This window comes from Camellia sinensis, chromosome 2, assembly GCF_055761805.1.
Source record: "Camellia sinensis isolate YWXY chromosome 2, ASM5576180v1, whole genome shotgun sequence".
NCBI lineage: Eukaryota > Viridiplantae > Streptophyta > Magnoliopsida > Ericales > Theaceae > Camellia > Camellia sinensis.
In genome coordinates, this window is record NC_138962.1 from 197,073,821 (window position 1) to 197,362,178 (window position 288,358).

Genomic DNA, 288,358 nt, shown 5'->3' on the forward strand with positions numbered 1-288,358 from the left:
AACTGATAAGTTGTCAAGGTAGGATGAAAGTTTGAGATTTTGTTCGAAAATATGTTAATAATTGTTTAAAAAAAAATTAGACATATCAATATTATCCTAGGGAATGCAATTTTGTCTCTAAAATTGTACCATTCATGGATGATGAATAGCTTGATGATGTATCACTTTCTTGGTTTGTATGTTTGAGGTTGTTATCAGCTTGTTTAAAGTCGTATTTTAGAGATTAGTGAATTTTATGATTTGGATACTTTTTTTGGCTTGTATATTTGAGGTTGTTATCAGCTTGGTATGATAGAAGTTGAGGATGGAAGTTAGTATGCAGGTTGTTTGGTGTATAGATATTAGATTTTTTTACTTACTTCATAGTTGTTTACATGTTGGTTTGTTTACATGTTGCATTTTATAAGCTATTGTCTGCATACTGTTAGTCAAGGTTATATTCTTATATATATATATATGTTATATTTTAAAAATAACCTTCTACGACATATAAAATTATGTCATAAAAAGTGTAATGATTTATGATATGCAGGAAAATGCTGTAAAAGATTATATGCGGCATACAAAGTATGTCATAAATATATTAAAAATGACCTTTTATGACATATAAAATTATGTCATGAAAAGTGTGATGATTTATGACATGAAAGAAAATGCTGTAAAATATTATATACGGCATACAAAGTATGCCATAAATATATTCAAAATAACCTTCTACAGCATGCAAAATTATGCCATGGAAAGTATAATGATTTATGGCATGACAAAAATGTCGTAAAAAATTATATACGACATACAAAGTATGTCATTAATGTTTAATTCATTACTTTTTACAACTTTATTTGCATGTTGTAAATAACACTTAACTTTCCACGGCATATCATATAACAGCATTTGTGTGCATACTGTGAAAGAGTTTTTACGGCATGCATTGCATGCCGTAAAAATTCAATTTTGTTGTAGTGTTCCATACACAGATGAGGCATGAGAATAGCAAAAACCAGCTCTGGACCACAAAAGGGGTCGGCCAGCCACAAAAAGGGGACGACCGACCACTAACCAGTTGGCAGGCCACCCGTGGGGTTTTCGTGGCAATTTCGACCTTTTGGTTTAGGTTTTCTTTAAAACACCACCTAACCCTCATTTTACACACACACACCATCCGAAATACCTCTCTCTCTCTCTCTCTGGGTTTTTTTTTCTCTCTAGCTTTGTGTTTTACTTGCATTACACACCCCTTACACAAACTAAAACACTCATGGTCCTCTACGTTTTGAACCGATCAGATTTTGTTTTCGTTAAGTTTTTGGATTTTTCATCACTTTGGGCTTATTTCCCTCGTGTTTTCCTTGGGTTTTGCAAATTTTCCTGAGTTTTGACTTTTTGTCTCTCCTAGGGTTGACTTTTCCCTCTTGTTTTGCCACTTTTCCTCATTTTCTCTCCATTTTCACCATCTTTTCCATAGCGGATCACATTCCACACGACAATGCCCCTCCTGAGGTACCAATGCTTCCATTTGCTGCGGAGGTCGAGGAGCCCATAGCCGATGAGGTTGATGGAGTGGCGAAGGGCATTGCCACTGATCTCGGGAGAGAGGAAATCTTCCCTTCTGGGGCTACGCCTGAGTTACTACCTTTGAGATTGAGGCCATTCAACCCGGACACTTATCACCCTCGGACGCACGTGGTGGCCCCCGACGGCATGCTGTGGTTTGAGGATTTCATGATGGGCGTGCCTGAGGATGTTCTACTGAGGGAGCAAGCCTCCCACCTTTCTTATGGTGCCGCAAAGGTAAGACCTTTAATTGTATGCACTCACTTTCTTGTTTTGCTTTATATTATTTCCTTTCATCATTGCCTTTCACTCGGTTACACAACTGATGCTTTCCTTCTTTGTTAACATAGTGTGACACCCATTCCTGGAGAGGATATGAGGCGGTGTTAGCGAGGGAATTGTATCATGAGCTCCCCGCTAGGGTCCGCGATCTTGTTGATGAGACGGGTTTCGGCCTATTTTGTTCTGGACTTTCACAACTACTGGCCAGCTAGGCCTTGCTTGGAGCTTTGGTGGAGAGGAAGAGGGACACCACCAACTCCTTCCATTTCTCCTCCACTGGGAAGATGACGATGACTCCCTACGATTCCTTCATGATCACCGGCTTGAGAGTAAGGGGTGATCCGATCCCCTTCGACATGGACATAGGCCAATGGAAGGTGGCCTAGACCTACTTACTTGGAGTGCGCTTGTCTCTAGATAGGCCAGCTATGGTCCGATACAACTAGTCCCGTGAGCACTTCTGCGGGCACTTCTGTGGGCGTCAGCCTAAGATGCAGGAGGAGATGAAGCTTTACACCAAGGGCTTTCTGATCTATCTCCTCGGTACCACCTTGTTTGCAAATAGGTGGAATACCGTAGGGCTATACCTGCTGAGCGCTTTCGTGATGTTGCCCCGGGTGAGATTTTATGACTGGGGCGGAGCTGGTCTTGCTACGCTCTAGGGATATATGAGCTGTGGTTTCCTCATGAAGGGTAACAAGGTTGACGGTTATTAGAGAACCTGGGAGGTATGCACTGCACTTTCATTTAAGTTCTTTTCACTATGCTTTGTACTTTGCACCTTCTACCTTTACACTATTTATACCTATGCTTTATGCTTTACACTTTTTATCTTTATCACTGTTTATACCTATGCTTTCTGCTTTGCACTTTATATCTTTATCACTGATTATACCTGTTGGTTCACACAACTGATCTTTCCTTCACAGCTCTGGGTATATGCATATTTTCCAGCCCTTGCCCCAATGCCGGTTGACGAGATAGCACCAGTTGCATATGCCCCTCTAGGGGCCGTGATGACATGACTTTCGCTTATTACCGTCGATAATTTGACATAGTGACGACGCGAGAGGTAATCCGAAGCCTCATATCTATTTCTGCTTTATTTCCATTGCTACTGCTTTGATCTATCTTTGCTTCTAACAATAACTAACAATTGCGAATTCTCCATCTGTAGATTACATGGCAGCCTTGGGTGATGATGCCTGCTGCGATACGGGATCAGTACGTCAGGTCCTGGTTAGTTCTTGATTCTGGATCCTATTAGAGGGCCCTTTCTGCCGGTCTTGGTATCTGGGTGAGCGGTTTGTATGCCAGACACTAGGCCTATCCGCTTCTATTATTTATGTTCCGTCTCCAGCATCGATGTGGACAACCGACACCCTTTCTGTTGAGGCTATCATTCAGTACATGGCGAGCCAGGATGCTGATTACTTTCGGCGAAGTAGAGACTACACGGCCTGCATCAGGACTCATCTGATGCCACCTTTATCCAGAGTTCATGTGGGAGACACTACAGGTACCCCTGTGGCTGGAGGTGCTGCACATGCCACCGAGGCTGATATCGGTGTGACCCCTCCTGCTATGCTCGTAGTCGGTTTGCCAGTGACTCCGACCATGATCCCATGCTGGCGACCAACCGGGATAGCCTATCAGGTTCTAGTTAATCCACCGAAGGGAGAGCACGGATACATCAGGGACCTGCCGTGCAGAAGGTATGTATTTTGCCTCGTAGTTTATAATTCACATTCCCTTTTCTGTAACTGATCTTCAAAGTCATGTGCAAGTCCCTCTGGAGTATGGAGACGGCCTTCTCGGATTGGTCACCTCCTTATTTCAGATGGTGCAACGGAGAGAGACACTACTTACTCTCCACAGTATCCAAGTGTTTTTCCTTCTCTTATGCTCTGGCATGCACTGATTCATACCTATACACATTTTGCAGTAGACTGCTCTGATACTCTGTACTACTCTGCACTGATTCTATACCGTACTGATTTCCTATTCCTTGTTTTTAGCCTCCACCTACACCAGCGGCACCGGTGGCATTAGTAGCATCTCCTCTGACGGCGGAGAGGAGAGGTAGACGGGTCCCAGCATGCAGCCGAGATGATAGCAGAGGTTAGGGTAGAGGCAGGGGTGCTCGGAGTAGGAGCAACGAGTCCTAGACGGAGGAGACCTCCTCCTCCTCGGAGCTGATTCTAAGTGGAGATGATACTGAGTCTAGCGGTACCGAGGTCGAAGAGATGATAAGCAGGTACTCTAGATATGAGAGTGAGAACGGTGGTGTTGGCTCAGGATCAGAGAGCGATTTTGGCTATGAGTCTGATTCTTCTGACGACAGTAGTGCTGATAGAGATAGTGCCCCTGAGTCCTCGCCACGGAAGAGGACGAAGAGGGCCTCTCGAGCTTGACTGATGTGCCTGACACAAATTTTTGTACATTTTTACTTTTTTTTTTCCTTTCATTTTGGTAGTTTACACTTATATAGCTTCAGATAAGCCTTTACTTTTATTTTGAAAACACTTGTACTCTTTTTGTAAAAACGACGATCGGGGTAAAACCTTGCAGTTTTATAAAATGAGTTTTGTTTTTGCACCTCGAGCTTGGCACCATGCTTGCATAAAATTGGAACTGAATGTGTAACATGATTGTATTTGAATGATGTTCATAACCAGATATTGAGCTGACAACTGATTGACCAAAAATGTAAAATACAACTCGATAAATGAAAAACAAACTCAAACAACTTAAACACGGCTATTTATACTTGCTGAAAACAAAAAGACTCAAAATAAGACTTCAAATCGAAAAGACCAAAACAAGACAACACTGCCCAATTGCCTGGCCAACAAAGGTGGTCGGCGTGCCACTAAAGGGACAGCTAGCCAGAAAAAGTGGTCGGCCAGCTAGGTGTTGTGGGTGGACAACTGATTGATAGCTAGCATCCACTCGCACAGCCTTATCCTCTATAAAAGGTCCTCATTCGCTATTTTTTTTTTTACAGAACTTTATTTTACTTGTTGTTTCCTTTGAAAATGAAGATATTTCTTGCCGAGAGGCTCAAGGATTGGATAGCCAGTTTGGACGGCACAGAAAAGGTAAATTTCTGAGGTTTCGGCATAAATGCGTTTTTTTCGTTGAGCTGTACTTCACTTTGTTTCCTGTTCCTTCATGCCACAGTTCAATGTTGGAACCCGGTTACACGTGCTTTTTGTTTTGGAGCACAAGAGATGTGCCTTACACTCGAGGAATTTCAGGCTTTGATGGAGTCCGAGCGTAACGAAAAAATTATACCTCATCCCAATTTTGGCCATGCAAAGGCTTTAGAATGAATGTGTGAATTTACTTTTCATGAGGCTCAACCCTTGGCCCACGACGAGGAGTTAGATATTCTCGGTTTGATTCATCGTTTTTCGGGTATTGGAGACAAGGTGACCTTTTCTGGCGAGGTTATCGCCAACATGTCCTCTGTTTATGCTTGCTCGCACATTTCCTTCTTGGCCCTAGTTGTGGCAGAGTTAACATTGGGTTGATCAAAGTGACCCAACGCTTGAAAGGGGGTAAGAGTTGCATTGGTATGGCACTGGCCGAGACCTTGATGTGTTTAGACACTTTTCGCCGGTGAGAGACTACTCGGTTTGCAAGGAGCCCACTTCTTCTTCAGGTATTGTTCCCACCCTTCTTATTTGTACTCACACCACTCATCACTCATTCTCTATTTTCACTTGATGCCCTTTTCTTACTTTTTCCTCCATGCACATCTCTCTATTCTTTAATTTCCCTTATTTTTCATCCGTTCCCAGGTGTGGTTGATGGATAAACTAAAAGTGGTGGACCCTTGCCCTACATATTCGGCCAGAGCCTACTTCTTTTGCCAACGGCTAGTGGACTTCTCTTCAGAGGGTTTGTGGTGTGACTGGATGTGTAGCAGATTTGTGGCTGACATCATTGGCATTGCCCCTAGCTTAATGTGGCGGAGATGGACTATAACATGTCCCAACAGCTGGGTATATACATGATTGGCCTCACACACTGTGTGTTCTATTTCCTATTTCGGTTTAGACGTCAGTTTGGACATGATCAAACCTGTTTAGAGAAAGAGGTGGAATACCTGGCTTCATTTCCCACTCATGGTTTACACTTGACTCGGTACCTCACTACTTGGAGGATGATGGAACTTCTGGCCCCTGCCCCTAGCTTCAGTTACGCCTTTTTTGGTGAGTGCTTGGCTTGGCTTGAAGACAAGGCATAGGTTGGGCCATCTTTGGCTGCAGAGATCTCCACGAGTGCAAACAGAAGACATAGGACCACTTGACTTGTCTGTGCCCCTAGTTTATTTCTTTGTCTTTTCTTTTCAAGTTTTATGATGTAAAAACAACTTTGATTTAATTAGAGAGTTGGAGAATGTACTTGTGTTGAAATCAATGGAATTAAAGTTGTGAGCATTGAGAATTTTCCTTTTTGGTCTAAAATGGTATAAATTGTAAAAGGTAAAATTTAGAGAAAAATCAACTTCATTAAAACTTTTCAAAACAATTTTCGGAAACGATCACTACTTGACACTCATGGAATCAATCCTCAAGATGTACAACCCCAAATAATAAGATCATAACTGTTCAGAACTACATGCAACATCACTACTTTCTCTTGCAACTGACCCTTTCTACCATATGGAGATAACACAACCAAGCTAATAGGCGATGGGAAAAAGATAGACCAATCGAATAAATGGACAGGACAGTTGAGTTGGAGATGGTTATGGCCGAACTTCGGGATGAAGTTGCCTACGTACCCCAAAGATGAGAATTAGGCCTTACGTAGTTCGGTTAGGGTTCACTCATGTATTAACTCTCTCCTTTTGCGCTCTAACTTTTGCCAAAGCCAGGCTTTCGGGTTTTCGACCTTGCAAGCTCAGTTTTTCTTTGTTTCTAATTTTTCACGCTCTAACTTTTACCTAGGTCTCTCTTTCGGGTTTTCGGCCTAGTGAGCCTCTCAGAGATAGTATTTCTTCAACTTGTCCATATTGATCGGCTGTGAAAACTCCAAGCCATCTAAATCCATAAGGATGATCGCCTCTCCTGACCAGATAGATTTGATGATGTAAGGACCAGTCCAATTGGGTCTGAACTTGCCCTTAAGATCATGAAAGGAGGGATCGGTTGTCTTTTAGTACCATGTCTCATTCCTTGAGATTCCTGGACTTAACTTTCTTGTTAAAAGCCCTAGCAATTCTGCGATGGTACCCTTGGATGTGATATAATGCCTTCAGCCTCCTCTCGGCGAATAACAAAAATTCTTCAAACCTGTTTTGCTGCTTATCCGTCTCTATTATCGAACACTCAGCCATAATTTTGAGCGACGGTACTTCAATTTCAATTGGCAGAACAACTTCCATTCCATACACTAGTGAATAGGGGGTAGCCTCTGTGGATGTTCGAATTGACGTTCTGTAACCCCAAAGTGCTAATGGTAATTTATCTGGCCAATCCTTGTAGGTCTTTACAATCTTCCGCAGGATGTTCTTGACATTCTTGTTAGCAGCCTCAATAGCTCTGTTGGTCTGTGGTCTATAAGTTGATGACTTATGAAAAGTCACGTTGTATTTTTTCGAGCAAATCGACTACCTCTTTCTTGAAGTGCGAGCCATTATCTGAGATGATCTCATTTAGCACCCCGTACATGTAGATGATGTTGTTTTTGATGAGCTTAGCCATATGTGATGCCATCAGCATAGAATAAGACTGAGCTTCCACCCACTTGGTAAAATAATCGATCACCACCAAGATGAACTCATGCCCATTGGAGCCCTTTGGCGAGACTACCTTAATGACATCGATTCCTAGACTGAAAAAGGTCACGGTGAAGTCATGTTGTAGAGCTTTGACGGTGGTAAGTTCATGTGATTAGTATGGATTTGACATTTGTGGCATCGCCGAATTAAACTAATACAATCCTCCTCCATAGTTGAACAATAATATGCTTGCCTGAGGATTTTTCAGGCTAGCATCACACCGTTCATGTGTGCTCCACATTCTCCTCTATGTATGGCCTCCATGAGACGCTTTGATTTTTCTTCTTCAACATTGAGCTTGTGCATTCCCAGATGGCCTCTTTTATATAGCTTGTTTCCATAGATGATGAATTTGATGGCCAGATGCCATATTTCCGGTTTATCTTTGGCATTTGTCCCTGGTGGATAGATATCATTTTCTAGAAAATTTCAAATGTCGTAATACGAAGGATTTTTGTCTTGGACCTTATCTTTTGCGATGATGGTTTCATAGGTAGGTGTGTACTTCTGTTCAATAATAATCGGATGCATCTTCACCCCAAGTGGTATGTCTACCATGGAAGATAGAGTTGCCAATGCATCAGCGAACCGGTTATCCTCTCTCAGCAGATGGGTAAACATCAGTATTTCAAACCTCGAAATTAGAATATCCAGGGCCTGATGATAAACCTTCATGTTCTCTTCCTTGACTTTCCAATCCCCGTTGGCCTAAGAAATAACCAGGTTCGAGTCTCCAATGACGTCCAACCTTATTGCCCCTAATTCTAGGGCAACTTCCAATTCTGCAATACACACCTCATATTCTACTTCGTTGTTAGACACTCTGAACCAGAGTTAAAGGCTAAAGGTATGTGGGAATCATTAGGTGCTATGAGCAACACACCTATCCCATAACCATATTGATTAGATGCTCCGTCAAAGTACATTGTCCATGTTTCCTCTTCTACCTACAAAATGTTATCATTTGGGAATATATATTCTACCACCTCATCTCCTTCTACTAGGTGATTCACCAAAAATCGTGCTACTTCTCTCCCTTTGACAAATTTGCGTGTGACATACTTGAGATCGAACTCATAAAGGAGGAGCAACCAACCAACTAGTCTACCCATAAGCACTGGTTTCTCAAAGAGATATTTGATGGGATCTAATCTCGAAACCAGGATTACAGAGTGAGCTAACAAATAGTGCCTCAACTTCCTGGTAGCCTATACCAAGGCTAAATAAGATTTCTCGAGGGGACTATAGCGGGTCTCGTATTTCAGCATCTTTTTGCTTAGATAGTAGATAGCCTTCTCTACCTTAGCTTCTGATTCTTGAGCTAGCATGCACCCGATGGTCGAATTTGTTACCGACAGGCACAAGATCAGTGGCTTCCCTGGTTCTGGTGGTGACAACATAGGTGGATTCTGCAAGTATTGCTTGACTTGCTTGAAGGCAAACTGACATCGATCATCCCACTAGAACTTCTTCTCTTTCTTCAAGAGACCAAACAGTGGTTCACAAGTCAAGCTTAATTTTGAAATAAACCGTCTTATGAATTGCACTTTACCCAGAAAGCCGTGCACATCCTTTTTAGTCCTCGGTGGTGGCATTTCTAAGATGGCCTTGATTTTGAAAGGATTTACTTCAATTCCACTTTGTGTAATCAGAAATCCTAACATTTTCCCTACAGTCACCCCAAAGGTGCATTTCTGTGGGTTTAACCTCAGTCTGTACTCCCTGATCCGTTCGAAGAATTTTTTGAGTGTGGTGTAGTGGCTTTCTTGCTCCATACACTTGACAATCATATCATCCACATACACCACTCAATCTCTTTATGGATCATGTCATGCAAGATTGTAGTTGTAGCCCTCTGATAGGTAGCCGCAACATTTTTTAACCCAAAAAGCATGACTTGGTAATAGTAGGTACCCCATGGCGTGGTGAAAATAGTCTTTTCTCAGTCTTTTTGTGCTATCAAGATCTAATTATACCTAGAAAACCCATCCATAAATGAAAGCAAGGCATGGCCAGCAGTAAAGTCAACTAACTCATCAATGTGCGGCAATAGAAAGTCGTCTTTCAAACTAGCTCTGTTCAGATCTTGGAAGTCGACGCAGACTCTGATTCTGCCATCCTTCTTTAGGACTGGAATGATATTAGCCAGCCAAGTTCGGTACTCAGATACCATCAAGAAACCTGCATTAATTTGTTTGGTGACTTATTTTTTAATCTTTAATGCCCAGTCTAGGTGGACTCTACGCAGTTTTTGCTTAACTGGTCGAGCCTCAGAGTCAAAAGGGATCCAGTGCTGTACAATCTCAAGATCGATTCCAAGCATGTCTTTGTAGGACCACGTGAAAATATCTTTGAAATCTTTTAATAAAGCGATTAAACGTTCGCGTTCCTCTGAAGACAACGTGGACCCAATTTTGACTAAGCGGGGATCCTCCTCAGTACCCACATTATTGGCAATGATTTCATCTATACAGGGCCTAACACGTTTCTCCTCCTCTCAGTCAACCAAGGTTTTCAAAGCCCAAGGAATTTCTTCCTCTTCGTTTAAATCAAAATTTTGAAAATCAAGATCAGTGCAACAAACCAAAGACATAGAGAAGTAAGTGAAATCTACAGCATTTCCATTCAAAAAGTCCAGATCTTAGGTTACAGTTAACTCAAAAGAAAAATTGAAAGAAAATCTAGACAAGACCTTAGTATCTGGGTTACCACTCCCTGAAGTACTAGACTTAGAAGAACTCGAATCTGACCCCGACTCCACAGACTCGGTGGAATCAGATCCGGACTCATTATCCGATTCAGAACTGCTGATGGTGCCCTTCTCAAACTGCCAGACCAGGCGTGGAGCCTTAGGCGCGTCCACGATGAGACTAGTAAAATCTACTATTAGTTTATACCCGATCTTAGGGATAGTAAAACTATCCCGCAAGTTGACGGGCTCATCCCCAGCATTGGAACTTGCAAGCAAATCAACCAGTGCTTACCCCAACAGCTCTTTCTCTTCGATGTCCAAGCTTGCAGTTCTGTCTTGATCTGTATTGACGCTCAGGTCTGTCTGCTCATCCTCCTCTTTCAGTAACTGGTGCCCGAAGAAGATCTCAAACACCGGGCACCTTATCTTTGTTTCCCGGTCAAACCAGGGCTCTGGAAATCTACAAAATGGGAAATCTTTCCCTTGGTGGACAAAACGTCTGTTCAAGGTTACCGAATTGGCTTGTAAACTAATTCATATTGCCTCCCAGTCCTCTTTGCTTTAAGGCTCTCTCTCAACTCATCCCCATTCCTTTTCCAGTCTTCAGCAGCAAGCTTGTATCCTAGCCTAAAAGCATAAGGGTTATGACTTATCTCTTTAGCAATAGTACTTCTTTGCCTACCACTTTTGCCCAGTCCTGATCCAGGAATATGCCCTTGTTTGTTCATCATGTAAATGGACTGGGCACTCACGTAGTTCTCGTCATCTTCTGCCATGATAAATTGGACCAGCCGGGCCTCTGCTAGGGAGAAACTAGAGAGGAACACATCCTCTTCCCCATGTATGATTTCTAACAGAGGTGTGGTAGTTCCCTGGGAAGGATGGATCGCAAAATTGATGTAGACAGTAGCAATCCCGCCTTTAAAGGGGTATTTTACCAGCTGGTGAACTGTTGATGACATTGCCTTCATCTGATATAGCCATGGCCTTCTTAGGAGTAGATTAAAAGTTGTTGGCACGTCCATAATATGGAATCCAACCTCATGTTCAGACGGACTAATTAATATGTGGCTTTTAAAGGTCTTCATGACTTCTCGGCTGGTGTTGTCATAGGCTCGAACTGCTTGGGTTGTAGGCATGAAGTTAGCTAGCTTCAAACCTATGGCGTAAGTAGTCCTTGCTGGACATACATTAATCACCGAGCCGGTACCCACTAGTACCACTGGGATCTATTTCTTTCGATTCTCCAACATCACGTATAGGGGACTGTTGTGGTTCGCACCCTCAAGTGGCAACTTTTTATCTATAAAGGATATCACTAGCGTAACGTCCTCGGATGTGACCAACAACACCCATTGGTCAATGGTGGTGTCGATGGGTAGATTCGTTCTGCTCATGGCCTCTAACAACGCCTGCCTATGTTCTTGGGAAGCCATTAACAGCCCCCAGATTGATACGTTTATCTGAATCTTTTTGAGATGTTTCACGACCAGGTCTTCCTTAACATCTTTCTCTTTTGATTTCTTAGCCTTTCTCCTGAAAGATTCTAGTTGATCTAAAGTCGGGGCTTTGAAATATCAATCACTTCGGGTCATGTGGTTGATCTCGTCGGTATACCATGTATCATCAGGTCAGCTTTCAACCTTCGTCAGTATATGCATGGCTCAGATTATTGTCTTCCCACCACTCCCCTTCAGCCATTGCTAGGCTATCATTGGGCTCTACCCGGATCATGTTCACATCACTCCCTTCACTGGCATACTCCTCCTCCTCTGTAGTTGATTCGATCTCTTCCCTCTTGTACTGTCAGAGTTTCTTTGGCATCTTTTCCTTATCACCAGCATTTCATACGTGCTTCTCCATGGTTTGGACATCTGTCTCGATCAGTTCTTTTCTTTTCCCCTTTCCCTGCTCTAGGGCTATCTTCCTCTGGATCTCCTCTATTCTTTCGAGTTGGAATTGTTCCAACTCTCGTTCTTTGTCAGTTATAGGCATGTCCTCAGTCATGGGCACAGCCTCAATCTTGCTGCTATCACCCACTTCTTTCGTTTTCACTATCTCCTCTGCCTGCTCTTCCATATCTGATTTCTCTTCACTCAACCACCCATTGCTGGTTTCGGGTTGGCTTGGATTTCGTCATCCAATCTGTACACTGCCCACATCTTCTTCTTCAAAGAAGTAAAGGTTCTCCAGATCTTCCTTCAAGTCGGCCAGGTCCTCTTCTAACTTTGCCAAGTCATTAAGGCCTTGTTGAGGCCAAACATTCTGATTTTGCCCTAGTTCATCTTCCCCAGTGGCGTTGATACTAAGAGAGTCCGGTAGTATGACTATAGGCTTTGGCTAGTCAACATCCACAATGTAAAGACTGCGGTCGTATTTCTCTGCGAGGGGGACCCTTTTCTTTATAACTCGGGTGTCAGAAAACCCCGTCTCTAGTGCATTCTTCTTCTCCTCCGCCTCCACCACCACAAGCCTGGGTTAGGTTGTGGGTGTTACGTCCATCATGCACATGTTCGTGCTTTCTGGAATAACCACCTCTGGTTTAGGTAGATATGATAGGATGATATATACACTGGGGTTAAAGGTGGGTGGTAGTGTATGGATTTAATGTTTCCAGGCAGTGGAACTCGGTTGTGGGCAGGGAGTGGGTTGGTGGTTACATTGGGTTTTGTGGGTGGAGTTGTAGGTGGAGCGACAATTTTATTGTCAATGAGATCCTGGATCTCATGACATAAGCAATAGCAACGATCTGTAGGGTGACCATGCTATTGATGGAAGATGCAGTACTAAGTGGGGTTGTGCTAGGTGGAAGTGGGTCGGGAAAAGGACGAGGGTCAAGGGGTTTGAGGTGCCCTTGTTCCATTAACAGCTTGAGAGCACGGGCCGGGCTCGTGTGGAGAGGGTAAAGGTATTTTGGTTTCGGTTTGGGCAGGTAGGTTGTGAAGTTGTACCTACAAAGGGATTGGCCATGTTGGCTGCTGCGGTGACAGTGCTAACATCTGCAGGCCAAGGAATAGTGCTACTGCTAGCATTGGTATTCCTGGTGAATGGCCTTCTTGCAGTTTTGCCAGTTCTATGGATGATGCCTTTCTTGAATGCACTTTCAATTTGGACTCCTAACTCGTGTAGAGAAGCAAAAGTGGAAAGTGATGCCACTATTATTCTTTGTAGCATATCTGGCTTAAGATTCTGGACCACTAGCCGGACTTGCTCCATATCAGAGGGTCTGTTTGTCATCCTGGTTGCCTTTGCCCTTGATCTGGCGACAAAGTTAATGAAGGGTTCTTTGGGGTTGTACATAGTTACTTCTAGCTTATTAATAGTTACCTTTATCGAAGTTTTATATGAATATTAGTTAACAAATCCCTCAGATAGCTCCTCCAAATTCCTTTTTGTAGGATCCTCCAGCTTGGCGTACCAAATAGCCGCCATATCAGACAAAGTTCTGCCAAACAAGGACAATTTCTAAGCTCGTGATAGGCCCATCAGCCTCAACACGTCTGAAAACAAGCGAACATGCACAATGGGTCCCCACTCCCATCGAATCTATCAATATGAGGCATTTTGAATTTTTTCGACAATTTGATCGAGGCTTCGGTATACCCGATACGATGCATTCCTGTACAGTTTCATTGTAAAAGCACATACTAGGTAAAAGAACCAAAACACCTTTATGAGGGGGTAGGGTTACCCTGTCCTAGATTTTGACATGATCTAGGCAGCACTAATTCAAGCAAGTAGTTTCATAACATCCTGTATACGGGTGAGCATCCTGTTCTATTTTGGAAAAGTTACTATGGCTTTACTATATGCAGCTAGGCCAAATGGTCAAAAGGGGTACCTTGGCAAGATTGCCTAATATAGCTCTCACACCTAACACTGAGAAGTGAAAGGAGGATCAAGCGGTACAACGGTAATCCAGATCCAAGGGTTGTGTTTCCAACATGGCAGAGCCCAGGACCGGTCAACCTTTTGGCAAGCTCTTGGAAAAGCCTCCGGCAAACCGTCCAGGAATAGTAGATGGAAAACATAGTGATTTAAAGTAACAATGTAAATGCAATGTAGAGAACATATAAGTGTAGATAAAATTTTATATCATGAAGTTTAAGTCAAGTTCTTTAAATTCCCTAGTAGAGTCGTCGGAAATTATAGCTTGCTTTTCGTGCTTCTTTTGTATACGATAGCCCTACAGTTGGGACTCCTGTGATTCTGAATCTGATTTCACAAGTGCAATATAAAATAGATAAACACAAATGAGTCCAAATCTGGCAAATCTTTTTGAAAATCGCTTTTGAATAAAAAAAAATGCTAAAAATGGACTCTTTTGCCAGATTACAGAGTCGCCACCTAAATATTTTTGGAAAATTTAGAAAACCCGAGACTCGTGCCAAAGGCCAGTTATCTGTCATCACCAAAGTATCTCGGCTCAGGAACTTAGGTATGAGAGGGGAAGGTCATGAATTGAGCACCCCAATCACCCGATCAAAGATCGACCTCTACTAATTATGATGTGATCTTTATTTACATTATATGCTTTTGTTCCGATTATTAGACTAATTTACTATGTGATGCACACAAGTATAGACTAAACCACAAAAGTTGGAACGCTTTGATTTTATGTTCGCTTGGAAAATGTTTTGAATATGTGTCACTTGAAAAAGTGATCTCACATGTACATTAATCAAATTATCCCAACTTAAGCAAAAAAAGCCTTCAACCACTGACATTCAAGAGATATATTAGTTAATCACTTAGCCTTATGGTATTATGCTTGGCATGGCAACAATCACACGCATGCAATATGCTAAGGCAATAAATAGTCACTTAGTACTCAAGGCAAGCTAAAAGAAATAAAATGGTTAGAAAAAATGCATGATCCTAACGATGTCAAATGACTAATGCAACACATACGAAATGCAACTAATAGGCTCGGCTACTAGTATGCCATGTGAATTAATTTGATAGTATGCAGTTAGCACGTTTTTTGAATAATAAACAACCACAAAGTTAGAATGATGTACCGAGCCAAATGTATGCAAAAATGAATATTGTAAGCATGGTAATGATATGAAAAATGTAAGACATAATGCTACCATTATAAGCAGATAAATAAAAGGGAGAAAGAATTGGGGTTGAAAGACATACACAATATTACATAGTTGCCCTCACGCATGAGGGTTTGAATAAATTTTTGAATTAAACTAGCTATTACAATACCAAATAAATTAATTAACTAAACTAACTACTTATTACAATTTAAAATTAATCTATTAATCTAAGTAATGAACAAATTATTACAAGCCGTTACAAATTAAGGAATTTAACTAATTAATGAAAAACACACTATTAAGCATAATTTAACAAGCTATGGAGGACGAAGAATCGCTTATGCATGAATGCGAATTTCCACCCAAGGATGCCTCTATTTTGGTGAGAGAACTTTTCTATTCGCAATCAGAAAATCACTCTGGTTTCGCCCTCAACCCCTGCTTTATTTTGCCATAAAAATGGCACTACTTGGTCAACAAAAGATGGCTAGCCGGCTAGATAAAGTGGTCAGCTAGATGGCCAGGTGGCCGGCCACTATTTTAGGGGTCTGTCTTGCTGCAACAGGAGGGAAACAGAACACAACCAGAGTATTTCTAGGGGTTGTTTGTCCTTTCTTCCTCTTTTTATCATTAAATAGGTCAAAGGAGAGATAGGCTCGATTCGCAAACCACCAATATGCGAACTCGTTGCGTGATGATCTATGAATTGACGGGACAAAAGCTTAAGAAATGAAAATAAAAGACCAACAAGAACCTCCTCCCTATCATGGAGTTCTTTCTCTAGAGAAGCGGTAGACATTGTTTCTCGAGTCATTAACATCACTAATGAGTATGTAATGACTCGAGACATGATGGGTTCAATTAATGTCCGATTGAACCCAAACCAACTTTTATTACTTTTGCTTCTTTTAGTTTAATTTATTAGCCTCTTTTAATTACCTTTCCATTCTATAATCAATTAGCTAAAAAATGAGAGTTAAGTCCACTAAAAGGAGGGAAGTGTCAAACAAGAAGTTGTTTTGGGCATAAGAGAGATGTAATGCCTTGGTAATGAACCTCCGAAGAGATTAAACTATTAAGCACAGAACGGTCTCTTTCTCAAGCTTAAACAACACTCATTTGAAACAACTATCAAACAAAGAAAACTAAGAAAGGAAGGAGAGTGCAGAGATGGTTATTGCAAGTGTGAACATATGTGTAAAAAGCATGAAAATAAGGCTATCAATTCAAATAAGTTGGTGTCTAAGGCTTAAACTATCAAATCTATGAGGACCACAACACTATAAGCATACTATACCAAGCATAAACTAAATAAACACATTAAAATAGTCCTAAAATGAGTACAAACAGTGCTGAAATTATCATGAAAAAGTTAGAAAAAGTAAGCTAAAATGATAGAGAAATAAAGCTAGTAAGCTAGCCCAAAAAGGGGTGGCTACCCCCTCCATTTTTGCGACCTCAAAATCACATTTTTCGCTGTTGAAAAACTCTAGAAAAAAGTGGTAAAAAGCTTTAAAAAAGTTGAGGAAGAGGTGGGAAACACAAGGACAAAAACTTGGAAAACAAGGTTTAAAGAAGGGTGGCTAACCCCTCCACCTTAGATAGCTTTAAGCCACAAGTTTTACCCTATAAAAATAGTGTAAAAACAGTTCAAAAACAGCAAGAAAATATAGGGGAGAAGTAGTATAGAGATGCTCAAAGTTATACCCCTTGAAGAGAGGTAACTCCTTTGTTGACAAACTAACAAGTTCTCACTCTCAAGGGCTGAGATTTGAGCTCAAGAACCTCAGCAAGAAAAGCTAAATTTTTGGTTTAGAAAGTGTAGAGAGAGAGTGTTTAGGTTGTAAGAGAGAGAGAGAGAGAGAGAGAGAGAGAGAGAATTTTACAAGTTTTTGGCCTTTGATAATTTTCTAACCTTAATTTCAAGAGAGGTGGTCATGTATATATAGAAAAACCAGTGCCTCTGTCGAACACAACTGTATAGAGACAGCTGGTGTGGTGCATGCACATAGGGAGACAACTAGTAGCAAAATATCTGTCAGCTGAGAAACTTGGCCGACCAGCCACCTAAGGGACGACCGACCACTAAATTCTGGCTAGCCGGCCACCTATTGGCCTGCTGGGCTCTCGGTGGTCAGGCTTGGAAAAAGTCAGTTTTTGGAAATCAAAACAGGTTTGTTACAAAGGTAGTACAAAATTTTAAGCTCTAGAGTTGGAAAACCGAAGCTCTTTTACTGAGGAACTTGCACAATTTGTACAACGTAACTTTTATCATTGAGTGATCAACATGAGGCGCCCAAGTCTTAAGGGCGGTCAAAAATGAGATGTCTACACCTGTCAAGAACAGTAATATCATTTAGAGAACCATGCATGCCAAAGAAAGTATGCTAAATCCACAAGTTGTAAGAGACGACTGCCTCGAGTACAACTGTTGGTTTGTGGTAGTGTCCAGTGTAAGCACCGGCTTCAGCGGTTGGACATTTATCCCAACACCAATGCATACACTCCAAACTCCCTAACATTTCAGGAAATCGCGTTGGTCTCCCTCTTGCAATAATCTGGTAACATCTGCCTTATTGGAGGATCTTAAGTAAATGCCTTCATAGATGTAGCAACAATCGTTCTGGTAAAAAAATTTAAGGCGGCAGTTGCAGTAGATTCGCCGATTCTAATGTACTCGTCCACATCATTAACAAGTACGCCGTATTGCAGTCATCTTCTGTATACCGGATAATCCAGGAGCCCCAGTGGCATCATGGGTTTGGATGAAGTACTCATTTACTTGTTGCATATCATATAAGATACTAAGAAATAATGATCGCCTCATTCGAAAATGTCTTCAGAAGTGTTCTTCTAGGTAGACAGGATTATCTGCAAAGTAATCTCTATAAATTTGTTCGTCGCTTGTGACCCTCTCATGATTAATGTATCGACAACCACTTGTGGAACCAACATGTCTGGTTGGTTGGTTTAGGGTTAACGCTTATATTCTTTGTTGTTGCGCTGTTAACAGTTGCATCATGATTATATCATCATCAGATGATGAAGATTCATCAAAATCTCCATTGAAGAAGGCTTTCGTGAAATTGTTCATTGTGGGTCGGTAGGTGAGTAGGTGAATATGAAGATTACAGAAAATGTTGTGGATGGGTAATGCGAGTTCAAAAGATATGAAAATCATAGGTGGGTAAATATGAAAATTCTAGAAAATCTAGTGTTATATTTATAGAGAAAATTGTGGATGGGTGAATAAATGTTGGGTGAATGATGGATGATTGTTGGTGAATGAATGCTGAGTGAATAATAGATGGTTGTTGGTGGATGGTTGTTGGTGAATGAATGTTAAGTGAATAATGGATGGTTGTTGGTGAATGAATGTTGGGTGAATGATGAATGATTATTGGTGAATGAATGCTGGGTGAATAATAGATGGTTGTTGGTGAATAAATGCTGGGTGAATAACGGATGGTTGTTGGTGGGTGGTTGTTGGTGAATGAATGTTGGGTGAATGATGGATGATTGTTGGTGAATGAATGTTGGGTGAATAATAGATGGTTGTTGGTGGGTAGTTGTTGGTGAATGAACGATGGGTGAGTAATGGATAGTTGTTGGTGGGTGGTTGTTGGTAAATGAATGTTGGGTGAATGATGGATGATTATTGATGAATGAATGCTGGGTGAATAATAGATGGTTGGTGGTGGTAGTTGTTGGTAAGGAATGGTGGATGAATAATGGATGGTTGTTGGGTGGGTGGTTGTTGGTAAATAAATGTTGGGTGAATGATAGTTGGTAAATAAATGTTGGGTGAATGATAGATGATTATTTGTGAGTAGTTGGTAATTGTTTTTTTATTTTTATGTAATTATTTTTTTTTTATTATTTTTTTTTTTTGTAGTGATATGTTTTTTGGTAGGGTGAATTATATTAATTTTTTTTTTCAATTTTGTAAATTTTTTATATTTTTCTAGTCAGGAGTAATAAAAATATATAATTTTTTTAGAAACAGTTAAAAAAAAGTCACAAAAGACAAAAAATAAACACAAAAAAATATTAAGAAACATATATCTAAACAACACCTAGAAACTTAGAGGAAAAATTAGTTAAGAATTGTTAAAATAAAAAATAACCATTAAAATATCATTATTAGAATTTGATAAAATAACACTATTTATTGATAAATTATAGCGATAACAACTCTTAAGCTTGTCGCCCACGCCTAACCCCTTTTTTCTTTTTTTGTATCAACCCCACCCCTAAACTCTTGCATTACCGAAATCACCCATGACCAACCAACACAACTTCCTGCATTACCGAAAAACACCCATGGCCGGAGCTAACTTGGCTGGAACTAGAAACACCCATGGCCGAACAAAGAGCCACTGCCGCAACCGAAACAAGACCCTCTGCCACCTCCACTTCCACGGTCTGACCTCTCCTTGTTCGACCCAAACACCGATCATACCCGTAGCTAAAATTCCTCTACATTTGGACGAGTTCACCCCTCAATCTCCCACTCGCATAGGAGCGCTCGAATGAAGTCCTAAAACATATCAGGATCGTCTTCGACACCCATATTTCCCCCGAACAAAGCGCCGAAACACCTCCATAGATCTGAAACGGAGTTCACCCCTCAAACTCCCACTTGCAAAGAAGCGCCCGAGTGAAGACCCAAACCAAATCTGGAACGTCCTTCAAGTCCACCCAATACCTACCACTGACCTTCTTCTTCACTGACGAACACTTACCTTGACCTTGATTTACCACCTCTCATGGTCTGAAAACACCCCCCATGGTCTGAAAAACACCCATTATGAAACACTCCCAAGTAACACAGCTCAGCAAGCTATAAATCTGAAACGATGAGGTAGGAAACAAAGGGGATTCAAGTTTATTATGAGAAAATAAAAAACAGACAAAATAAGAGGCAAGGCCAACCGACCGCCATGACCAAAGGCGGTGGCCAGCCGGCCAACGGTGAGACCCGGGGTTAGAGGTTTTAGAGAGAGAGAGAGGTTGTTTGTTTGGGACCATCATTATATTTTTTTCCTATATTAACTTTCCTTTTGATCATAGTATCTATTAATTTTATAATTTTGCATGTTCTTGTTCCTATATTCTAAAATTGCTAATGAGAATTTTTACGTATTGATTGATAGATTACTTGACACAATTCTTTTAATTTAGGTTTGGAATCAACTATGTGAAAGATAGTTTTGGAATCAATTTAGGAGTTGGCTTGGAGTTGATAGATCACTCACGAGCTTTGGGTTTGGTACTGCTTGTTGTTTGTGCTTGCTTTGTTGTGTTGGATTTTTCTCAACGATAAAGATTTCGAAGTTTACTCGCGTATTATTCTTACTTTATTGTGTTGAATTTTTCTCAACAATTACCTAAATTTTACCTTAAAATATTATTAAAAAAATTATTTCTTATTTTAAAAATCACTTTTTCATTTATTTTTCCCAACAAATTTCCTATTCTTTTCCTAAAATATTATTAAAATATTTTTTTCCATATTCTTTCACTTTTTCATCTTCTTTCTTTCACTTTCCCTTCCATATCTCTACTTTCTAGTTTGATCTGATCAAATCAAACCCATCTTTTATATATAGGCTTCGTTTGAGAAGTCATTGTTTGGGCTTTTTTGATTATTTTAGTCACAAAAAACAAAATAGACTATTTTAGCCATAACAAACAAAACATCGCATCCCACCCATAATCATTACATTCTTCTCTTACAAAAAAACTCAAAAAAGCTAAAAAACTAAAAAGCCCTTCCCAAACCAAGCTTTTAAGCCCAGGCTAAAATAGCCAAAAAAACCAAAAAACTAAAAAACCAACCCACTTTTCAAACGGAGGCATATACATGTTTGTGGTGACTTTTGTATTGTTGTTCTTGAATATATATATATATATATATATGATAATTAATGAGAGAGATGCACCATGAAGATCTTTTGGTGGCCCTGTCTAGTGACAACGTTGGTTTCAATGTCAAGAATATTGCTGTGAAAAATCTGAAGCGTGGATTTGTGGCTTCAAACTCAAAGGCTCACTGGAACAATGTTTCAAGGGTGGATCAATCCCTTGGAAATTCAAACCCAAAACCATTCAACAATCCACTGTGTTCAACCCCCTTGGAACAAAGGCTCTCTCAATAGAGGTGAGGTCATCCGGCCGGACGTCTGGCCGGTCAACCCCCTGGACATCCGGCCCGTTGTCTGGGTTGTTATGTTAGCATCTTCAACGAAATAAAAATGAATTTATTAGATATGAAGAAGCTACAGTGACTCCCTACAAATAAGGAGTCATTGTAGCAATCCTAATTTTAAGGGATCATATAAAAGATCTGATGGGGTTGCATTTTTTAAGAATTCGTCCCTTATAATAGCGAAAAACTATTTTAAGGCATCTGTTGGGGATGCTCTAAATCAACAAAGAACATATATGAATATTCTCATTGCAGAGTATATTTAAAAAAAATATATTACAAATAAGTTCATTCATATTAATAATTAAAATTATAAATTGTTCATGAATCTTTAATAATTTTTTGGTAGTACAACTGACAAGTAATTTTTCCAACATTTTTTTGCATTTCATATAGATAAAATTGTAAACAGAAACTAAACACATGAGAATAAAAACAAAAATATGATAAATCAATTATTTCCAATCTAATATTTTATATGAGGATTTACGTGTAAGTCCTAATAGGTAGATTTATTATCTAATAAATTTTATGATAATTAATGGCGTTTGTCATCAAACACTATTAAAATACTTCACTAATTGTTAATTTTCAGTGACAGTTTGAAAATTGTTACAAAAAATCGTCACTAATTTTTAACTTTCAATAACTGTTTGAAAATTTTGTCACAGAAAAACGTTATTAATTGTAAATTTTAGCGATAATTTATAAAAAAATGTGACAAAAAAAGTTACTAATTATCAATTTTTAGCGACATATACAAAAAATTATTACAAAAAATATTTTAAGCGACAATTTTATTAAAAAATTTTAACTATTAAAACCTATGGGTAATTAATCTTAATTTTTTTTTTTTTTATATTTTATACTCCTACTAAACTTACCTTGCTAAACGTGAGATGACTTTTCGACTTCATCCTCAGATGGAACAGAGTCAAACGGTACGACAAAATTGACTGAAATCTGAAAGTTAACCTTAAGAAGAAGCTGATGATTCCATGCTGTTTTACAAAACAAAATGTAACGAAATTTACCATGAAATAGTAGAATGAAGAACCTACATAAAGGTCACCGCTTATATTAAAAAGTTTTAAAATGAAAATATTTTATTATAAAATTCATAATAAAATAGTAAATTGATTATATATATATATATATATATATGTGTGTGTGTGTTTAAACAACTAAGAAATTTATAAGCTTGACTTTATATAAAGGTTTCAAAAACCAAACTTTTGATTCCTAAACAAAATATTTATGTAAAAAATAAATTTGATCGTATATGAAATTTATTATTAATAAAATGCATGGCAGAAATGATTTTAAAAATAAATTTTTAAATGATAAATGTGATTTAATTAAGTGACTATTGTTATTTGTTGATTTAATTTTGTATAGGTTATCTTATTGAAAACCATATAAAATCAATTACTTAGATTATCAAGTTAAAACACATGGTAGATTTACTGAAACCCAACAATATGATCCAGTTAAACCCATTGAAAAAAATCTCCTTTTATGGGACAGGATTGTGTCTTATTGATTTTATCAATTGGACATTAATAAATTTTCTTTTTTGAGAAACTTATAAAAGAAAATCTCCAGATTTAATTTTTATAATTAGATAAATCTCAAAATTTTAATTTTATTAATTTAAATCTTAATATTTGATTGTTTAATCTAAGTCATTTGTCTATTTTCATTAAGTAAAATTGATAAAATTTTTTTATAAATATTTTAGTTATTAAACTCAACGAAAATGAATATTTTAGACAAATTTTATCCATTTTTGATACACTTATATTGAGTTTAATAACTAAAATATTACTTTTTTGTCAATTTTACTTAACGAAAATAGACAGATGATTTAGTTTGAAAATAAATCAAAACATTAAGCTTTAAACTGATAAAATTAAAATTTTATTTTATTATAAAACTCAAATTTTAAGATTTTTTTTATAATAAATTATTATTACTATTATTGTTAATGTATAATGTGCATGTAAAATGTATATAGTATAATATATTATAGGACAGAGCATAGGATTCTTTTCTTTCGGTTGCAAAGACCAAACACCACTCACACACCTTTATTATTATGCATAGCTTTTGTCTTCTCCTTTCGGTGCTTCCTCTATATATAAGCATCACTTTTGTAGCCAATATATATAAAAAATACAACATTCATTCAGATATCTCACATATCTCACATGGTATCAGAGCACAGGTGTTTTGCCTAGTCACTTCTTCCGCTGCATTACATTTTTTTGCTTAGCAGATTGATGTGTATCTCGTCTGCATCACATTTTGACAGATTGTTGCATATCTCGACCTTATCTAACTTCCATATTGGACCACACCAGTATCTTCGTCTCCTCACGACGAATCCAACGCCACCAAATTCATCAACAGCCGACATTTCACGCGCCGCCAGAACTTCAGGCCACGCGCTTCCTCGTTCTCAGACGCGCTCTACGCGCCTCATACACTTGTCCCATGCTATTGTGCGCCGCGGCCTCATCTGCTAACGTGAGCCGCGTGTTTCTGACGTCAGCCGACGTCTGCCCTAGCTGCTTTCGTGCGCCGCCTGTTCTCCTTTGCTATTGTACACCGCACACTTCTCTGCTAACGTGCGCCGCGCCTGTGACATCATCCCTGTAGCCTGTGACATCATCCTGTTTGACCAGAATTGTTGACCAGACCAGTCCACTCACTTTGACAAGCCAATTTAGTGCCTTTCTGGTCATATTTTTTGGTCAGTTCACTCATTTTCCACTGATTTTGACCCTCTGAATTCACTTGTAACCTCGGATTTTTCAGATTCTACCTCGATAGTACTATTTTTCCCTCATGGATCGCCTCGACTCCTCTAACCACCCTATTTCTGTTGTTCTTGACGGGACTAACTATGTCTTATGGGCACAAGCTATGCCTGGGTTCCTCAAAGGAAAGAAACTTTGGCGCATCATCACTGGGGATGTGTGCAAACCCATCCGAGCAACCACGGAATCCCCTGCCACCACGGAATTCGTTGCCAAATATGTCGGCCGTCTGGAGGATTGGGATAGTAAAAACTATCAGATCATTACTTGGTTTCGTAATACTTCTATTACATCTATCAGCCTTTAGCTTGGTCGGTTCCAACTTGACTCTGCTTCCTTTCTAGCCAAGGCCATCTGGGATTTTTTACAGGAACGCTATCAGACTACTGGCCTTGCTCACCAATATCAGCTTCTGAGTCATCTTCACCGTATGAGCCAAGAAACAACTCAGACCATTAATGATTTCCTCTCCCAAATGTATTATGTTTGGGATCAGCTCGCTCTTTCTGAATCTCCATGGGATTGTACTAAGGATGCTGCCTTGTTTACTACTTACCGTGACCAACATCGCTTGGTTCAGTTTCTCATGGCTCTTACTCCCCGTTTTGAGCCAGTACGCGCATCTCTCCTTCATCGCACTCCTTTACCTACACTTGAGCAAGCAATTTCTGAACTCCTGTCAGAGGAAACCCAGTTTGGTACTCTCCATCCGCACCCTGTGGACTCTGTTCTTGCTACTCCCTAGACTCGGAGTTCTCCTTCCCCACCTTCACCACAGAAGTCAACTTTCTGCAACTACTGTCAAAATCGCAGTCTTCCGTCGACTCATCTTCTGGTTAATTGTCCTGTTCGCCTTTGTCGGTTTTGCAACAAGACTGGTCCTGGTCATCTCCAGCAAGATTGCTTCCGCAATCCCGCCCGTGCCTCTCGCAATGGTCCTTCCCCCGGGCATTTTTCCCGCAGCACCTCACACCGTTCTGGGACTCCGTTTAAACCAATCCCTGCTCAACGCACTGCTGCTGCTGCCTCAGAGGATCTACCTTCCTCTGTCCCTATAGATCCTTCCATTCTAGTCTTCTCTCAAACAGATGTCGAAGCCATGTTTCAACATTTTTGGCAGAATTCCGGTACCTCTCCCTCTACTGCTTTGTTTGTCACCGCAGGTACCACTTCCTGGTACATTGACTCCGCTTGTTGTAATCACATGACCTTTGACTCTACTATTTTTACTCCTCTCTCTTCTACTCCTCATGTTCCTTCTATCCATACTGCTGATGGGTCTCTTCTGTCTGTAAGTCATGTTGGTTATGTTTCCACCTCTCACTTATCTTTCTCCCATGTATATCTTATGCCTGCTCTCACTTTAAATCTTTTCTCCATTAGTCAATTATGTGAGCATGGTCTAACTGTTACATTTTCCATACTGGTTGTTTGGTGCAGGACCCTCGGACGGGGCAAACTATTGGGATAGGCCGTAAGCATGGACACCTCTACGAACTTATCCATCTTCATGTTCCGGATTCCTCTCAGATCACAGGTCCTACCACTGCTACCACTGCTCCTCATTTATCTCCTTTTCAGCTTTGGCACTGTCGTTTAGGCCATCTTTCTGTTGGTCGTTTAAAAACTTTAATTTCTAGTGGTCATTTAGGTCCTGTAAGTTCTGATGCTTTAGATTGTGTGTCCTGTCAACTTGCTAAACAACCTGCTTTGTCGTTTAATAAAAGTGACTCTGTTTCTCTTGCACCATTTGATCTCATCCATTCTGATATTTGGGGACCCTCTCCTACTCCCACTATGGGCGGCGCTCGCTATTTTGTTGTTTTTATATATGATTTTTCCCGTTTTACATGGTTGTTTCTTATGAAAACTCGCTCTGAGCTCAAACAACTTTATTACAATTTTGCTGCAATAGTTAACACACAATTTTCTAAAACTATTAAGCTTTTTCGCTCCGACAATGCCATGGAATATAAAGATTTTGACTTTCTTTCCTTCCTTTAGAGTCATGGTACTCAACCTCATCGTTCCTGTCCCGGTACGTCTCAACAAAATGGACGTGCTGAACGAAAACATCGGCATATTCTCGACACTACTCGCGCTCTTCTTCTATCTTCCTCTTGTCCGGAACATTTTTGGGGAGAGGCAGCTCTCACTGCTGCTTACACTATCAATTGTATCCCTACACCTATCATTCATAATCACACTCCTTATGAGCGTCTGCATGGCACCCGTCCCCCTTACACCAACCTTAGGGTCTTTGGCTCTGCCTGTTTTGTTCTTCTCCAACCTCATGAACGTACCAAACTTGAGCCTCGTTCTCGCCTTTGTTGCTTCTTGGGCTATGGTATTGAGCATAAAGGGTATCGTTGTTGGGATCCTCTCTCCCAACGACTTCGTATCTCTCGTTATGTGGTCTTTTGGGAACACAAAATGTTTTCCTCTCTCTCTCTCTCTCTCTTTCGTTTGTCCGTTCCCTCACCCTCTCTGTTTTTTATTGATCCTTCCATCGATCTGTTTTCTGATGAGCTTACTCCACCACCCCTGCCAGCCTCTCTCGAGTTTTTTGATCCGTTTACTCCACAGCCCCTGCCAGCCTCTCTGCCTTGCCTCCTGGTCTGTCCCATGCCCCTGCTCCCTTTGATGGTCCTGCTCTTGCTCCTTCGGGCTCCTCTCCTCCTGCTGAGTCTCTTCCTCTAGCTCCTTCTCCCTCTGCTCGACCACGCCGGGTAACCCAACCTTCTACTCATCTTCGTGACTTTATTGTTGGTTCTACTGCTTTTTCTACTTATGAACCGACCTCCTATCGTGAGGCTTGCTCTAATCCTCTTTGGCAGCAAGCTATGACTACTGAATTGCAGGCTTTAGACAAAACTCATACTTGGGACATTGTTGATCTTCCTCCTAGCAAGTCTGCCATTGGCTGCAAATGGGTATACAAAATCAAGACTTGTTCTGATGGATCTATTGAGCGCTACAAAGCCCGCCTTGTTGCCAAAGGCTTTAACCAAGAATATGGTATTGACTATGAAGAGACCTTTGCTCCTGTTGCTCGTCTCACCTCTGTTCGCAGCTTGATTGCTGTTGCTACCTCCCGACAATGGGATCTTTATCAACTGGACGTAACCAATGCTTTTCTTAATGGTGTTCTTCTCGAGGAGGTCTACATGCAACCTCCCCCTGGGTCTACTTATCCACCTCATAAAGTCTGCAAACTTTAGCGTGCTTTATACGGTCTCAAACAAGCTCCACGCGCTTGGTTTGCCAAGTTCAGCTCTACTATTCATGAATATGGTTTCACCTCCAGCTCTTATGATACTGCTCTTTTTATCCAGAAAACAGCTCAAGGGACCACCTTGCTTTTGCTTTATGTAGATGACTTGATTATCACCGGTGATGATATCGATGGTATTCTTCACCTTAAATAGTTTCTTAGCCATCATTTCGAGATGAAAGACCTTGGTCCTCTCAGCTATTTCTTAGGTCTTGAAATCTTTCATGATTCTACGGGTTCTTTTCTCTCTCAAGCTAAGTATACCTCTGATCTTCTCACCCATGCTGGTCTTACGGATTGCAAGATTGCCTCCACTCCCCTCGAGCCTTAGAGTCGTCTTACACCTCTTGATAGCACTCTTCTCTCTGATGCTACCCTATATCGTTAGCTGGTTGGTAGTCTTGTCTATCTCACTGTTACTCGTCCTGATATTGCCTATCCCGTTCATATTGTCAGCCAATTTATGTCGGCTCCTCGTACCCCTCATTATGCTGCCTTAATTCGTGTCCTTCGGTATCTCAAGGGCACCATGTTTCATGGTCTTCATTATTCCACCCGCTCCTCTCTCCAGCTTCGTGCTTTTTCCGATGCTGATTGGGCTAAAGATCCTACTGACCGCCGCTCTACTACTGGGTTCTGCTTTTTTCTGGGTGATTCTCTTATTTCTTGGTGCAGCAAGAAACAATCTTTTTCTGCTCGTTCCAGTACCGAGGCTGAATATCGTGCTCTTGCTGATACTACTCAGGAGCTTCTCTGGCTTTGTTGGCTTCTTGCTGACCTGGATGTTACCTCCTCTGGTGCCACTGACCTCTTTTGTGACAATCACAGTGCTCTTCAAATTGCTCACAATGATGTTTTTCGTGATCGCACCAAGCACATTGAGATTGACTGTCATTTTATTCGTCAACACGTTACTCGTGGTACTGTCCATCTCCATCCGATCTCTTCTGTTGATCAACCTGCTGATATATTCACCAAAGCTCATTCTCCTGGCCGCTTCGTTGAACTTGTCTCCAAACTCCAGTTGGTTAATGTTTTTCCACCTTGAGTTTGAGGGGGGCTGTTAATGTATAATGTGCATATAATGTATAATGTATATAGTATAATATATTATAGGACAGAGCATAGGATTCTTTTCTTTCAGTTGTAAAGACCAAACACCACTCACACACTTTCATTATTATGCATAGCTTTTGTCTTCTCCTTTCGGTGCTTCCTCTATAAATGAGCATCACTCTTGTAACCAATATATATAGAAAATACAACATTCATTCAGATATCTCACATATCTCACAATTATTATTATTATTATTTTTGGGGAAGCTGTAGGTATTTTTAAGTTTGATGGATCAACCAACCCCAAGTTCTTTGTACCTGGTGAGGCGATGTCCAAACGTCATTTGAATTGTTCAGCATTCATAGTGTAGATTTTTTTTTTTTTTTTTAAAAAAACTTCATTATGTAGATTAATCATTCTCATTAATTATATATATAATCAAGTTGGTTTAAGAGTGTTAATGTATATATAGTATATATTCCTACATATATTAGGTATTGATTTCCTAGATATATTAGGTATTGTCATATTTAGGTTTCTTACAGGATACTCTTTCTCACAGTTAGATTTCTAATAAGATACTCTTTCTTACAGTTAGATTTCTAATAAGATACTCTTTCCCACAGTTAGATTTCTAATGGGATACTCTTTCTCAGCCTATATATACAAGTCTTCTATTATATAGGAAAATATTCATTCAATATAATTAATTGATTACAATATATATTATTTCATCTCTCTCTAACATGGTATCAGAGCTATAGGTTAAGCTCTTGGTGTTCTTCACCTTACCGGCGGGCGGTAGCCTTGCCTTGGCCGCTCGCCGAACCTCAACCGATTCCGCTGTCATATTTTCCTTTCAGTATCGCTTCGTGGTGATCTCTTCCTCTATCTGCTGGTTTATTTCTACCCAAAATATCTCTATCATATATATATATATATATATATATGTTTTTTTTCTCGCAATCCTTTTTTTTTCTTTTTGTGTGTGCTTCTATTTCACTTTGTCTTTCCCTCTGTTTCAACCTCAAATAGGTTTCTATCTTCACCACCCAAGCCGCTCTCTCTGGCGCACAATCCAAGCTACCCCTCTGGCGCACAACCCAAGCCGCCCCCTTATGGAGCACCACCCAAGTTGCCCCCTCTGGCGCATAATCCACGTTGCCCCATTTGGTGCACAACTCAAGCTGCCCCCTTTGGTGCACAATCCAAGCCGCCTTCTGGCGCATTCAGTTATTTGTTGCCATCATCGTTCAACACCACGTCATAAGTTATGTGTGTGGTACGCTTGTTGGTTCAACATCCAGTTCTCTACATCGGTCTGGCATAACTCCTTTAAACTGTCCCGACAATGATTCCGATTAGCTCTTACATCGGTCCGACATGACCCTTTTAAATTATCCCGACATTGATTTCAGTTAGCTTCTACATCGGTCTGGCATGACCCTTTTAAACTGTCATGGCATTTGTTCCAGCCAGTTCCTACAATGGTCCAACACGACCATAAACTGTCTCTCAGCATTAGTTCCAGCCAGTTTCTATATCGGTCCGGCACAACCTTAAATTGTCTTGTCATTAGTTCCAATAAGTTCCTACAATAAGTTGTCTCCTGACTTTAGTTCCGGCCTCTGATCTATTTCAAGCCCACTTGCGCTCTTGTTCGGATTTTGCAATCTATTTGCCTTTTATTTTATTTAGTTTTATTTCATGTTTAAGTTTCTCTTTCCAAACTCAAGATGTTTATCTTCCTTGAGTTTAAGGGGAGATGTTAATGTATATATGGTATATATTCCTACATATATTAGGTATTGATTTGCTAGATATATTAGGTATTACCATAGTTAGGTCTCTTATAGGATACTCTTTCTCACAATTAGATTTATGGTAAGATACTCTTTCTTAGCTTATATATACAGGCCTTCTATTGTATAGGAAAATATTTATTCAATACAATTCATTGGTTACAATATATATTATTTCCTCTCTCTCTCTCTCTCTCTCTCTCTCTCTCTTTACTATTCTAACAAAGAGCATTGGATGACCTAGTCAATGGGTGATTATTCAGTACTCTCAAAGTATGGATACGTGGTGTTCCATAAGATTTTGATTGATGGAGAGGCGTAAGGGCTCACAATTATTGTTGGGGATTGGGGAAAAATATGGAGCTAAGTAATTAGTGATTGAATTAAAATATGGTCACGTAATGCTCTAAGAGTATTGAATAATTTCTCCTAGTCAATGCCTTGCAAGTAACATCTTTCTGACTTGTGCAAACTTCTTGATAGGAATGTCTTAAAATATCATGTCTTTTTGAAAATATCACCTAGGCGGGGTTTGATGAGATTTGGGAAAAGTGGGAAGTTATCCACTCGGTTTATTGGCCATTTTGAGATCCTTGAGCGGATTGGAGAGGTTGCTTACCTTTTGGTGTTGCTGCCACAACTTTTTGGAGTACATGACGTATTTCATATTAGTATGCTTCGGAAGTATAAGGCGGATCCATTACACGTGTTGGATTGGACCGACTTAGAGGTAGATGAGGATACCTCGTATAAGGAGAGACCGGTGAGAGTCTTGGATAGACAGGACCAAGTAGTTAATAGTATTGTGGAAACATCACGGGGTTGAGGAAGCAACTTGGAAGCGTGAATTGGAAGTCTGTGAGAAATATCCAGATTTATTTGTTGATGTTTGAGTGTATGTTGAGATTTTAGCTTTGTTTATGAACTATGAAAACATTGTATATGTTTTGAATTATGAAAGCATTGTATATGTTGAATATGTTTCGGAAACACAAGTTTAATTTGAACATTGTATATGTTGTTTAAGTTGTGGAAATGCAAATTTGTCATAAACATTGAATATGTTTTGGATATATGAGGCATATGTATTGAAATTGGTTAAAATTTTAGGGAATGTATATTGGTAACATATGTTGAGAGGTATATTGTGAATCTGTTCTCTTGTGAAGGGATTGAATGACCGGTAAATGGGTTATGGCATTGTGTATTGATTTGTAATCATTTTGAGAATTGCCTAAACTTGATTCTGAAACTCAATTCGGGGATGAAATTCTTTAAGGGGCGGGGGGGGGGGAGGTTATAGCAATCTCAGTTTTGACCCGACTCTTGTGATGCTCTGGACTCAGGTTTAGTGCCTTTGTATTGTTGTGTATCTCCTTCTTCCCTTGACCTTTGAAATTGGTCTTTGGGTGGTTGTGGGTATGTTTGGAACAGGTGGGTTACTTAGTTTTCAAACCTTGTGTTACCCAGATTTTTGATCTTTCACTCGAGCAGTCATTATTGTGCTTGAGCAAGATATGTAAATTTTGGTCCTCTGCTCGAGCGGACTTTCTTGCGCTCGAGCGGGAGTTACAAACCTTCAGTACTTTGCACGTCTGCAAAAGTGCTGGAAGAGTGTCTTTCACGCTCAAGCGGCGTTTCCAATGCTCAAGCGGGTGGGCACACAAGCATCCTTTCTTGAGCTCGAGCAGTTGGTCTGTCATCTGCAAAAGTTCTGGAGGTGTATGTTCTACGCTCAAGCAGGCCTCTTCTTGCGCTCGAGCGGAACAAAAGTTTATGTCTGACGTTTGAGCGTCAAACTCTCCGCTCGAGCAGACTGCGCGTATATCAGACCGCGAAAAGCACTTTTTACATCACTTTTTCATATCTTTTCACCCAAAACCCTAACATTGAGAGTCTCTCTCTCTAAAACTCACATTCTCTCTATATTTTGACCTAAATCCTTTGATCTCTACACCCTTGTGCCTTTATTAAAAAGGTATAACTTCTCAAGCTCTTCACTTTGATCCGAGTGGAAGTTGGTTTCATAACTTTTGAAGTTCCATCCTTGCTTGGCTCGTCTTCTTTCTTTGAGGTAGGGATATTCTACATCTTAATATGGTTTTTAACCTAGGCATTTGTTGTTATGTATAAATGGTGGAATTTGAGAGGATTTGAGTGAAGTTAGGGTTTGGGTTTAAAATTAAAAGAGGGGTTTTCCATGTTGGTTTTACAAAATGACTATGGGGCTTGTCTATGAGATTCTCTAGTGTTAGAATGGTGAAAAATTAGCCTTTGGGTTGGTATTTGAAAATGGGGGAATTCGCCCTAAAATGAGTTAAATAATTATTTTGTATAAATAATGAAATTAATATAGGAAATGTGAAATTAGGAGGATGTATGAATGAATGGTGTAGTTGGATTTGTTAAATCACTCACCTATGGAAATTTGATTAATTATCTGTTGTAAAGATTTTTTATTTGTCTAGAAATATCTATTTTGGGCTATCAGTGGAGGATAGCTATGATTGTTGTAGAAATTGCATGAGAACTAGGTGAATTGAAACCTGTTATTTAAATTATGTCATTGAATATGACGGTATGATTGAGACATTGAATATGTGTTGTGGGTAGTCATTGTATATGACGATACTTTTAATACATTGTATATGTATAATTGGTTTGGAGGAGAAAGAGGATGTATCCATTGTTTGGGAGGAGATAGGGGATGGACTCCATTTAAAATCAAGTTGGCCGGAGTGTCAAGGGTGAAAGTCCTGAAATCTTATATATATATATATATATATGGGGAGTGATTTTGGAAATACTCTTCTGATCCTCGAGGACGATCGAGAGTGGCTGATAGTCACCTGAAAAGGAATAAACACTCCGGTTGGAGGTGCTAGAATTAGCACTCCGACGGACAAGTCAGTCTCAGCATTCAAGATTACTTGTATTCTAAGTTAAGCACAACAATTCTTGCATACCTCTCTCTGGCTGATACTCTTCTATTTATATCTTTTCTTCCATGGGCCTCGGGATTAGGACCATTTCCAACTCCTAATTCGACATATTTTGTAATAGACTGCTTTTTATTTTCCCCCTTTGCTTAATCGGCTATTTGGCCGAATAGAGTTGGATTCGAACTCGCGGGCCGATGCGAAGTGTCACGAATTTCGACTCTCCTAGATCCGACTATCCAGAATCTTTACGACTCCCAATACTCGGCCCCTACAATTGCCCTCCAAACACTCCACTAACGATAGTTGGTTAGAATGTTTGGCTTTGAACTCGAAAAGTCAGAGCCGAAATTCGGCGGCTGACCGTATTCCAACACAAATGTTTGGACTCACGCTTCTCGGTTATCATTTCAACTTCCCGCCACTTCGTACACTCCTATTTATTGTGATTTAAAATTTTGACATTTTTTCAAATGCATACACGCTTTTAGACGCTCGTCGCTGGGCTACTTTCCGAATCACCTCTGCAACTTCCTTCTTTTCTTTATCTTCTTCACCTCTTGTAAGTTTTCTCCTTCTCTACTTTGAATCTCTTTCCTCGCTTTATTTTTTGGCTTAGCATATTCCTGTTGGTTGGGGGAAATGGCGAAACATTTAAAAGATCTCCTCTCATCGGATCGAATTTCTGGCTTCTGACGCCATTTCTCCATTCCTGATGACGTCCGTCTGTCACTTGTGACAGACGGCACCCTCGATATGGAAAGGGTTGATGAGACCATGATCGTCTTCCCACTCCTATCAATCGCATAGGGTGGAGTCCGTTTCCCCCTTCACCCACTCCTTAGGGCCGTGCTCTGTCATTGGGGCTTAATCCCTTCGCAACCCAACGTCAACTTCTTTAGGATCGTGATGGGGGTTATCGCACTAAACCATCGCCGTAGGCTTAGCCTTGGCATTCTTGCTATTTGTCATTGCTACGCCTTGGCCAAGTCTTTTGGTCGGCACGGCATTATTTCCTTAGGGCGAAAGACACCGACCATCAACTAGTGACCATGATTTCCAGCTCTGGGAAGCGAGTCGACGACGTTATGGTCGTTGTCCAAGGAAACTGGGAATTCGGCGAAGGCGAGGATCGCCTTAATCGTATTCCTAGACGGAGGGGCAAACCAGGTGGCCAAATATCTTCTTTTAATTATTTACTTTTTGTTATATTCATAAAGCTTCATTTTCGGGACCTCATGGTTTTGCTTTTGCAGGAAACAATCAGAAGAAAGTCCTGACCTCAATTAACGACGCCGTGCTTTCGGAAATCAAGGCTACGCTCAGGTATTTTGGCCGGCCGAGTCTTTAGAAGTAGGGAAGGGCGGCCCACGTTCTGCTCCGCTACGAGCCGACTTATACAACCTTTTCGGTGGCAGAAAACATCCCAATTTCGGAGGGTAGGGAGTTTCTTACCGCCCTTATCTTGACTGATTTTAGAAATTTGAGGCAAGTCGATGTTGAGGAACCAGATTCGGAGCGACCGGAAGTAGCTGAGGCCGCCGATTTAGACCAATCCAAAGCCGAGGTCGACGAGGTTTGAAGTTAGCATTTGAAGAAGCCGGCCTCAATTCGATTGATCCTCCGTCCAGTTCGGGTCGAGAGGACCTTCTAGTTGACGATATTTTTCACGGTTTGAAGGACCTTCTCGGCGCGTACACAGAAGATATGGCTAGGTTGAGCCTCACTAAACTTGCCAAGAAGGTGAACGCAGAAAGGATGGTCGCGTGGAGATGGGCGGAGGCCATTTGGGCTGCCGAATCTCAGCCCTCCCAGACTCTTGGTGGATCTCAGCCCTCGCTTATTGGCGAGTCCCAATCTTCCTTGCCTATTATTGAGGGAACGACAAAAAATGGCAGTGTCGAGGCGGAACCTTTTGTGCAGGCAAGTGTAGAAGTTGAACAAAGGGTAGAGAAGCGCACTGCCGAGGTCGAGGCCGGCTCGAAAGAAGACCGCGCCGACAAACAACCTCGTTTGGAGGAATCAGGTGTCATTGTACCTTTTGTTATTCAGCCAAACATAAAGAATACCTCTTCCGATGCTTCAGTAATCAAAGATCCAGCGGTCGCACTCGGCATGGCCACGTCCGTTTCACTACCTGCTAACAAGGCGGCTTTTCGAGCGAAGCCGGATTTGGTCGTAATTTCGTCGGCCGCGCAATCGGCTCTTTTGGTATATATCTTGACTTTGTCTTTTCACTTTACGCGAGTATTGTTTTGGTCTTAACTTCCTATTTTGCAGGCCGTTGGAAGGATAGCCGATATGGGCTGTCGCTATCACGATGCCGTCGAGCAAATTCGTCATTTACAAGCGGAGGTTGAGGGGCCAAGAAGTAGGGCCGAGTTCGAGGTTATACAGGCGGAGATGGAGGGCACCCGTGCCGAGGCCGAGATGGAGGGAGTCTGCAATGCTGTAGAATTGAGATCGGTCGTCGAGAAAAGGGCGGATGCGAACAACGACGTGCTTAAATTGGCCTAGGAGGCGATCTCTAAATTGGAGGCTGAGTTGGAAGAAATAAAGGCGGCAAAGGAAACAGCTGACCTGAAGGCTTCCAGCGCATTTGACGCCGGGAAAAAATCTGCTTTCAATGAATACGTAGACGAAGTCCCCAAATTTGAAAATTGGGGATTCAAACACGGCTGGCTGAAAGCCCTTGCTGCTGCTGACGTGACATTGGCTACGCCAATTCCATACGAGCAAGTAGATGTTGAGCCACTAGAGTCTGACTCCGAGGACTAATTTGGGCGGCTCTTGTTTTTGTTTTAGGATTTGCGTGTACGTTTACAGCTTTTTATTTAGTAGTTTTCAGCTTTTTACAGCTTTTTGTTTAATAATTTTCATATGTAAAATGGCTACAATTTGTGCCCAATTTACTTAATAAAAATTCATTTTGTACTTTGCTGTTATTAATGAATGGTATTGTTTTGTTGCTGTTTTGGATAAAACGTTCCGTATATTTGCCGCCTATATGATTAGGCCATTTAAAAAGCCAAAAATTAGTGCATGAAGTGGCTGTGGCACGTATCAATCGGCATGGGGCCAAGATGCTTGGCCGGTTAGATTAATAAATCTGCTCTTGCCCCAGCCAGTGCATGAACTCTAAGGCATTCATCTGTAATTTCCGTTTAGATAACTAGGCCGTTTAAAAAGCCAAAAATTAGTGCATGAAATGGCTGTGGCACGTATCAATCGGCATGGAGCCAAGATGCTTGACCGGTTAGATTAATAAATCTGCCCTTACCCCAGCCAGTATATGAACTCCAAGGCGTTCATCTGTAATTGCCGTTTAGATAACTAGGCCATTTAAAAAGCCAAAAATTAGTGCATGAAGTGGCTGTGACACGTATTAATAGGCATGGGGCCAAGATGCTTGGTCGGTTAGATTAATAAATCTGCTCTTGCCCCAGCCAGTGCATGAACTCCAAGGCATTCATCTGTAATTACCGTTTAGATAACTAGGCCATTTAAAAAGCCAAAAATTAGTGCATGAAGTGGCTGTGGCACGTATCAATCGGCATGGGGCCAAGATGCTTGGCCGGTTAGATTAATAAATCTTGTCCGTCGTTTGGAGATTGCCTAAAGCGTTAATGAAATTGCCTCGGGTTCGCTGCAAGCACTAGAAATAAATGGGATGGGCTTTTCACGTCAGTAAGTTCACTTATTGTGTTCAGACTCAATTTGAAACAACTTGTCGCGAATGTCAAATAGAGTTTTCTTCAACAGCAGAGGCGAAGCTCGAACTTTGGCTGAGCTTGATACTGCAATGAATCGCGGCAGAGAACCCACTTGTGCGGGAAGTAGGGCGTCCAAAGAACGGGAAAAACGTCAGCCTCCAAGTCGTCGAAGCAGATCACCCTGAAAGGAGAAACAGCAACGGGTAATTTCTCCGCGACCGCGACTTAGAAATGAGGCCGACGTAGCGCCGCGACCGTTGAGTTTTGCAGTTTTTATGGGGAATAAACCTATGACGGAGGCGGACTCCATTATCAAGGACCCAGGTGCGGCGGTCGAGTTTGCTCGATAGATTTTTCCATTGGAGGTCCAACAGTCGATGGTTGGTCGACTGGATTTTGACGTATTTCGAGAGGGCATCCATAAGGCGGTGAAGGGGCTGTACACCGCCTACGAAGTCGGCATGCGCCTGCGGGCCACGCTGCAGGAGATAGAAAAAATGGACGAATGAATCTGCAGCTCAGAGGCTCGTGCAGAAAATGCCAAGCGTGAGCTTAGGGAGCTTAGGAAGGCTAAAGCCGCCGAGCCGCAGGCGGCGGGTCCATCTAACCCGATCGTGGACGAGAGGGTGACTCAATGGTTATTGAGTCATGCCATCGCTGACCGAGATACGGCAAGCATGTTTGTCGTAGAAAATGCGATTGCCAAGGGTTATGAGCAAGGCTTCTATGTGGGCCGGAAGGTTGGGATCGACAAAACGAAAGAGAAACTTGCAGAGGAGGTCTGCCGATGCGAGAATCGGGGCTTTAAGCACGGTTGGATCGCGGCACTTTAGGCCGCAGAGGTTCTTCAAGCAAAGGGTGTCGATTCGGCGTTGTCGCGGTACCGACGTAATCACTTTTCCTTTTCCGCCTTTGAAGTCGAAAGGAGCGATGATGAGGGAGACGCCGTATAAAAATATTCGTTGTAATATTCAAGTGCGGATTGTGTCGAAAATTATGTAATTACTTGTCGAACGAATAAAATGCCCTGTTTTTAATATTTCTGTTGCTTTATAATTCTTTCTTTGGCGTACTTATGTTTGCATGTTTTGTGCTTTATTGGAGAAACATTGTTCGAATAAATGGTTCTTGCCGGCTCGTCATAATGGAGCACTTCATTAAATATTTATTTAATATGCATGTTACACTGCCCTGGCAATAAATCCGGGGCTTAATCGGCCCAAAGGCCTTGTGTTAATAAGGCTCCTAATTCGGAGACTGGCCAATCGTTATATCCACGAAGGGCACTCCGAATCCGGAGGCTTTATCAGCCCAGAGACGTCATGCGCTGATGGGGCTCTGAATTTGGAGACTATTTGGCCAATCGTGATATCCACGAAGGGCGCTCCGAATCCGGAGGCTTTGTCTACCCAAAGACGTCACGCGCCGATGGGGCTCCGAATCCGGAGAATTTATTTGGCCAATCGTGACATCCACGAAGGGCGCTCCGAATCCGGAGGCTTTGTCGGCCAAAAGACATCACGCGCTGATGGGGCTCCGAATCCGAAGACTTTATTTGGCCAATCGTGACATCCACGAAGGGCGCTCTGAATCCGGAGGCTTTGTCGGCCCAAAAACGTCATGCGCCGATGGGGCTCCGAATCCGGAGACTTTATTTGGCCAGTTGTGACATCCACGAAGGGCGCTCCAAATCTGGAGGCTTTTTCGGGACACCGTTGAACTGCAATTTGTAGTGAGTGAAAAGGGGTCTTTGTATTACAGAAAAAGTGATATACATGGTGAACCGTTCCGACCAAGCATGATGCCCCACAAGTCAAGTCAATGATAAAACTTGCGTAAATGCGTTGAATTCCAAGGCCGTGGCAGACTCCTTCCTGACATGTCTTTGAGCCGATATGCCCCTACTCCTGCGATCGAATCAATCTGATAGGGGCCATCCCAGTTAGGACCCAATTTTCTATCAGCCGGTTTCTTGGCAGCTGGAAGTACCTTCTTCAGGACTAACTCTCCTGGAGTGTAGCGGCGCAGATGAACTCGTTGATTATACGACTTAGCCAGCTGTTGTTGATACTGCGCCATGGATGCGAGGGCACGGTCTCTTCGTTCTTCGATCAAAACCAAATCCAAGGCCAGCATTATGTCGTTTCGGCCCATATCCAAAACTGTCAATTTCAGGGTTGGCAGGCCGATCTCAAGGGGTATGATTGCTTGGGTTCCAAAGCATAGAGCAAACGACGTTTCCCCAGTAGACCGCCTCGGCGTAGTTCGATGAGCCGACAACACACTCGACAATTCTTTGACCCATTTGCCTTTAGCTTTCTCTAGCCTCTTTTTGATGCCGTCCAAGATAGATTTGCTAGAGGCTTCAGCTTGACCATTGCTTTGTGGCTAAGCCGGCATGGAAAAATAAGGCCGTATACCATACTTGCTGCACAGTTCTCGGTAGACGCCACAATCGAACTGGGTGCCATTGTCTGAGATAAGCACTCTTGGAATGCCGAACCGTGTTATGATGTTTCTCCAAACAAAACACTTCACGTCGGAATCTCGGATGTGGGTTAATGCCTCCGCTTCTACCCATTTTGTAAAATAATTTGTCGCGACAATCAAAAATCGCTTGTTACCCGGGGCACGAGGCAGTGGTCCGACGATGTCAAGTCCCCATTGGGCGAACGACCAAGGACTGGTTATGGAGCTCAGCTCTTTAGTAGGCAGGTGGGTCAAAGGAGAGAACTTCCGGCACTGTTCATGCTTTTTCACGTAGCCTTCGGAATCTGCTCTCACTGTCGGCCAGTAATATCCTTGTGTCACGGCTCGATGGGCCAAGGACTACCTGCCAGAATGGGCGCCACAACTGCCTTCATGTATTTCAGTCAGAAGCTCTTCGACTTTGTTCGAGTGTACACATTCCAAGTATGGACCAGAGAGGGATTTTTTATAAAGCCTTCCTTGCGGATCGAAGTAGTATCGCAGGGCTTTGTTTCGCAGCTTGTGTGCTTCTTTCTTGTCCTCTGGAAGCTGTTCGGAAGACAGGAATGCGGCAATGGGGTCCTTCCAACTCGGTCCAGATTCTATTATATTGACTTGGACTTCCTCCGAGGGGCCAATGCTCGGCTCTGGGATGAAACCTACTTCGATGGTCCGTTTAATTTCTGAGTTGATGGCCGAGGCTAGGCAAGCAAGGGCATCTGCATGTGTGTTCTGATCACGTGTTATCTGGTTGAATTCATGATGGTCAAATTTTGCCAGCAAGGAGTTGGCCGTTTTCATGTAAGCCACCATACAGTCATTTCTTGCTGCGTACTCCCCCTTTAGCTGATTGATCACTAGTTTTGAATCGCAAAATACAAGCAAACGCCGAGCACCCAGAAGACGTGCATTCCGTAAACCGGCTAGAATGGCCTCGTATTCGGTTTCGTTGTTTGATGCTTCGAAGCCGAGCTTGACGGCCTGCTCAATTATTGCACCGTTAGGGGCCATGATTACAACCCCGGCTCCATTGCCCCGCTGATTGGATGATCCATCACAACACAACTACCAAATGTCCCTAACATAAATTCTACAGTTCGGCTCCGGTCAAATTTCATCGAACTTGAAATCGGCAAGACCCCCGGTGAATTCGGAAAAAAAGTCGGCATGCACCTGTCCCTTAATTGAGGTTTTAGGTAGAAACTGAATATCGTACTGGCCGAGTTCAAGGGCCCACTTTGAAACACGTCCTAATGCTTCTACACTACGTAGTACTGATCAGAGGGGATAATCTGTTAGCACCCCAATGATATGCCCCTGGAAGTAATGCACCAGTTTCCTTGCCGCCATGACTAGGGCTAGGATGAGTTTTTCCAATAGAAGGTAGCGTGTTTTGGCGTCAACCATGGCCTTGCTCACATAATACACTGGCCGCTACTCCCCCAGCTCTTCCTTTATCAGTACGGTGCTAACGGCCCTGTCGAAAACTGCCAGATACAAAATGAGCGGGTCACCAGCAACGGGTGTTGTCAAGAGTGGTACTGAGCGGAGGTAGGTCTTGAGTCCGTTGAAAGCAGCTTCGCATTCGGCGGACCATTCAAAAGCCTTGCCCTGCCGTAGTGCATGGAAGAATTGTCGGCAGCGATCTGTGGACCAACTGATGAACCTATTAAGTGCGGCGGCCATCCTCATCATCTTTTGAACTTCTTTTGCTGAACGAGGGGAGCCGAGTTCCAAGATTGCTATGATTTGCCACGGGTTGGCTTCAATTCCTCAGTGGTTGACAATGTAACCCAAGAACTTGCCAGAGCTGATCCCAAACGCACATTTGGAAGTGTTCAGCTTCATTCTATATTTGCGTAGAATACTGAATGTTTTTTCTAGATCGGCTATATGATTCTGTTCTTCCTTGGACTTGACCACCATGTCATCAATATACATTTCCATAGTGTGGCTGAGTTGTTCCTTGAACATTGCGGTGACTAGTCTTTGGTAGGTTAACCCGGCATTCTTCAGCCCAAAAGGCATAACTTTGTAGCAGTAGGTTCCTCTTAGGGTGAGGAATGCAGTTTTGTCCTGGTCGTCTGGGTGCATGATGATTTGATGATAGCCTCTGTAAGCATTGAGGAAGCTCATACGTTGGTGGCGTGTCGTCGCATCTACAAGTTGGTCAATTAGAGGTAGGGGAAAACAATCCTTGGGACAGGCTTTGTTTAGGTCCGTAAAATCGACGCAAACCCGCCAAGTCCCATTTTTCTTCTTCACCAACACTGTATTAAAGAGCCATGTAGGGTAGGTCACCTCCCTAATTGCCCCGGCGTCAAGTAGCCTGTCAACCCCCTCGACAACGGCGGCAGTGTGCTCCGTGGCTGATCGCCGGCTTTTCTGAATGATCGGTTTGCACTTAGGATTGACATTCAAATGGTGATGTGAAACTGACGGATCTATACCCGACATCTCATACAAAGTCCACATAAAGACATCGAGGTTGCTGAGCAGGAAAGAGATGAGATGTTGTCTGTCAGCCTGATTCAAGGAGGCGCCGACCATGAAGAACTTGTCTGGGCTTCCATCAATTTTAATTCAGTCTAAGCCTTCCGTGGGCTTTTCATTTGGAAGCCGTCTAACATCGTCGAAGCTCTCTCGATCCGACAGCTCAACGGAATTCACCTGTAGCTCCTTTGGCGTTTTTTCAGCAAGGAGATAACATGCTTGTGCCGATTTCTAGGAGCCATGGATTTGCTAAATACCGTGTTCTGTCGAGAAGCGTAGCAGCTGATGACAGGTGCTTGGCACGACCCGCATAGTATGCAACCAGGATCGCCCCATGATGAGATTATATGGCGACAGCAGCTTGACGACCAAGAATCCCACATCCACTGTTTGGGAACCTGCTAGAACGAGAAGTCTGATTTTCCCCAACGGGTACTCTGGATTGGCATTGAAGCCGAATAGTGGATAAGGGGCCGGGGAGAGATCCGATTCAGAAAGGCCGAGTTTGGTGAATGTTTTATAGTACATAATCTCTGATGTGCTCCCCGGATCAATGAGTATGCGCTCAACTGTGAATCGGTTTACGCGTAGCTCAATTACCAAGGGATCAATGTGGGGGAAGTGTCACTCTGGCCAAATCCGAATCGTCAAAGGTAATAACCTCGGCTTCGTGGGGCCGCTTAGCCGGAGTGAGTTGGTCGTGAGGGTTAGACTTCGACTGAATCGCATGCACTGCCGATGACATTGGTAGGCTGTATATCATGTGGATCACACCGAGTGGGGTTGAATCCTGTCTCAAGGCTATTGCGTTGGTTGGGTTGCCTTCTCGGACGTGTTGTTGTAGTCGGCCATTTGGAACCAATCCCGACAGGAGGTCCTTCGGTGCATAACAACCATCAGAATCATGGCCATGGTCCTTGTGATTCTCACACCGTATCTCTCCTTTTAGTGCTATCATCGTACAAGGTGAACGACGGTGCGTTAAATTTCTTAGGTAACACTACCTTTGCAATCTGTTGTACAAAAGGATCATGTTGATCTTCATCCGAACTATTTCTTGTTCACTTTTTCCTCATATGGGGACTCTCGTCAGAAGAACTGGAAGTTTTAGATCGTCCCTTCGTCTTGGGCTCCGAGGATGATGAGTCGGAGTTGCTATCAGTAGCTTGTTGGCGGGCTGGAGATCGTCGTCTTCCTGTCCTCACAGGTTGTTCTGAGCCTTGGTGTGCAGCTTGTTTGGACTTCGCCACCTCCAAGACCAAATCCTGACAGAGATGTTCGTTCTCTGCGATCAAGTTTTCCAACCTTTGTTCGTTTTGCTTTGCTTGTTCTATGAGCGCTTGCATTGTTTCATGGTCTGGAGTTGAGGGTGAGGCGAAGTTCGGAGCGCGTCTTACGGGGACAGTCTCCAGTCCCAGCATGTTTGATGGAGTAAGGTCATCTCTCTGCGTGGTTTTATCAGTGACTATCGGAGGGTCTTCCGTTACGCCCGCCATGGATGTGTTTGAGTATTCCCATAGACGGCGCCAATTGTGGGGAGTGAGTTTGGAAATACTCTTCTGATCCTGGGGGACGATTGAGAGCCGCTGATAGTCACCTGAAAAGGAATAAACACTCCGGTTGGGGGTGCCGGAATTAGCACTCCGATGGACAAGTCAGTGTCAGCATTCAAGATTACTTGTATTCTAAGTTAAACACAACAATTCTTGCATACCTCTCTCTGGCTGATGCTCTTCTAGTTATATCTTTTCTTCCATGGGCCTTGGGATTAGGTCCATTTCAAACTCCCAATTCGACATATTTTGTAATAGACTGCTTTTTATTCGCCCCCCTTACTTTATCGGCTATTTGGCCGAACAGAGTTGGATTCGAGCTCGTGGGCCGATGCCGAGTGTCACGAATTTCTACTCTCCTAGATCCGACTATCCAGAATCTTTACGACTCCCAATACTTGGCCCCTACAATATATATATATATATATATATGGGTGCCAATTCTATCGGATGAGAATTTCGGAAAATGGCAAAATAGAAGTGTTGAAATGATGAATGTATTGAATTGTGAACCATTGAGTTGTAGTCTCATTTTAGTTGATTAGATAATAATGAACTTGGTTAATGGATTAACCCGAAATGAATGAATAGAAATGGATCGAGATATGGTTATCTATATTGAATGGTCATGGAAAAAATGTAAGTTGGTTATAAATATTGAACATTTATCTGACACTTATATCTTAGTTAAATCTCATATACTGTGTTAGTTTATCTCTACTGGACTTTGGCTCACTCTACTTGGGAAACCATTTTCAGGTACTGGTGACATGGCACCTCCAAGGACATAGCTTGGGAGGATTGAGGGCTGAAAACTCTATTTTATTTTATTTGTGCTTAAGTGTTCATTCAAGCCGAGGGCTTTACATGTATACAGCTTAGGACTCTTTCTTTTGTTGTAACCAAGTAATATCATGGAAAGATGTAAGCCCGTAGGACATTTATTTTGTTATTTTTTACTCGTATTACATGTTGTAGATTTAGAATGAATGTTTATGAATGTATAACGCATGTAATATCGTTTTGTAATAGAAACTCTGATGAATGAAGTGTATCATTTTATTGTGTTTATAGATCTTATGTAATGGACTATTTGTATTATATTTTAGGGGCATGACATGTGGCCCATACCCATGGGTAATAATATCGCGGTCTAAATTCATGTGGCCCGTACCTGAGGGCAATAATACCGTGGCGTATCTCCAAGTGGCCCTCACCTGGGGATAATAATACTGTGGTCTATGTTCATGTGGCCCTTGCCCGGGGGTAAAAATACCGCGGCCTATGTTCACGTGGCCCTTGCTTGGGGGTAACAGTACCATGGCTAGATGCGTATGAGATGTCGAGTTATATGAACTTGATTTGAAGAACTGGTGTATGAACCAGTGGTTCCACATGATTGCTATATTTAATGTACATGTTACTACTATATGACTTGATTTTACTGTTCAAACGGTTATTATTTCTAACCTTTTATTTTACACATTATTATTCATTGGGCTCTAACTCACAGTTCGTGTCTGTCATGTAGGTGATCCAACTCAAGAAAGGGGTTAAGGGCGTCAACCTACTTTCTAGTTTGTCAAGCCAATCGTAGTGCCTCTCTTCGAGGTACCTTTTGGGTTTAACTCTAAGGCTTTTGGGTGAATATGAATTTACTCTTTTGTAAAGTGATTAAGTGACTTGTAACAAAGTGTTTTTGGTCTTATGCTTATTTGGGTATTGTGTTTGCTTTTGGTACATATATATGATGCGATAAGATATGGGATGATTGTATAGTGTTGTATATAAGGTGTGTTTATTCATTTTAGTTCACAGCTCATTGGACAATGATTTGTGATTTTATTAGTTTCCACCGACCCCTTACTATTTATTATTTAGTAGGCCTTTGGTAATTGTGGATTACTGGCCAGTTACATCTCTAATCCCGTGGGGTGGGGGTTAGGTCGTGATAGAGTGGTATCAAAGCACGAGTTTTGCCACACACACGCATCCAAATGAGCTATAGGATGCCTTAGAGAAGAAAATTAGGACATTGTATTGCATGTGTGAGTGTGTGTGGAGTTTATCTGTGTAAACATGATATGAATGTGAGAACTACCTTGCCTATGTTTATTATTTCCTATTTTTATATAGCCAAATGGATGCAAGAAATGTAGATGATTCAGAGTCATCAGGTGCCAGAATAGACAATTGGAAAAAATGGTAGAAATGTTGACTGAATCTTTGAGGCAAAGAGAACAAGTTCCACCCCCCTCCTCCACTTCCAGTGCAACTTGGACCGGTCAACAATGATGATATCATAGCCCTAACACAGAAGTTTAATAAATTGAAGCCTCCAACTTTCCAAGGAGGTCTTGATCCACTGAAAGCCGAGGCTTAGATCCTGGAAATAGAAAAGTTGTTTAAGATTTTCCCTTGTTCAGAGGTACAAAAAGTTTTGCTAGCTACTTTTACCCTTCAAGAGGAAACAAGACATTGGTGGATGCTAGTCTGAGAGGGCAACAACACTATGACATGGGCTCAATTTAAGGAAGTGTTTTATGAAAAAGTATTTCCCTCAATGTGTCCATGACCGGAAAGTATCGGAGTTTGAGCAGTTGAAGTAGGGAACTATGTCCGTGGCAGAATACGAGGCTAAATTCATAAAGCTGGCTCAGTACGCACCACATATGGTAGACACGGATTATAAAAAGGCTCTTAAGTTTGAAGGCAGAGTTGATGTAGAAGTGTTGGATAGGGTGAATGTTAGATGTTCTTAATTGCGCTCTCACGGCCGAAACCAATATTGCAGCACTTAAGCAAGCTAAAGCACCTATGATTGAGTGGAAGGGAAAAAGACAAGGGTTCAATTTTAAGAGAAGTCGGGCTAATTTTCAAAATGAGAAGCAGAATACAGGGTCAATGACGAGTTCTAATCAAGGAAATGATTTGATACTGCCATGTCCTGAATGTGAAAGAATGCGCAAGGGGGTGTGTTATAAACCTTCTGGGGCTTGTTTCTGGTGTGGCAAAATGGGCCACATGGTTAAAGACTGTCCCCTCTTATCCCAAGGCACAAACAGACCACTGGCCAGCTCGACAGCATCCGTCTCTACACCAAGATCAAGTCCTAAAGTTGCAACGGGAAAGGAAACATTGAGGCAAGGTCGAGTTTTTGCTCTTGTTATAGTCCCTATCTGTGCCCAGAATGCTTTTGTTTTGATTGACTCCGGGTCTACGCATTCGTTTGATTCATTTACTTTTTCTCGCAAATTAACTAGACCCTTGGAACCGATGAATTCTTTGCTAGCTGTATCATCTCCAATTGGAGGGTCTATGATGTGTGCCTATAAATATCCTGCAAGTGATGTTGTTGGGCATATGCATTTATATGTTGATTTGTTGCCCCTGAATATTGATCATTTCGATGTAATTTTGGGGATGGATTGGTTGTCGAAATATCATGCGATGATTGACTGTGTAACTAGGCAAGTTATTTTTAGCCCACCTAATTTGCCTGAATTTACTTTTAATGGTGTTGGTGTTGTGCCTCCCCCATATTTGATTTCATCTATGAAGGCGTGCAAACTAATGAGAAAAGGCTACAGAGGATATTTGTTTTGTGTATTGCAAACACCTATTATTGAGAAATAGAAGGTAGACAGTATTCCTATAGTCTGAGATTTCCCAGATGTATTTCCCAATGATTTGCCAAGGGATTTGATTGATAGAGAAATAGAGTTCACTATTGAAATAGTACCAGGTACACAGCCGGTTTCCAAGACTCCGTACCGAATGTCGACCACTGAATTGAAGGAGTTAAAAATTCAATTGCAAGAGTTGTCGAATAAGAAATTTATCAGGCCTAGTACCTCACCATGGGGTGCTCCAATCTTATTCATGAAAAAGAAGGATGGTTCATTGAGACTCTACATTGACTACCATGAATTAAACAAGGTGACTGTTAAGAATAAATATCTACTACTCCACATTGACAATTTATTCGACCAATTACAAGGAGCGCAAGTCTTCTCTAAAATTGACCTTTGATCTGGATATCGTCAATTGAAAGTCAAGGCGGAAGATATAGAAAAGACAACTTTCCGGACAAGGTACGGTCACTATGAATTTCTTGTTATGCCCGTCGGAGTAACTAATGCGCCTGCTGCATTTATGGATCTAATGAATAGAGTCTTTAAACCGTTCCTAGATGAGTTTGTTGTTGTTTTTATCGACGACATTTTTGATTTATTCCAAAAGTCAAGAGGGACATGAACGTCACTTAAAACTTGTTTTGCAAACCTTAAATTGTCTAAGTGTGAGTTTTGGCTCGATAATGTAACGTTTTTGGGGCATGTAATTACTAAAGAAGGCATTTCAGTTGATCCGTAAAAGATAGAAGCAATTGTTAATTGGCCTCGACCAACCAATGTCACCAAAGTCCAAAGTTTCTTGGGTTTGGCTGGATATAATCGTAGGTTTGTAAAGGATTTCACCAGAATTGCTTTACCACTCACTCAGTTGACACAGAAAGGGGTACCAATTGATTGGACCAATCAGAGAGAATCAACTTTCCAAGAATTAAAGACACGGCTTGTAACTGCCCCAATACTCACATTACCCTCAGGTACGGATGGTTTTACTATTTTCAGTGATGCCTCGTATAAAGGTTTAGGGTGTGTGTGGATGCAGAATGGAAAGGTGATTGCATACACTTCCCGCCAATTGAGGACACATGAAAAGAATTACCCGACGTATGATTTGGAACTTGCTGCGGTGGTTTTTGCACTAAAGATCTGGCGCTACTACTTATATGGAACAACATGTGAAGTTTATATGGACCATAAGAGTCTGAAGTACATTTTCACCCAAAAAGAGTTGAACATGAGACAACAACGATGGCTCGAATTGATTAAGGACTATGATTTACAAATCTTGTACCATCCGGGGAAAGCAAACACTGTTGCCGATGCCCTCAGCTGAAAATCAATTGGGAACTTAGCTTGTTTACTCACCGGACAAAGAGAATTGCTCCAAGAGTTAGAAAAACTAGAAGTAGAAATTGTTTTACAAGAACAATGCAGGATCTTAGCTACTAATACTGCGCAATCGGCACTCATTGAGGAGATTAAAGAAAGACAGCAACAAGATGAATTTTTAAAGAAAGTGATTGAGGAAAGAGAAGTTAAACCAAGACTGGGTTTCATTTTTGAAAACTGAGTATTGAAATTTCAAGGGAGGTTATGTGTGCCCAATGATGTTGACCTGAAGAGACGGATTATGCAAAAAGTCCACACTTCAAAATTTTTCGTTTATCCGGGGAATACAAAAATGTATCAAGACCTGAAGCTCAATTTTTGGTGGCCGGGAATGAAAAAAGACATTGCCCAATTTGTGTCTAAGTGCCTACAATGTCAACAAGTCAAAGCCGAGCATCAACGACCTGCGGGGCTGCTCCAACTACTTCCAATACCGGAGTGGAAGTGAGAGCCCATTACCATGGACTTTATCGTTGGACTACCTCGGTCCATTAGAGGTATGGACTTAATTTGGGTTATTGTGGACCGTTTAACTAAATTTGCTTATTTCTTACTTGTAAAGACATTTTATAATGCGGATAAGTTGGCTACAATTTATATCAATGAAATTGTGAGATTACACAGAGTTCCTGTGTCCATTGTTTCTGATAAGGATCCGAAGTTTACCTTGAGATTTTGGCAAAGCTTACAAAAGGCATTGGGGACCGAGTTGCGACTGAGTAGTGCGTATCATCCACAAACCGATGGGCAATCTGAACAGACAATACAAACATTGGAGGATATGTTACGTATGTGTGTCCTAGACTTCCAAGGGAATTGGGAGACTTATTTGCCCCTAGCCGAATTTGCTTACAATAACAGTTTTCACTCAAGCATTCGCATGGCACCTTACGAGGCTTTATATGGCAGGAAATGTCGGTCACCGATTTGCAGGGCTGAAGTTAGAGATAGACCTTTGTTGGGACTCAAAATTGAGTAAGAAACAATGAAAAAAGTGAAGTTGATTCATTAACGGTTAAAGACAGCTCAAAGTTGGCAGAAAACTACGCAGATGTGCGTAAGCGAGATAGGGAATACAAAGTGGGCGATCATGTTTTCATAAAAGTAACACCGATGAAAGGGCAAACTCGATTTGGAGCTAAGGGCAAGTTAGCACCCCGGTACATTGGTCCTTTTGCAATCATTGAGAAGATCAACCCGGTAGCGTATGAAGTGGCACTTCTCCCAAGTATGGAGCACATGCATAACGTGTTTCACGTGTCCATGTTACAAGATTACCTTTAAGATCATTTTCATGTGATCGAGCCGACTCGCGCCCTTCTAACTGATGATTATACATATGAAGAACGGCCCATTCAAATTGTTAACCACTTGATTAAGAAGTTAAGAAACAAGGAAATACCGTTGGTGAAAGTGGATTGGCAAAATCACGGTGGCATGTATGCAACTTGGGAAAGAGAAGATGATATGAAACAGAGATACCCGGATCTCTTTCCCTTGGACCCTACATTCTTCACGGAAGAAGGTATTTACATTTGGAGGACCAAGCATCTTAAGGGGGAGAGAATGTAACAGCCGCTCCCTTAATTAATTGTTAAATTACATAATTTTCCTTGCTTGTGGATTTATTATGCCTAATTGTATGTCATGTGTTATATGTACCATTTGTTAAGTGTGCTATGTATTCATGGTAACGAATTAGTGGGAAACATAGATAGAAAGGGGTAATAAACCTATTTGAATCAGTGAACCATAAGATTAAAATTAAATATTTGAAATAGGCAATTAGAGCCTGATTCACAGTAGTACGTTCTAATTTGGTGTTAATTAAGAGATTTATGATGAGAATTGAATTATTAACTTAGACTTGGAAAGAGAATTAGGAAGACCCAAACAAGGCCTTAATCTACTCATCAATAAAGATAAATAGAGATAGATAATTTAGAGGGACTTGAGTATTCTAGAGCTAACAAGGGAAAGAGATGAAGAACTAGGGTGCAAAAAGAGGAAAAGGGGAATTGAGCAATCTTTATCAATTATCAAGTAAGGTAAGAAATTCTCCCTAAATCCTACGAAATAAGGTAGCCTCTATCATGAAATAAGTTAAATCAAAAAATGGAGTAGTGTTAATGGTTGTTAAGAACCTTAAAGATGAAGATTATGGGAAATAGCTTTTAATTGGAGCTCATATGACATCATTTTAGTTGTTCCTTGTAGGATTATGTATGACTCCTCAAAATTTAAAGAGAAATTGTATCGATTTTAGCTTTGGTAACCACATTTAAAATTGAGAATGATTTTATACTCAAAGTTCATGTTTTTGTGATCTAATTTGGGTATTGAGCATTGTTTTAATAGTTTGAAGTTGCTAGTATTCAATTCATGTGAATTTGAAGTGCTTTTGAGCCTTCTTTTATGTAAATGAGATTGGATTTTCAAAAGGGAAAAAACTCCATATGCAGTAGAAATTCGAACTGAATTTTCACCCAGACCGCTAGAGCGGCCTAGACCATCGCTTAAGCGGCCAAGCTTGATTTGGCCAAATTTGCACACTAAAGTTCGTCCGCACATGTGGCCTAGGTGTAGACACCCCATTTTTGACCGTCCTCAAGACTTGGACGTCACCGTTTGAACACTCGGTGATTATCCATGTTTGTGTTCGTTTGGAGTTCCCGGAGGTCTCGGCTCACGCGCCTTGCCTCAGGATCCCCGAACTCAACCGTTTAGTGTCTGGTTTTGCACCAAACACTTGCATCTTGCCCTTGAGAGGTAGGGTAGGGCTTGTAGACCATCCCCACCCACCACCGGCAGCGGCTAGAGGCCACCGGCTGGTGTTTTGCTGCCACCGGCAATTTTTATTGCCGGCCGGCACTTTTTGTTGCCGGTCAGCACTATTTTGTGCCGGTCGGCACTCTTTTTGGCCAAGATGGCATTTTTGGCCGGCCGATTGCTGTTCATCTGCTTTTGCAGATATTTTTGGACAGCTGTCTTACTTTTGCATCCCTCCATACACGTGTATGGAGGGATCTCCCTCTTGTAAAGCTTGTCTTGTAAGCTTTACAAGAGATATAGAGAGAGGCTCTCTCTTGTTGGAGAGAGGGGGGAGGCTTTAGACATTTTAGAGAGGGAAAAACACAGAGAGAAGCTCTGGTTCTAGGGTTTGAGTTAGATACATTCTCTATCTCTCTTTCCCTCTCATTTGTGCACTAGGTGTTTTGTGTCTTACTATTGCAGACAAACACGTAGTGTTTCACCTTCCTCTTGGAGCTGAGGTTCTAAAGGGTTTGTTTTGAGATTTTGGTGTTGGATTCAAGCTAAAGGAGGCCATTGGAGCACCATTTGTAAAGGGGTCATCAAGGGTGAGAATCTAGTCCCATTTTTCCCTATTTTTGCATTGATTTTCTACTTGTCTTAGAGCTGTTTTTGTGCTTATTGTATAACATAAAAAAGTTCTGTTTTTAGACCCTCTTTGTTGTTTATTAAGAGTGTTTTGTTGTTTGAGGGTAGTTGACCACCCTTAAGCCTTGAAAGGCCTCATTTTAGGCCATTTTGTGCTAGCTCCGGGATTTTGGTGTTGGGGTCTCTTCACCACTGAAATCTTGAGGGATTTCAATGGTGAAGATGATCCCTTGAAGTCCCAAGAAGGAGAGGGCCACCCCCTCTCCTTGTTGTCCTTGAAAAGGGCATATTTTGGCCTCTTGAGAGAGCATTATGCTTGAGTGTGTGTTGAGCATGTTTGGTCTGTTTTTCATGCTTATATATCCATAATATAACATGATTTTAAGTTGGTTTTGGTATTCCATGCATGCTTAGCATAGTTGCCTTGTAATGCCATGTTTATGCCTTAATGTGCCTTAGGTTGTTAGCCTTTGTGGGAGCATGTTTTAGGCTTAGTCTTTTGAAGATTATATGCTTATTTTGCCATGTTTTAGGTCTGTCCATAAGTGCTTGGGTTGATTTTGGCATGCTTGATATAGCTCCTTTGTATTTGGGCTTGTTAGCCTTGAGAGTGTGCATGTGTAGCATGCCATCTTTGCATTGTTTTGGTGATTTGGGATCATCCTATATGCCATTTCAGTCCCATTTCCATGCTTGTTTGATTGCCTTGCATGTCTCTTTAATGCTTTGTAAGCTTGTGTAGCAATGCTCCATGCTTTGGTGCTTATGCATGCTTTTCTTTCGAGTCATTTGAATGCCATTTAAGTGATTCTTGAAGTTTGTTTTAGCATGATTTTAGAGCTCATGTTGCATGCTAATTGTTCATGATTGTCCCTTTCAAGTGTGCTTAAGGGTTGTTCAATTATGCCTAAGTGTTGGCCTTTCAATATGTATATGTGTGCATGTGCATTTGGTCCCTCATTATAACACTTTGGCCCTTGTTTTAGGCCCTATTGGAGCTGCCTAAAACCATGCTTAAGACCACCTTAGCATCAGTTAGCATTGCTTCATGTTTGTTTGCATGATTGCATAAGTTTGTTGCCATGCCATGTTGCATCCTTAGCTTGTATGCCTAGGTTGCATTGCATCTTGCATGCATGCCTTGTTCCTTGAATCGGTGATAGGAATTGGGCCTAGTTTGTTTAATTGGTGTGCATGCATTTGAAATCAAAGTTGCATACTTGGTTCTTTGGGCCATCATGCATGGAAATGCGTGATTGATGGTCCGAGAATCGAGGCACATGCCCCTTTGAGTCATTATCATGATAAGGGACATGGTTGGTGCACATATGCCTTGAATTGTGCTGCCATGCTTTGCCTTGCCCTCTGTTGCTGTGAGTTGCAGGTTCTGCAGGAATACTCTGCCGACCGGCAGTGTAAGGTGCCGGCCGGCAATCTTTTCTCTGCCGACAGCTTCAATTTTGTGCCGATGGCCACATACCAGTGCCGGTGACAATTTCACCCAGCCGGTGGTGTCTCCCAGCATCCAAGGAAGCAGTCCTGAGGTTTTGGCAGCCTCCAGAGGAGTGAAGGAAAGAAAACAGAGGCAGCCTACGCATGGCGGCGCGCTTCCCGAGGCGGTTTACTGTTTTCTTAGAATAATTAATTTGTTAATTAATTTGTAATATTTAATTAGCTCGCGTAGTTAATTAATTTGTAATATTTATTCGGTCCCTCCGAGCAAGGGCAAATCTGTAATGAGTGTGCGTGAGTGTGTGTATGTCTTCCAACCTCACGTCTTTCTTCCCTTTTATTTACCTGCTTATGATGGTAGATTAGGGCATGTTTAAATTCAGCATACCTTATGCTATGCATGCGTGCATTCATGCATTTTTTATTACATGCATTAGGCTCGGTACATCACGCTAACTGCATTCGTACTTCAAATCAAAAAGTGAATATGTGATAATTGTGCATTTTCACATGACATGTTTAGGATAGCCGAGCCTATTCTAGCAACATTTTGTATGCGATGCATTAGACACTCAACATGGACTTGGATCATGCATGTTTGCTAACGAGTTCTTTGTTTTGGCACGGAGTACGATGTAAGCATTTCCGCTTTAGCATATCGCATGAGTGTGAATGTTGCCATAACAGCATGCTTAACATGTGGCTAGATGCTTATGTGTTATAAACTGCTTGAATGCCTGTGGGTGAAGGTTGGATTGTTTGAGTTGGAAGAACTCATTGAAATCCGTGTTTTAGCCTACTTACGAGTAGCAAATTCCAAAGCATTTTCAAAACGAACGGATATGCAATGTCTCTTTCCAAATTAGGCAATCTAGTCTATATTTGTTTGCTGCGCGCATAACATAGTAATTCTAGGCTAATAAATGGAATAAGAACACATAACGTTTTCAAAATCGGATATCATGGTTAGTAGAGGCCGGTCTTCGGACCGGGCGAAAGGGGGTGCTCATAGCTGACCTTCCCCGATCGTACCCAAGCTCCCGAGCCGAGACAACTCCGGTGATGACGGACATGTGGCCTTCGGCACCGAGTCAGGGTTTCCTAAATTTCCCATTTTAAAAAATATTTAGGTGGCGACTCTGTATCTGGCAAAGCAGTCCATGTTTGGCACTACTTTTTCAAAAATCTGTTTCTCAAAACGATTTGCCAGATTTGGACTCTTTGGTTCAGATTAAGAACCGTGACACTAATCGAGAGTCCGAACTGTAGCGAGGTCCCCCCCCGCGGGCTTGTTACAGTTTCTGGCGACTCTGCTGGCGAGTTTTAGAGAGCTTGACTCGAACTCATGATATCCTGTTTTGATTTCGCTTATGTGTTTCTTTGCATTGCATGTGCATTGGTGCGCCTAGGAACACGGTGTTTGCTATCTGCCATTCCTGAACGGTTTGCCGGAGGCTTGTCTTGTCAAGGCATGTCCATAAGGCTGACCGGCTATGGGCTCTGACAGCATGGGAACACAAAACCCCGGTTTACCGGGGTACCCTTTTGACCATTCGACCTAGTGCATATTCGGAATCCATAGTGACCCTTCCCAGCTAGGACAGGTTGCTTACCCGATTATAGGTTGTTTGAAACCGCTGTGTGCATAGTGAAACCCTAGCTCCTGACAAAATAGGACAGGGAAACCCTACCCCAACATAGGGGTGATTGAGCTCTCTTTATTTGCTATGTGCTTTTAGAGTGTTGCTCTACAGGAACGCACATGTCAGTTTGCAAGTTTGAGTATCAAACCTGGGGACACAAGTATCAGTATCAGTTGTGAGAATCAGTTATCCGCGGGTATCGGTTCAGTTTTCGGGAACAGTAATTTCTGGGAACAGTGATCAGCAGTAGGGTACAGTTGTCTGGCTACACCCGTGTTTGATCAGTTTGGGCTGAAATGCTGTCTGTTTTCCCTTTCAGTTCATAAAGTTGCAGAGTTGATACAGAATAGCCAGTGTCTCCCCGTTGCTGAGGCAGGATTTATGGCGGCACAAAATTCAGAAGAAATTGTGGTCATGACGGCTGCATTGGAGCAGGGGACCGCTCCGCAGAGTGAGGCCAGCATCAGTATGTCATACCCGCCCAGGTCGCCCGTTGTGCACCCGGTTTGGGCTCCTCAGTTATACCAGGCTCGTGAGCCCACCACCTTCGAAATAATGGGAATGATAGGTGACCTCCAAAGGTCTGTGGCAGACCTCGCCTATGGAATGTCGGCTTCACCGCCAGCGGCGCCATATGCCGAGAATTTCGTACCACAAGAGCCCCCGCTGCTGGGGCGGATCGTAATAGAGCTTAGCCAGCCAGAGGTGGCTTCCAGCTACAGCCGCGACATGCCAGTATCAACCCCGACCCTTGATCAGGCTGAGGCCAGGGGAAAGGATAAGGCAAAGGTAGACGCCGACCCTATTGAACAACTGCTGTGGGCAGTCGAGGCTCTGAAAGTCAGAGGGATGAACAAGCAACAAACATCCGCAATCGTGATCAAAGCCGTGGAAGATGCTTTCCCCGCTTCAATCAAAGGCAGTTCAAGCCAGGCAGAAAACCGGGATGGGCCTCGTCATGCCCAGACAATTCCTGTCACTCCCAACCCTGCACCGGGAAAGGTTCAAAAAGCCAAGGCAGCGCCAGCCGATCCTTTCGCCAGCGCATCTGGCAAGAATCCTCAAACTGCAAAATACTTGCCCCGAGGGCGCAGGGTCTTTCACGATCTCCACATGCCTTTGTCTAGGGCATTGCTAATATTGGCGAAGAATGGGCATCTTAAGCCTTTGGAGCCCCAGCCACTCCCGAAGAATCTCCCCGCCACTCATGATGCTACCTTGTACTGCGCGTACCATCAACAGTCCGGTCACAGTACCGATGGATGTTCCCGCCTTCATCATGAAGTGCAGGATTTGATCGATAACAAGGTTATCCTACCACCCACCTCAGGCAAGCCCGTCACCACTCAGTTGTTGGATTTTGAGGGCTCAGATACTGCGAGTATGTAAAGTGGACCGCCTGCGGGCAACATTTGGTGTGTTTTTGAAGCGTCTGGCACGCATTTTTGGAGCATCGGTGAAACGGAGTTTTGTAAATCCTGGCTTGGATGTCGAGTCAGTCTTTTGTTTTGAGTTTGTCTCTTTGTCTTGAGTCAGTCTTTTTTTGCTTAAGGGTCTGTCTGATTGTATCGAGTCAGTCCCCGTTGTATATAATACCAGGTGATTCTGGGTTGTTGTCTCGAACACCGTTTTGTTTTGTACTTATCTTTTTTTTTGTTTTTTGTTTTGAGTCTGTTTCTGCTGAGGGGCCAGTTGCACCAACAAAGCCGAATGAAACAAGCTGTTGCTATCTCAAACTTCATGCTTGCTTTCAGCATAAGTGCCAGAGAATTTGATTGGGCTGACAATACATCTCGCCTGCTCTCCTGCGCGCCAAACTCATTGCATTAACCTAAGTTTTCCAAAAACAAACTTTTTGAACACTGTGGTGATGAAAACGAAGAGGAAGGAATTTCTCGGGTTTTGCAAAATTTTGATCATTTTGAGAGAAAGAGAGGCGTGCTAAGCCTTTTAATGAATGAAATCATGTTTGTCGGCGTGAGTACTGAGAAGGATCCTGGCCTGATCCAGATTGGTTCCACACTACCTTCGGCGCGAGCGATTTGTCGCTTTCTTAAAAACTTTCAAAAACAAATGTTTTACGCGGCCCTGTGAAGACTTGTGTGGAATCCCTCTTAAGGTCGCGCAGCCTAGGATCGCTCTCAGCCTCAAGATTCAACCTATTTGTTTTCCGACTTTGAGCCCGTTCAGAACGTTCAGGAAGTTCAACGGACAAACGCCGTGAAGGGTCTGTATGGCCAGTTTTGAAGCAGCCCTCGAGCAAGAGGCACCATAACCGAATCAGAAGGAGTAGACCTCACCGGAAGAAGCTTGTGGAGTAACCGGGATGGATTCTCTGCAAATCAGTGCAACAGCCGTTTTCCTGGATACGGATGGCTTCAAAATCCTACAACCATTTGTCATGGACCAAACTACGCTTTTACCCTTTGAGAGGCTCGTTGGGCCAAAAACCCGGAAGGGCGACCCAGGCAAAAGTTAAAGCAAGAGAAAAATACAAAAAAGCAAAAATACAAAAAAGAAGAAAAGAAAAGGAAAAGACAAAAGATGCAAAAAAGAAAAGAAAAAGAAAAATGCAAGAAAAAAGAAATAGAAGATAAAAAAAGCTCGCAAGGTCGAAAACCCGCATTGGGTGCCTTGGCAAAAGTGAGAGCCTAAAAAAAGTGAAGGTTAAAATACCCAAGTGTACCTTACCCGAAACTACGTGAGGCTTGATTCCCATGTTTGGGATACGTAGGCAACTTCATCATGAAGTCCAGCCCCCAACGCTTTCATAGCGTCTCAGTCCATGCAATGGTTTCGATTTCATCCCAAAGTCCAGTGGCCAACACCCTTCAAGGTGATTGTGTCCATATATGTGTTGTGACCGTCTTCGTCATCGCTGTGTCCAAGAGCTCGACCACCGCCAATGGAGACTGTCTGCGGATTGCTGCGGCACCATCCCAAACAAGGGGCAACTTTTCGTTGCCACCAGCCGTCGTGAGACGCCATTCAAACTAGGGGCAACTTTCCGTTGCCTCCCACCCCCTTCAAACCTGGGGCAATTTTCCATTGCCTCCGACCCGAGGTTGCGCATCTCGAAGAGTAAGTTCCATGCTCGTTGAGCATTGACTGTTTGAAAAATAGTTTTTGAAAATTTTTACTGAGGTTGACTATTTTCTCGAAAACTATTCCATTTTCAAAAATCGGACCATTGTCTTGGACCCAAAAGGAAAATTTTCAGTGCTTACAACCTGACTTGCATGCTTTTCAAATAAAAAATCGAACGAGTACGTTAATCCGACTCTCATTTCGATCAAAACTATTTTAGTAAAAAACAAAAACGAAAAGGATGGTTAAAATGATGAACTAGGGGCACAGTTGGGTCAGGTGTTCTGTCTTTCCCCCGTCATCAACGTACTTGCCAGAAGGGCGCTCTACCCGCCGGAAGAAATAGCCGTGAGCTAACGGCATTGGGCTTGAACCCACACCGTTCTACTTATCCATCAATCACCCCGGGGAGGGATGAAAAATGAGAGAATGAAGAATAGAGAGGTGTAAGTTGAGAGAAAAGTGAGGAAAAGGGTTTTGAGAAAAAAATCGAGCTCGAGAGCCGAGTGATGTGAGAATCACAAATCAGAAAGGGTGGGAAACAATGCCAAGAGAAACTGGCCCCTCGTGATCTGAGGTCCCCCATTTTCGTTTACGCGTCTGTGTGTCGCGTCTCTTTGATTTGACGGTCTCGTCTTTTGTTTTTCGTCTTTTCCGAGCGTGTCTCGTTGTGTTTAGGTCGTGCACCTATATTTGAGTCCTCCCCGCTGTGTTCAGTTGTAGGCTCGACATCCCGGTCTGAAAAACCCTCATTCGATTTCAAGAATCATTTATGCTCAAGAATGCCGTGCCATTCTCTACGTTTGAGCGTATTTTGACTCCAACCGGTTCCATCTTTGAGGTCCGTCCTGTCAGATTGGGCTGTTTGTTTGAGAATTGCCGTGTGCAGAACGAACCGAATGCTGTGTTATGGGCTGTATACAGATTAATCCCCAGTAGAGCAAGGGCTGTGTGTCCAGGATCAGGCAGTGGGCTGCTTGGGTTATTTTGCTGCTGGCTGTTTAAGTTATCTGATTATTACAGTGCAAGTGTTTAATTTTCAGACAACCAATCAGTTCCATTTACATTGAGGTGTAACATGATGAGATGCAATGCAATACATGAGATGTGTAAATGTCACACTTTTTTAAGCAAAAATCTGTTCATTTCATAATCTTTTTCAAATGTACAAGTTTTGGAAACAAAAATATGCCTGCGGCAGTACATGGTAATCTATCTACCGACAAAAAAAGGGGGGAAAAGTACAAAGAAGAAAAGATAGCAAAAATCTGCATCCATGTCGAGCACTCCGGGGGGGGCCGTCAGTCCGTCCTAGTCCTCTTCCTGGACGAAGGTCCAGGAGCATCATCAGCGTCGTCATCAGAGCCCGAGCTGGAACCGCCTCCAGTCTCCTCCTCCGATGACTCGGACTCCGCCTTTGCCTCCGCCTCTGACTCCTCGTCGTCGTCATCATCCGGGACTGGAGCTCGCGAGCTACTCCCAACATGAGTACGCCCTCCCCTGGTACAGGGAAATATCCTGCCCCCCTCATCTCTCCCCCGAGCAGAGACAGAAGGTCCGGCTGGAGCACCTCCCGCCATGGGAATCTGGAAAGGAGGCTAAAAAAGTACATAAAAGGGAAATGCATCAGTATACTGTGAACAGTTTAAAGGTGCAGAATGCAATGCCGAGTATAGTGTATGAATGCCGTGAGCAGTTTAACAGTGCAGAATGCAGTATATGAGTACAGTGTAAGAATGCCATGAGCAGTTTATTAGTGCAGAATGCAGTGTGTGAGTACAGTGTATGAATGCCGTGGGCAGTTTAACAGCGCAGAATGCAGTGTATGCAGTGTGTCAGATGTTGTGAGATCAGTATATCGGGTGTTGTGCCGTGCATCAGATTATGCGAATCAGTATATGAGTGGTTTGAGGCCAGTGTCAGAAGGACATACCGGTATGCTGTAGAGGGCTAGGAGGTCAAAAGTCCGCTGAAGCATCCCCATCATTGAGGCATTCATCGCCAACGACTGACGGGTGTACTCAGAAGAGGCCTGCAAAATATCAGATGCATTAGTATTCTGTGGAATATCAAGTAAACTGAAATGAAATGACTGTACGAAGTGCAGTGATGCATACCGGAGGTAGGTCGGGGACGTCGATGAACTCGTGACCAGCCGGTGGAGGGGCAAAGGGGATCTGATAGGTCGACCCACCATGCCCCTGGAAAGTCAGTACAGCAGGCAGGGCAGGCCAGCCAGCTCCCCGTCCTCCCTGCACTCCACCCCTACCACGGACCCGGGCCCTCCTCGAAGATCCAGTCCCTGCTCCCGCTCCGGCCCCAGCCGCCGATGCTACAGGGCTGGCTCCCTCTGCTCGACGGCCGCTCAGGGGGCGCATCAAGTACGTCCGCACGTACTCCTGATAGTCTCCAGTGCCTCGGAAGCCGGCCTCCTCCCAGCCGATGGAGTAATCATCCAGCTGCTCAGTGGTGAGCCCCTCGGTCTCCCTCATGTCTGCAGGAGGGGGAACCGGGACTATCTGCTCAGGTAATCCCAGGGTCTGGCGTAGAAAACGCTCCCCCAAGTACCAAGCCCGACAGACCGGGCCCTTAAGCAAAATCCGGAAACGCGAGGTCTCCTCCGCACCAGGGAACCGACCCCGCATCGCCGCCGGCATAGGAGCCCACGACCGCCAAGTGATCTGAAAATGAAAGACAGTTTGTTATTTACTGTTACTGAAATATACAGTTGGAAAGCGAAGCTTAAATGAACTGTAAGTAAAGCATACCTCCGCGGGGGTGATGGTGTCGAAATATCGGCGGAAGAAGCCGAATGTCTCCCGTGGTCGCCGGGTGCATCTCCCGTCGAAACGACTCGAAAACGGGACGGCCAGGGGAGTCTCCGCAACTGGCACGGGGGCAAGCCTAGGAAAGTAGGCGTAAACCCACAACTGCAAAACAGATGTCAGTATGACCATCAGATAAAGCAGGATATACAGAATAAAGTAGAAATAGCAGAGCCGTGTGTTGTGCAGTGTATTGTTTACAGTGTACAGTGTGAGCAGTGTACAGTCAGTGTAAAGCAGAATGTATGTGTGTGCCGTGTGTACAGTATACAACAAGTATAGAGCAGACTACAGTGTGTGCAGTGTACAAAGTACAGAAAGTACGAGACAGAAATGAAAAAGCAGAGAAGAAGTGTACCTCCCAAGCCCGCCAGTAACCTCCAAGTAGCTGGCCGCTGCCGCGCGAAGCCGAGCTCATATATCCATAAAGGGTGGCCAGAGCAGCACCGCCCCAGTCGTAGTGTAGGATGTCCCGGACGTCCACCAGTGCGCTGAGAAGGTAGAGAGGCACGGTGTTCGCCCGGTCGGCGAAGATGGTAGTCCCGAACAAGAACATAAGGAAGCCGCGAGCATACCTCTCCTCGTCCTCCGGGGTCATATGCGCCTCCTCCTCCAACACGGGCCGGACTCGAAACTGGACCTCGAACCAGGACTATCGGACGAAACCTGGGCGAGCTAGGGGTGGCGCCTCCCCCAGTAGATGGACCTGAGCGGCAGTCCACTCATCCATGTCTGTGTCAAAAGGGATCGGATCCCCCCCTACCCCGATGCCAGTGAGCATCGAGAAATCATGAGGGGTCATCGTCATATCCCCTGCAGCAAAGAAATGAAAAGAATCAGTGGTGTCCCACCATCTCTCCGCCAGAGCGGCAAGGAGAGGTCTGCATGTGGACAATCTGGAGAGCCCTCGGCAGAAGGTCCCGAAACCCGCTCGATCCACGATACGTCGGACCGCGTCGGGGAGCTCATCATACCACTCCCGTGCACCAGTATTCCCATACCCGCGGACGGTATGGGAACCCTCCTGTAAACAGAAAATAACGGTGGCAAGACAACATTCAAAATGCAGTTTTGAAAGGACAGATATAGCATGTATGCAAGTTTGTCAGTTTCAGGCAAATACCGGGTGCCAGTGTGCTTACAATGAAATACGTATGCTGTGTCAACGTGCTTGGGTATTTCAGAACAGATATAGCATGCATGCAGGTTTGACAGATTCAGACAAATATTGGGTGCCAGTGTGTATGCAGTGAAAAACAGTGAGTGTAGTGTGTTTGAGTGATTCAGGGCTAGTGCAGTGTGCGTGCATGTGTTAGTCTCAAACAGATATCAGTTGTATGTATGTTTACAGTCAACTACGGTCTACGGTATATCAGATTCAAGCAGTTAAAGAGTACAACTAACTATGACAGTTTTTGTATCCTACATTGCGAAAAGTAAAACAGAAGACAGAGAATTACCTCAGAAGTGCCGAATGAAAGGTGGGAGGTAGGCTCACGCAGCAGTAGCTCAGGCGCCACATGCCTCTCGAAGCTCCGGAACTGACGCAGGCCGTCGGGGGGGAGAATATGGATCGCCGGCCGGTAGGTCGCCGGGTCGAACGGGCGCTCGTTCAGTGGTAAGAGCTCGACCCCGGGATCCATCTCGTGGTCCGGGGGAGTCCTGCCACGTGGAATGTCGTCCGCCATGTAGAGAATGATGTGAAAATGGGCCGAAAAAGGGAAACCGGACCGGAATACGATGAGTCAACCGGAAAGTCAACTCCTGAGAGGGTCGGAAATGGCCGGGAAGGCCGGAATGTGAAAAGGCACGGAAATGAAGAGGAAAATGAGGGGAACAAACCCCGAAAAGGCTAGAACGCCAAATGAGACACCGAAACGAAAATGCGATCGGTGGAAAATGTTCGAAATGCGAAGAGAATCGCGAATCCGACGACGAAACGAGCGTAGAACGCAAAGAAACGGGCGAAGAATAAGAGAGAAACACTCTAGAGAGAGAGGGCAAGAGTTTTCGGTGGTAGGAAAGTGAGCAAATAGGGTTTGAAACCCTATTTTATAACACCCAAGGTGAAAAGTCAAAACTGCCCCGCATCAGCAACTGTTTGCCGGTCGGCAATGTTTTGTGCCGGCCGGCACTTTTTTGTGCCGATAGAATTGTTTTTATGCCGATGGCCAGCCGGTGGCTTCCCCTTTCGGCCGATGGGGTTCCCACAGCCTTGTTTAGGCCATTTGAGTTGTTTTGGGTCTTCATAGCTCAAGAAAGTGCAAGAAAGTGCATCTCCGACGCTCAACCGGCCTCCGTTCTGACCGCGGGCCGTGTCTCCAGTGCGTGGCACTCGAATTCGTGCAAGGTGTATCCTTTTTGTATCCTTTTAAATTCGAAAGTTGCCCATGTGTGTTGCACGCGTTCATCACACTACTTCGGTGCATTGCATCGCGCTGTCATGCGCCTCGAATTCGCGTTGTTGCACATGCTACATGCATTGTAACACGCACCCCTTTGCATTGTTGTGCACATTTCTCATGCATTGTCATTGCATTTTTATTCCATGCATCGTCGTGCATTCCGAAACACGTGCGTTGTTACGCATTTAAGTCCATTTGCATTCCGTGTGGCATACGTGTCACACTTGCATACATTTCGCGCTACGATCTGGCGAGACCTTAAACACGCACGGTCTGGCAAGACCTTAAACACGCACGCCGGTCTGGCGAGACCTTAAACACGCGCCATGGTCTGGCGAGACCTTAAACATGCACAGTCTAGGAGACCTGAAATCCTTTGGAGGTGCGAAACCTTCGGCGCATTCCTCATGCAATATCCACGGTCTGGCGAGACCTTAAACACGTACGGTCTAGGAGACCTTAAATCCTTGGGAGGTGCGAAACCTCCGGTGCATTGATGTGCACGTTTTTTTTTATTTGGCATATAAGTCCATTTGCATCAACTTACATTCCATACGGCATGCGTGCCTCATTCTTGCATTGTCATGCATATTGCTAACAATATTGTACCTGTTAAGTTTGTTTTCTTTTCAGGAACGATATTGTATGTACGGTTCATTTGAGGCTGGAGCGACCAGACGAACCGGACAGGTATTTTGCGGTCTGGCGAGACCTTAAACACGCACGGTCTAGGAGACCTTAAATCCTCTAAAGGTGCAATTCCTTTGGTGTTTGTCGTGCCCGAACGACTTTTGGTGGTCTGGTAAAGCCACCTGCCTATGTTTGCGATGAGTTCCTAGAAGACCAACTGGGACAGTGGAAACTAGAGTTCGAACGGCTTATGCCTAGAACGCAAAGGTTCGGGAGTTCCGAGACTAAAGTCTGGTTTAAATTCCCAGGGGTTTACCCTCGGCTTGAAATCTGTATGGAAGCCCCATAGATTGAGGCAGCATGTCTACACCTCAGTTCTGGATACTGAACCAACCTAGTATATCACCCTGTTGGTAAGATAGGGAAAGTTGCAATAATAGTCATTGCATCACAGTGCATTGTCATGCATTTCCATTGTAGCCTGCATGCATCCATTGCATTTTCCCCCAGTAGGTCGCATTGCACTGCATTGTCATGCATGTTGTAAATATCCATTCCATTGCATATTTGTAGATATTGCATTGTAGATTACATGCATCCATTGCATCGCCTTCCGCCTATGGCTTGCGCCTTTCCAGGTTGAGCTTGGTCTGGTATGTGCCCTTACTTTTCATGTTAAAACACAGTTCTGCATGTGTATCGCGCCGATTCCATGCTGATATGTTGGTTGAGGGTTGCGACACCTTTTCTGTGTTACACATGGCTCGTATGTGTCCATGCCTTTCCTAGGCAACATTTGTTTGGCTTGCGTGCCATATCCATTGTATCCATATCCATTTCATTGCATATTTGTAGATATTGCATTGTAGATTGCATGCATTCATTGCATCATCTTCCGCCTATGGCTTGCGCCTTTCCAGGTTGAGCTTGGTTTGGTATGTGCCCTTACTTTTCACGTAAAACACAGTTCTGCATGTGTATCGCGCCAATTCCACGCTGGTATGTTGGTTGAGGGTTGCGGCACCTTTTCTGTGTTAGACATGGCTTGTATGTGTACATGCCTTTCCTAGGCAAGATTTGGTTTGGCCCGCGTGCCATATTCATGTATTACATTGTAGTGTAATTTTTGCATCTGGCATTAGGATCGTAGTCCTTTCTCCAGCGGGTCGTTTCCCCACTTATGTCGATTCCACCCAATACTTGTTCTTGTGTCTGTCTACAACGCTCATAGTTCAGTTGACCGTTCTATGGTAGACAGACTTGTTATCTCCATCAATCTATTTGACATAGGTGTGGTTTCGAACCGTTCGTGATTGGATCACGATTCAAATGCTTTGCATGTAGCTTGCATTTTTTTCAATTACATTGCATCTTCATTTGCATTGTTTATACATTGTTTTGTATATATTGCATTTCGTTTTGCATCCACATTTGCATTGTCATGCATGTTGCTAACAATATTGTACCTGTTAAGTTTGTTTTCTTTGCAGGCACGATATTGTATGTACGGTTCGTTTGAGGTTGGTGCAACTAGACGGGCCGCACAAGTATTGTATCCTCCGAGTGAGACGTATTGAGAATTGCATAATTCTCTTACATCCTTTCTGCATTGTAGTGTAGTTCGGTGTATGCTAGCTTAAAACTGTCGCATGTTTGCTTCATTACAGCTTTCTTTGCATGATCATAAGTTATGTCCGGCTCTGTGCATTGTCTTGCATTTTGCCCCTGCCTTCGGGCACATATCTTGATTGCCTTTCATGTTTGTCTAAGTCTTCGGCCTTGTCAAAAATGGGTCGTCTCTGGGCTTTGACATTCACTCCCGTCATTGTTATGACTTTCGAGTTCTGTCAAAGAGGGGCAACTGTAGACACCCCATTTTTGACCGTCCTCAAGACTTGGACGTCACCGTTTGAACACTCGGTGATTATCCATGTTTGTGTTCGTTTGGAGTTCCCGGAGGTCTCGGCTCGCGCGCCTTGCCTCAGGATCCCCGAACTCAACCGTTTAGTGTCTGGTTTTGCACCAAACACTTGTATCTTGCCCTTGAGAGGCAGGGTAGGGCTTGTAGACCATCCCCACCCACCACCGGCAGCGGCTAGAGGCCACCGGCTGGTGTTTTGCTGCCAGCGGCAATTTTTATTGCCGGCCGGCACTTTTTGTTGCTGTTCAGCACTATTTTGTGCCGGCCAGCACTCTTTTTGGCCAAGATGGCATTTTTGGCCGGCCGATTGCTGTTCATCTGCTTTTGCAGATATTTTTGGACAGCTATCTTACTTTTGCATCCCTCCATACACGTGTATGGAGGGATCTCCCTCTTGTAAAGCTTGTCTTGTAAGCTTTACAAGAGATATAGAGAGAGGCTCTCTCTTGTTGGAGAGAGGGGGGAGGCTTTAGACATTTTAGAGAGGGAAAAACACAGAGAGAAGCTCTGGTTCTAGGGTTTGAGTTAGATACATTCTCTATCTCTCTTTCCCTCTCATTTGTGCACTATGTGTTTTGTGTCTTACTATTGCACACAAACACCTAGTGTTTCACCTTCCTCTTGGAGCTGAGGTTCTAAAGGGTTTGTTCTGAGATTTTGGTGTTGGATTCAAGCTAAAGGAGGCCATTGGAGCACCATTTGGAAAGGGGTCATCAAGGGTGAGAATCTAGTCCCATTTTCCCCCATTTTTGCATTGATTTTCTACTTGTCTTAGAGCTGTTTTTGTGCTTATTGTATAACATAAAAAAGTTCTGTTTTTAGACCCTCTTTGTTGTTTATTAAGAGTGTTTTGTTGTTTGAGGGTAGTTGACCACCCTTAAGCCTTGAAAGGCCTCATTTTAGGCAATTTTGTGCTAGCTCCGGGATTTTGGTGTTGGGGTCTCTTCACCACTGAAATCTTGAGGGATTTCAGTGGTGAAGATGATGCCTTGAAGTCCTAATAAGGAGAGGGCCACCCCCTCTCCTTGTTGTCCTTGAAAAGGGCATATTTTGGCCTCTTGAGAGAGCATTATGCTTGAGTGTGTGTTGAGCATGTTTGGTCTGTTTTTCATGCTTATATATCCATAATATAACATGATTTTAAGTTGGTTTTGGTATTCCATGCATGCTTAGCATAGTTGCCTTGTAATGCCATGTTTATGCCTTAATGTGCCTTAGGTTGTTAGCCTTTGTGGGAGCATGTTTTAGGCTTAGTCTTGTGAAGATTATATGCTTATTTTGCCATGTTTTAGGTCTGTCCATAAGTGCTTGGGTTGATTTTGGCATGCTTGATATAGCTCCTTTGTATCTGGGCATGTTAGCCTTGAGAGTGTGCATGTGTAGCATGCCATCTTTGCATTGTTTTGGTGATTTGGGATCATCCTATATGCCATTTCAGTCCCATTTCCATGCTTGTTTGATTGCCTTGCATGTCTCTTTAATGCTTTGTAAGCTTGTGTAGCAATGCTCCATGCTTTGGTGCTTATGCATGCTTTTGTTTCGAGTCATTTGAATGCCATTTAAGTGATTCTTGAAGTTTGTTTTAGCATGATTTTAGAGCTCATGTTGCATGCTAATTGTTCATGATTGTCCCTTTCAAGTGTGCTTAAGGGTTGTTCAATTATGCCTAAGTGTTGGCCTTTCAATATGTATATGTGTGCATGTGCATTTGGTCCCTCATTATAACACTTTGGCCCTTGTTTTAGGCCCTATTGGAGCTGCCTAAAACCATGCTTAAGACCACCTTAGCATCAGTTAGCATTGCTTCATGTTTGTTTGCATGATTGCATAAGTTTGTTGCCATGCCATGTTGCATCCTTAGCTTGTATGCCTAGGTTACATTGCATCTTGCATGCATGCCTTGTTCCTTGAATCGGTGATAGGAATTGGGCCTAGTTTGTTTGATTGGTGTGCATGCATTTGAAATCAAAGTTGCATACTTGGTTCTTTGGGCCATCATGCATGGAAATGCGTGATTGATGGTCCGAGAATCGAGGCACATGCCCCTTTGAGTCATTATCATGATAAGGGACATGGTTGGTGCACATATGCCTTGAATTGTGCTGCCATGCTTTGCCTTGCCCTCTGTTGCTGTGAGTTGCAGGTTCTGCAGGAATACTCTGCTGACCGGCAGTGTAAGGTGCCGACCGGCAATCTTTTCTCTGCCGACAGCTTCAATTTTGTGCCGATGGCCACATACCAGTGCCGGTGACAATTTCACCCAGCCGGTGGTGTCTCCCAGCATCCAAGGAAGCAGTCCTGAGGTTTTGGCAGCCTCCAGAGGAGTGAAGGAAAGAAAACAGAGGCAGCCTACGCATGGCGGCGCGCTTCCCGAGGCGGTTTACTGTTTTCTTAGAATAATTAATTTGTTAATTAATTTGTAATATTTAATTAGCTCGCGTAGTTAATTAATTTGTAATATTTATTCGGTCCCTCCGAGCAAGGGCAAATCTGTAATGAGTGTGCGTGAGTGTGTGTATGTCTTCCAACCTCACGTCTTTCTTCCCTTTTATTTACCTGCTTATGATGGTAGATTAGGGCATGTTTAAATTCAGCATACCTTATGCTATGCATGCGTGCATTCATGCATTTTGTATTACATGCATTAGGCTCGGTACATCACGCTAACTGCATTCGTACTTCAAATCAAAAAGTGAATATGTGATAATTGTGCATTTTCACATGACATGTTTAGGATAGCCGAGCCTATTCTAGCAACATTTTGTATGCGATGCATTAGACACTCAACATGGACTTGGATTATGCATGTTTGCTAACGAGTTCTTTGTTTTGGCACGGAGTACGATGTAAGCATTTCCGCTTTAGCATATCGCATGAGTGTGAATGTTGCCATAACAGCATGCTTAACATGTGGCTAGATGCTTATGTGTTATAAACTGCTTGAATGCCTGTGGGTGAAGGTTGGATTGTTTGAGTTGGAAGAACTCATTGAAATCCGTGTTTTAGCCTACTTGCGAGTAGCAAATTCCAAAGCATTTTCAAAACGAACGGATATGCAATGTCTCTTTCCAAATTAGGCAATCTAGTCTATACTTGTTTGTTGCGCGCATAACATAGTAATTCTAGGCTAATAAATGGAATAAGAACACATAACGTTTTCAAAATCGGATATCATGGTTAGTAGAGGCCGGTCTTCGGACCGGGCGAAAGGGGGTGCTCATAGCTGACCTTCCCCGATCGTACCCAAGCTCCCGAGCCGAGACAACTCCGGTGATGACGGACATGTGGCCTTCGGCACCGAGTCAGGGTATCCTAAATTTCCCATTTTAAAAAATATTTAGGTGGCGACTCTGTATCTGGCAAAGCAGTCCATGTTTGGCACTACTTTTTCAAAAATCTGTTTCTCAAAACGATTTGCCAGATTTGGACTCTTTGGTTCAGATTAAGAACCGTGGCACTAATCGAGAGTCCGAACTGTAGCGAGGTCCCCCCCCTCCCCCCCCGCGGGCTTGTTACAGTTTCTGGCGACTCTGCTGGGGAGTTTTAGAGAGCTTGACTCGAACTCATGATATCCTGTTTTGATTTCGCTTATATGTTTCTTTGCATTGCATGTGCATTGGTGCGCCTAGGAACACGGTGTTTGCTATCTGCCATTCCTGAACGGTTTGTCGGAGGCTTGTGTTGTCAAGGCATGTCCATAAGGCTGACCGGCTATGGGCTCTGACAGCATGGGAACACAAACCCTGGTTTACCGGGGTACCCTTTTGACCATTCGACCTAGTGCATATTCGGAATCCATAGTGACCCTTCCCAGCTAGGACAGGTTGCTTACCCGATTATAGGTTGTTTGAAACCGCTGTGTGCATAGTGAAACCCTAGCTCCTGACAAAATAGGACAGGGAAACCCTACCCCAACATAGGGGTGATTGAGCTCTCTTTATTTGCTATGTGCTTTTAGAGTGTTGCTCTACAGGAACGCACATGTCAGTTTGCAAGTTTGAGTATCAAACCTGGGGACACCAGTATCAGTATCAGTTGTGAGAATCAGTTATCCGCGGGTATCGGTTCAGTTTTCGGGAACAGTAATTTCTGGGAACAGTGATCAGCAGTAGGGTACAGTTGTCAGGCTACACCCGTGTTTGATCAGTTTGGGCTGAAATGCTGTCTGTTTTCCCTTTCAGTTCAGAAAGTTGCAGAGTTGATACAGAATAGCCAGTGTCTCCCCTTTGCTGAGGCAGGATTTATGGCGGCACAAAATTCAAAAGAAATTGTGGTCATGACGGCTGCATTGGAGCAGGGGACCGCTCCGCAGAGTGAGGCCAGCATCAGTATGTCATACCCACCCAGGTCGCCCGTTGTGCACCCGGTTTGGGCTCCTCAGTTATACCAGGCTCGTGAGCCCACCACCTTCGAAATAATGGGAATGATAGGTGACCTCCAAAGGTCTGTGGCAGACCTCGCCTATGGAATGTCGGCTTCACCGCCAGCGGCGCCATATGTCGGGAATTTCGTACCACAAGAGCCCCCGCTGCTGGGGCGGATCGTAATAGAGCTTAGCCAGCCAGAGGTGGCTTCCAGCTACAGCCGCGACATGCCAGTATCAACCCCGACCCTTGATCAGGCTGAGGCCAGGGGAAAGGACAAGGCAAAGGTAGACGCCGACCCTATTGAACAACTGTTATGGGCAGTCGAGGCTCTGAAAGTCAGAGGGATGAACAAGCAACAAACATCCGCAATCGTGATCAAAGCCGTGGAAGATGCTTTCCCCGCTTCAATCAAAGGCAGTTCAAGCGTGGCAGAAAACCGGGATGGGCCCCGTCATGCCCAGACAATTCCTGTCACTCCCAACCCTGCACCGGGAAAGGTTCAAAAAGCCAAGGCAGCGCCAGCCGATCCTTTCGCCAGCGCATCTGGCAAGAATCCTCAAACTGCAAAATACCTGCCCCGAGGGCGCAGGGTCTTTCACGACCTCCACATGCCTTTGTCTAGGGCATTGCTAATATTGGCGAAGAATGGGCATCTTAAGCCTTTGGAGCCCCGGCCACTCCCGAAGAATCTCCCCGCCACTCATGATGCTACCTTGTACTGCGCGTACCATCAACAGTCCGGTCACAGTACCGATGGATGTTCCCGCCTTCATCATGAAGTGCAGGATTTGATCGATAACAAGGTTATCCTACCACCCACCTCAGGCAAGCCCGTCACCACTCAGTTGTTGGATTTTGAGGGCTCAGATACTGCGAGTATGTAAAGTGGACCGCCTGCGGGCAACATTTGGTGTGTTTTTGAAGCGTCTGGCACGCATTTTTGGAGCATCGGTGAAACGGAGTTTTGTAAATCCTGGCTTGGATGTCGAGTCAGTCTTTTGTTTTGAGTCAGTCTTTTTTTGCTTAAGGGTCTGTCTGATTGTATCGAGTCAGTCCCCGTTGTATATAATACCAGGTGATTCTGGGGTTGTTGTCCCGAACACCGTTTTGTTTTGTAATTATCTTTTTTTTTTTGTTTTTTGTTTTGAGTCTGTTTCTGCCGAGGGGCTAGTTGTACCAACAAAGCCGAATGAAACAAGCTGTTGCTATCTCAAACTTCATGCTTGCTTTCAGCATAAGTGCCAGAGAATTTGATTGGGCTGACAATACATCTCGCCTGCTCTCCTGCGCGCCAAACTCATTGCATTAACCTAAGTTTTCCAAAAACAAACTTTTTGAACACTGCGGTGATGAAAACGAAGAGGAAGGAATTCCTCGGGTTTTGCAAAATTTTGATCATTTTGAGAGAAAGAGAGGCGTGCTAAGCCTTTTAATGAATGAAATCATGCTTGTCGGCGTGAGTACTGAGAATGATCCTGGCCTGATCCAGATTGGTTCCACACTACCTTCGGCGCGAGCGATTTGTCGCTTTCTTAAAAACTTTCAAAAACAAATGTTTTACGCGGCCCTGTGAAGACTTGTGTGGAATCCCTCTTGAGGTCGCGCAGCCTAGGATCGCTCTCAGCCTCAAGATTCAACCTATTTGTTTTCCGACTTTGAGCCCGTTTAGAACATTCAGGAAGTTCAACGGACAAACGCTGTGAAGGGTCTGTATGGCCAGTTTTGAAGCAGCCCTCGAGCAGGAGGCACCAAAGCCGAATCAGAAGGAGTAGACCTCACCGGAAGAAGCTTGTGGAGTAACCGGGATGGATTCTCTGCAAATCAGTGCAACAGCCGTTTTCCTGGATACGGATGGCTTCAAAATCCTACAACCATTTGTCATGGACCAAACTACGCTTTTACCCTTTGAGAGGCTCGCTGGGCCAAAAACCCGGAAGGGCGACCCAGGCAAAAGTTAAAGCAAGAGAAAAATACAAAAAAGCAAAAATACAAAAAAGAAGAAAAGAAAAGGAACAGACAAAAGATGCAAAAAAGAAAAGAAAAAGAAAAATGCAAGAAAAAAGAAATAGAAGATAAAAAAAGCTCGCAAGGTCGAAAACCCGCATTGGGCGCCTTGGCAAAAGTGAGAGCCTAAAAAAAGTGAAGGTTAAAATACCCAAGTGTACCTTACCCGGAACTACGTGAGGCTTGATTCCCATGTTTGGGATACGTAGGCAACTTCATCATGAAGTCCAGCCCCCAACGCTTTCATAGCGTCTCAGTCCATGCAATGGTTTCGATTTCATCCCAAAGTCCAGTGGCCAACACCCTTCAAGGTGATTGTGTCCATATATGTGTTGTGACCGTATTCGTCATCGCTGTGTCCAAGAGCTCGACCACCGCCAATGGAGACTGTCTGCGGATTGCTGCGGCACCATCCCAAACAAGGGGCAACTTTCCGTTGCCACCAGCCGTCGTGAGACGCCATTCAAACTAGGGGCAACTTTCCGTTGCCTCCCACCCCCCTTCAAACCAGGGGCAATTTTCCATTGCCTCCGACCCGAGGTTGCGCATCTCGAAGAGTAAGTTCCATGCTCGTTGAGCATTGACTGTTTGAAAAATAGTTTTTGAAAATTTTTACTGAGGTTGACTATTTTCTCGAAAACTATTCCATTTTCCAAAATCGGACCATTGTCTTGGACCCAAAAGGAAAATTTTCAGTGCTTACAGCCTGACTTGCACGCTTTTCAAATAAAAAATCGAACGAGTACGTTAATCCGACTCTCATTTCGATCAAAACTGTTTTAGTAAAAAACAAAAACGAAAAGGATGGTTAAAATGATGAACTAGGGGCACAGTTGGGTCAGGTGTTCTGTCTTTCCCCCGTCATCAACGTACTTGCCAGAAGGGCGCTCTACCCGCCGGAAGAAATAGCCGTGAGCTAACGGCATTGGGCTTGAACCCACACCGTTCTATTTATCCATCAATCACCCCGGGGAGGGATGAAAAATGAGAGAATGAAGAATAGAGAGGTGTAAGTTGAGAGAAAAGTGAGGAAAAGGGTTTTGAGAAAAAAATCGAGCTCGAGAGCCGAGTGATGTGAGAATCACAAATTAGAAAGGGTGGGAAACAATGCCAAGAGAAACTGGCCCCTCGTGATCTGAGGTCCCCCATTTTCGTTTACGCGTCTGTATGTCGTGTCTCTTTGATTTGACGGTCTCGTCTTTTGTTTTTAGTCTTTTCCGAGCGTGTCTCGTTGTGTTTAGGTCGTGCACCTATATTTGAGTCCTCCCCGCTGTGTTCAGTTGTAGGCTCGACATCCCGGTCTGAAAAACCCTCATTCGATTTCAAGAATCATTTATGCTCAAGAATGCCGTGCCATTCTCTACGTTTGAGCGTATTTCGACTCCAACTGGTTCCATCTTTGAGGTCCGTCCTGTCAGATTGGGCTGTTTGTTTGAGAATTGCCGTGTGCAGAACGAACCGAATGCTGTGTTATGGGCTGTATACAGATTAATCCCCAGTAGAGCAAGGGCTGTGTGTCCAGGATCAGGCAGTGGGCTGCTTGGGTTATTTTGCTGCTGGCTGTTTAAGTTATCTGATTATTACAGTGCAAGTGTTTAATTTTCAGACAACCAATCAGTTCCATTTACATTGAGGTGTAACATGATGAGATGCAATGCAATACATGAGATATGTAAATGTAACACTTTTTTAAGCAAAAATCTGTTCATTTCATAATCTTTTTCAAATGTACAAGTTTTGGAAACAAAAATATGCCTGCGGCAGTACATGGTAATCTATCTACCGACAAAAAAAGGGGGGAAAAGTACAAAGAAGAAAAGATAGCAAAAATCTGCATCCATGTCGAGCACTCCGGGGGGGGCCGTCAGTCCGTCCTAGTCCTCTTCCTGGACGAGGGTCCAGGAGCATCATCAGCGTCGTCATCAGAGCCCGAGCTAGAACCGCCTCCAGTCTCCTCCTCCGATGACTCGGACTCCGCCTCTGCCTCCGCCTCTGACTCCTCGTCGTCGTCGTCATCCGGGACTGGAGCTCGCGAGCTACTCCCGACTTGAGTACGCCCTCCCCTGGTACGGGGAAATATCCTGCCCCCCTCATCTCTCCCCCGAGCAGAGACAGAAGGTCCGGCTGGAGCACCTCCCGCCATGGGAATCTGGAAAGGAGGCTGAAAAAGTACATAAAAGGGAAATGCATCAGTATACTGTGAACAGTTTAAAGGTGCAGAATGCAATGCCGAGTATAGTGTATGAATGCCATGAGCAGTTTAACAGTGCAGAATGCAGTATATGAGTACAGTGTAAGAATGCCGTGAGCAGTTTATTAGTGCAGAATGCAGTGTGTGAGTACAGTGTATGAATGCCGTGGGCAGTTTAGCAGTGCAGAATGCAGTGTATGCAGTGTGTCAGATGTTGTGAGATCAGTATATTGGGTGTTGTGCCGTGCATCAGATTATGCGAATCAGTATATGAGTGGTTTGAGGCCAGTGTCAGAAGGACATACCGATATGCTGTAGAGGGCTAGGAGGTCAAAAGTCCGCTGAAGCATCCCCATCATCGAGGCATTCATCGCCAACGACTGACGGGTGTACTCAGAAGAGGCCTGCAAACTATCAGATGCATTAGTATTCTGTGGAATATCAAGTAAACTGAAATGAAATGACTGTACGAAGTGCCGTGATGCATACCGGAGGTAGGTCGGGGACATCGATGAACTCGTGACCAGCCGGTGGAGGGGCAAAGGGGATCTGATAGGTCGACCCACCATGCCCCTGGAAAGTCAGTACAGCAGGCAGGGCAGGCCAGCCAGCTCCCCGTCCTCCCTGCACTCCACCCCTACCACGGACCCGGGCCCTCCTCGAAGATCCAGCCCCTGCTCCCGCTCCGGCCCTAGCCGCCGATGCTACAGGGCTGGCTCCCTCTGCTCGACGGCCGCTCAGGGGGCGCATCAGGTACGTCCGCACGTACTCCTGATAGTCTCCAGTGCCTCGGAAGCCGGCCTCCTCCCAGCCGATGGAGTAATCATCCAGCTGCTCAGTGGTGAGCCCCTCGGTCTCCCTCATGTCTGCAGGAGGGGGAACCGGGACTATCTGCTCAGGTAATCCCAGGGTCTGGCGTAGAAAACGCTCCCCCAGGTACCAAGCCCGATAGACCGGGCCCTTAAGCAAAATCCGGAAACGCGAGGTCTCCTCGGCACCAGGGAACCGACCCCGCATCGCGGCCGGCATAGGAGCCCACGACCGCCAAGTGATCTGAAAATGACAGACAGTTTGTTATCTATTGTTATTGAAATATATAGTTGGAAAGCGAAGCTTAAATGAACTGTAAGTAAAGCATACCTCCGCGGGGGTGATGGTGTCGAAATATCGGCGGAAGAAGCCGAATGTCTCCCGTGGTCGCCGGGTGCATCTCCCGTCGAAACGACTCGAAAACGGGACGGCCAGGGGAGTCTCCGCAACTGGCACGGGGGCAAGCCTAGGAAAGTAGGCGTAAACCCACAACTGCAAAACAGATGTCAGTATGACCATCAGATAAAGCAGGATATACAGAATAAAGCAGAAATAGCAGAGCCGTGTGTTGTGCAGTGTATTGTTTGCAGTGTACAGTGTGAGCAGTGTACAGTCAGTGTAAAGCAGAATGTATGTGTGTGCCGTGTGTACAGTATACAGTAAGTATAGAGCAGACTACAGTGTGTGCAGTGTACAAAGTACAGAAAGTACGAGACAGAAATGAAAAAGCAGAGAAGAAGTGTACCTCCCAAGCCCGCCAGTAACCTCCAAGTAGCTGGCCGCTGCCGCGCGAAGCCGAGCTCATATATCCATAAAGGGTGGCCAGAGCAGCACCGCCCCAGTCATAGTGCAGGATGTCCCGGACGTCCACCAGTGCGCTGAGAAGGCAGAGAGGCACGGTGTTCGCCCGGTCGGCGAAGATGGTAGTCCCGAACAAGAACATGAGGAAGCCGCGAGCATACCTCTCCTCGTCCTCCGGGGTCATCTGCGCCTCCTCCTCCAACACGGGCTGGACTCGAAACTGGACCTCGAACCAGGAGTATCGGACGAAACCTGGGCGAGCTAGGGGTGGCGCCTCCCCCAGTAGATGGACCTGAGCGGTAGTTCACTCATCCATGTCTGTGTCAAAAGGGATCGGATCCCCCCCTACCCCGATGCCAGTGAGCATCGAGAAATCATGAGGGGTCATCGTCATATCCCCTGCAGCAGAGAAATGAAAAGAATCGGTGGTGTCCCACCATCTCTCCGCCAGAGCGGCAAGGAGAGGTCTGCATGTGGACAATCTGGAGAGCCCTCGGCAGAAGGTCCCGAAACCCGTTCGATCCACGATACGTCGGACCGCGTCGGGGAGCTCATCATACCACTCCCGTGCACCAGTATTCCCATACCCGCGGATGGTATGGGAACCCTCCTGTAAACAGAAAATAACGGTGGCAAGACAACATTCAAAATGCAGTTTTGAAAGGACAGATATAGCATGTATGCAAGTTTGTCAGTTTCAGGCAAATACCGGGTGCCGGTGTGCTTACAATGAAATACGTATGCTGTGTCAATGTGCTTGGGTATTTCAGAACAGATATAGCATGCATGCAGGTTTGACAGATTCAGACAAATACTGGGTGCCAGTGTGTATGCAGTGAAAAACAGTGAGTGTAGTGTGTTTGAGTGATTCAGGGCTAGTGCAGTGTGCGTGCATGTGTTAGTCTCAAACAGATATCAGTTGTATGTATGTTTACAGTCAACTACGGTCTACGGTATATCAGATTCAAGCAGTTAAAGAGTACAACTAACTATGACAGTTTTTGTATCCTACATTGCGAAAAGTAAAACAGAAGACAGAGAATTACCTCAGAAGTGCCGAATGAAAGGTGGGAGGTAGGCTCACGCAGCAGTAGCTCAGGCGCCACATGCCTCTCGAAGCTCCGGAACTGACGCAGGCCGTCGGGGGGGAGAATATGGATCGCCGGTCGGTAGGTCGCCGGGTCGAACGGCCGCTCGTTCAGTGGTAAGAGCTCGACCCCGGGATCCATCTCGTGGTCCGGGGGAGTCCCGCCACGTGGAATGTCGTCCGCCATGTAGAGAATGATGTGAAAATGGCCCGGAAAAGGGAAACCGGACCGGAATACGAAGAGTCAACCGGAAAGTCAACTCCTGAGAGGGTCGAAAATGGCCGAGAAGGCCGGAATGTGAAAAGGCACGGAAATGAAGAGGAAAATGAGGGGAACAAACCCCGAAAAGGCTAGAACGCCAAACGAGACACCGAAACGAAAATGCGATCGGTGGAAAATGTTCGAAACGCGAAGAGAATCGCGAATCCGACGACGAAACGAGCGTAGAACGCAAAGAAACGGGCGAAGAATAAGAGAGAAACACTCTAGAGAGAGAGGGCAAGAGTTTTCGGCGGTAGGAAAGTGAGCAAATAGGGTTTGAAACCCTATTTCATAACACCCAAGGTGAAAAGTCAAAACTGTCCCGCATCAGCAACTGTTTGCCGGTCGGCAATGTTTTGTGCCGGCCGGCACTTTTTTGTGCCGATAGAATTGTTTTTATGCCGATGGCCAGCCGGTGGCCTCCCCTTTCGGCCGATGGGGTTCCCACAGCCTTGTTTAGGCCATTTGAGTTGTTTTGGGTCTTCATAGCTCAAGAAAGTGCAAGAAAGTGCATCTCCGACGCTCAACCGGCCTCCGTTCTGACCGCGGGCCGTGTCTCCAGTGCGTGGCACTCGAATTCGTGCAAGGTGTATCCTTTTTGTATCCTTTTAAATTCGAAAGTTGCCCCATGTGTGTTGCACGCGTTCATCACACTACTTCGGTGCATTGCATCGCGCTGTCATGCGCCTCGAATTCGCGTTGTTGCACATGCTACATGCGTTGTAACACGCACCCCTTTGCATTGTCGTGCACATTTCTCATGCATGTCATTGCATTTTTATTCCATGCATCGTCGTGCATTCCGAAACATGTGCGTTGTTACGCATTTAAGTCCATTTGCATTCCGTGTGGCATGCATGTCACACTTGCATACATTTCGCGCTACGATCTGGCGAGACCTTAAACACGCACGGTCTGGCAAGACCTTAAACACGCACGCCGGTCTGGCGAGACCTTAAACACGCGCCACGGTCTGGCGAGACCTTAAACACGCACGGTCTAGGAGACCTTAAATCCTTTGGAGGTGCGAAACCTTCGGCGCATTCCTCATGCAATATCCACGGTCTGGCGAGACCTTAAACACGTACGGTCTAGGAGACCTTAAATCCTTGGGAGGTGCGAAACCTCCGGTGCATTGATGTGCACGTTTTTTTTTATTTGGCATATAAGTCCATTTGCATCAACTTACATTCCATACGGCATGCGTGCCTCATTCTTGCATTGTCATGCATATTGCTAACAATATTGTACCTGTTAAGTTTGTTTTCTTTTCAGGAACGATATTGTATGTACGGTTCATTTGAGGCTGGAGCGACCAGACGAACCGGACAGGTATTTTGCAGTCTGGCGAGACCTTAAACACGCACGGTCTAGGAGACCTTAAATCCTCTAAAGGTGTAATTCCTTTGGTGTTTGTCGTGCCCGAACGACTTTCGGTGGTCTAGTAAAGCCACCTGCCTACGTTTGCGATGAGTTCCTAGAAGACCAACTAGGACGGTGGAAACTAGAGTTCGAACAGCTTATGCCTAGAACGCAAAGGTTCGGGAGTTCCGAGACTAAAGTCTGGATTAAATTCCCAGGGGTTTACCCTCGGCTTGAAATCTGTATGGAAGCCCCATAGATTGAGGCAGTATGTCTACACCTCAGTTCTGGATACTGAACCAACCTAGTATATCACCCTGTTGGTAAGATAGGGAAAGTTGCAATCATAGTCATTGCATCATAGTGCATTGTCATGCATTTCCATTGTAGCCTGCATGCATCCATTGCATTTTCCCCCAGTAGGTCGCATTGCACTGCATTGTCATGCATGTTGTAAATATCCATTCCATTGCATATTTGTAGATATTGCATTGTAGATTACATGCATCCATTGCATCACCTTCCGCCTATGGCTTGCGCCTTTCCAGGTTGAGCTTGGTCTGGTATGTGCCCTTACTTTTCATGTTAAAACACAGTTCTGCATGTGTATCGCGCCGATTCCATGCTGATATGTTGGTTGAGGGTTGCGGCACCTTTTCTGTGTTACACATGGCTCGTATGTGTCCATGCCTTTCCTAGGCAAGATTTTTTTTGGCTTGCGTGCCATATCCATTGTATCCATATCCATTTCATTGCATATTTGTAGATATTGCATTGTAGATTGCATGCATTCATTGCATCATCTTCCGCCTATGGCTTGCGCCTTTCCAGGTTGAGCTTGGTCTGGTATGTGCCCTTACTTTTCACGTAAAACACAGTTCTGCATGTGTATCGCGCCAATTCCACGCTGGTGTAACAAGCCCCGAACGCCCCGGGAGGATGAGTCCCGTTCTGTTCATTTGGGGATACTACAGTTCGTACTCGACTTGTGTCACGGTTCTTAATCTAAACCAAAGAGTCCAAATCTGGCAAATCGTTTTGAGAAACAGATTTTTGAAAAAGTAGTGCCAAACATGGACTGCTTTGCCAGATACAGAGTCGCCACCTAAATATTTTAAAATGGAGGAATTTAGGAAACCCTGACTCGGTGCCGAAGGCCACATGTCCGTCATCACCGGAGTTGTCTCGGCTCGGGAGCTTGGGTACGATCGGGGAAGGTCAGCTATGAGCACCCCCTTTCGCCCGGTCCGAAGACCGGCCTCTACTAACCGTGATATCCGTTTTTGAAAACTTTATATGTTCTTAAACCAATTGTTAGCCTAGAATTACTATGTTATGCACGCAGCAAACAAGTATAGACTAGATTGCCTAATTTGGAAATAAACATTGCATATCCGTTCGGTTTGAAAATGCTTTGGAATTTGCTACTCGCAAGTAGGCTAAAACACGGATTTCAATGAGTTTTTCCAACTCAAACAATCCAACCTTCACCCACAGGCATTCAGGTAGTTTATAACACATAAGCATCTAGCCACATGTTAAGCATGCTGACATGGCAACATTCACACTCATGCGATATGCTAAAGCGGCAATACTTACATCGTACTCCATGCCAAAACAAAGAACTCATTAGCAAACATGCATGATCCAAGTCCATGTTAAGTGCCTAATGCATCGCATACAAAGTGTTGCTAAGATAGGCTCGGCTAACCTAGACATGTCATGTGAAAATGCACAATTAACACATATTCAGTTTGGAATTTGAAAATACATATGCAGTTAGCATGATGTACCGAGCTCAATGCATGTAATACAAATGCATGGATGCACGCATGCATAGCATGAGGTATGCTAATTTAAACGTGTCCTAATACTAACCATTAAAGCGGGTAAGTAAAAGGGAAGAAAGAAGTGAGGTTGGAAGACATACACACCACCCACGCACACTTATTACAGATTTGCCCTCACTCGGAGGGACCGAATAAATATTACAAATTAATTAACTACACCGGCTAATTAATATTACAAATTGCCTAATTTAATTAACAAATTAAATAGACTAATTAAAACAAGAAAACGCCTCGGGAAGCGCGCCGTCATGCGCAAGCTGCCTCTGTTTTCTCTCCTATGCTCCTCTGGAGGCTGTCAAAACCTCAGGGTTGCATCCCTAGGCACTGGGGAGTACCACCGGCTGAGTGGAATCATCACCGGCACTGGCATGTGTCCATCGGCACAAAATTGAGTCTGTCGGCAGAGAAAAGGTTGCCGGCCGGCACCTTACACTGCCGGTCGGCAAAGAAAGTCTGCTGGACCTGCAACTCACAGCAACAGAGGGCAAAACAAGGCATGGCAGCACAATTCAAGGCATGTATGCACCAACCATGTCTCTTATCATTGTGATGACTCAAAGGGACATGTGCCTTGGTTCTCGGACCACCAATCACGCATTTCCATGCATGATGGCCCAAGGAACCAAGTATGCAACTTTGATTTCAAATGCATGCAAACCAATCAAACAAATTAGGCCTAATTCCTATCACCATTTCAAAGAACAAGGCATGCGCAATGCAACCTAGGCATACATGCAACATGGCATGGCAATTAACTTATGCAAGCATACAAGCATGCATATGGCAATGCAAATAAATGGAAAGATGGACTTATACATGAATTAGGCAGCTCTAATAAGGCCCAAAACAGTGGCCATAGTGCTATAAAATGAAGGCTAAATGGCATGCACACACACATGCACATAAGGGCCAACACTTAAGCACAAATCAAACAACATTCAAGCACACTTGAAAGGAGGAAACATGGACAATTGGCATGCAACACGAGCCCTAAAATCATGTTAGGATGGTGCCAAACCAAGCAACAAAATCAAGCCAAAACAAGCAACAAATAGTCCAAGTGTTCAAAGCAAATCAATAAGGCATTGAACTACACTTAACATGACCAAACATGGCATGCATTAAACAACTAAAAACAGATTTTTAGCATGTTAAAACAAGGCCAAAGGACTCCTTAGATGGCGTCTAAGTGGCTCAAATTCAAAGGCATGCAAAGGCACCAAAACATGGAGCATTGCAAAACATGCTTTCAAAGCATTAAAGAGGCATGCAAGGCAATCAAACAAGCATGGAAATGGGACTGAAATGGCATATAGGATGATCTCAAATCACCAAAACAATGCAAAGATGGCATGCTACACATGCACATACTCAAGGCCAACAAGCCTAAATACGAAGGAGCTATATAATGCATGCTAAAATCAACCCAAATACTTATGGACAGATCTAAAACATGGCAAAATAAGCACATAATCTTCACAAATACAAGCCTAAAACATGCTCCAACAAAGGCTAACAACCTAAGGCATATTAAGGCATAAACATGGCATTACATGGCAACTATGCTAAACATGCATGGAGTTCCAAAACCAACTTGAAATCATGTTATATTATGGATATATAAGCATGAAAAACAAACCAAACATGCTCAACACAGACTCAAGCATAGGCTTCCTTGAGAGGCCAAAATATGCCCTTTTCAAGGACAACAAGGAGAGGGGGTGGCCCTCTCCTTCTTAGGACTTCAAAGCATCATCTTCACCACTAAAATCCCTCAAGATTTCAGTGGTGAAGAGACCTCAACACCAAAATCCCGGAGCTAACACAAAATGGCTCAAAATGAGGCCTTTCAAGGCCTAAGGGTGGTCAACAACCCTCAAACAACAAAACACTCTTAATAAACAATAAAGAGGGCCTAAAAACAGAACTTTTTTATGTTATACAACAAGCACAAAAACAGCTCTAAGATAGGTATAAAATCAAAGCAAAAATGGGGGAAAAAGGGACTAGTTTCTTACCCTTGTAGTCCTCTTCAACAATGGTGCTCCAATGGCCTTCTTGAGCTTGAATCCAACACCAAAATCTCAAAACACACTCTTTGGAACCTCAGCTCCAAGAGGAAGGTGAAACACTAGGTGTTTGTGTGCAATAGTGAGACACAAAACACCTAGTGTGCAAATAAGAGGGAAAGAGAGATAGAGAGTGTATATCTAACCCTAACCCTAGAAAAACCAGAGCTTGGTCTGTATTTTCCTCCCTCAAAAATGTCTAAAAGCCCTCTTTCTTTGCCTTAGAGAGAGCTTCTCTCTATATGCCTCTTGTAAAGCTTACAAGACAAGCTTTGCAAGAGGGAGATCCCTCCATACACGTGTATGGAGGGGAGCAAAAGCAATACAGCTGTCTAAAAATATCTGCAAAAGCAGATGAACAGCAATCGGCCGGCCAAAAATGTCATCTTGGCCAAAAGAGTGCCGACCGGCACAAAAGAGTGCTGACCGGCAACAAAGAGTGCCGGCCGGCAAACAATATTGCCGGTGGCAGCAAAAACCAGCCGGTGGCATCTAGCCACTGCCGGTGATGGGTGGGGATGGTCTACAAGCCCCATTTTGCCCTTCCAAGGCAAGATGCAAGTGTTTGGTGCAAAACCAGACACTAAACGGTCAAGTTCGGGGATCCTGAGGCAAGGCGCGCAAGCCGAGACCTCCGGGAACTCCAAACGAACACAAACATGGAAGATCACCGTGTGTTCAAACAGTGACGTCCAAGTCTTGAGGACGGTCAAAAATGGGGTGTCTACAGCTGGTATGTTGGTTGAGGGTTGCGGCACCTTTTCTGTGTTAGACATGGCTTGTATGTGTACATGCCTTTCCTAGGCAAGATTTGGTTTGGCCCGCGTGCCATATTCATGTATTACATTGTAGTGTAATTTTTGCATCCGGCATTAGGATCGTAGTCCTTTCTCCAGCGGGTCGCTTCCCACTTATGTCGATTCCACCCAATACTTGTTATTGCGTCTGTCTACAATGCTCATAGTTCAGTTGACCGTTCTATGGTAGACAGACTTGTTATCTCCATCAATCTATTTGGCATAGGTGTGGTTTCGAACCGTTCGTGATTGGATCACGATTCAAATGCTTTGCATGTAGCTTGCATTTTTTTCAATTACATTGCATCTTCATTTGCATTGTTTATACATTGTTTTGTATATATTGCATTTCGTTTTGCATCCACATTTGCATTGTCATGCATGTTGCTAACAATATTGTACTTGTTAAGTTTGTTTTCTTTGCAGGCACGATATTGTATGTACGGTTCGTTTGAGGTTGGTGCAACCAGACGGGCCGCACAAGTATTGTATCCTCCGAGTGAGACGTATTGAGAATTTCATAATTCTCTTACATCCTTTCTGCATTGTAGTGTAGCTCGGTGTATGCTAGCTTAAAACTGTCGCATGTTTGCTTCATTACAGCTTTCTTTGCATGATCATAAGTTATGTTCGGCTCTCTGCATTGTCTTGCATTTTGCCCCTGCCATCGGGCACATATCTTGATTGCCTTGCATGTTTGTCTAAGTCTTCGGCCTTGTCAAAAATGGGTCGTCTCTGGGCTTTGACATTCACTCCCGTCATTGTTATGACTTTCGAGTTCTGTCAAAGAGGGGCAACTGTAGACACCCCATTTTTGACCGTCCTCAAGACTTGGACGTCACCGTTTGAACACTCGGTGATTATCCATGTTTGTGTTCGTTTGGAGTTCCCGGAGGTCTCGGCTCGCGCGCCTTGCCTCAGGATCCCCGAACTCAACCGTTTAGTGTCTGGTTTTGCACCAAACACTTGCATCTTGCCCTTGAGAGGCAGGGTAGGGCTTGTAGACCATCCCCACCCACCACCGGCAGCGGCTAGAGGCCACCGGCTGGTGTTTTGCTGCCACCGGCAATTTTTGTTGCCGGTCAGCACTATTTTGTGCCGGTCGGCACTCTTTTTGGCCAAGATGGCATTTTTGGCCGGCCGATTGCTGTTCATCTGCTTTTGCAGATATTTTTGGACAGCTGTCTTACTTTTGCATCCCTCCATACACGTGTATGGAGGGATCTCCCTCTTGTAAAGCCTGTCTTGTAAGCTTTGCAAGAGATATAGAGAGAGGCTCTCTCTTATTGGAGAGAGGGGGGAGGCTTTAGACATTTTAGAGAGGGAAAAACACAAAGAGAAGCTCTGGTTCTAGGGTTTGAGTTAGATACATTCTCTATCTCTCTTTCCCTCTCATTTGTGCACTAGGTGTTTTGTGTCTTACTATTGCACACAAACACCTAGTGTTTCACCTTCCTCTTGGAGCTGAGGTTCTAAAGGGTTTGTTTTGAGATTTTGGTGTTGGATTCAAGCTAAAGGAGGCCATTGGAGCACCATTTGTAAATGGGTCATCAAGGGTGAGAATCTAGTCCCATTTTCCCCCATTTTTGCATTGATTTTCTACTTGTCTTAGAGCTGTTTTTGTGCTTATTGTATAACATAAAAAAGTTCTATTTTTAGACCCTCTTTGTTGTTTATTAAGAGTGTTTTGTTGTTTGAGGGTAGTTGACCACCCTTAAGCCTTGAAAGGCCTCATTTTAGGCTATTTTGTGCTAGCTCCGGGATTTTGGTGTTGGGGTCTCTTCACCACTGAAATCGGTGAAGATGATGCCTTGAAGTCCCAAGAATGAGAGGGCCACCCCCTCTCCTTGTTGTCCTTGAAAAGGGCATATTTTGGCCTCTTGAGAGAGCATTATGCTTGAGTGTGTGTTGAGCATGTTTGGTCTGTTTTTCATGCTTATATATCCATAATATAACATGATTTTAAGTTGGTTTTGGTATTCTGTGCATGCTTAGCATAGTTGCCTTGTAATGCCATGTTTATGCCTTAATGTGCCTTAGGTTGTTAGCCTTTGTGGGAGCATGTTTTAGGCTTAGTCTTGTGAAGATTATATGCTTATTTTGCCATGTTTTAGGTCTGTCCATAAGTGCTTGGGTTGATTTTGGCATGCTTGATATAGCTCCTTTGTATCTGGGCTTGTTAGCCTTGAGAGTGTGCATGTGTAGCATGCCATCTTTGCATTGTTTTGGTGATTTGGGATCATCCTATATGCCATTTCAGTCCCATTTCCATGCTTGTTTGATTGCCTTGCATGTCTCTTTAATGCTTTGTAAGCTTGTGTAGCAATGCTCCATGCTTTGGTGCTTATGCATGCTTTTGTTTCGAGTCATTTGAATGCCATTTAAGTGATTCTTGAAGTTTGTTTTAGCATGATTTTAGAGCTCATGTTGCATGCTAATTGTTCATGATTGTCCCTTTCAAGTGTGCTTAAGGGTTGTTCAATTATGCCTAAGTGTTGGCCTTTCAATATGTATATGTGTGCATGTGCATTTGGTCCCTCATTATAACACTTTGGCCCTTGTTTTAGGCCCTATTGGAGCTGCCTAAAACCATGCTTAAGACCACCTTAGCATCAGTTAGCATTGCTTCATGTTTGTTTGCATGATTGCATAAGTTTGTTGCCATGCCATGTTGCATCCTTAGCTTGTATGCCTAGGTTACATTGCATCTTGCATGCATGCCTTGTTCCTTGAATCGGTGATAGGAATTGGGCCTAGTTTGTTTGATTGGTGTGCATGCATTTGAAATCAAAGTTGCATACTTGGTTCTTTGGGCCATCATGCATGGAAATGCGTGATTGATGGTCCGAGAATCGAGGCACATGCCCCTTTGAGTCATTATCATGATAAGGGACATGGTTGGTGCACATATGCCTTGAATTATGCTGCCATGCTTTGCCTTGCCCTCTGTTGCTGTGAGTTGCAGGTTCTGCAGGAATACTCTGCCGACCGGCAGTGTAAGGTGCCGGCCGGCAATCTTTTCTCTACCGACAACTTCAATTTTGTGCCGATGGCCACATACCAGTGCCGGTGACAATTTCACCCAGCCGGTGGTGTCTCCTAGCATCCAAGGAAGCAGTCCTGAGGTTTTGGCAGCCTCCAGAGGAGTGAAGGAAAGAAAACAGAGGCAGCCTACGCATGGCGGCGCACTTCCCGAGGCGGTTTACTGTTTTCTTAGAATAATTAATTTGTTAATTAATTTGTAATATTTAATTAGCTCGCGTAGTTAATTAATTTGTAATATTTATTCGGTCCCTCCGAGCGAGGGCAAATCTGTAATGAGTGTGCGTGAGTGTGTGTATGTCTTCCAACCTCACGTCTTTCTTCCCTTTTATTTACCTGCTTATGATGGTAGATTAGGGCATGTTTAAATTCAGCATACCTTATGCTATGCATGCGTGCATTCATGCATTTTGTATTACATGCATTAGGCTCGGTACATCACGCTAACTGCATTCGTACTTCAAATCAAAAAGTGAATATGTGATAATTGTGCATTTTCACATGACATGTTTAGGATAGCCGAGCCTATTCTAGCAACATTTTGTATGCGATGCATTAGACACTCAACATGGACTTGGATCATGCATGTTTGCTAACGAGTTCTTTGTTTTGGCACGGAGTACGATGTAAGTATTTCCGCTTTAGCATATCGCATGAGTGTGAATGTTGCCATAACAGCATGCTTAACATGTGGCTAGATGCTTATGTGTTATAAACTGCTTGAATACCTGTGGGTGAAGGTTGGATTGTTTGAGTTGGAAGAACTCATTGAAATCCGTGTTTTAGCCTACTTGCGAGTAGCAAATTCCAAAGCATTTTCAAAACGAACGGATATGCAATGTCTCTTTCCAAATTAGGCAATCTAGTCTATACTTGTTTGCTACGCGCATAACATAGTAATTCTAGGCTAATAAATGGAATAAGAACACATAACGTTTTCAAAATCGGATATCATGGTTAGTAGAGGCCGGTCTTCGGACCGGGCGAAAGGGGGTGCTCATAGCTGACCTTCCCCGATCGTACCCAAGCTCCCGAGCCGAGACAACTCCGGTGATGACGGACATGTGGCCTTCGGCACCGAGTCAGGGTTTCCTAAATTTCCCATTTTAAAAAATATTTAGGTGGCGACTCTGTATCTGGCAAAGCAGTCCATGTTTGGCACTACTTTTTCAAAAATCTGTTTCTCAAAACGATTTGCCAGATTTGGACTCTTTGGTTCAGATTAAGAACCGTGACACTAATCGAGAGTCCGAACTGTAGCGAGGTCCCCCCCCCCCCCCCCCCGGGGGCTTGTTACACTAGGCCACCTCACGAGCTGCCAAACCACCACACGTGCAGCTGGGGCCACCGCACGCGCAGCCAACAGGGCCAGCCCAGATTGATTTTTCTCCTAATTTCTCTGACTTCCGGGCCTCCAATTGCATGGTTTTCAACTCTTTTTCATGTGCATGTACATGGGATGAATTTAAAATGAAACGAGGAATAAAATGGATCGGGTTCAATGATAAGTAACAAGTAAGTAGTGAAGAAGTTAGTGACTAATTGAATATTGAACCATTGTGCTTTCATGTGCCTACGTATGTCAAACGCCACATCCAAGTCAAGTGCTACACAGGACTAACGGTGAGTGACAATGTAGTAAAACTATGCTTGAATTATTATTCTTTTCGATCGTTATTGACATCGTTAAATTCTGTACTATAGTAATATGTTGACTGAATACGTGAACCCGCTCCATATAATACGCTCACGTGGCCCATACCTGGAGGTAATAATACTGCGGTCTAAATTCATGTGGCTTGTACCCGGGGGTAATAATACCGTGGCATATCTCCATGTGGCCCTCACCTAGGGGTAATAATACCATAGTCTATGTTCATGTGGCCCTTGCCAGGGGTAAGAATACCTCGGCCTATGTTCACGTGGCCCTTGCCTGGGGGTAATAGTACCATGGCCAGATGCGTATGAGATGTCGAGTTATATGAACCTGATTTGAAGAACTGGTGTATGAACCAGTGGTTCCACATGATTGCTATATTTAATGTACATGTTACTACTATATGACTTGATTTTACTGTTCAAATGGTTATTATTTCTAACCTTTTATTTTACACATTGTTATTTACTGGGCTCTAGCTGATGGTTCATGTCTGTCATGTAGGTGATCCAGCTCAATAGAGGGGTTAAGGGCGCCAACCTACTTTCTAGTTTGTCAAGCCAATCGTAGTGCCTCTCTTCAGGGTACCTTTTGGGTTTAACTCAAAGGCTTTTGGGTGATTATGAATTTACCCTTTTGTAAAGTGAGTAAGTGACTTGTAGCAAAGTGTTTTTGGTCTTATGCTTATTTGGGTATTGTGTTTGCTTTTGGTACATATATATGATGTGATAAGATATGGGATGATTATACAGTGATGTATATAAGGTGTGTTTATTCATTTTAGTTCACAGCTCATTGGACGATGATTTGTGATTTTATTGGCTTTCACCATCCCCTTACTATTTATTATTCGGCAGGCCTTTGGTAATTGTGGATTACTGTTACATCTCTAATCCTGTGGGGCGGGGGTTGGGTCGTGACAGTCCTTTTGAGGTCTTGTTTCTTCAAAAACCTGATTATCAATTCTTAAGAAGTTTTGGTTACAGATGTTATCCTTGGCTCAAGCCTTACAACTCTCATAAACTTCAACCTAGATTTATTCCATGTGTGTTTATAGGCTATCAACCTTCTGTTAAAGGTTATAGGTGTCTTGATCCTAGTACCAACAAGGTCTATGTCTCTAGACATGTTGTGTTTGATGAACTTGCTTTTCCTTTTAATTCCTTTCGTTCTTCTTCTTCCTCAGCAAACTTCATCTCAAATTCCCATTTCTTCTCTTTTTATCAATCTTCCTCCTCTTTTATCCTCCAATTCTCACTCCATGCTCACTAGATCTAAAGCCAAATTTTCTTCTCCTGCTTGTTTGTTGGCATCTGCTCCTTCTATTAAACCTTAGTCCTTTCAAGAAGCCTCTATATCTCCTGATTGGCAAGCTGCTATGCTTGAGGAATATCAAGCCTTGCAAAAACAAGGCACTTGGTCTTTAGTTCCTCTTTCACCCACCAAGCAAGCTATTAGCTACAAATGGGTCTTTCGACTAAAAAGAAACTCAGATGGCTCCATAGCTAGATATAAAGCAAGGCTAGTTGCAAAGGGTTTCCTTCAAACTGAAAGGGTGGACTATCATGAAACCTTTAGCCCTGTTGCTAAACAGCCTACCATTAGAGTTCTTCTCTGCCTTGCTCTCACTTATCATTGGCTTATTAAGCAACTTGACATTTCCAATGCCTTTCTTTATGGCATTCTTGACGAAGAAGTTTATATGCATCAACCACAGGGTTTCATTGATGTTTCTATTCCATCTTTTGTTTGTAAACTTCACAAAGCCCTTTATGGCTTAAAGCAAGGTCCAAGAGTTTGTTCTCTACTTTCTCTTCTTTTTTTTTCTTTTTCTTTCTCATGATTTTATTACTAGTCTTTGTGATTCTTCTTTATTTGTTAAGAAAACCTCTACTTCCATTACCATTCTCCTTGTCTATGTTGATGATATTCTTCTCACTGGTAGTAATCCTCTTTATATTTCCACTCTTATTCAACAAATGCATGCTACCTTTTCTATGAAAGAATTGGGAGTTCTCAATTATTTTCTAGGTATCTCTGTCACTTCGTCTTCTTCAAGCTATGTTTTGTCCCAGCAAAAGTATGCATCAGAAGTTTTAGCTGAGGCTGGTAAGAGTGATTGTAAGTCCTATGCTTCTCCCATGGCTACAAAGGTTGTTCCCTCTGTTGGTGATGATTCTTCTTTTTCTTAGCCAATCTTTGCAGAAGTTTAGTGGTAGCCCTTCAATATTTGACCATCACTAGACCAGATCTTAGTTTTTTTGTTAACCATCTTTGCCAAATCCTACAAAATCCTCTGCAAAGTCATTTTACAGCTCTCAAGAGACTTCTCAGATATGTTAAAGGCACCTTGAGTCATGGCCTTCACTTTACCAGTGGTCCTCTTGTTCTTAGTGCATTCTTATATTCAGATTGGGCATGCAATGTTCTTGATAGAAAATCTACTATAGGTTATGGTGTGCTAAAAAGCAGCCAACAGTCTCTCGATCCTCTTCAGAAGCAGAACACAGAACCTTAGCTCAAGTGTCTGTCGAACTCAGCTGGTTGGCATGTTTCTTGCTGAGCTCCACGTGTCTGTCTTTGTGCCCACTCTGTGGTGTGATAATATGTCTACTATAGTCTTGGTTCACAATCCAGTTTTTTATGCTAGGACCAAACACATTGAAGTTGACTATCACTATGTCAAAGAAAGAGTGGCTACCAAGAAGCTTCGCATTTGCCATATTGCTTCCACTGATCAGATTGCTGACATTCTCACCAAACCCCTTTCCATCTCTCGATTTCAATATCTTCAAAGCAAACTTCAGGTTCTTCCATGTCCCTAAAGTTTGAGGGGGAATGATAAGATATCTGAGCTAGAGTTAGATCCAGCCATGCATGCCAAGCCTAGCTACAGAGCAGCAGCACAGTCCAAAGCAGCAGCAGTAACACAGTCAAGGCTGTATCACACACTGCATCACACAGCAGCTCCAGCTAATGAAGCCTAGAGTTGTTAATCTATTAGAACTATAGTTAGTTCATTATAAGTGTGGTTAGATTAGGCAATTAGTTAGTGGTTACGGTTATAGTAGTGCATCACATATATATAATGCAAATAGATCTTCTGTATTAGATATTGAATGAAATGAAGTTAACTTCTTTACAAAACACATCGAAGAAAGGTCAAGTGGAAAAAGGCAGCCAGTTGGCTGCTTCATGGTGCTTGTTTCTATACACAAACAAAGTGGGTTGGGGCTTAGGAGGTATTTTGAGCACAAAGGTCCTCTCAATGCTCTAACATCCACACCGGATATGGACCGAACTATCTCACAACCTTCTAGTTCTACGAACAGAATTGTTTTATTATTATTATCAGCAAAATATAACAACTCTTACCTCTTGCTCCAAGATAATCCACTGAATAAGAGAGATCTATAGCATAGTTATAGTATATTTCTGTTAAAGTATATCTAGAATATATTACTTTCCATATTTGTTAGATTTTCACATTTCTATATGTTTCCTTATTCTTAGGGTTTTTTAATTAACACTCTATATAAGTCCTATATATAGGCCACCTCTTGTAATAGTTCAATACAATAATATAATATACAACATTATTTAATATATAGAGATTCTGTTCTCTCTCTTTCTCTCGCTCTCTATACCATTATCTTAACATGGTATTAGAGCTATAAGATTTGCCCTATCTTTTTGGTTCACCAACAGGCGGCCGATTGGCAACCTTGCATTTGGTGCCTGTTGGAGTTTCAACACATACCTATGTTAATCCCAATCTCCAACAACCAATCAACCACCATCTTCGCCGCGGGCATCAAATCTCAATCTTTCGCTCCTTTAATATAGATCTGAATCCGGATCAAAATTCATTTATTTATTTATTTTGTGTGTTCGCACTCTCTTAGTTCTCTCCCTTTCAACCTCAAATAGGTTTCTATCTTAAAACCTATTTAAGTTTGTGGGGGGTAGTGTCCCTATATCATGCTGAGCATGGTGATACACCATGTGACCTATCTAATTCGTCCCTTGACGCACCACTTAAGCCGCTCCCTAATGTACCTTTTCATAAGTCGCGCCCATGGCGCACTCTTTCATATATCACTGTTCAGTACCACGTCATAAATTGTGTGTGTGTCATGTCTGCTAGTTCAACATCTATTCTTGCTCAAGCGCCTCTCAAGGCCCATCACATCAGTTGCCTCCCAAGGCCCCTAGTAGGCTTATATCATTTTCCCTAGTAGTAAACTCTTCTTCATTGCCCATAGCAGGCCTTTTCGTTTGCCCCTAGCAGCAAACTCTTCTCAATCGCTCCTAGCAGACTCTTTCGTTTGCCCTAGCAGCAAACTCTCATTTATTTTTGTTTTGTTCTTTTATACTTAAGTTAGTTTACCTATTTGAGTTTGGGGGGGCTGTTAAATCAAAACTAAAATGTACTACTTTCCATATTTGTTAGGTGTTCTTATTTCCATATGTTTCCTTTATTCTCATAATTTCTTGATTAACACTTTATATAAGTCCTATATATATATCACCTCTTGTAATATTTCAATACAACATTATTCAATATACAAAGATTCTCTTTTCTCTCTGTCTCTGTCTCTCTCTCTCTCTATATATATATTGTAGACACCCCATTTTTTCCGTCCTCAAGACTTAGACATCATTATTTGTGCATTTGATGATTATGGTTGCATGTGTTCGTTTTGAGTGCCCGAAGTCCTCGGCGGAACGCCCTATCTTTGAGCCTTTAGATCTTGTCCCTTATGCTCCTTGTTTTGGATCAAAACTTGGTGCCTAGAACTTGTGGTGACCTGTCGGCCACCACCAGAGGCTATTGGCCATGGCTTGTGCTTGTCGGCCATTGGCGTGGCCGGTCGGCCACTAGTGATGGTCGACGGCCACCAGTCTCTTTTTCAAGATATTTTCAGATATTTGTTGATAGTTGCTCCAGCTGTTAGCATAATTAGTTGCATATCCCTACACGTGTATGGTAGGATGTTTCTAAGCTAAAGGCATGTTTTTCTATATATAGGGGGGTTCCTCCCCTATTTTTGAGGGTTAAAAAAATTAGAGCAAAAATCTCTCTCTCTCTCTCTCTCTCTCTCTCTCTCTCTCTCTCTTACATTTTTGTGCCTAATTGCTTGTTTTCTCTACACTTTTGCATATATATCTAAATCAAATCCTCTTACCTTTGAGCTGAGGTTACTTGAGGTCTTCTTCAAGCTCTTGAATGTGGTTTTAGCTTGGTTTTGTGCCTAGAATTGCCCTTTGCTTCAAAAGGTAGTTTACCAACCTTGTTTACTTTGTTTTGCAGGCTTGTTTTACCATCTTTTCTTACTATTTTGGGGTTGGTTTTGAACTAAAAAAAAACTCTGTTTTTGTGGCCTAAAAGTGCTAGTTTGGGCCTCTTTTTAGTTAGGGAGTGGTTCACCCTTCTTGCTTATTAGTTTGTAAAGCTTTTGTACCTTTATTCATCACTTTAAAATCAATTTTTTTGGGCCTTTTAACTACTAAATTTAAGAGTTTTTTCAGTGGTAAAAAACCTATTTCAAGTCCAAATTTGGAGGGTTAGCCTCCCCTCCTTGTGTCTTGTTTGCATACCTAGTTAGCTTTACATGTTAGCATGTTTTTCTAGCTTAACTTAGCTCAAGTCCAACATGTCTTCGCCTCTGAAATAACATGTTTTAGCTCTGTTTTAGGCTGGTTAGTTTGTTTGAGTCCTGTTTTGATTGGTTGTAGTGTAACCCCATGTATTAGCTTATTGTTTTAGTTTTTTGTGGCTTAAGTCCAACATGTTTTAGACTGTATTTAAAGATGTTTTGCCTCTATTTTTGACTGGTTAGTTCATTTGAGCCTTGCATGGCATGGTTGCAGTGTTAATTCCTTCACTAGCTTAGTGTTTTAAGGTGTTAACTATCATTAGCTTGAGTTGATTGCATGTTTTAGTGCTTTTATCATTTATTTCCAGCACTTGATCAATCTCTGCACCCCCCCTCCCTCAATTCTTCACTTTTGATTTGCTTTGAAAGTGTTTTCAAACCACTTGTTTGCCTAAGTGTGAAATAGAGGTGTTGCACCTAATGGTTTAATCCCTTAGGGGGTTCATTACCAACAGTGTAATACCTCTTTCATCCCCAAAGCAACTTGGGGTTTGAGCCCCCTTTCCATTAGAGGACACTCACCAATGGACTTAATGGATTAAAGGATGATTTGGTAATTAAAATGAGTAAATAAAAATTGACAAGTAAAGATGCACGATAAACATTCTTTGTGTTGCATTGCTTGTGTTCAAATCAGACGTTAATTTGAACACAAGGAAAATGGGACATTTCATACTCAAAAGTGATGAAATATGTCACTTTCCTTGGTCTCCATTGCCCTTGATCATGCATGATATGGTGATGGACATTTTGGTCTTGTTGTGCATTTATTGAACTTGCACAAATTGGTTTCATAAGCCATCATGCAATGATCTTGCTTGATTGATGGTTTGTGAACCAAAAGCTTGTCCCTCCTTTGATTTTCCCATGAAAAGGAGAGGCAAAGTGTGCAAACAACCCTTGAGAAATACACTGTTTTGCTCTATTTTGCCCTCTGTTGCAACAAGGAAAGTTCAAACCAATAGTGGCCAACAGCCATCACCAGTGGCCGACCACTAGTAGCCGACTAGTCCCCTGTCGGCCACCAATGAAATTTGCACGGTGTATTGGTAAGGTGCGAGAGAGATGTTTTGGAGGTGGACAACTTTGTTAGTGTTCATATGTGCAAACAGAGGCTTTTAGCAGCAAGGTAGTGGCTTTTCGGGTAAAGAATTGAGCATGCATGCATCCCTTGCTTCCCGGGATTGGCTAATTAGTTTAATTAGCATCAGATCAAGTGCATGTTGTAATTAATTAGTTGTAGCTAATTATGTATTGTAAATAATTAGTTAGTTTAACTAGTTATTTGATTTTGGTTTGTAATAATTAGTTAACTGGAATAGTTAATTAATTCGGTTTGTAATAATTAGTTATCTTAATTAGCATAGCAAGTTGGTTAGCTTATTTATTCGGGCCCTCCTTCGTGTGGGCGTAATGTTATAATAAGTGTGCGTGCGTATGTGTATGTTTTCTAACCCCACGTCTTTCTTCCTTTTATTTAACCACTTTTGATGGTTAGTTTAGGAGCATCACATTTCGATTAGCATACCGCATGCATGCATCTATTCATTTGTATTGCATGCGCCAAGGCTCGGTACATCATTCAAACTGCATTGTCATTTCAATATCTTATTTGAATACATGTTTAATCGCATTTTGTTCAAATCAATCCATATGCCATATTAGTAGCTGAGCCTATTAATTGCATATTGCATGTATTGCATTAGGCATCTTGTATAGTTAGGAATCATGCATTATTTTCTAACTCATATCTTCTTAGCTTGGAGTACTAGGTGAGCTTTTAATGCTTTAGCATACTTGCATGAGTGTGAGTGTTGTCATGACTAGCATGCTTGCCATGAGGCTAAATGCTTATTTGATAAACTACATGAATGCCTGTGGATGAAAGCTTGTTGTTTGAATTGGAACCATTCAACGAATGTAAGTTTTAAGCCCACTTTGTTAAGTGGAAAATTCACATCTTTAAGCCCACTTGAGGTGGCAAAATTCAAGCCCTTTTCACAAACAAACATGAATTGAATTGTTCAAAGTCTTGCAAACTAGTCTATAATTGCTTGTGCGCATCACATGGTAATGCTCATCTAATAACCGGAACAAGAGCACATAATGTTTATAAAATTACACATCATGATTAGTAGAGGTCGATCTTTGATCGGGCGAGCGGGGCTGCTCAATTCATGACCTTCCCCCCTCATACCCAAGTTCCCGAGCCAAGGCAACTTTGGTGATGACAGACACGTGGCCTTTGGCACGAGTCATGGGTTTCCTAAATTTTCCCAAAAAAAAATATTTAGGTGCCAACTCTGTATCTGGCAAAACAGTCCAATTTTGGCATTTTTTGATTTAAAATCGATTTCCAAAAAGATTTGCCGGATTTGGAATCTTTGGTATTTATCAGTTTCACATTGCACTTGTGAGATTAGATTCAAAACCGCGGGAGTCCGAATTGTGAGGCCTTTCATTTCAAAACCTTCCAAAAGGATGGGCACGAAAAAGGCGAGCCCACAGTTTCTAGCGACTCTGCTTGGGATTTAGAGAACTTGACTCAAACTCATGATATGTTATTTTATCTACACTTATGTGTTTCTTTCCATTGTATTTGCATCGGTACGCCTAAGTCACTGGGTTTTCCATCTGCTATTCCTGAGCGATTTGCTGGAGGCTTGATTGGAAAAGCTTGCCAAAAGGCTGGCCGGTTGAAGGCTCTGCCATGATGGAAACACAAACCTTGGATTAGGACTATCGTTGTACTGTTTGATCCTCCTTTCACTTCTCGGTGTTAGGTGTGAGAGGTATATTAGGTAGCCTTGCTGAGGTACTCTTTTTTGACCAATCGACCTAGTTGCATATCGGAAGCCATAAAGACTGTTCCAAACTAGGACAGGTTGCTTACCCAAATGTAGGAATTGTATGAAACTGCTCGTTTTGCGTAGTGAACCCCTAGCTCATGACGAAATTAGGACTGGGTAACCCTACCCCCATCATAGGGGTGTTTTGGCTCTCACTTGCTTAATATGTGCTTTTAGAGTGAAACTTTGCAGGAATGTATGTATTAATTGCAAGTCTGGGTATTAGTTTTGGGGCAGAAATTAGTGTTGAGTACAGTTTTCTAGCTTATGATTGCAACTGTGTGTTGTTTGTGTCTGAGCCGAGGTGCTGTGCGGTTTCTGATATTTTTTTGTTTTTTTTGCTTTATTTTCTTTTTTGCAAGGTAGTTTTTCACCATTGCTTCAGACGATTCTGTTACCCCCAAGCACTCTGGACCTGAGTAAAGCGACTTTACCGATTCGGGGTCTTGTAAGAGGACAACCAGTGTTTGCTTCACTCCCACCGGTTACCAGACAGAGGAGGATCAGACATAACTCACCAGTCCAGTAGTCACCTTTTCAAGCCCAGTTGTCTACTTCTACTCTGGAAATAGAGTATTCACCAGTTCTAATAACTCAGCATTCCCTAGTCAGCATGGAAGATATGCTTCGTCAGCTCCAGCAGACCATTGAGACCATGCAACTAGATGCTGCCCGTCAAGCTGGGGTCACAGCCCGCCAAGCCAAGGTTGCAGCACGCCAAGTAGAAGTGATATATAGGCTTTAGCAACAGCAACCACAACTGGCAGCAGCCTCTGCAGCCTATGCACCCCCAGCGGGAATTCCGACACTTGGGGTCACAATTAATGTCCAAAAAATGTAGGCATTCAGGCAGATCCGATCCCACCTCAGACTTTCAAGGCACCAGTTTACCAAACGGAGGCGCCGTTTGAATTCGAGGTTGACCTACTGCATTGAAGGTCAACATGCTAGAAAAGCTCTTCAAAAGGGCGTAGAGCATGAATTCAATCCCTGATATTGAGGATGGATACACTAACTCAGCAGTGACTTTGCCCGACAGATTCAAGATGCCGCATATAGACCGGTTTGACGGCTCCAGGGATCCCATGGTCCATCTCCGGTTATTTTCAGAGATCCTATGACCAATGGGTCTCACTAGACTGTAGAAGCTGTCACTTTTGGGCTAGACCTTGTCGGGTATAGTGGCCATCTGGTATGCCAAACTTGAGGACTCTGTGAAAAGAAATTAGGAGAAAATGGCTGAGGCCTTCATAACGCAGTACTCCTACAATACTCAGATCGAGGTCACTACTCGTGATCTCGAAGCAACTCACTAGGAGGCAAAGGAGGGCTTCTCGGATTTTGTGACCTGGAGGAGGGCCAAGGCCTCTATGATGACTATCCGGCCGTCTAAAAAGGACCAGCTCAGAATGATGGTCTGTAACTTGGAAAAAAGATTATTATAGAAGATGATAGTCTTGTTTTTGTCTACTTTCGCTGAGTTCCACGAAATAGGGGTCCAAATTGAGGATGCGATGAAGCAAGGGCAGATAGACCATGAGAAAGAACAGCCCAAAAGGCCCTTTACACGTAGCTCTAATGCAGCCATAATTGGTGGCACCTCTGCACAACCTTTGGATGTGAGCATGGTCACCACCACACCTAAGACTGCCAACTCTTTTGCCGGCACATCCAACACAACTTCACAAACCTCAAGCCATCAGGCCCGAGGCTAGAGCGTCTTCACCCTGCTCTACATGTCATCCGCAGCCTTGAGGGTCCTGATCAGAAAAGGGTATCTTAAGCCTTTAAAACAACACCCACTACCCGATCCTCTCCCACCTAAACACAACCCGGCCAAATACTGTGTTTTTCATCAACAACATGGTCATGACACTGATCAATGCTACAAACTACATCATGAGATTCAACATCTCATTGACAATAAGGTGATAGCACCTCCTGAAAAACCTAATGTCACTACAAATCCTCTCCCACCACATAATCAAGCTCCTCCACCCCAGCACATAAACCTCATCCATACACTGGCCGTTCCTTATGACCCCATTATATATATCACCCCTTCCCACCTACCTAAACCGGTATTGTTCATCCCTGAGAGCACAGACTTGTGCATGATGAACACGTCAACAATCCAAACTGAACCCGTGGTGGTGACAATGGAAGATGAAGGGAGGTTAGCCTTGGTGGAGAATGTCAGTCCATTGCCTGAAGGCTTTGAGGACTTATCTAATGGGGTGTACAACCCGAGCTGCTATATTGTGCCAATCAATCAAGCAGAGCCGAAAGTGGTGTTATTAATTGGGATGGAGGTTAATGTAGTTTGTGAAGATGGTCCCAGTCAGGAATTAGATGATCTAGCCGACCTGGAGGAGGATATAGACAATTTGCAGTTCTTTGATGAACATGATCAAGGGGACGTGCATATTAATTAGTTTGATCTGAACGGGTCAACAGACAATTCTGGTTGGCTAAGTGATAAACCTGATGTAGATGAGGGAGCTGAACTGAAGCTGGAACAACAGAAAGCAAGAACCGTTGCAATGGCCAGAACGGCCGAGAGAAAGGGTAAACTACCAGAAAAACAACGTTACAGAACAAGTGGCTCAGGAATTGGGCATAGTTAGTACTGTACCTACAGAGCAAGAAGCCGCACTGAGGTGCCTTGAGCAAGAAGTGGATCAAAACAAACAGAAGGTTGGAAAGGCCCAAGACCCTATGGGGGAAATCTGTGATGAGAAGATGACCTGAATGGAGCCGGACAACTGCTTGTCAACTGTTGAAGGAACTTGGTGGGACGACGACGACCTGCACTTGGCCCATACTGATGAGGACTAGGGTGAGGACCTTCCTAACAATACCTGGTATGTGGAAGAGGTGGACCACATGACAAGAAGTGGCAGATACTTCAAACCACCACATTTGGACCAACCCAAGGCATCTGGGAAAGACAAAGAAGCTGAGAAACAAAAGGAAAAACAGTTAGAGGAGGAGGCTGTGCTGAAACAGTTGAAGAAGATTTAGGCTAATATATCTATCTGGGGGCTGCTTATGGCTTCGTGAGTTCACAGACAAACTGTACTGTCGGCGATGGATAAAGCCAAGTTTTCCATTGAGACTACCCCAGAACAACTAGTAGGATTAGTCTTCCTGGGAGACGCTGCGCCAACTTTGACCTTTTCCGACAAGGAACTGCCGCAAGAAGGCTCTGCACACAACAAGCCTCTATACATATCCGTAGAGTGCCGGGAAAAGTGGGTGCCAGTCGTATTAATCGACACCGGCTCAGCAAACAATGTCTGTTTGGCGTGTACAACATATGTTATTGGATTGAAGCCAGGTAATTTTGTACCTACAGCCCAAGTGATCTGGGCGTACGACAACACTAGCAGAGAGGAGATGGGAACAGTTCAGATTAGAAAACAGGTCAGGCCGGCTCAACAAGCCATTGAAATTCATGTATTCAATGTACCTGCCACTTTTAACTTGCTACTTGGGCGACCCTGGTTGCATCAAGTGAAAGCTGTCTGTTCCACCCTCCATCAAATGCTGAAGTACCCCCATGGGAAAGGGGTGGCCATAGTTTTTGGGAATTCATTTATACATCCTCCGCTAGAATTGCCCTTTGCTTTAAGAGGTAGTTTACCAACCTTGTTTACTTTGTTTTGCAAGCTTGTTTTACCATCTTTTCTTACAGTTTTGGGGTTGGTTTTGAACTAAAAAAAGCTCTATTTTTATGGCCTAAAAATGCTGGTTTGGGCCTCTTTTTAGTTAGGGAGTGGTTCACCCGTCTTGCTTATTAGTTTGTAAAGCTTTTGTGCCTTTATTCATCACTTTCAAATCAACTTTTTTGAGCCTTTTAACCACTGAATTTCAAAGGTTTTTCAGTGGTAAAAAATTTATTTTGAAGTCCAAATTTGGAGGGGTTAGCCTCCCCTCCTTGTGTCTTGTTTGCATGCCTAGTTAGTTTCACATGTTAGCATGTTTTTTTTAGCTTAACTTAGCTCAAGTCCAACATGTCTTCACCTCTGAAATAACCTGTTTTAGCTCTGTTTTAGGCTGGTTAGTTTGTTTGAGTCTTGTTTTGATTGGTTATAGTGTAACCCCATGTATTAGCTTATTGTTTTAGCTTTTTGTGGCTTAAGTCCAGCATGTTTTAGACTGTATTTAAAGTTGTTTTGCCTCTGTTTTTGGCTGGTTAGTTCATTTGAGCCTTGCATGGCATGGTTGTAGTGTTAATTCCTTCACTAGCTTAGTGTTTTAAGGTGTTAACTATCATTAGCTTGAGTTGATTGCATGTTTTAGTGCTTTTATCATTCATTTCCAGCACTTGATCAATCTCTGCACCCCTCCTCCCGTCAATTTTTCACTTTTGATTTGCTTTGAAATTGGTTTCAAACCACTTGTTTGCCTAAGTGTGAAATCGAGGTGCTACACCTAATGGTTTAATCCCTTAGGGGGTTCATTACCAACAGTGTGATGCCTCTTTCATGCCCAAAGCAACTTGGGGTTTAAGCCCTCTTTCCATTAGAGGACACTCATCAATGGACTTAATAGATTAAATGATGATTTGGTAATTAAAATGAGTAAATAAAAATTGACAAGTAAAATAGGCAAGATAAACATTCTTTGTGTTGTATTGCTTGTGTTCAAATCATATGTTAATTTGAACACAAGGAAAATTGGACGTTTCATACTCAAAAGTGATGAAATGTGTCATTTTCCTTGGTCTCCATTGCCTTTGATCATGCATGATAGGGTGATGGACATTTTGGTCTTGTTGTGCATTTATTGAACTTGCACAAATTGGTTTCACAAGCCATCATGCAATGATCTTGCTTGATTAATGGTTTGTGAACCGAAAGCTTGTCCCTCCTTTGATTTCCCCATGAAAAGGAGAGGCAAAGTGTGCAAGCAACCCTTGTGAAATACACTGTTTTGCTCTGTCTTGCTCTCTGTTGCAACATGGAAAGTTCAAACCAGCAGTGGCTGACAGCCATCACCAGTGGCCGACCAACCACCAATGGTAGCTGACCGGCCACTATTGGTAGCCGATTGGCCCCCTGTCGGCCACCAATGAAATTTGCACAGTGTATTGTTAAGGTAGGGGAGAGATGTTCTGGAGGTGGACAGCTTTGTTGGTGTTTATATGTGCAAATAGAGGCTTTCAACAGCAAGGCAGTGGCTTTTCGGGTGAAAAATCGAGCTTGCATGCATCCCTCGCTTCCCAGGATTAGCTAATTAGTTTAATTAGCATTAGATCAAGTACATGTTGTAATTAATTAGTTGTAGCTAATTATGTATTGTAAATAACTAGTTAGTTTAACTAGTTATTTGATTTCGGTTTGTAATAATTAGTTAACTGGAATAGTTAATTAATTCGGTTTGTAATAATTAGTTAGCTTAATTAACATAGCAAGTTGGTTAGTTTATTCATTCGGGCCCTCCTTTGCGAGGGCGTAATATTGTAATAAGTGTGCGTGCGTATGTGTATGTTTTCTAACCCCACGTCTTTCTTCCTTTTATTTAACTACTTTTGATGGTTAGTTTAGGAGCATCATGTTTTGATTAGCATACCGCATGCATGCATCTATTCCTTTGTATTGCATGCACCAAGGCTCGGCGCATCATTCAAACTGCATTGTCATTTCAATATTTTATTTGAATACTTATTTAATCGCACTTTGTTCAAATCGATCCATATTCCTTATTAGTAGCCGAGCCTACTAATTGCATATTGCATGCGTTGCATTAGGCATCTTGTATAGTTAGGAATCATGCATTATTTTCTAACTCCTATCTTCTTAGCTTGGAGTACTAGGTGAGCTTTTAATGCTTTAGCATACTTGCATGAGTGTGAGTGTTGTCATGACTAGTATGCTTGTCATGAGGCTAAATGCTTATTTGATAAACTACATGAATGCCTATGGATGAAGGTTTGATGTTTGAATTGGAACGATTCAACAAATGTAAGTTTTAAGCCCACTTTGTTGAGTGGCAAATCATGTTTTAAGCCTACTATGTTTGGTGGCAAATTCCCATTTTTAAGTCCACTTGAGGTGGCAAAATTCAACCCCTTTTCGTAAACAAACATGAATTGAATTGTTCCAAGTCTTGCAAACTAGTCTATAATTGTTTGTGCGCATCGCATAATAATGTAAGCCTAATAACCGGAATAAGAGCACATAATGTTTATAAAATCGCATATCATGATTAGTAGAGGCCGATATTTGATCGGGCGAGCGGGGGTGCTCAATTCATGACCTTCCACCCTCGTACCCAAATTCCTGAGCCGAGGCAACTTTGGTGATGACGGACATGTAGCCTTTGGCGTGAGTCATGGGTTTCCTAAATTTCCCCAAAATGAAATATTTAGGTGGTAATTCTGTATTTGGCAAAGTAGTCCAATTTTGACATTATTTAATTTAAAATCAATTTTTCAAAATGATTTACCGGATTTAGACTCTTTCGTGTTTATCAGTTTCACATTACACTTATGAGATTAGATTTAGAACTGCGAGAGTTCGAACTGTGAGACATTTCATTTCAAAGCCTTCCGAAAAGGGAGGGGGGCGCGACAAAGGCGAGCCCACTTATATATATATACACACACAATTATCTTAACAATTTCAATGCAATAAAGTTAGGTAGTGTTTTTGAGGAATCTTGTACTACGAAATAGACCCCAGAAGCTAAAAAAGAGTAGCATGAGCAATGCAATAATGGGGGTTCATTGATATTCCTAACTTCAAATCTTCTTATTTTTTTCACAGTGCCAGTTAAAAATAAAAAATAAGAAATTGACAATATACTTCTAGAAAAATGTTTAAAAGTGCAGTTAGCTCCCCAAATAATTAATTGGAACAAACTGACTCTAAAAAAATGTTCAAAAGTGATCAATTAGAGAAAATTGCCTGGCAAAAAGCTTGCCACACACACTCATTATTTACCGGCGGGAACTTGGCAAAAAGCTTTGCCATCTCTTATCATTTCCTAAATGCAAAGAAAAATAATAACAATAATAAATAATAATTTTTGTGTTTAGTTTGAATTTTTTCAATTAAATTTTTTGATAATTGAATTTTTTTGTTTTTCGTGTTTTTTTTTTTTAGTAAATATTTTTAAAATTTTAAACATTTTATATTTTTTTAGATGCACCTTTTTTAGATGTATCTAAAAAGTAAAAAATTTGTGAAAAAATATTTTAAAAAATTAATAAATATAAAAATAAGAAAAATATACTGAATTCTCGTATTTTTTTTATTTATATTTTTTATATTTAGTGAATTTTTAAAAGATTTTTTTTCACAGAAATTATACTTTTTATGTGTATTTATGTTAGGTGTGTCTAAAAATTAAAAAATTATTTAAAATATTAAAAAATTCAGTAAAAAAACATATAGAAAACAAAAAAGTAGAATTTTTTGAAAAAATATTTTTGAAAAACCAAAAGCAAATAAAAATGTGTAAACTTTAGGAGATCCTTGATTCCGTGGCCGACACAAAATTTTAACATAGTAAATATATTTTTTAATAAAAAATTTGAAAAAGAAGTGTATAATTTTTTTATATTTTTATTTTAATTATTTTAATATTATATTTAACTAGTCTTCTTGTAATTTATGATAAATATTCTAGAATTATTAAGTTTCTTAATTTGAATTTATTTTGTTTTCCTAATTTTTAAGTTTTTTTTCTTGTCATGAATTAGGCTAAATAATTATTTCCTAATTTTAGATTTTTGGGTGTTGAGCATTGTTTGGTCTCCAAGTATTAGTTTTTAATTTATTATAAATAGCTATCTAAACCTTAAGGCAAAAGACAACTTTTATTCAATAATATTCAAATATTTAATTTTTCTCATGGATTTAATATTCTATTTTTTTCGTAGATTTGATAGTCATTTTCGTCTATTGGAACAATATCTAATTATTATGTATTTCTCTCTGTCTAGTGATATTAGAGCATTGACTGGCCTGGCTCGATAGCATTCATCGAAGTAGGAAGCACAAATCTTATTGACGATGATCATAGGGTGGAAACCATATGCGAAGCGATTAAGGAACATCGGCTAGAGGTGCGCGAATTTCGCAATAAGATATGTTATCTATTTGCCGAGTTGAGTTTTTAACTAAAAAGTCTAAAGGTACTACAAGTTATCACATAATTCTCTATTATTTTATACTTTTTTTTTTAAGTCAAAAAATTAATTACACTAGTGAATCCCAAACAGGGCCTTAAATGAAAAGCAAAGTGATTAATAAAATAAATTGTTATACATAAAATTAATAATATATATTTTTTTAAATTTAAAATGAATATATCACAAGATACTGAGGAAAATTCAATTTTGTAAAGGGCTAAGGTTTATATGTATTTCGAAAAATAATTCCTCACTTACTGTCTTTAAATAATGTGAGACTTTCTTGGAACATAAATTTGAAGGCATAATTTATGAGGCCGTGTTTATTTGTCACAACCTAACATAGATTCGAGATTGAATTAATAATTTAATAAAATATATAATTTGATATTTGATTAAAAGCTAATATTTCCCACTCAGACAAAATAGTCTTTAGTGTAAGAATATTGAATCGCAAGTGGGGGTGAGATACAAAAGGAGAGATTAAGAAAAAGTTTAGATAAATTACTTAAATTTTGATTTCAATTGTTTGAATTTAATTTTTTAAAAATTGAGTTTTTTGTTTTTCGTATTTTTTTTCATTGAATTTTATTTTAATATTTTAAATAATTTTTTTAGTTTTTAGATACACTTAATATAAATATAATTAAAAAGTATAATATTTGTAATTTTTTTTTAAATTCACTAAATACTCAAAAAATGCAAAAAAAATTAAATATTAAAATTCAGTACATTTTTTCATTCTTGTGTATTTATTGATTTTTTAAAATATTTTTTACAAATATTTTACTTTTTGGTAGATCTTGGTTAGGTGCATTTAAAAAATAAAAAAATTACTTAAAATATTAAAAAAAATTCATTAAAAACAAAAAAAAAAAGGAAAAAAAAATTAAATTTCCAAAAAATTAAATTCAGAAAATTACAGCCAAACAAGATGAATAGGATATTATTAATCTCATATGGAAGGGGTAGCGGTAATGTTTTCTTGGCAGAGTGTTTGGGTCACAGGATCTCCTTCTAATGTTGCTTTCTTTATATGGACAACCACTTTAGGGTGTATATAGACTATTGACAATCTGATTCGACATTGACACATTTTGGTTAATTATTGCTATATATATTGTGGCGATATTGAGTTGGTAGATCATTTGCTTCTTCATTGTTCTATAGCGACTAGACTTTGGTCACTTCTTGTTGGTTTGTTTGGGTTCAGCAGGGTTTTGGTTGTGGATGTTCTTTAGAGTTGGAGGGGGGCCAGAGTTGGGAAGCGTTGATGGAAGGTGTGGTTGCTTGCTGCCCAATGCTTAATACGGTTGATTTGGTTGGAGCGTAATAGGCGTACTCTTTAGGGAACATCTCATTTAGGAGTGAGCAGCAGATATACTGATCCGCCAAAACTGACCAAACCGAACCGATCCGCCGCATTTTGAATGGATACGTGATGACGAGCGGACGGTTGCGGATTGATTTTCTCCAATCCGTCAATCTGGCAGACGGATGGCAGATTTGAGATTTCTTTGGCTGCAACCGAACCTCCAAACCGCGAACACTCCTAGTAATTTATAAGACTTTGTGTTTTCAGTTTGTCTAAATATTCTGTTTGTGTTTTCAATTAAAAAAGAGTTTAAATATTCTGTTGAAAAAAAAAATTCAACTTGAATATCTTTTTTGAATTAAAAAAAATAAACGTATTATTTATCTATATTTTTTTGTTTTTAAATCTATCTCTAAAAATAATAAATAAAAAATATGATATATGCTGGTTAGTTTTTGTTTTCAAAAACATATATAAATGTAACAATACAGAGACATACAATCTCTACTAGTGCTCTGTTCATGGTTTTGGTGGTTTGAATTGCTTTTATATTTTAAAAACCATAAATTTTAATACTTTATGTGGATAGGGCATGCTGTGATTGTAGTATGTGGATGAGGCATGCAGTAATTGTGATATTCTAAAGTTTCAAACTTTCTTACTTTGGATGAAGCATGCAGTGATTGTAATATTTTTTTTTAAGTCATTAACTGTAATACTTTCTTCTTCTTTTTTTGAGGAAGTGCACAAGTTAAATTATGTTAAAAATTTATAAAATTTTCAACCGCCAAACCGATTCGCATCCATCCGCCAAACTGTCAATCCCCTTAATCCACATTCGCCGGATTGGCGGACAGATGCAGATTGATTTTCTCCAATCCGCCAATCTGGCAGACGGATGGCGGATTGGAGGTTCCGTGGCTGCAACCGACCCGTGCCCACCCCTAATCTCATTCGATGGCTTGGTTGGAGAATAGACTCTTTTTTATCTCATTTCACACACCACATATTTTTTACTTGTGCAAATTTCTTGATAGGAAGATCTTTTTGTGGAAAATTCTACTTCCACACACATACTTATCTTAGTGTACATAATTTCTCAATATACATACTTATGAATTTGATTGGATATTATTTATCTCATTTCAAACACCACATATTTCAATTATAACTCTCAATTCAAATACCGTACCCATTCTTTTCACCCAAACACACCCAATTCAACTTCATCTATGAATCTGTATTTTTTTAATATCCATAGCCCTAATTTTCCCCATCTTTGGAGCTTCAAGCATCGGAACCCCAAAATTTATGGCTTCTGAGATAATAGATAAGAGATTTCCATTTCTTTACCATTATCATCATGAAACTAGACCAAATTAATTATAGTGATTTGCTACAATAAGATTGTTGATATCCATAACCTACTATTCTATGGATACCAACATACCACAATTTTGGATGAACAATGTCAGTGTGTTCACAATTTTTCAGCTGTGAAAGCAACCTAAAAAGTTGCAGAGAAGAGATGAAGAAAGTGAAAGGAAAATCTAAGTGAGAAAAAGTGCACAACAATGTTAACAAAACTTGTTTTCGTGTTACGAAAAGATCGTCCTTCAATTTGGATTCGTTCAGTGCACCATTCCCTGAAAATGATGGAGATTTCTGCAACATCCATAACCTATTGTTCTTTGGGGCTTGCTTGAATGGTGTGGTTTCAGCAAGATGAGAATGAGTTGGTTAGAGTTTTGACGTCCATTATGATCGTTTATTTTAGGGTATTATTGTCATTAAAATGAAGTTTCATTAAGTGTGTGCATTGAGGTAAGTAGGTGTGTGAAAATAGAATTTCCCTTCTTTTGCAGAGAAAGTGATTATTCTTTAGGTTAGAGGGACCAGATTCTTTTCAGTTAGGAAATTTAACTCATTTTGAATCCCTCCCCTTTTTTAAAATAATTTAAACTATTTATTTTATAAGACTTTCAAAGAAAAGTATGCATATCAAAATTTAAATCGATTAGATATCAAAAATTACTCCATCGAATTACAATTATCTCAAAAATTATTAGTGGAATACGAGAATTGCCTAAAATTATCACACAGCTTCGATATATTATGCGTTTGTGTGCTCATCTGATTTTATTTGTAATCTATTCATCGTATTTATTATTTTTTGAGTTATGTAAGAATTTAATGTCAAGTTATTGAAGGACACAGAAGTCACAAATGGTATTTGATTGCAATTTTTAATTATAATATATTTAATTTTTTAAGTTTATTGACATTAAAAAAAAGTAAGATTTTTTAAAATTATAATTTGTAATTTCTTTCAAATATTCTATGCGATTGATGCCATGGTAGAATGGAATATGGTAAAGTATACTTTACACTCCTACACTTTGCATCAAATTTCACTTTGGTCCCTACATATGAAACGTGAGAGTCAACCCCCTGCATTTTTTGTCAAATCTCACTTTGGTGCCTACACATAAAATCGTGACAATCAATCGTGGTACTTTTAGTTAAGTGTCAATTTTCTCCTTTTGTAACTCCATTGTTTAAGTATTTAACAGAATCCAGTAATCTAACAAGTATGTACTAACGAAATAAGAATAAAAATCATTCCCATTTTCCACCAACATATACTTTGTCTCACATGATACGCATGTGACAGTTATATAACAACATATGTGTTCATATTCTGAAAATTGGGATAAAGAGACAAGAAAATAGAGCTTCGAAATAAAAACAGGCAGCTATGAAATCGAAGAGAAATAGACAAAAGACTGTACTACTGCGAAAAATATAGTTTTGTGATTCTAATTTTTGCAAAACCCTAGTTCTTCTCTTTACTCGTTCATAATCTGCATTTTGCTTTAACCGAATACACTCAAAATTTTATGTAAATTTTGTAGTCATATGGTTGTTACATTGTTGACTTCTGATAAAGACTTCTACAGTAGAATAATAAAAATATGATATTGACACTTGACTAGAAGTGTAGAAAGTTGCCTATCATGATTTTATGTGTTAGAAGTACAAGAATTGACTATCATGATTTTATGTGTAGGAATCAAAATAAAATTTGATACAAAATGCAAGGGGAGAAAAGTATACTTTACCAAATAGAAGATTATGAAATCATGTCTTAAATGTATTGCTATGTGATAGTGAGTCACATGTATGGGAACAACTCGAGAATTGATCATGGTAGTAAGGGTTAAATCAGAAATTTTGTTCAAGAGATAAGATATGTACCACTAAAAAAAAGTTAAATTAGTTTTAGTGAATTACTAACTAAATTTTTTTATACAAACGTTGTGACAAAAGTTTTGGGAATTCTGATTGATGAAGTACTTTTTTTATCCCAAAGATCCCACATAGGATTCAGATTTTAACAACCTTATATTAGATGATTGTTAAAATCAAAATTTTATATAAGATCGGTGAAAAAATCTCGTGGATTGAATTGTAGGATTGAATCGAGAATTGTAATATTCAATTTTCTATTAAAATAAGGTAAAAATGCAAATCTTATATTATCCCATACAATTCTACTTGCGATTTTATAATAACACCAATTTGAGGGTTCGTTTGGGAAGTGGGTTGGTTTTTTGATTTTTTGACTATTTTAGCCTGAGGCTGAAAAGCCTGGTTTGGGAAGGGCTTTTGGCTTTTTTGGCTTTTTAATTTTTTTGTAAGAGAAAGAATGTAATAATTATGGGTTGAATGTGATGTTTTATCTTATTAGGCTAAAAAGTCTATTTTGTTTTTTGTGGTTATTTTTGCCAAAAAAAAATCCACAAACCCACTTCCCAAATTGTTTTGACAATTTAAAATTGTGTGATACCATGATGTAAAATGAAAATTTTAGAGTTATAGGTTTTCTATGCCATTTATGGAAATGTATAAGCATTATTGATTGGTGAATCTAGAAGTCTAAAATTTTTTTAAAAAAATTTAAAAAAGTTAACTAGAGACGAAAATAAGTAAAAAAATAACCACCAAATAAAAAAATCTCAAACATCTACAATAATAAGTATCAATTTATAATGTATATCATTTTCAAACGTGCATCACAAGTTAACATTACACACCATCAAATTTGGAAATACCGAAACTGCACACATAAATAAATAAATAAATAAATAAATCCCACTCCCCACAGGTTACTGTGCGGGCCACTGGAGGTTTGCCCGGTCGTTAACTTCAGGGCCCTCAGGATTAGTCACATGCTTCAGCTGTGGGGATAGCTGAGTCATCAAAAAAAAAAAAAAATAAATAAATAAATAAATAAATAAATAAATAAAATAAAATAAAATAAAAAACCAAAAACAAAAACAACAACAACAATATCAAAGTAGTAGCTCGGATTTTTGAAAAGTGAGAACTCCAATAAATCTAAACCTTGTAAAATGTTGTCCATCCACGCACTTTCTTTGCCTCCAATTCTCTATGATTTGTATGCTCATATCATTGTTGCCTGCTTGACGAGGCGGTCCAGTAACACACCAAACATCCCCACAACGGAAGTGAAAAATGACACTAACAGATATTTTAATTGTTGCTCAAACATTTGCTTCATGACTTCACCACTATGAATTCGCTCAAACATTTTCTTTATGAACTTCCATATGGCTTCCCCCATGCCTGACAAAGTTGAAAAGATATATTCCCACCACTCTTGCTTTGGCTTCTCTAGCTTCTCTTGCTTTGGCTTCTCTGGCTTCTCTTGCTTTGGCTTCTTTGGCTTCTCTTTCTCTGGCTTCTCTGCCTTTGGCTTCTCTAGTACATACAAAAAGTTGTGGCATATGTCACAAATTGGTAACACGATAGTACAGAATTAGTGTTATACAAACAAAAAAATTAATTCACGAACCATGCCAATTTTACTGTTGTAATGGATTTTGTTTTAAATTTCAAAATTTCAATACTGCTTTGCATGTTAGTAAGTAGAAAAAATTTGTAAAACTTTTTTTAAAAGAAAAAAGTTAAGATATTTGGGAATGCATTAAGTGCACGTATTTGAATCATATCACATTTCTATATATATATATATATATATATATATATAAAGTATACAAATATACAAATCCCAAACAATCCTAAATATTTCTTTAGCAATTATCCGACACATTACCTTTTTTAATTCGAAAAATAAAAAAAATTCACTCCTTGTCCAACACGTTACCCTTTTAAATTCATTAACGTTGTGTTTGGTTGGATGTGTTTGGTTGGAGGTTTTGAGAAGAAATTTGAAAAGAAAAATGAAAAAGGTGTATAAAATTAGATGAAATGTAAATATATTTTGTTCACATTTCACCTATCTTTTCCATTTCCTTTTGCAAATTAATATTTTTGAAGTATAATAATTGTACTATTAAAGGATAATTTTGAAAAGTTAAACCATTAGATCAATGGTAAAATCTTGGCCTAATAACTTTAAGGTTATGGGTTTAAGTCTTGGGACAATTATTTTGTGTATTATGTCAAAAGTTAGATGACGTTGTTTTTAATATTTTGAACTATAACAATTATACTTAAAAAAATTAAATTCTCAAATGAAACTAATATTTTAGGACCAAAAGAGTAATAAAGATTAAATCAATTGTTTGAATAAAAAAATAATTAAATCAATTGCCAAACCTTACCAGAATTTGAAGGGAGCATGTTGCTAACTGTTGTCATTGCGCTGTTCAAACCATCTGACGTACCGTTAAAAGATAATTTTGAAAAGTTAAACCTTGAGATCAATGGTAAAATTTTAACCTAATAACATTAAGGTTATGGGTTTAAGTTTTGGAACAACTACTTTCTACATTAGATCAAAAGTTGGGTGGCGTTGTTTTTAATATTTTGAAGTATAATAATTATACTTAAAAAAAATTAAATTCTCAAAAGCAACTAATATTTTAGGATCGAAAGAGTAATAAAAATTAAATCAATTTGTTTGAATAAAAAAAATAATTAAATCAATTGCCAAACCTTACCAGAATTTGAAGGGAGCTTGTTGCTGACTGTTGTCATTGCGCTGTTCAAACCATCTGATGTACCATTAAAGGATAATTTTGAAAAGTTAAACTATTAGATTAATGGTAAAATATTAGCCTAATAATTTTAAGGTTATGGATTTAAATCTTGGGATAATTACTTTGTGTATTATGTCAAAAGTTAAGTGACATTATTTTTAATATTTTGAAGTATAATAATTATACTTCAAAAAAAATTAAGTTCTCAAAAGAAACTAATATTTTAAGACCAAAAGAGTAATAAAAATTAAAATCAATTGTTTGAATAAAAAAAATAATTAAATCAATTGCCAAACCTTACCAGAATTTGAAGGGAACATGTTGCTGACTGTTGTCATTGCGCTGTTCAAACCATCTGATGTACCATCATGTGATTAGTATTTGTACATGAACGATGGATAATATATGGAGAAATATCAAATCAGTCTAATTTTAGAAAAATAGTTATAAATTAATAAGAAAAATTAATAATTATAATTATAATTTTTTATAAATATATAGTATATTTTTTAAAATCCCATTGGTGTGCAATTAACCCATAAGATATTATGGATCATTTTGAGAGCTAATTATTTTAATTATTTTTTTTTGTAAAAGAACTTATAAAAAAATAAAGAGTTAATTACTTAAAAATCCTATTTACAAATGTTATGGTAGCCTAGGTTCTATTTAATAATTTTTGAATCAATAAGTCCTATTTAATAAAACTGAGAATGTTATCAGTTTTTTCTAATTTTTAAAACTAAAAACATTATCAATTTTGCATAGTAATGTTTCAGATAATTGTTCCACTAACTGAAAAAAAAAACAGAGAATGAGATTAAACGTTTTTTTCCTTCTACTTATTAGTTTGATTCAACTATCTAATAAAATCAAGAACATTATCAGTTTTTTCCAGTTTTAAAATTGAAAACATTATTAGTTTTTTCTTTTTCTTTTTTTTTTTTTAGTTTTGCACATCAATATTTCATCATCATGCTCTTTTATAGACACAAAATTTTTAATTTTGTACAAAAAAATAATTCAGCTTTTTCAAATAGAATTAGTTTTTTTTTTTGGCACATAATTTTTTTTTTAGATTTTTCAATTTGAAAGTTGATGTTTTTAAGTTTTAAAAATCAAAATAAATGTCAAATCATCATGTTTCTTTATAGATAATTATAAATGATGAACAACTATTGTTTGAAGAACAATTCCGAATATTAAAAATTTAATGAGACTTGAAGGTCCAAAAGATCTTAGTTAGGACTTAAAGGAGTATAAGTTCATAAATTAGGACTTGTGCGTAAATGCTCCAAAAATAAATTAATAAAATTAATCTCAATTCATGGAAAAAAAAATGAACAAAATATTGGATCAATTTAGAAAATTGGATAACTTATTTGAATAAAAAAAAAATTAGTTAGGAGCTTAATGAAGAAAAAAAAAATGTCAAAGTTTAAGGAGCTCTAATATATTTACTCTAAGTCTCTATCGTGTTGGATGAGTTTGGCGTTCAAAACACATTGAAGAAAGGTCGAGTGAAAAGGGTTAGTCAGCTGGCTGCTTCTTGGTAGTTGTTCCTGTACACAAACAAAGTGGGTTGGGGCTTAGGAGGTATTTTGAGCGCAAAGGTCCTCTCAATGCTCTAACGTCCACACCGGATATACACTGAACTATCTCACAACCTTCTAGTCTTACAAACAGAATTGTTCCATTATTATTATCGGCAAAATATAACAACTCTTACCTCTTGCTCCAAGATAATCCACTGAATAAGGGAAATCTATAGCATAGTCATAGTATATTTCTGTTAAAGTATATCTAGAATATATTACTTTTCATATTTGTCAGATTTTCATATTTCTATAAGTTTCCTTATTCTTAGGGTTTCTTAATTAACACTCTATATAAGTTCTATATATAAGCCACCACTTGTAATAGTTCAATACAATAATGTAATATACAACATTATTTAATAAATAGAGACTCTTTTCTCTCTCTCTCTCTCTCTCTCTCTATATATATATATATATATATACAATTATTTTAACATGATATCATAATTATAAGATCCGGCCTATCTTTTTGGTTCACCGACAGGCGGCCGATTAGCAACCTTACCTTCGTTGCCCGTTGGAGTTTCAACACATACCTGTGTTAATCCCAATCTTCAACAACCAAAACCACCATCTCTATCGCGGGCGTCAAATCTCAATCTTCTACTCCTTCAATATAGATCTGAATCCAAATCAAAATTTATTTATTTATTTATTTATTTGTGCATCCGCACTCTCTCTTAGTTCTCTCATTTTCAACCTCAAATAGGTTTCTATCTTAAAACCTATTTAAGTTTGAAGGGGGTAGTATCCCTATATCATGTTGAACATGATGATACACCATGTGAATCATCCAAGCCGCCCCCTGGTGCACCCTTTCATAAGTCGCGCCCATAGCGCACTCTTTCATATATCACTGTTCAGTACCACATCATAAGTTACATGTGCGTCATGTCTGCTAGTTCAACATCCGTTCCTATTCAAGCGCCTCTCAAGGCCCATCACATTAGTTGCCTCCTAAGGCCCCTAGTAGGCCCTTTTCATTTGCCCTAGTAGCAAACTCTTCTTCATTGCCCATAGCAGGCCTTTTCACTTGCCCCTAGTAGTAGACTCTTCTCAATCACCTCTAGCAAACTCTTTCGTTTGCCCTAGCATCAAACTCTTATTTATTTATTTTTTTTGTTCTTCCTAACTCAAGTTAGTTTATCTATTTGAGTTTGGAGGGTTGTTAAAGCAAAACTAGAATATATTACTTTTCATATTTGTTAAGTTTTCATATTTCTATATGTTTCCATGTTCTCATAGTTTCTTGATTATCACTCTATATAAGTCATATATATACATCAGCTCTTGTAATAGTTCAATATAACAATATAATATACAGTATTATTCAATATACAGAGATTCTCTTTTCTCTCTATCTCTCTCTATACAATTATCTTAACAATTTCAATGCAATAAAGTTACTCAATGTTTTAGAGAGGGATCTTGTACTAAGAAACAGACCCTAGAAGCTAAAAAAAGAGTAGCTTGAGCAATGCAATAATCAGGGTTAATTGATATTCCTAACTTCAAATCTTCTTATTTTTTTCATAGTTTTTTCATAGTGCCAGTTAAAAATAAAAAAAATAAGAAAGAAATTGACAATATACTTCTAGAAAAATGTTTAAAAGTGCAGTTAGCCCCCCAAATAATTAATTGGAACAAACTGACTTTTAAAAAATGTTCAAAAGTGATCAATTAGAGGAAATTGCCTGGAAATTTAATTTCACTATAGTGATGTTCTCTCGAGCTAATTAATCTTTTATGAGACAAAAATGAACTTTTAAACATGTTTTAAAAAAATTGGCTTTGAACATTTTTTGCCCAAGCAATTTGGTGAATTTTTTTTTCTTGGACTAATTGCATTTTCAAACATCTTTCAGGGAGTAATTTGTTATTTTTATTTTTTAAGAGGTCAACCATAATATTAACAAATTATCAAAAAATTAAAAAATAAATGAGGAGAAAAGACAATAAATAGCTTTATTTATGCAAACCTGCCATCATCGATGTCAAAAAATTCAAAACGGCGGGAACTTCGCAAAAAGCTTCCCACAAACTCTCATTTTTTAACGTTTCTCTGATCATTTCCTACATGCAAAGAAAAATAATAATAATAATAACAATAATAAATAATTCCTCACTTACTGTCTTTAAATAACGTGAGACTCTTGGAACATAAATTTGAAGGCATAATTTATGAGGCCGTGTTTATTTGTCAGAACTTTACATAGACTAGAGATTGAATCAATAATTTAATAAAATATATAATTTGATGTTTGATTAAAAAATAATATTTCCCAGTTGGACATAATAGTCTTTAGTGGAAAACTATTGAATCCTAAGTGGGGGTGGGAGATATTAAGGAGAAGTTTAGATAAATTACTTAAATTTTGGTTTCAATTGTCAAAATTTAATTTTTTGAAAATTAGATTTTTTGAATTTTATTTTAATATTTTAAATAAATTTTTTAGTTTTTGGATACACTTAACATAAATACAATTAAAAAGCATAATACATGTAAAAAAATCTTTAAAAAATTCACTAAATACCAAAAATATATATATATATATATATAAACTAAAATTCAGTACATTTTCATATACTTGTGTATTTATTGATTTTTTAAAATATTTTTTTACAAATATTTTACTTTTTTGGTAGATCTAGGTTAGGTGCATCCAAAAAAAAAAAATTCTTAAAATATTAAAAAAATTATTTAAAAAAAAATAAGGAAAACAAAATATTCAATTTTCAAAAAATTGAATTTTGACAATTAGAACCAAACAAAATGAATAGGATTTTATTAATCTCATATGGGAGGGGTAGTGGTGATGTTTCCTTGGCAGAGTGTTTGGGTCACAAGGTCTCCTTCCAAGGTTACTTTCTTTGTATGGACAACAGCTTTAGAACGTATATTGACTATTGACAATCTAATTCGACGTTGGCACATTTTGGTTAATTATTGCTGTATGTATTGTGGCGATGTTGAGTCAGTAGATCATTTGCTTCTTCATTGTTCTACAACGACTAGGCTTTGTTCACTTCTTGTCGGTTTGTTTGGGTTGGTTTGGGTTTAGCCGGGCTTGTGTAAACACCCCATTTTGACCGCCCTTAAGACTTAGCCACTTCGCTCTAAACACTCAATAATGAAATATTAAACTGTGTAATCGTTCGAAGCTTCAACCAAAGAATTCAGTTTTGAGCTTCAAACCCAAACCTTATACCCCATTTTGATCAAAATGTTTTAGACCCTTAAAAAATCCTCCTTTCAAATTGAGACTTGGCTGTGTGTATTTAGGACTCGGTTGTGGATATCTGGGGCTGGCCGGCTCTCTGTGGCTACAAGACCAAATTCCACTTTTTGGGCTGGCCGTACATCCTCATGGCTGGCTGGCCGGCCATGTTCAGCATAGCAGATATTTTATGACAACTGTAGCTGCTTCCATGCACATGCTTGGACCGACTGTCTCTTTACAGATATTTCCGATATGAGAAGCCTTTTTTCTATAAATACAAGAACCCTCCCATGGTTTGGGGTTAGAAAATTTTGTCAAGAGCCATAACTTGTCCAACACACTTCCCTCTTCTCTTGAAATATACATATACTATACATACACCTTCTAAGCTTAGACTTGAAGCTTTTGCTAAGGTCCTTAAAGATAGTTTCAGATCCTAGAGAGTGTTAAGCTTGTGGTTTGTCAACAAAGAAGAACATCCTCTCTTTAAAGGGGTAATCTTTGAGCTTTTATACCATCTTTTTTCTCTCTTTTTTTTGCCTTTTCATACTATTTCAGAGCTACTTTAAGCTTAAAAATGTGATTGAAAAGTCACAAAAAGAGGAGGGGTTAGCCACCATTTCTTAGGCCTTGTTCTATAGCTTGTTGTTTTGCTTTTTTCTACTTTGTTTCTTTTGGTTTTGGCCACTGTTTTTTTGGCGTTTAGGGACTGTTTACTGTGTTTATTTAATTTATGCTTTGAATATTATACTTGTGTTGCTGTAAGTCCTCATAGATTTGGTGTATAGGCCATAAGCTTCCAATCCATTTGAGTTAATAGCCTTTTCCTTCATTTTTATAGCTTTCATGTACATATTCATACCATTGTAACCATCCACCTTTTCATTAGCACTCTGCTATCTTCCTCATTTTTTTATTTCTTTTGATTAAGAGTTGTATCAAACAAAAGATTGCCGCTCAAGGCATAAGAAAGAAACCTCTCATGCTAAATGGTTTAATCTCTTCAGAAGTTCATTACCAAGGCATTACATCTCTCTTATGCTAAGCACAATCTCTTGTCTGATACCTCCTTTTGTCGCCGGTGCATTTACTTCTAAAGGACTAATTTTTTATTCAGACCTTTGGAAATCATAAAGGAAAGAGTCATTATAGCTCATTATCGAGTTTGGATTTGGAGTCATTATCGTCATTTCGAGTTTGACTCTGAATTCATTATCTCTTGTAAATAAGTTTGTTTCTTCCTTTATAATTTTCTCTGTAGAAAAGGGCTCGAAAAGCTCATAAAGGAAGAAAAGATAAGAAAATGGAAAGGTAAAGTGAAAATGGCTAATAAAATTGGAGTAAAAAAGGGTAGAAAGATAATAAAATTTGGTTAGGTTCAGTCGGGCGTTATACTGAACCTATTGCATCTTGAATCATCGCATACTATTTCAGTGATGTTCGATGAATCATGAAGGAAGTCTATCCCCTCCCTTAAGGTAGCTTCATGATAGGGAGGAGATATTGTTTATCTTTTGTTTCATTTATTAAGCTCTTGTCCTATCATTTCTAAGATCATCATGCAACAAATTTGCAATGATTGATGATTTGATAATTGAATCTACTCATTTCTTGAACATCTTCGTGATAGGGAATGGCAGAGAGGATAAGCATATCCTGGAAACACACATCCTGGAAACACACTGTCTTTCTCTGTTCCTGTTCTACTACAACAGGGTATTCTCCAAAAATAGTGGCCAGCTGGCCATAATCTTATACAGCCGATTGGTGTCATTATGGGTCGACTGGGCTTCAGAGTTTGCAAATAGTAGTCTGCTGTTCGCAAAATAGAACAGATCTTGAGGCCAAAATAGAGCTATTTTTAGATTGTATGCAGAGCAGCTTCAGGTAGTGAGTAAAGAGAGGTTTCCAGAGGATGTTCTTGGATGTGCACGTGTGATTCCCCGCCTTTCATTCAATTCCTTTTGATTAGTATTTGTGATTAATTAGTTGCTTTCATTTAGACGTGTAATAATTAGTTAATTCATTTGGTGTTGTAATAATTAGTTAATTAGGCCATTCAGACCCTCTTATGTGAGGACAAATTTGTAATATTTGTATGTCTTTTAATTCCCATTTCTTTCTCCCTTTTATTTATATGCTTACCGTGGTTGCATATAGTATCATGTTTTCATTTCATTTCATATCATTGCCATGATTTGTATCCATTTTTGCATACATAAGGTTTGGTTCATCATGCTTGAAATATCATTGATTATTTCTTACTTGAATACATGTGTTACTGCATGGTTTGAGTGGATCCATATATCATGTTAGTAGTCGAATCTAATAGTTACATTTTATATGTGTTGCATTAGTCATGCGCATTATTAGGGTCATGCATTTTTTTCTAATCATTTTCTTTTTCTTTGGCTTACCTCGGAGTACTAAGTGAGTAGTTTTGCTTTAGCATATTCATGTATGTACATGTTGCCATGCTTAGCATATTACCATGAGGCTACGTGCTTACTTGAAATAAATTGTTCGAATGCCGGTGGATGAAGGTTGTTTTACTTGCATTGGGGATGATTTTGATCAAATGTATGTATGAACTCATTACTTTCCTTTTGAGTTGTGTGCACTCAAAACCCTTTTGAAAATCGCATGAAATCAAAGTCATTTCCAAAGCAAGCGAAACCGTCTATACTTAGTACCTCACATAGTAAGTTAGCATATTAATAAAATCAGAACAAGAGCATATAATGTTGACAAAATTCACATCATGATTAGCAAAGGTCGATCTTTGATTGGATGAGAGAGGTGATCAATTCATGACCTTTCCTTTTCATACCTAAGTTCCCGAGCCGAGACATTTGGTTATGACGGACAAGTGGCTTTTGGCACGAGTCATGGGTTTCCTAAATTTTTCAAAAATATTTAGGTGGCGACTCTAAAATCTGGCAATACAGTCCATTTCTAGCATCTCTGATGATTAATGGATTTTTTAAGATTTTCTGGATTTGGACTCTCATTTTTGTTTTTATATTTCACATTGCACTTGTGAAATTAGATTCAAAACCACGGGAGTTCGAACTGTAGGCATATCATATCCGAGGAGACTAAACCCCTCCGAGGAGCACGAAAAGCTAGCTACAGTTTTTGACGACTCTGTTAGGGATTTAGAAAACTTGACTCGAATTTCATAATGTGAAATTTTATTTACATATATATGTTCTTTGCATTGCATTTGCATGGTGCTCTTAAGTCACTGTGTTTTTCATCTGCTATTCCATGACGGATTGCCTAAAAAGCTTGCCAAAAGGTTGGCCGGTCGTGGGCTCTGCCATGTTAGAAACACAACCCTTGAATCTGGATTACCGTTGTACCGCTTGATCCTCATTTCACTTCTTGGTGGTAGGTGTGACAAGTATATTTGGTAATCTTGCTGAGGTACCCTTTTGGACAAATTGGCCTAGTGCATATAGTATGCTCTAGTGATTGTTCCAACATAAGACAGGATGCTCGCCCTTATGCGGGATTTTGTAAAAGTACTTGCTTGAAGTAATGAAACTCTAGCTCATGCCAAAGATGGGACAGGGTAACCCTACCCCCTCATACAGGTGTTTTGGCTCTCTTTACTTGGTATGTGCTCTACAGTGGATTGGTACAGGGGTGCTTCATATTAGGGGTTCAGGTATATCAGTTTGTGGGGGGAGAGGGGAGGAGAATTCAGTAGGGAGTACGATCCTTCAGCTATGATCATATCTATTCTAGTGAAATTGGGCTAAGGTGTTGTATGTTTTCTCTTTTGCTAGGTAGTCCTAGAACCATGGCTTCAGAAGGCTCTGATATCCCCAAGTGCTCTAGACTCATGTCGATAGACTTTGTACAGTTACAGATTTAGTTCAGAGATAGCTAGTGTTTGCTTCGCTGTCACCGGTTGCAAGGTGAAGGAAGGCCAGACGGGGGTCACCAGTTCCGTTATTTCAGTAATCACCTGTACTTAGCTCAGCTCACCCCAAGCACAATCACTTACTTTTGGAATTCATCATCAGATTTAAAGGACTGACTAATCCGTCTGCAACAATCAATCGATTCGTTCCAGTCGACTTGGCCTGTCAAACTGAGGTCACGAATAGGTTGCAACAATAACAATAGCAGCTAGCTACGGCTTATGCTTCTCATGCACCTAACGTGGCTACTCCTATGCCAAGCACCACTGCCAATACAACTCAGGATCCACTGACCGAGGGTGTTCCTATTCTTCTCGTCCAGGCATATCCAATTCCAGTTCAAATGTCTAGAGCTCCGTTCACCAGACTGAAGCACCTTTTGAGTTCGAGTTTGACCCGACCCTGCTTGTCATTCCCCAAATTTACAAGGTCCGACTCACGTGAATAAACCATTCAACAATGAACAATAAATAACAACTCTCATGAAAATGAATATTATATAGTCACACAATATGTGTGTTTATTCAATTTTATACATTCCTAGATATAAGATCTAAGTCGAATGAATGTTCTGTTACTTAACATGGACAGATGTTATAAATTAAATTAAACACCCTGAGGCTTACATCATACACAAGGGTGTAACCCTTAAAAGAATGGCACATGGCCAATAAATACAATAAAGGGCCCTTGGTCTACAACTAACAGAACCACCCTACACGGTTCCGAACACAACTTCACGTCATAGTCCACATCTACACATGTACACTTGAAAAACATTTTCAGCCATGTAGAGTGACCATAAAGCCTAGTAGAAAATATTTCAAAAACTAAACATGCTCCACCAGCATAAATGATCATGATGCAATACATATATATAATATGCCCAAATGCATTTTCAAATCCATTTGATTTCTCAACAAAATGCTTTCTTTCCAATTACCAAAACCTTACGTTTAATCAAAACGTTTTCCGAGTTCAAATCATCCGTTTGATATAAAATTTCTTTCCAAAAACCAATCATGGTATCTCAATACCAACCAGCAAATACATTGCTAAATCAAATGCGAATACATCGCTAAACAATCGCAAATGCATTGTTAAAACCATTTTTCGAACATCTTGTTCCAAAACAACATAATCGTAAATAAATGGGTGAATCTTCAAAACAAACACAACCTTTCACGGATATTTCGTCCGCGAGAAACCGTACACTGGCACCTATGTAAACGTAGGCTATACAAGTACTACTATTACCATTTTACGGATATTTTGTCCGCAGGATCGGCATGCATGTATACGCATGGTTTTTGGGACTTTTACCCTGGACACACAGGTCAACTTAATTGATATAACAACACTCATTCCCAGATTCACCATTTTATTTACCCTTTTCAATAGTACAATACATGTAACTCAAAATATTATTTTTCCAAAGCAATGCAAATGTTCCAAAACATAATGTAAGAATTTTCAATACCACTTTTCAGAACATCCAATTTCTATTTCCAAAATCCATTACATGCTCCATGATATAAATGATTTCAAATTGCCTAATTCACATACAATTTCTAACACATGCAATGCTATCCTCTACCGATAAACAAAACAGTTATTTCTTATGTAATAATCAAAAGATATCAATATATATATTTTTCAAAAGAGTAACAACAAACATATCCAAAATCCCACAACCATTTTCTTCCCATCTCTTACAAAACCAACATCATTTTTCATTATTTTCCAACAGAAGCCAAAACCCATGGTTTTAGAACGAAACCTCATTTTCTTTCAAAATCACTCTTGAGTAAATGAAGGACACCATGTCAACAAATCTCAACACCAATACAAAATCATCACTTGTTTCAAGAACTCATTTGAAAATCTCCTTTTTACATTTCAAATCCAAACCCCAAGTGTAACCCAAAGCATCCAAATCCATAGATCCTTTGAAATAACAAATAAGTAGGGTAAAGATCATACCCAATGATTGCCAAATATGAATAATAAAATAGGTCACAGATATGCTACCGAATTCATATTGAGTTTAAGAAATAGACCCTACCTCTTGAAGCGAAGATGAGAACTCAAAGAAAACCAAAGTCGAAGAAACTGCGAAACTCTTGGATCAAAAGAAAGCCCTAGACGAGATCTACAATCTTTCTCAAATGACCAAGGTGAAAAAATGCCTCTATGTGAGTAGATCTAGAGATCTAAGTTAAAAAGTTAAGTTTCTAAGAGAGAGAGAGAGGGATTCACGATGTAAAGAGGGAAAAAAGAGAGAGAGAAAAAAAGAAAAACTGAATGAGAAAAGTATGTTTAGGGCCTATTTATAGTGGTATAATAATAGCCCTAAGGTCAAAGAAAAGAATAAGTCAAACCCTCAAAAAGTAAAGCTCAAAATTGAAACAAAAATCTGGAAATTCACTCATAGGGGTTGACCCTTCAGACAATGGTGTTGACCCTTCAGGAAGAAAAGCTAAGACACTAATATGTGCAGAGGACAAGGGTCAACCCTTAGAACTAGTGGTGTCGACCCTTTATTTCAGAATGCAACCAGAACAAAATAGCAAGGGAAAGGTCGACCCTTAGAGCCCCTGGTGTCGACCCTAAAAACCAGTAAAGACACTAAGGACTGGGTAGCAAAGTAGTGTCGACCCTCAGAAAGGCTAGTGTCGACACAAGAACAAATTTGCCAAGTTCCCAAAGAACTTTTCAACATACACAAGTGCGAACGAACAATCCCAACAAGTTTAAATCGAATTGTACTGTTCCAAAACCAAAATATAACTACTCCAAAGACTTCCAAAATGAAAATAAAGGAATTAAATACACTCACCAATAGTTTAAAGGACACAAGTGCTACACTACTCAAAGTCAACAAACTTGAAAAATTGTTCAAGAAAGCATAAGGGGTTAACTCTATTCCGGATATTGAGGATGGGTATATTGAGTCCGCCGTTACTTTACCGCTTCGATGGCTCTAAAGACCCAATGGTACATCTGCGTCTGTTTTTTGATATCCTATGACCAATGGGTTTGACTAAAATTCAGAAGCTGTCACTATTCGACAGGACCATGTCTGGTATAGTTGCCATCTAGTATGCTAAATTAGAGAACTTTGTGAAACAGAGCTAGGAGGAGTTAGCTGAATCTTTCATTGCCCACTATTCCTATAACACACAAATTGAGGTCACAACTCATGATCTTGAGGCAATACGTCAGGAATCGGAGGAGGGCTTTTTAGAGTTTGTTACGAGATGGAGGGCAATGGCGGCTATGATGGCAAACAAGCCTCCAGAGAAAGAGCAAGTTCGTATAATTGTCAGAAACCCGCATGAAAGGCTATTGCAGAAAATGATAGTCTTTCCATTATTCAACTTTAAGGACCCCTATGAAATTGGGGTTCAAATCGAGGATGCCATCAGAAAAGGGATCATTGTGGAAGGTAATGAGCCTATGAGGAAGAATGTTGGTGTGTTTGGTAACGTTTACGTTTTCAATTTACATTTACAAAAATTTTATAAACTGGTTTTTGTTTATTTTTTGTTTATTTTTAGAAAAACATAAACTGCAAACGCGTTTGGTAATTGACAAAATGTTTAAAAAATTTTAAAAATATAAAAAGAGTGAGAAATAGCAAGTGGTGGCAAGTGGCGATGGAAGACGGTGGGTGGTGGGTAGCTGGTGGTGACAGGTGGGTAGTGGTGGTGGTGGTGACAGGTGGGTGACGGTGGTGGGTGGTGGGTGGTAGCGAGTGGGTGGTGGTGGTGGTGGCGGTGGTGGCGGGTGGCAAGTGGGTGGTGGTAGCGGGTAGGCAGCGGGTGGTGGTGATGGGTGGGTGGGTGGGTGGGTGACTGTGGTGGGTGGTAGTGAGTGGGTGGTTGTGGCGGGTGGCGGATGGTGGTGGGTGGCGGATGATGGTGGGTGATGATGGTGGGTGGGTGGGTGATGGTGGCGAGTGATGGGTGGTAGCAAGTGGGTGGTGGTGGCAAGTGGCGGGTGGTGGCGAGTGGTGGTGGTGGTGGTAGATGGGTGGGTGACGGTGGCGGGTGGTAGCGAGTGGGTGGTGGTGGTAGTAGTGGTGGGTGGTGGCAGGTGGATGGCGGGTGGGTGGCAGGTGGGTGGTGAGTGGTGGTGGCAAGTACGTGGCGGGTAGTGGTGGCAGGCGGTGGATGGTAGTGGCGGGTGGTGGATGGTAGCGGGTGGATGACAGGTGGGTGGTGGCAGTGGCGAGGGGTGGATGGTGGTGGCGAGTGGGTGGTAGGTGGGTGGTGGGTGGTGGTGGTAGTTGGGTGGTGAGTGGTGGTGGCAGGTGGTGGTGGGGGTGGGTGGTGGGTGGTGGTGGTAGGTGGGTGGTGAGTGGTGGTGGCAGGTGGTGGTGGGGGTGGGTGGTGGGTGGTGGTGGCGGAAGACAGTGGTGAAAAATTGTGGTGGGTGGTGGCGGGTGGTGGCAGGTGGTGGTGGGGGTGGGTGGTGGTGGCGAAAGACAGTGGTGGAAAATTGTGGCGGGTGGTGGCTAGTGTTAGGTGGTAAAAAAAAAAAAAAACTAAAAACTCAAAATTGAAACACATTTTTTGTGTTTTCATTTTTTGGCCAAATTTATAAACTGAGACCACTGATTTATAAATCAAAAATTTTACCAAACAAGTTTTTATTTGATTTTTTTAAATTTTTGTAAATATAAACAGAAAACAGAAAACGTAAGGTGTCGTTTGGTAACACTTACGTTTTCAGTTTTCTGTTTATATTTACAAAAATTTAAAAAACTCAAATAAAAACTTGTTTGATAAAATTTTTGATTTATAAATCAGTGGTCTCAGTTTATAAATTGGGCAAAAAAATAAAAACACAAAAAATGTGTTTCCATTTTGAGTTTTGAGTTTTTTTTTTTTTTACCACCCAACACTAGCCACCACCCGCCACCATTTTCCACCACCGTCTTCCGCCACCACCACCCACCCCTCACCACCACCTGCCACCACCACTCACCACCCACCTGCCACCACCACCAGCCACCCCTCGCCGTCGCCACCACCAGCACCCACCACCCACCTGCCATCCACCCGCCACCACTGACCACCCGCCACTACCATCCCCTCCACCTACTTGCCACCACCACTCGCCACTCACCTGCTACCATCATCCACCACCAGCCACCCCCACCCACCATCCACCACCACCACCCACCACCACCACCACCCACCCGCCACCCACCACCCAGCACCACCCACCACCACCCATTCGCTACCACCAACCACCCGCCACCGTCACCCACCTACCCGCCACCGTCACCGTCACCCACCTACCCACCACCGTCACCCACTTACCCACCACCACCTGCCACCTACTCGCCACCACCTACCACTACCCGCCATCCGCCACCCACTGACCACCACCCACCACCCCCCACCGTCACCCACCCACCCACCCACCACCACCACCCGCCACTACCACTCCCCATCCGCCACCCACCACTCGCCACTACTACCCACTCGCTACCACCCGCCATCGTCACCCACCCACCCACCCGCCACCACCTACTACCACCAACTACCCACCAACCACTGTCACCACTTTCCACCACCGTCTTCCGCAGCCACTTGCCATCACTTGCCACCATCCGTCACTATTTTCCAACACCGTCTTCCGGCACCACCACCCACCACGTCCTCCGGCACCACCACTCACCACCCACCTGCCACCACCAGCTACCAGCCACCCACTCGTAACCACCACCCATCCCTCGTCGCCGCCGCCGCCGCCACCACCACCATCACCCACCACCCACCCGCCACCCACCTGCCACCACCACCCACTCGCTACCACCTACCACCCGCCACCATCACCCACCCACCACCACCCACCACCACTACCACCACCCGTCATCCGCCACCCACTTGCCACCACCACCCACCACCTACCACCCACTTGCCACCACCACCCACCACCTACCACCACCACCGCCACAACCACCCATTCCCTACCACTTACTACCTGCCACTATCACCCACCCGCCATCCGCCACCCACCTGCCACTACCACCCACCACCACTCACCATCCACTTGCCACCACCCGCCACCGTTACCCACTCACCCACCACCGACACTACCACCCACCCGCCATCCGCCACCCACCTGCCACCACTACCCACCACCACCACCATTACCACCAACTCGTTACCACCCGTCACAGTCACCCATCCATCCACTACCACCACCCGCCACCTACCCGTCACCACCACCCACTTGCCACCCGCCACCCACTTGCCACCACCACCAACCACCCGTCACCACCACCACCACCACCACCATCCGCTCGCTACCACCCGCCACCGTCACCCACCCACCCACCACCACCACTACCACCACCCATCGCCGCCGCCACCACCACCCACACGCTACCACCCTCCACCACCTGCCATCCGCCACCCACCTGCTACCACCACCAACCACCACCACCACCACCACTACACACTCGCTACCACCCACCACCCACCACCTGCCACCGACACCCACCCACCCACCACCACCACCGACACCCACCCACCCACCACCACCACCACCACCACCCACCCGCCACCACCCATTACCACCAGCTACCCACCACCCACTGTCACCACTTTTCACCACTGTCTTCCGCCGCCACTTGCCATTTCTTACTCTTTTTTATATTTTAATTTTTTTTTAAACATTTTGTCAATTACCAAACGCGTTTGTAATTTATGTTTTTCTAAAAATAAACAAAAAATAAATAAAAACCAGTTTATAAAATTTTTGTAAATATAAACTGAAAACGTAAAAGTTACCAAACACACCCTAAGTGTTACCAAACGACACCTTTGCAATTCCAATGCTACTACTAGTGGTAGCACAACTGTGAAATGCTCAGAAGTAAACATTGTCACCAGTTCCATCAAAAACCCTTTTGCTGATAATAGCCTAAAACCAATCACTTCAACTCAGCTTCAAGCCCGAAATTTCTATCCTCTTCACACGGTTCTCTCTTAAGCTTTGAAATGCTGCTAGAAAAAGAGCACCTAGAGCTCCTAGAACCCGACCCCTCCCAAGTTCTCTTCTACCAAGACATGACCGCGCCAAATACTGTGTCTATCATCAATAACACGGTCATGATACAAACTGTTGCATCTGCCTCCGTCAAAAGATTCAGGATCTTATTGACGAAGAGATCATAGCTCCACCAAAAAGAATTTATGTTACCCCTAACCTATTACCACTCCACCTCAACCTAATCCATACACTGCCATCCACATACAACCCTAGCATATATATCACCCCAACCCATTTACGCAAGCCTGAGGTGTTCATTCCAGAAAGCACGGACTTGTGTATGATGGATGCACTTGAACCCCAATCATCTCAAAGCCCATCAAATACACCATAGGCACCAATGGTCGAATCCACTACTTCTGAGCTGATGAGCATGATTGAAGATCTTCAGAGAACTGTGGCAGATTTAGCCTTTGAGATCTTGGCTCTATCATCAACCACATCACATGCCAGAGCTTTCACGTCAAAAAGCTACCCAAATATTGGGGCGAGCTGCAGTTGGAAAGGGCCAACCCGAAGCTATCTCGAGTTTGGGTGATGACATGTCAACAACAAATGGGCCTCGCTCCGATATAGCAACCCAATCCCTTGACAAAGTTGAAGCGAGTGGCAAGAACAAGGCCGGGGTAAGTACTGATCCTTATGCGTATCTTCAGTGGGCTATTGAGACTTTGAAGGTCAAAGGGTTGAACAGGCAACAAGTGCTTGCAGTTGTGGCAAAGATTGTAGATGACACTTTTGTCGCTTAGGTTGGGGACATTTTGAATCAGGGAGTAAGCCATGAGAAGGGATGTCGTACCAGAAACACCCCTTTCGGCTTCAATCCTACACTTGTAGGAGGAGGTCTCCAAACCCAGTCAACACTTGCCGACCCCTCTGTCACTACTTCCAAGATTGGTAGCCGCACATTCAATCCCATTTACATGACCTTATCCAAAGCTCTCTAAATCCTCATAAGACAAGGCCATCTCAAACCCCTTGACTCTTGGCCTCTCCCTAATCGCCTTCCAGCTAGGCATGATGCTGCCAAGTATTGCGTCTTCTATCAGCAACTCGGCCATGACACTAACCATTGTTTTCGTCTTCGCCATGAAGTACAAGACTTGATTGACAACAAGGTCATCGCCTCATCAAGTCCTACAAAGTCTATCGGCACTGGATCAATGAACTTCGGGGATAATGTGACTAGTACTGCGATCGAGAATGAACCACCTATTGATAGCACTCATTTTACTCTAGACATAGTGGATGGCACACACTGATTCTGGTACCTTGAGAATTTTACTTTTTGAACTCGGTGTTGAGTCAGTCTTGTTGCGTTAGAGTTTGGTGATTTTGGGGGTGTTACCTCGGACATCACTATCTTGTTTTGTGTTTGTCTTTTTCACTCTTCCTTTTGAGTCTATTTTTGTCATTGAGCCAGTTGAGCCAGAAATTCTGAATGGAACTGCAGTAATTTTCACCTACTTCTCTGTACTTTTATATCATTGCATTAACCAAAGTTTTCCAAAACTATGATGAAAACAAAGAGGGAGGAATTTCTCGGGATTTGCAAAATTTAATCGACTAAGAGAAAAAGTGGCGTGCTAAACCCTTGATGAATGAGATCATATCTGCTAATGTGGGTACTGAGAAGAATCCTGGCTTGGTCTAGATTGGTTCTACATTGTCTTCCAAGGAGCACGAGCGACGAGCCATTTTATTAAAAGATTTCAAAAATGTTTTTGCGTAGTCTCACGAAAATATGCTTGGACTTGATCTTGTGATTGTACAGCATAAGATCACTCTCGGTCTTGAGACTCGACCACTTAGCTTTCAAACCTTGACTCATAATGTTCAACGATCAATCACAATATGAGGCCTGCATAGCCGAATTGAAAGCATCTCTTGAACTAGGGGCAATAAGGTCAGATATGATCGAAGGAAGCTTGCATAGCTGGATGAGAAACATCCCTTGAACTAAGGGCAAAAAAGGTCAGATGTGCTCGAAGATTCAAAGATGGGTCATTTCTCAAGTCAATGGAGATCGGCAAAAAAGCCAAATCCCTGAATTTGAGATAAGAAAATTTATTGCTGAAGCACAATCGAGTTCCTATCCATGACACTAGGGCCAAATTCAAACCCAACTGGATGGGTCCTTACATCATCAAGACTATTTGGTCAAAAGCAGTAACCATTCTCGCGGATGTAGATGGCTTAGAGATCTCACAACCAATCAACATGGACAAGTTAAACTTCTCCATCATTGAGAGAGGCTTGCTGGGCTGAAAACTCGAAAGGATGACCCAGGCAAAAGTTTGAGCAAGAAAAAAAGAACAAAAATGAAAGAGAAATAAAAACAAAGGGAAAAAAAAAGGAAAAAGAAGAAAGAAAAACGAAAAGAAAAAATAGAGCTCACAATATTGAAAACCCGAAAGAGTGGGTTTGGCAAAAGTTAGAGTGTAAAAGGAGAGAGTTAATACCCGAGTGCACCTTAAACCCCGGAACTACATAAGGCCTGATTCCTATCTTTGGAATACGTAGGCAACTTCATCCTTAAGTTCGAACCATCTTTGGAATACGTAGGCAACTTCATCCTTAAGTTCGAACCATTTTTAGACTACTTGTCTCATCTATGTTGATTAGCTTATTCTTATTTAACTCGGCTATCCTATTCATGTACAATTAGCTCATCGTCGTTCAAATTTGGTTGTCCTATTTTATTAAAAAATCCAGGTACAAGACACATTAAGTTCGGATTTGAGGTTGTGCATCTCAAGAGTTAATTCCATGTTGGTCAGGTAATGGCCATTTGCAAAAATAGTTTTGAAGATTTTTAGTGTAGTTGACTAATTTTTTTGTAAATTATTCCATTGTTCCAAAACTGGACCATTTCTTGGACCCAAAAAAAAGAAAATTTTTAATGCTCACAGCCTGACTTACATGATTTCAAAATAGAAAGTCGAGTAAGCATGTTGATCTAAACTCTCATGTTGGTCAAAATTATTTCAGCAGTAAGCCAAAAAACAAAAAAATGGTCAAAATGATGAACTAAGGGCACAGTCGAGTCAGGTTGTTTTTGTCTTTTTTCCATTGTCAATGCATTCGCCAAAAAGGGCACAACTGAAGTTAGCTGCAGGGGGCCAAAACTCTCTCCTCCTCCGAGCAGTGAGGTATCGAGCCAAGTGCGAAGCACAAACTAGAAATAAAGTTGGATGTTTGACCCCCTCATTTGGACAGGTCTGATTACACCCAAACTGCCGTCTGAACCAGAATGGGAAGTCCAGGATGGGAAGTAGAAAACGCAATGCATGAGACCAATCAATTGTATACTTGGCTGGCATGACATGCTGCAACTCATCTCGATCAAGTTAAGCCAAAGGCATCGCCAAGTAATGTCAGTTGTAGATTTGTTGCACCTCCAGCCAGTCACACCACAACCCTTCTGTGGGAAAACTCACTAGCTACAAGCGAACAAAGTAGAATCTAGCAGAGTACTAGGGGCTAGGGTCCACAACTTTCAGTTTGTCCATTAACCACACTTAGGAAGGGATAAAAAAATAAGAGAGATTAAAGAATAGAGAGATGTGCACTGAGAAAAAAAGTAAGGAAAGGGTTTTTTTTTAAGAGAAAAAGAGATTGAGTGCCAAAGTGATGTGAGAACCTTAAATAAGAAATGGTGGGAAATAGTACCTGGAGAAGCAGGCTCCTCGTGAATTGAGAGGTCTCTCGCCAGAAGCAAACATCCAAGTGCTATGTCTATTGTTTTTGTTTGTTTTGATTCTTGTTTTATGTCATTTTGATTTTGGTCAGTCGTAGGCTTAATACCCGGTTAATAACTCATTCTCAGTTTCCATTTCAAAAACAAATCGTTTTGTGCTCGAATGCCGTGCTATTCCCAATATGATGTGCAAAACAGAATTCTTTCTTTCAAAGCTGTAGGGTCCAACCCCAATTAAGAGAGAGAACAATAGAACAAGAGACTTATCTGAAGCTACATAGGTTTTGAACTACAAAAGCAAAAGAGGAAGGGGGAAATTCGGGCATCTGAGTTTGTTTCAACTTCCAAGAATTCTGAAATTGCATTCTGAAAGCACCTTCTCAGTACTTGTCATTTCTCCGGAGTATGAGTGTACCTCATCCTCGAGATCAAGCCAATTGAGTCGGATTAAAAGTGCTCTCCCTAAACACTAGTCCCCACCAAAGGCGTCTTGGCTGTGTTGGCAATGAGTTCCTAGGAGACCAACTGCGACGGTGGAAACTAGAGTTCGAATGACGATGTCTAGAACACAAAGGTTCAGAATTTCTAAGACTAAAGTCTGGTTTAAATACCTAAGGGTGTATTCTCGACTTGAAATCTGTATGGAAACCCCCATAGTTTAAGGTACCTTTTATGCGTCTTAATTCTGGATACTGAATCAACCTAGTCTGTCACCCTGTTGGAGAATAGGGAAAGTTGTAAGTATGATCAGGGAGAAAAGCAATATCCATGGTTTCCGCATGCAGATTTTACCCATTGTCAACATTTGAGGACCTTTTAACTGTAAGTTGAAAGAATGGGAGATCCCCGTCAAAGTAAAGCGGTTCATCACCTCTCACCCATGAGGTGTTTTCTAAAGTGCCACTTTATTTGTTTATTGCATTCTCTAAACAGCATTCACTACATTACTTGTCATATGTGTCATATCATCGCACTTATTGCATTCATTTTCATCATGTGTTATCTTGTATCATTTATCATTTTTCCCTGAAATGCGTTTTAGGATTATTGTCCCCCGAGCTTTTCTCAGAACATGTGGAAGCATGTTCTTAAGCGGTTTTCTCTGGACGAGTGAGACGCGTTCTTGAGCAGTTTTTATCTCGGGGCGTGCAGGAACACGACCCTGAGTGATTCAGGACCTCTTCTCATGATTTTAGCCTGGTTAAAGTGTTCTTCCTCTTCTCACAATTCCAGCATGGTTGGAGTCTTTTCCTCTTCTCACGATTTCAACGTGGTTGGAGTATCTTAGGGTGTGCAGGAACGCGACCCTGAGCATTTTTCTCAGGACGCGTGAGACGTGTTCCCGAGCAGTTTTACCTCAAGGCGTGCAGGTACACGACCCTGAGTGGTTTTCTCAAGATCTCTTCTCACGATTTCAGCGTGGTTAAAGTATCTCAAGGCATACAAGAATGCGACCTTGCGCAGTTTTCTCAGGACACATGAGACAAGTTCTCAAGCGATTTTTATCTCAAGGCATGCAAGAACATGACCCTGAGCGGTTCAGGACCTCTTCTCACGATTTCAGCGTGGTTAGAGTATCTCAAGACTTACAGGAACATGACCCTGAGCGGTTTTTTCTTTTCCTCTTCTCACAATTTTAGCATGGTTAGAATATCTCAGGGCATGCAGGAACACGACCCTAAGCGATTTTTTCTTTTCCTTTTCTCACGATTTCAGCATGGTTAGAGTATCTCAAGGCGTGCAGGAACATGACCCTAAGCGGTTTTTTTGTTTCCTCTTCTCACGATTTCAGCGTGGTTAGAGTATCTTAGGGCATGCAGGAACACGACCTTGAGCGGTTTTTTTTTTTTTCCTCTTCTCACGATTCCAGCATGGTTGGAGTCTCTTCATCTTCTCATTATTTTTGCATAGTTAGAGTGTGTTGTTCCTCACTTATTCTTCCTCCTCTCACGATTCGAGCGTGGTTGGAGTCTCTTCCTCTTCTCATGATTTCAGCATGGTTAGAGTGTGTCATTCCTCACTTATTCTTCCCCCTCTCACGATTTTAGCATGGTTGGAGTATGTTGCCCTATCTATTTTATTTGGTTTATCCATTGCATCCATTCAATCGTACTTCATCTTGTTGTATTCATCTTCTTCACATAAATGTGTTTAGGATCATTATCATAACATTACATTGTTATTCCCCAGTAGATCATTACCCAACAAATCATTACTCACGTATATCATACCACCCAATTACTTGTACCCTTTCTGCGAAAGGCATAGTTCTGCATATGTACGCACCTATTCCACATAAATTATGGTTCGAGGGTGTCGGCACCTTTTCTGTGTTAAAACATAGTTTGATTTGTATCTCCATTCCTTTATGATATTTGTGTGGTAGACACTGCTTGTGGTTTGATTATATTATTGCATAGCATTGAATATCATTTGTTTCTTGCCCCTGAACTACACTAGTTTGATTCCTCGTAAAGGGATACGTAGGCAACCCTCGGGTTCAACCAACTACATCTGCATTTTGTTTGTTTACTCAAGTCGGCCTTGTCAAATGGGTCTTCTTTGGGCTTTGACATTTACTCACGTCATTTCATGACTTCAAGCTCTGTCAAAGAGGGGCAACTGTAGACACCACATTTTGACCGCCCTTAAGACTTGGGTGCTTCGCCCTGAACACTCAATGATAAAATATTATACTATGTGATCGTTCGAATTTTCAGCAAAAGAATTCAAGTTTGAGCTTCAAACCCAAACCTTACACCCCATTTTGTCCAAAATGTTTTAGACCCTTAAACATTCCTCTTTTCAAATTGAGACTCGGCCATGTGTATTTAGGACCTGGCCATAGGTATTTGGGCTTGACGGCTCTCAGTGGCAACAAGACCAAAATTGGACTAAGCAGGCCACTTTTTGGGCCAACCGTACATCCTTATGGCTGGCCAGCCATGTTCAGCATAGCAAATATTTTGTAACAGTTGTAGCTGCTCCCATGCGCATGCTTGGACCAGCTGTCTCTTTGCAGATATTTCCGACGTGAGAAACCTTTTTTCTATAAATACAAGACATCCCTCATGGTTTGGGGTTAGAAAATTTTGCCAAGAGACATAACTTATCCAACGCACTTCCCTCTTCTCTTGCAATATACATATACTATACATACACCTTCTAAGCTTAGACTTGAATCTTTTGTTAAGGTTCTTGAAGATAATTCCATATCCTAGACAGTGTTACGCTTGTGGTTTGTCAACCAAGAAGAACATCCTCTCTTAAAGGGGTAATCTTTGAGCTTTTGTACCATCTTTTCTCTTTCTTTTCTTTGCCTTTCCATACTGATTTTAGAGCTACTTTAAGCTTAAAAATGTGATTGAAAAGTCACAAAAAGAGGAGGGGTTAGCTACCCTTCCTTAAGCCATGTTCCATAGCTTATTGTTTTTCCTTTTTCTACTTTGTTTCTTTTGGTTTTGGACACTGTTTTTTTTGAGTTCAGGGGTTGTTTAGTGTGTTTGTTTAATTTTTGCTTTGAATATTATACTTGTGTTGTTGTAAGTCCTCATGGATTTGGTGTATAAGCCATAATCTTCCAATCCATTTGAGTTGATAGCCTTTTATTTCATTTTTATAGCTTTCATGTACATATTCACACCATTGTTACCATCCACCATTTCATTAGCACTCTGCAATCTCCATCCTTTCTTTATTTCTTTTGATTAAGAATTGTATCAAACAAAATATTGTCTCTCAAGGCATAAGAAAGAAACCACTCATGCTAAATAGTTTAATTACCAGGGCATTATATCTCTCTTATGCTAAGCATAATCTCTTGTTTGATACCTCCCTTTATCACCAGTGCATTTACTTCTAAGGGACTAATTTTTCATTTAGACCTTTGAAAATCATAAAGGAAAGAATCATTATAGCTTATTATCGATTTTGAATTTAGAGTTATTATCGCTTATTTTGAGTTTGCCTCCGAATTTATTATCTCTTGTAAATAAGTTTGATTCTTCCTTTATAATTTCCCCCCGTAGAAAAGGGCTCGAAAAGCTCATTTCTCGGGTCAAGTCATGCTTGCTATTCTTTGTTGTTTTGGATTTAGTAGACGTAATCATCATCTTTCGACAAAAAGGAAGAAAATATAAGAAAATAGAAAGGTAAAGTAAAAATGGATAATAAAATTGGAGTAAAAAAGGGTAAAAAGATAATAAAATTTAGTTAGGTTTAGTCAGACGTTATACTGAGCCTATTGCATCTTGAATCATCGCATACTATTTCAGTGATGTTCGATGATTCATGAAGCAAGTCTACCCCCTCACTGGAGGTAACTCCATGATAGAGAGGATATATTGTTTGTCTTTTGTTTCATTTATTGAGCTCTTGTCCTATCGTTTCTAAGATCATCATGCAACAAATTTGCAAATGATTGATGATTTGAGAATCAAATCTACTCCTCCCTTGATCACCTTCATGATAGAGAAGGACAGAGAGGATAAACATCTCCTGGAAACACTCTGTCTTCCTCTGTTCCAATTCTACTACAGCAGGGTATTCTCCAAAAACAGTGGCTGACCGGCCACAATCTTATATGGCTGACTAGTTCAGTAGGTTGGTCAACTACTCTGTTCAGCAAAACAAAATAGGCAAGGCCATATTTCATTAAAGCTAGCCGAGCATCATTATGGGTTGGCCAAGATTCAAAGTGTGCAAACAACAGTCTGTTGTTGGCAAAACAAAATAGATCTTGAGGCCAAAACAGAGCTATTTTCAAATTATAAATAAAGCAGCTTCTGGCAGCGAGTAGAGAGAGGTTTCTAGAGGATGTTCTTGGGTGTGTGCGTGCGATTCCCCGCCTTTCATTTAATTCCTTTAGATTAGTATTTGTAATTAATTAGTTGCTTTCATTTGGATGTGTAATAATTAGTTAATTCATTTGGTGTTGTAATAATTAGTTCATTAGGCCATTCGGACCCTTTTGTGCAAGGGCAAATTTGTAATATTTGTATGTCTTCCAACCCCCATTTCTTTCTTCCTTTTATTTATATGCTTACCGTGGTTGCATATAGTATCATGTTTTTGTTTCATATCATTGCTATGATTTGTATCCATTTTTGCATACACAAGGTTTGGTTCATCATGCTTGAAATATCATTGATTATTTCTTATTGAATACGTGCATTATCGCATGGTTTGAGGGGACCCATATATCATGTTAGTAGCCAAATCTAATAGTTACATTTTGTATGTGTTGCATTAGTCATGTGCATTGTTAGGGTCATACATTTGTTTCTAATCATTTTCTTTTTCTTTGGCTTACCTCGGAGTATTAGGTGAGCATTTTTGCTTTAGCATATTCATGTATATACTTGTTGCCATGCTTAGCATATTACCATGAGACTACGTGCTTACTTGAAATAAACTGTTTGAATGCCGGTAGATGAAGGTTGTTTTACTTGCATTGGGGATGATTTTGATCAAATGTATGTATGAACTCATTACTTTCCTTTTGAGTTGTGTGCACTCAAAACCCTTTTGAAAATCACATGAAATCAAAGTCATTTCCAAAGCAATTGAAACAGTATATACTTATGTGCCTCATATAGTAAGTTAGCATATTAATAAAATCGAAACAAGAGCATATAATGTTGACAAAATTCACATCATGATTAGTAGAGGCTGATCTTTGATCGGGTGAGAGGGGTGCTCAATTCATGACCTTCCCCTTTCATACCTAAGTTCTCAAGCTGAGACACTTTGGTTATGATGGATAAGTGGCCTTTAGCATGAGTCACGAGTTTCCTAAATTTTTCAAAAATATTTAAGTGGCGACATTGAAATCTGGCAATGCAGTCCATTTTTGGCATCGCTGATGATTAATGGATTTTCTAAGATTTGCCGGATTTGGACTCTCATTTGTTTTTTTTCCGTTTCACATTGCACTTGTGAAACCAGATTCAGAATCACAGGAGTCCAAACTATAGGCATATCATATCTGAGGAGACTAAACCCCTCCGAGGAGCACGAAAAGCCAACTATAGTTGGTTGTGGGTGTTCTTCAGAGTTAGAGGGGGGCGAGAGTTAGGAAGCGTTGATGGAAGGTGTGGTTGCTTGCTGCCCAGTGCTTAATGCAGTTGATTTGGTTGGAGCGTAATAGGTGTATTTTTCAGGGGACATCTCATTCAATGGCTTGGTTGGAGAATAGGCTCTTTTTGATTCTTCACAATTGGGTTACAAAATCGGTGAATCCGAATGTGTTGGTCTTTATAGATTTTGTGGATAATATGAGTCTTAAATTTTCTTAGTTTTTGGTTGATATGGGCTATAATTTTTGTATTTTTTACATCATCTTAACACTTTTTTAAATAATAGCTATCTTTATTTATCAAATAATAATAATAATAATAATCTAGATCAAGCCAAATAGTAGCTATGATATAAATTGAGAATTCGCATACTAATAGTCCTAAGAAAGTTGAAATGCTATTCTCATTTAATTCAGTCTATTCAAACAAACATAATTCCAGTATTTTTTAAATACAGCGATGAAAGAATTTATTGTATAATTTTTTGAATTTAGGACCAAAAAAAATCATATCTTTGTAGGGTAAAACAGTACTCGTTAACCATTCAACTAATGGCCTTACAAATATCCTTTAGGACATGAGTCAAAAGTTAATCCAATCCGAAGTGAGATATGGACCTTGGCCTAGTGAAAGCAGTATTGAGTGTTACAAAACATTAGTCAGAAAAATACAATAAATTAATATTGTGTTTGATCCATAGGTTTGATGAGAGATTTAGAAAGAAAAATAAATAAATAAATAAATAAATAAATAAAATACGAAAAAAATATAATTATATTTCACACCTAATACTGTTAAAGAAAATAAGACACCTGAGCAGCTGGGCTTCCCTCCATGCATTGATAAATATCATTATAAGAAATTGGAGTAGATTGCCTACTTTCATCGGTGAAGGAAAACAATGGACGTGAACCATCTTCTGATCCAACTTTACCTTTCATATGACTGTATGAAATGGGACATATATGAGCAATCCAATCGAATCAACTATTGTAAAACAAAACTAAATCGCACTTAAACATAAACATTTCTTGTACTCTGATAATATATATATATATATATCCATAAAATTGCATAATTTTATTATTGAATCATAAATTATTTTAATTTTAGACTAAAGTTGTGTTTGTTCGGAGATTAGAGCATATGATTGGATTATATATCTTGGCCAATTTCAAATTCATGTTTAGATACTAAAGGAATCTCCAAATTAACAGTTATTCAAGACAGTACATATCTTTATATGAAAGATAGTTGAATCTCACGAGACGTGAGATACAAAATGGCAGGATTAAAGACTCTTTCGATTTGGGGTTTTAAAAATCAAAATACCCTTAAATCACTACAAGAATTAACACTTTTGGCAACAAAAAAATTGGTCGCTAAAAGCCCATTTTTAGTCGACAAAAGTTATCCACGACCAATTTTTTTGGTCGCTACTTTGGTCGCCAATTGAGGGTCGGCAAAAGTACTTCGCGACCAAAATTTTGGTTGGTCGGGAAAAGTTGGATTTGCCGACTAAATTTTTGGTCGCTAAATATATCATTACTGCGACTAATCCATTTTGTCGCTAAAACATTTTGGTCGTGAAAAGTCACCTTTTGCCGACCTAATATCTTAGTCGCCAATTGTCACATTCCACGACCAACAAATTTGGTCGCCAATTATCACTTTCAACGACCAAAAAGTTTGGTCGCCAATTGTGACATTCCACGACCAAAAATTTTGGTCGCCAATTGTCACATTCCACGACCAAAAATTTTGGTCGCCAATTATGACATTCTACGACCTCTTAGTTTGATCGCCAATTGTCACATTCCACAACCAAACATGTTTGTCGCCAAAAGAAATGTTTGCGCAACTAAAACTTTAGTCGGCAATAGACCTATTCACGACCAAATCCTTTGGTTGCCAAAATTAATAATTTTAACGACTAATTATTTAGTCACCAATTGTGCTTGGTGATATACCGACCACTTTATTTAGTCGGCAAAAGTATAACTTATCTTTCCCGACTAATCAATTGGTTGCCAAAACTATAAAAATAAAACCAAATTTTGGTCGCCAACATCCAACAAAATAAACTTGTAATTTATAATAATTCATCCAATTTATTCAATATAATCTGTAATTTGCAAAATCATTCAAACCAACAAATAAATTGAATCATCAACATTCAACAAAATTCGCTATATATAACAACCATTTCTGAACCGGTTTAATTAAAGTCAGCAACTATTATAAGTTTACATCCACAAAAAATTCCAAACTACATATTTCATCTAGCATAAAAATTTAAAACATAACAAGTACTTGTTATTATGTTTTAAATTTTTATCCATGTACATCAACCCAAAAATATAACTAGCAGTCTACCAAATATTTTCTATACACACCCATCCAAAAATATAACTAGTAGTGTATCCAAAAATATAATTACTAGTCTACCCTAATATTTTCCATATACATCTATACAAAAATATATAATCCTTCCAAAAATGCAAAAAGTGCCAATTTGTCTTGTACAATTTAGCTTTGTGCACGAGTTCATCCATTTGCACCAAAGAAAAAGAGAAATAATGTTAGGTAAAATTAGACAAATAATGAAAAATATCCATGAAAAGGAAAGGTCACATTAGCAAATTAAATAACTATCATTATCAAATTGTAAATAAAACAATAGCATTCTTATGTCTATAGAATAAATTGGATCAGCCAACATTCCAGATCCAATATAGTGCCACACAGCAGAAACCAACATGGCAATTGAAATTGATCCATATTGTCAATAACTTCTATCTTCCTCAATGAACCTTTCATGTGAATTAAATTTCAATCCAGAACCAACCACAATCAATACCCCAGCTGTGTGTGCTGCTATGTGATAAAACAGCTTCTCAGAAGCCTTCTGATGAAACCAGTATTGCCAAGGCTTTTGAAGGCTCCTGATCTGTCATGTTGTGATGAAACGAGTGTTACACTGCTGCCACAATGTTACACAGCAACATGCAGACCACCAAAGGAAAAGAAAGAAGAAAAAAAAAGATAAGAGCACACATTGAAGCCAGACAGATCATGCAGACCACCAGTTTACTCCAAAAACAAGCATCCAGACAGATCGGGATGACCATCTAGACAGATCAGGATGATTGACAAATCAGAAAAAAGCCAGACAGATCTGGAGCACACACTAAAGTGAGACAAATCATGCAGACCATCCAGACAGATCAGGATGATCTTTCTGAAGCCAGACAGATCATGCAGACCACCAAAGGAAAAGAAAGAATAATAAAAAAAAATAAATAGAGAGGGGCAGACCTACACTGTTGCCATAATGCTACACAGTAACAGAGCACAATGCACCAATCTGCTGCTGATGAAGATATAGCATACACAGTGCCAAGGTAATGAGTTTCTATCAGTAGCCAACTTACAGACATATTAGCAAGCACAGCAGACCCCAAAAACAAGCATTGAACTTCACCTAACAAGGGTAGAGCACAAATAACAAGGGCAAATAGAGTTTGTAATCAAGATTATTTATGTGTGAGAAATCGGGTGAGTAATAGCATTTACAAGAGAGAATTTACACGATTAATGGTTCCAGATGCAAAAACCATAGGTATGTTTGAGAAGAATTTTCAGTGTTTTCCGTTCCAATCAAATAAAGCTCTGATTTTTTTAAACAGCAAGGAGAAGGTTGACAAGTTTGGAAGCAAAGCAAGGAGTTTTTTGGAGGGACCTTTCATGGTGGTGATGCAAAAATGGAAACAAAAGAGTTCTATCGTTGGAAAATAATTACTTCTTATGAGAATTGGATGTTGCCTTTTCGTTATTGGCTACAAGACATTCAAATTATTAGGAGACGGTTGTGGAGGTTTGTTAAAAGTGGATCGTAGAACATCAATTTTCCAATTTGATGGGAAGAATTGAAGTTAAAGGCTTTGATACTGGATTTATTCTGGCGTGCATAACATTATCGGTCAATGGAATTAACACAATGTTAGATTGAGGGCATTGTCAAAGCCAGTTAGAGGCAGAGAAGATGATTGGAGTAGACTCCACGTACAAAAGAACTATACCATCTAAACATCAAAGTGCCTATTCAAATGCCTCTATCAAGTCTGCAAATTAATCCAAAGATGAATTAACAGTCATCGAAAACTAACTATACAAAAAGGAAAGCAATCTACTCTTCAACCGCAAAATTGATACTTTCTCCCCCAAACTACCCACATCAAAGTCAATAAGACCAAGTCTCAAGCCTTCCATCTTCAACTCCCAATGCCACCTCACAATGGATAAGGAGATGGCTAACCAATTTCTGATCATGTTTATACATACAACACCAATTAACATGCACTTGCGTTTTGCTAATCAAATTGTTAAAGCACCACATCACAAATAGGAAACTTCGAGGAACTATCATTTTTATTTCAACTTGCTTTGGAAATTCATAAAGGTGAACACCTGAGGATTCTAGACAGTCTTATATTTCATACACCTCTCTTTTAAAAAAAAAAATATAAGCAATGCTCTCCAATACTAGAAACGACTTTTGCTTGGGACATGGAAACTTGATCTTTTACATGTATATTTCTTTTTCTCCATTAATGAAACCATGTTTGAATTTTGATGGTCCAATTTGGCCAGTATGTAAAAATAAAAGGTCTGAGCTTACCTTCAATTTGTAGATATGCAATCCACATTGACTGAAGAGCTCCTTGAAGTATAAGTCTGACCTGGTAACGCTCTTATCTTCTTTATCCAACACAAATCCTAGAAAACATGTGATATGTAGTTTAGCAGGTATTCATATTTTTAAACCTCCAGTACTGCCTAGTGTATAAGCAAGGTTAGGCCAAAATGAAATTGAATCAAATCCGCTTTTATCTACTAAAAGAATGCTCAATGTGGTAAAATATTAATTGGCCAATAAAACTCCAAAAAGGAGATGATTTGAGCAGCAATCAACCAACAGAAGTGGAAAACTTGTTTGAATGATCCTCCTCAAGGCTGCTACTAGTAGTCGTGGTAGTAGTAGCAGTAATAATAGCAATAATAACATGATAATAATTAACAAATTAGACCTTATTTTCTTAGGATCGTACACAATTTTAGAATCATTTACACTCATGATTAATAAAATTGAGTAATTTGACAATATCTAACAATTTTTAATTCATAACAACATTGATTTTTTCTTTTTTTAATTTACATATATATTTAGATATATTTCAGTTCATTTTTTCAAGCATTTTTTATTCAAATTCTTTTTGTCACCTTCAAAAAGGTTCCGAAACTTTTCCTAAATGTTTCTGTTTTTGTGAATGGAATGACATACTGAGAAGTAATTCAATCCTACCTAGGAGTCTATGTGAAGTTCCATATTTGTTATTCTTCTTTCCATACTCGTCATCATCAGTATGTGTACTTAGCTTGGTTTTATTTAATCATTAAAATTTCGAACCTCAAGACTTAAGCATTCACAGGATACTTGGGATTTCAAATTGCTTTCAGACATCATCAGTATTTGACTGTTGTCAGCTATTGTGCTAGATAGTTGAGGTTAGCCTGATTCCTCTTAATTTCCCCCAAAACAAGAGAAAGAACCATCCTTACAAGCAAAATATGAATAAACATTCAACCATACCATAAGTTTATCTCATTTTCTCCAATTTCAATATCATATTTACAATAGATGTTTAGGCATACATTTCGCCTACTTAAATTTCAAATCAACAATGTTACAAGTGTAGAGATACATAAGCTTTTAAGCCTTGCACCAAAAAAAAAAAAAAAAAAGGAGGGGGGGGCTTTTAAGTCCTGAGTTGACTATACATTTCTTTTTATTTTTCCTTTTTTGTAATAAGAGGCCACTAGTTCAGTGGTACCCATCTACCCCCCTCAAACCCCCCATCTAATGGGTACTAAACTGGGTATACTTTTTATTTTTCGCTTAATTTGATTTGGGCATCACATCTCTTTTGTCAATTCTTTCATTTGATTGTCTCTTGGTTGATACAACACAATACGAAGATGAAGACAAAAGAAAATATTAGTTTGTGCCCAATTAATAAAAAACTGTGGAAGATGGAACTCAACTAATATTAAACCTAACGAAAAATTTCAAAAAAATATAGGATATGACAAGTGGAGAACATGCACAAACTATATAGTTGAATATACTTACTACATGGCATAGATAATGATAAACAATTATTAAATGTCATATAATGACTATTTAATATAATAATAATAACAAATAATAACTTTAAAAGTTCAAAGGAGAAGAAAAAATATATAAACTTACATTATTTTTCTTTAATAATTTGATTTCAAGCTATTTTATTCAAAATTATAATGTGATTCATGTATGTTTAAGACATAGACACATATTTCTTAAGTGTAAGAACTGTGTCCAAGTAAACAAATTTTAAAGATATGTTTGGACATATGTTCGAGAAATGTTGGGAATTGTCCGACGAATGTCATGCCGTGTTAGTGTCCAACATGATACGACACCTTCTTAGAAGTGTTTGTGCTTCTTAGACTATGACTTTTATTAATTTATGTTCTCAACAACGATATTATTTTTCTTGAATAGAACGGTTCATTATATGCCTGACTAGTGAGGTTATGTATATGATGATGTGACATCTTCTTCGAGAGCATAAAATCTAAGATATATTTAGGGGGGTGTTGGGTTGTGTTTAGTGTTCAAAATTAACACTCTCATTTTACATTATATTTTTGGTAAGTAAAGTCATTTTCTAAATGTTAGAAATGCTTCTGCAAGAAAGTCATTTTCTAAATGTTAGACATGCTTCTACAAGTGTCCAAGAAGTTGGTGTTTGACACTAACACAACACCTCACTGGAAGTATCTATCACCATTCAAGTGTACATGCCACTTGATCATGACAACCATTGATTTCATAACCAGCATGAATGACTTCATCTAAATCATAAGGCTATTTTCATAAACATGCTGGCCAGAAATTTGGACATTAGCTATTTCTGTCAGTTATTTCCAATATTGCAGCTGGCACCACTTTAGCTTCCATGACTTCAAGCTTGACTCAGTGAAGGAACAATTAACTCAAGACGAGAGACAAAAACAAGAGTAACTCTATAGGAAAGATAATTTGTGAATATGCAAGCAGCTACAAGTTATCCATAAAAAAGCTGTTCCAAAAAAGTTGTTCCAACCAAAGTAACTATCACTTTTGTTTCATCTTCTTACAAGTGAAATAAAACATAATGCTCTAACTTTTTTCATTGAAAATAAATTAAGAAAGAACAAAAAAATTGTATACTCCACACATGTATTGTGTGTGATAAATGATGATAAGAAAGAGAGTTATCTCTGCCAACATCAGAGAGTTATGTCCATAACAGAGGTTGCTTCATGAGCTATTTATATGGATGGTGATATGAAACTTACAACAATTTATCCAATGAACTTATTACTAATCAAAAAACATTATGAAAATTTTAACAATATGGATCTTGTTGCGTCATTTTCCAACAGAGGCAAACAAAAACATGAATATCAATCGAAAACTATACTTCCTCGAGGAAAAAAAATGTTTAAATTTTCAATTTGATATATTAGATTAGGACAATTTGTGTTTCAATCTCACACTATGTCAAAGCACTAGACATAAATTTTACCCTGTTATTACTAACCAGGACCATCACTATCAATAATCTCATAAAAGCTTAATAAACCATTTTTTCTTTTATTGCCAATATGTATAGATATATATTATATGCATACATCATAGCACCATTGATATATCTTTCTCCATAATTCAAACCTTTGTCTTCATAAATTATCAAATAGCTGAAAATAATTTTTTTAAGAGGCATTACAACAAACACCAATCATCCACACAACAGATACCCATTTCATCATTACTTATAAAAAAAAAGAAGAAGAAGAAGAAGCAACTAATTTCAACAAAGATGATTCATAAAATAATAAGATTAAAGAAATAATACCCAATTGCATAGTGAAGGCAAGAATAAAGCAACAACTACAATCAGAACAGAAAATTTAGTACCAATTATGTATATACAGATTGCAAGGGTTAGGATCTTACCAAAATTATGGTGGGTGTGAAGACAAATTAAGTGGGTGTATTTAGAAGCACACAAAAATAACATACACCCATAATTAGTTGCAAATTTCAATTATAAATAATCAAAATTGCTATTAGTCATGATGCTCATAAGATGATTAAAGGATCTTGTAACAGATGTTTTGGAACACATTGACTGAATAAGAACTGTGATGCTGTGCTAAATAGAGATGTCAATAATCTTGAAGAGAGAATAAGAATTTTACCTCCATATGGGAACCTAATCATTAGCTCCGTTCAGCTACTTTCTGCATCAGTTTATAAAGGTTACATTAGAAAAAAGAGAATGACAAAGAAACTTCAAAAACAAAAGAAACAAAATTGAGATATTGTAGAAATTATTAATTACATGAGAAACATGGCAGTTGTAGAAATTATTTGATGTAAATACAATCTGGAGATATTCTACATTCTGTGTATAGTACTCACCTTTCAGCATTAGTATTAGTTCACATTATACATCAATATAATTTCTTTAACTCTTTATAATATATATATATATATATACGTGTTTTTAATTAAACTAAACAGTAAGAACCATTCAATTAAACTAAATAGCAGGAACCAAGTTTAATACTTTCAGAATCACACCCCTATATCTCACTTTCAGGATCATACTTTTAGAATCACACCCCTATACTTTCAAAGAAAGGAACTAAGAATTTTAAGTAGGATCACACCCTATATCTCACAAATTGAACAATCAAAGCTAAATTCAGAATCTAAAACAAGGTCTGCTCAACCACCATACATATAAATCAATAAAGTTCCACAATCAAAATCATCTGATTAAAAAAAATGAACACAAACCCTAGAATTTAAATTGACAATCAAACAAGAAACAAAGTGAGACCAACAATGTCAAAATTTTACACATAGAAAAAATGACACTGAACAATCGAGCACTATTGCTGCAATACAAAACATATATATATATATATATATATACATAAACCCTAAAACCATTGTAAAACCCCAAATCAATGACACTGAACAACACAGTCATACAAAATCAACTCACATGTCGTCGATGTAGATGTGGCCTAGAAGATGAATCGAGTAGGGCCATTCGTCCTGGAATGTAATCCCCTGCATTGAAACCTAGAGCAAGAGAGAGAGAGAGAGAGAGAGAGAGAGAGTAAATTAGGGTTTGATAAGAAGAGAGATTAATAATGAAATAGAAGGATGGGTAGTGTATGTGCTTGGAGGATGAGATCGTCGCAAATATCGACGATCTTGTCGTAGGATTTGGAAGCCATTGCGTTGCTGTGGATCACTCACGGCGGTTAGATCTCGGCCTAGGATTCAAATCTGATTTAGATTTCGACGATCTTCTCGGATCCGGCAGAGGCACCAGTGGAGGAGGAGGAGAAGAAGGAGGATCATCGACAGCGGTGGGTGTTTAGGAGAGAGAGAGAGAGAGAGAGAGAGAGAGAGAGAGAGACATGCACCATCGGAGTACGGAGGAGGATCATCGACGGCAGTGGGGATCTGCGGCGGTGGCCGTGGCGATCTATGCCGGTGGTGTTGGTCTGCGGTGAGGTGAGGCTTGGTGGTGAAAGAGAATCTGTGTGAGAGGTTTGAACAAATGGTTGTAAACGGAGAACAGGGGCGGTGATATATATCCCACTAAAAAAACATTTCACCTTTAGCGACTAAATTTGTTTTTTGTCGCAGAGTCTTAACATATAACGACTAAAATTTGGTCGGCCATTGTCTACCAGTGCATTTAGATATCAAAATGACGTTGTTTTGATATCTGCGACTAAATTGTGTTAGTCGCTAAAAGATTTTACTGTTCTCGCATAATTTTTCACCTCCTGACATCATTTTTAGAGACTAATATTTTAAATTGGTCGCAAAAAATCACCTTTTTGCAACAAAATTACTTTAGTCGGTAATAGTATCAACTTTTAGCTACGAAATGTTTTTTGGTCAGCAAATATCATTTTTTTGCGACCAAAATTTTTTTTGTCTGCAAAAGTGGTCGGCAAATCTGTAAATTCTTGTAGTGAATTATAGTTATTGAATAGTGACATATAAATATATATATATATATAGTTCTTTATTATGTAGAAATATGTGGCTTATTATGATGCTTTTATTAAACATAATACCCATCATTTGTATCATAATATGCAAATATGTCACTACTACATAATTGGTCGGCAAGAACATAACGTATATATATATACACATAAAGATGACAATTGGATGAGTGGATGGCCAAAAAAATGTCGTCATGTCGTGCGACAATGGACTTTCCTCTGGGAAAGAGTACAATATTGTGATGACTAAATTTTTTATTTTTTATTTTTATCAGCTAGTAACCACTTTATATGTTAGTACTGTATTGATCAATGCAGTGCTAACACATGAAGTGATATATTAAAAGTATTAAGTGTAGCATTTCTCTAATACAATAGTCTCACATTTTTTTAATGTATTTTTTTTTTTTTTTTGGGTACATCGGAAATTAACATTTTTTTTTAATGTATTGTATCAATGTATTAGTGAAATATAAAATGTTACAACATTGAATAATCAAATTAGATTTCCAAAAAAAATGAGAAAATTGTTGAAAATTTATTTTTATGAGCTTATATCACATTTCTTCTGTTTGGTAACGTTTACGATTTCAGTTTATATTTACAAAAATTTTATAAATTGATTTTTATTTATTTTTTATTTATTTTTAGAAAAACATTAACTACAAACGTGTTTGGTTTAGACAAAATGTTTTAAAAAAAATTAAAATATAAAAAAGAGTGAGAAATGGCAAGTAGTGGCGGGTGGTGGGTGGTGGTGGTGGCGGGTGGGTGGTGGGTGATGGTGACGGGTGGTGGTGGCAGGTGGGTGGTGGTTGGTAGTGGTGGTGGGTGGTGGGTGATGGGTGGTGGTGGTGGTGGGTGGTGGGTGGTGGGTGGGGGTGATGGTGGCGGGTGGGTGGTAGTGGTGGTAGTGGTGGGTGGTGGTGGCGGGTAGGTGGTGGGTGATGGTGGTGGTGGTGGCAGGTGGGTGGTGGTTGCGGCTGGATGGTGGGTGGCGGCGGTGGTGGTGGTGGTAGCGAGTGGATGGCAAGTGGGTGGTGGTGGTGGTGGGTGGCGGGTGGGTGGCTGGTGGGTGGCGGGTAGTGGTGGCTGGTGGGTGGTGGTGGCGGTGGGTGGTAGTGGGTGGTGGTGGCGGGTGGGTAGTGGGTGGTGGTGGTGGTGGTGGTGGTGGTGGCGGCGGGGCTAGGTGGTGGTGGCGAGTGAGTGACAGGTGGGTGGCGGGTGGTGGCAAGTGGATGGTGAGTGGTAGTGGCAGGTGGTGATGGCGGTTGGCTGGTGGTGGTGGTGGTGGTGGCGAAAGACGGTGATGGAAAATAGTAGCGGGTGGTGGCTAGTGTTTGGTGATATAAAAAAAAAAGTTCAAAACTCAAAACGGAAATATATTTTTTGAGTTGACATTTTTTAGCCAAATTTATAAACTGAGACTACTGATTTATAAATCAAAAATTTACCAAATAAGTTTTTATTTGAGTTTTTTAAATTTTTATAAATATAAATTAAAAATTAAAAACGTAAGTATTATCAAACGACACCCTAATGATTATTTTTTTATTACAATGACACAATTAATGAAATCAATGAGAATCAAAATTTATTGGTTGAATTGATTTTTTTCCTTCTCCTTTTGACTTTGTACTTTCTTCTCCATTTGGGTTGTTTGGGATGACCTAAATAAATGTACTTTTTATCTTTTTACGAAAAGATATACAGAAAAGTAGAGAAATGATGTGATGAAAAAAAAAAAAAAACATAAAAAATATGTACTTATTTAGAATAGCCAAACTTGACCTAATATCATCAATCGCTATCGGCAACTTACCAAAAAAGTTGTCGGCAATGGAAAGTCGACAACATGGAAAAGCCACTACAAAAGTTGTAATTTGTATTTTCACCAATATTTATTAAGAATTTATAATATATAATTAATGACATCAGAATAAAAATATTTTTTTTTGTGTAATTCTGATAAAAATAAATAAAATTTAATTGATTATAAATTATTTTTACTAAATAATTTAAATAACTTTTATAATATTATTTTAACTTAAAAATTAATTTTTGATTATTTATTTATTTATACATGTGCATAGCACAGGTAATATATTAAGAGAATAGTTTTTTTTTTTTTTTTTATTTCATTAAAAAAAAAAAAATATGTGACCAGAGGGGTGGAAAGCCGCCCAAGCCGAGTCAAATTGAAATTTTGTGTCTTATTGTTAGAGTTTAAAACGAAAAATTGTAGCTGACATAACACGAGCTGAGTACCAATATATACACAACCATGCTTTAAAGCAACTTGATTCTCACTTTGGTATGCTAAAATATCAAAATGTTCTATTTGACGATTCTACTTTAATTGTGAAAACGATATTAAGCCCCCTCTCCAGAGAGATAGAGAAAACAATTTGTTACCAGATTTTGACAATTGTTAAAATTTATATCAAATTTGGTAGAAAATTTAGCATTACTAAAAGTTGGCAAGAGGAAAACTGAGTATTTTGTCAAATTTTGATAATCTATCTAGAAATATGTGATCCCTTCTATACATGAGATGAAATAATACATTACTTACAAAGAAAAAATTGATAGTTTTTGGCATGTGTAAGCCCATAAAGGCTACAGCCCACTATGAACAATCCAAGTCCACCACTTAGGGCCCAACATATAATTTAATTAATGAAGCCCAGCACTGCTGAAACCCCACATAGCAATAAGAACCAATGACATCAAGACACATAGCAAGAGAAGGGCAAGCCACAGCATCAGACAAAGATCTGTACAGTTATTGCAACGCCACATCGCCATTAATGAGACCCCTTACAGCATTTATTGCGATAACCCCTCTCCGTCGAGACAACATGCCCTCACCCTGAACAAGGTAAGCTACAGCATAGACTTTTGGCCAAGATGACAGGTCGGAAGGGACAACGAAATGATTACCAGAGGATATAAGCAGATGTTGAAGACAAGAAGAAGGTTAAACTTTTCTATCTCTAATCTATCAACATTCTCCACTTCTCTCTCTAACTTGCTCGTCGGAGGGTTCGCTGGGGGACTCCCCGTTCCCCGTTGAACTCTTGTGCAGGTTCTCTGGTGGGCTTGATAACCTGGATACCGGCTCGAGAAGCGTGGATCAGTCCGACCCGTTCTGCCTGGAACCCGCTACATCATAACTGTATCATTAGTTGGCGCCGTCTGTGGGAAAGCTTTGCTCCGCGCGCTAGTTGTGCTCATTGTCGCCGGAGACCCTGTCCCAATAACCCTTTCCTACTACCCATCAAAGTGTATGGTCACAACTAGATCCATGGGTTCTCACCATAATGCTGGCGACCATCAAGCCGCCCCCCTAATCCAAACAACCCACCACAGTATTTCATCGAGCTTACCAACAGCATTAATTGCATGGCTGAGCAAAACCAAGCCCTGATTGATGCTCTACTCTAGAGAAACCTACCTATGCCCCCTCCACCACCTCCAGATATTCCCCCCAACCAAGAACGAGCCCCGAGCCATACTATCCCGCAGCCTAATCCCACCAACTCTGAAGGCTTGCAACCCCCTCCCCCAAGTATAAACCTGCCACCCCGGGGCCCACAGCCATCGATCCCGGCACCAACCCCTGAAAGAGAAGCCAGCAGCATCCAGCCCCCACTCCCCTCCGGGGGGGGGGGGACAACATCCCTCTCTAGGACGCAGAACTACGAGCCATGAAGCTCCAACTCTAAGGGGTCATTCAGAACATACAACATAAACCATCTGCCACAGCCAATTCCCCGTTTGTTGCCTCCATCAGAGACAAACCTCTCCCTCCTAAGTTCAAGATGCCCACCATTGACTCTTTTGACTGTACAAGAGACCCAGTCGATCACTTGGAGACCTACAGAACCTTCATGATCCTCCACGCATTCCCCGACGAAATCATGTGTCGGGCTTTCCCCGTAACACTAAAGGGGTCGGCTCGACTTTGGTTTAGTCAACTCCCAGCAGACTCTGTCTCCACCTTCTAGCACCTCAGTGACTCCATCATCAGCCATTTCATAGGGGCCCAGCACCAGCGACGTCCAGCAACCCAACTCCTCAATATCCGTAGACCGAGGGGGAGTCGCTGCGCAGTTTCGTTACCCGCTTCAACACCGAAGCCTTGCAGGTAGCGGAAAACGATGACAAGGTCATCCTTACGGCCTTCATGGCCGGCCTACGGTCATCTGATTTCCTTTTCTCCCTCTCAAAAAACCCCCCGACCTCCATGGCAACCCTACTCTCCAAAGCCCAAAAATATATGAACGCAGAAGATTCCCTAGCCGCTCGCCAAGACCCTACAGCAAAAAACCCGACCTCCCGAGAAAAACGAAAAGGATTAGAAACCAGAAATACCCAGTACAATAACCAAACACCGCATTATACCGACCGCCCGGTCGGTTCGAGCGGTACACACCCCTTAATTCCCCCATGGAACAAGTCCTCAATCAGATTCAGCGGGACTACCCCCTCAAATGGCCCCAACCATCACAAATCCCTTCCAATCGGAAAGACCAGTCCAAATATTATCATTTTCACCAAGACCACGACCATAATACCGATGAGTGTGTTAACCACAAAGATCAGGTCGAGACCTTAATACGTCAAGGACGTCTTAGTCGGTTCACGGACACCCGCCCTCAGCAGAGGCAAAGGACTGAGCACATCAGAAATAACTGCTGGCGCATCCCTCCCCGGCAGCCAACCCAACCTAACCAGGGCCATGATCGCCCTCCACAGCAACCTCGGGCGCAAGGTAATCCCGCCCCACCTGTTGGAGAAATCAGAGTTTTTTCCAGTGGCTTGCTTGTGGAGGACCATCTCACTCGGCTCAGCGGACAGAACTCAAGAAAATAAGGCAAGGCTCAGACAAAGAAGTTGCCACATTGGATCGACCCTCCAAATAGCCCAAGCAGTGGACGGAGCGTATCACGTTTACGGACGCCGACTGCACAGGCATCCGTTACCCTCATGACGACCCTCTCGTCATCTCTACCCTCCTCTCCAACTACAAGGTCAGAAGGGTTCTTGTCGACAATGGTAGTTCCTCCGATATCATTTTCTTAAACTGCTTCCGCCAACTCAAGATCGGGGAAGAAAGCCTGTCCCCTCTCCAAACTCCATTGGTCGATTTTACTGGTGATCGGGTGACCTCCATCGGCTCCATCAATCTTTCCATCACAATCGGAGAATACCCTAGGCAGACCACAAAGTTGCTCACCTTCCTTATTGTCGACTGCCCCTCTAGTTACAACATCATCCTTGGCCGCACCGCCCTAAACGCCTTCAAAGCCATCACCTCCACCTTCCATCTTGCCGTTAAGTTCCCCACCGATCTTGGGGTCGGCACAGTCAGGGGAGAGCAGACTGTAGCCAGAGAATGCTATGTTGCCTCACTTAAAGAAGTTAAGCTTAAGGAGACCATGATCATTGAAAGACTTGACGTCAGGGATAAGGATGAGCTGGTCAGAGGGGAACCAGTGGAAGAGCTTATCGAGGTCTCCATCGACCCCACCAACCCGGCAAAAACTGCCAAGATTAGCAGCCAACTGTCCTCCTAGGCCAAGGCCGACCTCACCGCCCTCCTGATTGAACACAACGACGTCTTTGCCTGGACTCACTCCGATATGCCAAGTATTGACCCTTCCTTCATCACCCACCGACTCAACGTTGAGCCCCATTTCTGACCCATCTGCCAGAAACAGCACATCTTTCACCTGGAGCGCAATAACCTTATTGCTTCTGAAGTAGACAAGCTTCTTGAGGCACAATTCTTCACAAATGTGGACTACCCCAAATGGTTGTCGAATGTGGTTCTTGTTCATAAGCACAATGGTAAATGACGACTCTGTGTCGACTACTTCGACCTCAACCGAGCTTGCCCTAAAGACAACTACCCTTTTCCTCGCATAGACCTGCTGGTTGACGCCACGGCGGGCCACCAAATGCTCAGCTTCATGGATGCTTTCTCTGGGTATAACCAAATTCTAGTGCACCCATCCGACCAGGAACACACCTCCTTCATCACCGACTGGGGCACCTACCATTACTGTGTGATGCCATTCGGGTTGAAAAATGCTGGAGCCACTTACCAACGGTTGGTCAATGCTGTCTTCCATCATCAGATAGGCCGGAACATGGAGGTATATGTTGACGACATACTAGTCAAGAGCAAGCTCTCCACTGATCATCTGGCCGACCTGCGAGAGACTTTCGGCACCCTACGAAAGTATCAAATGAAGCTCAACCCGGAGAAATGCGCCTTCGGCGTAGGATCTGGGAAGTTCTTGGGTTTCATGGTCAGTCAGCGGGGCATCGAAACTAACCCTGAAAAGATCAAGGCCTTGATTGAAATGCAGTCACCCAGAACGGTTAAAAGAGGTTCAGAGGCTCACTGGTCGAGTTGCCGCCCTCAACCGTTTCATTTCCCGCACAACGGACAAGTGCCTACCCTTCTTCAAAATCCTTCGGCAAACTTTCGAGTGGACAGCGGGGCTGGTCTTATCCTCACAGCCCCTGACAGTGGTTATTTTAAATGTGCACTCCGCTTCTTGTTTAACGCAAGCAATAATGAGGCCAAGTATGAGGCATTGATAGCAGGTCTCCGCCTAGCCAAAGACATTGGTGTCAGCCATATCCAAGTGTTCAGCGATTCCCAGCTCATTGTCGGCCAAATCACGTGGGAATTCGATGCCAAAGACGGCACAATGCGGCTTACAGGGACATTGCACTCCCTCTCGTTCACCACTTTAGTAATTTCCACATCAAGCATATCCCTCGGACAAAAAACTCCAAGGTAGATGAAATGGCTCAGTTGGCCTCGGCAGACCAGTCAGACCTCAGCCACGTTGTTCACCTCGAGTACCTGACTCACCCTGCCATATGCCCCGACCTGCAAACGGTCCACTTCCTCCAAAATGAACCTATCCCCTGGGCGTCTGACATCTTTCTATTTTTGACAACGGTGGAACTACCAGATGACAAACAGCAGGCCGCCAAAGTCAGGGTCCGATCGTCCAATTACATTCTCATCGATGGTCTTTTGTACAAGAGGGGCTTTTCGCGCCCATACCTTAGATGCCTCAATCCTGCTCAGGCGACTTACATGATGAGAGAAATCCATGAGGGCGTATGTGAAAATCATTCGGGTGGCAGGTCCCTAGCCCACAAAATACTTCACACTGGTTATTTTTGGCCCACTCTCAATCAAGATGTGACAGACTTCGTGCTCAAATGTGATAAGGGCCAACGCTTTGCCAACATCCCCCATGCTCCTCCTACAGAATTGATCACACTCTGCAGCCCCTACCCATTCGCCAAATAGGGAATCGACCTGGTCGGCCCATTGCCCACTGGCCGAGGCCAAACTAAATTCGCCATTGTCGCCATCGATTACTTCACTAAATGGGTGGAAGCAGAACTCCTTGCCACAATTACCGAGCAAAACATAACCAGATTCATCTGGTAGTCGATCGTCTGCAGATTTGGCATTCCTCAAGCCATCGTCTCCGACAACGGTAAACAATTTGGCAATGCCAAGTTCAGGAAATTTTGTGCAGAGCTCCAAATCCAGCCATGCTTCTCCTCTCCGGGCCATCCTCAAGCCAATGGCCAAGTTGAGGTCACCAACCTTTCTCTTCTGAAGATCATCAAAACTAAACTGGAAGCTACTAAGGGACTCTAGGCTGCGGAATTACCGAATGTACTTTGGGCCTACCGCACTATTGTCGGAACTCCCACTGGGGAGACCCCCTTTTGCTTAACATACGGCACTGAGGCAGTCATCCCAGTGGAAATCGGTCTGCCTACCCCAAGGGTTCTACATCCAAATCCAGAACTAACTGAAGAGCTGAATCGGGCAGACCTAGATCTGATCGAAGAACTCCGAGAAACAACCGCTATCAGACGGGCCTCATACCAACAGAAAATGAGAACACACTACAACCGCAAAGTCAGACCGAGGGAATTCGCCGTGGGGGACCTTGTTTTGCGAGAAGTAACTCTTGCCACAAAAAATCTGACCGAGGGCAAACTGGCAACCAAGTGGGAGGGACCTTACGTTGTGAAAGCCAGACCACGTCCGAGCACCTACCGACTTCAGGACATGGAAGGTCGAGACCTCCCCCATCCTTGGAACGCTGAGCATTTGAAGCACTATTTTCAATAAAAGTTATATTTTTGTATTGTCCAAATTGTTGTATGTTCCTTTTGACAATATGCACACTTTATTCTCCCCTCATGTGATGTAAATTTCTGATCCAATGGGCTACACTTTAATGACAACAAGCTTATATCTCAAATTTTCGTGTAATCTTTCAAAAAACACTTTCATTGCAGCCTCAGCCAGACTGAGCATGACAAGCCTCAGCCAGACTGAGCATAAAAGCGTCGGCCAGACTGAGCATGCAAAGCCTCAGCCAGACTGAGCACGACAAGCCTCAGCTAGACTGAGCATGGCAAGCCTCAGCTAAACTGAGCATAAAAGCGTCGGCCAGACCAAGCGTACAAAGCCTCAACCAGACTGAGCACGACAAGCCTCGGCCAGATTGAGCATAACAAGCCTCAGCCAGACCGAGCATGACGAGCTCAGCTAGCCTGAGTTCCCTAAAGCCTCAGCCAGACTGAGCCCGAAGAACTCGGCCAGACTGAGTTACTTGAAGCTACTGAATTACTTGAAGGGTCAGTTAATCATAGCTTCACCCAAACTGAGCACGGATGTAGAAATCAGTCAAGGACATTCACGTAAACTTCATTGTTGTGGCATACCAACCATACTTAGTCAAATTCCAGGTCCATGTTCCTACGACACTCTTTACGTTTTTACTTTTTGACTGGCATTTCCCAAACCAACCTATCATTTCTCAACACTCTTACAAAACATTTTTGGGCGTAATTTGAAACTTCGCATTTTTGACATTCTTACACGTCTCCTTTACAAGTCAGATTGTTTTCTTGCTTATCAACTTTTGCAATTTATCCTCTTTCCTTACAAGTCAAGCCTAACTTCAACAAACCATTCTTCATTCATTTCAGACTCGCAAAAATGAAGACAGCAATTCAACAATTCATTTCAGACAAACACAAATATAGCTCATAAGTTTATTCATTCACACCTTGTACATAAGTTTATTACAGCACTTCAAAAAAAAAAAAAAAAACAAACACACAAAAACAACTCTAAGTACAAATTTTGTTCACTTCAATTATTCCTCCTCACTGGAAACGAGGTCTTCTTCTTCAACACCTTCATCTAAGGGGGTCTGGGCCACGTCGTCTTCGTCAATTCGCAGACTGCTGAAGTCCTAGTCTGGGAACATCTCTTCTGCTTTGCGTTTGAACATCTTCCAGCCACTGTCCCAGAACTCAGCCATCTCGTGTTTGTAGAAGTCCGATCGCTAGAAGCTCTGGATTACTTCTTCTTCACTCCTGCTCCCAGCGGTCACCCCCGACGGACCAGCCTCTCCCTTGCCAGGTTACTGGCGATCACAGCATCAATCGCAATCTGGAAGTTAGGAGACCCCTTGAATTGCTCTACTGCTGCGACGCATAAGTCAAGGTATGCTGCCTTTTCAAACGCTGCTTTGGTTTTTTCTTCCTCCAACTCCTTCTCCAACCTAACCTTCTCTGCCACCGCCTTGGCATGCTCGTCTGCCAACTCCTTCTCTAGCGTTGCCTTTTCTGTCGCAGCATTGGCGCCCTCGTCTGCAAGATCTCGCTCCAACTCAATAATCTTGCGATCTAACTCTTCTTTCTCTTTGATTGACTGAGCACGAAGCTTTTCGTTGCTGACCATCGCTTCATCCCATCGCTCGTTCGTGATGGTGCAGGCTTTCTGCGTCTCTTCCACCTTCTTCCGCTCGCCAGCCAGCTGGAACTCGAGCGACACCACCCTACGGCGTTTATCCTCCAACTCCAACTTGACCGCTCGCAGCTCAAAATGGGCACGATCGGCAACATTCTTCTGCACCACCACTAACATCCCTATCTTTTTTGCCTTCCCAGCCTCTTCCCAACCCCTGGCACACGCGCTTCGCACAGCCTTTTTCCAGCCTGCACTCTCCTTCTTAAAACTTGTAAGTTGGGCCTTTGCCTCCTCCAACTTGGCCTTCGCAGCCGCCACCTTTCTCAGCAGAGCCCCTGCTAAGGTGGTTACCTCCATTTGGGCAGAGCACAACCCCCTTAGCAGCTCAGTCTCATTGAACCTGGCCACCGAGCGCACGGCCGCTTCGTCCACTACCGCCACAAGGAGATCTGCAGCTGCCCTGGCTGGGCCTTCTTCTCCCTCCAGTCGCCCAAACACCTTGCAAGCATGGTAGATAGCAGTCGCCAGCCTGTCCCCCTCTCCTTGGAACGCAGGACCCCCCTTGGATTGCTGCTCCACTCCCTCTTCAGGACCAGCTAACCCACTCTCTACTAGCACCTTGGGCACGGCACTCAGGTGCTCTTCTTCCTCCTGGCCTCCTTGGCCTTTGTCCCCTTGCACGTCTGGGACACCCACCCTTTCTGGGGTCGCCTCTACTCCCTTCTCCCTTGCCTCCTCCACCATGGGGGTAACCTCTCCCCCAACCCTCACCCTCTTCAACCCAGACACATCTGAGGCCCCCTAAGGGGGAACCCACCTCTTCTTCTTCTTCTTCTTCTTCTTCTTCTTCAAAGCCTCCGCCTCCTTGTTTGTCCTTTCCTTCACCGGATCAACTGGAGGCGGTCGTGGCTCAAAGCTGCCTAAGTCTTTTTCCCCCAGCGGCTTGGGGCGCGGTCAGATTCTTTCCCTCGTGACCGGTTTTGGTGGCGGGCCTAACTGCGCTTCCTTGAACTTTTGGGCTTTGGCAAAAATGGTCCGATCCTCCGCCTCCTGCACTTTTCTTCTCGCCTCTAGTTCCGCCGGTGCCAAATCTCCACCGGTCGGCCGATGGCCCAATCCTACGACAAACAAAGCTGACGGCTGAACGAGATCGTCCCATTTGACACCTCCTTCTCTCTCCATACCTTCACCTTTTTCACCCTCTCCTCTGCTGCAGCCCCCAGCTTCGGCTCCATAGACTTGGTGGACACTCTCCATACCGTACGCACCCCACTCCCCCGTTCACGGACACGAAGAACCACCGCGGCCTCCACCCCTTAATCGATAACGGCAGCCCCACCACCAGACCCCTTCCTGGCGCCGCCTACAAAGTGACCCAAGTTTCTTGCTGGCCCGAAGCCTTGCAGCAGGCAAAAAACTCGTCCACTGTCATTGCCTCCCCCTCGTTCACCCTCGGCCACACACTTGCACAGGCCAGTATAATCTTCTACGCATTGGGCATTAGTTGGCCCGGCGCCACTTCCAGTCGGTTTAGGACATCCACTACTATCTGCGGAAGCGGCAACCTCAACCCTCCCTTCAACGCCTCCTCATAGAAGGCGAACTCCCCCGGCCGGGCATCGGATGGCCTCTCCGTTGGTGTTGGTAACATTAACTCTATTTCTGTGGGAACTTAGTATTTTTTGCGCATACCCTCCAATTCCTCCGCGGTAACGGTTGACTTGTCGACCTTCATATGCTAGTTGTCTGGCTCAACCTGGCTGATTGGCTTCGAAGCCCCTATCATTGTCAATGAATGAGGTCGCCCTGCCGGTTCCCCTAACCTCTCCACTTGCCGCTCCGTCCTGTACTGCTCCGCCAACTCCACCGCATCGTCGTCCCCAAGTGGAACAACCCTGGCGGTTCCAGCTTTTTCCTGGTCCATTCCTGTCGTGTATCTGCGAATGGCTTCGGATGCGGGTGCAAAAAAACTCACAAAGTGTTGCAGGGGTGTGTCGCTAACAACGAAGGAGTTTACAATAGGAATATTTTGGTTGTTTTCAAAAAGGTACGTAAAACGGATAATACCAAAAGCCCAAGGTTTGCCCGTATTCCAAGGGTCACAATTAAAGTTCGCCAGTTTGAAATTTTTCAAAAAAAAATCTACCAAAACCGTCTTTTCAGCACCCTATAATGACATATCGTTTCACTTATTGCCCAACGCCTAATCTCCCCCACTGTGAGATTCTGCCACGTGTACGCCCACGATCCACTGCTCCTTTCCCCTTCCCTGTTCATTCCACTTCACTTCAGCACGTTCCCGGTCGCCTCTCGAGCCCCGCACCACACCACCTGACCACCCTTTGCGGTCGGCAGTCCTCATGGTTGGTCCCTCCACTCGGCCACCCTTCGCGGTCGGCCGTCCTCGTGGTCAGTCACTCCACTCGGCCACCCTTCGCGGTCGGCCCTCCTCGTGGTCGGTCACTCCACTCGGCCACCCTTCGTAGTCGACCCTCCTCGTGGTTGGTCAATCCACTCGGCGACCCTTCGCCGTCAGCCCTCCTCCTGGTCAATCACTCCACTCGGCCACCCTTCGTGGTCGGCCATCTTCATGGTCGATCCCTCTACTCGGCGACCTTTCGCGGTCGACCCTCCTCATGGTCGGTCCATCCACTCAGTCGCTCTTATCGGTCGGCCTCTATCCTGCTGGTCTCTAACAACCCTCATTTTCTTCATTATTCCCTTCGTTGGACTAAAGCTGCACTTGGGAATGGGGGACTACTGACATGGGTAGGCCCATAAAGGCTACAGCCCACTATGAACAACCTAAGTCCACCACTTAAGGCCCAATACATAATCCAATTAATGAAGCCCAGCACTACTGAAGCCCCACATAACAATAAGAACCAATGGCATCAAGACACATGGCAAGATAAAGGCAAGCCACAGCAGCAGGCAAAGATCTGCAAAGTTATTGCTATGCCACATCGTCATTAATGAGACCCCTTACAGCATTTATTGCGATAACCCCTCTCCGTCGAGACAACACGCCCTCACCCTGAACAAAGTAAGCTACAACATAGACTTTCGGCCAAGATGACAGGTCGGAAGGGACAACGAAATGATTACCAGAGGATATAAGCAGATGTTGAAGACAAGAAGAAGGTTAAGCTTTTCTATCTCTAATCTATCTACATTTTCCACTTCTCTCTCTAACTTGCTCATCGGAGGGTTCGCAGGGGGACTCCCCGTTCCCTGTTGAACTCTTGCGCAGGTTCTCTAGTGGGCTTGATCACTTGGATACCGGCTCGAGAAGCATGGATCAGTCCGACCCGTTCTACCTGGAACCCACTACATCATAACTGTATCATCCCATCACGAGCCTCTTCCAGTTGGAAAGACCAGTCCAAATATTTCCGTTTTCACCATGACCATGGCCATAATACCGGTGAGTGTGTTAACCTCAAAAATCAAGTCGAGACCTTAATATGTTAGAGACGTCTTAGCCGGTTACGGACACCCGCCCTCAGCAGCGGCAAAGGATTGAGCCCATCAGAAATAACCGCCGGCGCACCCCTCCCCGGTAGCCAGCCCAACCTAACCAAAGCCATGATCGCCCTCCGCAGCAACCTCGAGTGCAAGGTAATCCCGCCCCACCTGTTGGAGAAATCAGAGTTATTTCCGGCGGGCTTACTTGTGGAGGACCATCACGCTTGGCTCAGCGGGCAGAACTCAGGAAAATAAGGAAAGGCTCAGACAACGAAGTTGCCATATTGGATCGACCCTCCAAACAGCCCAAACAGTCGATGGAGCCTATCACCTTTACGGACACTGACTGCACAGGCATCCGTTACCCTCATGACGACCCTCTCGTCATCTCTACCCTCCTCTCTAACTACGAGGTCAGAACGGTTCTCATCGACAATGGCAGCTCCTCCGACATCATTTTCTTAAATTGCTTCCACCAGCTCAAGATCGGGGAAAAAAGCCTATCCCCTCTCCAAACTTCATTGTTCAGTTTTACTGGTGATCGGGTGACCTCCATCGGCTCCATCGATCTTCCCATCTGTCACGACCCAAACCCGCCCCTATGGGTTTAGCATCGTAACTGGCCAATAATCCAAGATTATCGAAGGCCTGCTTAGCAGTAATACAGTAAAACAGAGTACAGGGGCATGACGGAAGCCAAAACAGTAAATAAACAATGTCCAATGAGCTGTGACAGTCTGTATGCCAAAAAGACTTTTCATACACATATACATGAACAGTATAGAACAGTATGTACATATATACAATCATTCAGTTCAGGGACCTAATCCCTATTAAACAGTCCAGTAACAGTCTATACAGTTATACAACAGATACAGAGACAGACGGGGAAATTAAAACACCCCTAAGCCATAACTTCACGGGCTCGGAACCTCGCAGTGAGGCACAGTGGTTGGCTTGACAAAATTGGAGCTTACCCCGACGCTTCTAACCACGGTCTGGTGCTTATACACCTATATATATATATATGAGCAGTGAGCTAAAGCCTAGTGAATAACGTAATGCGTAAAGGGGTTAAGAATGAATGTCCTTACAGTAATGAAAACAGTTCGTTAATTCAGTATATCAGTCATTCAGTCATATGTGGTACATCCATTAGCATAACAGTACAGTAAACAATAGGTCTTAAAAGACCGAACAGTAAATGATGGCCATCAATCAGTAAACCGTAGTGGTTCCAACAAGGGAACCGACAGAGATCTCTGTAACAGTAACGGTAAACAGTAGTTGTTAAGGATGCCACAATACAATTCAGAATATAGGACATACATTCATTCAATTAACAGTATCAGTTCAAAAGGCAGTACAGTTCATTTGTTCAGAAGATAATCATTTTGAACATATCTTTACACAGTTGTTACTCACAGAGTACTGGGCTACAGTAAAGCTAGAGCGCGTCCCCAGTCGCCAACCCTACACAGTTACAGATTGAACACACACTAAGCTACACAGTTGGGAAAGATAATAACTTAATCCTTAATTTGCCTCGGTGTGGTTCTCCATTTATATCCTCATTAAGATGCCTTAAACTAGGCCTAATAATGCCTAGGATGAGATGAGGATGCAAAGATACACTTTAAAAGCATTTTCAGAATTTTCAGAAACAGGGGTGACGCTCGAGCGTAGGTTACTCCGCTCGAGCGGACATGCAGACAAAGGTTTCCGCTCGAGCGTAGAATTACCCGCTCGAGCGTTCAGCAAAACAGTCAAAAGTGCTGGATAGGTGAAAATCACGCTCGATTGGGCGCTCGACACCTGCTCGAGCATGAGACACAATGTCCCGCTCGAGCGTCAATTATCCCGCTCGAGCAGACATCAAAATAGTGCAAAGTACTGGGAGCACGAATTTCACGCTCGAGCGCCAGTCACCCCGCTCAAGCGTGAGTCCAAATTCTGGAAATTCCAGATTTGAACCTCAAGCTCAAAACCAAGTTTTAAAACATAAATTTCGATCCTCTTGGGCTAGTTTGCTGGAAAACACATCAAAACTCATAGCTTAACATGATTCAAAGCTCAATTGTAAAATCAAAGCCCCAAAGGAAGATCAATTCAACTCAATTTGAAACCAATTCTCATGAACATAAATCAAGCATAACATGCATGAATTTAAACCATTTCACAGCTTCAATTTCATGCTCTAGTGAGCCAATTCTTCAAGGACAAGATAAAATCATGGACTTAAACACAATATGAACATGCATATAACATTTTACCATGAAATCACCTCACAACTCAACAATTCAAACATGCATGCATGGAATGAGCTCCAATTCAACATTATTAAACTAAGACATGACTTGGCTCCTCAATTAGACATGAACCATGCAAGAATCAACTTAAACACAACAATGAGAGGTTGAATTTCCTTACCTAAGTCTTCAATCACAAGACTAGAAGCTTAATTAGACAATTATCCTTCAATTCTTCAAGTTCTCTAAGCCAACTCTCAAGAACACTCACTTCTCTCCCTCTCTCCCTCTTGGTCGGCAATAACAAGGGAAATGGCTGATGAAATGTTTTGATTACATGTATTACAAGGCTCAAGTATGTTGGCTAAGTGGCCCACTCAATGGTGGCAAAATGGTAATTAAGTCTACTCATACAATTTGTCTTAACTTAACCTAATTTAATCACACCAAATCACATTTTAACTGAATATGCCATAAAATCACATTAATTCTAAGGATCATAAATCATCAATCAATTTCAGATTCGGCCGTCGATAAGGTCTTCAATTCACAATTTAAACACAAATGCATGAACAGATAATCAAACAGTCAACAGATACACATACAATTAAACAGATATACTTAATCAATTCAGTCCCAGATTTCAGTCAATCAGTTCAGTACTTCAATCAATTCAGTTACCAATCATAATCAGTCTCAGTTTAGCAGTAATCAGTGGTTAATCGGTAAACAGTGGCAAGGGTTGTTACACCATCACAATCGGAGAATACCCTAGGCAGACCACAAAGCTACTTACCTTCCTCGTTGTCGACTGCCCCTCTGCTTACAACATCATCCTTGGCTGCACCGCCCTAAACGCCTTCCAAGCCATCACCTCCACCTTCCATCTTGCCGTCAAGTTCCCCACCGATCTTGGGGTCAACACAGTCAAGGGAGAGCAGACTGTAGCCAATGAATGCTATGTTTCCTCACTTAAAGAAGTTAAGCTTAAGGAGACCATGATCATTGAAGGACTTGACGTCAGGGATGAGGATGAGTTGGTCAGAGGGGAACCAGCGGAAAAGCTTATCGAGGTCTCCATCGACCCTACCAACCCGGTAAAAATTGCCAAGATTGGCAGCCAACTGTCCTCCCAGGCCAAGGCTGACCTCACCGCCATCCTAATTGAGCACAACGACGTCTTTGCCTGGACTCACTCCGATATGCCAGGTATTGACCCCTCCTCATCACCCACCGACTCAGCGTTGAGCCCCATTTCCGACCCATCCGCCAGAAACAGCGCATCTTTCACCCGGAGCGCAATAACCTTATTGCTTCTGAAGTAGATGTAGCGGGTTCCAGGCAGAATGGGTCGGACTGATCCACTCTTCTCGAGCCAGTATCCAGGTGATCAAGCCCACCAGAGAACCTAAACAGGAGTTCAACGGGAAACGGGGAGTCCCCCAGTGAACCCTCCGACGAGCAAGTTAGAGAGAGAAGTGGAGAATGTAGGTAGATTAGAGATATAAAAGCTTAACCTTCTTCTTGTCTTTAACATCTGCTTATATCCTCTGGTAATCATTTCGTTGTTCCTTCCGACTTGTCATCTTGGCCGAAAGTCTATGCTGTAGCTTACCTTGTTCAAGGTGAGGGCGTGCTGTCCCGACGGAGAGGGGTTATCGCAATAAATGTTGTAAGGGGTCTCATTAATGCGATGTGGCGTAGCATAACTTTGCAGATCTTTGTCTACTGCTGTGGCTTGCCCTTCTCTTGCCATGTGTCTTGATGCCATTGGTTCTTATTGCTATGTGGGGCTTCAGCAATGCTGGGCTTCATTAATTGGATTATGTCTCCATCGATCTTCCCATCACAATCGGAGAATACCCCAGACAGACCACAAAGCTGCTCACCTTTCTCGTTGTTGACTGCCCTTCTGCTTACAACATCATCCTTGGCCGCACCGCCCTAAACGCCTTCCAAACCATCACCTCCACCTTCCATCTTGCCGTCAAATGAAATGACATACGTCTTAACGTGGTTTTACAACTTGAATACAACGTAAAGTAAAGTACAAATATTATATCTTGATCAAAAGGCTTCTTAAGCCGACATATACAAAAGAAGTGAATTAAAACTAAGAAACCTAATCTGTAAGAGGTTAGAAAAATGAATCCAAAACAACTTGCAAATAACATCTAGGCGTCATCGCCTTCTTGCTTGCCACCTATATATATATATAAAGGGGAGGGTGAGCATGGATACTCAGTGAATGATATAATTAATAAAGGTTTGAATGAATGATATCCGAGATCTTTATCAAAACAATACATATCATAGCTTGTAACAAAACATGGGATAAATCAAGTTCATCAATCAAATCTTTCAAATCTTCTTGGGATGTTTAATAACATCTACATAATACATGGGGGATAACATTCAAGACAAAACAAGGGAATAATCAACCCGAAATCGATTAGACAAATCCACTCGCACAAGGCCGTCGGTGAGGCCATCTGTACAAGACCGTCAATGGTAGAGATCTCTCAAACATGGTACTACATGGGCTTAAAGTCCCCTAGCATGGGAGGACTTTCCAAGAATGTCATCAAAACAAGATAATACTTGATACAAAAATTAGAGATAATCATTCATGCTTAATCAAATACTTTTCCAAAACGAAACAAAGCTTTATCAAAACTTTATAACATAGCTTTATTAAAAATACCACTCACATAGCTCTTCGGGTGTAGGGGTTAAGGCAAGGATCCAAGACCTACAAATACATAATAAAGTCTACTGAATGCACTTCAAGAAGACAGGAAGGAATGCTTAAAGATGGTTGTGCAATGCATCCTTAAAACAAGCTTTACATGAATGAAAATGATCTCGGCATTTCTTTCCAAAACCAAGTCAAGACAAAGTAAAACATGCTGGGAGTTAAATCACTGTTTTTCATCTAGGGAAAACATGCTGGGTACCAACCAGGTCTTGGAATGGATGTACAGAAATGATCTAGGCAAAAATGACCTAATTGGGTGAACTCAGGAGGTCTTGGCCAAGGTCCCACACCTCTTGGCTGAGGTGTGGTTACCTAGGCTTCGGTGTGCAACTGCCTGCCGAGGTGTTATAAGGTGCCGGCAAGGTTGTACCATGGTCGGCCTAGGTGTGCAATGGTTAGCCTAGGATTGCATAGGATTTCCTAAAGAGCATAGGATTTCCCTTAGAATGATATTAGGATTGCATCATATTACTTTCTACTTGACAAGGTGTGCATCATCTCGGCATGATCATTTGTTACTTGCATACATGTTTATTTGCTCATTTTGTTTTAAGAGTCACATTTTGCATACTTCTAGCATCATGAGAAGGGGTAGACCTCCAGTTAGCCGAGATCAATCCGAGGACAGGTTAGACAGACTAGAAAGGATGGTAGAGGGTTTAGCCCATGAGTTGAGGCAAGCAAGGCAACAAAACACTAGTACTACATCTACTCAGGCTGAGCAGACAGATGGCCGACATGCAGTTCCACCTCCACCTCCTCCAGTACCACAAATGCCTCCGCAACCAGCTTTGTATGGGGATGGCACATTGACTTTGATCAAAGAATTCAAGAAGATGAATCTACCGAAATTCCATGGAGGTATAGAACCAATGAAGGCCGAAGCATGGGTTCTTGAGATGGAGAAGTTGTTTGAGATCTTTCCCAACACCGACACCCAGAAGGTGTCATTGGCAACATTCACATTGGACGACGATGCTCGCAGGTAGTGGATGATGATCCAAGAAGGTAACCCAGACTTGACTTGGGCCAAATTTTTGGAGTTATTCTATGACAAGCATTTCCCTCTCAGTGTCCGAGATCGCAAGACCACAGACTTCCAAACTTTGACACAGGGTAACAAAACAGTCGCTGAATATGATCGTGCTTTCACCGAGTTGGCAACGTATGCACCTCACATGGTCAATAACGAATACAGGAAAGCTAAGAAGTTTGAGAGTGGACTTCGGGGACCAATACAAGATCGGGTTAATATGCTCAACATGCCGACTTATGCCGGAGTATTAGATAAAGCCATCCTGGCAGAAGCTAACTTGAACAAATACCAGAGTTCAGGGGAGAATCAGAGAAAGAGGCAGGATTATGAAAATCCCCAAGCACCGTCCGATGTCAATAAGAAGGTAAATGTGGGTAATTCAAGCAACTCAAATCAGGAGAGTGGCACTAAGCCGACATGTACAAGTTACGGGATGCGACATCTGGGAGTTTGTCATCGGGCATCTGGGGTATGCTTTGAGTGCAGTGAGATGGGGCATCATATTAAGGATTGTCCCAAGGTAAAGGCTAAAAATGGTAAGAAGAGATGAGAATCTGATGTCCAGAGTTGTTTTGGGGAAAGGTAACTTAAGTTTGGGGACCAAACTTCTTTAAGGAGGGTAGACTGTAATAACCCACATTCTTGCCTTAGTCATGTTCATGAGTATTTGCATGATTTTGTCTTGTTAAGCTTGCATTTGTAGACTTTGACTTGTTTTGCCTAAGTAAAGGTCACTGTCTTGTTTTGTGCTTATGTGATTTGCCTAAGTGTTGTATGCATGCTTTGTTCCTTCCTTGCTATCTCAAGCAGAGGTCATGCCAAGCCTAGGTCATGTTAAGCCAAGGTCATGCCAAGCCTAGGTCATGTTAAGCCTAGGTCATGTTAAGCCTAGATCATGCCAAGCCTAGGTCATGTCAAGCCAAGGTCATCTTAAGCCTAGGTCACACCTTTGAACCTCTTACACCTAGGACCATCTTGGAACCACTTTGGTTGACCTCCACCATCACCCTGGCATATTGACCGAGATGTCATCATCTAGGCCGAGGTGTGCATCACCTAGGCCAAGATGTGTATCATCTAGGCCGAGATGTTATCATCTAGGCCGAGATGTTATCATCTAGGCGTCCTAGATCCTTGATCCTTGCAGCTAGTGATCTTGTTCCGGGACTGGAATGACCTAGACCGAGGTGTGGCACATCTAGGCCGAGGTGTGGCACAGCTAGGTCGAGTGTTATCCTTCCTAGACGAGATCATTGAAACCTTCTTGCCGAAGCCTATGTCCTAATCCGAGATCATTACCTGCCGAAGTGCCCTCTTGTCTTGTCATTCAGTCACCTTTTTTAGGAAACCCAATTTAGTAGTGCCACATGTCCCAACAGAGGGTTAAGTCAGCCGGCAGAGAGAGAAAACCTATCATTTGTCATATCCTTGCCTTTGAAGAGAGAGAAGCTCTAGGAAGAGGAATAAGTTCTTAGAGAGAGAGCTAGATTCCAAGCTTGATCTTCACACCTTGAACCATTAGATCCATGTTTTGAGGTTAGATTCTTGATCTACTCTTGTTATTCTTTATGTTAATCTGATTGCATTGCATGATCTAGCATGATTCATGAGCCATGCATTGATTTAAAGTTTGGTTTTAGAAAGAGAAAATGATGTTCATGTGTTCTTGAAGAAAAACCATCTTTTGATCCGAAAGTTTGTATCAAGATCCATGTTTTTGTGTTTGTTTTCATAAGATCTTCAAGTATGGGTACCCAGGTCCATGTTTCCAAACTCATCTCATGAAATCTCAGATTTTGGAATAAAAGTTATCAATCTAGCATTCATGTTCTTCATGTTCTTCAAGGGGAAACCTAGACTTCCAAACTTCACCTTTCCCTAGGTACGGTCACCGAGACCACTCTTGCCTAGATCTCACACCTAGGCCAAGCATCGTATCTCACCTTGGCCTACCTTGCATGATCACTGGCACCATTAGTCTATCTTGCATGCACACCTAGGCTAACCATTGCACACCTAGGCCGACCATGGTACACCCATGCCGGCACCTTGTAACACCTCAGCAGGCAGCTGCACACCGAAGCCCAGGTAACCATACCTTGGCCAAGAGGTGCGGGACCTCGGCCAAGACCTCCTGAGTTTACCCAGCTAGGTCATTTTTGCCTAGATCATTTCTGTACATCCATTCCAAGACCTGGTTGGTACCCAGCATGTTTTCCCTAGATGAAAAACAGTGATTTAACTCCCAGCATGTTTTACTTTGTCTTGACTTGGTTTTGGAAAGAAATGCCGCGATCATTTTCATTCATGTAAAGCTTGTTTTAAGGATGCATGGCACAACCATCTTTGAGAATTCCTTCTTGTCTTCTTGAAGTGCATTCAACAGACTTTATTATGTATTTGTAGGTCTTGGATCCTTGCCTTAATCCCTACACCCGAAGAGCTATGTGAGTGGTATTTTCAATAAAGCTATGTTATAAAGTTTTGATAAAGCTTTGTTTCGTTTTGGAAAAGTATTTGATCAAGCATGAATGATTATCTCTAATTTTTGTATCAAGTATTATCTTGTTTTAATGACATTCTTGGAAAGTCCTCCCATGCTAGGGGACTTTAAGCCCATGTAGCACCATGTTGGAGAGATCTCTGCCATCGATGGTCTTGTACGGATGGCCCCACCAACGGCCTTGTGCGGGTGGATTTGTCTAATCGATTCCGGGTCAATTATTCCCTTGTTTTGTCCGGAATGTCATCCCCCATGTATTATGTAGATGTTATTAAACATCCCAAGAAGATTTGAAAGATTTGAAAGATTTGATTGATGAACTTAATTCATCCCATGTTTTGTTACAAGCTATGATATGTATTGTTTTGATAAAGATCTCGGATATCATTCATTCAAACCTTTATTAATTATATCATTCACTGAGTATCCAAGCTCACCCTCCCCTTTATATATATGTAGGTGGCAAGCAAGAAGGCGGTGACACCTAGATGTTATTTGCAAGTTGTTTTGGATTCATTTTACTAACCTCTTACAGATTAGGTTTCTTAGTTTTAATTCACTTCTTTTGTATATGTCGGCTTAAGAAGCCTTTTGATCAAGATATAATATTTGTACTTTACTTTATGTTGTATTCAAGTTGTAAAACCATGTTAAGACGTATGTCATTTCATTTGATCATGCACTGCTCTTATGGACTACTTAGATTTAAATTTATTGCTTCCACACATGTAGGCCCTATATATATACTTTGATTGTGTGAATCCTTGTAAGTTGGCCTTTGGTAACCTCGGATTACTGGCCATCAAAGGCACCATTCTACTAGGGGCAGAGTGGGGTCGTGACTTCGTGGTCGGCCATCCTCATGGTCAGTCCCTCCACTCGACGACCTTTCGCGATCGGCCCTCCTCATGGTCGGTCCATCCACTCGGTCGCTCCTATCATTCGGCCTCCATCCTACCGGTCTCTAACAACCCTCATTTTCTTCATTATTCCCTTCGTTGGACTAAAGCTGCACTTGGGAATGGGGGACTACTGATATGGATAGGCCCATAAAGGCTACAGCCCACTATGAACAACCCAAGCCCACCACTTAGGGCCCAATACATAATCCAATTAATGAAGCCCAGCACTGCTGAAGCCCCATGTAGCAATAAGAACCAATGGCATCAAGACACATGGCAAGAGAAGGGCAAGCCACAGCAGTAGACAAAGATCTGTAAAATTATTGCTACGCCACATCGCCATTAATGAGACCCCTTACAACATTTATTGCGATAACCCCTCTCCGTCGGGATAGCACGCCCTCACCCTGAACAAGGTAAGCTACAGCATAGACTTTCGGCCAAGATAACAGGTCGGAAGGGACAACGAAATGATTACCAGAGGATATAAGCAGATGTTGAAGACAAGAAGAAGGTTAAGCTTTTCTATCTCTAATCTGTCTACATTCTCCACTTCTCTGTCTAACTTGCTCATCGGAGGGTTCGCTAGGGCACTCCCCGTTCCCCGTTGAACCCTTATGCAGGTTCTCTAGTGGGCTTGATCACCTGGATACCGGCTCGAGAAGCGTGGATCAATCCGACCCGTTCTGCCTAGAACCCGCTACATCATAATTGTATCATCAGTTTTTATCACTTTTTCTCCGTAAATAAACATTTTATATATAATTTTAAGAGTTTTATAAAATTATGAAAAAGAGTTTAACAAAAAAATAATTTAATATCCTTTCTGATTTTACAAAGTTCATAAATTCTTTACTTTTTCTAGATCCAACTAACAAATTTTGTTACCCAATAGGTATTTTGAATTTTTTTAAATTCAAAAATCAAACTCAATGTATAGATGCTTTAATTTTAATTTTTAATTTTTTTTAAAGATTTTGATAGCTAGTAGATTTGATATGATTGTAATGATGCAATGTTTTACCAATGATTATCTTGTAGGTGTTATCTATTTATTTTTTAAAAGTCCAAATCAACAAATTTAGCCATGAAATTGAGTAAGATTTAAGAGGAACATTTTTAATGTCCCTAATATTATGATTTTAGAGGATAAAGGACATCCAAAAATTCATAGTACCTTAGGTTTGTATCATGTTTATTGGACCAAAATTCCCTCGCATCATTCTCTGTCCACGATTGATAGAGAAAAAATTGGGCTAAATTTCTCCGTGTGATGGCCAGAGAAATTTGTAAACTTGATATTTCTTTGTCATTTTAGAGAATTTGTGAAAGCATCACCCCTTGTTCAGTTTATTTTTTCTGGCAAAAAACTTGAGCTAAATTTTTCTGTCATTGTAATGAAATTTGTAATAGCATTACCCATTGTTCAGTTGATTTTCTTTGCTTAAAAACCTATATTAAATTTATCTTTCTGTGATGGCCAAAAAAATTTGAATTCAGTTGATTTTCTCTCGCTAAAAACATGGACTAAAATTCTCTGTCATGGTTATTTTCTCTAGCCATTACATACTTACTTAATACTTTCTTGTGTATTTGAATTTCATTGGCCACATTAAAACTCCCTTGAGATATGAAATTTATCTGAGTTTGTGTTTGTTCATGTGTGTATGGAATTTCACTGGCCGCTTTCTCTTGAGATATGAAATTTCTCTGGCCATTACACACTTACTTAATACTGTCTTGTGCATGTATGGAATTTAGAAAATTTTAGAAATCACATAAAAAAAAAACACAGAAAATTTCAAAATAAAAAATGTCTAGCTCACAAAATAACATGTCGAGAGAAAATTACACAACATAAAAATTTACAACTTAACAAAACAAAATATCTAATAGAGAAACTTCTCTCTGTTAAAATAACTACAATTGAAGAACTTGTTCAATTCACAATATATAATTCAAAAAAAAAATTACAAATCATCCACATATTACGAACTAACCTTATAAACTTAAATTAACTTTCAAAATCACAAAAATAAAAACATATTCAAATAAAACAAATACAGAAAAAATCTTATTTGCTAACTATTCCACAAATTACAATTAATTTCTCAATCCATAAATCTAATCCAAAGAAATTTACAAATTATAAATATATCCAAAAAATTACATCACTACTCCAATCACAAATAACATGTCAAAATAAAATTAGAACTGACAAAAACGGGATGAATTATCAGAGAGAAATTTCAAAAATGAAGAATAAACAATATGTTTCCTAGTGATTTGATCTATCAACAAAATTCATAAACTACCAGACCCACCACCTTTTAATAAAAGCATTTGGTAATAATAAATTTAAAGTTTATATTTAAATCATATCATGATGTGTTATGTTGTGAGCGATATGAGTCAGTTAAAAAGTGCCAATATTGAATCAAACATTAAAAATAAGGATAAATTATAAATAAATCTTAATAGTTGGACTTAATTTTCATTAAATTCTATTGAAAATAAATCTTAGTAAAATCGTCGTTAAAAATAATTTTTTGTAACGATTTTTTGTATGTCATTAAAAATTGACAATTAGTGACTTTTTTTGTCACGATTTTTATAAATTGTGGCTAAAACTTACAATTAGTGACATTTTCTTTCGACGAATTTTTTAAACTGTCACTGAAAGTTGAAAATTAGTGATTTTTTTATGACGATTTTTTTTAAACTGTTGCTAAAACTTATAATTAGTGACATTTTTTTGGCACTCTTCAAATTGTAACTGAAAGTTAGCAATTAGTAATGTTTGTTAATAATGTTTGATAAAAAAAAATAATAATAAATAAAGTCATTAATTATAATAGGACCTACTGGACGATAAGTTCACCTATTAGAACCTACATATAAGTCTCCCAACAATAACCTAAAAACTAGAACGGGAGGCACAACACCGTGCTGTGAGCTTGTGAGAGTATTTTTCAAATATATTTTGATGATTCGAACCGTTCATATTATAGAATTTGTTGAGTCGATCATCTATGTAAAATATTAAGTTAATTAGACATATATAACCCACACTACATGACATAAGAGTTTAAGAGACAAAAAAGTGAAAATTTTATTACAGAAGATATTTATGGATCAATTTCTATCGTCATGAAGATAGTTGTTAAAAGATTGGTCTGAAAAATAAAAAATAAAGCTTTTAGAGACAAAATTTTAAAAATGTCACTAATAAATCCATTTTTATGGACAAAATAATTTGGTCTAAAAAATGTTTATTTTGAGAACATTTTTGAGACCAAAAATTTGATCTCAAAAGAATAATAATTCATAACTAATATCCAATTTTCATTGCAAAAAAAAATATAATGACGACACATTTTGCTACAAAACTATTTTGTCCCTAAAAAATAATTTTATCCCTAAATTTTGAAACCTTAATTTTTTATAATGCCATAACAAGACCAGATTTATGTATGAAAAAATAAAAAAAATAGACAGTTAGTATAATTTTGACAATTTTTTCAAAAATAATTATGGTCCAATCATGGGTGACGATTGTCCGATTAACCTCATTTTTTATATGGATGATATAATCGATAAATTCTATAACATAAACAATTCAAATCATCAAAATAAAATCGCGACAAATTTTAACCGGTATGTCACAGCGAGATGCTATGACAGCACCCCAAGTCTCCGAGAAACTATGTTCGAATTGATTTTGTGCTAATTTTTAGCTCAAAATCATGTCATTAGGTAATTGTCATGATTCATGCCTAATTAATTCTTAAATTAATAAATATTTTTTACATAATAAATTTGCTGTAAATATTTTTGACTCCTTAATTTTTGTATGCCACATGTGTTTTTTAATTTTTAAAAATAAATTTTTTTATTAATATATTTAAATAAATATTTTAAAATTTTAAAATTATGTAAACTAAATTTATATTTTGAATTCTTTTTAAAACATTTTAAATTTCAAATTAAACATGAATTAAATAAGTTTGATTTTTCTTTAAAAAAAAAAATTTCTATATAAAGATTTTTAAAATATATTTTTAAATTTTCAAATTATAAAAGATTCAAGGTAAATTTGAAATTTTATTTTAAAACATTTAAATTTCAAATTAAATATGTTTAAAATTTTCTTTTCTTTTTTTGACTTTCTATATGAAAAATTTTAAATTTCAAAATTTTAAATAGATGGGTCAAATTAAATTATTGCAGTTTTTTGTCACATTTATAACATGACAAAAATTAAAAACTTACCATGTTGATTGTTTGAGTATTTAATAGAATGATAAGAGAAATATCAATAAAATAAAAAGAACCAATATGAAAATTAAAAATATATTTTTATATTTAAAAATTCAAAAAAAATTAGAAAATTATAATAAAACTTTATGTCTCAACAAGACAATAACAGTTTTGCTTATGTAATAATATAGATAGATAGATAGATAGATAGATAGATAGTATATATTATAGCAAATAGACCTTTTATTTGAAAGACTCCAATGAGCTTGAAATCATCAATCTAAATTTCTTGATTTTTCTAAAAATTTAAATGTTAAAGAAACACACATGGCATCAAAATATTGGCCCATCAAATTATGTCTATAATTTTGAAATTTAAAAAATCTTTATATCGAAAGCAAAAAACCAATTTAGTCATATCTAATCCATCATATATAACTTATATTTAAAAGGAATTTCAAATGTAATTTAATCTTATTTAAGTATCTCTCTCTTAACTTTCACATAATCATGTTTTTTTTTTTTTTTTTTTCAACTTATTTAAGTTTAATAAGCCATAAGTAGTAGCACTAAATAGTACTCTTAAATTAAAATAAATTATAATAAACTCATTTAAATTGTAACAAATAGTCCCCATAATATATGATAAGCATGATCATCAAATCAAGAATAAAAATGACATTTTTGCATTTCTGCACTTTGTATCAAATCTTACTTTAGCCATTACATAAAAAATTGTGATGACCGAGGGTGTTGTTCGCCTCATTTCTCTTTGTTTAACCTTGGGTTTGCCCTTGCTAGAGTGTCGGGTTTAACTGAGAGTCTTGTTAATAGTTTGGGTTTGTTGTGCTTGGAAACTTGTTTCAAGTCCTTACTTTTATTTATTTCTGTGTCAAGTTTCTCATGTTTCAGAAGGTGCGAGGTTGGGTCCGGAGTGGCTTATGTTGAGTTGAAGAGTTTCCTGGCTGGAAGGGCAAAGCCGCACGTGTGGGAGATGAGGCCGCACGTGCGGAAAACAGGGGAAATTTTGGGTTGCCTACTGCATAAAAGGCATGTGCGGAAGAAGGTCCAGAAAGAGGTGCAGGGGAGGTGCCGCACGTGCGGGGGTGAGTGCCGCACGTGCGAAAGGCACGCTCCGCACGTACGGGAGTCACTGAGTCCGAAAAATTCTAGTTTTCCCTCTTCTTGGGCTGTGTGTATATCACTTTTTGTATATCACTCTCTCTACAAAACCTTTTCTCCTCCTTCTCTCTACATTCCTTCACCAAACAAGATCAAAGCCTTGATTTCTTTAGATCCATTGGGTTTTTGACCCAAGTTTCTTCATCAAAGTTGGAGAACTAATCGAGGGCTTCGTTGTGAGCGGTGAAGATCAGGTTTCGTCACCATTGATTTTGGGGCTTTTATCTCTTTTCCCTCCAAGAACTTGAGGTAAGGATTTTTCTTAGAGTTATATATATATTTTTGCAAGTTTATGTTAATTTCGAGATTTCCTTTGGTGGCATTGAAAAATTTGACTTTTGGCTCAAGAACGTTGATGATTTTGAAAATGGGTTCATATGTTGTTTTCTTTAAATGATTTTATTGAGGGTTTGAATCACATTGATTGAATAAAGATGTTTTTGGTGAGAAACTCCCAAGAGATGAGAAAATGTCTAATTTTGATGAAAAACCTAGAAATTGGGGGTTTCGAAAAATGTTGGGAATCTATGGAATTTCCTTATGCCAAATGAATGAATGAGTGGAAATCTTACATTATTGTATTCAAAATGACAATTTTATTGGTATTTAGGAATTAGTGGATATATATATATATATATATACATGGAATTTATTGTTAACTGTATATACATACATAGTCATGAAATGGTAAATTGTTGAGAACACATGAGGTGTGGAAATGTTGCTACACTTGGAGACACCAACCTAGGGATTAGTGAGTGTTAGTTATGCCTACTTGCAGACACCAACCTAGGGATTACTTGTGTTGTATTTACCGTCCCTTGAACTAAATTGATAAATTTCAAATTGTTGAGATCTCAAGTTATCATTGAGCATGATGGTTTTCAAAGGATGAAAATGTGGTTTTCTTGCAAAAAGGCATAGCATGATATGTGCATTTCATTTTGTAAAGCTTGTATAAAATGTATACACTTTGTTAAGAAATCCCTATTGGGCCTTGTGTTCACCCCTATGGGATTTTGGTACAGGAAAGGATGTGGCGATCCTGCCAAATTAGGGCATGGATGTATGTGTTGAGAGCGTATGGCTCTATTTTGTTGTAATTGTATTTTTGCAAGCCAAAGGATATATATAGCGATATCGGTTGTCCTTTTACTGTTCTGTTGTATTCCGGACTCGGTTCCGTGATGTTGGTGGTGGTATACCTTGTTGTCATCCTTTAATTCTACTTGATTGAGTTTTAGGATGTATTGGGCAGAGTTGTTACAGGTTGGTTAGGCTTTGGTTTCAATTCTTTGTTGCCCAGTTTTTAGGAGGTCCGCTCGAGCGAGTCTTCTTGCGCTCGAGCGGAGATTGCATGCTCCCAGTTTTTCGTGTCCCTGCAAAACTTCTGCAGGTGTGATTTTTACGCTCGAGCGGGTTTCTTTACGCTCGAACGGTGGCGCTCGAGCGAGTACTTTGGCGCTCGAGCGGGTAGTACCTTTGGGTGTAAGTTCTGGGAGGGGGAAATCTACGCTCGAGCAGACTGGCTTTCGCGCTCAAGTGGATGTACTTTATTCTTGTGTCTTGGCACTCGAGCGGGCCTTATTGCGCTCGAGCGGACCTAGTTTTCTGTTCTTGACGATCGAGCGTTGTGTTCTCCGCTCGGGCGGGAATGTCGTATATTAGTTGGCAGCTGGGCATTTTAAAATCACTTTTTACATTCTCTCTCTCTCTCTTACTTTCTAAAAAGACTTTTTGAGAGTTCCTCTCTCTAGAAACTCCCTTCTCTCTAGGGTTTGATCTAGTTAGAGTGTTTCCCTTCCTTTCGGCCTTTGAAAGAGTTGGGTTGATCGTCGAGGGCTACGTTTTGATCCGAGTATATTGAGTTTTGGAGCACGTTGAGTTTCTTTACCTTCTTTCCTTGAACTCCGAATTTGAGGTAGGGATTCCTACTCACTCTTATGGTCTTTGACATAGATTTTTGGTTGTTTTGATAAAGTATTGAAGTTAGGAAATTTTGGGACTTAGGGTTTCAAAATGTTGAAAGAGGGTTTTGTTATTTTGATTTCAAGAATGTATAGTATGAGTTTCAAAATAATGATATTGTTGTTGGTTGTTGAAATATAGACCATTGGGTCAATATTGAGAAATGGGGTAGAAAACCCTAATTGGTTGTATAAATTAATTGGTATGATTAATTTGAGAAAATGGTGGTTATATGGAATTGAGTTGGAAATAATGAAATTGACTCATTATATGGTTGAATAGTGGAGTTAGATTTATTAATCGCTCACTTTTGAAAACATTGATATTTTATCTGTTGGAGCTTTTATTATCTGTTTAGAAATAATTGCTTGGGCTACCGGTGGAGGGTAGTTTTGATTGTTGTAGACAATGCATGATGATAAGGCAAACTAAAACTAATCAATTGGTTATGTCATAGAGTATGACGATTAATAGAATACATTAACGTTATGTATTGATTGATTGTGTATATGACCTTTGAGTTGAAAATAATGAAATTGACTCATTATATGGTTGAATAGTGGAGTTAGATTTATTAATCGCTCACTTTTGAAAACATTGATATTTTATCTGTTGGAGCTTTTATTATCTGTTTAGAAATAATTGCTTGGGCTACCGGTGGAGGGTAGTTTTGATTGTTGTAGACAATGCATGATGATCAGGCAAACTAAAACTAATCAATTGGTTTTGTCATAGAGTATGACAGTTAATAGAATACATTAACGTTATGTATTGACTGATTGTGTATACGACCTTTGTGTATATACATTGTGTGTGTGGGAGGAGATAGGGGATGTACTCCACGGTTTAGGGGAAGATAGGGAATGGATCTCTAAACCGGATATTGTTTGGGAGGAGATAGGGGATGGACTCCACTGATACAGCTCATATGCTTGTCAGATAATGTGTTGATATAGCTCATATGCTTATCTTTGGAAGTGTTGATACAGCTCATATGCTTATCTTTGGAAGTATGGATATAGCTAATATGCATATCTGTTGAAAATATGGATACAGCTTGTATGCTTATCTGTTGAGATGTTGATACAACTAGTATGTTTATCTACTGTAAAAATGGGAAATGTTTAATATGAGTCACTGTCTCATATAAATGGTTGGCCAGGTTCTGAGCCGTTGATGTAAATTGTGAAATTGATAAGAAATGGAAACTGAAATGAAACATGAACATAGTGATCATGGAATGGAAAAGAGTTATGAATTGGTTTATGGAAATTGAACATTTAAGTCTTTGCTCATACTGTGTTTAGCATATCTCTACTGGGCGTTGGCTCACTCTTTATGGGACATTATTTTCAGGTACAGGTAGTATGCCACCTCCAAGGACATAGCTTGGATGATGATGAGAGTTGAAGACTCTTTTTGTTTATTTTGATGTATTACATGTAAATTCAAGCCAAGGGCTTAATATGTATTGAGTTAGTACCTTTTTTTTTGTAACCAAGTATTAACTTGGAAAGCTGTAAGCCCATAACGTATTTGCTTTTGTTGTTAACATGTAATACAATTGTAAGAATTACTCTGATGAATAGAAATGGTTGGTTTCTTTTATATCAATGCATGTCTAAAGGGATGAGTTTTATGTATTATTTTGAGGGCGTTACAACTTGGTATCAGAGCATATCGAGTTCGAATACTTTGGGTACATGGGAAGTGATTAGGATCACAATGGGTTTGTCTCGCTTGATAGAGCCTTAGATGTAGTGTCATATGCTATGTGCTTAATTGATAACATGCTCATGTGACTATGTGGGTGTGGAATGTAGTTTCTAGGATGTTGATTAGATCCTTGGGTTTCTGGGAGTCTTGTTGGAAAAGCACTTGATCAATGCTATTTCTAACCGGAACTCTAGTGACGCCTCGGGACTATCATTATCCGGAAATGAAATTCATAAGTGCTTATGTGTTTATGTGCTTACGTGGAGTGAATTACAGTTGTCCATGTATTAGGACGTGAGTGTTTAGTTTTGGCACATTTATGAATGTGCTAACGTTCTTCGTTACTTTTATTAGGATGTCAGGACAAGGACGTGGTAGATGAGGCAGGCATGGTAAGCAGGAGATGCCTTTACTGGATGATATTCCGGCACAGCAGGAGGGGGTTGGCCAGGCCAATGTGGCCGAGCCAGCAGGTCAGGAGGCTATGGGCGCTTTAGCCCGAGGGATAGCCGATGCTTTGAGGGAGTCTGTGGATATTTTCCGAGCTGAGAATCCAGTTCAGGCTCCAGTTCAGGCCCAGGTTGTTGAGGCAGGGCCTTCCTTCTTGAAGAGGGAATTTTTCCAGTCCAATCCGGACGAGTTTGTTGGGGATCCGAATGAGCCACTTAAGGCCGACGAGTGGTTGGAACAGATAGAGAAGATGTTCGAGATGCGTGGCATCGAGGACGGGGCTTTAAAGGTGACCTTGGCATCCTTCCAGCTGACGGGAGATGCAGGTCAATGGTCGAAGTACGAGAAGGGCAGTGTTAGTGGTGCATGGGAGGTGTTTGTGAATGCTTTCCAAGAGAAGTTTTTATCTTCAGCTGCTAGGGAGAAGCTGAGGGAGCAGTTTTGCCTACTTAGACAGCAGGGCTTGTCAGTGGCCGAGTTTGAGGCTACTTTTACTAGCTTGTCCAGGTTTGTACCTGAACTGGTGGCATCCGAGGAATGCCGTTGTTTTGAGTTTGAGTGGAAGTTGAGGCGTGGACTCAAGTTGAGGGTTGGAGGGTCCTTTATCCGAGAGTACAGACGTTTGGTTGATGCTGCTGCTCATATGGAGATTATGATGCAGGAGGAAGACGAGGGGCAGAGAGGCTCCAAGAGGAGCCAAGATGGTCAGGGTGACGGCAGGAGACAGAGGGGTTCTAACCCTCAGCAGTCTCAGGGTAGTTTGGCTAGATCGACCTTTCCAGTGCCGAGTGCGGGCTCTGGGAAAGGTAGTCAGGGAGGCTTGACTTGTTTTGCGTGTGGTTAGCTGGGTCACAAATCTTCGGTTTACCCGCAGAAGGGAGGGGGTCAGCGAGCTGCTTCTTCTTCAGCTAGACCTCAGGGCCAGAGTCAGGGCAGGGGCCAGCCTTTGTCTTGCTATCAGCGTGGTCAGCCTGGGCACCTGAAGAGGTTTTGCCCACAGTTGAGTGCTACTTCAGGAGCGTCTGGTTCTAGGCAGACGCAGAGTTATCAGCCAGCACAGTCTGTGCAAGCCTCGAGGGCCAATGCGAGAGCTTCGTCATCCCAGTCAGTGCAGCAGTCTTTTGCTCCTCGAGGTGAGCAGGTAGATCAGGGGCCTACAGGGCGCGCGTATGCTGTTACCGCTCAGGATCTAGTACCGACTCCATCAGTTGTAAGAGGTACCTTCTTGTTTTGCAACTCGGTTGCTAATGTATTGATTGATACGGGTGCATCTCATTCTTTTGTATCTGCTGCATTTGCATCTGTTTTGGAATTAGAGTTGGCACAGTTAGCATCTCATATATGTGTGGTATCGCCTATTGGTGGTGAGTTGATCTTGAAACAAGGTGTTAGAGGTTGTGATATAGAGGTCGCCGACCATAGGCTTCCTTTTCCGTTTGTTGTCATGCCCATGAAGGGTTTTGATGTTATTTTGGGTATGGACTGGCTATCGTCATACCGGGCTGTTATTGATTGCTACCGCCAGAGGGTCACGATTTATACCTTGAGCGAGGAGTGTTTCCATTTCTTGGGGGATCAGGTTAGTAGTGTGTTGCCACCGATGTATGATCCGTGGGGGCGGAATAAGCTTAGTGGTCTACTTGCTAGCTTTATGAGTGGTGAGTGTGATGAAACTCAGATTGTATTGCTGAGGGTAGTTTGTGAGTATTCGGATGTTTTTCCCGAGGATCTCGTTAGTTTGCCACCTCACCGAGAGATAGAGTTCTTTATTGATTTAGTGCCCGGCACAGCGCCGATTTCTATGGCACCTTATCGTTTTGCCCCAGCCGAGTTGAGTGAGTTGAAGATTCAGCTCCAGGAATTGCTAGATAAGGGTTTTGTTCGCCCTAGTGTTTCGCCGTGGGGAGCACCGGCCCTCTTTGCTAAAAAGAAAGATGGTGCCTTGAGATTGTGTATAGATTACCTGAAGTTGAATCGGGCTACAGTCAAGAATAAGTACCCTATGCCCCGTATAGATGATTTGTTTGACCAGTTGAAGGGTTCCCGTTGTTTCTCTAAGATAGACTTGAGATCGGGTTACCACCAGTTGAGGGTCAGGGAGGAGGATATTCTGAAGACAGCATTCCGTACGCGGTATGGCCATTATGAGTTTCTGGTGATGCCATTCGGGCTTACCAATGCACCGACAGTCTTTATGAACTTGATGAACCAAATCTTCCGGGAATTCTTGGATCGATTTGTAGTCATTTTCGTGGACGACATTCTTATCTATTTGCCTTCTGAGGAGGAGCACGAGGAACACTTGACAGTGGTGCTCGAGTTGCTTAGAGCCCATAGGTTGTATGCCAAGTTTGGAAAGTGTGAGTTCTGGCTAGAAGAGGTCAAATTCTTAGGCCATGTGGTATCCGGAGAAGGGGTTTCTGTTGATACATCCAAGGTAGAGGCAGTGCAAGATTGGGCACAGCCTAAAAGTGTGTTTGAGATCCGCAGTTTTCTGGAATTAGTTGGGTATTACCGTCGGTTTGTGAAAGATTTCTCTAGGCTAGCTTCGCCGTTGACTAGATTGACGTGAAAAGGGGTCAAGTTTGTGTGGAGTGAGACTTGCGAAAAGTCGTTCCAAGAGTTGAAGGTTAGATTGACCACCGCTCCGGTTTTGATTATTCCGGAGAGATGGTTGGATTATGCGGTTTATTATGATGCCTCACGAGAGGGTTTGGGTTGTGTGTTGATACAAGAGGGGAAAGTGGTAGCTTATGGCTCACATCAGTTGAAAATACACGAGAAGAACTACCCTACACATGACCTAGAGTTAGCAGCAGTGATCTTTGCCTTGAAGATTTGGAGGCACTACCTTTATGGTAAGAGGTTTGAGGTGTTCTCGAACCACAAGAGTTTGAAGTACCTGTTTACACAGAGAGACTTGAATTTGAGGCAGAGGAGATGGATGGAGTTCATTGAGGACTACGATTTTGAGTTGCATTATCACCCGAGAAAGGCCAACATAGTGGCCGATGCCCTTAGTAGGAAATCCATTAGTGATGTAGCTTGTATAGCCATCCGGGAATGGGAGATGTTGGGTGCAATTGGCGAGTTTGACTTGCTTCTGAGTGAATCAGCTGAGGCTGTGGCCTTATTTTCTGTTATTGCGCAGCCTACACTTGTGACCCGAGTGTTAGAGACACAGAGAGGTGACCTTGAGGTAGAATCCCTCCAAGAGAAGATCTCAAATGGGAAGGTTGAGAAGGGTTTGACGGTGCATCCCGACCTGAGTGTGAGATACCGAGACAGTTTGTTTGTGCCGGAGTCTTGCCGAGAGGAAGTACTCCGAGAGTTCCATCATTCACGTCTTGCGGTGCATCCGGGAGGTACTAAGATGTATCGGGATTTGGGTCACCAGTTCTGGTGGCGGGGTATGAAGAGAGATGTGGCTGTTTTCGTATCGAAATGTCTTACTTGCCAGCAAGTGAAGGCCGAGCATCAGAGGCCAGCGGGTTTGTTTCAACCCTTGCCTATTGCCGAGTAGAAATGGGAGCATGTCACTATGGACTTCGTTGTAGGTCTTCCGAGGACTCAGCGGGGTAGTGATGCCATTTGGGTGGTTGTAGACCGGTTGACTAAGTCGGTGCACTTCATTCCTATGCGCGTGCGAGATTCGGTAGATCATCTCGCCGACTTGTATATTCGGGACATAGTGAGATTGCACGGGGTCCCAGTGATGATCGTCTCAGATAGAGATCCTCGTTTTACTGCTAGGTTGTGGCAGAGTTTGCAGAGTGCCTTGGACACTAAGTTCACCTTTAGTACGGCTTATCATCCTCAAACTGACGGGCAGTCCGAGCGTACTATTCAGATCCTTGAGGATATGCTTCGAGGTTGTGTCCTTGACTTTGGTGGGACGTGGGAGAGGCACTTGCCCTTGGTGGAGTTTGCCTACAACAACAGTTTTCAGTCTAGCATCGGTATGGTACCGTTTGAGGCCTTGTATGGCCGACCGTGTAGGTCTCCAGTGTGTTGGGCCGAGGTGGGTGATGCACCTTTGTTGGGTCCGGAGTTGGTTAGGGAGACGACGGAGAAAGTTGAGCTTATCCGTAGGAGGCTTGTTACAGCCCAGAGTCGCCAAAAGAGTTATGCCAACCGTAGGAGGAGGCCTTTGGCGTTTGAGGTAGGTGATCATGTCTTCTTGAAAATATCACCTAGGCGAGGTTTGATGAGGTTTGGGAAGAGTGGGAAGTTATCCCCTCGGTTTATTGGTCCCTTTGAGATCCGTGAGAAGGTTGGCGAGGTTGCTTATCGTTTAGCCTTACCGCCGTAGTTGTCCGGAGTGCATGACGTGTTTCATGTGAGTATGCTTCGGAAGTATGAGCCGGATCCGTCCCACGTGTTAGATTGGACCGACTTGGAGGTAGATGAGGATGCCTCATATGAAGAGAGACCGGTTCGGATCTTGGATAGGCCGGATCAAGCCCTGTGTGGCAAGACCATTCTTTTGGTGAAGGTTTTGTGGAAACATCACGGAGTGGAGGAAGCCACTTGGGAACATGAGTTGGAAGTCTGCGAGAAATATCCGGACATGTTTGTTGATGTGTAACCATGTATTGGTAATTTTTGTAATATCGTTGAACTTTAAGAACATTGTATGTGTCTTAAGTTGTGAAACATTGTGAATGTTTTGGTTAATAAAAGTTTGTTTTAACATTGCGTATGTGAAGTATATTGTGGAAATGCAAGCATGATGATAATGTTGCATGTATTATGGAATTGTGGAAAATGAGTTGAAATTGGTAAATTTCAAAAGAATGCATGCTGATAATGCAGGTTGTTATGAGTAATGTGATATGCCTATTGAAAAAAGATGGGATTGACCGGTAATTGGTCGGGTTGTTTAATATTATGTTGTAATATTATTGAGAATTGAGAAAATCTTGTTTTTGAAAAACTTGTATTTAATTTCGGGGACGAAATTCTTTAAAGGGGGGAGGTTATAGCGATCCCGGTTGTCCCTTTACTGTTCTGTTGTATTCCGGACTCGGTTCCGTGATGTTGGTGGTGGTATACCTTGTTATCATCCTTTAATTCCACTTGATTGAGTTTTAGGATGTATTGGGCAGAGTTGTTACAGGTTGGTTAGGCTTTGGTTTCAATTCTTTGTTGCCCAGTTTTTAGGAGGCCCGCTCGAGCGGGTCTTCTTGCGCTCGAGCGGAGATTGCACGCTCCCAGTTTTTCGTGTCCCTGCAAAACTTCTGCAGGTGTGATTTTTACGCTCGAGCGGTGGTGCTCGAGCGGGTACTTTGGCGCTCGAGCGGGTAGTACCTTTGGGTGTAAGTTCTGGGAGAGGGAAATCTACGCTCGAGCGGATTGGCTTTCGCGCTCGAGCGGATGTACTTTATTCTTGTGTCTTGGCACTCGAGCGGGCCTTATTGCGCTCGAGCGAACCTAGTTTTTTGTTCTTGACGCTCGAGCGTTGTGTTCTCCGCTTGAGCGGGAATGTCATATATCAGTTGGCAGCTGGGCATTTTAAAATCACTTTTTACATTCTCTCTCTCTCTTACTTTCTAAAAAGACTTTTTAAGAGTTCTTCTCTTTAGAAACTCCCTTGTCTCTAGGGTTTGATCTAGTTAGAGTGTTTCTCATCCCTTCGGCCTTTGAAAGAGTTGGGTTGATCGTTGAGGGCTACATTTTGATCCGAGTATATTGAGTTTTGGAGCACGTTGAGTATCTTCACCTTCTTTCCTTGAGCTCCGAATTTGAGGTAGGGATTCCTACTCACTCTTATGGTCTTTGACATAGATTTTTGGTTGTTTTGATAAAGTGTTGAAGTTGGGAAATTTTGGGACTTAGGGTTTCAAAATGTTGAAAGAGGGTTTTGTTATTTTGATTTCAAGAATGTGTATTTTGAGTTTCAAAATAATGATATTGTTGTTGGTTGTTGAAATATAGACCATTGGGTCAATATTGGGAAATGGGATAGAAAACCCTAATTGGTTGTATAAATTAATTGGTATGATTAATTTGAGAAAATGGTGGTTATATAGAATTGAGTTGGAAATAATGAAATTGACTCATTATATGGTTGAATAGTGGAGTTAGATTTATTAATCGCTCACTTTTGAAAACATTGATATTTTATCTGTTGGAGTTTTTATTATCTGTTTAGAAATAATTGCTTGAGCTACCGGTGGAGGGTAGTTTTGATTATTGTAGACAATGCATGATGATTAGGCAAACTAAAACTAATCAATTGGTTATGTCATAGAGTATGATGGTTGATAGAATACATTAACGTTATGTATTGATTGATTGTGTATACGACCTTTGTGTATATACGTTGTATGTGTGGGAGGAGATAGGGGATGTACTCCACGGTTTAGGGGAAGATAGGGGATGGACCTCTAAACCGGATGTTGTTTGGGAGGAGATAGGGGATGGATTCCACTGATATAACTCATATGCTTGTCAGATAATGTGTTGATATAACTCATATGGTTATCTTTGGAAGTGTTGATACAGCTCATATGCTTATCTTTGGAAGTATGGATATAGCTAATATGCATATCTGTTGAAATGTGGATATAGCTTGTATGCTTATCTGTTGAGATGTTGATACAACTAGTATGTTTATCTACTGTAAAAATGGGAAATGTTTAATATGAGTCACTGTCTCATATAAGTGGTTGGCCAGGTTCTGAGCCGTTGATGTAAATTGTGAAATTGATAAGAAATGGAAACTGAAATGAAACATGAACATAGTGGTCATGGAATGGAAAAGGGTTATGAATTGGTTTATGGAAATTGAACATTTATCAATTGTTAATGTCTTAGTCTTTGCTCATACTGTGTTTAGCATATCTCTACTGGGCGTTGGCTCACCCTTTATGGGACATTATTTTCAGATACAGGTAGTATGCCACCTCCAAGGACATAGCTTGGATGATGATGAGAGTTGAAGACTCTTTTTGTTTATTTTGATGTATTACATGTAAATTCAAGCCAATGGCTTAATATGTATTGAGTTAGTACTTTTTTTTTTTTGTAACCAAGTGTTAACTTGGAAAGCTGTAAGCCCATAGGATATTTGCTTTTGTTGTTAACATGTAATACAGTTGTAAGAATTACTCTGATGAATAGAAATGGTTGGTTTCTTTTATATCAATGCATGTCTAAAGTGATGGGTTTTATGTATTATTTTGAGGGCGTTACACTATACATGCATGGGTTCGAGAAGCCATCTTTTGTGTAACCGGGCTTAGGCCTTGGAATTTGTAAGCATTTGAGGGCATTTATTTATTTATTTATTTATTTTGACTGAATGTTTTACATGCTATAGATTTTGGTGCTCGTAATCATTGAATGTATATTCACATGTGGAACTATTTTGAACCCATCTCATGATCATGTAATGTAAGTGTTGGGAAAATTACTTCGATTCGTCATAAGGAGTTATGGATGTTATGTTATCATTATGTTTTTTTTTTTTTTTTGGGCGTACAAAAATCATAATGGTTAACTCATGCACTTCTAGTCAGATATTACTTTGGTCCCTACACATGAAATCGTTACAGTCAATCCCTTGCATTTTTTTTTATCAAATCACACTTTGTTCTCTACACCAATGTCAATGTCACTATTTTGTTACTCCATTGTTTAAATTTTTAACAGAATCTAGCCATGTGACAAGAATGTAACTACGAAATAAGGGTAAAAAAAGAAACTCATCTCCGTTTTCTATCAATACATAAATGTATATCAAATTATGATTGTATTAGGCTAAAACAAAACATAAATTGTGAACTATTAAAAGGATGAACTAGTATTTTGTATAAATTGGAATCACGAAATTCTGTTTTTTACTGTAACATAGTTTTATATCTATTCATCTTTTCCTCTTTGATTTCTCAGCTACCTTTTTTTATTTCGAAAGGTTTATTTACCTCTTGGTTCCATTTTTCAGTATACGAACACACACATATATATATATATATATAACTTTCACGTACTTATCACGTAGGACAAAGTGAGTATTGGTGGGAAATAAAAATAATTTTATTCTCTTACCCCCATTTCGGAATCACATTCTTGTCACATTCTATTAAAGATTTAAAGAATTGAGTAATAGGAGGACATTGATACTTATGTAGGGATCAAAGTAGGATTTGACCAAAAGTGCAGGAATTAACTGTCACGATTTCATGTGTAGCAGTCAAAGTGAGATTTGACTAAAAAAATAAAGAATTAACTGTTATAATTGCATATGTATCAACTAAAATAAGATTTAATACAAAATGCAGAGATACAAAGTATAATTTTCCTTAATGAATATACCATTGATTATTGTTACTGTGACAAGTTCTCCCCTGAAAAAACTTCAGCGGATGCGGATGTTTGTTCCGTAGTTGAACAAACTTGAAAGCCATGGGAGTTGATCATGACAGTTATATTTTGTTACAGACTTCATTTGTAACACCTTTTGGGCATAAAAAGACTTAGAAGAAAAATAATATACATATATAATTTTTATACAAAATTGATATTGTAATGATATTTTTATAATTGTAAACTAAAATGATGAATATTTTAATATATATAATGAATAATTATAAATGAGACATATGATGTTTTTATATGAATAAAACTACATTTATTTAAAAGTCTACAAACGGTAAACGCTTACTTAATATTTTCTTAACAACTTCACGCAAACTTGACGTGGCAAACAGGGCCGGCCTTAAATAATACGGGGTTCTAGGCGAACTTACAAAAAAAAAATGAAAAATGAAAAAATGTTTAGATAAAATAATAAATACTTGCAATATTTTTATTTGTTAATACGTGCTGCATATATAATCACTAAAATTATATACTTAATTTATTTACATAAAGCAAGACATGAAGAATCTTTACATGAACAAAAAAAAAAAAAAAAAAAAGATAAATGGGGTCTTATTGCTTTATGATTTATCAAAATCTAGACAACAAAAAAAATTAAAAAATCACCAATGTATAAGAAATTATATACTTAATTTATTTACATAAATCAAGGCATGAAGAATCTTTACATGAACAAAAAAAAAAAAAAAAAAGAAGATAAATTGAGTCCTATTGCTTTATGATTTATCAAAATCTAGATAATAATAAATAAAAAAAAATCACCAATGTATAAAAAATATTAAATAAAATATCTATATAATAAAGCAGAACGGATTTTGAAAATATGTTAGACACAATTGTCCTACTAGGACATTTCAAGGGTCATGATTCATTTGTATATTCACATGGATGGCTCAGATACCCCCTTAATTTTATATCAATCCTAAATATATATCTTCCCGCCCAAACATTAAGCCTCCTCCTTACCCACGTCTCCCCCACCCTTCTCTGCTCTCCAGCCAAATCATGTCTCTGCTCTCTAGCCAAATCACGTCTCTCCTCCATCCCTCTATTTACCCACGTCTCCCCTTCATCCCTCTTTATCTCTCTCTCGCTCCATGTTCTTCTTCTTCTTCCCGAAACTGCTTTACTTCACTTTACTTTGAATTGATCTCCTTCAACCACAGATTCGCCTTGGAGTTTCCGACTTCCTCTGTTTCTCAACCGCTCAGGTATGTGTATATTTACCCACATCTCCCTTTCATCCCTCTTTATCTCTCTTTCTCTCTGTCTCGCTCCCTGTTCTTTTTCTTCCCGAAACTGCTTTACTTCGCTTTACTTTGAATTGATCTCCTTCAACCACAGATTCGGTTCCGTCTAGCTGTGCTTCAACCGCTCAGGTATGGCAATCTCTATCACAACTGTTCTTCTCACCCTTTACAATCAGAAATTCCAATTTACAACTCAACAATTTCTAAACATATTTTTCTGAACAATATTCTTTTATCTTTATATAGATTTTCAATTCCAATTTTGATTTTCTGATTTCAATTGCTTTCAATTGTAAACTGAACTCATTAAATGTTCTTTTATCTCTCTGCTTTCCAGGCCTCTTCTTCTTTGGTATTTTCTGATCGCAAGGTAAAATTCATCTCTCTCTTCCAAAGTTTTAGGGTTTTTTTTTTTAAATTCTTCTCTTTTCTTGTAGTGCCCATGCGATCCTACTTGGGATCCTACAATAACACCAATTTGAATTGTTTTGACAATTTAGAATTGTGTGATACCATGATGCAAAATGTCACATCTAACCCATAACTATTTCATTTTTTCTCTAACAAAAGTCAAAAAATCTATCACAAACTAAGTTTTTCAGTCCCAAGCTAAAATAGCTAAAAAATTAAAAAATTAAAAAATCAACTTGTAAACATAAATTTCAGAACTTCATGTTTCGGATCATTTACCATGTGTATTATCAAGAAATCAAGACAAAAAACATACCTGAATCCATTGATGAACGGTTAAACGGAAGCGTCTGATTGTCAATAAAACCTTAATATTGACTTTGTTAGAGCCTTCTAATCCTTTCCCTTATGTGCCTTATGTTTCTCCTTGAGAGGATTTAGAAAACAAAACAGTATTCTTATTTTTTTTCACTCTTGGGAAGGAATAGGGACCATAACCTTTTAAAGGTTGTAATTGGTTGTCATAACTGAAAGGTAATGAAAACCAATAAATTAACCATTATTGGTTTCATAACTGAAAGGTAATAAAAACCAATAAATTAACCATTATTAGTTTCATAACTGAAAGGTAATAAAAACTAATAAATTAACCATTATTATTATTGGTTTTAAAACTGAAAGGTAATGAAAACCAACTTTAACCAATATGTTTTAATTTCTATTTCTGCCCCTCATAGAAATAGAAATTATACAACTAGTATCTACACATTAGGTCCATAACACATATATACCCTTAAGCCTATTAACTAAATTGAATCACTTAAATTGTAGGCTTCTTATAAATGATAACACCACATTTAATTATGTGGTCCCATTGAGACATTATCTAACAATCTCCCACTGGACCACATATGTTTCCTGAAAAATGTGCTTAACTTTAGTGAGCTCAGAAATTTGTTATCATAACTTGAGGGTATCCAAACAATCTTGTCCATTAACTATATTAATATAGGATCAAAGCGGTCTTCGTTACATTAATCGTAACTCGACCCACCAATGGTCACGTATACGAATACAGCTAAATGACATAGATCAATCATGGATACGTAGCATGGAAATTACATGTGATGTGATCCATACATGCCTATTTCCAACTGGTCCTACTTAACTTTATTGAGATCAATACTTCACAGTACGTGACAGAGTGTAATAAACTGAATACCTCATTTCTGCAGAAATTAATCTAATTACATAGATAAAACTCAAGGCTGACATAAAGCAGTAATATAAATACAAACTCCCACTAAACCAGAATGTTCTCAAATAGAACAACACCCATATGAGCAGTGTGCTCATGAAAGACCTTGGGTGGTAGTCCCTTCGTAAGTGGATCCGCTATCATGGAGTTTGTCCCAATGTGCTCTATGGAAATCTGTCCACTCTGCACTCTTTCTTTTACAACTAGGAACTTGTTATTGGAATATAAAACTGCAGACTTATTGTCACAATATATCTTAAGTGGTCTTTCAGTGCCTTCCAAAATACGCAACCCAGTGACAAAATTCCGCAGCCATATCCCTTGGTTTGATGCCTCATAACATGCTACAAATTCTGCAGCCATGGTGGATGAAGCTATGAGCGTCTGCTTTGCAGACCTCCAAGAAATTGCTCCGCCAGCTAACAGATAAATATAGCCTGATGTGGATTTCCTACTGTCTTGGCATCCAGCAAAATCGGAGTCGGAATATCCAATGACCTCTAACTTATCCGATCTCCTATATGTGAGCATATATTCCTTTGTTCTCTGTAAATATCGCATAACACGCTTGACTGCTTTCCAATGATCCATGCCAGGATTACTTAAATATCTGCCTAACATGCCAACTATAAACGCAATATCCGGACGCGTACATACTTGAGCATACATTAGACTCCCTACAGCCGAGGCATAAGGAATCTTCTGCATTTCTTGAATTTCAAGACTGTTCTTCGGGCATTGGCTGAGACTAAACTTGTCTCCCTTAGCAACCGGGGTTTCACCTGATTTACAATTTTGCATGCCAAATCTAATGAGTATTTTTTCGATATAGCTCCTTTGTGATAATCCCAGAATACCCCGAGAACGATCTCGGAGTATTTCGATTCCTAATACAAAGGAAGCATCACCAAGATCTTTCATTTCAAAATTCTTAGATAGAAATCTCTTGGTGTCATGCAATAAGTTTATATCGTTTGTGGCAAGCAATATGTCATCAACATATAAAACCAAAAATATGTGTTTACTCCCACTGAACTTGTGATACACACATTCATCAACAACGTTAGTTTCAAAACCATACGAAGTGAGAACTTGATGAAATTTGAAGTACCACTGACGAGAAGCTTGTTTGAGTCCATAGATGGATTTAGTCAATTTGCAAACCATATTCTTTGGGTCTCCTGACACAAAGTTTTCTGGCTGCACCATATAAATTGTTTCTTTAATGTCACCATTAAGAAAAGCTGTTTTGACATCCATCTGATGCAACTCAAGATCAAAATATGCAACAAGCGCCATAATTGTCCTAAAAGAATCTTTCGAAGAAACTGGAGAGAAAGTTTCTTTAAAGTCAATTCCTTCTTTTTGAGTAAAGCCTTTGGCTACAAGACGTGCCTTATACCTCTCCACATTACCATTTGAATCCCTTTTGGTTTTAAATATCCATTTACAATCTACGGGCTTCGCACCAACTGGTAATGAGACAAGTTCCCAAACTATATTGTCTTGCATAGACTTATATTCTTCATTCATGGCTTCTATCCACTTATGAGAGTTGGAACTTTCCATGGCTTGACGAAAGTTGATTGGATCATCTTTCGACATTTCATTTTCTACCTCATGTTCCTGGAGATATACAATATAATCATCTGAAAATGCAAATCTCCTTTCTCTGGTGGATCGCCTTAATGGCACAAATTCTTGAGGTTTAGGTTGTAGAGTTTGTTCCTCAGGAACAATTACCTCATCTTGAATGGGGGTTTGAACTATATTATCTTGAACAACATTGTCTGGTCGAGGATCCGAAATTACTTCTCGAGCAATGACAGGTATAGGAACCTGTGATTGGTCAAAAGTAGTAGTAGGAAGTGGGATTACTCCTGCTTCCCCCTCAAAGACAATGTCTCTAACTGGATTTCTCCCCCCAAACTCAACATCCTCAAAAAATGTTGCAATTCCCGTCTCAAATATTGACCTATTTGTGGGATCATAAAACTTGTAACCCCGTGATCGTTCGGCATAGCCAATAAAGTAGCTGCTAATGGTTTTAGAGTCCAATTTTCGTTCATGAGGTTTATAAGGCCTCGCCTCAGCAGGATAACCTTTTAAACAATTATGCTCACATTAAGTTACCAAACAGATAATCTCTAAATAAATTAATTTAATAACAACATCTCAAGATACCTAGCACAACATTAATACCAAGCCTTTGGGCAGTGATATTAACTGTAAGTGGTATTCTTGTTGTAATGATCAAACATTGACAATAAGTTATGTCAAATAACAAATCTATCTTTTGATGGATTTATTATTCACATTAGGTTTCCTTGACAATTGGCACATGTTTATCACCACAAAATGTGTGTGTAATTCTGCCAAGTCTTAATCATGTCTTTGGACCGATAAATACCCGCATGAGATACACAAACATGAACTTCAAAACATTCCATATAAAACAATCTAGACAAGAGAGATCACTTTTGTGACATCTTGTTTAAATTGACTTATATTGAGAATGTTAGAAAATTAAATTTCTGTAGACGTTGTATGAAATTACAATAAATTTAAAGATTTCTAAATTTGTTACCCCGTATATGTTATATAATCTGCAACAATCCCAATTATATATATACATATATAAATAGAATTGACGGGTCAAAAAAAAACTGAATCCATTTGAAAAAATGAACCGTCCATCCGAATTATGTTCCATTTCCAGAAAACAAAACAGAATTTGCAGCAGAGGGAAAAACAGAAATACAAAAAACAGAATCTGATTCCAAGAAACTAAATAGGATGAATAAAAGCATATCTATTCTGATGATACACATGATATAACCGCTCTGATACCACTTGTAAACATAAATTTCAGAACTTCATGTTTCGGATCATTTACCATGTGTATTATCAAGAAATCAAGACAAAAAACATACCTGAATCCATTGATGAACGGTTAAACGGAAGCGTCTGATTGTCAATAAAACCTTAATATTGACTTTGTTAGAGCCTTCTAATCCTTTCCCTTATGTGCCTTATGTTTCTCCTTGAGAGGATTTAGAAAACAAAACAGTATTCTTGTTTTTTTTCACTCTTGGGAAGGAATAGGGACCATAACCTTTTAAAGGTTGTAATTGGTTTTCATAACTGAAAGGTAATGAAAACCAATAAATTAACCATTATTGGTTTCATAACTGAAAGGTAATAAAAACCAATAAATTAACCATTATTAGTTTCATAACTGAAAGGTAATAAAAACTAATAAATTAACCATTATTATTATTGGTTTTAAAACTGAAAAGTAATGAAAACCAACTTTAACCAATATGTTTTAATTTCTATTTCTGCCCCTCATAGAAATAGAAATTATACAACTAGTATCTACACATTAGGTTCATAACACATATATACCCTTAAACCTATTAACTAAATTGAATCACTTAAATTGTAGGCTTCTTATAAATGATAACACCACATTTAATTATGTGGTCCCATTGAGACATTATCTAACACAACTTACATCCCAAACGAGTTCTATACTGTTGTAATGGATTTTGTTTTAAATTTCAAAATTTCCTTACTGCTTTGCATGATAGTAAGTAGAAAAAAATTGTAAAACTTTGTTTAAAAGAAAAAAGTTAAGGAATTTGGGAATGCATTAAGTGTACTTATTTGGTTCATATGACATTTCTATTTTTTTTTATTTATAAAAAGTTAAAATATGCACTAAATATGCAAATCCCAAACAATCCTAAATATTTCTTTAACAATTATCCAATACATTACCTTTTTTTAATTCAAAAAATAAAAAAAATTACTCTCATTCTATTTTTATTATCTCAAAATATTAGTACTTTTTTAAAAATCAAGAACTAAAATAACATCAATTTCCTATTTTGACTTTTTAAATTCATTAACATTGTGTTTGGTTGTAGGATTTGAGAAGAAATTTGGAAGGAAAAGGAAAAATGTATGTGAAATTAGATGAAATGTAAGTATATTTTATTTACATTTCACTTATTTTTTTCCTTTCCCTTTTCAAGGTAACATTAATATTTTTGAAGTATAATAATTGTACTATTAAAGGATAATTTCAAAAAGTTAAACCACTAGATCAATAGTAAAATCTTGGCTTAATAACTCTAAGGTTATGAATTCAATCCTCGAGACAACTACTTTGTGCTTTATGTCAAAAGTTAAGTGGCTTTATTTTTAATATTTTGAAGTATAATAATTATACTTAAAAAAAATTAAATTCTTAAAAGAGACTAATAAAAAAAAAATTAAATCAATTGCCAAACCATACCAGAATTTGAAGCGAGCTTGCTGAGTGTTGTCTTTGCTCTGTCGAAACCACCTGATGTACCCATCATGTGATTAGTATTTGTACCAATACATGAACGATGGATAAAATATTGAAAAATATCAAATCAGTCTAATGTTAGAAAAATAGTTATAAATTATAAATATATAGTATATTTTTTAATAATTATATAGTATATTTTTAAAAATCCCATTGGTGTGCAATTACCCCATAAGATATTATTGATCATTTTGAGAATTAATTATTCTAATTAATTTTATAATTTTTTGTAAAAAGACGTGTAAAAAAATAAAGAGTTAATTACCTAAAAGTCTTATTTACAAATGTTATAGTAGCTCAAGTCCTATCTAAATTTTTTTTGAACCAATAAGTCATATTTAATAAAACTGAGAATAGTATCAGTTTTTTTCAATTTTTAAAACTAAGAATATTATCAATTTTAAATAGTAATATTGTAGATAATTGTTTCACTAACTGAAAGAAAAAAAGAAAGAGCATGAGGTTAAACATTTTTGTCCTTCTGCTTATTAGTTTACTTCAACTATATAATAAAACTGAGAATATTATTAATTTTTTCAGTTTTAAAACTGAAAACATTATCAGTTTATTTATTTATTTTTATTTTTTTCTTCAATTTTGCACATCAATATGCCATCATTACGCTCTTTTATAGACACAAAATTTTTAGTTTTGCACAAAAAAATAATTCAGTTTTTTCAAAAAAAAATTAGTTTTTTTTTTTTTTTTGCACGTAATTTTTTTTAGTTTTTTCAATTTGAAATTGATGTTTTAAAGTTTTGAAAATCAAAATAAATGTCACATTATTATATTCCTTTATAAATAATCGTAAACGATGAACAATCATTGTTTCAAGGACAATTCCGACTATTAAAATTTTAATGGGACTTAAAAATTCAAAAGATCTTAATTATGACTTAAGGAAGTATAAGTTCATAAATTAGGATTTGTTTGTAAATGCCCAAAAAAATAAATTAATAAAATTAATCTCAATTCATGAAAAAAAAATGAGCAAAATGTAATAGAAGGAATAAATTGGATCAATTTAGAAAATTGGATAACTTATTTGAATAAATAAATATAAAAAAATTAGTTAGGAGCTTAATGAAGAAAAAAAATACCAAAGTTTAAGGAGTTCTAATATATTTACTCTATAATATAAGTCTCTATCGTGTTGGATGAGTTTGGGGTTCAAAACACATCGAAGAAAGGTGACAGTTAGCTGGCTGCTCTTAGTAGTTGTTCCTGTTCACAAACAAGGTGGGTTGGGCCTTGGGAGGTATTTTGAGCACAAAGGTCCTCTCAATGCTCTAACGCCCACACCGAATATGGACTGAACTATCTCACGACCTTCTATTTCTACGATTTCCATTATTATTATCAGCAAAATATAACAACTCTTACCTCTTGCTCCAAGCTAATAGGGAGATCTATTGCATAGTCATAGTATATTTTTGTTAAAGTATATCTAGAATATATTACTTTTCATATTTGCCAAATTTTCATATTTTTATATGTTTCCTTATTCTCAGGGTTTCTTAATTAACACTGTTATAAGTCCTATATGTGACGACCCCGAAATGCTAATTATGATTATAAGTAATTAATTATGTGTAAAATTTTAATTATGACACGTTCCATGAGATTAAGTTAAGAATATCTGTCTAATTCAAAAAATATTTGTTGGAATTTCTGCTCAAAAATTAAAATTGATGGACCAAATGACGTCAGAAATCGAAATTGACCACTTGAATGGACTAATTAGAATTTTCAGGACATTATGGCAAATTTAATTAAAAAATTGATTCAATCTGATTAATTAAGTTGTGTTTGGCAAGCCTAATGTTCTAATTAATGTATTATAGCATCACAATTATAAATGGGCTCTTAAGCTTAATCTTGAGCTCAAGAATGTTTCATTTGAGTAGAAAAATTTGGTGAGGCTTAGTAGAGAGAGAGAGAGAGAGAGAGAGAGAGAGAGAGAGAGAAGAAATTGAAGGAAACTTGAAGGAAGACTTGAAGATTATTATTCGTACGCTCAAGGTTGTGCAAGAACAAGAGAATTTGGAGACTCTAGGTAACAATTCAACTCCTAAATTGTGAATCTAGGTCATCAAATATGAGAATACATGAAGAATAATAGTTTAAATGCATATTATGAGCTCAGAATGATGATGTTAAGTTATATGTATGTGAATGTTTAAAGTTTCTGTTCTATTTAAGTCAGTACAACTCTTTGGACGATTATATTTTTGATATTTGCTTCCGCTAGCCCTTTCTATTTTGTTTAATATGTTCAGAAGCCTTCAGTAATCTCAGGATTACTGGTCGGTTATGATGCTAAATCTATAAGGGCGGGTTTGGGTCGTGAAAGAGTGGTATCAGAGCACGAGTTATGCCGCACACACGAGTCCATATGAGCTATAAGATGTCCTAAAAAAGAAATAGGGACATTGCATTATCATGAGTGAGTATGTGTAAATTTTTCTATACATGTTTGATAAGAAAATGAAAATGAAATCTATGAGTATGAACAGAGAAGTTATGTGGAATAACATGTAATGTTGATTTCGATATTGAATGTGTAATTCATGTAAACGTGAATATATGAATGTGAAAGTTATATCACCTATGTGAACATATCTTAACTGAAATGAAACTGAAATTTGTGGGAACCTTTCCTATGTTTATTATTGTTTCGGTTTACATATAGAGAAATGGAAAGGACAAGTAACGTGGATGAAACTGAAACTTTTGATGCTAGAATTAATTGGCTAGAAAGAATAGTTGAAGCCCTAACTAAATCTGTGAGACAACAACAACAAAGACAATCACCTTTACCTCATTCGCCGTCTCCGGTACAAGTTGAGTCGATTAATAATGACATGATAGCTCTGACACAAAAATACAATAAAATAAAGCCACCAGAATTACTAGGGGGTATTGAACCGCTTAAAGCTGTTGCTTGGATACTTAAAACTGAAAAGATATTTGAAGTGTTTCCGTGTACTGACATACAAAAAGTTTTGTTGGCCACATTTACACTTAAAGAAGAAGCTAGGAGATTGTGGATATTAGTATGAAATGATAATAAGGGTATGACATGGGATAGATTTAGAGAAATTTTCTATGAAAAATATTTTTGCCAATATATCCGAGATAGGAAGGTATCTGAATTCAAACAACTAAAACAATGTGACATGACTGTGGCCTAATATGAGGCAAAATTATCTGAACTAGTCCGATATACACCCCACATGATAGACATTGACTATAAGAAGGCTAGAAAATTTGAAAGTGGGCTTGACTTAGATGTGTTTGATAGAGTTAGTGTTTTGAAATTGTCAAAGTATGTAGACGTTCTCAATAGAGCCTTAATGTCTGAAGCTAACATAGCAGCTTTGAAAATGTCCAAGTCAACATTGCCAACCGTATGAGAGAGTAAGAAATAAAAGAAACAAAAAGTTGAAATGACCAGTAATTCAATGACCTCTGTGAATAAAAAGTCAAATCTAAGAACTTTTGACAATATGAGTGCGAGACCCCTAACTTTTGTGAACCCTATTAAGACTCTTACTTTTAAATTATTTCTTTGAAATCGCTCAATTTCTTAATTAATTGCAATTTTAACCATAGGATCAAAATACATGCACCAAACTGAAAACTCGCAAACCTTGATCGATTTTGAGAACTTAGAAATCATTCTAATACCTTAATACTAATTAATTGACTCCATAAACGTAGAATTACCACTTGAAAACCCTAGGTTTTTCCCCTTTTTTTCACGCTCGTCAGTTGATAGCCTTTTTATTCGAAACAAGAAATTCAAACCGAATTAGATTCTCTAATCCTAACTTAGTTAAATTCTACTCTAAAATAAATGTTCCAATTCAAAAATTAAGACCTTAGCCCTCATATTTTATTAAATCACAAATTAACCCCAAGTTAGTACCATTGTATATATATATATATATATATATTTGTACCTCTTATTCATCAAATCTTTTTGTACACAATATCTATGGAATTTGTACACAAAATAAATAGGAAAATCCCCCAAATCTTGAGCACATGGCTAGCCATCATACCTCCTAGGCTATAATCATTGTACTTTAGAGGCAAATCCCTTGAATCATGGAAATAATCATGACCTTCGTACCAATTCTATATATATACATGTATATATCTAATGTACTTGTAACTAGAATGGATTAAATTAGACTTAAGCCTAACTAGATCATAATTAAACACATAATTAAGGCCCTAATTATCCACTATTCCATTTGATTTGAACTAAACACAACTCAATTCCATTACATTTCAACCAAAGGACATTTTAGACAATTCACACCCTTTTTCCTATAAATACACCACCATCCTCCATCTATTTTAACATCAAACACCACACCCACACACTCACATGTCATAGAGAGATGGAGAGGAGTGGAGAGTGAGCTTGTGGGAGGGAGAAAGAAGAGAAAGAGAGCAAGTCTTGCAAAACTAGTTCCATAAGCATTTGAGTAAGCCACAACACAACTCTCTCTTTCATTTTCCTTTTTCAAATACATGTTATTAGAAGTTTTAAATGGTATTTTCAGATGTGTTTTGATGGTATTCTCATGTTACAAAATGAAAGAAGTTGAGCCTTGATTCTACCCTTCTTGTATTTCTTTTAATCGGTATAAGACTACCTTTTTCCATATCAAGCTCTCAAAATTTCCAAAGGCACACCTTCACCTAAAATTTCTGAGTTTAATGCATATTATTTAGCATGTTTTCATCACAAGATAAGTGGAAAATTTCTCCTAGCTGACCTCTTTTCTCACCAACTTTCTATTTTCAAGAACTGTGCCAGAAAAATTTGTTTTGCAGCCACCTTACGAAAATTGTAGAAAAATATTTTGGACCTCCATTTTATGTCAAAATCTTTCTTAAGGAGTTATCTTTCAAGGAAAATTGGTTTCATTAAAAACGAGTGAGCGGTTTGTGAGAAAATCTGATTTTTGTAACGGTCGACGAATCTGGACAGAGCTGGAGTATTTCTGAAATAACTACAAATCTGGAAAAGCTATTCCATTTCCGAAAAGTGTTATGAAAACTAGATAAAATTCCCTACGAACCATAGGAAGACCGGGCTCTGAAAAAAATCTAAAATAGCCCTTTTGTGCATAATCTTTAGGTAGTACTGAATTTGAAAATTTTGTCTTCATTGGTGCTTTATGCTCTTGTGTTCATGAATATACTTATTAATTTATAATCATGTCTCGATATGATATTTCACATGTCATAGGTTTATGTATTTTATTTTAATCCTTCGATGGTGCTCACACTTATGCAAATCTGGAAATTATATTCATGTGCGAATTTATTCCCTTAATTACTTGAATATTCCTAGAGCTACTTGTGCCTATCTTCATATGTAAATCTCATGTGTTGTAACCTTATTTCCTTCTATTTGTACTATTTAGTTGTTCAAACTTGTACAATAGATGTTGTTTCAAGAGCATGTCCTAACTCTGACTTAAATTATCTAACTCAAATGGGAAACTTAATGGGTGGTATTGGGTTACAAATTTTTGGACAAGATTACTAAGATATTGATTGGTTGACAAGATGCGTTCCCTATTTGGAAGTTAAAATCTTGCGCAAGTGGTTTTCAGAACCCTTGAATGGAGCGGTTGTATTCGGACCCTAGGTATTTGGTGTAAGGAGGGATTTGTGCAAGGCCCATTATTACCGTCTCTTTTGAGGCCCTGTGGTTGGCGCTACGCGGTATATAGCCATTGGTAGGCATCCGAGGTTAGTTCTGCAACAAAGCAACAAAGGAGGGGGCATACCGAATAATCCGCGTCCGATTCTTGTGATTGGGAGGACGAAGTCTCTTTTGGGGATTTCTAGATTTCTAACATCTAACCTTGTAATCCTTTATTATTGAATGATTATCATACTTCATTACTTGCTTGTTATAATTGTGATGGTGTATTGGATTGGGAAAAAGGGATGGGGTGTGTGTGCGTTTACTGGGCATTCAAAGCTCATGGCGTTTCATGCCAGGTATCGAAGCAATGTACGATGCCGACGAAAAGTCAAAGACATTTGAAGACTTAAGTTTTCCTTAGAGAAAGTTTGGAACCATTTCGCTCATTAATTGTGCTTTTATTTATTCTTTTTGGATTGTAATAGTAATGGAACTCGTTTTGTAAATTAAAAATTTGAGACGCTATAATTATTATTTACTTTGTAATCCTATGCCTATCTCTGCGTTGCTTATGAGACCTTGTGTCAATGCCTTCTAAGATCTGTCAAAGGGGTGGTGTGCTACCTAAGAAAGCTGGACTTAGAAGGGAGGCAAACTTGACTCCTCCGGCGACCTGGGATCTAACTCGATTATTGGCCATAGGACTCATTAGTGCCATTTCTTAGACTCCTAACCTTAGATAAACCCTGTATTTAATTGATAATATATTCTCTGAAGTTCACGATTTTTAGGGCGTCACAACTTCATATCAGAGCCTAGGTTCAACCCTCAACCCACGTAACCCGATTTGCAACTCTAGTTACTTTTTCCCATACACTAGTGTATTATTATAAAAAAAATTAACTTAAAAGAATACTAATAACGGATTCCCTCTCCTTGACATAGGATGGTTAGTGACCCATCAAACGTCTGGTACTACGACCACTAGGGCTGTTATCGTTTCCAAGAAGACCAACACATTGAACTCCTTGACCCACAAGTTTACAACCAATGGTGTAAAAGAACGGGGAAGGAAAAATTGATCGAGGAAGTAAGGAAAGTGGAGGAAGCACGCCCCTATCTCACCCCTGAACAAAAGAGAGCCATAATTCGATGCCAACTCAAAAGTCAGTATCGGGCTCTCAAGCATGCACTTGAGCTTGAGAAGGATGACCAAAAATTTCTTGAAGTAATTTTCGAGGCACTTCAGAATGGGTTTGGGTTTTTCTCACATTCCACAATTCGGGAGCGGAACTTTTATCCGGATTTCATACTCAAACCAGAATCCCACCCAATTGGACCAGCAAAGATCCCCCCCTCTCCTGAAAGTCAAAGAGCAACAGGCGCGTTGGGGTCACTGTTCCTTATACTAGGACAAGAAGTTGACCCATTCCAAGACCTTGGCCGATGTAGTAGCAACCAGGGTTAGAGTTATAATCCGTAATCTCTACATTGTTATAAATGTATATGTCAATATAGGTGTAGTACGATCTAGTATAACTCTAAGAAGAGTAGTAAGAAGTGTGGCAGCCACACTTGCGTTATCAAGATATAACCTTTTGTAATGAAGACTACTACATTTTATAATGGTACCTACTATTATATATGAAGTTGTATTGTGTCTTTCTCTAAATTTGTTATCTACTATTTGATCTTATTGTTTCAAGAACCCTTGGATAACTCTAACTTAAAATTAGTTGATTACCCTTTTGCATCCATAATTATACTCCGACTCATGCCTTACTACGTAAAACAGAAAAATGGTGGACTACACTCGAGCCCAATGCAATAGGAAAATGGTGCCGGGAACTCAAAATTTTGAGAATGAGCTAATGCACGCGATTGAAATTTCGCATCTCGGGGGTCAAATTTCGAAAGGATTAGGACACCTAAGAGGAAACAGACAAGATGGTAGGACTCACTTCTTTTTAGAGTTTAGGGGACAAAAACCTCCCAAGTTTACAGGAGTATTAGATTCAAGGACGGTAGGAAGCTGGCTTCAGCAAATTGAGAAAATACTAGATACAATGGGAGTAACAGAACATGCTAACAGAATTATCCTAGCTGGATATGAACTGGGAGGGGAAGCAGACCATTGGTAGACCTTAATCAAGGAATCTAGGGACATCACAATGATGACATGGGTGCAGTTTAGAAATCTATTCTTAAAAAAGTATCTTCCGGACGCGATCAAATAGGAAAGGATTCGAGAATTTCAGAAGCTAGAGCAAGACACAATAACTCAATATGTAGTAAATACTGAAGAAAATGCACGAAGATTCGAGTGGGGCCTAGACTCTATAATTAGAGAAAGGGTCTTATCTTAACGACTCCAAACATATGATAAAGTAGTAAACACTGCCTTAGATAGGAAAGTAGCTGACGCAAGGAGGATTTGGAACAAAAGGAAAGAGAGTCAATCATTTGTAGGATCCCGAAGAAACCAAAAGGGAAACGTGGCACAAAAATCTTATTCCAGGATGCACCACAACAACCACAACAACAAAATTTGAAGAAAAGTTTTTAGGAAAGACCAGTAAGGCTGATCCAATGCTATCATTGTCAATAGATGGGACATAGGGGGTTCGAATATCCACAGCAAGACAGAGATCAAGAAAAACATTTAAGACAACAACCATGGGTAATTAAGCCAGAGACGGCTAAACAACAAAATTTCAAGGTGAAGGATATTAAGAACCTAGCCAAATTAGCACTTTATGATAAGGGAGCACAAGGTCAACAAAGGCGTAGTGAAGAATGGAGGAATATGATGAGGAAATGTTACAAGTGTAGCCAACCAGGACATTTTAAGAATAAGTGTCCTTAACTCGCTCAATCAGGATATCAGGTAAAAGGAACAGAAGCAAACACGCAAGGGATTAGTGATCAGAAGCCATGGACAAATATAACAAGCTGGTCGAGTATATCAGTGGACAGGAAACAACAAAAGGCCTAGGCTCAGTAGTAGTTAGAGGCCAATTGGCAGAGCATTCACACTACAAGCAAAAGAAGATCTCACCACGCCGCATCCAAGGAACAAGTAAGGTGCCGAAAGCATACTTGAAGTATCGCAAAAAGAACTTAAGGAAAGTACAACTAGGATAATAGTTAGGACCCTCTTTGAAGGACTTTTTGTAATCCGAGCATAAGGTGTAAATTCTCCTTAATTAATCTAAGTCTTGGTACTTTTACACTCGTCTCATAATTCTTAAGTACATGTTTTATCCATCACATCCCTCGTAACTATGCTATATCGGACCATTAGAACTTGTATGTGGACCCTTAGAAATTGAATATACAACAATTCTTGACTTCCGAAGAATGAAGATACCCGACATCAACCTCATCCTAGAAATAGATTTGTTACTTGTACCTTACCTATTATCGAAAGTTGCCAAAAGAAGGAAATGGCTTACCCATCCAACGGAATGCTTTAAGGGGGGTAGATTAGTTTCCATGATTCAACAAATCAACAAACTCAATGGCATCAACAATTACCAAAGGAAGGAGTAGATCACCACATCAAGGATTTGGCAATACAAGCCCTCACACTAAAACAACAACGCCATTACCCATATGATAAACAGTTCAAAGTTTTTAAAGAACGCGAAAGATTAACGCATTTCCTTAGTCATTAATTGAGGAGGAATTTGATTCAAAACACTACTATTAGAACAAGACTAAGGATAGAACAGGAAAGAACTTGAGTGGAGAACATGATCTGAATGATTTAAAATACGTTGGCGGCACTAGGATGCAATTGCCCACAACATTTCGAGACAAGAAGAATGGCTAAAATTTTGAGGAAGAAATTTATTTAAGGGGGATAGGTTGTGAGACCCCTAACTTTTGTAAACCGTATTAAGTCTCTTACTTTTAAATTATTTTTTTGAAATCGCTCAATTTCTTAATTAATTGCAATTTTAACCCTAGGATCAAAATACATGCACCAAACTGAAAACTCGCAAACCCTGATCGATTTTGATAACTTAGAAATCATTCTAATACCTTAATACTAATTAATTGACTCCATAAACTTAGAATTACCACTTGAAAACCCCAGGTTTTTCCCGTTTTTTTCACGCTCGTCAGTTGATAGCCTTTTTATTCGAAACAAGAAATTCAAACCGAATTAGATTCTCTAATTCCAACTTAGTTAAATTCTACTCTAAAATAAACGTTCCAATTCAAAAATTAAGACCTTAGCCCTAATATTTTACTTAAATCACAAATTGACTCCAAGTTAGTACCATTGTATATATATATTTGTACCTCTTATTCATCAAATCTTTTTGTACACAATATCTATGGAATTTGTACACAAAATAAATAGGAAAATCTCCCAAATCTTGAGCACATGGCTAACCATCATACCTCCTAGGCTATAATCATTGTACTTTAGAGGCAAATCCCTTGAATCATGGAAATAATCATGACCTTCGTACCAATTCTATATATATACATGTATATATCTAATGTACTTGTAACTAGAATGGATTAAATTAGACTTAAGCCTAACTAGATCATAATTAAACACATAATTAAGGCCCTAATTATCCACTATTCCATTTGATTTGAACTAAACACAACTCAATTCCATTACATTTCAACCAAAGGACATTTTAGACAATTCACACCCTTTTTCCTATAAATACACCACAATCCTCCATCTATTTTAACATCAAACACCACACCCATACACTCACATGTCATAGAGAGATGGAGAGGAGTGGAGAGTGAGCTTGTGGGAGGGAGAAAGAAGAGAAAGAGAGCAAGTCTTGCAAAACTAGTTCCATAAGCATTTGAGTAAGCTACAACACAACTCTCTCTTTCATTTTCCTTTTTCAAATACATGTTATTAGAAGTTTTAAATGGTATTTTCAGATGTGTTTTGATGGTATTCTCATGTTAAAAAATGAAAGAAGTTGAGGCTTAATTCTACCCTTCTTGTATTTCTCTTAATCGGTATAAAACTATCTTTTTCCATATCAAACTCTCAAAATTTCCAAAGCCACACCTTCACCATAAATTTCTGAGTTTAATACATATTATTTAGCATGTTTTCATCACAAGATAAGTGGAAATTTTTCCCTAGCTGACCTCTTTTCTCACCAACTTTCTATTTTCAAGAACTGTGCTAGAAATATCTGTTTTACAGCCACCTTACGAAAATTGTAGAAAAATATTTTTGGACCTCCATTTTATGTCAAAATTTTTCTTAAGGAGTTTTCTTTCGAGGAAAATTGGTTTCATTGAAAACGAGTGAGCGGTTTGTGAGAAATTCTGATTTTCGTAACGGTCGACGAATCTGGACAGAGCTGGAGTGTTTCTGAAATAACTACAAATCTGGAAAAGCTATTCCATTTCTGAAAAATGTAATGAAAACTAGATAAAATTCTCTACGAACCATAGGAAGGCCGGGGTCTGGAAAAAAAAAAAAAAAAATCTGAAATAGCCCTTTTGTGCATAATCTTTAGGTAGTACTTTCATTGGTGCTTTATGCTCTTATGTTCATGAATATGCTTATTAATTTATAATCATGTCTCGATATGATATTTCACATGTCATAGGTTTATGTATTTTATTTTAATCCTTCGATGGTGCTCACACTAATGCAAATTTGGAAATTATATTCATGTGCGAATTTATTCCCTTAATTACTTGAATATGCCTAGAGCTACTTGTGCCTATCTTCATATGTGAATCTCATGTGTTGTAACCTTATTTCCTTCTATTTGTACAATTTAGTTGTTTAAACTTGTGCAATAGATGTTGTTTCAAGAGCATGTCCTAACTCTGACTTAAATTATCTAACTCAAACGGGAAACTTAATGGGTGGTAATGGGTTGCGAATTTTTGGACAAGATTACTAAGATATTGTTTGGTTGACAGGATACATTCCCTATTTGGAAGTTAAAATCTTGCGCAAGTAGTTTTCGAAACCCTTGAACGGAGTGGTTATATTCGGACCCTAGGTATTTGGTGTAAGGAGGGATTTGGGCAAGGCCCATTATTCCCGTCTCTTTTGAGACCTTGCGGTTGGCATTACGTGGTATATAACCGTTGGTAGGAATCCGATGTTAGTTCTACAACAAAGCAGCAAAGGAGGGGGCATACCGAATAATCCGCATCCGATTCTTGTGGTTTGGAAGACGAAGTCTCTTTAAGGGATTTCTAGATTTCTAACATCTAACCTTGTAATCCTTTATTATTGAATGATTATCATACTTCATTACTTGCTTGTTATAATTGTGATGCTGTATTGGATTGGGAAAAAGGGATGGGATGTGTGTGCGTTTATTGGACATTCAAAACTCATGGCGTTTCATGCCAGGTATCGAAGCAATGTACGAAGCCAACGAAAATTCAAAGACATTTGAAGACTTAAGTTTTCCTTAGAGAAAGTTTGGAACCATTTCGCTCATTAATTGTGCTTTTATTTATTCTTTTTGGATTGTAATAGTAATGGAACTCGTTTTGTAAATTAAAAATTTGAGATGCTATAATTATTATTTACTTTGTAATCCTATTCCTATCTCTGCGTTGCTTTTGAGACCTTGCGTCAATGCCTTTTAAGATCTGTCAAAGGGGTGGTGCGCTACCTAAGAAAGCTGGACTTAGAAGGGAGGCTAACTTGACTTCTCCGGCGATCTAGGATCTTACTCGGTTATTGACCATAGGACTCATTCGTGCCGTTTCCTAGACTCCTAACCTTAGATAAATCTTGTATTTAATTGATACAATATTCTCTGAAGTTCATGATTTTTGGGGCATCACACTGAGTCGGGAAAATAATGGGAACAATGATATACCTATGTGTAGAGAATATGGGTACAACATTAGGGCAATTGTCGTCGTCTGTCTGGAGCTTGTTTTAGATGTGGAAAGAAGGTACACTTGGCCAAATCTTGTCCACAAGCTCACTCAAACGATAATAGACCTATTGTTTGTGGGGTTGGATTCACGATGACACCAAGATCGAATGCAGCTGCTTTTGAGGGGAGTAATCTTAGACAATGAAGGGTTTATACCCTAGTTTTCAAAAACACCCCTAATCCTAAGACGACTGACGCGAGTACTATTTTGATTATGTGCAAAATGTATGTACGAAAATTGATTTGGGAATCCATATAACCATGGCATGAGATGAACTATTAATATATTGACTGAACTCATTGAATAATTAGAACCATGAACTCATTTTATATACTTGAATTATTCACGTGTGGAACTACTAAAATTGGGAAGCTATGCTAATTATGAAGAATGAACTTTTGCTTAAGAATTTATAAACGGATGCCTATATGATAATTGATTATGGACTCATATATGTATGTATCTTTGCTCGCAACGCTATTAGAATTGACGGGATTGAACTATAATTAATGAATACTTGTGCGATGTTTTGAAACCATATGTTTGCCAATTTACCTATGCTATGGAGGGAAAATGTTTGAATTTGTGTGAATATGGGAATCTATTAATTGGTCTTTACACTGTATTTGGGCAATTACAGATGAACGATTATATATATGACAATTTGAACTATGTTGGGAATGAACGGATATGGGAACCTACTATGGTTGACTGTGATATGGAACCTTACTATGACTGACTGCGATATAAACTATTGTGGATATATCCAAACCGTGCCTTTTAAGATTTTGGAATGACTCGAAACGACATGAACCATTATGCTATAATTTCGAGATGACTGTGAAAATTAATGAATTTGTATTTGATTTGACAATTGATAAACTTATGTCTGAATTGAATCCGTTTATATGGAATCATGAATTGTGCATGAACGAATGACTGGGTTATATTGGTTAAGGGAACTGATAGACGAGGAAACTCAAATATGAGATTAACATTTACCCTAGTCCGAAAGTAGTATGTGAACCGTTAGTGGTAGCTTAATTGATTATGAACAGCAATTAGATTTACACCTCTGACCGGTTGGGAACGCATGTGCTATACTATGAAATAATTGATTAGGTACTGTCTATACTATTATAAGATTGATTGTTTAGAAAATGGTTACTTCCCTGTTTTTGAAATTCAGATTCGACGTTATGAGAACTACTAACGGTGACCTATTTGATTGTAGAACCTAAATTACTTGGAAGTATATGAATTGAGTATGTTCTGCGATTAACTGCTTTGGTATTACAGTATTATGTGATTGACTCTGTGGGAAATGAGAATTATGAACATTATGTGACTGAATATTTCGGTATCACATTGATGGTTATGAGAGTAATGCATAGATTCACTTTGACAACCTGATGGCCTCTGATTGATTTGAATAACTGTGATGGTCCACTAAATTAAATAACTGTTTTAAACTGAGAATTATGGAATGTTGTGTACTGTGAACCTATAACATCTGATCCACATCTGATATACGGCGACATAAGTTTGGAGGACCAAACTTTTTAAGATAGGGAGATTGTGACGACCTCGAAATGCTAATTATGATTATAAGTAATTAATTATGTGTTAAATTTTAATTATGACACGTGCCATGTGATTAAGTTAAGAATATTTGTTTGATTCGAAAAATATTTGTTGGAATTGTTGTTCAAAAATTTAAATTGATGGACCAAATGACATCAGAAACCGAAATTGACCACTTGAATGGACTAATTAGAATTTTCAGAACATTATGGCAAATTTAATTAAAAAATTGATTCAGTCTGATTAATTAAGTTGTGTTTAGCAAGCCTAATGTTCCAATTAATGTATTATAACTTACAACTATAAATGGGCTTTTAAGCTCATTCTTGAGCTCAAGAATGTTTCATTTGAGTGGAAAAATCTAGAGAGGCTTTGTAGAAAGAGAGAGAGAAAGAGAGAGAGAGAGAGAGAGAGAGAGAGCTCTCATTCTAGAGTGAGAAAAAAGAAATTGAAGGAAATTTGAAGAAAGGCTTGAAGATTATTATTTGTAAGCTCAAGGTTGTGCAAGAACAAGAGAATTTGGAGACTCTAGGTAAGAATTCAACTCTTAAATTGTGAACCTAGGTCATCAAATATGAGAATACATGAAGAATAAGAGTTTAAATGCATATTATGAGCTTAGAATGATGATGTTACGTTATATGTATGTAAATGTTTAAAGTTTCTGTTCCATTTAAGTCAGTATAGCTCATTGAACGATTATATTTTTGATATTTGCTTCTGCTAGTCGCTTCTATTTTGTTTAATATGTTCAGAGACCTTTGGTAATCTCAGGATTATTGACCAATTATGATGCTAAACCTATAAAGGTGAGTTTAAGTCGTAACACTATATATATGCCACATCTTGTAATAGTTAAATACAATAATATAATATACAACATTATTTAATATATAGAGATTTTATTTTCTCTCTCTATATATATATATACAATTATCTTAACATGGTATTAGAGTTATAAGATCTGACTTATCTTTTTGGTTCACCGACAAGCGAGCGATTGGCAACCTTGCCTTTGCTGCCCGTTAAAGTTTTAACACATACCTATGTTAATCCCAATCTCCAACAACTAATCAACCACCATCTCCGCCATAGGTGTTGAATCTCAATCTTTCGCTCTTTCAATATAGATCTGAATCCGAATCAAAATTCATTTATTTATTTATTTATTTTTTGTGCGTTCGCACTCTCTCCTAGTTCTCTCACTTTCAACTTCAAATAGGTTTCTATCTTAAAACCTATTTGATTTTGAAGGAGGTAATATCCCTAAATCATTATGAGCATGGTGATACACCATGTGAACCATCCAAGCCACCCCTTGATGTGCCACTTAAGCCGCGCTCATGGCGCACTCTTTCATATATCATTATTCAGTACTACGTCATAAGTTACGTGTGTGTCACGTCTGTTAGTTCAACATCCATTCCTGTTCAAGCGCCTCTCAAGGCCCATCACATCAGTTGCCTCTTTAGGCCCCTAGTAGGCCCTTATCATTTGCCCTAATAGCAAACTCTTCTTCATTGTCTATAGCAGGCCTTTTTGTTTGCCCCTAGCAGCAGACTCTTCTCAATCACCTCTAGCAGACTCTTTCGTTTTCCCTAATAGCAAACTCTCATTTATTTTTGTTTTGTTCTTCTTAACTCAAGTTAGTTTACCTATTTGAGTTTGGAGGGCTGTTAAAGCAAAACTAGAATATATTACTTTCCATATTTGTTAAGCTGTCATATTTATATATGTTTCCTTATTCTCATAGTTTGTTATATATATATATAGATTGCCTCTTGTAATAGTTCAATGGAACAATATAATATATAACATTATTCAATATACAAAGTGAAAAATCTAGAAATCCCTTAGATGTTGATTTGTGATTATGTATCAATTTTAAGTAGTATATAACAATCCCAATCAAACAATCAAGGCAAATCGACAAAACGATTTTACGTGGAAAACCACAATTGGACACCTCCAATTGTAATAAAAAACCACGGGCAATAGCCACAAAACAATCCATTAAGAAGATATAAACGAATTACACAGGTATACTCTCAATTATCTAGCGAATCCACGCCCGAATTGAACCGACCTCTATGTGCCTCTTCCAACCCCGTCTTCACCTCGGAATTGTCTTAACGATGAGCCACTCCGGAATCCACCAAAGCTTCAGGCTCGAATTCTTTAGAATCCACCGAAGAACAACTCTCTCTTTTTTTTAGAACAAACAAATAATCCTTTGATGTATACTCTTTAAACCATGAGTTGAATACTCAATCAAAATATTAAAGAAAACTAGCAAAATATCCCCAGATATAAACCTTAGAACCCAAAAAGAAGATCTAGAGAAGTTCCTTGAGTTTTGGGAGAAAACCAACTACTTATAGAAAACCAAAGTAATCCTAGTTTTGGAAGAAAACCAATTCCTTATAGAAATCCAAGAATCTGTGTTCGCGCGGTCCGCTCGAGCGTGGTAATTCCCACTCGAGCGGAGGCTTCAAAATTGTGTGATTCATATAGGCTTCACGCTCAAGCGGAAGTTTCCACGCTCGAGCGTCGAATCACACCATCCAGTACTTTTTTCAGGCGAAGCAGAGATGCTGTGAGCTTGCAATCCCCGCTCGAGCGTCCCTTTCCCCGCTCGAGCGGGATAACCAAAATTGGAAAATCTGGAAAACTAGATCCTATTACAACCTCGGTTTTGATCCATGGAATTTGACAACAAAGAGTCCTAACAATCTCCCCCTTTGTCAAATCTCGAACAACACCATTCTAAAACAATTTTCCTAACAAAATCACAAAAGTACTACAACAATTTCCCAAACTATTCTAAAACAATTTTCCAACCAAAATAACAAAATCAACACCACCAACTATGAACCAACATGCACAACCAAATCTCAAATCCATGCTCTCGAACAATTATCCTGAAAAAAAACAACCATACACAAGCCAACCAAAATATGTGGAACTAGATTAAATAAAAGATAAGTCCATCCATAAACAAAACAGCATCCAAATATATTAACCATCCAAAACATATGACAATCCGAATGTACCAAAGACACCACCAAACATATCAAAGTGTTCATGCTAAACAATTCTTGTAAATGGAAAACCAAACTCCCTTACCAACCCAAATCAAGAAGAACCAAACTCCCCCTGATTAAAAACAACCACAAACACTAAAAACAGTGAACATGAAGAAAAAACAACAAAAATAATATGGTGGGGCAAGCAAGGAATTTTAGATTAGTACCTTAAAACACACAAGACTATCCAAGAAGCACAATTACTAGTAAACACAATGTGCACAGCCTGTAGAAGATTCCTCATGAAAGAAAGTGATGCATTATGTGAAAAGTATAGATCCCATAATAAAAGTATGTGTGTAAACCTTGGAGTTCGACAAACACTAGATTCAATCCTAGTAGTGATCTAAAAGTTGGACCTCCGTCAAGAGAATCTAAGCACAACAAAGGAAAGTCAAACCACCAGGAATCAAGGGGTATTTGGTGAGTAAAGGCGGAGGCTCCCCCTCAATCAATGAATCTTTTTTTTTTTTTTCACACACCTTTTCTTTTCTTTTCTTTTCTTTTCTTTCTTTTGCACATTTTTTTTTTTCTTTCTTGTGCACGGTTTTTTTTTTTTTTCTTTTCTTTTGCACACTCGTTGGCGGTTGACACGCTCAAGAGTATGGAAACCAAACCAGAGAAGCATAGATATAATAAGGATGGCCTGGTTGGTGACTCTGAAGTAGCATTTTCCTCATGGTTGGACTACAAAGAATCGAGGGGAAAGCCGTGGAGATGCAAAAAGATGGAAGGTGGTTAAAAGGCTCAACATCACCCATGATATGCTAGTATAGGTCAATTCCTCTAGAAACACAAAAGATCAATGACAGAAGCCCATAAAAAAACTCACTAAGGCGGAAGACTCCGATATTTGCTAATCTAAGAGTGTGTACAGAATGAGACATACTAATCAAAAAACACACACTCCAAAATGAGTAATGACCACAGAAAGCACACATATATTAACATGTAATGGATATTCTCATCAATTCCAATATGTACCAAGGACCACTCAAAAATTTCAAGCTTGCAAAACCACACTAAGAAAATCTTTTTGGGATTTTTTTTTTTCAATTTTTTTTTAACTAAAGCAAGACAAAAAAAATGAACAAACACACATGTAATGACAAAACAAACACACAGAAACCCAAAAACTAAAATGACAAAACAAATTAACACAAGTCAAGTTTTCTCACCCAAACTGCTTTAGTACGAACAAAGTTGTGAGCATTGCGGTTCTTGGGAGGTGTCTTGACATTGTGGTTCCCTTCCCTTTCAATGGGGACCTATCTCGACATGGTTTCCAAATTCTTATTTCTAGGTCTAGGCAAATACACTCTCCCATGCAACTTATAACAACAAGGGCGAATATGACCATGCATACCACAATGATGACAAATAAAAATAGGGTGTACCTTCTTTTCTTTTACCTTACCAACTCTAGGAAGTTTGAGAAGTCCATCCTTATGTTGAAATTTTTGTTCTCCCTTTCCTTGAGTTCTTGTATCATGAGATGTAGATGCACTCTGTTTTTGCTCTTTGTTATCACCAAAGTCAATGCCACTCTTGTTAGAACAAATTTGTTGAGACCCAATGATATTGCCCAAAGTCTTTGATCCTCTGTTCCAAAGACCAATGGTAGCCATAGCACACTTGAGTTCTTTCTCTTTCTTGATCATTAGTTCTTCCAAAGCAACTTGAGACATCTCGAGAGTTTCAATTTTTTCTTCATATGTTGCATAAATTTGCTGAAGCTCATTCCTTTCTGTCTCACAAGTCAAGAGTTTTGCACAAAGTGCTTGTCGATCATTAGAAATCTTGATGGCATCAATCCTAGTCTCGGAAATCTCCTCCTTTAGTTTGACATTCTTATTTTCACATGCTGTGAGTTTCATAGTGAGTTTGTCATTCAATTTAGATAACTTAAGAGACTCCTTATACAACTTTTCATAAGCTTGCACAAGCTCTTCATCATCACTCTCCGAGGATTCATCATCAGTGGCATTCTCAACCGACCTCTTCGGATACTCTGCTCGTCCTTCAGTTTCGGAAGCCACCATGAAAGCAAGGAATTGTTTATGTCCCTCTTCGCCTTGATCTTCGTTGTCACTTTCATCTTCATCAGATTCTGATTCATCATCCCAAGTGATGGCGAGGGCTTTCTTCTTCTTCAAACGAGTGGGGCATTCTGAAGCAAAGTGGCCATATTCTTGGCATTCATAGCATTGGACTCTTTCAGAGTTCCCTTGTATCTTTCCTTTCTCCTTCTTGGCTATAGAATTAATTTTGAGTTTATCTTTGCCTTTAGATTTATGAGTATGAGTAGATTCTAAAAGATTAGGACTCTTTTTCAAAAAAAAAAAATTTAATTATTTAACAAAAGCAGCCATAAATCTTGGAATCTATCTTATAATCCTCATTAGAATCCTCTCCAACTCTATGAGCACTACTAAAAGCAATATCTTTTTGTTTCTTTTCGAAATTCCTATGTGCCTCATAAGTTTGGAGATTTCCAACCAACTGATCTAACTTGAGGTTGTCAACATCTTGAGCCTCCTCAATAGCCGTAACTTTTGGTTGGAACCGATCGGGCAAGGATCTCAAAATTTTTTCCACAACTTTAGATTCTAGTATTTTTTCACCTAAATTGAAGTTGAAATTTACAATGTCACTCAACTTCACATAAAATTCATCAAAGGTCTCACTATCTTTCATTGAAAGGTTTTCGAAACTAGACGTGAGCCTTTGAAGTTTTGAGCGTTTAACAGAAGGAGTGCCCTCATAAATAGTTTGTAAGATATTCCAAGCCTCTTTTGCGATTTCACAATTACAAATACGACTAAACTCTTCAGGTATGACAGCGTAAAAGAGAGAATTGATAGCTTTACTATTCCAGCTACTATTTTGGTAATGTGTCCCACTTTTCAATTGGTTTGGGGAAAGTTACTCCATCAACGGTAATTGTTGGTTCGGTCCACCCATTCACGACAAATTGCCAAACTTTTTCATCTATAGATTTCAAAAACGATCTCATCCGAGCTTTCCAAAAAGAATAATTGGATCCGTCAAGTATGGGTGGTCAAACCATAGAATTTCCCTCACGAATTGAATCCATTATCACAAATCAAACAAGATCTCGTTCTAAAAGATATATTTTTTTTAAAATAAAAATAGAACAACCTGCTCTGATACCAATTGAAAAATCTAAAAATTCCTTAGATGTTGATTTGTGATTATGTATCAATTTTAAGCAGTATATAACAATCCCAATCAAACAATCAAGACAAATCGACACAATGATTTTACGTGGAAAAACCACAATTGGACACCTCCAATTGTGATAAAAAATCACAACAGCCACAAAACAATCCACTAAGAAGATATAAAGAAATTACACAAGTATACTCTCAAATACTTAGCGAATCCACGCCCGAATTGAACCGACCTTTATGTGGCTCTTCCAACCCCGTCTTCACCTCGAAATTGTCTTGACGATGAGCCACTCCGGAATCCACCAAAGCTTCAGGCTCGAATTCTTCAGAATCCACCGAAGAACAACTCTCTCTTTTTTTTAGAACAAACAAATAATCCTTTGATGTATACTTTTTAAACCATGAGTTGAATACTCAATCAAAACATCAAAGAAAACTAGCAAAATATCCCCAGATATAAACCTTAGAACCCAACAAGAAGATCTGGAGAAGTTCCTTGAGTTTTGGGAGAAAACCAACTATTTATAAAAAACCAAAGTAATCCTAGTTTTGGAAGAAAACCAATTTCTTATAGAAATCCAAGAATCTGTGTTCGCGCGGTCCGCTCGAGCGTGGTAATTCCCGCTCGAGCGGAGGCTTCAAAATTGTGATATTCATATAGGCTTCACGCTAGAGCAGAAGTTTCCACGCTCGAGCGTCGAATCACACCATCTAGTACTTTTTCAGGTGAAGCAGAGATGCTGTGATGTTGCAATTCCCACTCGAGCGTCCCTTTCCCCGCTCGAGCGGGACAACCAAAATTGAAAAATCTGAAAAACTAGATCCTATTATAACCTCGATTTTGATTCATGGAATTTGACAACAAAGAGTCCTAACACAAAGATTCTATTTTCTCTCTCTCTCTCTCTATGCAATTATCTTAACAATTTCAATGCGATAAAGTTACGTAGTGTTTTAGAGGGATCTTGTACTAAGAAATAGACCCTAGAAGCTAACATGAGCAATGCAATAATCGGGTTCATTGATATTCCTAACTTCAAATCTTCTTATTTTTTTCATAGTGCCAGTTAAAAATAAAAAATAAGAAATTGACAATATACTTCTATAAAAATGTTTAAAAGTGCAGTTTCCCAAATAATTAATTGGAACAAATTGACTCTTAAAAAATGTTCAAAAGTGATCAGTTACAGCAAATTGCCTGGAAATTCTTTATTTGGCATGATCTAAAAAAGTCAAAAAGTCACTATCCTATTTAAGTCACATCATCTTATTTAAGTTATATCACCTCTTTTTTTTTTGATCAGCAAAAGAACCTTTATAGATGCAAAAACCAAGCAAGAAGGGAGATAACATCAACAAAGGGGGGAGGAAGAGGAGTTTGGCGAGGAGCCAAACCCAAGAAAAAGAAGAAAAACAAAGTTGCTAACAGCAAAAACAGACCAGCAGAGCAGAAACAAACCGACAGCAAAAACAAAAGCAGAAAACCAGCCCGCTGCAATTGATACCGGCCAGAAGCAGAATTCACCATTGCAGATCTTCACCCAGCAATTCACCACAAACCAATGCAATAGCAACCAAGAAGCAATCATCACGAACCCATTCAAAGGGTCAACCTGATCTGATGCAGGTTGGCCACAATGTCATAGACTGAATAGTTCACCACCGCATGACATTTGATCCACAAGGCTATCTTCACCTTAATTTTCTCGCACAATTCTTGAATGTTGGGGAGAGCACCCTTGAACACACAGTCATTCCTCAGCTTCTAGACAGACCATAACACAACAGCAGGGATAATCTGCCACGCTTTGAGTATCCAGCCTTTGAACCTACCTCCAGCCCACCAATGTAGCAGGTCTACTACTGATCCTGGTGTGGCCCAAACCTGATCCCACCAGTCAACCATAGTAGACCAACACTTCCACACTAGAGGGCATAATAGCAGAACATGATCAACAGTTTCCACCTCAGATTTACAGAGAACACAGAGAATGTTAGCATTCGTGCCAATAGCCCCTATTCTTTGAAGGAAGGAAGTAGTTTTTACCCTGCCACGCCAAGCTAACCAACAAAGGAACTGCATTTTTGGAGGAGCAAAGCTTACCCACACCCCCGGAGGAACACCCATACCAAGGCCTCTAGCTGCGGCCCTCCACCTCCACACGGATGCAACTGTAAATTGCCCTGATTTCTCTGCTGCCCAGGAGCAGGAATCCTCAATATCAGATCTCAGAGAAGGGGATTGAACCAACGACCCTAGCAGCCTCTGAACCTCCTCCTCTTCCCAAGCTAATAAATTCCTTCTAAACTGAAGCTGCCACCCCCCTAGGGTGCTCTTCTTAGCACTAATTTGCTGCAGAGACTCCTCCTTCTCTGTTGATAAACTAAATAATCTGGGGAATTCAGCTTTCAAGGCTCTACTACCCAACCAAGTGTCATGCCAGAAGTTGATTCTCCTCCCATTGCCAATGATAATTTTGACCTGATCAGAAAAAAAGGCACCCAGCTGCTGGTTGACTATAGGAAGCTGTGAGATGTCCTTCCACACAATTGAAGTTCTACCTGATTGATTTACCAGGGGGGTCCAACCCCCTCCGATCCTACCATACCTAGAGCACACCACGGATTTCCACAGAGCCTTGTCTTCCCTACCGAACCTCCACCACCATTTCAAGAGGAGGCACTCATTTACTTCTCCTAAATCCCTCACTCCCAAGCCTCCTTGACTCTTGCACTTGGTAACCTCTTTCCACTTCACTAGGTGCACTTTTCTGCTGGTTGCAGATCCCCCCCACAGAAAATTGGCCTGCAGTTTAGAGATAATCTTTACAACCCCTCTAGGCATTTTGAAAAGAGACAGGAAATAGATCGGCAAATTGGATAGGGCTGATTTAATCAGAGTTAATCTACCGGCAAAGGATAATAATTTTCTCTTCCAAGATGAAAGTTTCTTATGAAATTTAGCCACAACTGGGGCCCAAGTGCTCTTCCTGCTGGGATTGGACCCTAAAGGCAAGCCTAGGAAATTAAATGGCAGCTTCTTAGAAAAACAATTCAGGATCTTAGCAAACTCCATGGATTGGTCATCCTGGTAGCCCACCCCACACACCACACTCTTGTGATAGTTGATCTTTAAACCAGATATCACCTCAAAGCACCTCAACACCCTCTTTATGTTCAAAATTTCATCCTTACCACCTTCACAAAAAATAATAGTGTCGTCTGCGAATTGCAAGTGTGAAATACCCAACTGATCAGAGCCTACGACAGCACCTTTAAACAAGCCCTTCTCTGCTGCCCTTTTGAATAACAGATTGAGACCTTCAGCTACCACGATGAACAAAAAAGGGGCTAAAGGGTCCCCTTGCCTTAAACCCTTCTGAGGTTGGAATTCCTCAGTAGGTGAGCCATTGACCAATATAGACACCTTAGCTGTTGAAATACAAGTTTTCATCCACCTTATCCATCTTGCACCAAAGCCGAAGTTGCCCAACATTGACAATAAGAACTCCCAATTTAAGGAGTCATAAGCTTTCTCAAAATCTAACTTCAGTATAATGCCTTTCTTCTTAGCACTTCTCCACCCATCTACAACTTCATTGGCTATCAATACACCATCAACAATATGTCTACCACTAAGAAAAGCTGACTGCACCTCGCTGATCACAGTTGGGAGCACCTGCTTTAATCTACTAGATAGAACCTTGGCCAAGATCTTGTAAATAGAGCTAACCAAGCTAATAGGCCTATAATCTCCCAAACCTACAGGACTATCCTTCTTAGGAATGAGCACAATGAAAGAACTATTAATCCCGCTTGAAAATTTTGCATTTGAGTGGAATTCCTGAAAGAATTGAATTATTTCACTTTTCATAGTAGACCAACACCTCTGAATGCATGCGAGATTAAATCCATCTGGCCCAGGGGCCTTGTTCCCGTCACAATCTTTAATAGCTGCCCAAATCTCATCCTCAGAGAATAATGCTTCCAGATTAGCTGCAGCCTCGGAGCTTATTACATCAAAAGGACCTGATAACTTCGGCCTAACAACCCAATCCTCTGAAAACTGATGCCTAAAGTGCCTGGTCACAGCTTGTTTGATTAGAATAGGGTCCTCAAGATTCACCCCTTCCACACAGACTGAGTCTAACAAATTCTTTCTTTGTCTCCTGCTGGCCATGATATGGAAAAATCTGGTGTTTTTATCGCCATTTCGAGCCCAAAGCATTCTGGACTTTTGGTGCCATAGACTCTCCTTATTTCTACTTAGATTCCATACCAAACTTCTAGCTTCTCTACTACTTCGAAGTTCTTCATCGGTCAAAGGCCTGGTTTCTGCCTTCAAGTCCCATTCATGCAATTCCTCTTCGGCTACTTTTAATTGAGAGTCTATGTTACCAAACACCCCCTTGTTCCACACCTTTAAATGGGACCTTAAGATTCTTAGTTTACTCAGAATTTTAAACCCTGCCCAACCTGAAACATGATTGTTCCCCCAGATTTGTTGAACTTCAGGCAAGAAGGAAGGATGTGACAACCAGGGATTTAAGAACCTGAAAGGTTTAGGCCCCCAGTCCCTATCATCCTCCTTCAGCAAAATTGGGCAGTGATCTGAAATGGTTCTAGGGAGGCCCCACTGTTTGAAGGAAAACTTCTCCAGCCATCTTGAATCCATCAGAAATCTGTCTATCCTACTCCATCTTTTACCATCTAGAGCATTACACCAAGTAAACTGTCTACCTAGCATAGGCAGATCAGAGAATTCCAATTTGTCTATAAACTCATTAAAATCTTTCATTCCTCTCTCTCTTCTTGAACACCCTGACCTCTCACTCATGAACCTGATCTCATTAAAGTCCCCACCCACACACCATGGGTTTGAAAAATGAGGGTACACACCCACCAGAGCATCCCATAATTGACTCCTTCTCCGGACCTCATTAGGGGCATAAATATTAACTACAACACAGTCAAAAGAAAAACAAGTTGTACCTGATATTAGGATGAAATTCCTACTGCAACAGCAATCTTTAAGCTGGAAGACATCTGGTCTCCAAATGCACAAAAGACCACCAGCACTGCCTTCTGGATCCACCCCCAAAAAATCCATCTCCTCATATGGCCAAATGGCTTTCACAAAAAATTCATCCACAGTACTTCTTTTAGTTTCTTGCAGTAGCAAGACATCTACCTTCCTGTCCTTCACCAAATTTCTGATTTTTCCCCTTTTTTCTGGCCTTCTCAGCCCTCTCACATTCCAAGATAAAATCTTCATAATAACACATGCATGTCGCACCCAATTCCCCCAATGTTAGACTGCTAACTTCTGCTTGCCCTTTCAGCACCTGCTGCTCTTTCCACATCCTTCTCTTCTAGTTCCACTAACTTGCTCACAACCTCATCTTCTTGGCCATGGAACTGCAGCCCCAGTATACTTCCTACCTTCAGAGTTTTCTTAGCCTCTTCTACCAAATTTCTCCTTGTAATTCGCGCAGCATTCTGGGATGAAGATGATAAAGATGAAGCCACGACTGCTGCAGAATTTCTGAAGAGAGCACCTCTTGAAAATCCCATACTTCGGACCACACCTTTCTGTCTGCTAATACTGCCAACTACACGGCTGCCACTCTTTGCAATGGGGCCTTTCTTCCAAGGATGGTGGGCTTTGTGTGTTGTAACATTCATCCCTTTACTGCTGCCATCAACCCTCTTACCCAATTTCGTTTGAATGGATTGAATCAGATTGGGCCTAAGACTGAATTGGTCCATACTATCACCCAAGTTTGGGCCCACTTGATTATTTGATCCACAAAGCTGGGGTCCAATCTGCCCTCCCTTAAGAAAGACCTCCAGATTAATGTGAGGTCTGTCCCCTTCTGGACCATGGACGTCTTTTGTTGGCCCATAAGTGCCTGTATCCCCATTAAGATTTTGAATCTCATTCATCATTACCACCTTTGTGTTGACTTGCTGAATTAGACTGCCCTCGTTGGAAAGTGCACCTAAATTGCCATTCCCCATGCATCCCTGAGTTGCACCTGCGGCTATTGCATGCTTACCATCATTTCCCCTGCCTAACCCCTCTAATCTGGCTGGCATTGTCTCCATCACCCTGCTTAATCCATCCGAGCCTCCCTCCATACCTTCCACCCTTCCTAAAGAAGCTTGCTTAGTATTTCTTCTACACCCACCATTACCAGACAGTTGGTCAACCTCTTCTCTGTCGCTGGTATGAATCTGAATATGGTTCTTGCTCGTGCTAATGCTATTGTTTTGACATAAACACCATGGAATTTCCTCACAAACTCTCACCGGAAATAGCTTACCTCTGCATTCTAGATAAACGGTTGTGTTGATCAACTCCATGCACCTCGTGAACACTCGAACTCTTCCTTGATGGAAGGTGCTAGGATTAATTATATCTTCCTGAAATTGAACCACCGAACCCCAATGGCTAGCTACACTGCAAAAGGTTGTGACACTCCAAAGGTTAATTGGTATGCCAAAGCAGTGTAACCATACACACCTCTCCTGCTCTACAAATTGACCCTCCTCCCATTCTGCAACTGAGTCGCACCACTTCTGACCCCAGTCGTCCAACTGAGCCTTCCCTTCCTTCTTATGCTGGACGGAGCTAAATGTTAGGAGCACTAAGTTACCTCCACATTCCCTAGCAACCACATCTGTCAACCCTTTGATACACAACTCTGATCTGAAATCCTTAAAAGCTAGAAAACTGCTCAATTTCACAACTAGACTTTCATACAGCCATCCATTACCTTCCTCCTTGGCCTTGATTACCACCTTATCCTTGTCAGTTGAGCCAGCACTAACCAACGCTTCTGCATAAGTCTTCTTGCCACCGTGATGTGTCCCCTGTTGCGAATACGTCCTCTGCAGAATCCTCGAACCATCTTCACCTCTGTATGGGCCCCTTTGCTCCATTGGACCGAGAGTTTGGGGTTTTTGGTACTCTGCCCTTTTAACCGTTAATGCCTTGTTATCACACCACAGTCCATCGGCTTTCTGGATCGCCATATCTACCGCCACTTCACAGTCGTATCTGACGAACCCAAATCGAGATCTAGTTGCTTTCCTTCTCTTCCCTGGGATGAACACATCCTTAACTATGCCGAACTTGCAGAATAGGCTAAATAACCCTTTGGGGTCCATGGATTCAGGAATGTTATCCACAAAAATAGTGACCAGCCCTCCCTCCTTGCCAGATCGTCTCTGCCATCCTACCTTTTTCCTATGAATCACTGGATTCCAACCACCTCTTTCCATTTTTTTTGCCTGAGTTAATATATCTGTTATGCTTCAACATTAATTCAAGTCCTTCAAAGCTATCTGCCATCCTACCTTTTTCCTATGAATCACTGGATTCCAACCACCTCTTTCCATTTTTTTTGCCTGAGTTAATATATCTGTTATGCTTCAACATTAATTCAAGTCCTTCAAAGCTAAGAATTGGGTTCTCATCTTCAATTTAATGGAATGTTGTTTGGGTCAGATTTAAAAGATCTAGTGGAGTTTCACAAAACCAAGCATTGACTAGCTTTCAAGTTATATCACCTCTTTAACACATCACTTCAAACCTAACACATACCTAACCTATATTTCATAAAAAGTAAAAAAATGCACTTATTTAGATCATTCCAAACCAACCCTTAATTTAACTATAGTGATGTTCTGTTGAGCTAATTAATCTTTTATGAGACAAAAATGTACTTTTAAACATGTTTCAAAAAAGTGGTTTTAAACATTTTTTGCCCAAGCAATTTGGTTTAAAAACAAAAATTCTTGGAGGAGCTAATAGCATTTTCAAACATCTTTCGGGAGTAATTTGTTCTTTTTATTTTTTAAGAGGTCAATTATAATATTAACAAATTATCAAAAAAAGTAAAAAATAAATGAGAAGAAAAGACAATAAATAGCTTTATTTATTCAAACCTTCCGTTATCGATTTCAACATATTCAAAACGGCGGGAAGTCCGCAAAACGCGTCCCACACATTCTTATCATTTGTTGCTTCCTTGATCACTTCCTACATGCAAAGAAAAATAATAACAATAATAAATCATAATAATGTGTAAATTTTAGGATAAACTATCAATAGATCTTAATAGTTTGATTTAATTTTTATCAAATCTTATTGAAAATAAGTTTTAGTAAAATTGTCGCTAAAAATAATTTTTTTGGGATAATTTTTTATATATGTCGTTAAAAATTGACAATTAGTAACTTTTTTTGTCATGATTTTTATAAATTGTCGCTAAAACTTACAATTAGTGACTTTTTTATGACAAATTTTTCTCATAAGACCTATTTGACAATAAATTTACTTATTAAGACTTACACGTAAGTACCCCTAAACTTTATGAGATCCTTGATTACGTGACCGACACAGAATTTTAACATAATGGAGGTAAATATATATTTTAATAAAATTTTTGAAAAAGAATTGTATAATTTTTATATTATTATTTTAATTATTTTAATATTATATTTAAATACTCTTCTTATAACTTATGATAAATATTTTAGAATTATTACGTTTCTTAATTTGAATTTATTTTGTTTTCCTAATTTTAAGTGTTTTTCTTGTCAAGAATTGGGCTAAATAATTGTTTCCTAATTTTAGATTTTTGGGTGTGGAACATTGTTTGGTCTCCAAGTATTAAATAGCTATCTAAACCTTTAAGGCAAAAGACAACTTTTATTGAATAACATTCAAATATTTAGGTTACGTTTGGTATAGTTTAGAATCATGATTTGATAATAGAGTTGTATTTTAAGTTTATGAGTTATTGAATCATGATTTAAAAATAGAAAATTTGTTTGGTTATGAGTCACTACAAAAAATTAAGGTTTTAAATATCAAAATTTAAGAACAAAATTATTTTTTAGGGACCAAATATTTTTGTTACAAAAAATATCGTCATTATATTTTTAACAATGAAAATTGGACATTAGTAATGAATTATTATTCTTTTGGGATCAATTTTTTTTTCTAAAAAAATAAATTATTTTGAAACCAAATTATTTTGTCCCTAAAAGTCTATTTATTAGTGACATTTTTAAAAATTTGTCTCTAAAAGCCTTGTTTTTGAGTTTTCAGGACGATCTTTTAGCGACTATCCTTGCGACGATAAAAATTGATCCCTAAATGTCTTTTGTAATAAAATTTTCACTTTTAGACATTTAGACACCAAAAAATTTGGTCTCTAAAACTTTTATGTGTTGTAGTGAGTTTTGAAAAGAATTTTGAATTGAGTTTTGAATTTTTAAAATTTGTTTTAAAATAAGAAAAATTGTTTAGTTATGATTTTTTTAAAACTTAATTCAAAAACTTATAACTCATAACAAAACACACAGTTCAAAACTCTATTGAAAATTCTATTCAAAACTCATAATCAAACTCTTTTTCAAATTCAATTCAAAAAAAATAATTATTAAAAAAAATAATTTTTTAATTAAAATATTTAAAAAAATATATTATTTTTTGTTTAAAAAAAATTCAATTAGTGCTTTAAAATTACTTTTGATTGCATATTTGGTTGGAAATTTTTTTTAATTGTTTTTTTTATATTTTTTTATTTTTTTAAAATTACTGTGACAAATTAATTTTTATTTAAATTTTTTTTTGTTATTTTTAAATAAATGGACAAATAATTTGTCATTTTGGTCTAAAAAAATAATTTCTATATTTAAAAAATATCAAAAACAATTTTTTTTTTAAATAAGAAGTGTCAATTACAAAAAATAAAAAAAAATAAATAATAAATAATGCACTAGTCTAGTCAACCGACAGAACGTCTGGGAGGATGTCTAGGCGAACGACCGAGTAAATCTAAAAATTCAACAACTCTCTGGTTTACCAAACATGTTTTCAAATGTGTTTTGAAATGTGATTTGGAATCATATTTTGAAAACTATAATCAAATAGAGGGTTATAATATGAGGGTAGAATCATGATTGAGAATGGAACCAAACAGAGCCTTAATTTTTCTTATGGATTCAATGTTCTATTTTTCTCGTAGATTCGAGAGCCATTTTTGTCTACTGGAACAATATCTAATCCTTGTACATTTCGCTACGTCAAGTGATATTAGAGCATTGACTAGCTTGGCTCGATGGCATTCAGCGGAGTAGGAAGCACAAATCTTATTGACGATGATCATAGGGTGGAAACCATATGCGAAGCGATTGACGAACATCGGTTAGAGGTGCATGAATTTCCCAATGAGAATTGTAATTTACTTGCCGAGTTCAGTTTTTAACTAAAAAGTCTAAAAGTTAATACAAGTTATCATATCATTATCTATTATTTTATATATTTTTTTCGTAAAAACTTAAAAAATCAATTACACTAGTGAATCCCAAACAGGGCCTTAAATGAAAAGCAAAAGTGATTAATAAAACAAATTGTTATACATAAGATCAATAATATTTATTTTTTAAAATTTTAAATTGAATATATCACATGATACTAAGAAAAATTCAATTGTGTAAAGGGTTAAGGTTTATATGAATTTCGAGAAAAAATTCCTCACTTACTGTCTTTAAATAATGTGAGACTTTCTTGGAACATAAATTTGAAGGCATAATGAGGCCGTGTTTATTTGTCCGAACCTAGCATAGACTAGAGATTGAATTAACAATTTAATAAAATATATAATTCGATGTTTAATTAAAAAAAATAATATTTCCCACTCGGAAATAATATTCTTTGGTGGAAGACTATTGAATCCGAAGTGGGGGTGAGATACAACAGGAGAGATTAAGGAGAAGGCTAGATAAATTACTTAAATTTTGATTTCAATTTTCTAAATTTAATTTTTTGAAAAATGAGTTTTTTATTTTTTGTATTTTTTTTGTTTTCATTGAATTTCATTTTTTTATTTTAATATTTTAAATAATTTTTTTATAGTTTTTAGATACACTTAATATAAATACAATTAAAAAGTATCATATTTGTAAAAAATAAAAAATAAAAATTCACTAAATACCAAAAAAATATAAAACAAATACTAAAATTCAGTACATTTTCATATTCTTGTGTATTTATTGATTTTTTAAAATATTTTCTACAAATATTTTACTTTTTTGGTAGATCTAGGTTAGGTGTATCGAAAAAGTAAAAAAAATTGCTTAATAAAAACAAAAAAAAAATAAGGAAAACAAAATATTCAATTTTCAAAAAATTGAATTCAGAAAATTAGAATCAAACAAGATGAATAGGATTTTATTAATCTCATGTGGGAGGGGTAGCGGTGATGTTTCCTTAGCAGAGTGTTTGGGTCACAAGATCTCTTTTTAAGGTTGCTTTCTTTGTATGGACAACAGCTTTAGGGTTTATATTAACTATTGACAATCTAATTTGACACCGACACATTTTGGTTAATTATTACTGTATGTGTTGTAGTGATACTGAGTCGGTAGATCATTTACTTCTTCATTGTTTTATAGCGACTAGGCTTTGGTCACTTCTTGTTCGTTTGTTTGGGTTGGTTTGGGTTTAGGCAGGCTCGATCGTAGATGTTCTTCAGAGTTGGAGGGGCACGAGTGTTGGGAGGCATTGACAGAAGGTGTGGTTGCTTGCTGCCCAGTACTTAATGTAGTCGATTTGGTTGGAGCGTAATAGACGTACTTTTCAAGGAACATCTCATTCGGTGGCTTAGTTGGAGAATAAGCTCTTTTTGATTCTTCACAGTTGGGTTATGAAATCGGTGAATCTAGATGCGTTGGTCTTTATAAATTTTGTGGATTATTTGACTTTTTAGTTTTCTTAGTTTTTGCTTGATGTGGGCTGTAGTTTTTGTATTCTTTGTTTCATCTTGATACTTTTTTTAATAATAGCTATTTTTATTATCAAATAATAATAATAATAATAAGTTTGCATCAATCCAAACAATAGCTATGATATGAATTGAGAATTTTCATACTAATAGTCCGAAGAAAGTAGAAATGCTAATCTCATTTAATTCAGTCTATCCAAACAAACATAATCCCAATATTTTTTAAATACATAGACTAAAGAATTTATTGTAAAATTTTTCAAATTTTGGACCAAAAAAAAAAAAAAAAATCTTCGTAGGGTAAAGTTGGTTTGTATAACAGTACTCGTCAACCATTGAACTAATGGCCCTACAAATATCCTTTAGGACATGATTCAAAAGTTAATCCAATCCAAAGTGAGATATGGACCTTGGCCAAGTGAAAGCAGTATTGAGTGTTACAAAAGATTAGTCAGAAAAATACAATAAAATTAAGTTATGTTTAGCTCATAAATTTAGTGAGAGAATTGGGAAGAGAAAATAAATATATATATATATATATATAATTATATTTCACACGTTAAAGAAAATAAGACACCTGAGCATCTGGGCTCTGCTCCATGCATTGATAAATGTCATTATAAGAAATTGGAGTAGATTGTCCACTTTCATCGGTGAAGCAAACCAGTGGACTTGAACCATCTTCTGATCCAGCTTTATCTTTCACATGGCTGTATGAAATGGGACGTATATGAGCAATCCAATCAAATCAACTATTGTAAAACAAAACTAAACCAAACTTAAAACACAAACATTTCTTGTACTCTGACAATATATATATCTCCATAAAATTGCATAATTTTATTATTGAATCATAAATTATTTTAATTTTAGACTAAAGTTGTGTTTGTTTGGAGATTAAAGCATATGATTGGATTATGTATCTTGGCCAATTTCAAATTCATGTTTAGATATAAAGGAATCTCCAAATTAACAGTTATTCGAGACGATACATATCTTTATATGGAAGATAATTGAATGTCATGAGAGGTGAGATACAAAATAGGAGGATTAAAGACTGTCCCGATTTGGGTTTTTAAAAATCAAAATACCCTTGAATTATAGTTAATGAATAGTGATATATATATATATATATATATTATGTAGAAATATGTGGCTTATTATGATCCTTTTATTAAACATAATACCCATCATTTTTATCATAATATGCAAATATGTCACTACTACATAACTTTAAAAGTATAATCTATATAAAAATTCTTGTGATAGGATATTGTTTTACTAATCCTCTCTTAATTTAGAGACCATTCAAACATGAGATAGAAATTAATCTAAGATACATTGTTTTATTATTTAATTTTAACTTGTTATCAGGCCCAATAGACCAGTAAATTCAGGAAACTAATTCAACCTTTTACTAGCGGGGTTCAATTAAAGCCAAGTTTGTACTTTTCAACTTGAAATTTTAATCGAAGAAGCATAATTCTAAAAAATTAATAATCTCCAGAATAATATAATAAAATATCAATAAATATTATCCCATGAAATCTAATGCAAGCAAACATATCCATGAAGTACAATTGCATTAAAAGAGAAAAATAATATATTGATGCATATATTTATGCATTTTCGTAATATCATCGGTGGTGTTGGGTGCTTCTATTATACTGTAGTTTGGTGGAAGTGGGGGGTGATAGGGTCATAGTGGTGGTTCTGTTAGTTTTTATTTGTTTGGTGTGTGGCTGTTTTGTTTTTTTAGGTGGAGAGTAGTTTTGTTGTTTTTGTTGCTTTTGCTTGATTGTATTCTGGATGGTACCTCACCATCCTTTGGTGTGTTTCATCCTTCTTTGTTGATGGTTTCATCTGTATTTGTTGAATCTTCATCAATAAAGTTGATCTTTCTTTACTGATCAATTTATGCATTTTCGTAGATAAGTGGGCAACAGAAAACTAAACGTATACAAACTCAGAAAATGATTTTTCCTAAACAATTTTGTCTTTTTTTTGCACTAAGTTACCTTCGAAGGCTAGAAATGGCTGGTGTCACTTCGGCTTGAGAAGGAGGTTGAAGAATAGAGGGAGGAACTTCGCTCAGTGACATGGCTAGTTTAATCCTAAAGAAAATGTTGATGAAATTCACTATGAAACAACAAGAACATAACATATATATATACACACACATAAAGATGACAATTGGATGAGTGAAAGGCCAAAAAAATGTCGTCATGTCGTGCAACAATGGACTTTCCTTTATTTATCAAAGCATGCGTATTTTTGTGTTAATACAAGTAATTCACATTTATTACTTTTTTATTTTTATTTTTATATTATACTTCTTAATAACCAGTTTATATATTTTTTTTAATCAGCTACCAACCACTTTATATGTCAACACTGTATTGACCAATGCAGTGCTAACACATGAAGCAGTATATTAATTAAAGGGTAAACTACTAATAGATCCGAATAGTTGGACTTAATTACCATCAAGTCTTATTGAAAATAAATCTTTGTAAAATTATCGTTAAAAATAATTTTTATATGTCGCTAAAAATTGACAATTAATGACTTTTTTTTGTCATGATTTTTTTAAATTGTCGCTAAAACTTACAATTAGTGACTTTTTTTTTAACAAATTTTTCTCATAGGACCTGTTAAATAATAAGTCCACTTATTAGGACCTACACGTAAATACTCCCATATTAAAAGTATTAAGTGTAGCATTACTTTAATACAATGGTCTCTCATTTTTTTGATGTATTCACTGCAACATATATGAGTTTTAGAAACTAAATTTTTTAGTCTCTAAAAGTAAAAATTTTGTTGTAAAAGATATTTAGAAATCAATTTATATCATCGTGAGGATAGTCGCAAAAAGATCGTTCCGAAAAGTCAAAAATAAGGATTTTAGCAACAAAATTTTGAAACTATTACTAAAGACTTTTAGAGACAAAATAATTTGGTCATAAAATAATTTTTTTTAGACAAAAAAATTGGTCCCAAAAAGATAATAATTCATCACTAATGGTCGATTTTCATTGCTAAAAATATAATAATACTACTTTTTGTAATAAAAATATTTGATTCCTAAAAATTAATTTTGTTTTTAGTCTCTAAAATCTTAATTTCTTGTAGTAATTGTATCAATGTATTAGTGAAATATAAAATGCCACAACATTGAATAATTAAATTTGATACAAAAAAAAAAAAAAGAAGAGAAAATTGGTGAAAATCTATTTTTATGAGCTTGTATCACATTAGATCTAATGATTGATTTGTTTTATTTATAAGGACACAATTAATGAAATCAGTGAGAATTACAAATTATTGTTTGAAATGATTTTTTTTCTTTTACTTTTGACTTTGTACGTTTGTCATAACTCTCTCTCTCTCTTTTTGCATACTAGGAAGGTCCCGTTTATTTTCAGAGATAGAATAAAAAGAATTGATAGTGAAGGAATTGTTAATAAAGGGATTAATAGTGAGGAGATTAAGTAAAATTATGTTTATTTTGATGATAGTTATTAGTGTAAGAATTGTCAAATTATTTTATATAAAATAAATATAAAATAATACAAAAAAAAACAAAAAAATTAAACATTAATGTTTTAAAAAAAATACCCAACATGTAAAAAATTTTAAAAAAATAAAAAATTTTCAGGAAAAAATAAAACAAATAAAATAATGATTTTTACTTAACAAAAAATATAAAAAATTAAACATTAATGTTCAAAAATATATGCTTGACATGTAAAAAATAAATAAAAAAAAAAAATTTCTAGTCCGCCGGACTATTTTTCTAATACCAAGTCCAGCCCATCCGAATCCCCTTGGAAAGGTCCATCTTAATCCGGAGCTCGCTATCAATTCTCCCCTTATCTCTCAAAATAAACACAATATTAATGAATCTCATCTCATTACCAATCTTAATTCCCCCTCTAACTTTTTAAACAAACGGGGCTAAGATCATCAATCGCTGTCGGCAACTCACCAAAAAAGTTGTTGGCAATGGAAAGTCATCAACATGGAAAAAAGTCACTACAAAAGTTGTAATTTGTATTTTTATCAATTAAATTATAACATGTCATTTTTTAGTAAAAATTTATAATATATAATTAATAAAATCAGAATGAAAATTTTCTTTTATATATAATTCCGATAAAAATGAATAAAATTTAAGTGATTATAAATCATTTTTACTACATAATTTAAATGAATTACATATTATTATTTTAATTTAGAAATTAATTTTTGATTATTTATTTATACCTATGTATAGTATGAGTAATATATTAAGAGAATAGGTTTTTTTTCTCCTTAAAAAAAAAGGAAAAAAAAAAAAAAAGAGAGAGAAATGTGACTAGAGGGGTGGAAAGCAGCCCAAGCCGAGTCAAATTGAAATTTTGTGTCTGATTATTAGAGTTTAAAACGAAAAATTGTAGCTGACATAACTCTAGCTGAGTACCAATATATATATTTTTTTTTTTTGATCAGCAAAATAAAAGCTTTATTGATGAGAAAAAGCATAAAACATGCAAAAACATCAACAAGGCAGGGCAATGCAAGGGCATTGGTGAGGGACCAATCCAAAGCAAAGAACCCACAGAACAAAACAAAGCAAAGAGGCAGGAATTGATCAACAAAGAAATCTCTGCTGAAGGAGATTTCAAGAACCCAACAACAGCATAATGCACCTCAATAGCAGCCAACACTGCCTACAGTAGTAGCAGTAACTCCCCATAGACACCACAACACAGCATACATGATCCGCATGTTCTCAGATGCATACCAGCACCTGACTCAGGTTCTCCACTATGTGATGCACTGAGTAATTGACAGAAGGCAGTGAAGCTCGCACCCAGTACCCCACCCTCACTTTAACTACCTCACCAAGCTCCAACATATCTGGTAAGTGACCCTTGAACACAATCTCATTCCGAAGCCTCCAGGTTGACCACAGCATTGCCACTGGGACCAGCATCCAGATTTTCTTCACTAGTTTCCTATGCTTAGTTCCCAACCACCAAGAAAGAACTCCATCCACTGTAGCAGGAGAGACCCAGCATAAGTTCCACCACTGCATCAACTTTCCCCAAACCTTCCATATTTGAGGACACTGCACAAACAGATGATCTACTGATTCTTCTGCGGCAAGACAGAAAGGACAGGCAACATTTGCATTACCCCCTAACACCCCTAGTCTTTGCAGAACAACTGCAGCTTTTACCCTTCCTCTCCAAGCCAGCCAACACAAGAATTGGGCTTTAGGAGGTGCCAGATTATTCCATAGCATCTTAGGAACCTGTAAGCTAGTTCCAGAATTTTTCTGAAGCCAAGATCTCACAGATGCCACTGTGAACACACCAGACGCAGATGCTGTCCACTTTACACCATCACACAGATTTTCATTCAACCTAGGGACATCCTTAGTTAACTCTTGCAACTTTCCGACCTCCTCTTCCTCCCAAGAAAACAGGGGTCTTCTAAACTGTAGCCTCCAAGGACCATCCCTATCCCTCCTCTGCATAAAGTAACTAAGCTTTTCTTCTTTCTCCATAGAAAGCCTGAATAACCTAGGAAATTCCTCTTTCAACTTCAAATTCATGCACCACCTATCATGCCAAAACAGAATCCTCCTCCCATTTCCTACCACAATCTGGAATTTAGAAGCAAAAAATTGGAACAACTCAGGATTTAATGCAGCCACACTCAGGATATCACTCCACACAACAGATTCCTTGCCTTCCCCATTCTGTAATGGTAGCCACCTGCCTCCATCAGCCCCATACTTGCTAACAATCACCCTCTTCCACAGTGACTCATCCTCCACCCCATACCTCCACCACCACTTTAGTAACAAGCAGTCATTTGATTCCTTAGCCTTCCTTATACCCAGCCCTCCCTTATCTTTGCTAAGTGTTACATCCGTCCACTTAACCATATGAATCTTCCTCCGAAACTCAGAACTGCCCCATAAAAAAGCAGCCTTCAACTTATCAATTTCCTTTTCTATTCCTTTGGGCAACTTGAAAATGGAGATATAGTACCCTGGTAAACTATCCATAACTGATTTGACCAATGTTAGCCTACCAGCAAAAGACAAGAGCTTCCTTTTCCAAAGCGCTAACCTGGACCTAACCTTATCCACCACATTTTGCCAAGTTTTTGTTCTTCTAGGGTTTGCACCAAGAGGTAAACCTAAATACTTGATAGGTAACTTCTGAGTTACACACTGCATAGACGAGGCAAGTACCTGAACCTGATCATCACTGATGCCTACACCACACACCACACTTTTATGAAAATTAATTGTCAGCCCTGACATCACCTCAAAGCATCTAAGGATTCTTTTAACATTAACAATCTCCTCCAACTCTGCTGCACAAAATAAGAGAGTATCATCTGCAAACTGGAGGTGTGATAATTTCAACCCTGTAGATCCAACAGTAGCTCCTTTTATTACACCCAATCTCTTGGCCCTTTCCAACAACATATTCAACCCTTCTGCTGCAACATTGAACAAAAAAGGTGACAGCGGATCGCCCTGTCGCAATCCCTTTTGGGGGCAGAATTCATTCGTGGGAGAACCATTAACTAAGACAGAAACTCTAGTTGTGGTAACACAGGTTTTGATCCATCTAATCCACCTTTCTCCAAACCCTAAATTTGCCATCATGGAGAGTAGATACTCCCAATTAATTGAATCATAAGCTTTTTCAAAGTCAAGCTTTATAATAACTCCCTTCCCATTTGACTTCTTCCACCAATCCACAACCTCATTAGCAATCATGACCCCATCAAAAATATTTCTTCCACCTAAAAAAGCTGTCTGAACTTCACTGATGACTTCTGGTAACACCTTCTTCAACCTCCGCGAGAGCACCTTTGATAATATTTTATAGGCAACCCCCACCAGACTAATAGGTCGATAGTCTGACAAACCTTTGGGACACTCTTTTTTTGGGACAAGTGTGATGAAGGAACTATTTAGTCCTCTGACCAGATTCCCATGATGGTAGAATTCCTTCATAAAGTCAAACAAGTCATTCTTCATGAACTTCCAACATTTCTGAATACATGCCATGTTGAATCCATCCGGCCCGGGAGCTTTATTCCCGTCACATTCTTTCACTGCTTCCCAGACTTCTTCCATTGTAAACTCGGGTTCAAGAACCTCCACTCTATGAGCATTACTAATTGATACAAAGGTTCCAGCCAACTTGGGTCTGGATGGCCACTCTTCAGCAAAAGCCTTTGAGAAGTATCTGACCACTTCAAGCCGCACAAGCTCCGGATCTTCAATTCTAACCCCATTAACTACCAGTGAGTCCACCAGATTGCTTCTTTGCCTCTTACTAGCACAAATGTGAAAGTACCTTGTGTTCTTATCCCCAAGTTGGGCCCATTTCAACCTAGACTTTTGGAACCATAGCCAGTCCTTTCTTTTTCTAAGCTTCCAAACCAAATGTTTTGTCTCCCTTCTGGATTCAATCTCATCGGATGTCAACTCCCTAGACTCTGCTAACAGGTCGAGTTCATGTAACTCCTCCTCTGCTTTTTTTAGTTGTTCTTCTACCAGACCAAACACTTCACTGTTCCATTTTTTCAGTTCCACTTTCAAACCACCTAACTTTCTTTGCAGTCTATAACCAGCCCAGCCTTGAACTTGATTCTTCGACCACGCTTTTTGAGCTACTGAACTGAAACCTGGGTGCAATGTCCAAGCATTAAGGAACCTAAATGGTCTAGGCCCCCAATTCCTCTCATCTTCCATCAACAGAAGTGGGCAGTGATCAGATACCACTCTGGGAAGACCCCACATCTGAAACCTGAACTTTTCCAACCATACCACGTCCAGCAGAAACCTATCAATCTTACTCCACCGCTCTCCCGCCATGGAGTTACACCACGTAAATCTTCTGCCTAACAAAGGAATTTCCACCAACTCCATTTGGTCAATGAAATTATTAAATTCTACCATTCCTCTGTCTCTCCTTGCACAGCCTCTTCTATCCTCTATATTTCTAATAACATTAAAATCCCCTCCCATACACCAGGGTCTATGGAAACTAGTTCTAATATTACCAAATGTGGCCCATAACTCTGCTCTTTTAGACACATCATTAGGCCCATACACATTTAAAAAAACACATTCAAAGGAATTAAGAGTTACACCTGATAAGAGCAGGAAGTTTCTATGACCGCAACACTCCTTTAGTTGAAACACCTCTGTATTCCATATGCTCAATAGCCCTCCAGCACTACCGTCAGAATCAACCGCCATAAACGCCATCCTCTCCCAAGGCCAAACTGAGCGAACAAACAACTCATCCACACTACTTTTTTTTGTTTCTTGAAGAAGCAGGACATCCACCTTTCTATCCTGAATAACCTGCCTAACTCTCCGTCGTTTATCTGCCCTACCCAACCCTCTGACATTCCAGGACATGATCTTCATTTATAACTATTAACTCTCCTAAGTAAACCCCAAGCTTTTAATCGGTTACGCTGGACCCAACACACCCCCTATCTCCTTTGCCAAACGATCTTCATCTTGTTGCTCCATCTCTACTATTCTCTGAAGTACTTCAGCCTCTTTACCTTCACAGTTCATCCCCAATCGGTTACCAAGCTGCAGGATTTCGTTTGCTTCCTCCACTCTCTTCTTCCTCCTCCTACGCTCCTGACTTTCTTTGGACAAGGACTGAGATAAAGCCGCAGCTGCTGCCCTCAATACAGCTCCTCTATTGAACCCAGATACGAACGAAGTTTGGGTGCTTTGAGCTCTCCTTTTCCCCCTTCCTCTGGTTCCTCCAGCGCTGCCCATCCTCTTTCGAATACGACCATTTCTCTCCACCGGTTCTGGTTTGTATACTGTTAGCTGCACAGCTTCATTACTTGGACCACCTAGCACCCTTCTTTGATTCAGCTTGGGCTGGGCTTCAACACTGTGGACTCTTTCAACCGCCCTGTTATTGTCTATAGCTGCAGGCCCACGTTGATCACCTCTTGACTGAGCCCCTTCTATAGCTGCAGGCCCACGTTGATCACCTCTTGACTGAGCCCCTTCTAGCACTACCTCAATGTTGATACTCGGCCCAATTTCATCAGACCCACTAAGGCTTTTAACAAACCCAGTAGGCACAACATCCTCTGCACCCACTACTTCCCCAAACATTCTTCTTGGAGTCTCCATCTGCAACTGCAGCTGCTCCCCTGCCAGCCAGCTCACCCCATTGTTTAGTTTCTCCACCTTCCCCTCGGTAACAAGCAAGCATGTTTCTGGCACCTGACTATCAGAACCTGCACCATTCATCTCTCCCCTAGGCTGCACTGCTACGTGGCTTCCATCTCTTAGTAACATGCTCTTGCTACATTGGTCCACCTCATCACTGCAGGCCACCTCATCATCCCTGACCTCAATCCCTCTGGTCTTCACTACGCTGCTTCTCTGATCCCCTCCAACATTGGAATATCTATCCCTCTTCTCCTCACCCTGAAGGCCTATGGGCATCTTCCATCCATTAACAGAGCAGCTCTTACTGCTCGCTGACATCTCCACAAACTCAGGACATTCATAAACCCTTACTGGGTACAGGACTCCCTTACAACTCAACCGAACAGTCCTATTGATAAGCTCCATGGACTTTGTGATGACTCGTATTTTCCCACAGCAAAAAGAGACATGCTTGATAGTATCCTCATGCACCTGTACTACTTCTCCCCAAACAGCCCCTATACTTTTGAATGTAGTCACACTCCATAGATTGAAAGGAATTCCAGAGCAGTTAAGCCAAACACACCGTTCTTGGATAAAACTACATCTCGGATCCCACTCCTCCATTGAACTACACCAGTCAAAAATCCATTCCTTAATTACCTCTTTCTGTCTTTTCATCTCCATAACTGATGGGAACGTTAGGATTACAAGTCTACCTTCACCGGCTCTCACCACTACCTCCTGAAGACCCCTCTTCTGACATTCCTCTTTGAAAGCTGTAAAGGAAAAGAAGGTATGCAGCTTGATTATCAGGCTTTCATACAGCCACCCATTACCCTCTTCTGAAGCGTGAACCACCACTTCCTCTCGACCCTGCGCCAGCCCTTTTCCAACTACCTCCGCATATGATTTTGGCCCTCCAAGGTCCTGCTTAGTCTGCTTACCTCCTCTGTGATCAGCCTAGTGACTGTTCCGAACCATATTTTGAGCCCTCTGGTTGGTGCCCTCAGACTGTTTGATTTTTCCAGGATCTTCCCTCTTGAACTCAGCCCCTTTAACCCTCAGTGCTTTATCATCACACCACAGTCCATCCGCTCTTTGAACTGCCATCTCAGCTGCAACCGAACAATCGTACCTAACGAAGCCAAACCTCGAACCAGTGATCTTTCTCCTTTTCTTTGGGATAAACACATCCTTAACAATGCCAAACTTTGCAAACAACTGAAACAAACTTTTCGGATTCATTGAGTCAGGGATGTTGTCCACAAATACTGTAACTAGCTTCCCTCCCTTTGAGTCCCTTGTAGCCTTTATCACTCCACGACGACGAAAGACCGGTTGCCAACCTCCACGGGAAGCCATTAAATTAAGGTGCAGTTAAATTTCTTAATTTGGAGTACCAATATATATATAACCATGCTTTAAAGCAACTTGATTCTCACTTTGGTATGCTAAATAATCAAAATGTTATATTTGGCGATTCTACTTTAATTGTGAAAATGATATTTAGCCCCTTCACCAGAGAGATAGAGAAAACTATTTGTTACCAGATTTTGACAATTGTTAAATTTTATATCATATTTTGGTAGAAAAATTTAGCATTACTAAAAATTTGGCAAGAGGAAAACTGAGTATTTTGTCAAATTTTGATAATCTATTTACTAATATGTGACCCATGCTATGCATGGGATAAAATAATATATTACTTTCAAAGAAAAAAATTGATAGTTTTTATCATTTTTTCTCCTTAAATAAACATCTTATATATAATTTTAAGAGTTTTATAAAATTATGAAAAAGTAAGAGTTTAACAAAAAAATAATTTAATATCTTATCTGATTTTACAAAAGTCTTAAAATTCATTACTTTTTCTCGATCCAACTAACAAATTTTGTACCACCAAGGGGCCATCCTAGTTGGTAAGGGAGAATACTCTTCTTCTTACTGACCAGGGTTCAAACCCCCTATTATTCAAGTGGAAGTTCGATGGATTAGGTTAATCAGCTAGCTTCTCTCAGTTTGGTTTGTAAGGATGGATCCTAAGGGTCTTGCCTTGGGGGTGTTCTGGGTATCCAAAAAAAAAAAAAACTAACAAATTTTGTTACCCAATAGGTATTTTAAATTCAAAAATCAAACGCAATATATAGATGCTTTAATTTTTTAAAAAGATTTTAATAGCTAGTAGATTTGATATGATTGCAATTATGTAATGTTTTACCAATGATTATTCTGTAGGTCTTATCTATTTATTTTTAAAAAATCCAAAATCAACAAACTTAGCCATGAAATTGAGTAAGATTTAAGGGAAACTTTTTTTAATGTCCCTAATGTTATGATTTTAGAGGAAGATTTAAGGGAAACTTTTTTTAATGTCCCTAATGTTATGATTTTAGAGGATAAAGGATATCCAAAAAATTCACAGTAGCTTAGGCCTGTATCGTGTTTGTTGGACCATGTAACGCCCCAAATTTTTTAACATAAATTTAGATACATCAACCAACATTCATTAAAGGAATAATAGCAATTCTCCAACTTTCATATCATTGATCATTAAGGTTTATACAAAATAGTCCCACATACAAAATATACATTCAATGATATCAAATACATGAATCTATAGTATGTAGAACGTCAAAATCCAAAAATAAATAAAGTGCCCTCAAGGGGCTTACATATTGCAAGACTTAAGTCCAGTTACACAAAAATGGTCTTTCGAACCCAAACAGTTATAGCCCTAGGCTTGCAAAAATTACAATCGCAACAAATAGAGTCTTGTGCTCTCACTAGATACACCCACACCCTAGTTTGGCGGGTTCACCACGTCTTTTCCTGTACCAAAATCTTATAGGGTGAGCATAAAGCCCAGTAGAGAATTCCTAACAAAGTACATACATTTTATACAAGCTTTCAAAAATGAAATGCACATGCCATGTGATACCTTTTTAAAAGAAGATCACATCTACATCTTTTGAAAAACCAACATGCTCGTTAGTAACTTGAAATCTCAACAATTCATAAATTTATAGCTTAATTCAAGGGGCGGTAAATACGACTCAAGTAATCCCTAGGTTGGTGTCTGCAAGCAGGCATAACTGACACTACCAAAACCCCACTTAGGTTGCTAACCGGAAGGGAAGTAGTACCTCTTCCGCGTGTGTTTTCGGTCTTTCATCTCGGGCACTCAAGCCAACTTAATCAATTCCATCTACACCTCCTATTTGTGCTTAGCAACGTATTTACCCCAAAACATTTCATTAGTTTCATTTCACCACATTTCTTTCTCAAGGTAAATGTTATCAAATCCCAACTCAAAATTTGTAACTATGCAATAATAGAAATGCCAATGCAATATATATATATATATATAAAATCAAGGCAAAATAATAATCTTCTACTCAATTTCTTCCAATTCGATCACAATTCTCATTCTCCTTTCCAATGCAATTTCATCAAATATCACATATGAATATATATATATATATATATATATCCAAGTGTAGCAACATTTCCACATTTTCATACTTTCTCAACAATTTGCTATTTCATAACTATATATGTACATGCACTTAACAATAAATTCCAAACAAAATCCCCAAATCCTCATACACCAAGAAAATTGCCATTTTTGCAAACAGTAATATGAAATTTCCACTCATTCATTCATTTAACATATATATATAAAAATAAAAAAAATCCATAGATTCTCAACATCTTCCAAAAACCCCCAAAAGTTTTTCATCAAAACTAGGCATTCCCTCAACCCTTGGTAGAATCTCACCAAAATCATCTTTCTTAAATCAATGTGATTCAAATCTTCAAGAAAATTATTTAAAGAAAATATAGCGACCCCGGTCTTTTCCCATTTGATTATTGTATCTGGACTTAGGTTCCGTAGATTCTGTCATTGTATAATTGTTGTTGTTGTCCCTTATTTTCTCATTTGGAATTATAGGATGTGTTGGGCAGGTTTGTTTCAGGTTGGTTGGGTTTAGAAACCAAGTGTTGCTGTCCAGGTTTTTGGTTCTTCGCTCAAGCGAGGAGTTGTTCGCTCGAGCGAGAGGTGGCGTCCAGTATGGACCTGTAGCTTTGCATTCTTGGCTCGAGCGAGATTTTCTTCGCTCGAGCGAGTTAGTTCGTTCTTCGCTCGAGCGATAGTTTCTTCGCTCGAGCGTGAGTCTGGTTACAGACCTGAGGTTTTGAATTCTTCGCTCGATCGAGTTTTCTTTCGCTCGAGCGAGCTTTTGGGTTGTTGGCTCGAGCAAGGCTTCCTTGGCTCGAGCGTTGCTTTTCTGTGTCTGGTCGCTCGAGCGACCATGTCTTCGCTCGAGCGAGCCTGTCCAGTTTATATACACAGCAGCGGGTTTTGATCAGTCTTTTTCATCTTCTTTTGATTCCAAACCCTAGGTCCGACTTCTCTCTCTCCCTACTCACTTTCTTTCTTAGATTTGATCCACTTATGGTGTGTTTCTACCCTAGATCCTTCATTAAAAAGATAGAGGGAGTCGAGGGCTTTCATTTAATCTGAACATTTGGCGATTTGGAGCACTTTGGTATTTGGGCACTCATCTTTGTCTTCATCATTTGTGTTGTTTTCTTCGAGGTAGGGATTTCCTACTCCATTTTATAGGTTTTGTTCTAAGTTTTGGTATTTTGATATGTTGGGGATACTTTGGTAAATTTTGGGAAAAACCCTAGTTGTATTATTGAATTAATTTGTATAAGTAATTCATGGAATTGGGAAAAGATGGTTAAATTCATGGAATTGGGGAATTCATTGATTAAATGGCGTAATTGGGTAATTGGAATCATTTGTCTATTGAATTGTTGACATAGTTATTTTCAGTTTAGAAATAACTGTTTTGGGCTATCGGTGGAGGATAGTCGTGATTGTTGTAGACATTGCATGTGGATTAGGAATAACTGAAACTAATCACATTGGTTAAGTCATTAATTTTGACTATGGCATTGATACAGAAAATACGTGTATTGATTGAGCATTGCATTTGCCTACATTGTTTTGTGTGTGGGAGGAGATAGGGGATGTACTCCACGGTTTAGGGGAAGATAGGGGATGGACCTCTAAACCGGATTTTGTTTGGGAGGAGATAGGGGATGGACTCCATTAGCATCACTTTTATGTGTGCTTATTTATATAGAAGTGTTTTATTGATACAGCACTAAAATGTGTATCAATCTGGAAGTATGAAATGTTTGATTTGAGCTTGAGTCTCATTTGTTTGTTGATATTGGAAGGATGTGAATATGATATATGTGATTCACTGTTGTAAGTTTGGCCAGGTTCTGAGCCATGTTGATAAAATTGGAAAGTAAAACGTATCTTAGACAATAGTGTCATGAGACTGTAAAATGAAGTAATTGATTATCTTGGTTAACCATCTGTTGAATGCTATTGCTTTATTCATTGCTTATATGTGGTTTAGTATATTTCTACTGGGCTGTGGCTCACCCTTTATGGGAACATCATTTTCAGGTTCAGGTGATAAACTACCTCCAAGGACTTAGCTTGGGAGGGTTTGGCTTCTGGATTGAAGAAGACTACCTTTAGTTAATTGTCTTTATTTATTAGTACATGTATACATTCAAGCCTAGGGCTTTTCTTGTATTGAGTTAGAACTCATATTTTTGTATCCAAGTGTTGGCTTGGAAAGATGTAAGCCTGTAGGGCATTTTATTCGATGTTACATGTAATGCTTTATTTAGTAATACTCTGATGAATGAATTAATAAATTGTCTTCTTTAAATAATGCATGTCAATGATATATAATGGGTTAATTTTGAGGGCGTTACAGAAAACAAGAGGTGAACCTTTTTTACAAAACTACCAATTTCTTGAACCAAAAACCAAATTTTCAAAGCCATCAAGGGGAAATCTCAAAATTAGCTTAAACTTGCAAAAATATATATATATATATATATATAATCAAGGCAAAATAATAATCTTCCACTCAATTTCTTCCAATTCGATCACAATTCCCATTCTCCTTTCCAATGCAATTTCATCAAATATCATAATCTTCCACTCAATTTCTTCCAATTCGATCACAATTCCCATTCTCCTTTCCAATGCAATTTCATCAAATATCATATATGAATATATATATATATATATATATATATATCCAAGTGTAGCAACATTTCCACATTTTCATGCTTTCTCAACAATTTGCCATTTCATAACTATATATGTACATGCACTTAACAATAAATTCCAAACAAAATCCCCAAATCCTCATACACCAAGAAAATTGCCATTTTTGCAAACATTAATATGAAATTTCCACTCATTCATTCATTTGACATATAAAATAAAACAAAATAAAAAAATCCATAGATTCTCAACATCTTCCAAAAACCCCCCAAACTTCTAGGTTTTTCATCAAAACTAGACATTCCCTCAACCCTTGGTAGAATCTCACCAAAATCGTCTTTCTTAAATCAATGTGATTCAAATCTTCAAGAAAATCATTTAAAGAAAACAAGAGGTGAACCCTTTTTACAAAACTACCAATTTCTTGAACAAAAAACCAAATTTTCAAAGCCATCAAGGGGAAATCTCAAAATTAGCTTAAACTTGCAAAATATATATATATATATATATCTCTCCAAGAAAGTCCCTACTTCAAGTTTTGATGAAGAGATGAGATGAAACCCCAAAATCAATGGTGTAGAAATTCGATCTCCACCACACAAAGTGAAGCCCTCACTTAGCTCTCCAAAGTTTGTGAAGGAACTTGGGTCAAAATGCCAATGAATTTAGAGAGATCAATGATTTTGTGAGGCTTTTGATAAGAAATATAGAGAGAAGAGAGAGAAAAGGGTTTTTAGACAGAGAGAGAAAGACATAAAAAGTGATATACATTCAGTCCAAGAAAAAAAAAAAAAAAACAAATTTTTGGACTCAACAGAGTCCCGTACGTGCAGAGCGTCCTCCTGCACATGTGGCACCCTAACCCCGAATCACCTCTTGCACGTGCGGCCCCTCTTCCTCACGTGCGGCCCAAACCCCTGCACGTGCGACCCTGGTCCTCCAACCCAGAAATTTCTCAGCTCATCTCCAGACACTCCGGACTCGACCCCATATCCTCTAAAACAAGTGAAACTCAACACCGGAATAAACAAGAACATGAATTTTAAGAAAATCTTCCAAACACAACAAACCCAAATGGTTAACGAGGCTCCAAGTTAAACTCGTCGCTCTAACAAGGGCAAATCCAGTGTAAATAATGAGGAAATAGGCGCACAACGTAACCGGTCATCACAGACCAAAATTCCCTCCCGTCATTCTCTCTTCACGATTGATAGAGAAAAATCTGATTTAAATTTCTTTGTGTGCTGGCCAAAGAAATTTATAAAACTAAAATTTCTTAGTCATTTTAGAGAATTTGTGAAAGCATTACCCCTTGTTCAGTTTATTTTTTCTGGCAAAAAACCTGAGCTAAATTTTTTTGTTATTGTAGTGAAATTTGTAACATTACCCATTGTTCTGTTGATTTTCTTTGCTTAAAAACCTAGGTTAAATTTATCTTTGTGTGACGGCCAAAGAAATTTGAATTCAGTTGATTTTCTCTAGCTAAAAACATGGACTAAAATTCTCTGTCATGCTTATTTTCTCTAGCCATTACATACTTACTTAATATTTTCTTGTGCATTTGAATTTCATTGGCCACATTACAACTCCCTTGAGATATGAAATTTATCTAAGTTTGTGTTTGTTCATGTGTGTATTGAATTTCAATGGCCACTTGCTCTTGAGATTTGAAATTTCCTGACCATTGCACACTTACTTAGTACTGTCTTATGCATGTGTGGAATTCAAAAAAATTTAGAAATCACATAAAAAAAAACGCAGAGAATTTCAAAATAGAAAATGTCTAGCTCATAAAATAACATGTCTAGAGAAAACTACACAATAGAAAATTTTACAAACTTAACAAAATAAAATATCTAATAGAGAAATTTCTCTTCATTAAAATAACTACAATATTGAAGAACTTGTTCAATTCACAATATATAATTCAAAAAAATTTACAAATCATACACATATTACAAACTAACCTTATAAACTTAAATTAACTTTCAAAATCACAAAAAACAAAAACTTATTCAAATAAAAAAAAATACAGAAAATCTTATTGGCTAACTATTCCACAAATTGCAATTAATTTTCTCAATCCATAAATCTAATCCAAAGAAATTTATAAATCATAAATATATCCAAAAAAATTACATCACTACTCCAATCACAAATAACATGTCCAGAGAAAATTAAAACTAACAGAAAACAAGATGAATTATCACAGAGAAATTTCAAAAATGAAGAATAAACAAATATGTTTCCTAGTGATTTGATCTACCAACAAAATTCATAAACTACCAAACCCACCACCTTTTAATAAAAGCATTTGGTAATAATAAATTTAAAGTTTATATTTAAATTATATCATGATGTGTTATATTGTGACGGATATGAGTCTGTTTAAAAGCGACAATATTGAATCAAACATTAAAAATAAGGATAAATTACAAATAAGTCCTAATAGTTGAACTTAATTCCTATTAAGTCCTTTTGAAAATAAGTCCTAATATAATCGTCGCTAAAAATAATATTTTGTGACGATTTTTTGCATGTCACTAAAAATTGACAATTAATGACCTTTTTTTTGTCACAATTTTTATAAATTGTTTCTAAAACTTATAATTAGTGACGTTTTCTTGTGACAGAATTTTCAAATTGTCACTGAAAGTTAAAAATTAGTGACTTTTTATGTAACAATTTTTTTAAATTGTTACTAAAACTTATATTAGTGACATTTTTTATGACAATTTTCAAACTGTAGCTAAAAATTAACAATTAGTAATGTTTGTTAATAGTGTTTGATAAAATAAAAAAAAAATAAAAAATACTGGACAATATGTTCATATTATGACCTGCACCTGAGTCCTCCAACAATAACCTAAAAATTGGAACTGGGAAGGATGTTGTGCTTAATTATAAGGCACAACACCATGTTGTGAGCTTGTGAGAGCATTTTTTCAAATATATTTTGATAATTCAAACCGTTCATATTGTAGAGTTTGTTGAATAAATCGTCTATGTAAAATATTAAGTTAATTACACATATATAACCCACACTACAACACAAGAGTTTAAGAGACAAAAGAAAAAAAAAGTAAAAATTTTGTTGCAAAAGATATTTATGGACCAATTTCTATTGTCGTGAGGATAGTCGCTAAAAGGTCGTCCTGAAAAATAAAAAATAAGACTTTTAGCGACAAAATTTTAAAAATGTCACTAATAGATCCATTTTTAAGGACAAAATAATTTGGTCTAAAAAAGGTTTATTTTTTTAAACAAAAAATTTGAACCCAAAAGGATAATAATTCATCACTAATATCCAATTTTTGTTGCAAAAAATATATAATAACTACAATTTTCGCAACAAAAATATTTCGTCTCTAAAAAATAATTTCATCCCTAAATTTTGGTCTCTAAAACCTTACTTTTTTTATAGTGCCATAACAAGACCAGATTTATGTATAAAAAAATTTAGAAAAAAAAAAATAGACGGTTAGCATAAGTTTGATAAATTTTTGTCAAAATAATTATGGGTCCGATTAATCTCACTTTTTATATGATTGATATATTCGACGAATTCTATAACATAAATGATTTAGATTATCAAAATAAAATCGAGACAAATTTTAACCGGTATGTCACAGCAAGATGCTATGACAGCACCCCAAGTCTCCTAGAAACTCTGTTTGAATTGATTTTTATGCTAATTTTTAGCTCAAAATCATGTCGTTAGATAATTATCATGATTCATACCTTATAATTCTTAAATTAATAAATATTTTTTAAATAATAAATTTTCTGTAAATATTTTTGACTCCTTAATTTTTATATGCCACGTGTATTTTTTAACTTTTTTTCAAATTTTTTTTATTAATATCTTTAAATAAATATTTTAAAATTATGCAAGACTAAAGTTATATTTTGAATTTCTTTTTAAAACATTTTAAATTTCAAATTAAATATGAATTAAATATGTTTGAATTTTTTTAAATATTTTCTATATAAAGATTTTTAAAAAATATTTTTAAATTTTCAAATTTTCAAATTATATTAGACTAAAGTTATATTTGAAATTTTATTTTAAAACATTTAAATTTCAAATTAAATATGTTTATATTTTTCTTTTTCTTTTTTTGACTTTCTATATAAAAAAATTTAAATTTCAAAATTTTAAATAGATGTGTAAAATTAAATTATCGCAGTTTTTTGTCACATTTATAACATGACAAAAATTTAAAACTTACCATGTTGATTATTTGAGTATTTAATAGAACAATAAGAGAAATATCAATAAAATGAAAAGTACTGATTGAAAATTACAAATATATTTTTATATTTCAAAATTAAAAAAATTTAGAAAATTATATTAAAACTTTAAGTCTCAATGAGATGATAACATTTTGCTTATATAATAATATAAATAGATAGATATATAGTATATATTATAGCAAATAGACCATTTATTTGAAAGACTCAAATGAGTTTCAAATCATCAATCTAAATTTCTTGATTTTTTTAAAAATTTAAATGTTAAAGAAACACACATGGCATCAAAACATTGGCCCATCAAATTATGTCTATAATTTTGAAATTTAAAAAATCTTTATATAGAAAGCAAAAAAGAAATTTGTCATACCTAATCCATCATATATAACTTATATTTAAAAAGAATTTCAAATGTAATTTTAATCTTATTTAAGTATCTCTCTTAACTTTCACATAATCATTTTTTTTAACTTATTTAAGTTTAATATTGCACTAAACAGTACTTTCAAATTAAAATAAATTATAATAAACTCATTTAGGTGCCGTTTGGTAACACTTACGTTTTTAGTTTTTTATTTATATTTACAAAAATTTTAAAAACTCAAATAAAAACTTGTTTGGTGAAATTTTTGATTTATAAATCAGTGGTCTCAGTTTATAAATTTGGCCAAAAAAAGAAAACACAAAAAGTGTGTTTTCATTTTGAGTTTTCATTTTTTTTTTTTACCACCCAACACTAGCCACCACCTGCCACCATTTTCCACCACCGTCTTCCGCCACCACCACCCACCCCCCATCACCACGTGCCACCACCACTTACCACCCACCTGCCACCACTACCCACCAGCCACACCACCCACCTGCCATCCACTCGTCACCACCACCACCGCCCACCACCCACCTGCCATCCACCACCCACCACCCACCACCCGCTACTACCAACCACCGCTCGCCGCCACCACCACCCGCTACCTACTTGCCACAACCACTCACCACCCACCTGCCACCACCATCCACCACCTGCCACCCCCAGCCACCTTCCACCTACCCGCTACCACCCGCCACCACCCACCCACCACCCATCTACCACCACCACCCACCACCATCACCACCCACTCGCTACCACCTACCACTCGCTACCGTCACCCACTCACCCACCCACCACCACTACCATCACCCGCCTGCCACCACCACCCATTCGCTACCACCTACCACATGCCACCATCACCCATCCACCCACCACCGCCACCACCACCACCTGCCATCCGCCACCCACCTACCACCACCACCCATCACCCGCCGCCACCACTACCACCCACTCGCTACCACCCACCACTTGCCACCGTTACCCACCCACCATCACCATCCGCCACCACCCACCTGCCACCATTACCTACCACCCGCCACCACCACCACCACCCACTCGCTACCACCCATCACCCTCCACCATCACTTACCCACCCACCAACCACCACCACTCACCACCTACCCGTCACCACCACCCACCTGCCACTACCACCCACCACCCGTCACCACCATTCCCACCACCTACTCGCTACCACCCACCACCTGCCACTGTCACCCATCCACCCACCACCACCAACTACCCACCACCCATCGTCACCACTTTTCACCACCGTCTTCTGCCGCCACTTGCCACCACTTGCCATTTTTTACTCTTTTTTATATTTTTCAAATTTTTTAAACATTTTTTCAATTACCAAACGTGTTTATAGTTTATGTTTTTCTAAAAATAAACAAAAAATAAACGAAAATTAATTTATAAAATTTTTATAAATATAAACTGAAAATGTAAACGTTTCCAAACACACCCTTAAATTGTAACAAATAGTCCCCATAATATATGATAAGCATGATCATCAAATCAAGAATGGAAATGACATTTTTGCATCTCTGCACTTTTGTATCAAATTTTACTTTGGCCATTACATAAAAAATTATGATAGTTAACCCATGCACTTTTTTTTTTTTTTTTTCTTTTTTTGATCGGCAAATGTTAGTTGTTAGATTAGATCTCCTCACCCTTAGCAAAGCACCTAAATACTTGCACACTCTTAATTCAACCCCCCTAAGAGGAATTGAACCCATGACCTCATTGGGATTAAGCCCAAAGGAAGGCATGGTGGCCAACTAGGTTAGGCCTAGTTGGTTAGTTAACCCATGCACTTCTAGCCAAATATTATTTTGGTCCCTACACATGAAATCGTGACAGTCAATCCCTTGTATTATTTTTTTATTTATTTATTTTTTTTTTATAAAATCTCACTTTGTTCTCTACACTAGTGTCAATGTCTCTCTTTTGTTACTCCATTGTTTAAAATTTTAACAGAATTCAGTCATGTGACAAGAATGTGACTACGAATGAGGGTAAGGGAGGAAAATCATCTTCATTTTTTATCAATACATACTTTGTCCCAAAATGTATATCAAATTATGACTGTATTAGGTTAAAACAAAACGTAAATTATGAACTATTAAAAAGATGAACTAGAATTTTGTATAAATTGAAATCACAAAATTCTGTTTTTCACTGTAACATAGTTTTCTATTTATTCATCTTTTTCTCTTCGATTTCTCTGCTGCATTTTTTATTTCGAAAGGTTTATCTACCTCTTGGTTCCAATTTTCAGTATACAAACATATATATATATATATATATTATATAACTCTCACGTACATATCATGTATGACAAAGTGAGTATTGGTGGGAAATAGAGATAATTTTATTCTCTTACCCTCATTTCATAATTACATTCTTGTCACATTCTGTTAAAGATTTAAAGAATGGAGTAATATGAGGACATGAACACTTATGCAGAGATCTAACTAGGATTTGACAAAAATAACATGAATTAATTGTTACGATTTCATGTGTAAGAGTCAAAGTGAAATTTGACCAAAAATATAAAAGATTGACTGTTATGATTTTATATGTATCGACTAAAATAAGATTTGATACAAAATGCAGCCATACAAAGTGTAATTTATCCTTAATGAAAATATCATTGATTATTTCTGAAAACACCTCAGCAGAAGTTTGTTGCGTAGTTGAAGAACTTGAAAGCAATGGGAGTTGACCAGTACGCTTCAATTTTATTACAGACTTCATTTGCAATACCTTTGGGAACAAAAGACTTGAGAAGAAAAATAATACACATACATATATATATATATATATATATTATACAAAATTGGTATCATAATGTTATTTTTATAATTTTAAACTATAATGATGAATATTTTAACGTATAATGAATAATTATAAATGAGCCGTATCATTGTATATAACGTTTTTATATGAATAAAACCACACTTATTTAAAACTCTACTAACAAATTTACTTAAAGTTGATATAGCAATTTTATATAAATGTACTTGAACGACCCACCTCCTACAATTGAAATAAATATTAACGGTAAACGCTAACTTTTTTTTTTTTTGAACGGCGAAAAAGAAGAACTTTATTGATGAAACCAACAAAGACAAGGATACATCAATAAAGAGGAACTCGAAGCTAACACAAGCTAGGAGCTCCAGTTGGCAAGGAGCCAACCAGAAAAAGAGAAAAGAAGGAGAACCAAAAACACATGGCCAATTACACCTGGTGGTGCTGGTATACAAATTACGCAAACTAGGTAGTAAGTTTATGCAGACAGCAGACAGGCAGCAAAATCTGGCGTGCCAAAATCTGGTGCTGGTATACAAGAAGGAGAACCAAAATCTGGAGAACCAAAACAGGCAGCAAAATCTGGCGTGCCATCCCAGCAAACAGACCAGCAAACAGACAGCAAACAGACCAGCAAACAGACAGCAAACAGACCAGCAAACAGACAGCAAACCAGATAGAATTACCCAGCAAACAGACAGCAAACCAGGGACACAGCACTACCCAGAAATAGATGACCAAACAGATAGAATTATACAGCAGCAAGAGCGAATGCAGCAAACCAGATAGAATTTCCCAGCAAACAGACAGCTCAAGAGCGTATGCAGTGCCTAACACCTGAAGCGTTGAAGAGAAAATCATTGATGGAGAATGGAAAGTGATTGGAAGAGGACTTTAACCAAGTCGCTAACCTGACGATGATGAGATCCTGTAACTGCTGGGTGTTAAGTTGGGAGGCTTGAAAGAGACACTCATTTCTGATCTTCCAAATGGACCAGAGGGTGACCAAAGGAATGGCACGCCAGATTTTGCTGGTCTGTTTGCTGGTCTGTTTGCTGGGTAATTCTATCTGGTTTGCTGTCTGTTTGCTGGTCTGTTTGCTGGTCTGTTTGCTGTCTGTTTGCTGGTCTGTTTGCTGTCTGTTTATTATTAACAAGTTTACGCGAACTTGACGTGGCAAACAGGCCCGGCTTTGAATAATTCGGGGTTCTAAGCGAACTTACAAAATTAGGTTCTTTGTATATAATTATATAATAAAAAAAAAAAGAAAAGAAAAAATGTTTTGATAAAATAATAAATACTTGCAATATTTTTATTTGTTAATACGTGCTGCATATATAATCACTAAAATTATATACTTAATTTATTTACATAAATCAAGACATGAAGAATCTTTACATGAACAAAAAACAAAAAAAAAAAACAAAAACAAAAACAAAAATGCAAAAAAAAAGAAAGATAAATTGAGTCTTATTGCTTTACGATTTATCAAAATCTAGATAATTAAAAAAAGAAATCACCCGATGTATAAAAAATATTAAATAAAATAGAAATTTATAATACAAAATAAAATTTGAACCAACTAGGGCAAAATATTAGTTAAATGTTACTTTTATTGTGTTTTTAGATTCAAAATTACTAATTAAGCATCTATAATTTATATTTAAATTGTGAACTTAAATTAGTTGAGTCAAATCTTTATGTTTTGGGTCTACCAATGCTATAAGAGCTAAAATTAATTTAGAGTAAGAATGAGAATTTTCGACATAACTATAATAATATACAAAATTAGTAAATTAACGACAAAGCAAATGGACATAAACCAAAATGACACCATACGATAACATAAAAACAAATGTATTTAATTGATATTGAGATAATTTTAAAATAATATAACATAATACCTATCCCTGATTTAGGGTCTTAAATTTTGTTTAAATTTAGGGACCCAAAGCCACCACCTTTATGGCCTCACCTCAAGGCCGGCTTGGGTAGAAAAGTCTTATCAACTTGTGGGGTTCACCCTTTTACAATTAAAAAATAGGGGGTTACTAAAATTGAATATATGAGATTTTTGTATACTTAAAAGTCTATTAACAGTATATTACGTAAAGTTGCTATAGCAATGTTACATCAGCTTAGTTTGAATCCACGTTCTATAATTGAAATAAATATTAACATAAAATTATTTTTTTTTTTTTTTGATGGGGGAAGTATTAACATATAGTTGATATAGCAATGTTACATCAGCTTTGGCGGTAGAAGGGCTTAGTGTTCTACTACTCAGAGCAAGGGAATTGGGCCTGATTAAAGGGGTGCAGATTGGAGTTAACGGGGTGGTTGTTTCACACCTTCAATTTGCTGATGACTCTTTACTTTTCTGTGAAGCGAATATGGAAGAGGTATTGAACCTTAAAAGAATTTTAAGGTGCTTTGAGATGATTTCAGGTCTTAAGATCAACTTTCATAAGAGTGTGGTTTGTGGGGTTGGAGCTACAGTCAATTCTCTTAAGGATTTCGCTTCTGTGCTCAACTGCAAACAGCAGAACCTGCCACTGAAATTTCTGGGCTTACCTCTGGGCTCTTCTCCAAGTAGGAAGAAATTTTGGCAACCTGTTTTAGATAAGATAAAATGCAGACTAGCGGGGTGGAAAAGGAGACTCTTATCATATGCTGGAAGGTTGACTCTCATTAAATCAGTTCTGTCCAGTTTGCCAGTGTATTACCTCTCCCTCTTCAGGTTGCCAGAAGGTGTGGCTAAGGAAATAGATAAAATTCAAGCAGCCTTCTTATGGGGAGGTACAGAATTGAAAAGAAAAATTCACCTAGTGAAGTGGAAGGAGGTGACCAAGAGCATTACCCAGGGTGGGTTGGGAATTAGGAGAATTAGAGAGGTAAGTTCTTGTTTATTATTGAAGTGGTGGTGGAGGTTTGCAAGTGAAGATCAAGCATTATGGAAAAAGGTGATTTGTCAGAAATATAAAATTGAAGCTGGAGCTTGGTTCCCAAATCAAACTGGTGGTAGAAGATGGTCAAAGTTATGGGGTGATATTATAGCAGTGGCAGAACATAGTACCAATCTATTCCAATTTTTTGCCAACAACTTCCAAATTAAAGTGGGAGATGGGAATAGAGTGAGATTTTGGCTTGATGTGTGGCATGGTGGCTATTGTTTTAAAGAAATTTTCCCTAGACTGTTTTCACTCTCTACAGAGAAGAATGGCTCTTTAAAATTTTTTGTTGACAAAAAAGGTATCTCTGGGGCTTGGGATCTTTGTTTAAGAAGGCCTTTGAGGCAGTGGGAGGTTGAGGAGGCATCCAGGCTCACTGATATATTAACAGCAGCTCCTAGGTTAAGTTTGGGGGTTAAAGATAATCCAAGGTGGCTGGATTATAAACCAGGTCAATCCCTTGTTGCTTCTCTTTACAGGAATTGTGATCTGGGCTCTGGTGTAGCTGCAAGTACTTCTAGACTGGTGTGGATTAATTATGTCCCACCCAAAGTTCAATTCTTTGGGTGGCTAGCTTGGAAACATAAGATCAAAACTTCTGCTTTTCTTCAAAGGGTTGGAGTGTTGGGTGAGGAAGCCTCAACTGAGTGTATTTTCTGCAAATCAGAGGTAGAATCTGCTTCACATGTCCTAATTTCTTGTCCTCTGATCTGGAAGGTCTGGTCTGGTTTAGTGAAGTGGTGGGGTTTGGTTTGGGTTGTACCTGGCTCTGTTGAAGGCTTGCTGCACTGGTGGGCTGGCACCTGCCTCATGAAAGCTGAAAGGAGAGTTTGGCTTGCTATCCCTCTGGTTGCAATGTGGTCTATTTGGAAACATCGGAACAATTGCTTGTTTAATTGTGTTCAACCGGATATGGAGGAGCTTAAGGAGTCCATTATTATCAGGCTAGCTATTTGGCTGAAGGCATCCTCTAAGGATTGGCCATTCTCCATCAATGATTTTCTTTTTAATATCAGCCAGATTCGGGTTTGTTTAGGTGGCCGGGGTTGAGTGTATTTGCAGCTGCAGCAGTGATTGGCCTATATTCTACCATCTGCTGGTGTGCAGTAGCAGCATATGTGGGTTGGGCACTAGAAGGTAGAGTTTTCAGTTCATGATGGTTGTAGTGGTTTGCTGCCTGGGTGTATATCTGGTGTGTGGAAGGTCTGAGTGATATCTGCCTGGGTGTCTGCTGGTTATGGAGGGTTGGGTGGGGGGTTGTACTTAGTGAGTGTAGTTCCTAGATGTGTTGTCCTGCACACAGAGCTCCCCTGTTTGTTGCCTTGAGTGGAGGCCCAGGTGTAGTTATGCAGAGTTGTTGACAAGTTGTCTTCAATAACTCAGAGGCTTGTACTGTCTTGGTCTCAGCAGTGTTGGTGTGTTAAATAACAACAGGTTCTGCAGGTTCTAGTGCATTGTACTGCAGGTTCTAGTAGCTATGCTGCTTTGGCTCTTGCTGCTTGGTGTGTAATCTGTCTTAGCTCTATGCTGTCTGGAGTGTAAGCTGTTTCAGCAGTGTTGGTGTGTTTTCTGTTTTCTGTTTTCTTTTTTGTTGGTTTCTCACCAACTGGTGGTAGGTGCTTTGTCTAGCTCCTACCTCCTCTTTATGTACCCTTTTGTGCTTCATCAATAAAGCTTCTTTGCCGTTCAAAAAAAAAAAAAAAAAAACATCAGCTTTACTTGAATCCACATTCTATAATTAAAATAAATGTTAATAGTAAACGCTTACCTAAAATTTAATTAACAAGTTTATGTAAAATTGACTTGGTACAGCCTTATCAACTTGTAGAGCTCACCCTTTACAATCAAGGGGAAAAAAATATGCACACAAATTGAATAAACTCTAGAACTAATAAAAAAAAAGATAAGAAATATATATATATATATATAATTCATTTGTTTAGAGCTTAAATTCAAACGTAGGCCGAAATGTTGTCCAAATATTCAAATAATTATTAAAAAAAACTCAAACTCATTTAATATCCTTTAAGACCAAAAACAATTTAATAGGTCATATATATATCAAGTTAGGTAGGCAATTTAAAGTAACTAGATTAGCTCTGATATCAAATTATTATTATTATTATTTTTTTGATCAAAAAAAATTAATAAGAAATTATTTAACATTTCTGGAATAATAAGTTTAAATGGTGTTCTAAATAATAGTTATTGGTCTAAATTATAAATTTTATCACTTTTTGTGGTAGACTTTTAGAAGACAAAGTGTTAGGAGAGAAAGTACTGAATAATTTATTTAAATTTAAGTCAGGTTTAAAATTACTTACTATCTAATGTGAGCTCAACTTGACTGGACGAATTTTACGGGGAAAAAAAAAAAAAAAAAAAAAAAAAAAATTGACTTTACGGATTCTTACCCTTATCTCTATCACATACAAACTCGACATATCTATATATATAAGAGGCTCTTTGGTTACCATGGCTTGTATTTTGACATGCTTCTTCTACATTTGCCCATAGTTGTCTTTGCCGGTTCACTTTTTTTGATTGTTATTATAAGGTGTGTTTGGAATTGGCCCTTTTGAGTTGGGCCCAGCAACGCCTACCCATCTATGTACATTTGTATTATATATCTATTTAATATAAATTTTGACCAATTATATTTTAACCATAGTTATCAGAATTTCGATCCGGATGTTACGATCCTACGATCTATTTGAGTACAATCGATCCGGATCTTACGATCTATTTGAGTACAATCGATCCGAATTATGTAAAAAATTCCTTACAAGTAGAATCTTTCGATCTTGGTAATAGAATCTTATAGGATCGTGGAATCCCGATCCGAATCCGATCCAATTTACAAGCCTTGTTTTGTATTGTATGACATATTTTATTGTAAATTTTATGTTTATTGTCTAAATACCAATTTATGTGGTCAAAGTAAATAGAGTAAATTACACTGACACCCCCTGAGGTTTATGTTTATTACAATTCCCTCTTCACCTTTTGGAAATTACATTTCCCCTCTGAAGTTTAAAATTTCATTACAGATTCCCTCCTTAGTAATTTAATTTTTTTAAATACCAATTTTGCCCTCACTGGGTAAATTACATTGACACCCCTCACATTTTGAAAATTACAATCCCCTCCCTAAGGTTTAAAGTAAAATTACCAATTGCCCCCTCGGTTAGTATTAGTTGGAAAAAAAATTCATTGAAAAAAAAAAATTAATTGGAAAAAAATTTATTTGAAAAAAAAATTTAATTGAAAAAAAACTTTGTTTTTAAAATTTTTAAATTTTTGTTTAAAAACCAACGTAAACTCATTTTTTGAATTTACGTTTTTCCCCTCAAATTTACAAACTGAGACAATCATTTATAAACCAAAAAAATTATCAAACAAGTTTTTATGACAGTTTTTTAAATTTTTGTAAATATAAATTGAAAATTGAAAACGAAATGGTTACCAAACAGGTTTCAAATGGTAAAAATGTCGTGAAATTAACAAATAATTAAATAAGTTACCAATGTAAGAAATGACTTATCAAAAGATTCTTAGGTTATGTATGGTTTGATTTTTAGAATTTTTTTTTTAAAATTAAAAATTAATTTGGTTAAGAAATAAGAAATAAAAAATAATTATCATTTAAGGGTAAAGAATAATAATCATTTCAACTTTTGGGCAAGTTATATACATACATATGGTTGTTTCAATTTAATTTGTAAAAAATTATTTCTAACCACTCGAAAGATAAAAATAATATAAAAATGATAATTATTTTTTATTTTTTATTTCTTAACCAAATTAATTTTTAATTTTTAAAAAAAGATTCTAAAAATTAAACCATACATAGCCTAAGAATCATTTGATAAGTCATTTCTTACATTGGTAACTTATTTAATTATTTGTTAATTTTATGACATTTTTACCATATGAAACCTGTTTGGTAACCATTTCGTTTTCAGTTTTCAATTTATATTTACAAAAATTTTAAAAACTGTCATAAAAACTTGTTTGATAATTTTTTTGGTTTATAAATGGTTATCTCAATTTGTAAATTTGAGGAAAAAACATAAATTCAAAAAATGTGCTTACATTGATTTTTAAACAAAAATTTAAAAATTTTACTAACAAAAATTTTTTTCAATTAATTTTTTGTTTCAAATAATCTTTTTTTTCAAATACTTTTTTTTTCCAATGAATTTTTTTCCAATTAATTTTTTTCCAACTAATACTAACCAAGGGGGCAATTGGTAATGCTACTTTAAACCTTAGGAAGGGGATTGTAATTTCTAAAATGTGAGGGGTGTCAATGTAATTTGCCTAGTGAGGGCAAAATTGGTATTTAAAAAAATTAAATTGCTGAGGGGGGAATCTGTAATGAAATTTTAAATCTCAGGGAGGGAGATGTAATTTCCAAAAGGTAAGGGGAGAACTGTAATAAACCTAAACCTCAGGGGGTGTCAGTGTATTTTGCCCAAATAAATAATAAAAATTAAGTAGTATTGAATCAAATAGATTAAGAAAAACAAATTAGAAAACAAACATTCAAATATTGCGGTAATTTAAGAAAATTATCTAGTAAAAAAAAACAAACTTAACTTTAGCAGAGTCTAAGGATGGTAAGATAATTGCAATTTTATCCCAAATTTTGGAGAGATTATTTTTGTGACTCGAATCCGCTCCACTAGGGATGTTAACGACAAATCTTATCATTCAATTAAGCTGCCCTTTTGAGTTCTTAATTTATTTTCATATCTAACTTTGTTAAATATTTTTTCTTCACTTTTTATGCATTATTGTATATTGTAAAGTATTTTGTTATAGAATTCTTCTTCCTCACCTTTTTTTTTTTTTGATGAAATACAAAACTTTTACGATTGAGCTTTCTATTGTATAATATTATATGTATATTTTACATGGAGTATTATATGTTTCATAATATTTTCACTTCTTTTTAATAGAATATAGGATCATTTTGTGTATATTTTTTAAGAAATATTTATTTAAATTAAATTATTATATAAATTGTCTTTTTTGGTAAGATCTTGCGATCCTCGATCCGATTCTACGATCCGATCCCATAAACACCTCCAACAATCCAACGTAAGATTCCGATTTCAACAGCCTTGATTTTAACCCCTATTATTTCATATTATTTTAATATCTTAAATTAAAAATTATAGCACTTAACTCTTTTTATCTTTCCTTTTTTTTTCAATTTAAACCTTAACCAAAAGTACCTAACATTTTTTTTTATATGGAATATGTTAATTAAAAATTTAAAAACTCATAAATACTTCTTTAAAAATCAAACTAAACAGACTGATAATACCATTTAAGATATTCCATATTTAAAATGTCATGTGCAAGTGATACATTTAAAAAGTTAAAAAAATTAATTAAAATATTTTTAAAAAAATCATTTAAAATAAATAAAAATCCGAACAAAAATGTACACATGCCTTTGTTTTCATTTGTTTTTAGTGATTTTTTTTTAATAGTTTAGTCCATTAATTTTATTTTTTAGATGTGTCTGAATTTAAAAAGTTCAAAATTTTTTGAATAAAGTATGAAAAAATTTATTAAACAAATGAAATTCCATCTAAAAATAATTTTTAAAAAATCGAACCAAACAAAACAATTTGTTAGAAGCTTTGCACTTTGAAAATTTAAATTTATCACAATAATAGTCCGTGCCTTGCATGGGTCTAAAAATAATTTAATAAAAATCTAACCAAATAAAAGTGTAATGGTAATACCACATGATCATTGACGTGTTATATCACCATTTGATTATCCCATCCTAATCAAACTTAATAAAAAAAAGTCCACTCATTTGAGCTAAATCTTTAGCTCATCTATTTATTCCATAATTGTATCTTACACTAGAAATAAAAATTTCTATCATTTATTTTATTTTATTTTGTAAGAAATTAATCTTATTTTTGGAGAAAAAATTCAGGTAGTGAAATGGAATGAGATGCAATAGAATGAGGTGCAAGGGAATGAAATGATTATTCTTTTTATCTTTTTATAGAATAATTATTATTTCTTTTATAATGCAATTTTTATTATTTTTTGAGTGAATAAAACATAAAATAAATATTTTAAAAAAATTATCATATTATTCCATTTCATTTAGTAAAAGTTTGGAAAGTTGCTAAATAAGCAACTTATTTGTTACTAGTTGTCACATCATTTTTCTATTTTTCTTCACATCTTTACATAAAAAGTCAATAAATCAAAAATAAGTAAATCCCAAACATCCACTAATCAAATAAAACATTGAAATCAAAGGCCATAGTAGCTAGGGGTGCAACCTGGGCGGGCACAACCCAAGCAACTCGAGCCCAGCCCGAAATTTTTTAGGACTTGAACAAAATATTTTTCAATTTGGTACAGGTTTTGAAAAAATTTCAAAGTCTGAATTAAATTTCGACGGGTTTAGGCAAAGATATCAAATAACCCAAGCAACCCGAAAGCCGAATTAAATATATAAAATATTGAATATACATATAAATTATTAGCCATTAGATGATATTAAAATAATTTAGATTGTTAGATCGCATTGAATATACATTATATACATAAGTAATACAATACAAAATTTTACTTATTTATTTTTTCTCACTCATAAATTGTAAAGACTATAACACCCCAAAACTAAGTAGACAATCTACTCCCATATAATATTACAAACGCCCCAACAACAATATGATTATACAACATCGTTTCCAATACGTAGCTCAGTATGTTCTTTTGGTTCTACAACATGAATTGCATCCAAGATGAATAAAACTAAATTATTACAAATTAATGCCTTAAAGGCGACAAATTTCCAGGGCCTTGCCCGATTATAGAAAATGAGTCACAACTCAATACAAAGAAGCTCGTGGCTTAATTTACAACAATAACCAAGAAATCAATGAATACAAGCCTCAAGCTCCGGGATCCTCCCAAGTCACCACCTTGGTAAAGACACACTAGTTCACCTGAAAGTGGTTTCCCTCGTAGGGTGAGCATAAAATCCAGTAGAAATAAATTTAATGACATGCATGACACTTAACATTGTCATAAGATGTATGCACATGAAATGTCATGATAAAACATTCATTTTTCCCTCTTTCAAACAATGCAATGTGAGATTTCCAAAAGATCTTTCCAAATCAACAATATTCTTTCAAAACATTCAAGTGGTAAATATAATGAATAAATCCCCAGGGCTTATAGCGATTCTGGTTTAAACACGACCCATTCATCGTTTTGGATCCGAGAATTCTTGTCTTGATGGTTATTCATGTTTTCTTTCGTCTCATTCCTTGTTGAGTTTGGTTATTGGAATGTCTTAGTTGTGTTTGAAATAGGCTGGGAGTTAGTTTTTTAAAACTGTTATTACCCAGATTTTGGCTTGTTCGCTCGAGCGAACTTTCTTGCGCTCGAGCAAACTTTGAGAACTTCCAGTACTTTTGCAGATCAACAAAACTACTAGGAGTATGGGATTTTTCACTCAAGTAGTGTTTTTTGCGCTCGAGCGGTGTTAGCTCGAGCGGTCCTTCTTGAGCTTGAGCTGTGTTTTAGAACACTCAATACTTTTGCAGGCCTTCAAATGTACTAGGAGAGTGGTGTTCTGCGCTCGAGCGATCTCTCTTTTTTTGTGTCTGGTCGCTCGAGCGGTGTTTTGGTCGCTCGAGCGATCTCCTTGTATATCAGCCCGTAAAAGTCACTTTTTGAGTCATTTTTTCAGATCTCTCTCTCTCTAAACATTTCAAAACCCTAAATCTAGACCCTCTCTCTCTAAAACTAATCTTCAACCTCCAAATACTCTCAATCTATTGATCTTTACACCCTAGTCCCTTTGTTAAAAAGGTAGAGCTCACCTAGAGCTTCCATTTGATCGAAGCAAAGTCCCTTTTTGACTCCATTGAAGTTTCTTCTCTCTCTCCCTTGTCTTCAAGCTTTGAGGGAAGGATTTCTCCGTACTTTAGTATGATTTTTAACTTGGTTATTTGTCCTTTTAAAGAATCTTGATATTGGGGATTTTTGGAATAAAGTTAGGGTTTTGGTTTGAAATCAAAATAGGGGTTTTCAAAATGGGTTCTTGAATATGAATATGGGTCTGTAAATGTGGTTGAGTTGTGATAAAATGGTGAATTTTACTCTCGGAATTGATTTACAAAGAAAAGGTAATTTTGCCCTAAATTGTGAATATTTGATTTTGTAAAGAGAAAATTAGTTTGATGTTGGTTTTATGAAATTGGAACGATGAGAATGATAATGGTGGAGTTGGCTATAAATTATCACTCCTATCTTGAAATCTTGGAAAGTATGCCTTTATTGGAAATTATCTATCTATTTAGAGATATCTGTTTTGGGCTATCGGTAGAGGATAGTTATGATTGTCGTAGAAATTGGATGAGAATTAGGCGAATTGAAACTAAATTATCATCCATTTGCATTGAACATTGTTTCATATTTAACACATTGAAAATGTATTTTGTTTTGAGTAAAAATGGGTGAATACCTTGGTGAATCTAGGTAGGGGTGTAGTTGTGGAATTATGTTGGCTTGTGTATCCTTGGTGAAAGTCCAGAAACCCACAAGGATAGGTGTCGAGCCTTCCGGTTAATACCGGTAAAAATAACAATTGGTAGTACTTGTAGCCTACTTGTAAACACGTCCTAAAGATTTCGAGTGTTGCATCCACTGTCCTATTTTCTACTATAAAGGAAATGATTTCATGAATTGTGATATAAATCTGGTATTACATGATCTTTTTTTAGAAAAAGATATAAAATGTTTTGACATGAGCATTGCATGTCACGACCCAACCCCAGGGCTAAGGGCTGGAATCGTAACACACTACTTTATTCTAATCGTGGCAAATTAAATGGCACATGCGGAGGCAAATAAAATAATTAAATAGAAAATTTACTTCATTTTAGTATTTTAATAAGAGAAAATGCATTCATAGGACTTTTATTATTTTATTATTCAGTGACCGGCCCTGAGTAAAAAACAAAATGGAGCAAAAATAAGGTAAATAAAAGAAAGAAAAGAAAAGAAAAACAAAATAATGGCTCAACATCAAATTCTCATGCGTGTTCCACTACGTGAGGTTATCGGTCTCCCTTACATCTCGTTACCCGAAAGGGTAACAGCTATAAGCACACAGCAGAGTGAGAAATATTATGCCAAGAGTATAGGGAATACAAAATAACCATGGATAGTTAGTTAGGCTAAAATATTTACATAACTTAATTTGAAATAAAAATTTATTTAAAGTGACAGAAACTGAAATACAGAAATCATGTAAATAAATAACCATAACTACAGTACAGAACTGAACAGAATAAAGGTCACAGGAGTGACAGTCAGAACAGAGGTCAATGGATCCATGACAAACAGAGGACCACAAAGTGGCCAAACAGAGGCCAATGGTTACTTAAGTCCCCAAAGGCGTGGGACTCCTGTGGTGATACTTACAAAACATAATTGTTTATAAGGTCATAGTCAAATACCTTCTAAAATTTAAACAAACATATCCATGGATTTCATTTTAAACAAATAGAATTCAGAAATTAATCCACGTAATTGGAATATTAATATAATTTATAAAACATAAACTTATATAAAATAATTTATGGTAAGTCAAAACATACGTAAAATATATTATGGTGACTCAAGGTATAATATAACTCACCTTAATCAATACCCTTAGCCTTACTTTCCATTATCACAACCTTCTTACTATAAGTTCCTATCTCCAGTATCTTGCGTGCCTCTTTTTTCTTTTTCTTTTTTTCCTTTGTGTTATGCTCTTGCGCAACTCCTCCCTATTTATAGGGAGGCAAATGTATCATCAAGCCAATACATGGCACAGCTCAAATCCCCCTAGATTTGATCATAAATCTCCATAGATTTATGCTTATCTAATGAATATTTGTGATAATTACATTTTGGCCCAGTTCTCTAACATAACTATATAAACAAATTAATCCCTAATTAAATTACACTTTATCGCATACCAACAGAAAATTAATTATTTATTTTACTACCACACCCGTTATTATTATTATTATTGTTATTATTATTATTATTAATTAAATATTTAGGGTGTCACATTTCTCCCCTTCTAAATAGAAGTTTGTCCCCAAACTTGACGTACTTTAATTTCGAAGAAGTGCGGGTATTTAACTCGCATTTGACTTTCAGTTTCCCACGTCGCTTCTTCGATTCGATGATTTCTCCATAAAACTTTTACCAACGGTATGGTCTTGTTTTAGAGAACTTGATCACGACGATCGAGAATCTGCACTGGTTGCTCTTCATAAGAGAGGTCCTCTTGAACTTCTAAGTTCTCATAGTCGACGACATGTTCTGGATCTTGAAGATACCGTCGAAGCATTGCAACGTGAAACACATTGTGGACATTGGATAATTCAGGTGGTAGTGCAAGGCGATAGGCTACAGGGCCAATCTTTTTTAGTATCTCGAATGGCCCGATGTAACGTGGGTTTAGCTTTCCTCGCTTTCCAAATCGAATAACTCCTCTTGTTGGTGAGATCTTGTGGAACACATGATCCCCTACTTGAAATTCCAAGTCCCGTCTCCGTGTATCTACATAACTTTTCTAGCTGCTCTGAGCAATGTGAATTCGTTGTTGGATGAGTTCGATTTTCTCACTTGTGACTTGCACGATCTCAGGTCCTATCAGATTCCTGTCCCCGACTTCTGTCCAGCATAGAGGTGATCGATATCTTCTTCCATACAGAGCTTCGTATGGTGCCATTCCAATGCTTGCCTGATAGCTGTTGTTATAAGCAAATTCCACTAAAGGTAGGTGCTCATCCCAGTTACCTTTAAGGTCCAACACGCATACACGTAACATGTCTTCCAACGTCTAGATTGTTCTTTCGGATTGCCCATAAGTTTGTGGGTGATAAGCAGTGTTAAACTTCAGTGTGGTTCCCAAAGCTTTTTGCAATTTGTTCCAAAAGTGAGACACGAAGCGGGGGTCTCGGTCAGACACTATTGAAATTGGGATACCATGTAAACGAATAATTTTCTTGATGTATAAAGTGGCAAACTTATTAAGGGAGTACATGATTTTAATTGGCAGAAAATGTGCCGACTTCGTCAATCGGTCTACTATAACCCATATTGCATCATTCTTCAAAAATGGCTGTGGTAGCCCGACCACAAAGTCCATAATGATGTGTTCCCATTTCCACTCAGGAATAGGGAATAGTTGTAGCATTCCTGCAGGTCTCTGATGTTCTGCTTTAACACGCTGACAATGTAGACATTTGGAGACATGGCTTGCTATGTCTTTTTTCATTCCTGTCCACCAATAGTGTTCCTTTAGATCATGGTACATCTTTGTGTTTTCAGGGTGGACTGCAAATCTCGAGCTATGAGCTTCCACCAATATCTTCTTTTTGAGTTCCGGAATGTCGAGTACGCAAATTTGATTCTGAAATTTTAGTATCCCATTGCTTATAGTGAAATCAGGATCAGGCGTACTCTTTTGCTCTCATACTTTTTCTTCAAAAGTTTATCTTCCCATTGGTGCGCCTTAATTTCTTCAATCAATGTAGGTTCCACGATTATGTTGGCGAGCAGTCCATTGATCTTGCTGTAAACAAGAGTACACGCCAAACTTCTGGTCGTCTTTCGGCTCAGTGCGTCTGCCACCACGTTAACTTTGTCTGGGTGGTGATGGATCTCTACATCATAGTCTTTCATAAATTCTAGCCATCGTCGTTGTCTCATATTCAGTTCCTTCTGTGTGAACAGATATTTAAGACTCTTATGATCAGTGTAAATTTCGTAAGTTGCACCATAGAGATAATGACCCCAAATTTTGAGGACAAAGATCACCGCAGCCAATTCCAGATCATGAGTTGGGTAATTCTTTTTGTGAGTCTTTAGTTGTCGCGAGGCATAAGCAATAAATTTCTGTTTTGCATAAGAACACAACCCAAACCATTATATGAGGCATTATTATAAATTACGAACCCATCTGCTCCTGTAAGGAGTGCTAGTATAGGAGCTGACACAAGTCGACTCTTTAATTCTTGAAAGCAACACTCCTATTTCTCAGTCTATTCAATGGGTGTGTTCTTCTAAGTTAGCTGGGTCAAGGGTGATGCTATCTTTGAGAAATCTTGCACGAAGCGTCGGTAATAACCAACTAGACTCCAGAAACTCCGAATTGTTGACACATTAGTAGGTTGTGGCCAATCTACAATTGCTGTAACTTTTTGGGGGTCAACCGAGATGCCATATTTGTTAATGATGTAACCAAAGAAGTGTACACTAGTGATCCAAAATTCGCATTTCTTTAATTTGGCATAAAGTTTGTGATCACATAGTGTTTGTAGAACCGTTCGCAAGTGCTGCTCATGGACCTCTGGTGACTTGGAGTATATAAGGATGTCGTTAATGAAGACGATGACGAACTCATCAAGATAGGGTTTGAACACTCGGTTCATGAGATCCATGAAAGTTACTGGAGCATTTGTGACGCCAAATGGTATGACGAGAAACTCATAGTACCCGTAACGGGTTCTAAAGGCAGTCTTTTTGATACTTTTCGTTTTGACTTTTAGTTAAAGATAGCCAAAACGCAAGTCGATTTTGGATATTACCTGAACGCCTTGAAGTTGATCGAACAGGTCATTGATTTGTGGTAGAGGGTACTGATTCTTGATGGTGACCCTATTTAGCTCCCGATAATCGATGTATAACCTCATCGTGCCATCCTTTTTCTTTATGAATAATACTGGATCTCCCCACGGTGAGGTACTAGGTTGAATGAAACCTTTGTCCAAAAGTTCCTAGAGTTGAGTTTTTAGCTCTTTCAATTCATTCATCGATATGTGATAGGGAGCTTTTGATATTGGTTGTGTACCAAGTTGGGTTTCAATGGTGAATTTGATTTTCCAATCAACCGGGATACCAGGTAGATCTTCAAAAAATACATCCGGAAATTCTTGAACCACGAGGATTGCATCAACGTTGGGGGCCTCTTTTTGTGTATCGATAACATAATAGATATAACTACAATAACCCATTCTTAGAAGTCATTGGGCTATCATGGAGGATATAATACAGGGAGGGTTAGAAACTCCAGTTCCATCAAAGACAAGCTCAGGTTGGTTTGGTAACCTGAGGGAAACCTTTTTGGCTTTACAATCAACAGAGGCGTGGTTGGCAGCCAGCCAATCCATCCCTAAGATCACATCAAAGTTCTCAATGCGGAGGGGAATCAAGTCTACATATAAAGTTTTGCCTTTTAAGGATATAGCACAAGATTTGTAGACATCAGTACTAAGGGCGGAATTACCAGAAGGAAAAGACACAAACAAGATATATCCTAAGGGTTCGGGTGTCAATGCCAACTTAGCAGCAAAGTGTGGTGCAACAAAAGAATGAGTTGACCCAGAATCAATGAGAACATGAGCTAAATGACCATAAACAGAAAGTGTACCTGACACAACGTTTTCGGTAACTTCTGGTTTTCCAGGTACAAAGGCAAAAGCCCTTCCTTGGCCTTTTTGGTCCTTCCTCTCTCCTCCAAGTCCTGTAGGTTTTCTGACTAGGCCAGAGGGGTTGGCTGTAGAATTGGTTAGCGTTGGACAATCCCTCAGCAAGTGGCCAACTTGACTGCATTTAAAGCATGTTCTCGTGTCTCGATGGCATTGTCCCCAATGAGCCTTCCCATAAGTAGGACAAATTGGAATAGTGCCATCTCAGGGGTTGGTAGGACCTTGATTGCCTGAACTAGTTGTGCCCATATTTACCTTTTTAGGAGGCATAACACCGGGTCTTCTGTTGTCCCTTTTCCAGAATCGCTTCTTTTGGTTTGGTTCCCCAGAACGCGAGGCTTTAATCCCCTTTTCGACAATGTACGTCCAGTCTACTACTTCCGCATAAGTTAGCAGTTTCAAAACCTCGAGCCTATCTTTAATTTCAGCATCCAATCCTGCTTCAAATTTTATTACTTTTCGAGCTTCGGTGGGGATGACATATGTCGCGAACTGAGCGAATTGTGTGAACTTGCTCTCGTATTCGGCCACCGTCATGGTTCCTTGCTTTAGATGTATGAATTCTGACACTTTTTTTTCCCGTAATGAATCTGGGAAGTATTTTGCATAAAATACTTCCAAGAATCTTGCCCAAGTCACAATTTCTTCTTTCTCCAGAGTGAGAAGCCACCATTCTTGTGCATTATCTTTGAAAGTGAAATTGGCGAAAGTTACCTTCTGTCTTTCGGTGTAGGGTAAAGCGCAAAAAATCTTTTCCATGTCTTTCACCCAAGCGACCGCTACCATTGGGTCTGGACCGCCGGTAAATGTGGTGGGTTTCAGATCTTGGAACTGTTTTATGGTAACCGGCTCTTCTCGTCATTCTGGCATTCCATTGTTGACGTTAGTCTGCAAGGCTTGCAAAAAACTAGTAACCGCTCTTTCCATGATTCTTTCCATCGATTCAGTGCCACTGACTGATGACTCGCTTCCGTTACCATTATTAGCCATTCTACAAAGTAATAAACGAGGCATTACATTCATAATGCAGCATATATATAAGCATGTATAGCGCAATCTATATCTATATAAAATACCAACTTTATTATTTTTACAATTAATATTCCATCTTTGTTCAAAAGTCAAAATATGTTAGTGTCTCATCCCTATGGTACAACCAAAAAAAAAACAAAAAAACAAAAAACAGGGATTAGAACACATCATGGTTAGCATACAAAAATGTTTTCTTCTACCAAATCTAGAGCGGTGGGTCAGACGGGCTGAACAACCACGGGAAATAGTGTTGCATAAAAACTTCAAATTCCCATCCTAACTGGACCACACCACTGTGAAAATGGGGACGGACTATATGTATCCCAAAAATGCTCAATCAACAATCCAGCCGGGTGTCTCGATATATGACAAGTCATTACTAAAATCAACATTTTGAATATTAATAATCTCCAACGGGTTAGGGGCAGTGGTAAAAATGTAGTCGTCGGGGTATATATTTCCCTTTCTTGCTACAAAATCTAGGGCAAAGGGCCTACGATGTAGTGCGGGTGATCATGTCCCGGGGCAACGCCGAGGACACGAGTGGGTCCGAGAAAGCCTCCGCACGTATAGGCACGGCTTTGCCTTTATAGTAAATGTGGGACATCAGTAGGATCAGTCTGTATATAGATTGGCCGACCCATCAATTAGGTCAGGCCTGAATGTAGTCATCTAATTATATTCTCTGAATCTCTACATCCTTCAGGTGAGGCGGGGGCGGGGTGCTTTGCTAAAATCTCATCCAAATTAATGACCCCAAGCTCCTCCCAAAATGCCTCATTAAGGTTAATCTCGAACATTCCTACATCACCAGAAGAAAAGTGAGATTTTACATAAAAGGACTAATGTCGCAAGTAAATATATATATTCTTTTATTATGTAGACATTTTATTTTATTACATGTATCTAGCTATATAGTTTTATTTATATTTTTATTTATAACTTTTCGAACTTCCTGATCAAATTAAAATAGCTTCTTCTTTTTCTTTTTTTTTGAATGAACCATGGCTCTGATATCACATTTGTCATGACCCAACCCCAGGGCTTAGGGCTGGAATCGTAGCACACTACTTTATTCTAATCGTGGAAAATTAAATGGCGCAGGCGGAGGTAAATAAAAATAATTAAATAGAAAACTTACTTCATTTTACTATTCTAATAAGAGAAAATGCATCCATAGGGCTTTTATTATTTTATTATTCAGTGACCGGCCCTGAGTAAAAAACAAAAGGGAGCAAAAATACGGTAAAGAAAAGAAAAGAAAAGAGAAACAAAATAATGGCTCAACATCAAATTTCGTGTGGGTTCCACTACGTGAGATTATAGGTCTCCCTTACATCTCGTCACCTGAAAGGGTAACAGCTATAAACACACAGCAGAGTGAGAAATATTATACCAAGAGTATAGGGATTACAAAATAACCATGGATAGTTAGTTAGGCTAAAATATTTACATAACTTAATTTGAAATAACAATTTATTTAAAATGGCAGAACTGAAATACATAAATCATGTAAATAAATAATCATAACGACGGTACAGAATTGAACAAAACAGACGTCACAGGAGTGACAGTCAGAACAGAGGTCAATAGATCCATGACAAACAGAGGACCACAAAGTGGTCAAACAGAAGACCACAAAGTGGCCAAACAGAGGCCAATGGTTATTTAAGTCCCCCATGGAGTGGGACTCCCGTGGTGGTACTTACAAAACATAATTGTTTATAAGGTCGTAGTCAAATACCTTCTAAAATTTAAATAAATATATCCATGGGTTTCATTTTAAACAAATAGAATTCATAAATTAATCCAAGTAATTGGAATATTAATATAATTTATAAAACATAAACTTATATAAAATAATTTATGGTAAATCAAAACATACGTAAAATATGTTATGATGACTCAAGGTATAATATAACTCACCTTAATATTGACCCTTAGCCTTACTTTCTACTATCACAAACTTCTTACTATAAGTTCCTACCTCCAGTATCTTGTGTGCCTCTCTTTTTTCTTTTTTTCCTTGTGTTATGCTCTTGCGCAACTCCTCCCTATTTATAGGAAGGGAAATGTATCATCAGGCCACCACGTGGCACAACTCAAATTCCCTAGGTTTGATCATAAATCTCCATAGATTTATGCTTATCTAATGAATATTTGTGATAATTACACTTTGGCCCAGTTCTCTAACATAACTATATAAACAAATTCATCCCTAATTAAATTACACTTTATCGCATACCAATAGAAAATTAATTAATTATTTTACTACCACACCCACTATTATTATTATTATTATTATTATTATTATTATTATTATTATTGGTTGTGGTATTAATTAAATATTTAGGGTGTCACATTGCATATGTATTCACATTATAGCTCTGTTAAGATTCATGCACTGTGTTAGAGTATCTTTACTGGGCTTTTGACTTACCCTATGTGAAAAACCATTTTCAGGTGCTAATGATATGTCTCCACCAAAGCCGTAACTTTAGAGGACTTGGAGCCGAGAGCTTCTCGTTTTGTTTTTGTTGTATTTATTTTGTACAAAACTAGGGCTTTATTTATATTGAGTTTCAAACTCACTTTTGTTGTGACCAAACATCGACTTGGAAAGTTGTAGCCATTGAGGCATTCATTTATCTATTTAACTCTTATTTCATATCTTTTGCTTATGACACATGCTATAGATTAAAGGTTAGAGCTTATGAATATGTAATTGGATGTATCATCTTTTGTACAACTGGATCATATGAATGTAAAGATATTATTTTCTTAAATGTATTGTTAATTGGTAATTATCGTGAGAGAGTACTATTATTAATACTTCGGGGCGTTACAAGGCTAGTGTTCATAATAGTAACTATACAAGTCACTATGTCATTTTTATCGATATTAACCAGAAGGCTCGGCACCTACCAAGCAGGTTTTAGGTCTTACACCAAGGACACACAAGATAACTTAATTATGCTTTAACACCCCCTCATAGTTTCACCATTTTATTTACCCTTTCAATAATACAATACATGCATCTCAAAACAATAATACATTTCCCGAAACATTGAAATCTCTAGTTACAAATCCATGATATGCACAATGCAATGTATGATTTGCAAATGTTTCCATTCCCTAATCCACATACAATTTCTACAACAATAAATATAAACCTCCACTGGTTGCCAACAACAATTATCTCTAATTAAAAGACAACAACAATGATAATTTTCAAAAATCATAACCAAATCGAAATCCCAATGATTTATACAAAATCTCATGATTCCCCAAATAACATTCACACTACGCACGAGTCTTGCGAATCTCCACCGAAAATATACAATTTTTTCAAAACCGTTCATATCGTTTCCAACAAAACCACTATTTCAAAAGAGTAAATAATACTCGGTGTTTTCTAATAATTCCAAAAATTTTCTCAACCAAACCTCATTTCAACCAAAATCCCACAACCATTCTAATTCCATCATTTTTCCATAAAAGCATCCAAAACCGTAGTTTTTTTATTAACCTTTGAAAATCCATTAAAACCAAATCTTTTCTTCAAAAATACATAACACAACAACCACAAAGTTACCAATCCCAAACCATAAACGAAAACAAGTATTTTTTCCCCAATTTGTGCATTAATAAATACATATCAAAATCCATTTTTTTGAAAACCCATAACTAACAAAAATAACATATAACGAAACTAAACAACATGCACATAGTTAAGAAAATCCCTACCTCAACTCCTGAAGAGGAGAAAGCCCAAATGTCCCAAAAACTCAACGTCGACGAAAACACGAACTTTTAAAATTAAAACAAAGTTCTAGGTGCGCTCTACCTTTTTCTCCAAAGGACAATAGTGGAGAAATCAACAGATGATGGTGTATCTGAGGTTTAAAGACAAGTTTTAAAGAGAGAGAAAAAGAGAGTAGATCTAGGTTTTTGAAATGTTTAGAGAGAGAAATAAAAAAGTGATCTAAAAAGTGACTTTTACGAATTGATATATGAACAGACCGCTTGAGCGACCAAAAAGCCGCTCGAGCAACTAGACAGCAGAGGGAATTTTGAGATGTACTCAGAATAAACTTATATGTGAAAGCGAAAGTACAAGTGTAATGTGTAGAAGAGATTGATTAGGGATAATAATTGAATGCTCAGAGCTCTTGTGCCTTCAGATTTGGAGAAGTACAACATTTATAGACTTCAAAGTCTTCTAGCCGTTTGAGAGAAACATGGGTGTGCTTTCTGGCTGTTGGAGTAGAGCATAGGTGTGTACAAGCTATCATCAGGCCTTCAAAGGTGGCGCCTCCTCAAAAGATGTGATGCCCATGCTTAGAATTTAAATCTAGATAGGTGGAAATAAGATATGTCTCCATTCTTTTTGCTTTTTCAAATTTGGGAATAGTGTAGATAATGTAGACGTCCCCGAACGTCCCGAGAGGGAAATCCCATTTTGTTCATTTAGGCTCGCTACAGTTCGGACTCAATGTCACGGTCCTGTGTCTAATCTCACAGAGTGCAATGCAAGACCGATGAATCATCAAAGAGTCCAGATCCGGCAAATCGTTTTTGGAAAACAGATTTTTTTAGAAATAAGTGCCAAACATAGACTGCTTTGCCAGATATAGAGTCGCCACCTAAATATTTTATTTTGGGAGAATTCAGGAAACCCTGACTCGTTGCCTAAGGCCACATGTCCGTCATCACCAAAGTTGCCTCGGCTCAGGAACTTGGATACAATTGGGGAAGGTCAGCTATGAGCACCCCCGCTCGCCCGATCAAAGATCGGCCTCTACTAACCATGATATCTAGTTTTGAAAACATTATGCGTTCTTATTCCGATTAATTAGCTAATCTTACTATGTGATGCGCACAACGCAAAAGTATAGACTAGATCGCCTAATTTCGAACAAAGCATCGCATATCCGTTGTTTAGAAATGATTTGACGTTTGCTACTCGCAAGTAGGCTAAAATACGGATTTCAATGAATTATTTCAATTCAAGCAATCCAACCTTCACCCACAGGCATTCAGGCAGTAAATCAACTAAGCATTTAGCCTCATGGCAAGCATGCTGTCATGTTAACACTCACATACATGCAAGATGCCAAAGCATAAAAACACTTACAATGTACTCCGAGCCAAAACAAGAAACTAGTTAGCAATCATGCATGATCCTAGCTATACTGAAATGCTTAATGCAACGCATGCAAAAATGCAACCTAGATAGGCTCGGCTATTCTAAACATGGCATATGAAATGCAACAGATAACATGTATTCAACTTGGAATTGAAATACCATGCAGTTAGTATGATGCGCCGAGCCCGGTGCATGCAAATATAGATGAAAGAATACACGCATGCATAGCATAAGGTATGCCAATTTAAATATGCCCTAATACTAACCATTGAAAGCAGGTAAATAAAAGGGAGAAAGAAGTGGGGGTTGGAAGACATGCACACACTCACACATACTTATTACACAATTGCCCTCGCTCGGAGGGTTCGAAAGAATAATACAAATTTATCTAACTATCAAGCTAATTAAATAATTACAGACCACTTAACTAGTTAAGCAAGTTAACTAAGCTAATAAAGCGGTAAAACAGCCTCGGGAAGAGGGTCCAATGCATGCGTGCTCGGTTCCGCTCGGAAATCCACCACCATGCACAAACTGCCTCTGTTTACACTGCTCTGTGCCTATGAAAATTGCACAAGTCCCAAGGATGCCTCAGCATCACTCCCTGATCATTGTGGGATGCCACCGGCCATAAGGAATGGTTACCAGCCATGGAAAAGTGGTCATCGACCATTGGTATGGCTCTCGGCCAGAGATTTGTGGTCTGTCGGCACTCAATGTGGTCAATCGGCCATCTATGCCTGCAGAATTCTGTTTTGACAACAACAGAGGACAAGACAAGGCATAGCAATGCATTTCAAAGCAATGTTTGCACCACCACACCCCTTATCATGTTTATGACTCAAAGGGGTATGATGTTCAACCCTCGGACCACTAATCACGTATTTCAATGCGTGATGGTCCAAGGTGTCGAGTTGTGCATTTTGATGTCAAATGTAATGCACATAAACACACAATGAACCCAACCTCAATCATGGTGATTCAAGAGGCAAGGCATGCATGCCAAATGCAACCTAAGCATGTAGGCATGAAGCAATGTAACAACATTTGAGCAACATACAAAAGGTGGACTTAGACTAATTTGGGCTGCTCTCAAATAAGCCCAAAACAGTGGCCAAAGTGCTCAAGAATGAGGGACAAATGCACATGCAAACATGCATGCAAATGGGCCAACACTTAAGCATAAAGAGGGGACTTTTAAGCACACTTAAAAGAGGATGAAAAGCATGCAAATGTGACAATGTTGCAAGCTCTGAAATGGCGCTAAGAGTGATGCCAAATCACATAAACAAACCAAACATGGCATGCAATAAAGCTTAAAGCCCAAAAATAGCAAGAGGACTTGAACCAAAACCATGCAAAACAGAGGGCATATGGCAAATATGACCTGAGACTGTCCTAAAGCATGGCAAAGTAAGCTTAACACGTGCGATGACCAATGTCAACAAGCTAAAACAAATAGAGCAAATGCATGAGGCATACAAGGCCACTAAAGAGGCATTACACCACACTTAATGCAACCAAACATGGTATGTATTAAGCGACCACAAACAGAGATATGACATGCTAAAATGAGCCCCAAAACCCACCTAGATGGCATCTAAATGGCCTAAGTCTAAAGGCATGCACAAAGGTCCAAACATGGAGCATATAGACATCAACCTTTCGAAGCATCAAAGGAGCCACAAATACAAGTATACAAGCATGCTATATGGACTGAAATGACATGGTAAGTGGTTCCAAACCACTGAAATGATGCAAGGAGAGTATGCTAGAGGGGCCAACACTCAAGGCTTACAGGGGAGATTGCATGGTAGCTATACAAAGCAAGTCATGGATGACCCAAATGACCAAAATCAGACCTCAAGCACATCAAAACATGCATAAAAGCTTCACAAAGCTAAGCCAAAATCATGCTGAAAACAAGGCTCAAAGCACAAAGCATGTTAAGGCAATTTCATGGCATTACAAGACAAGTATACTAAGCATGCATGGTGTGTCTAAACCAACTTAAAACAGTGCTATATCATGATAAAATAAGCACAAATATGCATTGAAAAGAAGCTAAACAAAGCTAAGCATACAAGCTACAACACAAGCCATTTGTGTGAGCATCAAAGGCAATATGGAGAGGGGATGACCCTCTCCCATTTAGGACCTCAAAACCACCTCTCCACCACTGAAAATCCTCTGGATTTCAGTGGTAGAGAGGTCATGCAAAGCTCAAAAAAAGGGCCAAAATAGATGGCCTTAAACATGGCCTAACAAGGCCTTAGAGGGAGAAAACAACCCCAAACCTCAAAGAGACCTTAAACAAAGTTCTAAAACTAACAAAATCAAAACTTTTATATGTTATACACTAAGCTCAAAAACATATGCAAGATAGGTTAAAAGCTAGTGCAAGACTGGGGAATAAAGGGGTAAGATTCTTACCCTTGTAGACCTCTTCAAGAATGGAGCTCCAGCAGCCTTTCCAAGCTTAAATCCACTCAAAAAACCTTAGCAACAACCCTTTGGCACTTCAGCAATCAAGGTAAGGTGTGACACTAGGTGTTTATGCACAAAAGTAAGAACAAAACACACTTAAACACACACAAAGGCAAAAACAGAGGGAGATATAGAGATAGATAGATACACTATTTCTAACCCTAATCCAGACCTCTGGAGCTCAACCTCTAACCCTTGAGGAGGGAGGAGAATCCTTCCCTTTATAGAGGTTCACTCTTGCAAAGCTTACAAAACAAGCTAAGCAAGAGGGAAATCCTCCATATACGTGTATGGAGGGGGTGCAAAGTGGATGCCAGCTATCACAGCTGGCATAAAATATCTGGCAAAAGCAGATGCACAGTGGTCAGCCAGCCAAAAATGACAATTTGACCAAAACAATGGTCGGCTGACCATAAAGTGTGCTGGCCGGCCATAACCAATGGTTGGTAGCAACAAAACAAGACCGGTGGCCTCAAGCCATGGCCGGTGAGGTGTGGGGATGGCCAACAAGCCATTTCCCACCCTCAGAAGGAAAACAACAAGTGTTTGGTGCAAAACCAAACACGAAACAGGAAAGTGGAGAGGTCTTGAGGCAAGGCGCATTGCCGAGACCTCCAAGAGCTCAAGACGAACACAAACATGGGTGATCATCGAGTGTTCAAACGATGACGTCCAAGTCTTGAGGATGGTAAAAAATGAGGTGTCTACAGTTACCCTTCTTTGATAGAACTCGAAAGTCATAACAATGACGGGAGTGAGTGTCAAAGCCCAGAGACGACCCATTTTTGACAAGGCCGAAGACTTAGATAAAGCATACAAGCTACAAACAAAGATATGCGCCTGACGGCAAGGGCAAAATGCAAGACAATGCACAAAGCCGAGCATGACTTATGATCATGCAAGGAAAGCTGTAACGAAGCAAATACATATAATAAATGCAATAGTTTAAGCAATCAAACACAAATCCAACTACATTACAATGCAGAAAGGATGTAAGAGAATTATGTGATTCTCGCTACGTTTGACGCGGAGAATACAATACCTGTGCGGTTCGTCTGGTCGTGCCAGCTTCAAATGAACTGTACATACAATATCGTTCTTGTCCGGTTCATCTAGTCGTGCCAGCCTCAAATGAACCGTACATACAATATCGTACCTGAAAAAGAAAGAAAACTTAACAGGTACAATATCGTTAGCAACATGCATAACAATGCAATCTGAAGCTACGTGACAACGCAATTGTAGGAGGGGCATGACAATACAGGTGGGAGGGGTGCATAACAACGTAACCCGGGTGTGTGCATAACAATGTGATTTGAAACAAGCATAACAATGCTATGAAGGCACAAATACATATAAGTAAAGTACACGTGACAACGTGTACAATGTGTGGAGGTGAGGAAGAGTATACACATGTAAGTAAAGCACATGCGACAACATGTACAATGTGTAAAAATAAAGGAATTTGAAATGTACACATTTAAGTAAAGCAATACACGACAACGCATGCAATGTGTATAATGAGGAACTTGAAATGTACACATGTAAGTAAAGCAATACGCGACAACGCATTCAATGGCTATAAAAGAAACTTGAATTGTACACATGTAAGTAAAGCAATACGCGGAAACGCATGCAATGTGTATAATGAGGAACTTGAAATGTACACATGTAAGTTAAGCAATACGCGACAACGCATGCAATATGTATAAAAGAAACTTGAAATGTACACAGGTAAGTAAAGCATACGTGGAAATGTACGCAATGTGTATGGCAAGAATGAAATGTACACATGTAAGTAAAGCACATGCGACGACATGTACAATGTGTGAAAATAAATGAACTTGAAATGTACACATGTAAGTAAAGTAATACGTGACAACGCATGCAATGTGTATAAAAACTTGAACACATATAAGTAAAGCATAACGCGACAACGCATGCAATGTGTATAGGAACTTGAACACATATAAGTAAAGCATAACGCGACAACGCATGCAATGCGTATAGAAGAAACTTGAACACATATAAGTAAAGCATAACGCGACAATGCATGCAATGTGTATAGAAGAAACTTGAACACATATAAGTAAAGCATAACGCGGCAACGCATGCAATGTGTATAGGAGCTTGAACACATATAAGTAAAGCAATACGCGACAACGCATACAATGTGTATGACAGGAATGAACACGTGTAAGTAAAGCATGCGCGCTAACGCAAGCAATGCGTAACCTCCTGAAAATATGCATGAACACATGTAAATAAAGCACACGCGGAAACGCATTCAATGTGTAAAGCAAGCAAGGTATGAACACATATAAGTAAAGTACACGCGAAAACGTGTACAATGTGTAACCACCTGAGGGGATACATAAACACATATAAGTAAAGCACACGCGGAAACGCATGCAATGTGTAAAGTAAGCAAAATATACACATGTAAGTAAAGCACGTGCGGAAACGCATGCAATGTGTATAGCGGGAACAATGCAAAATGAAATGTGCATGACAATGCGAGGTAGGAAAATGCATGACAATGCATATACTGAAATGCATGACAATGCATGTAATTGAAATGCATAACAATGCAAAGTAAGAAGATGCATGACAATGCATGATAAGGGTAGATGCATGACAATGCAAACTATGTACAATGCAATATTTACAATGAATACATGACAATGCAAACTATGTACAATGCAATATTTACAATGAATGCATGACAATGCAAACTATGTACAATGCAACATTTACAATGAATGCAGTGGATGCAATGGATAAGGCATGCAGCCGAACTGTATCTTGCCTAGGAACGGCATGGACACAAGCAAACCATGTTTAACACAGAAACGGTGCCGTCACCCACAACACTAGGTGCGTACACATAATATCATAACTATGCTTCAACGCGAAAAGTATGAGCACATACCGGACCAAACTCAACATGGAAAGGCACAAGCCGTAGATGGATAATGCAGCAAATGTATGCAATCTACAATGCAATATATACAATATGCATGTAATGTGTGTATGTAAATGCAATATTTACAGTGATGCATGACAATGTATGGTGAGAAAATGCATGACAATGCATGTTTGTTTTTTTTTTGTATTTTGTTTTTTGAAAAGCATGACAATGCAAATGAGACACAAATGCGTGACAACTTTTTTTGTTTTTTTTTTTTTTGAAATGCAAGACAATGCAAATGAGACACAAATGCACAACGACGCGCGTCTTTCGAAATGCATGACAATGCAAATGAACTTGAATGTGCGACAACGCACATCTTTTGAAAAATGTATGACAATGCAAATGAACTCGAATGTGCGACAACGCACGTCTTCTGAGATGCATGACAATGCAAATGAACAATGCATGATAATGCAAATGAACTGTGCATGACAATGCGAGATAAGGAAGATGCATAACAATGCATGTAAGGTGCGTATGACAACGCGTGACAAGGATTATGCATGACAATGCATATGGGGTGCGCATGACGATATGACCTAAAGAATATGAATAACAATGCAAGTATGGCGTGCGCGACAACGCACATGGTGTGTGCATAACAAAGCGAGTGAAATGACGTATAACCAACGCACTCTTACGACAAAATGTTGTAATGTAACGCATGTAAAGCGATTTTTGAGTCTCTCAAGAGACAAAAGGATACGAAAAGGATACACCTTGCACGTATTCGAGGATGGCACACAGAAGACACGGTCCGAGGTCAAAACGGAGACCGGTTAAGCTTCGGAAATGCACTCTCTTGCACTGTGTTGAGCAAAGAAGGTCCCAAACCACATAAAAGACCCAAACAAGGGTGTAGGAGGTTCACCGGCCACCGGGGAAGACCACCAGCCATCCACCGGCCGCAAAACAAGGTCACCGGCCAACAATTTGGCCGACCGGCCAAAAATGCCTGTATCGGGGCAGTTTTGTCCTTTCGGCCACGAGTCTTTAAATATAGGGCTTAAACCCTATTCTTTTCACTTGCCTCTTAGTCGAAAATCTCTCCCACTTCTCTCTAGGTTATTTTCCTCCTTCCGATCCCCATCTTTCTTTGGTTTTCGGGCCCATTTCATCGTTCGATTCGCGAACTCCTTCGCGTTTCGAACATTTTGAACCGAACAAATCTCAAATTTAGTGTCTCTTTCTTGATTTCCATCACTCGGGGTTTGTTTCCCTCAAGTTTACCTTGATTCTCGTGTTTTTTTCGCACTTCAAGCTTTCCGTCCATTTTTCACCCTCTCGGGGTTGACTTTTCACATTCTCACCCGGTTTTCACACTTTCGGCCATTTTCACACCATTCTTGGCATGGCGGACGATATTCCACAAGGCGGGACTCCTTCGGAGCAGGATATGGACCCCGAGGCCGAGCTCTTGCCTTTGAGCGTTCGACCATTTGACCCGGCGACCTATAGGCCGGCGATACACGTGCTTCCTCCTGACAGCCTTCGCCACTTCCGGAGTTTTGCCAAGGGCGTACCACTAGAGCTTCTACTGTGCGAGCCAGAGTCACATCTGTCTTACGGCGCTTCCGAGGTATACTCTTTCCCGTTTCATTTTCTGCAAAGTAGAACACAACTGCAATAGTCGATCATTGTTCTTTAATTGCTTAGTCCGGATACACCGATACACCACATGTTGTAGTTTACTGTGAGCACACCTATACTCAGTATTTGTTTGAATTTGAACACGTGCACACACGCTGCCTTGTCATTGAATCACTCAAACACACTGACATATTCATATGCTGTAGTTCACTGCGAGCACACCGGCACCCGATATCTGTTTGAATCTGAACACGCGCACACACGCTGTATTTTCACTAAAATGATCCGAACAAACTGTTGTATCACATGCTGGAGTTTACTGTGAGCACACCCGCACCCGATATCTGTTTGAATCTGAACACGTGCACCCATGCTGTATTTTCACTTATCCAGAGTGCATTCAACACTGTATTTGTAACACTGCTTCGCAACTATTTGTTTTAACCACAGGGGGATTCCCATGCCTTCCGGGGGTATGGGAACGTCATGGCCCGGGGGTGGTATATGGAGCTTCCTGAGGCAGTTCACCGTATCGTTTACCAGGCCGGCTTCGACACTCTCTGCATGGGGCTCTCATGCCTGACTGCGAGTAGGCCTCTCCTTGCTGCTCTGGTGGAGAGGTGGTGGGACACCACCGACTCTTTCTATCTTTCCGCCACGGGAGACATGATGATGACTCCCTTCGACTTCTCGATGCTTACCGGCATCGGGGTAGGGGGTGATCCGATCCCCTTCGATACAGATATAGACGAGTGGGAGGCCGCTCAGATGTACCTGCTCGGTGACCTACCGCCTCTTGCTCACCCAGGATTTGTACAATACTCGTGGTTCGAGGACCACTTCAAGATCTAGGCGCCTATGGCTCAGGAGGAGGTAAAGCAGTATGCACGCGGCTTCCTCATGTTTTTGTTGGAGACGACTCTCTTCGCCGACCGGGCGAACACCGTGTCCCTTTGCCTGTTGAGTGCACTGGTTGACGTGACCAGGATCTGTGGCTACGACTGGGGTGGCGCAGGCTTGGCCACACTCTACGACTATATGAGTTCATCCTCTCACCTCAACAAACAGCTGCTTGGAGGCTACTGGCGGGCTTGGGAGGTACGTCTTCTTCTTCTGTTTTGCATTTCTGCTTTACATTCTCCGTACTCTGTATACTGTACACACTGCGGTCTTCATCACACTAGTCATATACTGCACCCACGGCATACAATATAATGCTTTACACACTGTACACATTGCACAACACACTTTATATACTTCACAATCTGCTGTCAACTGACTGTACACTGCACACACTGGAAACATGCAATCTGCCTTACTTACTGACTGTACACTACGCATACTGCACACTCTGCACAATACATAGTTCTGCGATTTCTGCTTTATTCTGTATTCTGCTTTTATTTGATAAGCATACTGGTATTTGCTCTGTTACACTGTAGTTGTGGGTATACACCTACTTCCCGAGGCTTGCCCCAGTACCAGAGGAGGAGATGCCTCCCATGATCCTATTCTCCCACCGCTTCGATGTGAGGTGCGAGCGGAGACCACGGGAGTCTTTCATATTCTTCTGCCGCTATTTCGATACCATCACCGCGGCAGAGGTATGTCAAACATTACAATTCATTTAAGCTTCGCTTTGCATTGCATTTTCAATAGCAGTAGATAACAAACTATATTTTGTTTGCAGATCACCTGGCAGCCATGGGCCTCATTGCCCATCACAGTACGGGAGCGGTATGAGGGCGCTCAGGATACCTCCCGGTTCAGGATTTTTCTAGAGGGCCCGGTCTGTCGGGCCTAGTACCTGGGCGAGCGTTTCCTACGCCAGACCTTGGGCTTGCCGGAGCAGACAGTTCCGAAGCTGCCTCCTACGACCATGAGGCAGACAGAGGGATACACCCCACGGGAGATGGCAACTTATACGATCAGTTGGGACTCGGGGGGCTTTAGAGGCGAGGGCAACTATGCAGAGTACGTCCAGACCTATATCATGTGGCCTTTGGATAGTGCTCGCCGAGCTGAGAGAGAGAGGCCTGCGGCGCCAGCGGTTGGAGCAGGAGCAGGAGCATCAAGGATGGCTCGGGCTCGTGGTAAGAGTGGGCCCCGGAGAGGGCAGAGAACTAGTTGGCCAGCATTGCCCACGATGATGACATGCAGAGGGCAGGGTGGGAAAACTTATCAGATCCCCATCGCTCCCCCTCCGGCTGATCATGAGCTAGTCGGGTTCTACGACTTGCCCCCGGTATGCACTACTGTATTTTGTATTCTGTACCGTTATTTCATTTCATCCTGTTTGATATTCCACAGAATACTGATGCACACTTTTGCAGGCTTCCTCCGAGTATACTCGCCAGTCCCTGGAGTTGACCGCCTCCGTGATGGGGATGCTACAGCGGAGCTTCGACCTGCTGGTCATTTACGGTATCCCGGTAAGCTCTTTCAACCATCATCTCAAACTTTGCACAATTTGATGCATCGCATCATCAACACAGTACTTGATACACGGCCCTCACGGCATTCGATACACTGTAACCCATAGACTGTTCACAGCATTACTCACAACATTCATACACTGCACTCAGTCACTGCATTCTATATTCATACACTGCTCACGGTATTCATACACTGTACTCACACACTACATTATGTACTACACTGCTCACAGTATTCATACTCTGCTTTGCGTAGTATACTGATATGTTTGCCATTTGTGCTTTTCAGCCTCCATTCCAGATTTCGGTTGCAGGAGGTGCTCCAGCTGGACCGTCTGTTCCTACTCGAGGAGGAGGGCGATGAGGCACAGTATATCCCCGCACCAAAGCGGGGCGCACTCACGTTGGGAGCAGCTCTCGAGCACCGATCCCTGAAGATAATGAGTCTGAGGCAGAGGCGAAGGCAGAGTCATCTGAGGAGGAGACTGGCGATGACTCGGACTAAGGCTCAGATGGCGGAGCCGACGACGATGCTCCTAGACCTTCGTCCAGGAAGAGGACGAGGACAGACCCTCATACCTAAGACCACTTGGCATTGATCTAGACTTTTGTTGCCTTTCTTCTTTTTGTTTTACTTTTCTTTTTGCTGGTAGCTTGAGCGCACTGTACTACCGCGGGCAGGTTTTATTTTCTTCAAAGCTATGTACTTGAAAAGATGATGAAATGAAACAAGCTTTTTGTCTGAAAAAGTGTTTCATTCGTACATTTTATACATCGCATCACATTGTATTATATTACATAACAATGTAAGTGAGATTGATCTGTTGTTTGAAAATTGGAACACTTGCATCGTAATAACCAGGTAATGAACCGGCCAACGACAAAACAACTCATACAACAATACTGCTCATTCTGAACATACAGCCTATAACACAGCGCTTGGTTTATTCTGCACACGAATCTTGAACAAACAGTCCAATCTGAAAAGATGGAATACAAAGGTGGAATCGGCAGAAATTGAAACACACTAAGATGCTCCAAATTTTCCCTTTCTTCTTTTGTTTCGCAGCCCGAAACCCAAAAAAAAAAAAAAGCTTCAGATAGGTTCAGGTTTTACTATTCTGACATGACCTAGGTCAAACCCTGCGGTCGTTGAAAGAACTAGTCTTGCTTTGCACAAATGTGGAGAATGGCACAGCACTCTGAGTACAAAACGATTTTTGAAAATGAGAAAAGGGTTCTCAACCGGGTATTGAGTCTACAACTGAACACAGCATACTACGACTCAACAAAAGATACACGACCTAAACATATCGAGTAACACTCGAAAAAGACTCAAAACAAAAGTTGAGGTAAACAAAACAAAAGACACGACACACAAACGTGTTACAAAGACAAGAGACCTTTCAGTTCGCGAGGAGCCAGTTTCTCCGGGTATTATTCCCACGCTTTCTTATTTGTGATTCTCACATCACTCGGCCCTCAGGCTGTGTTTTTCTGAAAAAACCTTTTTTTCTCACTTTTTCTCTCAACGCATATCTCTTTGTTCTTCAATCTCTCATTTTTTTTTTTATCCCTCCCCTAAGTGGTTGATGGATAAACAAGAGGTTGTGGGTTCATGCCCAACACTGTTAGCTCACAGCTACTTCTTCCGGCGACGTCTAGTCGATGCTCCGGATGAGGGAGTGGAGTATCTTGATCCATTCCGACTCGTGCTTCGCACTTGCCTTGATACCTCGTTGCTCGGAGGGTGAGAGAGCTTTCAGCCCTTTACAGACAGCTCCAGTTGTGCCCTTTCTGGCAAGTATGCTGGCGATGGGGGAAAGACAGGAAGCCTGACTCAACTGTACCCCTTAGTTCATCATTTTGACCATTTTTGTTTTGGTTTTTCTACTAAAACAATTTTGACCACAACGAGAGTTAGATTAATATACTTGTTCGATTTTTGATTTGAAAATCATGTAAGTCAGGCTATGAGCACTGAAAATTTTCCTTTTTGGGTCCAAGAAAATGGTCCAGTTTTTGAAAAGATTGAATAATTTTCGAGAAAATAGTCAACCTCAGTAAAAATTCTCAAAAACTATTTTGGCAAACAGCCAGTGCTCAACGAGCGTGAAACTTACTCTCGAGATGCACAACCTCGGATCCGAAGGAAAATTGCCCCTTGCCTGAAGAGAGCTGCATGGCAACGGAAAGTTGCCCCTTGCTTGAATGGCGACTCATGGTGACGGAAAGTTGTCCCTTGTCTGGATAATACCGCAGCATACTTGTAAACAGTCCTCATTAGTGATGATCGCAACCGAACTCTCGGATAAAGAGAAGATGGAGATGGTCAAAACCAATATATGGGCACAGTCATTTTGAAAGTGTTGGGGGCTGGACTTCAGGATGAAGTTGCCTACGTATCCCAAACATGGGAATCAAGCCTTACGTAGTTCCGATTTGGGTTCACTCGTGTATTAACCCTCACCTTCTATGCTCTAACCTTTGCCAAGGCCGCCCTTCCGGGTTTTCAACCTTGCGAGTTTTGTTCTTCTTCTGTTTTCAATTCTTTTTATTTCCTCTATTTTCTTTTTCTTTTTTTGCATTTTTCTTTTTTTTATCTTTTCTTTTTCATTCTTTGCATTTTATTTCTTTTCTTTTTTTTTTTTGTTCTTTTTCTTCTTTTTCTTGCTCTAACTTTTGCCTGGGTCGCCTTTCTGAGTTTTCGGCCCAGCGAGCCTCTCAAGGGTAAAAGTGTAGCTTTGTCCGTGCCAAATGGTTTTAGGATTTCGAAGCCATCTAAATGGTTACTGTTCACTTATGCTGTAAAAGTCCATCCAAATGTTGTGGATAGGAACTCGGTTGTTCTTCAGCAATGCTTTCTTCTTTCCTCTTTTCTGGGATTTGGTATTCTCGTCGATCTTCATCGTGGACTCTTCAAGTGCATTCTCTGACGTCTTTTGCCCCTAGTTCCAGGGGTGCTTCTGATCTGGCCATACAGGCCTTACATTGCAATTGGCCGTTTGAACATTCTGAATGCACGTTCAAGGTTTGAAAGCAAAGGGGTTGAATCTTGAGGCTGAGAGCGATCCTAGGCTGCACAATCTCAAGAGCGATTCCATACCGGTCTTCACAAGACTGCGCAAAACATTTTTTGAAAATTTTTAAGAAAGCGACTAATCGCTCGCGCTGAAGACAATGCGGAACCAATCTGGATCAAGCCAGGGTCCTTCTCAGTACTCACGTTAACAAACATGATCTCGTTCATTAAGGGCTTAGCATGCCTTTCTTTCTCTCAATTGATCAAAGTTTTGCAAATCCCAAGGAATTCCTTCCTCTTCGTTTTCATCACCACAGTGTTTTTTAAAAAAAGTTTTGGAAAACTTAGGTCATTACAATGACTTCAAGGTGCAGAAGAGCAGGTGAGATGCACGGCCGTCCCATTCAAATCCTCTGGCACAACTAGCTCAAAGTAGCAGTAAACATGGAAACATGATAGCCGCAGCTGTTTCATTCAGATTTCCTGGTTGTAATTGGCTCCATAGCAGAGACAGACTCAAAAGAAAGCAAAAGGGTAATTAAAAAAAAATGGTGCTCGAGGCAACAACCCCAGAATCACCTGACATTCTATACAATGGGACTGACTCGATACAACCAGACAGACCCTTAAGCAAAAAGGCCGACTCAAGACAAAGAGACAGACTCAAAACAAAAACAGAGAACTGACTCGACACCCAAGCCAGAAATTATAAAAACTGCATTCGCAAATGCTCAACATAGTGCGTGCCAAACGTCACACCTGAAATACACCGAGCGCCGCCCGCAGATGGTCCAACCCCTGATCACATACTCGCGCTATCCTCGAAATCCAACAACCCGGCGGTGACAGACTTTGCCGAGCTTGGCGCTGCAGCTGAAATTTTGAGCCGCATTGGAAACCAGATTCTGGAACAATTGGGTCAATTGAGAGGGAAAATGCAAGAAAGTTTGAATAGGAGGTAGACCCTATGATCAAAAGAATAGGACGAAGACCCGTTAGTAATTAGAGGTAACATTGTACTCTATAATTCTTGGGTTCACGCTCTATTAGATTATGGCGCACCATTTTTTTATATAAAAACATCATGTGTTAAATCGTTAGGTCTTACATGTGAACCTTTAAAAACTACTTTAAGTATCGAATCACCTTTGGAAGGAAGTGACGGTGCGAATTAGAAGTGTCAGGTTTACACTTGATTTGCGACCTTGTGGCCAGGGACATGTTCGATTTGACATAATCTTAGGTATGGAATGGCTATCTGCCCACTGAACGATGATTGATTGCTACCAGAAGAGGGTGACGACTTACACACCTGATGGGAGGTGTTTCCAATTTAAGGGGGATAGAGAGGAGTGTCTGAGCACGACAATGCGGTGGCATAATCAACTGCTGCGAGTTCTGGTTTAAAGAAGTCAAATTTTGGGACACGTAGTGTCTGAGCATGGGATTGGAGTGGACCCAGCCAAGGTAGAAGTAGTATTAGATTGGAAGCAGCCAACCTCAGTATTTGAAGTTCATAGTTTCTTAGTGTTAGCCGGTTATTACTGACGGTTTATTCAAGATTTTTTTAAAAAAAACTGGCCAAGCCGATGACTCGTCTAGCGTAAAAAGGGGTAAAATATGATTAGGATGAAGCATGTGAACGATCCTTTCAAGAACTTAAGAGAAAATTGACTAGTGCCCAATACTCATCATTTCGGAGCAAGACAAAGGATATACAATGGAAAGGTGGTGGCTTACGACTCCACGCAACTGAAACCACATGAAAGGAATTATTCGACACATGATCTGGAGCTGGCAACGATGGTTTTTTGCTAAAACAATGGCATTAACATGGTGAACAATTCGAGATTCTCACAGATCATAAGAGCTTGAAGTATTTGTGCACACAGAAGGACTTGAAGATGAGACAAAGATGGTGTTGTATCTTATTATCCTGGCAAAGCTATTGTGGTGACAGATGCCCTAAGTTGCAAGAACTGGGG